This window comes from Anabrus simplex, chromosome 8 (genome assembly GCF_040414725.1).
Source record: "Anabrus simplex isolate iqAnaSimp1 chromosome 8, ASM4041472v1, whole genome shotgun sequence".
In the NCBI taxonomy this organism is placed as follows: Eukaryota; Metazoa; Arthropoda; class Insecta; order Orthoptera; family Tettigoniidae; genus Anabrus; species Anabrus simplex.
Window position 1 is genome coordinate 39,109,838 of NC_090272.1, and position 288,358 is coordinate 39,398,195.

The following is a 288,358-nucleotide window of genomic DNA, read 5'->3' on the forward strand; positions in this document are numbered from 1 at the left end:
AAATTTCATAATGGTGTTAGTGGTGTATAAAGCGGAATAATAATAATAATAATAATAATAATAATAATAATAATAATAATAATAATAATAATAATAATAATAATAATAATAATAATAATAATAGATTTATTTCAACCAATGGCCAATAAATACATATACAAATTAATTTTCTTCATTATATCTCACCATAGATTTTGTTCTTTTCAATCAGTCCTGTAGGTGATATCTCCCATATTGTTTACCACAAAGTTCACAAAAGCAATGTTCATCCAGTGAAAGAAAAGACATTATTTCACATATTCGATGATGAAATACATGCACAGCAAACCGAGTCATTGTGTGCCTAAGAGCGTAGTTGGTTTGAGTTCATTCCTTTTTTTATCATTGCGACGGTGCAACAAAATTTCTCTCAGAATTTTGCCCTTTCCTCCTTCCAATCATTTAGGTGATTTTCTGAAGCTTTGGTTGTTGGTAGATGCAATCTTAATTTAAGATCCTCGATGAAGAAAGTTTCCTTTGTAAGTTCGTAAACTAATCTTGTAGGAGTAAATTATGAGACGGCTAGTGTCCATTTCAAGAAACTTGCATTTACACGATCTAATGTTTTTAGATGTAAGGTGCGTTCAAATTAATCGTATGCCGTATGTTACGATCGGTGCTATTTTTGTGTGAAATAAGAGTAACGCTGCTTTGATATCCAGTAACTCTGGATTGATGATATTTTGAATACTACGAATAGCTGCTATTGCTCTTTCCTTTATATGTATCTTAAATTACGGTCTGGTTGTTTGTAGACGTATTCCTAAATATTTGAAATGATTTACAATTTACAGTTTCTCATTTCAGAGAAGTATGTCATCTGAATTTGGCTAATCTCCCACCCTTTCTAAAGACCATCTGTACCGTCTTGCTAATGTTAATAGTAAAATCATTTTCCTTTGCCCATTCCTCCAGTTTGTATATTATTATCCGCAATTCTTCTTTATTACTGGATCCTAAGACCATCTCATCAGCATACATGTATAGTACTACTGGGGAGTTCTTAGGTATTATTTTAGTGACAATACTCGTTGGCTGAACGGTCAGCGTACTGGCCTTCGGTTCAGAGGGTCCCAGGGTTCGATTCCCGGCCGGGTCGGGGATTTTAACCTTAATTGGTTAATTCCAATGGCACGGGGGCTGGGTGTATGTGTTGTCTTCATCATCATTTCATCCTCATCACGACGCGCAGGTCGCCTACGGGAGTCAAATAGAAAGACTTACATCTGGCGAGCCGAACCCGTTCTGGGATATCCCGGCACTAAAAGCCATACGACATTTCATTTTTCATTTTAGTGACAATATCCGGTTTCTGAAGTATGTTTGCATAAGTGTCTTTTGATCGTCCAAAGTTGGTAGCGGAATTATGAGGCGTAGAGCGTGAATGCAACAGGTCATTGTGAGTTTGTGATGATTACGATTACTGTCCCTTTACTTTATAATTAGAGTTGTCATAAGTACGTTGTGTGAAATCGGGACAACTTTTCTTGATTGGCGTGTGTTACAACCGAGAGGAAGATGTAAAAACAAACGTACAAAGAGACAGGAATTTATTTTTACATAACAGTCACACATTTCTGACTTAATGATATAACATAGCCGCTTCATATTTAAAATGTATGTATGTCCAAACCTTGTCCCGTTGCCTATTGTGTCGGGTATGAAGTGAGATGAATCTTTGTAGGGAAGTTTTGTGACCAGATGCAATTCCTGGCGTCAACCTCATTAGAGGAGATAATCAGATGAAATGAATGATGTGATGTATGCTAGTAGAAAGGCAGAGGATGAAACCAGGTACCGGCACATAGCTTACTCCTGTCCACTAGCACCAAGCAGTCAGCTCAAGGCTTTACGCCTCTATCCGACGGACGAATCACGATCAACAGAGTCTTATGCCCTAACTCCACATGGCCATTGCAGAGAGGTTTTGAAATTCAATCTAAACTTTTCTAGGCTTTTGGCACGAGATCTAGTGATTAGAAATTGCACACCACTACCTACCAAAACAATCGGTTAAGGCGTTGAAGTCTAAACGGTCTGACACCGTGGTTAGCCGGTTCGAGTCAAGATGATCAAAACATTTTCACTATCACAAAGTTGGCCGGCACGGTAGGGGAAGGGGTGGTAAAAAATTTATAATCACTAGATTGCGTGCCAAAAGCCTGGAATAAATTCCAAACCTATCCGCAGTGCTTATATGGAGTGGGGGAACATGACGCTGTTGATGGCAATTCGTCCTTCGGATGGCGACGATAAGACTAGAGCAGACCCCTTGATGCTATTCGACAGGAGTAGGCTATGTGCTGGCAGCGGGCTTCACCCTCTTCATTCCTACTGTCACATATCACGTAATTCATTTCAGCTTATTAACTCTTCTGATGAGGTTGACGTCTGGAAGGGCATTCGGTCATAAGAACCCGTCACGACAGATTCATCTCACTTCATACGCGACACCGTAGAGAAACGGGACAAGGATGGGACAAAGAAACAAAAACAAATTAAATCGGGAATTGTATAATTTTGTTCACTTCTTGCGGGAAAAATTTCTCGGTTGAGAAAAGTAGGACAATCCCGATTTCTCGGGGAATGTGGCAGAATTATTTACAGTTACCCTGAACCTTATTAAATTTAATTTCTTTGGAACCGATTTACAATTAAAGAAAATGCCCGGCTATTGGTAGTGAAGTGAGGTACGTTTAAGTATTCCCGATGAAAAATTGCATACGCTAGTGCTTAACTTGAGGTGGCAGGTGGTAGATAAATAACACCCTTCACATAAGAAGGTTAGCTGCAAACACCGAATAAGCAGTCCCGGGCGAAGTGATACTGTTAGAAAATCATGGAAGATCTCATTGGTATAGGGGCTCCATAATATGATTTATGTACAGCAAAGATATTCACACCCATAGCACAAGATCAGCAAACCAGTTTTATAAAGATTCCACTAACACTGTCAAATATGGTGTTAAAAAGTATTTCTTATTCTGCAAGCACAGCCTTTAACAATCTACCTCCAAAATTGAAACAAATCAATAAGTTGTTCACATTTAAAAAAAGAAGTACGCAGGTAATTCCTTGAACAGTATGTTGGAGAAAAAGTCGATAACCACCGTGTACCTATTTTTCTACCTAAGTTTAGTTTAATTTGAATATCTTATTTTTTCCATGTAAAATAATGATATGTTGTAAATCAATAGTTGTAAAACAAACTTGCTTACATATATACTTTTCTGTTAATTGAAACTGAAAGCTGCCAAGCTGTGAGTGTAACGTGCAGTCCCTCCTTGAGCCACTAGCTCAGTGGGACATTCTATAACCAATAAATAAATAAATAAATAAATAAATAAATAAATAAATAAATAAATAAATAAATAAATAAATAAATAAATAAATAAATAAATAAATAAATAAATAAATAAATAAATAAATAAATAAATAAATAACTGCATGCATTGAATCGACCTTCTGAATTGCTCTATGAGAAGTTTCTTCGTGACATAGAATACTAGCTGAGCTTCATAACAAACAATATACCGTCCGACGTGTGTGTCCGTATATTTCACCCCAATACTACCCACCGCAGACCACTGGTGTCTGTGTTTGGTAGTAGCCTCAAAATTTCCAAAGTGCACTATGGTGGTTGCATTTCGGTATCTGTGGTGTTGTAGTAGTTTTGGGGGTTGAAAGTGGCCAACTACAAATAAAAATAGACGTGTGCGTTCGTATATTTCACCTTGCAGCTACAACTATCCATCGCATAAAACTGGTGATTGTGTGCGGTAGTAGCGTCGAGTCTCCCATCATGCACTATAGTGGTTGCGTGTCGGTAGTTGTAGTGGAACGGTAAATGTGGGGGTTGAAATTGGCCAAATATATACAAAAATAGACGCTTGTGTCAGTAGATTTTACCTTTCCGCCACAAATACCCACCGCAGACCACTGATGTTCATGTGCTGTAGTAGCATTCAGTCCCCTATCGTTCACTACAGTGCTTATGAGTCAGTAGTTGTGGTGGTGTGGGAAATGTGGGGATTGAAAATGGCCGACTATATATATAAATCGACGCGTGTGTCCGTATATTTCACCTTGCAGCCACAAATACCCACTGTAGACCAATGGTGATTGTGTGCGGTAGTGGCCCCGAGTCTCCCATCGTACGCTGCAGCAGCTGTGTGTCGGTAACTTTGATTGTGAGCGAGATGTGGGGGTTGAAAGTGGCCGCCTATATTCATAAATGGAGGCGTGTGATCGTATACTTCACCTTGCATCCACAACAGTCCATCGCAGAACATTGGCGTTTCTGTGTGGAAGAAACCTCGAGACTCTCGTCGTGCACTCTGTTGGTTACGTGTCGGTAGCTGTGGTAGTGTGGGAAACGCGGGGTTTGAAACAGGCCGACTATAAACAAACAGACATCTGTTTCCATATATTTTATCTTCAAGCCACAACAACCCATCGCAGACCACTAGTGCTTGTCTGTGGTAGTAACCTCAAGTCTCCCACCGTGCACTATGGCGGTTGTGTGTCGGTAGCTGTGGTGGTGTGGGAGATGTGGGGGTTTAAATTGGCCGACTATATGTCAAACAGACGTGTGGGTTCGTATATCCCTTAGAGACCTGAAAAAATACTGAGGTGTGAATTTTTGTTTGTACGTCTAAAACTGACTAAAATTCTCTTAAGTACATATACACTGACTGACAGAGCAAATGCAACACCAAGAAGGAGTGGTCAGAACTTTATGCCAATTGCAGGGTAGACTGACGTCACTGAGGTTTGCTCATGATGTGAAATGCGCCGCTGTGCTGCGCACGTAGCGAACGATAAATGGGACACGGCGTTGGCGAATGGCCCACTTCGTACCGTGATTTCTCAGCCGACAGTCATTGTAGAACGTGTTGTCGTGTGCCACAGGACACGTGTATAGCTAAGAATGCCAGGCCGCCGTCAACGGAGGCATTTCCAGCAGACAGACGACTTTACGAGGGGTATGGTGATCGGGCTGAGAAGGGCAGGTTGGTCGCTTCGTCAAATCGCAGCCGATACCCATAGGGATGTGTCCACGGTGCAGCGCCTGTGGCGAAGATGGTTGGCGCAGGGACATGTGGCACGTGCGAGGGGTCCAGGCGCAGCCCGAGTGACGTCAGCACGCGAGGATGGGCGCATCCGCCGCCAAGCGGTGGCAGCCCCGCACGCCACGTCAACCGCCATTCTTCAGCATGTGCAAGACACCCTGGCTGTTCCAATATCGACCAGAACAATTTCCCGTCGATTGGTTGAAGGAGGCCTGCACTCCCGGCGTCCGCTCAGAAGACTACCATTGACTCCACAGCATAGACGTGCACGCCTGGCATGGTGCCGGGCTAGAGCGACTTGGATGAGGGAATGGCGGAACGTCGTGTTCTCCGATGAGTCACGCTTCTGTTCTGTCAGTGATAGTCACCGCAGACGAGTGTGGCGTCGGCGTGGAGAAAGGTCAAATCCGGCAGTAACTGTGGAGCGCCCTACCGCTAGACAACGCGGCATCATGGTTTGGGGCGCTATTGCGTATGATTCCACGTCACTTCTAGTGCGTATTCAAGGCACGTTAAATGCCCACCGCTACGTGCAACATGTGCTGCGGCCGGTGGCACTCCCGTACCTTCAGGGGCTGCCCAATGCTCTGTTTCAGCAGGATAATGCCCGCCCACACACTGCTCGCATCTCCCAACAGGCTCTACGAGGTGTACAGATGCTTCCGTGGCCAGCGTACTCTCCGGATCTCTCACCAATCGAACACGTGTGGGATCTCATTGGACGCCGTTTGCAAACTCTGCCCCAGCCTCGTACGGACGACCAACTGTGGCAAATGGTTGACAGAGAATGGAGAACCATCCCTCAGGACACCATCCGCACTCTTATTGACTCTGTACCTCGACGTGTTTCTGCGTGCATCGCCGCTCGCGGTGGTCCTACATCCTACTGAGTCGATGCCGTGCGCATTGTGTAACCTGCATATCGGTTTGAAATAAACATCAATTATTCGTCCGTGCCGTCTCTGTCTTTTCCCCACTTTCATCCCTTTCGAACCACTCCTTCTTGGTGTTGCATTTGCTCTGTCAGTCAGTGTATTTTTAATTTATTCCACAAACTAAAAATTAACCTCCTGAAAAAACGCATCCGCACAATTGAGCGTGTCAGGACTTAATTCATTACTTCCAAAAAAGGAAAATTACCTAAGTGCATGTGAATGTACATACGGACATGATCGATTGTTCTATTTTACAGTGAGGAATAATTTAAAACAATTAAATCTTCGTTCAACACAAGAAAACAATACATTTTCTACACTGTGGACGAGTTTTGATTTTACTGCGTCCGCTGTTTCCTGCTTTAAGTTCATCACCTCCTCTTCCTAGGTTTTTATTTTCTCCCTTAAAGATACAATTTCCCTGTCACTGCTTTTCATTTTTGTTCTAGTTTCCTTCATGATCTCCTGGAACCATTGCCTCGTCTTTTCATGCTCCTTAGTTTGTTCCTGCAACAAGCATTTTATCTGAATCAACGGGCAGAACTCCGCTATTACTTCCTTAACTATCTTCCTTATAACGTCGACGTCCTTCCAGCTCATGTTACCACTGTTCATAGGACCTGGATTAACTTCTATTTCCCCAATCACCAACAACACTCTGATCACCTCCGCCACCAACAACAACTCTACCTTCAGACTTATATCCACTTTGCCTTCATTCCTTCTGGCTGTTCCCTTCTTTATTCCTCCTTGCCATCTTCCTATAGCGACTCTAAACTGCTCCACACCGATCATCTTCCAAATCACACTCCGGTTGACCCTTCCGCTTCCCCCCTCTACTCCAATCTTCACGACCGGCACACTCGCCCCGGCACGTCCGCTCGCGATACTTGCTTAGGCTACACTGGTTTCCCAGTTTCAATTCTTCTTAAAACAATAATTACCACTTCAACACTCCTATCGCAGACCGATTCCGAATCATGACGCTCCGTAAACTTCTGCATATACCTTCTGTAGTACACGTGCTCATTGTCAGAGTCAGGCTAGCTTTATGAGGATACGCTGTCGCCTAACAAATTAATTCCGCATACTCACGGTATTAATTTGGGTTCCATTTATATTTGAAGACGTCATACTACGACGTATCTGGCAGCCTCGACCATAAATGTTGGTTTCAGTTACCATAGCCTAAAGAAAAATAGCTGTTGTTAATTCATCAAAAGGTTCTATAGACCAGTGGTGGCTGGTGAAGATTTCAGTCGGGTGTGCATATTTGAAATTTGATACACTAAGTTTTCATCATTTCTCCTCTTTTTTTTTCTTTTTTTGGAGAGAATACAGCTTCCGTTTTAATAAGCTGATCCAATTCCGATAGATCATTTAGCATTTATCTCGCTAGACTTAGATAATAATTTAAAAACAGGTTATTAATTCACTCAAAACGCACATTTCAAAAATATCAACTCTGATTCAGGAAGCACTTCAACAATTTTCAGTCACGGGCAAAATTCCAACTCCAGCAATTTCAGATTAATTTATCGAACACGACTAGTAACACAGTCTACCTCACCAAAGTAATTGCAGTTGGACAGCCTTTAAATACAATTCATAACGTATTCATATTCTTTATTTACTTCCTTAGATATATGAGGAGTTGTTGTTTGGGTTATCAATCCATAGTCTAGTCTCCCATCAGAATTAGTTTCCCGCAACTTTTTACATACTGTATTAAATATTCTATTTCTTCATATAATCTTTCGATTTCCTCATCATCCGTTGAACTGGTAGGCATATAGACCTGCACTATTTTAGTGTGCAGTGATTTGGTCTCCATATTGACAACACTAATCCTTTCAATATGCTGGTCGTAGTAGCTTACCGTCGCCCTATTTTCTGTCGATGTATCTTCATTTCTGCTCGTTACACCGGTTTAGGTAATCAACTTATACCATTGAAACACCAGCTTCATCACACACATCCATTTATTACGAGCTGTTGACAACAACTGGCTCTCACACACGTCAAGCAATTCAAATGGCCAAAGAACAAAAGCAAACGAAGATAAACCACTCCACTCTGTTATCTGAGTTACCGACACATAACATCAATGTTGTTTTCCTTAAGATATGAACAAGATATGATACATGACATTTTATTTTTACGAGAAAACCAAAATATTCCAACACTCCCCCTTTTCTCAAAAAAATAAAATACTACACTTCAATCAATTGTCCTCTCATTGCAAACCTATAAACTTATACAAACTCGTAAGCTTGTTGCCAGATAAATTCTTTGTGAACAAGTCTGGAGCATTTCTCTCTGATGCTACATACACAAAATCAACCCCTTTTCATCTAGTTCTCAGCATACATGATGTCAATATGTTTTGACCTTTCACTCACAGTATCGATTTTACTCAACGTAATTGCTGCTGCATTGTCAGCAAAAACTTTACAAGGTATATCAATTAACCTTTCCAACCCTAGCTCTGATAGCAAATCTTTGATCCAAGTTACATCTCGAGATAACTCTGCCATTGCCATGTATTCAGCATCCATGGTAGATCTAGCAATACAACTCTGTTTCTTACTATACCGTTATACTGCTCCTCCTGCCACAGTAGTTACATACCCACTCACTGATCTTCTAGACTCAGTATCTCCTCCACAATCTGCATCACAGAACACTTGCACTGACTCTTCACAATTTTTGAAACACAACTTAAAATCTCTAGTATCACATAGATATCTCATGATATGCTTCAATTCTTTCCAATCTTTAATCTTAGATTTTAGACAATTTTGCTTAACTTTACTTATCACAAATGCAATATCAGGTATAGTATTATTTGACAAATATAGCAAACTTCCTACTGCACTGCAATACATGGTACAATCAAATTTCTGCTCATCATTTTCACCTGCTGAAACCCGCTTGGTAAAACAGTCTTACTCGGTTTACGGTCACTCATGGAAAAAATCAGCAAGTAATTTGTCAATGTACAAATTTTGACACAACATAACCCCTTATTTCGTCTGTTCGATTTTTATTGACAGTAAGTTTGTTGTTTTCCCTAGATCTATAATCTCTAACTCATCTGCCAACCTTACTTTAACCAACTTATTAACCTCAATTATGTCGACACTCCTTTACATATACACATGGTTCTTTGACATATTTCTTAAAATCTAGTCTTCTAATTATAGCATCAACACAAGCATTCCAGTCTTTACTCGAATTAGGTAGTCCATAGATCCTTTTCTTCAATTTACATACTTTGTTTTGGACACCTTTATCTACGAACAATTCCGGTTCTTCCATGCATACAGTACAACTGATTTCAATATTTAAGTATGCACTAGTTACATCTAGATGTTCTACCATCCAACCTTTACGTACTGCAATACCTATTAACAGTCTCATTGTTTTCCTCTGTATAAAAGGACTAAATGTTTCATCATAACTAAGGTTCATCTGTCTCTTAAAACCTTGAGCGACCAACCTGGCCTTACATTTCTGAATGTTACCCTCACTGTCATATTTCAATGAAAACACCCATTTAGAACTAATTACCTTGATATTTTCTGGTCTTCTTACAATTTCCCAAACATCCTTCTTTCTCACCCCATTGATCTCCACTTTCATCGCTTGCATCCAGTTTGCAGACTCTTGGCTTGACATAGCCTCCTCAACTGTTCTAGGTCCTACTACACTCACATGTCTAACTTCTATTACTGCCTTATAATTTGCACAAGTCTTTCCTTTCCTCTGTCTTATTGACCTTTTCAGATTATTCCCTGGCTCTTTTACTGCTATAGACTCAACCTCTAGTTCCTCTCCGGCCGTGGACTCAACAGCCAATGATTCCTCTCCATTTCCCCTGTGACTAACTCAGTCCCTAATTTTATCTCCGGATCTTCAGTGCACAGTATGTCAAAGTATGTTTCACTACCCTCTGCCTTTGGTACATTTATCTTTTCCATGATATCAATTCTAGGACATTTCACGTTAAATGGAAATACCTGTTCCTCAAATAAAACACTTCTCCTCATTATTATCTTTTTCCTTTCAAGACCCCATAACCTATAGCCACCTTTTACCTGCCTCGTACCCTGTCATAACGCATAACTCTGCTCAGGGATGTAACTTCCTGCTGTCTGCCCCCACAGCCCACGCCTGATATCCAAATACTTTCAATCCCCCAATTTCTTCCTGATCCAAATTCCTATTGAACCACAGTTCATACGGAATCTGAAAATGTTTTGCTGAGGATGGGCACCTATTTTTAAGTACACTGCAGTCATTACCGCTTCTCTCCGGAATTCTTTTGGTACCCCTGACTGGATCAGTAGACATCTAACAGTATCAGACATCGTTTTATTCTGCCTCTCTGCCAAGCCATTTTCTTGTGGAGTATACGGTACACATCTCCTATGAGTAATACCAGATTTTTGCAATTGTGCTTGAAACCTGCTACATGTATACTCTATACCATTGTCAGATTCTTAATTCCTACACCATGTAACTTTTCTGCCTTTGCCTGATACCTATTAAACACCTCCAACACTTGATCCTTATTTTTCACACATACAGCCACATTATACCTGTAGTATTCATCAATCATTCTTACAACATATTGAGCTTTCCCAAGTGATGGTGAACTAATTTTTCCAATTACATCAGTGTACACATCAAGTGTTTTTTTCTTCCTTACGCTCACAAGACTTAGGTACTCCCTTGTTACTTGGTTTCCCCTGAATGCAAACATAAAATATATTAATATCATTACTTATTTTCAAATCTAATATATAGGCAATTTAAACAACGCTTCCGAATGTGCTTGTCCGTATCTCTCATGCCACAACCTAACCTCCCCAAAAATTTAAATGCTACATTGTTTTTACATTCTTGATCTACTGTTTAGTCACTATCACGCACAGCTAGAATATCATGTCTTCCTTCTATCTGTACTACATACACATCATTCCTACTGTTTAAAAAATATTTCATCTAAATTCTTATCTACAATCGCTGCTTTCTCACCTGCGATGATTCGTCACTCTTCATTGTTGGACATACTTTTGAACAATGTCCTGACTTACCACAATTGAAGCACTTTTTGGTACTTCGACAATAATTGGATGCATGTTCCTGTTTACCATAATTGTAGCAACCATATTTACCTCGTCCCACGCCTTCTTTCTTGATATCTCGCTTCTGTTGAACAACCATGGCCTGAGCTTCATCCTCCTCACGTTTTCCAGTGTCGCAAGCCTTTCCTCCATTTTGCTGAAGTTTCCTTCTGCTTTTCTCAGTGAGTAATCTCGCCTTCCCCTTCGAGATGCTCAGTTTCGCCAAATCAGCTACCAAGGAAGGTATACAAACTGCATATTCCTCTGTAAGATTTCCGATGATCATTCCTGCAACTTGTTGATCTGTGAAATCGTATCTGGCTTTGCTCGTTTTCCTCCACAGTTGATTTATTTTTGCGAAGTATTCTTGAACACTCATGTCATTGGGCTTCACAAAATGAGTTAACTGTTTCAGGGTCACAACGCCATTCACTGCCTCTCCGTCATTGCACACCTCGTCAGTTTTCCCCGTCAATAATGTCACAACTTGCTTCGCCCGACGTTAATTCTGGTAACTCCATTTCAACTTATATTGTCCGAAATTCACTGCGGCGTTTTGGCGCTCTGGAGCTCTGGGCCCATAAACTGTTGATGTATCTTCATTTCTGCTCGTTACACCTGTTTATGTAATTAATTTGTACCATTGAAACACCAACTTCATCACACACATCCATTTATTACGAGCTGTTGACTACAACTGACTCACACACACACACCAAGCAATTCTAATGTCCAAAGAATAGAAGCAAACGAAGATAAACCACTCCACTCAATTATCTGAGTTACCGACACAAACCTCAATGTTGTTTTCCTTAAGATATATACAATAAATGATACATGAAATTTTATTTTTATGAGAAAACCACAATATTCCAACCTTTTCTTATTCATTATTAAACTAACTCCTGCATCTCCCCTGTTTGAATTTGTGTTGATAATTCTGTATTCGCCTGACCAAAAATCCTGCTCTTCCTGCCAACGTACTTCACTTATTCTAACTACATCTAACTTTAGTCTATCCATCTCCTTTTTCAGATTCTCTAACCCACTACAAGGATTCAGACTGGCCCCCACCCTGAGATCCAATTGGGGGTCTATTTTACCTCCGGAATATTTTACCCGGGTGGAAGCCATCATCAATACATCATTCATACAGATAGAGGTGCATGTCTTCAGGAGTTAGTTACGGCTCTATTTTCCCGCTTTTTCAGACGTGCAACAGTATCAGCAGAGCTAAGCCATGTTGAAAATTATAACAAGACCATATCAGTCAATCATCTAGACCGCCGCACCTGTAACTTCCGAAAGGCTGCTACCCCCCCTTTCAATTAACCATTCGTTAGTCTGGTCTCTCGACAGATGTCCATACGATAAGGTTGCACCTGCGGCACGGCTATCTGATTCACTGGGACGCGCAAGCCTCCTTACCGTGGCAAGGTCACAGAGTACGCAGGGGAGGATATGAAGAGTAACCAATCAAAACGTATAATGCCTACCTCTGGAGAAAATTAGTTTGATGCAGTTTCAGGGAGTAATTTTCTTTCACTACATGTTCCCACATCCGGATCTTAACTGGTATGTCTAATGTAACATTGAAATAATATCCTGAGGTGAGCCGTTAAAACAAATCTTATATTGTCCACACGAGTGACGGGTTCCGAACTATAATGTCCACCAATGACATGTTTTCATTTCAGATAGTATCAGTGAAGTAAAAACCATAATGTTGAAAAGGTTAAAATTGTATGGATTTAGTGAATAGGATGTAACATTTAAATTAGGATCCGTTATAAATTTTAAGACCCTTTAAAATCCTTTGCAACGTTGGAAAAATGGGGCGTAAGATTCTCTCTGCAACTCACAGACTTGTTCTGCCATTATCAAGCAAGATAAAGGAAGAGAAATGGGAAGATGTGAAGAAATTGCTCACTTTAAGATTTGGTGAAAATTGGAAAGAAGAACAAGAACTTAATTCTTCTTGATGGGCTTGTTAGTTTCCATGCAGCAGCAACACTCTGGAACATACTGAATGTGACTGTTTAAGAGAACATGGACTGTGTAAAATAATTGTAGCCGATTCTAGAGAATACTCTTCTGCCTATAATTTTAGTCTTTTTGAATTCCTTCAGGTAGATACTCATTTTATACTGTTATAAGTAGGTACTGTAAATCTGAAGTGATGGAAAGTCTAATTTCGTAAGTTATAATTTTCAGGTATTAAAATTAATATGAGCTAATGACGATAAAATACAGTAAACTCATCAAAACATACAATATCCTATAAAATAGATTAAACCATATATTGTCCAAATTGTAAATTAACTTTCTTACATCCCCAATAAATTTTTGATCTCTTGCAACGTGCCATATAATTCAGTATTCCAGTAAAAACTAACTGTGAAAACTGCAATATATTATATTGAATACTTTATGAGCTATCAGTTTGTCGCTTCCCCTGAAATATTTGCATTAATGAACATTACACTTTTTGATTGGTTTCACCTCATATTTATCAACACACTTACATCACAAGCGATTATTCTTTTCCATCAGCTTTGCTGGAAACTACTTTTAGTAAGCGACCCTTCAAATGATTTATGTACATAATTTGTAGTGAACTTTATAGACGCGGATGCATTTCGCGCTTATTTTACAAGAAGAGAATCCGACGATGCGTTCGTATGATAGAGATGACCCAGCAGAATTGGTCCTCACTTAACTGCGATTAGTTTCACTAGCCTTGCAAATCTGCATTCGGAAGGCTGAGGTGTTGGTCCCCACCGTTGGCTTTCTTGAGAGTGGTTTTCTGTGGTTTTTCATTCTTCGGACTAAGGCAAATGACGGGTCAGGTCCTTTTTTAGGCCACGTCCGCTATCCCATCAGGTTTTCCAAATTTCATATCACCGCTCCAAGTCTCCTGGGTTGAGAGAGTGCCACGCTATTTCCCTCGGGACCTGCCACTCGAAACATCTGGAAAGTCCTTCCGGACAGAGAAACGCGTCCAGCAAATGAAGACCAAGAAGAAGATGTAGAGTCAGTGCTTCCATATTCAATAGACGAAGTACGGAGACAAATCACCGACTCAAAGAATGGTCAATCATGCGGTCCACATGCCAATTTTTTTCGAGCATCTAAAAGAAACAGCACCTGAACTCACGAAAACATGGGCAGAGCTCTTCAATGGATGTCTGCGAAAAGGAAAAATACCGGATAAATGGAGGATATCTACAATGAAGGTATTAAACAGAGAAAAATATGTTTCCAGGTATCCGAACTCCTGAAGACGGATAGCTCTGGTATGCTCTCCGCTGAAAATTCTGACAGGCCTCCTGGCCAAAAGAGTTAGCAAAATGACGTCTCACGCTATCCCTGAACAACAATTTGGTCTCACCAAACATAAATCCACAATCTAAGCAGTATTTGCTTGCAGAAAGACATAGAAACAGCGTTGGAACTCCCATAGACTTCACAAAAGTATTTGAATTGTTAAATAGAAAACTTATAATGGAGATATTGGAAAGTATCGTTGGAAACAACCAAGTACGGTAACAAGATTGATACAAAATATTCTGCCTAACATTCAAGTAGTAATAGACAATAGAGTATCCCCAACAGACCATATGAACCAAAAAAATGGAGTGCTACAAGGCGATCCCTTGGGTACTCTACTTTTCATAATAGCCACCGCAGAAGTACCTAGATAAAGAAACACAGAAAATGTGAAAATCTACGCTCACGCAGATAACATGGTCATTGTATCACAAAACTTGGAAAATATTCGAAAAGCCTTCAGAAAACTTACAACATGTGCAGAAAAGAAAGAGCTTATTATAAGTAGTAGCAAAATGGTAAAAATGACATTCAGAAGAGGTGGCAGACTATCAGCAAATGACGTCATTATGTATACGAATATTCCTGTGAAGAACGTACCGTATTTCAAACACTTAGGAATCACACTTCAGACGACTGGAGATGTTTATGACCTTCACATTAAGTGACAAACCATCGCAGCAAAGACGGCACTTAATAGCATAAAGGAACTATCCCTGCCCACAGCTACCACACTGCTTCGCTTAGAAATTACTCCCATCGTAACATATAGACTGGAAACCATCTGGACACACACAAAAAAGAAAAATTTCGAAGACATAGAAAAAGTCAAAGTCAGTTTCCTCAAAGAGTACTATGTCTATCCAAGTACACATTATCCCGACTTAAATATGTACTGGCAAGAGAGCAACTTTTCATCGAAGAATTCCACCTCGCCCTGCTTCTACCAGCTACCAAAGCCTACTTGAATGTACTGCAGCAATCCAATAAGAAGAGACAAGAGGTGTGGCCAGAGTTTTATTCAATGGATGTGATGATATATAGGGAATGGACACAAGCCAGATATAACCTACGTCATGTATTAACAAGATATGCCGTATACGGTTTCCATAATAGGATATGCCTGACAGATACATTCCTTGACCCGGACGATAACTGCAATTGTAAATTATGCGGAGCCTATTGTGACCGATATCATCTGGTACTGAGTAACAAAAGACAAAACTCTTTGAAAGTTTCTGTAAGAACTAAATGCACATTGTGCGAAATTTATCATATTAATTGATTACGATCTAGACTACGCCATCAGGGTACGGAACAAAAAAATTAGTAATACTAATGCTTGAATGTTTTTAACATTTACAATTGATCAAATTACATTATGGTTTCTGTTACGGAGATATCCGTGGTAGTTAGAGGTGAAAGAAGGTGCGGGCTGGAATAGGTCTCAACTACAGAAGTTCGAAAGATGAATTAAAATTTCAACAAAGTTTTATTTTCAAAACTTAACAATGGTAACATAGAATTTGAAAACTTAACAAGTCAACAACAAGCCAAAAATTAAATACAGAAGAAATACAAAAGTTAGAGGAATATTAGAAAGTCTGGGTTTCGAGCCCCACAATCACAATCCTTGAGCTATTAGCCCAACTTTACCAAGGTACAGAATTAAACAAAGGGGCAGAAAACCCCATCATGCCAAGGAGCACTTGCTCCTAACTAAAATGTTAAGCCTTCTAGAGGCACACAGAAATCAAATTTAGGAAAGAGCAGACCCGCTCTCAAAGTTCAAGCCTATCAAAGGCCACAACGAATTGTATTTCTATCTGCCCTCAAGGCACACAAAGAAACAGGGGTATTTAATACCCAACCTACAGGGCCTTCGCAATGAAAATAAAACAACAGGTTAAGTTATTGGCCCAAAGTACAGAGAGGACTGGAGGCGTGAACTTGCACTCCAAATACACTTTTAAAACCTAAGTGGCTCTAGGCCGGTACACAGGGGCTAATCCCAAGCTAGGGAGGTGACCCGTATGAGAACTTTTAATACATTAATGAAGAGAAGAAACGGTTATGAAAACGTGGTCACCTCAGTTTCGAAATGAAGGGGAATTCGAGAGGGAAAAGCACTCTCTATCCCCGCTTTTCAGTGAAAGAGATTTGTAGATTTTACATAGACAGAAAGCAATTTACATTTTAACAAGATGGGTTACATATTAAAGGATTCGAACCCTCCCCGAGAGTTAAACTGCTGAGCTAGCAAGCAATAAAGATGTTAAAAGGCCATTACCTTGTAGAAGAACTGCTGCTAGAAGAAAGAGGCGCTTCCCGCCCCCTGCTACATATCTACACACTGAATTAGATGTTATACTAGTGGCACCGAGACAAGAAAATCAGCAGTTTTTATACCCTCGTGGAAAATTCGAGACCTTTCAGGAATGAGTAGACACACCCCGTCAATTTCATTGCGTCGCTAAAAGTTATACAGCGACATCGAAGAAGAAAGACACTATTGGTCAAAATTAATTACAGATATTCGGGATTGGCGGAGTTCAAAACTGGCGGACAGAAAGATTAACCCCTCAGCGCCTACCTCTATACGTGGTATAGACCCTCTTTTCTTCCGTAGCCGCCGACTTCTATACGTGGTATAGACCCATACATGGTTTCACATTTACGGCTATAGCGCGAAGAGTTTTGGAGTTACTGATATGCAAATTGTTTTGTTTCCAAGAAGACATTTTCGGGTTTATCAGTGTTGTAAATAAGAATTGAAAAATCGTTATAATGTAGTTGTTTTTGCAAGGATAATTATTTGTCAAATAAGTCTGAGCACTAATCTCTTGCTTTTTTAAAGTCTGTTTGCTTCATTCTATCCCACAGAATAAAATAAAGAAATGATGATCTGAGAAGTTTGTCTTTTCGTGTGATGTTCTTTGCTCTATTTTTACATTGAGAGTGCGGTTTATTTATTATATTTGTTTTTATTTCTCAGCTTGTAATATTTTCGTAACTCTCCACGAGCGCTCTGTGTAGGCATCAGTTAGTGCTGCTTTCTGTCATACGATACGAGAACCAGTTGTTCATGGTATATATCTCGTTTGAAATTCGATATCTCGACCTTTTGTCTGAAATATGTATCGAGTTGGTTTGTTTCGTCATGAATGTCATTCCCCTCATTCAGTTTCGTCCTGCTGCTTTCGGCCTCGCTGCAGCTTCATCAGACCGTGTGACGCGCCGCGCTCAGGCGTGGTTTGACTGACAGTAATGTGCTTGAAATATTGTATAATTCAGATGAAAGTTTAGTCGGAAGTAGTAGTGACAGTATAAGCAGCAGTGATAATGAAATAGATGATGTAGCAGTGGTAAATGATGAGAGTGACGATGAGGAGGAAACAGTACTTGGAAATTTCGTGTAAGAGACTATAGATAATTATACAGGTCAAAGATTAGTTTTCAACGGTGAATTCTGATTGCTAAATTCTGTAATAATACTCACACAGGTCACAGAGCCAAATATTGAGCAATTACCTTATCGGGTTCAGCTGGTGAAAGGTTTATTTACAAAATACGCTCGGAAGGGAGGGGAACGAAATATTCAAGGCCGCGCGCATCAGATAATACAGTTCCAAGGTTGCAGGAAAGACATTTTATCAGGAAATTAGCACCCAGGAGTTGGAAATCCAAACCTCAGAGACATTTTATCCTGTGTTCAAAACACGGCGAAAAGAAGACGCCAGTGTACTGCTGCCAGGAGTGTGACTTGAGTCCCTGTCTCAAAGAGTGCTTCGAACTCTATCACACGGAACTAAATTACTAAGGAAATGTGAAATAATTATGTAATTATCTGCATGTACATAGGTCTGTCATAAGGAATTCCAAATTTCGTGAAAATCGGGCTACTCTTATACTTGTAGTAACGCTTTAAGTGAATCGATGTATTTCAGTCGCGTGTAGTTGAAATCTCATCCGGCCGCGGGGTAGGAAGCTATTTAAATGACTGCGACACTGAGGGGTTAATATTGCCAACCCAAAAAATAAAAGAACAATATTTAGTGAATACAAAACTTAAGAATACAAAATGTCTTCAAGAGAGTTCATTCCATTGAGCCAGAGTGTATTACCATGGTTTTTTTGGGTAGAGCCATCTGTTAGAGAATGTTCACACTTCTTGATCACTGAAAAACAAAAGTAAATCAAAAACACTCAGTGGCATCTTCTGATAAAAAGTAGAGTTAGTTCGTTTTTTAAAGTACAGGGTTTCTCCTGTAGAGTAGATTAAATTGGCGCAAGATTTGAACTTGCGTCGTAGAGGTGTACCGCCCGGTACAGACCTCCCTCCCCCCCAAAGTCCTTACACGGGGTGACACAGAGAGAAAATTTTTTTTTCCAAAACCGAGTCCAAGTTGGTGGTGTTGATTAGTGAAATTAGTTGCAGAAGGATTTAGAAGAGAAAATAAAATTTTCCACTAGCCGAAGGTTTCTTAAATGGTCTGATGAAACTAGTTTAGGTCCATTTTTAGAGTTTTTGTGTAGTAGATTTTTATGAAAGGTCACTACTTTTGTAGTAGCTGAATTCAGAAGAAAACTTTAATTCTTGAAAAAAAAAATTGAGTCCGCCAAATGTTAATTGGAGGAAAAATGTAGTAATTGCGGATATGGAATGTCCATGTAGCTTAAGAAGAACATAAGCTGTCGATAAATTTTGACTGTAAGAACTGTCGCCGCTGCTTGTATCCAGTAGAGGCCGCTCGGACCCCTCAAGTACCCTGAGATGCACCTCTCCCACTACTATGAGAAGGGTAGTCGTGGTGAAGCACGCCGCAGACGCGACGATTGTTTACAGTCCTCGAGCAGTTTGCAGATGGTGCGCTGCACATCAGCCTTGGCCGGAAGGAGGACTCCGGCTCGCCGTACACTGTTTGACCTCACTGGAGTGGAGTGGGCCCGTACTCCACCTCAGTGGCGGTACGGCGCCGCACGGCTGCGGGGGCACTGAAACAGTAAGATCTCGGCGGCAGAATTTCTGTATTTGAGGCTGAGTTGCCAGCGGCGTGGAAACTTTTATTTTATTTTAATGCCAGTGGTGTGGTTTAGCAGGAGACGGGAGCGTGGTAATGGCCGAATAGACAGGACAGCAGAGTAACTATGGGGAAGATTTTACAAGGTGAATGAACTAACACAGAGCAGAAGGCCTTAAAAATAACACCCTCCCAAAAATATAACCTTTGTGGTTCTTACAAAATGTTAAAGATCCAATGAGCAAGGAATTTACACAGGCTTCACCTGGGACAGATGAACCCTAAAGATTCTCTCGGTGGCTGGATTGCTCACTAACAATGTCACCGGCGTTAACAAAATCCAAGACGGTGCATGGCCCATGAAATCTGGGGGCAAGCTTACCCGCGGGAACAAAATTCTTGACCATAACTTGGTCCTCTACCTGTAAGTTGGTGGGCCACCGTCCACGATCATATCTTTCCCTAACCTTTTCATGAGAAATTTTAAGATTGGCCTTGGCCTTCTTTCAAAGATCTCTAATATTATCTGGATCTATTGTCTCAGGAAGAATATCACTAAGAGACCAAAGGTTAGAGAGCGGCGTGTTGGGAACAAACTTGAACATCAAAGAAGCTGGAGTAAATTTATGGGATTCATGAACCGCCGAATTCAAAGCAAAAGCTAACCAATGCAGGGACGTGTCCCACCTAGAATGATCGTCGTGATGAAAGGCAATAAGAGCCGACCTCAGATTACGATTAACCCGTTCAGCCAGAGATGTTTGAGGATAATAAGCAGAAGTTGTCACATGAGAAATGGACAGATCAAAACAGAATTTACGAAATAAATTAGATGTGAAAGCCTTAGCATTATCAGACACAATATATTGACACGGACCAAAAGAAGCAAAGATAGAATTTAGACATGTAATAGTGGACTGAGCGGTAGCCAGCTTAGTCGGAAATAACCATGAGAATCTAGTGAAGCCATCTACACACACAAGGATGAACTTGTTGGCAATCCCCTTTGACTGGGGGAAGGGTCCTACGTAGTCCATGTAAAGAAGTTCCATGAGGCGCGACGCTTGATGAGAAGACAAAAGCCCTTGCTTAGTGGATATGGTGGGTTTACTAAGCCTACAAGATTTACAAGCTTTTACTAATTCACGGATTTCTCCGTCCATACCCTTCCAAATTAACATTTCTCGGATCTTTTCTCGAGTTTTAAAGATGCCTAAATGCCCCCCTAATGGGGTCTTATGGTAGTACTTGAAGATCATTGGTACAAGAACAGCTGGAACCACAACTTTCATCTTCTTATCGTGCCCCGACGGGTAACATAAATTCCCATTCCTCAACACATAAGGGACGACATGTTCCCCAGAAGAAAGTGTTTCCATGATTGGGGCCAGCGTCGGATCTTCACGTTGATATTTCTCAAGATCCCTAAACAACATGGGAGCATCTGTTAGAATGCCATTAACCTCAGGTGGTATGAACTCGGGAGGTGAAGAACTATCAACCTGTTCAGGGGGTCTCTACATCATTAGAAAACATACGGCTTAGTCCGTCAGCAACCACGTTTTCAGTACCTCTAATATGCCTAACGTCAAACTTGAAGGCGAAATTCGGATTCCCCACCGGGCTATACGACCAGTACGACGCGGCCTACCTAAGACCCAACTTAAGGCTTGATTATCAGTCTCCAAGTCGAACTTGACATGTTCCAGATAGAGGCGGAACTTTTCTAGAGCAAACAAAACTGCTAAACCTTCAAGTTCCTAGATGGAATACTTGGATTCTTGGGCCGAGAATGTCCTAGAGACATATGCGATGGGTCGCCTCCCTAGTTCAGTCTCTTGAAGAAGGACTGCAGCTACCGCCGACGCGTCGGTTAGTACGATGAATTTCCTAGAGAAATCCGGCATAGCAAGAACAGGGGCATTACAAAGTGCTAATTTCAGATCTTCAAAATCGGCTTGTTGAGAAGACCCCCACTCAAATTTGATGCCTTTCCTACGAAGAAGGTTCAATGTGTCGCTCTATTAGCGAAGTTAGGAATAAATTTCCTGAAGAAATTCACCATGCCTATGAATCTGGCGATACCTATGATGTCCTTGGAAGATTTGAAATCACGGATGGCCTGTGTTCAAGAATGGTCTACAGCGACACCATCGGGCGACACAATATGCCCTAGCAATGACATGGAAGGCTTAGCGAAGGCAACCTTGGACAACTTCACTGTTAACCCTGCGTTACGAAGGCGACTCAGAACCTCTTTCAGATGATCTAGATGTTCTTCAAAGGTCTCAGAAAATACGACGACATCATCAATATAATGGTATAAATACTCAAACTTGATGTCGGAGAAGACCCTATCTTGCAGTCTCGTAAGCACAGCTGCTCCAGTGGGGAGCCCGAATGGCACGCGGTTGTATTCGTACAGGTTCCATTCTGTGGCAAAAGCTGTCAGGTGTTTAGATTCCTCTGCTAGCGGTATCTGATTATAAGCCTGATTAAGTTCTAAGATGGTAAAGAACTTAGCCTTTCGAAACCATGAGAAACAAGAGTGAAGGTCTGGAAGGGGCACAGATTATAACACCACCTTCCGATTGAGAGTCCTGTAATCAATCACAGGCCTGAAGCCACCTTAGGGTTTCGGAACAAGGAAAATAGGCGATGAATACGCGGACTTAGAGGGCCGAATAATATCATCTTTCAACATCTGATCTATGATTTCCTTCAAAGCTTATAAGGCGCCTATAAGGCGGAAATCTAACAGGGATGGAATCCGTCACCTCAATCTTGTATTCGATAAGGTCAGTAACACCAAGAGTATCAGAGAAAACATCTGGAAACGACTGACACAACTTACGAATACTATCAGCCTGCTCCTCAGGTAGATATCTAAGGTCTAACAACATCTCATCCTGGGTAGGCGAAACAGATGAACATGATACAGAACTACATTTTAATAAAGGGATATGGAATTTACTAGAAAATTTGAAAGTGCACGACTTGCTCTGAAGATCGAGCACTAGACGAGTGTGGGGCATGAAGTCCGCTCCCAATATAATGGGGCAAGACAAGTGCTTAGCCACGAACAGTTTAACTTTCCAAGTAAATTTGGCAATTCCAATTTTAACATGCAGAAAACCTTCAATTTCTAATGGAGAGGAGTTAGCCGAAACATATTGAACTGAAGACGAACAAAAATCAGGAAATTTACACACAGATTTTAATTTGGAATACCATTCAGCCGAAAGAATAGAACAAACACTGCCAGAATCTAATAGAACTGTTACAGGTTCATTATTCAATTCAATTTTGAGAAAGGGGACAGGTGCGGGTGAATCCGCAGCAATCCTAAGATATTCTTCGGGACATACAAATGGGAATGTAGAACAGTTCAGATTTTTCCCTGAATTTTCGTTGGATTTAACCTGGGCTGAGCCTTGAAAAGATGAATCTGCCGGCTCAGCCGGAGCCACTAGTCACTTATGATTGTTGGTGGAAGTTGCACCCGAAGTTGAGCAGGAGGGAGTGCTATTCGATTTCGGGCAATTTTTTGCAATATGGGACAACGCGCCGCATCTAAAACAGCCTTGGGATGTCCCTGCTCCATTCCTTGTCCCACTAGATTTAATTAATGGACAGTTGTTCCGAAGATGGTCAGGCGACCCGCAAGTATAACATTTGCGAGTGGTTATGGTTCGGCGAGGCGGAGGCCGAAAGTTACCTGAAGACGGAGGGGGCTCCCTCGCAACACGTAATGTGTCAGCATACCTAACACCTTCGGCTGAAACAGCCATAGCTTCCAACTCGGCAAAGGTTTGCGGACGCGACGCAAAGCACAAATATGACCTATAAGACGGTGAAATTCCTTCCACAATGGCCTGAACGATTTGATCTTCGGGAAAATGAAGGGCAAATACCCTAGTATAGAATTTGATGTCTTGTATGAAGTCTGCCAGGTTTTCATCAAGTCGCTGCACTCTATAATAGTACTTCTGAATTAGAGATGACTTAGCTCGAGCCGGAATAAAATTAGTTAACAGATGGGCGTGGAAGTCTTCTATGGATGATTGTTCAGCAATTGCCCTAACTATCTTGTCTGATAGAACCCCAATTGAATAGGGATAAATGATCTGCAAAATTTGACACGGAGAAGGAGAAAAAATAAGGGCATGATCCTGAAACTCAACGAAAAACCTTAAGAATGAAATAACGTAATTGGTAGAGTTAACAGAAAGCTTAGAAATACCCCTGAGGATCATTGCTAATGGATGAGGCAAACTGCTGAACCCTGGTGACATAGTAGGTAAAGGCCTAAGTGGCGAAGGAGCTAATTCAAAACGTGCATTATTGAAAGAGGTACGGCGTTCAGACTCATTGTCTAATGGGGAAGAGGTTTGTTGCACTCCTACTGATTTCTTATTTTCTTCTCCTTTAGGAGAGTCTTCCTCGCTAACTACGTTTACCGTAGCGGGTGGGTCGGATTTGGGAGGGACTGCCCCAGTTGACAAGAGGCTAACCTTACCGGACAAGTCAGAAAAGTTTTCGAGAACAACACTAGCTTCCTTCCTTTGAATGTCATTCAACTTTAGAGACAACAGATCGTTAACTCTATTAGAAAAAATGAAACAATCTAGCTTGCACACGTTTAAGTTGATTTGGAGAGGGATCATTTTCTTCAAAAAACTAACTACAGATGCTAGCTCAGTAGTATTGTCAGTGATCGTGGAGAGAGCGTCGTCAATCTCTTTCTCTCCCAGAGTGGGTATGGAAATGGGCGAATCAAGGGACTCTTTAAGCTTGTTGGTATCTACGGCAACCGTGCCTCCAGATTGCACATTTCTAATTGTTAATTCATAGATTAATTCCTCCTTGCGCAAATAGCCGGGATGGAGGACATCGCGAGGGCCGGGCATGATGGCACAACTTTACAAATTTAGAAAAATCGAAAAACTCCAGCGACGGAGAAAATTGTTAGAGTTCGAACCAAAAGCAATATTTAGCCGTCAAAAGGGGCTAAATTGAGACCCATTCAACCACGCTCTGCTACCACTTGTCACGGAGATATCCGTGGTAGTTAGAGGTGAAAGAAGGTGCGGGCTGGAATAGGTCTCAACTACAGAAGTTCGAAAGATGAATTAAAATTTCAACAAGGTTATATTTTCAAAACTTAACATTGGTAACATAGAATTTGAAAACTTAACAAGTCAACAACAAGCCAAAAATTAAATACAGAAGAATTACAAATGTTAGAGGATTATTACAAGGTCTGGGCTTCGAGCCCCACAATCACAATCCTTGAGCTATTAGCCCAACTTTACCAAGGTACAGAATTAAACAAAGGGGCAGAAAACCCCAACATGCCAAGGAGCACTTGCTCCTAACTACAATGTTAAGCCTCCTAGAGGCACACAGAAATCAAATTTAGGAAAGAGCAGACCCGCTCTCAAAGTTCAAGCCTATCAAAGGCCACAACGAATTGTATTTCTATCTGCCCTCAAGGCACACAAAGAAACAGGGGTATTTAATACCCAACCTACAGGGCCTTCGCAATGAAAATAAAACAACAGGTTAAGTTATTGGCCCAAAGTACAGAGAGGACTGGAGGCGTGAACTTGCACTCCAAATACACTTTTAAAACCTAAGTGGCTCTAGGCCGGTACACAGGGGCTAATCCCAAGCTAGGGAGGTGACCCGTATGAGAACTTTTAATACATTAATGAAGAGAAGAAACGGTTATGAAAACGTGGTCACCTCAGTTTCGAAATGAAGGGGAGTTCGAGAGGGAAAAGCACTCTCTATCCCCGCTTTACAGTGAAAGAGATTTGTAGATTTTACATAGACAGAAAGGAATTTACATTTTAACAAGATGGGTTACATATTAAAGGATTCGAACCCTCCCCGAGAGTTAAACTGCTGAGCTAGCAAGCAATAAAGATGTCAAAAGACCATTACCTTGTAGAAGAACTGCTGCTAGAAGAAAGAGGCGCTTCCCGTCCCCTGCTACATATCCACACACTGAATTAGATGTTATACTAGTGGCACCGAGACAAGAAAATCAGCAGTTTTTATACCCTCGTGGAAAATTCGAGACCTTTCAGGAATGAGTAGACACACCCCCTCAATTTTATTGCGTCGCTAAATGTTATACATCAACATCGAAGTAGAAAGACACTATTGGTCAAAAATTAATTACAGAAATTCGTGATTGGCGGAGTTCAAAACTGAATATTGCTAACCCAAATTATAAAAGAACAAAATTTAGTAAATACAAAACTTAAGAATACAAAATGTCTTCAAGAGAGTTCATTCTATTGCGCCAGAGTGTATTACCATAGTTTTTTTGTGTAGAGGCATCTCTTAGAGAATGTTCACACTTCTTGATCACTGAAAAACTAAAGTAAATCATAAACACTCAGTGGCATCTTCTGATAAACCGTAGAGTTAGTTCATTTTTTAAAGTTCAGGGTTTCTCCTGTAGAGTAGATTAAATTGGCGCAAGATTTGAACTTGCGTCGTAGAGGTGTACCGCCCGGTACAGTTTCCTTCAGGGAATTTAATTTCTTATACTATTAATAGTGTCGTTGTTCATCGGGAACTCAATGCCAGCATGTTATTAACTCTTTTCTTAGTCTAGTACATTACAGAGTATACCATGACCGACTCCAGCCTTGCTCCGGCTTTTAGTCCTTAATGCAACTCTCGATGGTTCCAAATCGAGTAGGCGGGTTTGTGGAAATGTACCTCCGTTTTTTCTTACGCAGTCGGTGTAATTTAATGAAAGTTGACGATAAATACTTGTTTCTTTGTAGAATATAAGTGTGTGAGTGTACTTATGTGAGTCAGTGGGCACTTAGGATCGGTAGTTATGCACAGAAAAGTGAGAATATGTTTGTTTTGTTCCTGTTGTGAACCATGTTTACGGCAATGCTTCTCATGCAACTATTCTTAGGTTTTCTAAAGAATTAAATATGAATATAGAAATGGATTAGGAATATACAGCGTGACTACTTTGTAGTCGATGCTAACCCAGTTATGTGCATACATTGTTTTGAGAATAAGTTAGAGGAAGACTTTTCTAGTTCTAAATGGTGAACCTATTCGCATTCCTCAAAGAAATATAGATGATAATTGATATGGCCCTGATTCTGTGCTTCAAAGTGTCCAGTGATTTAGATGCAAGTGCATTTTAAAAGATTCTGTGATTGCCTGCGGGGAAGTTGGGTTGGGACTTGGAGTTTAACAAAACCTGTAACTGTAACACATGGAGCAATCTGTACACGGTTACACAGAAGAAATAGTGACATGGAAGAATTAGCTAGGTTGTAACGCACAGTTTTAGTACCATTATCTTTCGATTATTGCTGTGGTTAACTGTTTTCAAGCAGACAAACTGAACCTCATCCATGTAGGTTAAAGACATCAATGTTTAGAGTCAATAAGGTGTTTGCATTGATGTTCTTCAATGGATAAAAACATATTATATCTGTAGTGTCTGAACGTTTCATTACTGAATTTACCATCATTGTGTGTGGCGCTGCTGTGCCATATGTCAACATATGTTTTAAGAGTTTCCAGAAAGGAAATATTAGCATCACCAGTGCCATTCATTGGGTTAGAATAATCATTAGAAATATTCTGTTAGTAAAAACCAAATTATGTACAGTTATGAATGTATATTTCCCAAAAGAATACAAAGCAGATGAAATACTAGCAGAGATCACTTACGCCCTTAGCTTGACAAAAGAAACAGATACCATGATTATAATGGGAGACTTAAACTGCAGGATAGATGCACCAACACAAAAGACGAAGATCGTGATTAGCCACTTAGAAAAATGAAGGCCTAACACTGCTGAACGACAGAAAAGAAAAACTTACCTCAGTCCAAATGGAACCAGCTCTATTGACTTAGTACTCACAAATAGTGACAAGTTCTATCAGGAGATCCGAAAAGACATACCAGCAAGAAAACATCTACCAGTACATACCTTCATAAATGTGGGAAACACGCTCCAAGGGAAAAAGTGCAAGAAAACAAACATTCTATCGCGAGAAATCGATAAAGACAAACTAAACATGGAAATGATGATCCTGGCATCGAGAGAAATCAAGGAAGGAAAATTAAAAGAAGAATTAAACATAATCGAAGAACAGTTAATGCATGCAGTAGTAAAGAAAGATAGAAAACAAAGGAGGGCAAAACCTTGGTTCAACCAAGAGTGCTACAAGACAAGGAAAGACGCGTTAAAAGCACTTCCTAAAGCAAGAACCTCACAAACACAAGAGGACTTAGAGTAATATAATAAGGCTAGAAGATGCTACAAAGAACCACTGAACAAGCATAAAAACAACTACCAGGCAGAAGAAGAAACAAAACTCATCCAACAAGCTGAACAAAAATGGTACAAGGCCTTAATGCCGAAGCAACCATATTTCCCTAGGGACCTCCCACTCGAAACTTGTGAAGAAAACTTCAGGAAAGTCCTTCAGGACATAGAAACACATCCATCAAAAGATTACTAAGAAGAAGAAGAAGAAGAAGAAGAATTAGAGTCAGTGGTTCCATTTTCAATAGACGAAGTACGGAAACAAATCACCGACTCAAAGAATGGTAAAGCATGCGGACCAGATGATATTTTTTCGAGCAGCTAATATAAACAGCACCTGAACTCACGAAAACATGGACAGAGCTCTTCAATGAATGTCTGCGACAAGGAAAAATCTCGGATAAATGGAGGATATCTACATTGAAGGTATTATACAAAGGAAAAGGGGATTCAAGGGACCCGAACTACTACAGAGGGATTGCTCTGAAATGCTCTCCACTGAAAATTCTGACAGGCCTCCTGGCCAAAAGAGTTAGCAAAATGACATCTCACGCCATCCCTGTGCAACAATTTGGTTTCACCAAACATAAATCCACTATCCAAGCAGTAAGTTGCTTGCAGAAAGACACATAGAAACAGCGTTGGAACTCCCAAGAGGGAAACTTCATGCAATATTTATAGACTTCACAAAAGTCTTTGACTTGTTAAATTGAAAACTTATAATGGTGAAATTAGAAAGAATAGTTGGAAAGAACCAAGTAACTAGATTGATACAAAATATGCTGTCAAACAATCAAATAGTAATAGACAGTAGAGTATCCACAACAGACCCTATGAATAAAAAATGGAGTTCTACAAGGCGATCCCTTGAGTCCGCTACTTTTCATATTTGCCACCGCAGAAATACCTGGAGAAATAGACACAGAAAATGTGAAAATCTTCCCTTACGCAGATGACATGGTCATTGTATCACAAAACTTGGAAAACATTCGAACAGCCTTCAGCAAACTTACAACATGAGCAGAAAAGAATGAGCTTACTATAAATAGTAGCAAAACGGTAAAAATGACATTCAGAAGAGGAGGCACACTATCAGCAAATGACGTCATCATGTAGGCTATATGAATATTCCGATGAAGAACGTTCCGCATTTCAAATACTTAGGAATCACACTTCAGACGAGTGGAGATGTCTATGACCTTCACATTAAGTGACAAACCATCGCAGCAAAGACGGCAATTAATAGCATAAAGAAACTAAGACAACTATCCTTGCCCACAGCTACCACACTGTTTCGCTTAAAAATTGCTCCCATCGTAACATATGGACTGGAAGCCATACGGACACACCTAAGGAAGAAAAAATTCGAAAACATAAAAAAGGTCAAAGCCAACTTCCTCAAAAGAGCACTGTGTCTGTCAAAGTACACATTATCCCGACTTACATATGTACTGGTAAGAGAGCAATTTTTCATCGAAGACTTCCACCTCGACCTGCTTCTACCAGCTACCAAAACCTACTTGAATGTACTGCAGGAACTCAATAATTAGAGAGAAGAGATATGGCCAGCGTTTTATTCAACGGATGCGATGATATATAGGGAATGGACACTAGCCAGATATGATCTACGTCATGTATTGACAATATATGCCGTACTCGGTTTCCATCATCGGATATGCCTAACAGATAAATTCCATGACCCGGACGATAACTGCAAGTGTGAATTATGCGGAGCATACTGTGACCTATATCATCTGATATTATGCAACAAAAGACAGAACTCTTTGACAAGTTTCTGTAAGAACTAAATGCACATTGTGCGAAATTTATCATATTATTAATTATAATCATTAGAAATTGTCCACCACTTTGAAACTAAGGGACACTTTGTGTTTTATAGTTCTCATTAGAGTGAATAAGTTTAGAAAATACGCAACTTAATTTATTTTTAAAATTCAAAATGCTGTTGTAAATATCATTTTAAGTTTTATCATGTATTTCCATCTGTACAGCGAAGTGAAATCTCAGCGAACTGAAATCTAAGTGTATTATATTACGTGAAATTTCAAAATAACCAGCTTGTTGTTCTGTTTTTTTGTGGGGCTGTTAACCTTTTCTAGTAGAATATTAATGATTCTGGTTGATTATATGTGATGGGTAGTTATTCGCGAAGCGTTTTCATACATGCAATAGTGATTTTCCCCATGATGTTACATTTATCATGTTAAATATATATACGTGATATTTTCGTGTTAGCAAATAACAGAAGTTCGGCTACTTCGACTGCCATGTTTTTTAATATTGCGGTCTGAACATTGGAGTCGGTTTTGAGAGTACCGGTACGTGTCACTTTGCGTTTTATCACAAGACTTTGATTTCCAGCGCACCAGTATGTGAACCAGTATCGGGATTTGTATATTAACGGCTGAGTTTTGTAGCAACGTATTTTGTAGCGATACCGATCATCTGGTCTTGTGTTAAATGTTGTTCTTGTATTTGCGAGAAGAAGCTTTTACTGGAAATATAGTTTATCCGTGGACAAAAGCTTTCTAAAATTATAACCAAACAAGTACTGAACCATGTCTTGCAAGTTTTGTGCTGTTTTTGGCTGTAGTACCTTTGAACATGTGAAGCTATCAAAATCTGTTTTCCGCTTTCCTCGAGACAAAAGAATGTAATTGTAAGTAAATTCCGTCATTGTAACATATGTGTGTGCACATCACATTAGGTTTAACAGTTAGTTTTGTAGAAATTAATCATATATCAGATTAATTATATTAATCGAAAGTAGACAGTGGCGAACAAGTTTCAATAGTAAATAATGTTATTGATTTTATGTCTCACTAATTACTTTTACTGTTTTCGGAGACGCCGATGTGCCCGAAATTGTGTCCTGCAGGATTTCTTTAACGTGCCATTAAATCTACCGACACGAGCCTGACGTAGTTGAACACCTTCAAATAACACCGAACCAATATTGAACCTGTGAAGTTGGGCTCAGAATGCCAGCGCTCTACCGTCTGAGCTATTCAGCCTAACTACAAGTTGCACTCGTAGGTTATATGCTAGATTATAATGTGGTTTTCTTTCGTTGTAAGTTTTGGTTCTACAATCTTGTGTACCGAATAAATATTTTAAAAAAGCTATTTGGACATCTTTAGTAATTATACCAGTACAAGGAAGTAATGATATCCCTGTAAATATTGTTCAGCTAAGTGCAGATTCATATGTATGCAGCTGGATATGTACAGAATTCCCTCATGAGTAATGTAGCAATAGATTGGTAGACTCTGATGGATTTATTTATTTATTTATTTATTTATTTATTTATTTATTTATTTATTTATTTATTTATTTATTTATTTAATTATTTATTTATTTATTTATTTATTTATTTATTTATTTATTTATTTATTTATCGCGTGGCTTTTAGTACCGGGGATGTGTGGCTTGCCTAGTGCCGCCGTTGTATGGCAGACCCTCCAACGAAGTTGGGCGGCACCTGTCGTGTGGTGGAGGATATTGTTGTGTGTACATGTGAGTTGGAGGAATTTGTGGACATTACAAACACCCCATCCCCGAGCCAGGGAAATAACTATTTAAGGTTAAAATCTCCAGCTTAGCCTGGAATCGAATCCGGGGCCCTCTGAATCGGAGACGACTTCGCTGACCATTCAGCCAAAGTGCCTGAAAGAGTGATTAAATGAATGCTGTGCATATGCATTTATAGAAATCCTTCTAGTAATGTTGAAACTTTTTATAATAATATTGAAATTATTTTAGATGACCTACAGAATCATAACAAAAATGTAATAATCATGGGTGACTTCAATGTAGATTTTTTAGGGAATAATGGTGGGCGAGATAAGCAAAGGCTAGAAATGTTGTTTTCCTTGTACGGTCTAAAGGCAGTTGTAAATCAACCAACTAGAATATCTGGGGATACAAAGTCAGCAGTAGATCAAGTTGTATTGAATGAGGAAATGTGGCACTATGAAATAGAAGTTTATGATACAGGTTTTTCAGATCATTCTGCTCAAATTGTGCATCTAAATTTTAGGGTAACAGGAAACCATAATTTAAAAAATAACAATGTAATTTACAGGGAAACTAGAATGTGCAACAAGGAAAATATTTCATATTTTAACCAGTTATTGGCCAAGGAAACTTGGGAGAGTGTATATAGAAATAACTCAACTAATGAGGCCTTCAGTGAGTTTTTGGGTTTGTTCGATTATTATTATCAAGTGGCAATACCAGTCAAAAGGGTAATTGTAAAGAATTATAGGAATGGGTGGATTACAACAGGAATTAGAAATTCAAGTAGACGATTAAGGTTTTTAAGCAAATGTGTGAAAGGGAGTAACACCTCATCTGAATTGAAGGATTATTATAAGAAATATAAGAACATATATCAAGAAGTTTTGAAGGCTGCCAAAAGATTGCATAATGAAAATGAGCTAAAAAATTCTAAAAACAGGTCTAAATGTATGTGGAACATTATAAAAAGGGACAAAGGTACTCTAGTGCCATTAAAAAATAATATTACTCTTACAGATGCAGGGAAAGAAATCAGTGATCCAGAAGAAGTTGCAGAAATATTTAGTAACTATTTTATAGAAGCAGTTCTGAGGTTAACAGAAAATTTTCAAACATCAGTGACAAGAACAAACTTGAATACAGTTCACAGGAATGTATCATCCATGTTTCTTACTCCTGTGACTGAGCAAGAGATAGATAAGGTAATAAAACAGATGGGTAAAAAGAAGTCTTCTGGATTAGATGGTTATTCAAACTACCTTATTAAATGCTGTTACCAATACATAATCAAGCCTCTCTGTTACTTGATAAATTTGTCACTAACCACTGGTAAATTTCCAGACAAATTCAAGGTAACCAAAGTTGTTCCGATACATAAAAAGGGTAGTGAAGAAGATGCTGGTAACTATAGGCCTGTCTGCCTCCCCTCTGTATTCTCCAAAATACTGGAAAGAATTATGTACGATAGACTGTTATCATTCTTATAGAAGCATAATATATTAGCTGGTTGCCAGAATGGCTTTCGTAAAAATAGATCAACTACCACAGCATTCATTAACTTTATTGAACGGATATATGACACACTAGATGGGAAGGGTGCATGTTTAGGTATTTTCTTGGACTTAACAAAAGCTTTTGATATAATTGACCACAGCTTGCTTTTAGAAAAGTTATACATGTATGGAGTTCGGGGAATGGCTTATGACTGGTTCAAATCATTTTTAGGGGATAGAAGACAGATTGTTGAAATATCATATACCGGTACTGATTTGAGTAAAAATGTAATTAAGAATGTGTATTCCTGTGCCAGAAACATAGATCATGGTGTTCCACAGGGGTCAGTTTTAAGACCATTATTATTTTTAGTATTTATTAATGATATCGTCCAAATTGTTGATGATATTCAAGGAGTGAAATTAACTTTGTTTGCAGATGATATTACTGTTTTTGTAGCTGATGAAAGTTCTGAAGGGTTAGAATTGAAGGCAGGCAATATAGTGAGTAATATCCTGAGCTGGCTTGAAGATAATAAATTAATTTTAAGTAAACAGAAAACTTCTGTGATTAGATTTCACCATAAGATTAATTTCAATATGGAAGTTAGTCCAATATCATTTGGAGAGACCATAATTGAGTACTCATCATCAACAAAGTTTCTTGGCTTGTGGATGGATGAATCATTAACCTGGGATAAACATACAGAGTTTATAGGAAAAAAGCTTAGTAGAATTTATTTCATGATAATATCTTTGAAAAATAGTTTTAATTTAAAGGCTTGCCAAATTATGTATTTTGCATATGTCCATCCCATACTAACCTATGGAATCATTTACTGGGGGAATTCACGATATAGCGAAGTCATCTTTAAGTTACAAAAGAAAATAATTAGAGGAATGGCCGGTGTCGGCAGGAGGACAAGCTGCAAGAAATACTTTAAACTTTATTTTATTTTACCATTGCCTAGCCTTTATATCTTCCATACACTTGTATATATGAAGGAGAATGTAAACAGCTACACCATAAACTCTGATGTACATAGGTATAATACTAGAAATAAACACAGTCTTCACATAGAACCACACAAAACTAAGCTATATGAATCAAGTTTGAGTTATGCAGGAGTACATTTATTTAATAAATTACCAGACTACATTAAGCAGATAAAACCATGTTCAAAATTTAAGAAAGAATTATTCAAATTTGTTTCTAACCATTGTTTTTATTCTATTGAAGAATACTTAGCTCTTGAAAATTAACTTATGTATCACTTTTTTTTTTAAATCTGTGCCTCTTTACCACATTGTATATTTCTCTTTATTTATCATGGCATGTATATTACTGTTTTATCCTTTGTTACTGTAAATATGATTATTGACGTGTCCCATATCACTGTATGATCAGTTGGACGAAATAAAATACAATACAATACAATTGCCCTGAAACAGTATGAAAACACTACATTCGTTTTACACAAATTTTCTGCACATATAAATTATTTGTTTGTTTAATATCTTTGTGAGAGTAGACTCAATTTGAAGTTAAGACTGAAAAATTCTGTAAATTCTAATGTGTTACTTTCTGACGTATGCGAATATTGTAGAGATGTGTTTATTGTCAAAGAATTCGATGTTTTAACAAAATGTTACTTGAATGAAAAAATTTTTTAAGGAAGGAGCGGGAATCGAGGAAAAAACATTAAAGCAAAGAAGATCATGCATTTATGCAAGTAATTGTATTGAAATATGCGCCCCGGCGACGATAAATCAGTCAGGACATATAATTTTATATATTATATACATATATATCGTTAGAGATATCTTCATTGGACTAAGCATAGAGTGTTAATGTACTGTTATCTAATGAATAATATAAAAAAACAAGAATACATAAAACAAAAATCATTATTGAATTTAATTAGACTATTTCTGTCAAAATTAACATGCAACTTGTCCGGCCCCGCGGTGTAGGGGGCAACGCGTCCGCATGTCACCCGGCCGCCCCGGGTTCGATTCCCGGCCGGGTCAGGGGATTTTCATCTTCCTTTCCTCACACACAACATTCCACGCTACCGCCTTTCTAATTACACGCAGGTTCATACAATATGGTGCTAGTAGGGGTAGCTCGACATGGGTCAACGCCCACAACAAATAGCATAAAAACTTTCTTTATTTAAAATCTGCCGCCTGTTTTACAAGGCCTGGTAGGCGGGTGCACCGGGTCTCTCAATTTAACACGGTGTTGTCTATAGTATTTGTCTTAGTCGCTTGATTCTAATCTAGATCGAATCCGGTTCGATCACATAGTGCCTGGAAACCCCTGGAGACTCCCAGTCATAATCGAACTGAGCCTGGATGGCCCCAGCGATCCTAGAAATAACTGGGAAAAGCGCGAGGAAGTTTTATTTTCAACAGTTGTAGCAGTCGTTATTCTAGCCGTTGTAATTCCTACCAAGGGAATTTTCTTGGGTGAAGGGTAATTGTTATTTCTGTGACAGGGAAGTTATTTATATATATTTGGTAACGCTGCCATTTATTACTCTTTCATTTATTACTTATTCTCTTTGTTACTCTTTGCTAACAAGGTTATCGTGTTTTGACGTTTATTTTGTTCTAATGTTCGTACAGCTTGATACTTTCGTGTTTATATAGAATGGAGACAATATTAGAACAACAGAGGCGATATCATGAAGAAAGAGAGCGGCTCATGGACGGGATGGTGAAGGAAATGCTTCATAAAAAATCTGGGGTGAGAAGAGAATAACGTAGATATGTTCTGTGTTAACCTCAAAAAATATACCTTATGCCTTAGTTACTATTCTATCTTGTCCGTTTCTACCATTTCCTGTTTCCAGTATATATGTCGCCCTTCTATATCTCACTCTGGGGACTAGATGTCCTCAATTGACACCACAGTTGCTTTCACTTGTGCCGGAAACCCTTAGTTGATCTTTCCTTTTCGACGTTCATTGATTAACTCTTACTCCCTTCCGACGTGGACGTTAATAGATTTTCAACGCCCGAGGAGTCTCTCATATATGCACATTTCATTGGGTTACTCTTTCCCCAGGCCAGACCTTGTTGGGCTAAACATAGTGGTTGAAAAAAAAAAAAAAATTGGTATGTGATGATTTCATTTCCATCCCAGCTGTCGCATAATATTTCCTCAGACGCACTCTCCAGCATTAACATGCTTTGTCAATGTACTGTAGGGCCTATGCTGCATACATTTGAAATATTTTCCACTTGCTTTCCTTGTCATGGGTGTGAGATCTGTTGTATACTGCACTGAAGTTGCACAGCATCTAAACGGAAAAGGAGTGAAGCCAAGTATAGTTTTGCAGGCAAGTGTTGTCCATGACATACTAGTATCCATATTTCTTCTATAACATGTGGTTTTGAAATGAAAGCTATGTTCCCCTGAGTGGCTACATCAATTGACAAACAACTCATTTTCGGTGGGGGTTTGAATGGCCTATTGTCATTATACAGAAACCATTATACTGTGCACAGGTTATGATTTCGTGTGCTGTGTCCATTCATGAAATATTTGGACCCTTATTTTGTCAAGGATGTTACACAGAGTCCAAGATATTGGATCAGATAGCCTACGGAGACCTCATTATTATTGCACCCGTGCAAGATTTGTGCTGTTTTTGTCAAGCTAGAAACTTACCCCGCCGATGATGATGGGTGCAGCAAAATGAAGCTACAGCCCACACTGCAGAGGATTGGCTTACCTTTCTGTAACGGAACTGTGGAGATTGCCTAATTTTTTTGCGGAGGTGCATTCCCATACCCTTCCTGCTTCCTCGATCTCACAGCCCCGTATTCCTGCACTTTTCAAGACATATAATATTACAAATATTCCTGAATTATATGAAAAGGTAACTTTATGTTTTTGCTCTTACTGCAACCTTTGTTCATTAACATATTAATTTTGGGCTGCCAGGAAAAACGGGTATAAGTCATATTCAAAGTACATGGTGTGAGAACTGGAAGGGATTTCAATCTTTGATCTAAGTAGTATAAGTCAGAACTAAACTGTATGTAAATACAATACAACAGTATTTCATTCGGTCCTAACAGAACAATAAACATGTTAATATCCATTTAGGGCAGAAGAGTACAAGTCATTTTCTGACTTATATTTGTTTTTTATGGGAACCTAGCATTAATCTCCAGAAATGTCAGTGTGTGACATGATGGTACATATTTTGAACACGGGCTGTACCAGTACAGTTAAATAACATTTCACTGTTGTTTATTTTGCTGCATACAGTATTTTACTGATATCAGCTCATGGATGCTATTGTTGGTATCAAAAAAGTAGTGGATGGAAAATTTGGCTATGCAGATTGGGCCAGGAAGCTGTTTGTTTGCATTCAGAGAATGGTGGGTTCGAGGTTCGAACCCCACCGTCTGCAGCCGTGATGATGGTTTTCCATGGTTTCCTAGTTTCACACCTGGCAAATGCTGGGGCTGTACCTTAATTAAAGTCACAGTTGCTTACTTACCAGTCCTAGTCCTGCCCTCTCTCATTGTCGCCGTAAGACCTGTCTTTGTTGGTGCGATATTAAACCAATATTTAAAAATAAAGAAAGGGGTGGATGATGTAGCTTTTTCAGGTATAATAGTAATCATTTCCTCTACTTTAATGGTTATTCATGATAGGTTCATTTTTTCACTCTCTGAGGATTGATAATCACTTTGTTTTTTTCTCTTTACAGCATCACTGCCACCATCACCCCTTCTTTTAAAAGTATTATCAGGGCCGATGACCTGCAATGTTAGGCCCCTTTTTTAATGTTATCTAATTGCTGGTCTTCAAATTGCTTCACCAAAGGAAGAAAGCTTTTGGTTTATATTATCCTTTAGTCCAGTGAACATAATCGATGAGTCCCAGAGGCAAATGGTATTTTGTTTCGATTCTCTTCCTATTTTGTTCAGTTATGTAGGCCCTATTCAGTTGATCAACATTTTTTTCTAGCTTACTCTGTAACTGTACATTCTAGTGCTTATCAAGCTTATAAGTAGGTTGACACTGTATCACTGATCAGCACAGGGAACTCGTGTTGCCAAGGAACTAACTCAAACTTTGTTAATTCAATTGTGATGGGTCCATAAATTCAAATTAACCACAAATTTGAATTAAACAATATCATATCCCGTACTTACTTGAATTTTGAATTCGAAACAGTCCCTACTTTTCAGTGCTTCATTGAGTTGCAGTGACAGTAGAATATGGTGCAACATTAATAGACCTTAAAACTATTCGTGGCATTTTATAATTAAAACTGCTTCAGAGATAAAAATGAATTGTTACCCTGCATTTACCTTTCTAACAATGTGTACAATACCTCATCTTCCTTTTGAAGCCGTATTATCCACTTCTGACTAGATTTACTGATTGATATCTGCTACATTCCAACAAAATACATAATTTTCCAGTGTACAACATCAAAGTCGCCTTTCATGATAGGTCCTTTTTTCACTCTCTTTGCTAATCACTTTGTTTTTCTCTTTACATCACTGCCACCATTATCCCCTTTAAAAAAATGTATTATTCTAATTTTAATGTTATTTAATTGCTGGTCTTCAGATTCATTCAATAAGGGTACAGTGGATACATTTGGTAGAAGAAGGGCTTGATGAAAATAGAAATCATACTTTTACTCTAAAAGAAGATTGGAATCAATAACACCTGTAGTTTCAGAGGAAAAGCACTCAAATAGAAAATTTTACCATATCCTTTCCATGTTCTGAATGTTTTTCATCACTCTGTAGCTTGGTTTTCCGTTCAAAATCCTATACTCTTCTGATCCCAAAGCTCCTCTGTGAACCTGGTCTCGGATGTTTTGTTTGGACAAGATATTGGTGAGGTGTTTGAGTTTTCAATTTAAAGGAGTGAATTGACATTGAACATTGCAAAGTGAGTTACTCTCTTGTAGAATCCAAAGGCTCACTGACATTCTTCTCAATGGTGAATTATTTACTAGCAGAGTAGTCAGTGCTTATGCTTGATCTTTCTATCGTGCTTAGTCAAATGGTTTACTTTTGGGGCTAACACCTACACATTGATGAGAGATACAACTGAGGTCATTAGTTTAGGTACACATCTGCTCCTAACTTGGAAATCAGGCGCTGCCTCTGAGACCGCCCACTATAGGTTCAGGGTCTGGCTCCATGGCTAAATGGTTAACGTGCTGGCCTTTGGTCACAGGAGTCCCAGGTTTGTTTCCCGGCGGGGTAGGGAATTTTAACCATAATTGGTTAATTTCACCGACACGGGGGCTGGGTGTGTGTGTCGTCTTCATTATTTCATTCTCATCACGACGCGCAGGCCGCCTACGTGAGTCAAATCAAAAGATCTGCATCTGGCGAGCCGAACTTGTCCTCGGACACTTCCGACACTAAAATCCATGCGCCATTTCATTTTATTTTTTTTATTTATTTTTTTTAAATTTTATTTTTATTTTTTTATGGGTTCAGACACTCAGAGTTGGTTTGAAAGCTGCTCCTAACATGGTTCAGTTACCGTTTACTCCATTAGTCCTGACTACTGGGCTGCCAGTTAGCTGTTAACTTCGCTGCAGATGCCGTTGAGATCTTCGCTTGTAACCCTATGCTGGGACCCATACTGGATGTTACACACTGGGTCACTGTGTTCTGGGATTCACGTGGGAAGGATTGCCACACCCTGAAGTCATCATCATAGGCATTTATTTATCAAACAAATATAAATATGTCTTTTGGAACATCAGTTGTGTCTTCTCAAAAACGTGATTAGTCCAATTCTAGACCCACAAACTCTGTTACAGTGATAGCACACACCAGTTTTAGCAGTAGAGAGTCGTAAGAGAGGATCATTCTTTGTTCTTGCTTGTTTGTTCCTGCAATTCCATCTCTTAGATTCTAATCTTATTAACTCCATCATATTCAATTTAGTGCCATTTTGTATTATCATTGGCTGTAGTTTCCCAGTCGACAGTGCCAGTTTGATATTTGTTCAGATTACATTTCAAAATATCCTTACATCATTTTAGCTGTCCTCCATGATTACACAGGCCATTCTTTAGTTGGGAATACATGATTTGCTTTGGGAGGCGTGTTTCTGGCTCGTGAACGATATCTCCAGGCCAGCATAGTTGATTCCTGGTTATCTTTGCCTCCATGCTCTTAGTCTTAGATTCCTCAAGGATATTGATGTTCGTCTAATGATCTTCCCGTTTAACTTTCAATATCTTCCACAAGTATCATTGAGGGTATCTCTTCACAAATTTGAGGTGTTTTCTATAAGTAGTCCTAATCTTGCAGCTATAAATGAGTGTTGGAATTGTAACAGCATTGTAGGCATAGAGTTTTGTTCAGTGGCGGCAACAAGGACCCCGCAGACCCCGTGGGGCGGGGCATATCTTGTGAGGGGCTCATGACTGCTTCTTAATTCAGTAGCTGAAGAGTGATTTTACAAATTGATAAAGCTACAGCACACAAAACAGTATTATTTGTATTACAGAGGGTTATTCGAAACTTAGGCTGTCCAGTGCGGAGCTTTTCGTCAATAGGAGTATGGTAGTTATTTCTGAAAGAATGTGGTTTTTTCCCCAACCTGTTCCAATAATAATGATCTCTTGCTGCCACTCACAACAATCAACAAGTCTGCAAAGATGCAATAACAAAGACATCCTCCTTATTTAAACTTTAAATACTGAAGTCTTGAGCCTGTTTATGACTCTCGGCAGTTAGTGTAGGTAAGTAGGCCTACGATTGACGGTTGATTTGTAAATAGTAGTAAATTATTCGGTCCTAGGAAGAGATTATTTCTTAATATTGTGGCGGTCAGCGTGTTTTGGTTACTATAATTGGCATATATACTGACTTAGCAACTGTCATGGGATAGTCACCTAATAGCGTGTGGGGCCTCCTCTGGCTCTGCGAACTACAGTGAGACGCCATGGAAGTGAGTCGACAAGTCCCTGGTAGTCCTCTGGACGCAGCTGACACCAAATCGTTTGCAGAGCGGCCGCCAATGCTGGTCTGTTCGTGGGTGCAGAATCCATGGCACAGAGCCTGCGTTCCAGGACATCCCAGATATGCTCAATAGGGTTCATATCGGGGCTCCTGAGAGGCCATGGCAGTCGTTGGACCTCCGCTGCGTGTTCCTGGAACCATTTGCGGGCTAAATGGGAGCGATGTGGCGGTGCGTTATCATCTTGAAACACCGCAGAACCGCCTGGGCGCTGGAAGGCCAAAAATGGGTGGAGATGGTCTCTGAGCAGCTCAACATACCGCGTACCATTCAAAGTCTCTTCCAGAACAACTAGGGGGCCTATTCCATACCAGGAAAATGCACCCCAGACCATAACATAGACACCAGCGCCCTGGACCACACCTTCGAGGCAGGCGGGATCCATTGGTTCATGTGGTCTGCGCCATACACAGTGCCTCCCATCGGCATGGTACAGTTGAAATTGTGATTCGACCGACGATATCACGTTATGTCATTTTTCCAGTGTCCATCCCTGGTGACTGAGGACAAATGCGCATCGTTGTGCCCGATGACGTTGGGTTAACAGTGGCACCCGTGTGCAGTGCCAGCTCCCATACCCCATAGAACCCGTGTTCCTACGGACTGTCCACTGGGAGACGTGTCTAGCACGGCCTGTGTTGAATTGAGCCGTGATTAGTTGCATGGTTGCCTGTCTGTCACTATTGACAATCCATCTCATCTGTCGCCGGTCACGGTCATCGAGGGTGGCTGGACGGCCGGTTGTTCGTCTGTTGTGGATGGTGACACCCGTATTCAACCATTCACGATACACCCTAGACACGGTTGACATGTGAAGCCGAATTCCCGCACCACTTCCGAAATCGCAATTCCCATCCGTCGGGTACCGACCACCGTACCCCGTTCGAATAGTGTCAGCTCACGACGACGTTCCATGTTACACCTGTCACATGCACAGCCACTGCTCACAAGGTCTCCTATACAACTGCCGCTGGCACAGGGGGCGTGTGGTGGCCAGACAACACACCTGCACATCAGTGCTTCGCTATCTCATGACATTTGCTCAGTCAGTGTACATTTCTTGTGTGTGTGTGTGTGTGTGTGTGTGTGTGTGTGTGTGTGTGTGTGTGTGTGTGTGTGTGTGTGTGTGTGTGTTTGCATGTGTGTGTATTCATACTATATAAGTGTATTATTTAAATTCCTTCAAATTTGAAAACTAAATTGTGTAACTTATTGTCATTATCATTGAGAAAGCCATCAACATGCTAAAAGTGAGGAAGGCTGCAGGTTCAGATGGTATTTTCCCTGAATTCATAAGATATCTTGGGAAGCATGGGAAAATATGGCTTAAGAACTTCTTCATTGATGTATTAGAGACTGGAATCATCCCCCCCCCGGAGTTCAAGATGGCTCATACCATGGCAATCCTCAAACCAGGAAAACGAGCAGATGGCTCCTAAAGCTACCGTCCTATTGCACTACTGAGTGTCTGCTACAAATTGTTGGAATGGCTCATCCTCAACCGAATCTAGGAAGTAATAAATGACACAACACCAAGATACCAGGCGAGTTTCAGAACCAAACGAAGCTGCTATAAACAAGTATTAGAATTAACATCATATATTGAGGCAGGATTCCAGAAGAAGCTAAAGACATCTGTCGCTTTTGTTGACCTGACAGCGGCATATGATACAGTATGGCTGGATGGACTACTACTCGTATTCAAAATTGAAAAGCATACACGCTGCCAAAAACTTACAGCCCTTCGTTAGAACATGCTGACAAATCGTTACTTCGAGGTCTCCATAGGGCAAAAGACAAGCAAGTCTTTTACAGTAAAAAATGGACTACCTCAAGGGTCTGTATTAGCCCCACTACTTTTCAACTTGTACACCAGTGACATGCCTGACACCATCAGCAAGAAATTCTGCTATGCTGATGACTTGGCCATCGCTGTCCAAACTGTCACATTTAAAGAGGGGGAAAGTATTCTCTCCAATGACTTGGAAACCTTGAATGCATACTACACGAAGTGGAGACTGCCCAAATCCAGCTAAGACAGAAGTATGCTCATTCCATCTGTGTAACCATATAGCTCACCCAAAGCTCAACGTGTTCTGCCAACAAAGAATTAAACATAATTTCAACTCCAAGTACCTTGGCATCACCTTAGACCGTTCTTTAACATACAAAAAACATCTGGAAAATAGAAGTCGGAAACTTAAGTCAAGAAACAACATCATGAAGAAACTAGCTGGTACGACATGGGGAGCTGATGCATCCACACTATGCACTACTGCCCTCACCTTGGTGTATCCAATGGCTGAATATTGTGCCCCGGTGTGGCATACTAGGAAGATCGACGTCCATTTGAACGAATGTAGGATAACCATAACAGGCACACTAAAATCCACCCCAATCCCATGGCTACATACTATCAGTAACATACCACCTACCGAACTGAGATGACAGGAAGCAACTATATGTGTGTGGAAAAAGTTACACCATCCTGAATATCCACAGAATCTCCCAATCCATGAGGTCCTTACTGACCTAGCTCCTCGTCTTAAATCAAGGAACCCAATATGGCATGACAAAACTGGCTTCAATATACAGGAAAAATGGCATCAAGGCTGGAGCACTGCATGTGTGGAACACAAAGGCATCCAAGGCCCCACAACTGGACTCCCAGGATTTTACCAGAAGAGACACCAATGGTCTAAACTTAACCGTTTAACAACAGGCCATGCTAGATGTAATGTCATGCTACATACAGTAAGTGGGGACTTCGAGAATCCCTTGCCTGTGACTGCGGAGCCCCTTTCCAGTCAGTGCAGCACATTATTGAGGAGTGCCCCCTGAGGAAGTATGGTGGACCAGCCCAAGATGTCATCAGTGCTACACTCCCCTTCTTAGAATGGCTACAGCAACTTGGACATTGATTTGTAAATGTGAATGCTACCAACATTCTTGTCCTTGTACATAGTGTAAATTTTCTTTTGTATACCTGCCATACGATAAATAAATTATTATTATTATTATTATTATTATTATTATTATTATTATTATTATTATTATTATTATTATTATTGTTGCTGTTCATTGTAATAATATACAACCTTGTACTACGAAATAAACTTGTAACTTTACTTATCTGGAAACAAGGGGCCCATAAAGCCAATAGCCATTTTTAATTATTGCGGTGAGGCCCCGAGCTTCTTAGCGCCGCTACTGGTTTTGTTCTAACACAATTTATATCATGATTATCAAAGACTCTTTTAGGAGATGATCAAATTTGGCAGTTGTTTTTTTTTTTTTTTTTTTTTTTTTTTTTTTGCTAGGGGCTTTACGTCGCACCGACACAGATAGGTCTTATGGCGACGATGGGATAGGAAAGGCCTAGGAGTTGGAAGGAAGCGGCCATGGCCTTAATTCAAATTTGGCAGTAGTGCATTTTGAATGATATTGTTTTTCTGCATCAATGTTTGCATATGTTGACAGGTGGCGACCAAGATTAGGAAAATGATTTATATTTGCAGAGTCTGATCATTGATCGTGATATTCAGAGTATTCTTATGAGAATGTGGTGCAGGCTGGTAAAGGATCTGAGTCTTATCAATATTAATGTCTAGACCAATCATAAAGTTTGAGTAAACATTTTTTTGGACTAATCTCCCAGTCTGCTAATATTAAACAGATTTTTGCCAGTTTTGTACACTATTCTACACTCGATTGCAAGTTATCCTTTACAAGGTGGAGTATGGTTCCCACAAATACTGAGAATAACATTGAGACAATTACACAGCCCTGTACTGAGCGAGTTCGTCATGCAGTTAGGGTTGTGCAGCTGTGAGCTTGCATTCGGGTGATAGTGGGTTCTAATCCCACCATTGACAGCCCTGAAGATGGTTTACCTTGGTTTCCCATTTTCACATCAGGCTGTATCTTAATTAAGGCCACACCTTCCAAATTCTAGCCCTTTCCCATCCCTCTGTCGCCAAAAATCTTCAGTGTGTTAGTGCAACGTTAAACAATTAGAAAGAATCCACAGCCCTGCTTGAGTCCATTTTGTGATTGGAAGGATCCTCAGGACCATTGCTGGAAAGAATAGTAGCAAACATGCCATCATAAAGTAGTCACAGTATTTGAATGAGTTTGTATGGACATCCAATCAAAGCTAGGACTTTCCAAAGAGTCTCTGGGATGGTTGATCCGTTTATAACTATTATAAGATAAAATTACCTTAGGGATAACAGCGTAAGGTTAACAGAGTCAAAAGCCTTAACAAGATCTACAAAAGCCATATAGCCTTCAAGGATTGATTTGTTCTTTAGATTTTTCTTGTGCTGAAGATCATATTCGTTGTCTTGGTTGAGCCTAAATCCGTACTGTGTTTCTGGTAGATATATTTCAGCCAAAGGCAGTAGACGATTGGACAGTACTATAGCAAGAATTTTTCCAGTAATAGAAAGCAAGGATATTTGTCAATAATTGCCACACTGAGTTTTGTCACCTTTTTAAAGATTGATGATGATGGAAGCATCCTGTAGGTCAGCAAGGAGTGTTCCTGTGTATCAAATTTTGGAAATCAGCATGTCTGTATGCTCTATTAGTCCTTTTTCTAGTTCTTCTTCCTTGAAGAACTTGGCTGGAATTCTATCTGTTCCAGATGCCTTGTTATTCTTCAGCTGTAGAATGGCCTTTTCACAGTTTCTTAGAGAGAGGGGACTTCAGCTAAATGATTTTGACTTGGCAGTTATGGAATACAAACACATTTACTTCAACATGCAAATTCCTTCATTAATGATCCCTAGAATGTTCTTCCTGGACCTGTTTCTGCCATAATGTTCCTATACATACCCTTCCACTTTCCCCTAAAATACATATTGATACCAATAATGTTTGCCATGAAGTGTTTGCTGAATTTTTTGCAAAATTAAATTTTCTAGCAAGTTCCTTATACCTGTTTTCATATTCTTCGACAGTTGCTTTAAACCCATCCCTGTTTACGTTTTTATTTACCATTTTGCACTGATCATAATAATTCATTTTTTTAACTCTCCCATACCTCTTTTATCAGCCATATGGTATTGCCTAATAGCCCTTCTTTTACAACATTCCTTTGTATCACATTTATTTTTAACTACGACAAACACAGCTTCACGATCACTTATACCATCTATCACTTTAATTTCTCCTAAGAGTTCATCTGGTTGTATCAACACATCTAGAATATTTTTCCCTCTAGTTGGACCTGTCACTTTCTGATTCTTCGTTACATAGTTGATATCTTATTAAATAATTGCATATCAGTGTCAACACCACCCTTTCCAGGTTTGTACATCCCAAAAACATCAAGTTGCCTATTATGTTTAGAGATGAGCGTTACACCTAGAACTTCATGCTTCTTCTCCTTAACTTTTTTATAGCTTAAATTTTTTTTTTCCGCCAGTATGAATACCCCACCCCCACCCTCCAATTGTTCCCGTCCTTTTTCTATACTACAATTCCGTAAGAACATTTCTGCATTCATAATATCACTACATAGCCACGATTCAACTTCTATTACATTATCTGAAAAATATATTGGGACCTTTCCCATTAACCCCCATAGCTCATGGGACAATGTGACAGCAAAAATTACCCCGAATGGGTCATGATCACATGGGACTGTACGCCACAGAGATTGATAGTCATGGGACCTTTTCTGTCTAGAGACGAATGTCATCTCATCTGGATTCCCAAATATAATCCAAACTGATGAGCTAACAAATTCTCTTATGACAATGCAAGGTCTACTGCACCTCCTCCATTCCGAAATATGAACACCGGCCTCCCAAGGCCGTAGTGCGTCCATGGCTTAAAATGGCTTAAAATCTAACTTATAGGCTTAAGTGAACAGAGGAAATCTAGAATGCATTTTCTTGGCAAATGATAAGTATAGAACTTTTAAAAGAATTTAATGACGCTTGTTAAAATCACAAAAACAAATGCATGAACACCCTGGATAATTAAAAATATATTTAACACTGATAAATCATTTAGATTTAATAAAGTCCTGGAGATCCATCTACTGTTGTAAAAACCTAATGAAAACTGATTACATATTTCACAATTATTAATTATTAATTTGTTATTGTGTTGGCTTCCGATGTTTGATTGATTAGTCAACCCTTTTCTTATTACTTGACGTTGAGCACACAATTCCTAATCAAAGTACAATAACTTTTAAAAATCACATCGTTACAAATTATTAAATATTTTGCGAATGCGAAGGTATTCCTCATGATATTCCCCTCTTGACATGAAAAACCACAATTTTTTAATTAATCTGGAAGTAGCCTTAGAGTGGTCACCTAATTAAAATCAAAGGCTATCAAATTACAAACAAAATGTAAGGGAAAGAAATCTTATAACATTACCCGTATAATTATGACACAACAATCCATTAGCAACTGACGGGTCTGGGAGTGAACCTTTATCTCCCCAAATACGAAGACCGATAGGACTATAATAGGAGGGACAGAACCCTCTTCTCACCAATTAACACAACAAAAGAAACTCACAAAATCATATACCAAAAATAGACACAATATTTACACATTAAAATACACTTGAATCCATAAAAATCCTGAAATAAATGACATATAACACAAAACACTGGCTGTAATCTTGGAGCAAGCAAGTTAGTGTGTGACTGGAAATCCATCATGTGCCCTGGGACTCGAACTGGTGGCCTCAACTGTGCCATCCACATAGGACCATCATGTGCCTTGGGAGTCGAACTGGTGGCCTCAATTGCGCCATCAACATAGGACCCTGTAATCCCTAACTACTGTCTCGATAAGGTAAATAACTGATAAATATGACATCAATTTATTCAAATCTTTATTATTGCAAATGAGGAAACAATTGTAGTACCACTTCTACTCTGAGCTGTGTTTGTGTGAGAACCCAGCATTTGTCTCGGACATAGAGACCTTTGTTCAGTGCTACATCCCTTTAAACAGAAACCTCGTTCATTGCCACGCCTTCACAGCCATAAATCACCAGGCTGGGCTCCCCTTCGACCCAGACAGAGATTCTAGTCTTTAAACCAAGTCTCACAACAGCCCGCCTGGTGGCCATGATCGTTAAGGCGCTGAAGTCTAAAAACGGTCTAACACCGAGGTTAGCCGGTTCGAGTCCCGTTGGTCGAAAAAATTTTCACCATCAGAATGTTGGCCGGCAGGGTAGGGGAGGTGGTGGTATACAATTTCTAATCACTAGATTGCGTGCCAAAAGCCTGGATTAAATTCCAAACCTCTCCGCAGTGCTCATATGGAGTGAGGGCATATGACGCTGTTGATGGTGATTCGTCCGTCGGATGGGGACGTTAAGCCTTGAGCAGACCCCTTGGTGCTATTCGACAGGAGTAGGCTATGTGCCGGCACCGGGTTTCACCCTCTCCCTACTATCATATATCACGTCATTCATTTCATCTCTCATTAACTCCTCTGATGAGGTTGACGTCAGGAAGGGCATCCGGTCATAAAAAACCGCCACAACAAATTCATCTCACCTCATACCCGACCCCGTAGGGAAACGGGACAAGGGTTGGACAAACAAACAAACAAACCAAGTCTCACAACAAGAAAACATATTCTCAAGAAATGTTTGCGGCTATTTATTTCAATTCGAGTACACAATCGTATCATTATCAGTGCTCAAATCGAGTAGTGCATCCTATGCACTCTTTAAACAAACTCTTATATATCTCACCATCTCATCATTAATCTCATCTCTTATTTACAGAAGGCTTGTGTTCACACACGGCTCATAGTATTGAAAACTTCCCTACGGTTTTCCTCGCACCAGAAAAACACTACTCAAATTCAAAGATAAGCAAACATTAGGTAAAGTGACTTTAAATATTTAAAAAAAGCATTTAAACTCAACTAGTTACAGAACAGGGGCCCTAACTACATGGAGGTGGGTGGTGTTTTGAGTCCAAGGCACGCCACATCTTCACACACAGGTATACAGCCATTACTATCTCTAATCATGCAAACTAAACTACAGAGAGATTTAACTTTACAGTCAGAGTGCATTTCAATCCCTGCTTTTAATACATTTCAACAGGAACTTGTGAGGACCCTGTCATCATGCTATTATAAAACATAGTGAATATTTGAATCAGAAGAAGTCTACTACGTTAACAGCAACATTATTATCCCCCCCCCATCTACAGCACTCTCAAAACATTAAAAATTGACCCACCGAGCTCGATAGCTGCAGTCGCTTAAGTGCGGCCAGTATCCAGTATTTGGTAGATAGTGGGTTCGAACCCCACTGTCGGCAGCCCTGAAGATGGTTTTTCGTGGTTTCCCATTTTCACACCAGGCAAATGCTGGGGCTATACCTTAATTCAGGCCACGGCCGCTTCCTTCCCAGTCCTAGCCCTTGCCTGTCCCATCATCGCCATAAGACCTATCTGTGTTGATGCGACGTAAAGCCAGTAGCAAAAAAAAAGTAAATAAATTGACCCCATGCGCAAGCATTAATATGAATAAAGTTAAGGTGCTTGAAATTAAATCTGCCTCACTAGTCTCCATTCCCAACTAAGCTAACATGATTTAAATAATATCCCCTTGACCACTCCAAGCTATTCCCTATTTGAAAATCTAAATTCATCACATTATTCTATCCTAATATTATCTACATATTTACAAAAGAAGGAAATACTCGCGTTCACAAAATCTCAAATTATTGTACTGAACGTCATTTCAGGTTGTCCATAGTTCGAGCCTCGAAGGGCTCCTGGCGTTGTTTACTTCATCATGATGCTTTTTCAGGCCATGGGTTCAAACTGTCTTGTGTCCATTCTGGGTGTCTTCGTAATCCTTGGTTCGTAAGCAGTGGAAAAAGACTAAACAACACAATGTTCACTGATAATCTATCTTCACCTGTCACAGTTAGTTTTGCATCGATACTGAGAATTCTAAAATTGCAATAGCCGTTTCACAAATTATGAATTACTCCTTCACAGTACGTGATTTATATTTTCACTAATGTAGTTTCATCATGACCCGTTAATATGAAAAAGCTAATTCCATCTCTTAGTTTAAACACACAAAGTTACTTCACGGCAGACTAGGGTCTGTTCACTGCTACAGTTTATGCGACCAAACAAAAAATATGGTAGATTCCTACATTCGAGACCTTGTCGCAGTTTTTTGTATTTGTGCAGACAAAAATGTATCTCGTCATGATCCGAACACAGTTTACTCTTCAGAGTACAGTACTATAATTGTACCTGGAACTTATTCTTTCTCAATCCATACGTTTATCCACACTATCTCACCAACTTTTTCACGATCATCACTACGGGCTTCATCTCTAATACATGGCACTGTCTGGGGAACAGTTTCTCTCTCCCGAAACACGGCGCATTATCGCGGCACGAGTAAATGACACAGTCTCATTATATTTCCAACAAGTCACGACCGTTCCGTGAATCGAACTTCACTACTGTTTACAATGTTTTGGCACTTATCAATGCACTATTATAGAATCTTTATCACTGAATTACCGATCACTGGCGCAGTTCACGCCCGAACAAAGGCCAAGTCAGATCGCTTGTCAGCCGTGTGACCGCCTCTGAAACTTCACGTCAAGTGTCTCTCCACCCTCACAGGTGGGTCATTTTATCATTTCTCCCGCCGGTTCGGAGATAAGCTGAGGAGCGGTCCCCACTACAATTTCTATATCTTCCGTTCTACAAATCCTACAGTATTGGCGATGCTATTGTGTGGCCCATCGATCAATATAACTTGCTGTGATGCGGAAACCAAATCGATTGGTAGATTAATTATAATCCCCGATCAAAAGTCAGGCCTATCCCTGGGAATCCCCATTGGACGTTTGGGTCCACTGCTAGCATGGGCACGCTACTGCCGATTACATAATCCTTGGCAGCGTAATTTCACTCATAGTGCTGTATTAAGCATACTTATAATTTTCTTGAAGATCTAATATTCTCAATTTTGACTTGACCTCATTTCTTTATATAAATTAGGCGACGTTTTACCAAATAATCATCTAAAATCACATTTTCACATTGGCACTTCTGTGATCTGGCATTTATTTTTGGGACGGAGTTATCTAGATATATTTTCCTTCCTTGTCTTACGCTCTCACTTTGGGTGTTTCTCAAGCCATGAAACTCTTGAGTTTGGCGCCACCCAGTCGTGTATGTTGCGCAGTATGATGCAACCTCTCTTCCATACAGACAAAGAAGCTCGAAACATGTCTTCTTCTCATACATTAATTTCTGAATAAATATTCACAGTACTGATATGGTCACAATATATCTATTAAATGATTTAATTCTATTCCTTTGTCTACAATACTTCTACAGTTTAATACTAACAACTTTGACATCCTTACCAGGATTCCACCTCCCTATGCTATCATTACCACTCCCTAGTCCACCCCGTTTCCATGAATGAACCCCGCTATAACGCTTTTAAACAATGCCCATAACTTATATGTGGAGGCTGCCTAAGGTTACATCCCTATCTCTTACCCACCCGTTAGAATTTACGATTTGTTGACTCATTTCCAATTTCCCACATACTCTGTCCATAGACTTATTTAAATCCCTGATCGTCCTTCAGTCAGTATACTTCCTACCCACACAGTATCCCACTGATAACAATTGCTGCTCCCTTGAACCTCTCATGTGCTGTCATAACCAGATCCCATGCATCTTGAACTATGTTAGTATGTATTTCCGTTTGGATTATGTTGTTGTTACCAATGTGGAAAATGTACGGACGGATATCTAGTGAGACAACAAAAGGGCTACTTTCGTTTTGAAACAGCGGTTTAAAAAAATCCTTCCAGCATGCAGACTAGATGTTCCTGGACTTTTTTACAGTGGCAGCAACTCCTTTCTTAATGCGCAGGTATGACAGTAAGGAAGCTGGCTGTGTTCACGGTATGAAGGTGATTATTGTTGTATCATAACCATTGTACAGAGATTTCACTGTATGTGGGTGAAAATGGAGGCTACAGAACGATCTAGCATGTACACTCTCTCTCAGCTGGTTGACTTTACATTGTTCCTTTATTTCAGATACAACTAAAATATTCAGGACAATTGAAGGGTTTCAGAATTTTTAACATTCTTTGAAACATTTTCTTTTCTTATGTGAAACATTATATGTTCGTAATGTTAAATAGGTGGATTTTTAAGATCTACTTTTTAAATTAGAAATCTATTGATGAACTTCCTAGCAATAATATATTGGTAGCTGAAAAATGATCATATGATATCAGTGCTTAAAATACTATTTTGGTGTGATTTACTGATTCTTCTTTTCTCTTTTCAGTACAGGGAAATGATCAATTCAGACCACAGGCTGAAAATGCTGCTTGATGTAAGTGCTATTTTTTTATAAATGGACAAGACATGTATGTAGTGCATAAAGGTGTCCACATTTTTATCTGCAAGATGTCATTGTAATTGCTTCTATCTTTAACCTCCAAGAGAGTCACCTGTTATTTTTTAGAGGATAAACCACACCTCTACAACCATCTTTGTCCTCTACTAAAGGCATAATATCAGGATTACTGTGCAGAATATTTCCTCAGTGGTAGCAGTAATATTTTCAAACTTTGCAAAGTAGAGGAAACTTGACAGATATAAATAAATGTATGTTGAGTCTTCAGCCCGAAGGCGGGTTGAATCTCGAAAGGTTCCATCATCAGCTGTCATAGATGACTGGGACATCACTGAAGAAGCGTTCAAAATAAATGAGGAGTAAGATAGTTTCCCCTTTGCTTTCCTCACCAGGCCAGCCATTGTCAATCCCACTGAAATACCACAGAAACAAATTATTGACATTTTCACACCAGTACAAGAAATAAATTCGTCTTAGGGATTCGTAATTGATTGTAGTATATCACAGTGTACAAATATTAAATTATCCCACCTTGTTCAATACTATGTATTACAATCTAAAATATTGATTAAATATTACAAAAGCCGAAATATTTATACAATGTTATTGTAATATTTAATTAGTGTTTTAGATTGTAATACATAGTATTGAACAAGGTGGACAAATTTAATATTTTCATATTGTGATTTTCACACCATTCATTATAGGAACTGCCTCCATAAGGAATGACATTACTAACTTTGCTCATACCACAGTCACTTTCAAATTGTGAAGTGTATTGCACCTGTGTGAGTCACGGCTCAATTGCCCGTTATGGAATAAATACATTTTAAAAGTCAAGGATGAGACTGACTAGGTCTATGAAAGTAACAAATTTGTTCTAGCTCTTACAAGGAGACTGTAAACACTAGATCTGCAGAACATATATACAGGTGTGATAATAAGGTAGGGACGCATTCTTCACACGTAAAAGAAAATGTGTTATATGGACCTGGGTCTGGAAATGCTAGAATGCTTTTTTCTACGACTCTATATAGGACGTTAATCATGGGAAACACACAGGAACAGAACGTACCGGCATACCACATGAAACTTTTATTTTACATGAAATTTCAAAATTCCCTCCGTTAACAATGATTCATGCATCAGCCTGCCGTGCAGTGACCGGAAAAGGATAGGTTACCTAGGAGAACAGTCGTCTCAGCCATGCAGGGTAAGAGAAGCAGAGAGCCCAAGGCGACAATGGCTGGACATAGTTTTCAACAATTTAAAGACCTAAACGAGGTCACAGATTTAGTTTATGTGTGTGTGTGTGTGTGCGCGCGCGCGCGCGCGCGTGTGTGTATTGTGTACTGTGTAAGTATCACCCCCCTTCTTTGTGAACCATTTGGCCTTGCTGTGGTTAGGAGGCTTGTGTGTCCCAATGAAGCAGGTGGCCAAGCCATAGGTGTAACCATATCGGATGGATATTCGTCGAGAGACCAGACTAATGAATGGTTCATCGGAAGGAGGCTAGCAACTGTTGGTAGTTCCAAGGGTGGCAGTCTGAATGTTTGGCTGGGGAATTTGAGTGTAATATGTATTACTGAAGGAAAACATCCTCTGTGTCCTTGTACACTCAAATTATCCCAACCATAGGCAAGTGCATAGACTAGGTACTTATTTAAAAAGAAAAGAAAAGCTTCAAACTAAAATTACCATAAGTTCCCCAAAGGAAATTATAATTAAATTTCATCGATTGGGAGTATTAAAGTGTTCAAGCTCATTGGGCTTTTTCAGTTGTGAAATTACCTTGCTATGGCTAAGGAGCTAATTCTGCATTTGGGAGACAAGTGGGTTTGAACCCCATCGTCGGCTGTCCTGAGAATCGTTTTCTGTGATTTCCCATTTTCACTTCCAGGCAGATGCTGGGTCTGTACCTTAATTAAGGCCACAGCCGCTTCCTTCCAACTCCTAGACCTTTCGTATCCCATCATCGCCATAAGACCTATCTGTGTCAGTGCGATGAAAAGCCACCAGCAAAAAAGAAAAAAAAATGCAAGACGCACACAGTAAACAACGGTAAATTTTGTTATTATTGTCTCAAAACCAGTAGTAAGTGAAGGTGCTATGAGAATCTTGGTTTCAGCTCAGTACATCAGCAGTTAGGGATCCGGTTAGAAATATACTGTGTATAAGTATTTAAAAAATTCTAGGAGTTGAAAACTGTTGTGCTGTTTATTTATTTATTTATTTATTTACGAAGTTAGGGCTTACAGGATTAATTTAAAATATCATGGTAATCTATTACATACAGTTTATGAGATAAGGAATAACAATAATTTGTATCTTTCACAACTTCAGACAACATTGTAAATTAAACATAGACTTCATTTTACATATTGGTTTTTACCTGCTCTCTTAGACTTTCTGTAGTAAGACCTAAGGAATTAACTATCGTTGTATTAGACATTAAATCTTTAATCTTACTGGCCATTAACCAGAGATCCCTAGTTTTAGTCCAGAACAGCTGATTGTTACCTGTATAAATGTAAACAAAACACTAGCATGTATTGTGATATTCCTGCATATGTGAACTCTCTTTCTTCTTACAGACAACATTTCTCTCTCAATTTTACCATGCCAGAAGTACTGGACATAGTCCACTTTGTTAAATTTTGTAGTCTCTTTTGTGCTGAGCTCATCTTTTTTTCTTTCTTTTTTTTCAGCACTATATGGACAGCACTGAAAAATTGAAAGAGTTGTACGAAGATAAAGATGGACTAAGAAAAGATGAAGTTGCTGCGTTATCAGGACCAAATGAATTTGCTGAATTTTACACCCGTTTAAAAGCCATTAAGGATTTTTACCGGCGGTTGCCAAACGAGGTGAGTAGTATTGTGTTTTTAGTCTAGTTGAAGCATTGCTTCATGGATTCCTGCTTCTCTTATCGTCGATGACTAAGGTACTTTGCCTCACGACACCTCACCAGCCAGTGTGTTTCTTCCTGCTTGGCTTTATCTTTTAACTGTGACTATCCTCCTACCATTGTTTCTACTTCTTCATACACTTTCCAGCTCTGAACTTTCACCTTCAATATTGTACAGCGATGTGAACTCTCTTTCTTCTTACAGACAACATTTCTCTCTCAATTTGACCATGCCAGAAGTACTGGACATAGTCCACTCTGTAGTCTCTTAATCCTGCTATGTTTCTTTCCAACTGACATCGCTTAGGTCTTAGAAATCCCATTTTTTTCTCATACTCACTCAATGTTTCAAGATAGATATACAAGTCTTGGCTCAGTCTGCTTTTTAATAATGAATCTTGGTGCTGTTATTGTCATCATGGCTGTAATGATAAGGAGTTGTGTTTTTCAGCAGCTAGATTGACTGTACATCTATGGTTTGCAGTCAGTGCTGTATTTAACAGTGAGTCAGCGAGCAGGTACATCAGCACTTGGCCAAATAATGGCTGGTTTTTTGCATGACAGTGCTTCTGTTGCATCAGTAAATAGAAAAAAAAAAAATTCTGAATGCTTAATAAGGTATTTGGTACCATAAATCATATTTTATTTCTAGGTGAGTGGTTAGATAACAAACAATATATTCTTAGCATATGTATGTGACAATTAAAATGACAGAAGTAAATGTCAGCTGTTAATTGTCCTTCACAAAAAGTTAATTGCCAAAAATTAGTTCTTCTTCTGCTGGGCTGAGCGGTTCAGACGGTTGAGACGCTGGCCTTCTGACTCCAACTTGGCAGGTGCTCAAATACGTCAACCTCTTGTCGGTAGATTTAACTGGCACCTAAAACAACTCCTGCGGGACAAAATTCCAGCACCTTGGCGTTTCCGAAAACCAAAAAAGTAGTTAGTGGGACGTAAAGCCAATAACATTATTATTAGTTCTTCCTCTTCTTCAGATGAAGAGATATTAGAAATTGTTTATAACATCAACAGAACAAAGAGAGGAAGATAATGGGACTAATCAAAGAGGAGTGTGAATACTGGAGGTGACACAACCAGGAGCTGTATAATTACACAGAAAAGATTACGGATGTGGCGAGGAAGAGACATCTGACCTTCTGTGAACTCATCTTGAGGATGAACCTCGGCAAGCTGACCAACCAGCTGCTCCCTACTGGAAGAACAGGTGGGTTAAGACACTGGGAAACAGAAGTGATAAAGACCTGTGGGAGCTGGGAATAACAGGAAGTAACATCAGAGATCAATCAAGTTGAAAGGGATTCCAGGACAAACCAGCCCCTAAGACAGGTGCCTACTGGTCAGAGGAAAGAAGGGAGCAACGTAGCCAGATAATGGACAGTTACTGGGTAAGCAGCATGGTCTGCTGTAAGCTAGAAAGTTGAATGTCATAGTCCTTAGTGGACCATTCAGAAGAAGGTGAACTAACTTTATGGCTCTGTATAGTGTTGAGGAGGAATTTGTAGAAAGATTTTGTTGGTTGAAAGGTATTGTGAGTGACTCTTGCATTGAAGGTGCTACTCAGTGGTGCTGCTCATTAGTACTACTGAACTGGTGATGAGGTTTATGCTACAAGATCATTTCTGAAATTAGTGGGTGTGCATACAAGTACATTTTGTAAGATACAGAAGAGGATCGTTACAGCAGTTGACATTGGTAAAGTCATCCAACGTTATCCATTACACTAGAATATTTTTCAGTAATGTCAGTTAGCAAGTTCTTTTCACCTTCTGTTAAGATTTTGTATTTGCATTATTTGCTCCCATATAACTCGCCACAGCGTATATCTTGCACCCCATTTTTAACATTTGAAATTGCAGGAAATAGTCCCCACACACAACTCGCATTAATTTCTGACGTCATAAAGACATACGGTGCATACACAAAATAAAGTTTGGGTGTTCCGTGGACATGCCTACGTTAAATATCGGGACTGTACCAATTGCTGTTATGGTTCTTTGTGCATGACAGTACAAGAAGAAGCTGCATTTCTTTCTACCTGCAGAACGGTTGAGGCTAGCTGTTGTTACAAAAATACTTAACTTGCAAACCCCCGCCCCAAGGCTGCATTCCTAGCCAGTCAATCACACCCAGCCATCCCTCTCACTCTTCCGTCTTTGTCAATATGCTTATCAGCAGAGCTGATCACGTGAACTAGGAGTGTGTCCCTGCCCAGGCAGTCAAGTGATCACTGTATTAGGTATCGTCCATCTGTTGTATTGTCGACAGTACCAGTATTCTGTCTTCACATTTCATTTTTATTTCTCATTTTTCTTGTGTAGGTCAATTCTTCAGTTATGGAGAAACGTGGGAGTTATATGGTTGGGTTTAAATTGAAAATGCTAAAATATGCTGAAGAACATAGTAACAGAGCTGCGGTCAAGAATTCAGTGTGACTGAGTGTAATGTTCGCTACTGGCGTAAACAGAAAGCTGCGCTAGAAACCACCAAACACGTAAGGCAATCAGGAGGCCGAAAACTGGTAAGTTTCCTGAGCTGGAAGAAGAGTTGCTTTATTATGTTACAGACTTGCGAAATGATGGCTTTAGTATCTCGCACGAGATGCTACATTTCAAAGCGCACAAATTAGCGATTAAAGGAGAAATCAGCTGTTCGAATCTGAAGCGAGCCGGGCTTGGATCCGTAGATCTATGACACAAAAGGGAATGTGTCTGTCAAGGCGAATATCTCTCTACCAGAGAATGCCAAGCGATTTCAGCAACAAAATTATAGATTTTCATTGCCATGTTATAGCAATGCGGAAGAAAAACAATCACCTCTTATCTCAATTTGGCAATGCAGATCAAACCCTGATAAACTTCGACATGCCATGCAACACCACCATCAACAAGAATGGAGAATCTAGCGTGCTTGTACGTACAACTGGGTGTGAAATACAGCCTTCCACGGTCATGCTAGCAATAACCGCGACGGAAGAAAATTGCCACCTTACGTTATTTTCAAAAGAAAAACAGTGCCTAAAGTCAAGTTTCCCAAAGGTATTCATGTATGGATTCAAGAGAAAGGATGGATGGATACAGCTCTTGTCCAGGACTGGGTTTGTACGGTGTGCGGAGTACGGCTGGGGGCATTATTTCGACTCCCACCAATGCTAGTGTGGGACAGTTTCTGCGGACACTTGGTGGGAGACACAAAGAAGCGTCTTCACGAAATTAAAACTGATCTCGTAATTCCTGGTGGACTCACAAATTGTCTACAGCCCTTTGATGTTTCTGTCAACAAACCCTTCAAGGATAATGTATGTAAATTGTACACCGAATGGATGGCAGGAGGAGAGTGTGAGCTGACGCCGGCAGGCAAAATGAAGAGGCCGTCCGTTGAACTCGTGTGTGATTGTGTTATGGTGTCGACAAATGTTATTGTGGAGAATTTCTTGAAGGTGGGCATCGCAAATGCATTGGACGGAAGTCAGGATGATGCAGTATGGGATGGTGACCAGAATGATGCACGCGAGAATAGCTTGGAGATTGAAGGCAGTGACAATGAATAGGGTAAGTATGCCAGTTGTTTTGTTTTAGTAGCCTAATGCAAATTTTATGTTTTGACGGGAATACGATTTCTTGCTCACAAATCCCCCATACATCACGCACTGAAAATGTTCACACTTATTTTTTGTCAAAAAATACGAGTTATATGCGAGTGATTAGGTATTATTGATGTAGCGTATGGCTAGAGATACAACGTCTATTGTTGTAAGATCTACACTATATACGTATGTCCAAATTGTTTATATAGTCGATAGCTTCTGGAGTCGCAAAAGCAAAGTCACTAGCACTGCCAGTGTATTTTCTAGTCCTGCATTCTTCGATGATGTGCTTCACTGTCTGTTGTGTAGCACCACAGTCACACTCAGGCGTTGGGATTCTGTTCCACTTGTAGTGGAAGGCTGCACAGTTCCCGTGGTTTGTTCGGATCCTGCTCAGAAGGCATTGTCGGGCAGTATTTGTCGTTGAGTCTCTAGAGTGAATATGTTATTTATTTTTTTAAACTATTTTGGCATTCATACTTCCTTCCATTTTCTCCAACACCCCTTTGGGTGGGGGACGCAGACGAAGAATACACCCATGGTATCCCCTGCCTGCCGTAAGAAGCTGCTAAAATGGGCGACCAAGGGATGATCAGATTAGAACCATGAGACTACTTGTGATTAGTAGGCCTACCACCACGCGAGGTACACCATGGGTTGCTTTTACTTGCGCGTAGTACTATGTTAGGTACCAAATAGGTTTGTGATTAGTAGCAATAGAGTACGGCACCGGCTTCTACAATACCATGGGATGAGCGACACCATGGTTCTGCCTTGCCTGTGCTTAGTACCCACTATATGAGGAACACCCTGGGATAGTGTGGGTCTCTGTGGTTAGTCCACTTTTGTGAGGAATGTCATAGGTTTGTGTTGCCTGTAAATAGCGCCGCAGTGTGCGAAACACCATAGGTCTGTATTCCATGTGCGAATTTCATTACCTGTGAGTAGTACCGTACTGTGCAGAATGCCGCAAGTCTATGCTACTTTTGATTAGTACCACAACATGCCATATACCATGGTTCTACTTTCCTAATGATAAGTACCATTATGAGAGGCCGATGACTTGGATTTTGGACCCTTTTAAACTAAAAGCATCACCGATTCAGTATTATGCTATAGACGCAGTCCCTTGGTCAGTAATACTATTGTTTTACGTCAGTTTCTGTGAATGCGAGACATTGCGGGTCGGATCTACTGATTGTTTTAAATTTATATCCATCCATTCATTCTTTGTCCTCACATTTTGAATTCTGGTCAGTGGAGGATTTTGGACTTTTAATTTGTCATTCTATTTCGTCTCATTTCATACCATTAGGTGCCGATGTCCTTGATGTTAGGCCCCTTTAAACAACAAGCATCATCATCATCATCAACCATTTTCTCCTTGATATTGTTAGAAAATTAGAAGTCATGGCCACGGATCGTGTACCCATCACAGTCGACCATTGTAAGATTTGGGAGACTGTGCTTGAAGATTCACACAGCTGTCTGACCCCAACATAGTTAACTATTCAAACCTATCAGTATATTATTTTCTCAGCACGATACCTGCTGGGACCGTATATTTCTGAAGAGTACGTGAATGGGAATTCTTATTTGCACATGTTACATGTGTGGCTAGTACCTCATAGATCATGTGTGACTACAGCAGGACAAGGTTCCAGCCTACTTTTCTATCCAGGTGTGTAATTTCCGCTTCATTGTTTCAGTCCCATTGAAATGGCTCGCATGAGCCCCGACTTTACCACACCACATAATACATTGTAGGGAATAATCAACTCCCATGCCTCTCAGCATCAGTACAGGACAAATAAAGGATTACATGAATGTAATGTTATCTGCTCGCCTGCTCCAGTACGCACTTACTAGTGAACCAAGGTTCCTGGCTGGGAAAATGATGTAATTCATCTGGTTGCACATACATATCAGAAGGCTCAGGTCTAACTTGCAGAATTATAACTACATAATTGACATTGTAAAATAATATGAAGTTAAAAAAATTTGAAACATTCATTGTACAAGTTGTATTACTGATCAGTACACATGTATAACCTTTCAAACTTTTAAGTTGTTCGTATACAGTTTTCATCTCTCATTTGAGAGTTTTGTTTAAGAACTTATGTATAAGAAGTTCATTTCAATAACCAGCAGTATGTCACATCAAATAAATATTTAGAGGAGAGACCATTTTCTAAACAGATTGTAAGAACATGAGTAACATTGGGAAAATCTGAAGAAAAGTTTTACTAGCACTTCTGTTTTGTCAAACATAGCAGTATTTGACACAGCTAAATGGCCAGTTCGTTGGTTGTGTGCATCGAATAAAAATTGGCCCACAGAAGCATGCTACAACAAAGTGGCTGTCACTGCCCGAACCCTTTCAAAATTGGTTTCTGAAGAAATCATGCCAGACTCGCTATAAGCACTAAATCAGGTAAGAAAATTTAGGTCTGTAACTATTTTGGTGAGCCTGTAAGCATTCTCTGCTTATTTGCATCCCCGGTGTAATGTTTATGTCTGTCTGTTAGGTCATCAGCCCAGAGGCTGGTTGGATCCTCAAATAGCATCACCAAAGGCTATGCAGTTATAGCGGAACCACAAAAACCAATGGCAGTACCAAAATGAGGTGTACTAGGCAAGATGAGAAGTGAGGTAGTTTGCCATTGCTTTCCTCACTGGGCCAGACAGTGCTATTGTAGCACAACTAACCCTATGAGCAACACCTTTCATGCACTCAGACACACTGGTTGTGCTCTGAATGTCATTAATCAGCACCACCCATACCCCAGCTTCACTTTGCTCAGGCCTGTGCCAAGAGATGGATGCAAAAGTATTGTAACTATCAACAAATGACAGCAGGCAGGTATTGTTTATATGACTCTAAAACATGTAAGAGAGTTCCTTAGCACTCACACGGCGGGCCATGTCCGACAGTGAGAATATCTCGCATAGATCCTATGTCGGGCAATGCCCAAAATTAATTGCCCGACATTATTTTCTTCCCTATATTAACTCCTTTGTCGGGTTATGCAACCATGGATTACAGGTATAGTAAGCTAATTGCCATCTTTCAGTGACTATTTGAAGCCATGTAGAGCTACAGTATATTGTCTTTGAAATCAGGCTTTGTGGGCATTCTTTGAAGGTCATGCGAGTTTGTAAACAGTTGTTTAGCAACATGGCGTCGTTCAAACAGCACGAGAAGCAAATAGCCAGACTTTTAGATGAAAGTGACATTGATTTCAGCGATAGTGAGAGTGATTTTCAATGAAGTGGTGAGGGAGATATTGCGGAACTAGATTGTGTTGGTGAGTTGAGTGATGAAGATCCCGATAATGAGGAAAGCATGCTAAGTGGCAGTGCTGGTACCTCTACTAATGGCTGGAGGGTATACCGTGCCACGGAATTGAACTTCAGAAGAACCCCATCCACAGGTACGTCAGGTTATAAGCCACCGCGAGGGACTAAACCTAAGAGTGAACTTTTCCACTTATTCATGACTGACGAGTTAGTGTTGGAAATTGTGCGCGAGACTAACCAGTGTGCCAGTGTAAACATTCGAAAGGTTACATCCCTCAGACGTGAGACTATTTGGAGGTCATGGATAGATGTTGCTCTTCCTGAATTCAAAGCACTTTTAGGCATAATCCTAAATATGACAATGAACAGTAAGCCTGAATTACGATGTGAGACAGTGTTTTTCTGCAGTACTTGTAGAAAAAAGCCTGGATTACATCCTGGCGAGTGCTTTGAGAAGTTCCACACGATGCAAAATTACATAAAAAAGTGACTGTCTGGGATAATTTCAGGCTTGAAAATGCAGGACATTGCACCTAAATATTGTATTATACTTGTATTATATTTTTGTTTGCTTTATTTGATTTTTATAAATGTGCTGTCCATATGTTTGTGCTATCTCTTATCCCTCTGCAAGCAGATTCTTAAATAAAGCTGGAGAGGCAGGAGTGTTCATAAAAAAAATTAAAAAAGGAGGGCTAAGGGTTGATTCTTCCGTGTATTGAATTTGGTTTCAGTCTAATCTGTCATTCCTAAATGTATGCTTATTGGAACATGTCATTTAAAAAAACAAAAAACAAAAAAACTCTTGTTTGTTGTAATCGTTGTTGTGCATCATTTATTCCAGATAAGCGTTCCGATGTCTGTGGAGTTTGAGGAACTGGCTAAACTGAGGGAAAATCCATCAGATGAACAAGCTAGTAAGTTGTTACTGCATTTTGATCAGCACTTACTTAGTTTTCTGGATTAAGTCATGACACAGTATTGTTTGATCTATCAGTAGAGACTGCTAGTTTTTATGTGTTTTTATTTTATATACACACTACTGTCATAAGTTCTGTCAGTACACATATAACTACTAAATAAAACTATGCAAACTCGTTAATACAGTGGAACCTCGATTCTCCGTTTTTGGAGGGGCCACGGAAAAAAACGTACAACACGGGAAAAATCTAGGAACGAGTGAACCATCAACTACAGTATTTGGCTAAACACTACAAAAAAGAAATATGTGTATTTTCTTCAGTAATGCCTAGGCTATTTATGACAGCTGTTGGCAGAGCTGCAGAGGATCAAACCAGCCTTCGGGCTGAATACCCAACATACATACATACATACATACATACATAATCTTACAAACACTCCTAAACCAAACCAAACTACAGCCCCAATGGGCCTTCCGCCTACCAAGTGACCGCTGCTCGGTCCGAAGGCCTGCATATTACGAGATGATGCATGGTCAGTGTGACAAATTCTCTCGGCCGTTATTCCTGGCTCTCTAGACCTGGTCGCCGTCTCACCATTACATAGCTCCTCAGTTAAAGGTTGTCGTAGAATGAGTGAATCTGAAATCAGCCCTCATATCCAGGTAAAAATGCCTGACCTGGCCAGGAATCGAACCCGGGCCCTCCAGGGAGAGGCAGGCAAGTTCGACCGCGGGGCTGGCTTCAAACATTAATTACCGGTAGATGACTTAAAAATCTCGAAACTTTACATTCATTTTTTCATTTTTACCGGAGAAACATCATAAGTTTCCTCAGAAAACTTCTTTCAGTTTAGCAACTTTGATCATTCAAACTATTTGAAAAATCTAATAACACCAAGCCAAATAACAATTGACCACAAGTAGTTTTTAATTCTCTAATCTAATAAAATAAAGTACATTGGATACAAAAGCGCCCAACATGATGGTGAAATCCTTTTTTTTCCTTTAAATCTTGCATTGTAATTTGGTCACCGGTATACTGTTCGTAGTCAGTTTATGGAAATCTTGCACCGCACAAATTAGGCCTACATCGACTTTTAAAGGTTATGTTGAACTCAAGAATATGGTTTCGAATGTAAGTATCAATTCCAAATTCTCGAATACATTATATCCATTTCTGCCCACCACTAATCACAATCAAATTGGAAAGAGAAAAAATATCGTCAAAACTTCAGAATTTACGGTTATTCGCGACCTTGAGCTCAGCTGGAAAGCTGGAAAGCGCATTCGCTGTACAAGTCGGTACGAGTGCGAAATGATACAAAATTTTTTAATGTAACGTGCGCAAATAAAACGACTGTGGTTTTCATAACATTTTAACACAAAAATGTGAAATTCTCAGTCTTACATTAGGACCAAAACAGTAATAGGCAACCCCAAAACCTCCCATGGATTTATGCATATAAGATGCAACATCTGTTCTGGTCTCGATAACATAATCATAATACCAATATAAATGGTCCGTTATTGGACATTATAATTTTTCCAGCTAACTCATTCCTGGTTGCCAGCATTTCGCCCCAATGTGCTAAGTCGGGCTCATCGGTTGGTAAATAGCACACCGACCAAGATGCATGGCTAGTGCATACCGTGGAGGCCACTGCAGAGGCTATTTGGAGCCACCGGCAGTGCCAATGCACAGGTTCCCTATGGGAATCAACATCTATATTAACATAATCGTATACGATAATATTAAAATAGTAAATTTGTGTTGCTTAACACGTTGAGTACCAAGCGGCCAGATATGAGCACGTGAGAGTAGTCTAGATTTTGAACTTCACGTCCCCATATGGGGTTGTATGTTCGTTCTAAATAGAGAATTGTGCGAACCCATTTGGGTGCGCAGTAAGTATGTGATTTAAAGCTGTATAAGTTCTCGTCCTGCTATCTGCTGGTCGTCTGTTTAAGTACGTGCATAGTCCACCTTCCATTCCTCAATTCCTGTTTAGGCGCGACCCCATATGGGTACGTCAAGAGTGTTTCGTAGGGTGACAGTCATTGTCTATCTCGCGCACGGATTGTTTATGTAAGTGTGCAGTGCTGTGAGTTACCTTTCCTTTTTTTAAGTCATTACGAGTAAATCGAGGGGTAAAATACTTAGTGCAGATGGTCTGGACGATATATCGAACAAGTCGAACAATGATTTAAACGAAGTATATGGGTACAGTGATTTTGAACCCAGTACAGAGCAAATAGCGATCTTGCACGTTCATCCATATTGATGATTTACAGTCTTCAGCATACACATTCCCACTGTACTTCAGGTTTCCAAGCCAGCTGTTGCAAAAATTATGACCGTCTTCAACGATATAGTCACCGGTTTCCCTTGTTGCACAATTATCGCTGCTAGGTTCTCTTACTCAAATTAAATGTTATACAAATAAAATTATCTTCTTATTCAATATTCCGTAACTACTAATTCTTCTTATAATACTATTCTGTTACATCCTAATTAACCAAATTTACATGATTTTCACTACTTTATATAACAACATTTTATACGAAAATTTCCTAACCTGAAATCGGAAGATCGTCATTTACAAACATTTCCTGACCTAAAATCGGGGATCGTACATTTTTATGGCTCCAGTACGAACAAGCTAACACATCTCTCATAATCAATAGCATATAACACGTCCCTGCAGAGGAAAAGGTAAGTATGACCGAGCGTCGGGACAGTAACTATTGTATAAGTGCGACCCCATATGGGGGCGCGTGTACGTGTACAATTCGTAATGACCAATACGACCCCATATGGGGTTGCAATATTTTACCTAATATACACAATAAGTTGACCTAATATATCATAAACGTTTTGGCACCAGGGAGTAACTCGATGTTATTAGCTGATGGCACTAGACGGAAATCCTATGAAATTCGGGCTGGCACTCAACGTGTTAAGAAGCAGCAGTTTCGATTCCTGTCTGAAAGCTCAGTGACTATACAGTGCCCTGAGAAAAGTGCCGAAAACCTGTTCGGCGATACACTCCAAAAGTTTAAAAAAATAAAAAATAAATAAACATCTAACACTGGACATAATGTAGAAGTTTTGCAAGTACAAACATTTGACGAAACTCGTTCCGTCTTCAAGTAAAGCTGTCGAAATGCGCTCTCTGTCTCCTTCCAATTGTTCTGGACACACTCTGCTTTATGATTTTGATTCCCTAAACAATAACACCCGAATGCGATGCTAAGATGGTCCTTTATGCAAGGTCACTGCCGATCCCTTTTTACTGCAATGGCGGGACGTTAACACCAAGATCCGTAAGTATGCCGTAGCCGTCTTTTCGTGAGATGCAGTTTCTTGAAAAACGCGTGATTGAGGATTTAGTGTTGATAGGACTAAGATTTCTGGACGGTTGATACGGGAAATTGTTTCTTCGAGAAACTGATAATGCAAGATTTTTACAACATGATTAAATTAGGTTCCTCGCGGGACCATGTAATTTGAACGGATAATACGGGAAAACATGGTTTCCGAGAATGTCTAATTGAGGTTCTACTGTATACATGTATTCTGGAAAAAAAAAAAAAGAAAAGAAAAAACACACAAAAAATGCTGCAGAATGAACACACTCTTATTTGAAATGATCACCATGTGCGGCAACACTGGGCAAAGACGTTGAGGCCACTCATCAATAGTTGCACGAATCATGTCCAGTGGAATTTTTTTGACAGCTGACTTGATTGATTTTTTAACATCTCAATATTGCGGTGATATTTTTGATATGCTGTCTCGAGCTTCTGCCACAGAGAATAATAATCCAATGAATTGCTGTCCGGACTTCCACTAGGCCAGTCAGCAGCAGCAATGAACCTTGGGACATTGGTTGCCAACCACTGCTGCATCATTTTTGCTTTGTGTGCAGGATCGCTATTCTTCTGAAAAATCCACGTTTTCCCTTCAAACAGCTTTGAACTGATAAGTGGTATCACCTTCTTCAACATTGTCTGGTAGACAGCTGCAGAAGTCTTTATTCCACCTTCGCAAAATTGCTCCTCGGATGCTCCCCACCAGGAAACCGCTCAATATACCGTGACAGAAGCAGGGAGATGTCCGCGCTGCGCACGTGGAACTTTCTCTCTTACTTCCTTGGAGGACTGTGCATACACATGATTGTTTTGCATGTTAGACGGCTCTTCCACAGTGAATATTTTTTCATCTTTGAATAGGATGTCTCGGTACTGGCTCTGCCCATACATCATTAACAAAGCCGTGTGTCAAACCCGGCATTTTTCCTTTAATTTTTTAGTTAGTAAATGCCGTGTGTATCTTTTATATGCACCAATACGGAAATCATCCTTCAAAATACGTGACATAGTTCGTGGAGATATATTCATTTCACAAGACAAAATTGTTTGTTTATGCAGAAGATTGCATCGAATCTTTGCACGAACAGCATTTGTAACTTCTTTTCTGCATACACACCTTGGACGTCGCATCTGACATGATTAACAGTTGCACCCATTTGTTTAAACCGTGCTATTGTCCGAAACACACCGTTCATTGATACCAAGAGGTTTCAGTGTAGAAAAAATTTCCTTAGCTTGCTTTCCGCAATGAAAGAACGTCAATATAATGATATGATTCTCGTACACTTCCCAATTCATCTTTCTCTGCTGCCTGCTATTGGCACACTGCAAGCCAGTTACTAGCGGAGTCATGAAGATGACCTTGTGGACGATGACATACAGCATTGCCATGCTAATTCATTTGCAATTACCATACTACAGCACATTCAGATTTTACTGACAGAACTTATGGCTGTACTGTGTATACTGTTTTACTTTGTATTGGCCACTGTTCCTGTCTGACATGAGTACCACTGTAGAACTTTCTCTTTTCTTTATTATCTTGAAAAGTTCTTCATTCTTCTAGCATAATTTGAGTTCTAAGGGGAATCGAGCTCTTTCTCACTTTACTACTGCCACTTCTGCTGCTGTTGCTGCTAGTAGCCAAGCCAAGTGGCTGAGATGGTAGATTGATAGTATCCTGAGCACAGAGTGGTGGGTTCGATCCTGACTCAGTCGGGTGGTATTTGAATGTGATCATATATGACAACCTCGTGTTATTAGATGTACTAAAACATGAACTCCTGCAGGATATTTTTTTACACCACCGCATCTCCAAAATGAAATCGTGCATATGCCTGGGATGGTTCTGATATTGTGAATAAAGTCTTTCAGTAACTCAAAATATTACACAAGAAACTGCACCTATAAGCAGAGAGAAATTCAGAATGGTGCGCTCTAAGAAGGGGAAATCTGAGAGGCAATAAATGGTTTACTGAAAAATCTGACCTTTCAATATCTTAGCAGATCAAAAGCGTAAAAATGACGACATATATTCTTTTTATGCTATTGGCTTTACGTCGCACCGACACAGATATGTCTTATGGCAACGATGGGACAGGAAAGGGCTAGGATTGGGAAGAAAGTAGCCGTGGCCTTAATTAAGGTACACCCCCATCATTTGCCTGGTATGAAAATGGGAAACCACGGAAAACCATGTTCAGGGCTGCCGACAGTGGGGTTCGAACCTACTATCTCCCGAATACTGGATACTGGCCGCACTTAAGCGACTGCAGCTATCGAGCTCGGTAATATAATTCCAGTATAAAGTTTGTTTGGCAGGAATTGAGGGGGACAACCACTGCAGGCACACCTGTGGTGAGTGGTGAGTGGTAGTGGTGGTGGTGGTGGTGGTGGTGGTGGTGGAGATTTTTGATTAAGAGGAAATACAACTGGGTAATCATCCAAACAAATTAAATGGAAACAAAAATTAAAATGAAATAAATTTATTTATTCATCAGAGGAGTTTGAAAGTGAATTTTACAAAAATAATAATTTTATTTAGCCGAAATGGTCATATATGCATCAAAAGGGAATGTAAGTTCACTGAGTAACAGAACATTTGAAATTGATATAATCTTGATTAATCCACTCTCACACTAAAAGCGAATGTTGAGATCAGTGGTATTCGCTTCATCGACTAGTATGAGTTCGAGGTTCTGTCTTAGGCCAGAGAAATCGGCACATTCTTTGAAGATGTGGGCCACATTGCAATTCGCACCACAAGAACGCACTAGGGGTAATTGCCTCTTTAGGAGGTAAGAGTGCGTAGATCTTCCATGACCTATCCTCAATCTACATAGAACTACCATCTCTCTCCGTGAGAGATTAAAAACTTTGGTGCAAGTCCTTGTCTGCTGCCCGTTAGGTTTATTACATAGAAATATGCACCGTTATATAGTACGAGGCCATATTGCCAATGCTTTTTGTTGTTGTGATGAAAGTCATGGGTGCGGGGGGGGGGGGGGGGGGTTGCCAGCAGAAAGTTGCATTGTCTGCACAGCAACAACATTGTGGGCAAAGCGGTTGGCCAGTAAAACAATAGCCCCAGAAAAACATGCTGAGGCTCACGATAATGTAGCTCCTTACAAGAAGCTGGAAGCTTCCTAACATTGTAGGAGCCTCTCAGAAAAACTGGGAAATTGGCCTATATAAAAAGTGGAGCTGGCAACGAGTCAATGGTGAGTGAACGTTAGTCGCAAGTCCATGCATCTGCGAGAGTAAGACGGTCATGATTATGCAGTGTGCTATGAATTGTGGAGTTAACTGCTGTAGGAACAACTCTGCGCTGTGAAAGGCTGTGTTGGAAAGCAGGAGGTTGATGTGCTCCAGGGCTCAGTGTATAACTGTGTCCAGTGGAAAACTCAAACATGACTCAAACATAATTCTTAATAGCAGTGGAATAAATTTATTCGATAGTCAAAATACACTTCCTCTATAAATTGTTATTATAGTTTTAAGGACCCTAGTAACCTGCCACATTATGAGGGCCGTGAGAAGACATCATGACGCCATTGTAGGAACAAACAGGAAAGTAAAGCTTGCGGAAGACATGTTTGCTAATCTTCAAAACATTTGTTCATTTTTTATCCAGTAATGGTCAGTGGTCTGATGTAGCAGCAGTATAAGGAACTGTAACACTATCATCCGTGTTTACTAGAAAAGAGATGGACGTATTTCCACTATGTGATGATTTATTAATTTATTTATTAATGATATATTTATTGTGTTGTAAAGTTCCATAGCTATTAGTTGTCTGCTGTCATATATGTCTTTCTTGCCCCACTAAACTACTATGTTATTCTTAATTTCAGACATGGTTGAATTTACTGATGAAGAAGGTTATGGAAAATATCTGGATCTCCATGAATGCTATGAGAAATTTGTTAATCTGAAAGGTATTGAGGTAGGTAATGATCTGCTGGAAGTTAGTTTGTTAATTTATAATATTACAGTCCTGTGTATTTTGTAATACCTTATTTTTTGTTCTAGAAAGTGGACTACATCACATATCTCACTACATTTGACCATCTGTTCGATATCCCTAAGGACCGGAAGAATACAGAGTATCGCAAATACCTGGAATCGTTACTGGACTACTTACATGAATATATTCAGAGAATAAAACCATTGCTGGACATTAATGCTGAAGTGGAAGCAGTACAAAAGCTGTTCTTGACCCAGTGGGAAGCTGGAAACTTCCCTGGGTGGCCTGTGAGTACTACTTCTGTCATTAGAAAATGACCATGTTCAGTTAATATCAGGTTTGAGACAATATTTATTTATAATTAATTCTCAAGAACTATAGAAATATACAATAGTGGTACTTAATAACCAGGCTGTATTGTTATTGGTTCATTGATTACTCTTATTTATTTATTTATTTATTTATTTATTTATTTATTTATTTATTTATTTATTTATTTATTTATTTATTTATTTATTTATTTATTTATTTATTTATTTATTTATTTATTCATTCATTCATTTTATTTATTTATTTATTTATTTATTTATTTATTTATTTATTCATTTATTTATTTATTTATTTATTTATTTATTTATTTATTTATTTATTCCTGACTTACATTTGTGGCAAAATTAGGGCTCATGGCCCTCTCTTACACTTAACCACTTAATTTAAAATTTTAAACATAAAAGCAAGACATAGTAATTCTACAAAGAAATAATACTACGGACAGATATACTACGACAAAGTTACAAATCAGTACGGTAATTAGTGTGACAATACTAATAATAATAATAATAATAATACTATAAAGAGGAAATATAGTAATACTAAGAATAATGACTGAAGTGCGTAACAGATGAAGAAAACCCATTCACACAACATACACACAATGACTCACACAACTCGGTTATATGTTCCCAGGAAAAACTTTCGGCAGGCAGATTTGAATTTATGAGAGGAAGTAACGTGTCAAATGTCCGTTGGAAGTGTATTCCAGAGTCTTGATGCAGTAATTAAGAAGGAATGATTGTAGGAAATTCATTTGATTTAGTGAAATTTCAAGTAGGGAACCAGGACGGGTACTAATTTCATGGAATGAGGAAAGGAAACAAAAATTAGAAGTAGGAGTGTTCATCGAGAGCACTCGGTAAACAGGTGTCATTGGGTGCAAATTCCTTCGTTCATATATGCATAACCATCCCAATGTTTTGAAATATGGTGTAACATGAGCGACATGTTGCAGTTGGAAGACATCGTATGCATGCGTTTTGTGCTCGTTGAAGTCTCAAAACTTGTTCAGCATTTAGATTGATTAGTACCGTATCACAGTAGTCTAAAATAGGGAATAGTAGTGCTTGGATTAATTTTAATTTAAGTTTTTGAGGAAAAGAATTTTTATGATGTTTCATCAGGGGATATAGAGCTACAGGAACATTTCTACATACGTTAGTTACGTGTTCATTCCAGGTCAGATACTCATTGATGGAGATTCGAAGATTAGTTACATTTTTGAGGTATGGTACAGCAATGTCATCGATTATGATTGGAGGAGGATTGATATTGCTTATTACATGTAATAATTTAGAGTTTCCTATGATAATACTTCGTGTTTTACGAGGGTTTAAGATTAAGTGGTTGTTTTTAGAATAGGCGGTAAGCCTTTCAATATCTGAATTAATGTGCTGAACTGTTTCATGTAAATTGTTTGTAGTACTGTGTTTGTATATCTGCAGATCATCACCATATAAGGGGTAGTTACAATACTGAAGTGTGGAAGATATGTCATTAATATGCAAGACAAACAATAGGGGCCCTAGAACAGACCCCTGAGGAACACCTGATGATTTTACAGCCCATTAGGATCTTTGATTGTTTACCACTACATACTGGTGACGATTTATAAGGTACGACTTAAAAAATTTTAGGGCTATCAGGCCGACATGGGGAGAGCGGAGCTTGGATAATAGTATGTCTATATTTACCTTGTCAAATGCACTACTAAAGTCAAGGAGTGTCAGTATCGTTACCTGCTGTTTGTCCATTGCTAGTCTTATGTCATCTGTTACCTGAAGAAGTGCAGTCGTAGTACTGTGTCCCTTTCTGAAGCCAGATTACAATGGGTCAAAAGGAGAATGACTCGTTAAGAATTCTACTAGCTGCTCGTATACAACTCGTTTAAGAACTTTTGAGAGAGGGGGAAGAATCAAAATAGGCCATTAATCAGATAGCGCATTTGCTGTGGAATGCTTTAATATTGGGTTATCAGAGCATCCTTCCATGCGGTTGGAAACGTCCCTGTGGTGAGACAGTAGTTTACAATGTGGGTAATAATTGGAAGGACCGCACCAGTGATGTTTTTTATAAAGCCTATTGGGATGTTATCTCCTTTAGCTTGTGATTTGACTGAATTCAAAATACGCTTAACATCATTTACACTGACAGGGTGAAAAGGGAAATTATGTTTGTTTCCTGTAGGGTCACTGTGTTGTTTTTTTTCTATTTGTTTTACGTCGCACTGGCACAGATAGGTCTTATAGCGACGACGGGGTAGGAAAGGCCTAGGAATGGGAAGGAAGCAGCCGTGGCCTTAATTAAGGTACAGCCCCAGCATTTGCGTGGTGTGAAAATGGAAAACCGTAGAAAACCATCTTCAGGCCTGTGACAGTGGGGTTCGAACCCACTATCTCCCGCATGCGAGCTCACAGCTGCGTGCTCCTAACCACACGGCCAACTCGTCCGGTGATTGTTTTATTTAGATGGATAAGATTTTGAGGCTGAAGATTTCTTTATTGGGTTAGTTACGAAGTGAGAGTAAAGTGTATCGAGAGATATAGTTGGCACATTTTCCAACTCCCATAGCTCAAAGTTGGTTCCAGGTTTCTCTCTCTCTCTCTCTCTCTCTATTCGTTTAGTCGATTCCGACTCTCCGTGACCCCATGAACTAAAATACGCCGATTTCTTCTGTCCTGCACTGCCTCCCGAAGATTTTCCAATTTGGAATTTAGTACTTCTATGATGGCATCCATCCATCTAATTCTTTGCCGCCCTCTTCTCCTTGTGCCTTCGATCTTTTCCAGCATTAAAGTCTTTTCTACTGAATTGTATCTTCTCATGATGTGTCCAAAGTAGCTTAGTTTTTGTTTCAGGATTAGGCCATCTAAGGAACGTTCTGGTTTTATTTGCTGTAAAACTGATCTATTTGTTCTCTTCACAGTCCATGAGACTCTAGGGATTTTCTTCCAACACCACAATTCAAAGGAGTCTATTCTACGGCGTTCAACTTTTCTTATAGTCCAGGTTTCACATCCGTACATCACAACTGGAAAAACAATAGCCTTATTATACAGGTTTTTGCTGTTAATGTTATGTCTCTACTCCTTAAGATATTGTCAAGATTGGTCATTGCCTTTCTATCAAGTAGCAATCGTCTTTTGATTTCATGGCTACAGTCACCATCAGCAGACATCTGTGAGCCAAGATAGTTGAAGACGGAGAATACCTCCAATTTTTTCTCTTCCTACTTGCCATGAATTGACAGGTGTAGTTGCCATCATTTTTGTTTTATTGACATTCAACATTAGTTCAGCCTTTGAACTTTTTTCTTTCACTTTCAGTAAGAGGGTTTTTATGTCCTTTTCATTTTCTGCCATCAAGATAGTATCATCTGCATAACTCAGGTCATTTGCATAACTCAGGTTGTTTATATTTAACCCAGCTATTTTGATTCCTCTTTCTTCTTCATCTAACCCCACATTCCTCGTAATGTGTTCCACATACAGATTGCAAAGGTAAGGTGACAATATACAGCCTTGCCGTACTCCTTTCTGAATTTTGACCCATTTAGTTGTTCCGTATATGGTTCTCACCATAGCTGTATGAGATTAATGATATGATCTGGTACTCCCATGTGTTTTAGTACTTTCCATAATTCATTATGATCGACACAGTTAAAGGCTTTAGCATAATCAATAAAGCAGAGATACACATCTTTCTGGAATTCTCTTACCTTCTCCATTATCCATCGGATGTTGGCGATTTAATCTCTGGTCCCTCTTCCTTTATGAAATCCAGCTTTTTTTTCAGGTAGCTCTTGGTCTACATACTGGCAAAGTCTATTTTGTAAGATTTTAAGAATGACTTCGCTAGCATGTGAGATAAGTGCAATTGTTCGGAGATTCGAGCATTCTTTAGAATTTCCTTTCTTTGGAATTGGGATGAATACTGAACTTTTCCAGTCTTTTGGCCACTGTTGGGTTTTCCATATTTGCTGACATGGAATGCAAAACTTTCACTGCACTATCTTCAAGTACTTGGAACATTTCTACTGGAATTCCATCATGTCCGCTTGCTTTGTTTTTAGCAGTATTCTCTAGGGCCCATTGGACTTCACTTTCTAAAATATCCGGTTCTGGTTCTAAGGGCACATGAATTTCATTATCAATAATACATGGTTCTTTCTTATATAGATCTTCTACATATTCCATCCATCTTTCCTTAATGTCCTCTGCTTCTCTTAGATCTTTACCATTTTTATCTTTTACCAATCCAATTTTTGCCTGGAATATTCCTTTGATGTCCCTAATTTTCTTGTAGAGATCCCTCATCTTCCCCATTCTGTTATTTTCTTCAGCTTCTTTACACTAATCATTTAGGAAAATATTCTTATCTCTTCTAGCTAATTTTTGAAACTCTGCATTTAATTCAAACATTGCTGATCTATCCCCTGTGATTTTTGCTTTCCTTCGTTCTTCTGTAATTTGCAGTGCCTCACCCGATAACCATTTGGCCTTCTTGTTATTCCTTTTCTTGGGAATGTGTCTTTCTGCTGCCTCCTTGACAGCAGAGGATACTTCTGTCCACAGCTCTTCAGGGTTTTTGTCTTCTACCTGTAATGCATTAAATCTGTTCCTGATTTCTACTGTATAATCACAAGGAATTCTTCCAAGGTCATATCTGTATGATGAGGTGGCTTGAGCTGTTTTCCTCAACTTCAACCGGAATTTTGCAATTAAGAGTTTATGGTTTGATCTGCAATCAGCTCCTGGTCTTGTTGTAGTTTATTGAATAGCACTCTTCCACCTACTATTACAAATTATGTAATCAATTTGATTCCGATATTGGCCGTCTATTTACCAGTGAATTGTCTTGGCAGAATTCTAGGAGTCTCTGCTCTGCTTCATTTGTTGTACCAGTACCAAATTTCCCTGTTACACCTTCTAAAATTTGGTTTCCCTGTTACACCTTCTAAAATTTGGTTTCCCACTTTGGCATTCCAGTCTCCAACTATGAAAATTACATCCTTGTTTGGTGTCCACCGTAGTAGTTCTTGTTGTAAATCTTCATAGAACTGGTCAACAACGTCATCTTCAGCATCAGTAGTTGGTGCATAAACTTGAATGACTCTGACATTGAGAGGTTGACCTTGAAATCTGATGGACATCATTCTATCATTTTTATAGTTGCAACCCATTGTAGTTTTACCTACTCTGTTACTGATTATGAAGGTTACTCCATTACTGTTGTTGTCTTATCCAGAAAAGTATACTGTGTAGTCATCCGAAATAAACTCTCCCATTCCGGACCATCTCATTTCGCTTATTCCCAATATGTATATATTCTCATTGAACTGATTTCATATGCCTTCCACTATGTATTAGACATCTATTAATGACTACGGCTATAAGCCGTACAATCTTACGACTTCCTAATTAACAAAGAACTACATATGTGTTTATCATTTTATTAGATCTATAGTTATTTCATTGAACATTTTATATGTACTACCTTTGAATCCACTAGTTTTTAGTATCATTTGAATGTAATGTATATTCTCATAGAACTGATATTTTATGCCTTCCACTATGTATTAGACATCTATTAATGACTACGGCTTCAAGCCACCTTCTTTTACTATATAGTACAATTAAACAAGTCCTATTCAACAAAGAACTACTTATGTTTTTATCAATATATTAGATTTTTAGTTACTTCATGAACATGTTTATAACTAACGTAAATCTTACCTCTCTTATAATCATCAAACACATTTTTGAATATCTTGGGCCAGATGCCTGGTAAAATAATAAGGTTTTTGATAATGACTGAAGATGTCTCACAGTGAGAGGCGAAACATGTCTCATCTGAATAATGTTTTAAAGTAAATGCCAACTTCTTGTAATGTATTGAATAGGTGGAAATAAACAAAAGATATTATCCTATATACAGTTTATGAAACTTTCAATACGGACGAAAAATGATTTTCATCACTTGTAATAGTATTCCCAATATGCCGGTGCCATTCTCTCCATTTCTCTTTTGACTACATCCAGTTTTCCTTGATACATGGATCTCACATTCCATGTTCCTAAACACTACTGTTCCTTGCAGCATTGCACTCTTCTTGAGGCTTCTCTCAACCTAGTTTCCCCCGGAGATCCGAACGGGGAACTTGAAACTCTGGAACATTTTAATTTGAGTAAAGCCATGTGGTTTTCTTGGGATAATTTCAGTGGTGGTTTCCTGTTGCCTTCCACTGACCTCCAAAACCTGTCTGCTCACCGACTCAGTTTCCTGTTGGGGTTGGGTACCCAGCCTTCCACTGAGTTGTCAGCTTAACAGCGGCTCCACGTGTAGGTAGGAACTTGGAGAATTGAGGTGACAGAGGCTAAGAGAACTCTCTTCCTGAGTTCTTGTAATCGCATATCACCCCCATCTTTTTTGCCAGAGTCTCAAGGTGTTTCCAGAGACTCCCCCAGGTTTCATATGCATTTAAATTCTCTGTTACGTTTTTAATGTGATTACATTTGGTATTGCAAATTAATTGCTTTGTTCTGTTATGTAAAAGACGATACTGTTCAAAATCTAGTTCATTATTTGTTTCCTTGTATCGGCAGAACATTACATCATGGTGAGCCATTGTTGCTTTTATATCGCTAGTTAACCAAGGTGCAGGCAAGCGAGTGACTCTAGCTTGCCTAACTGGAGCATGCTTGTTGTATAGTCTTATAAGTAGAGAGTTAAATTTTGTCACTTTCATGTCTTTGTCGTGTAATTGCTTTATATCTTCCCAAGGTAAACTGTACGCATCATTTTGGAGTTGTTGTAGATCAATATTTTTCATATCCCTATAACTAATGTATTTATCTTTGTGCTTTGGTACACGTAGAGAGTAGCACAGGTAAATTAAGTCATGAGTTGAGTGCCATGTACAGGAAATTGACCGTACTTAAGAATTTTATGCGGGTTATTTGTAATCAGGAAGTCAATTCCAGTATGGGTTGTATATCTAAGTGTATGAACATGATTGGTTGCATCTAGCGGTAAGATTGTCATGTCAGAAGAGGTAAATATGCTGCCGATTCGGTCTGATTTACCATTCGGGGCTAAGATATTTGTGTTAAAGTCACCAAGAAGTAGTATATGCTCGTAGGTTGGTACTAGTTTGAGAAGGTCAGATTCAAGGTCAAAGATGTTAGTAACATTCGGTAACTTCATCTATGTGACTGAGGGGTGAGAGAGAATTGATATGGCAACACTGCAGACTTCGCGAGAAACTGAGACAGAGATTGTTTCAATAGCAGTTCATTAGGATGAGGGTTGGAGGCAGTTCGTGAAGGTACACGAGGGTTTTTGTCGTCTTGGAATAAACTCGGGTCAATGACATTCAGGAATGCCTCATCTACCGTAATAGTAGTTTCAAGGACACCAGCTGCTGACATGTTTAAAGGATTGGTGGCACATTCCAGTGACACACATATAACAAACACACACACACACACACACACACACTGACAGACACGCAAATAATTACATACACGTATGATGTTTGAACATTTCAATAAAGACAAATAATAATAATAATAATAATAATAATAATAATAAAATAAGTATATTAATAAAATTACACAAATATATAGTTGAAAGTTAGCCTAGAGTAGGGTTTTGCTAAGGTGCTGGACTCCCAGGCTTTTTAAGTGCACCTGCCGCCAAGCATTTCAGAAATAAGTAGAAGAGAAAGAGCTTGCAGGTTTGGATGGGACTTGTGAATGCTATACGATTATTTTATGAATTTGTTGCAAATTAAGGAGTCGCATTGGAAGAAACAGTTAAGGAACTAGAAAGCTATTTCACATTAGAATCTACAGACACAGGGTGGGATACTACACTATGGTATTGCTCATTTACTTGAGAAAGTTCAGTTCATCCATTGTTGTTATATTGCATTCCTGTATGGTCCAGACATTTCTCACTCCAAATTTATCTACAGCCGGCTTTAATATTAGAGTGCGAGTCGCAGTCAGGTTCTCTTTGATAGTGATTACAGTTGAAATAATAACATTAAGTTATTTATTAGACCACCTAATCAATACAAAATCGTCTTGGATGATTTACATAGATTTGTTAGCTAATAGTGGTACATGTTTCGCCTTCCCTGAAGGCATCATCAGCCATAGTCTTAACCTGAAATTAAAAATAAGCGTCTAAATAACATGTAGTAATGAAATGAATTTTAAAATCTTGAAGAGATTTGAAGTAAAATAACATTAAAAATAACAATGATGGTTTGAAAATACAATGTGATGAGATATAATAGTGGAAGTATTGACAGAATTAACATTAGAAGGCTGCTAAAATAAGTACAATGGATAAAACAGCAGATTGTTATACAACAAGTAGTAAGATTGCATAAAAGTAAAGTTGATAGTCTGGCGGTTATAATTAGACGATGGCGAAAAATCGTATATAATCAAAGTAAAGAAGAGAGAATAAAAGTCAAAGTTAGTCGAGAGATCCGGAGTTAATCATGATCTTGAAGATAAAAGACGAAAGTTAGAAGCATATGGTGAAGTTGTAGAACACGTTGAGGATATGAAGTTGGTGAATAGAAGTTGAAGAACAGTTTCAAATAGGATCACTATGGACCATCTCAAAATTTGAAGTGATGTTCAAATGTTGTAAATTGTGAGTTTGTAGATATTCTAGCTGAAAAAGCATATAAAAGTGGAATCTGTGAAAGGAAGCAAGAAACGTAGAGTTAATTGTGTGAAAAGATATTTGAAAATATTGAAGTAGAATCGTGTGCACTTACCATTTGACGGTGACAAAGATAGCTTGTAACATTATGAGTTAGAAGTATTTGCATCAGTAGACTTCTTGCTACGTGTGTTATAACTGAAGGTTTGTGCTGGAGGGGGATCTGTTTGCGTTGACGTAACTATTGGAGGGGGGCTGCTATTGGTGGGAGGGAAGGAAGAGAGTGTATTACTGCGCGTGTTGTAACGGTGTAAGGCTATTGGAGGGAGCGATGTTACGGTGGGTGTGGCTATGGGTTTATTGGATGTATTTGAATTAGAGGTACTAGCGGCGGGGGGAAGGGAGGGGGGTATATTAGCTGTAGGGGAGGTGGGAACTCTAATTGATGTGAGGTTGAAGATTTTTAAGAATATGTTGGTGAGGGAAGTTGATTCTCGTAATAAAATAAGAATCTGTTCATACAAGGGGCTTTTTTTTATCAATAGTGTCATTTAGATTCTTATCTTTATTAAAATGTTGGTCGAGGAAAATAAATAAGTTTTCATATTCTGTCATGAGTTTGCTTTTATCGACTCTTTTTAGGATATGGAGGTCTTGTTCTATTGTGGTAATTTATGCCCTGTGTCCCTCATGTGGTTGGCCATTGCGGAGAATTTGTTGTGTCTTTGGGTATTGTAATGCTCGGCGTATCTGGTAGAGAAGCTGCGGCCAGTTTGGCTAACATAAGAAAAATTACATGTAGAGCATTTCAATCTGTATATTCCTGATCCAGAGTAACCATTGTCTGTGATGTTAATAAGAGTTGTGATTGAAGAATAAATTACGATTAGTGTTTTTTGTTGTGTAGGCTATTTTTATTTTGTGCTTCGTCCTCTATTAATTTAGAGAAAGAATTACTATTCATTAAGGCAATAGCTAAATTTAATGGATTTAACACGAGTATGATTGATAAAATCATCAATAAAACCAAACTGAAACTAGCTACCAATTTAACTCCATTGAACCCGTCAAACCAAAATACGCTAAATTCACGTTCACTAACCATAGCATTTATCCGATAACCAATTCATTAATGAAGCACGAAATAAAAATAGCCTACACAACAAAAAACACTAATCGTAATTTATTCTTCAATCACAACTCTATTAACATCACAGACAATAGTTACTCTGGATCAGGAATATACAGATTGAAATGCTCTACATGTAATTTTTCTTATGTTGGCCAAACTGGCCGCAGCTTCTCTACCAGATACGCCGAGCATTACAATACCCTAAGACACAACAAATTCTCCGCAATGGCCAACCACATGAGGGACACAGGGCATAAATTCACCACAATAGAACAAGACCTCCATATCCTAAAAAGAGTCGATAAAAGCAAACTCATGTCAGAATATGAAAACTTATTTATTTTCCTCGACCAACATTTTAATAAAGATAAGAATCTAAATGATACTATTGATAAAAAAAGCCCCTTGTATGAACAGATTCTTATTTTATTACGAGAATCAACTTCCCTCACCAACATATTCTTAAAAATCTTCAACCTCACATCAATTAGAGTTCCCACCTCCCCTACAGCTAATATACCCCCCTCCCTTCCCCCCGCCGCTAGTACCTCTAATTCAAATACATCCAATAAACCCATAGCCACACCCACCGTAACATCGCTCCCTCCAATAGCCTTACACCGTTACAACACGCGCAGTAATACACTCTCTTCCTTCCCTCCCACCAAGAACAGCCCCCCTCCAGTAGTTACGTCAACGCAAACAGATCCCCCTCCAGCACAAACCTTCAGTTATAACACACGTAGCAAGAAGTCTACTGATGCAAATACTTCTAACTCATAATGTTACAAGCTATCTTTGTCACCGTCAAATGGTAAGTGCACACGATTCTACTTCAATATTTTCAAATATCTTTTCACACAATTAACTCTACGTTTCTTGCTTCCTTTCACAGATTCCACTTTTATATGCTTTTTCAACTAGAATATCTACAAACTCACAATTTACAACATTTGAACATCACTTCAAATTTTGAGATGGTCCATAGTGATCCTATTTGAAACTGTTCTTCAACTTCTATTCACCAACTTCATATCCTCAACGTGTTCTACAACTTCACCATATGCTTCTAACTTTCGTCTTTTATCTTCAAGATCATGATTAACTCCGGATATCTCGACTAACTTTGACTTTTATTCTCTCTCTTTACTTTGATTATATACGATTTTTCGTCATCGTCTAATTATAACCGCCAGACTATCAACTTTACTTTTATGCAATCTTACTACTTGTTGTATAACAATCTGTTGTTTTATCCATTGTACTTATTTTAGCAGCCTTCTAATGTTAATGTTGTCAATACTTCCACTATTATATCTCATCACATTGTATTTTCAAACCATCATTGTTATTTTTAATGTTATTTTACTTCAAATCTCTTCAAGATTTTAAAATTCATTTCATTACTACATGTTATTTAGACGCTTATTTTTAATTTAAGGTTAAGACTATGGCTGATGATGCCTTCAGGGAAGGTGAAACATGTACCACTATTAGCTAACAAATCTATGTAAATCATCCAAGACTATTTTGTATTGATTAGGTGGTCTAATAAATAACTTAATGTTATTATTTCAATCAAATATCATCAATACGGACCAAAAATGATATTTATTACATGTAAAGTGATTACAGTGCCGGCCAGCCTGCACTTGTTACGAAAGACTTCCTCCCTTTTCCCATAGCTTACAAATTTCACAATTATAGGCCGCTTCACTCCCAGCCCCGATCTGCCAATACGATGAGACCTCTCAATGTCCTGCACGGTAATGCCAAGGCCAAGTTTATCTTTAAACAACCTGACTGAAAGTTCACCCGTATTCTCATTCGGTGATTTGGGAATTCCGAACACACACACACACACACACTTCCTCTATGTTGGTATTGCTCCAGAGCATCAGTACTCCTTTTGAGTTCATCCTGCACTGCTTTCAGTTCAATTTCCCTATTTTTAATATCAATTTTAAGTTCATTGATAATCTCACTGTTGAAGTCCAGGGTAGCCTTGAGTTGTTCAGCCACAGCCTTTGCGACACTTTCAGTTATTGCCTCAATGATAGCCGAGAGAAAGTCTTTCGACTATAGAGCTTCCCTTACCTGCTGAACAATGCTGTCCGCTAGGGTCGCCTCACTCCCGCTTCCGGCTGCAGGCCCCGTCTTGGTCCTGGTTCCCCGGCTGGCCACATTCCTCTTGTCTCTTTCCATAATTAAATTTGTTTATATTTACAAAAATCCACTGGACAGCACTGTGTGATGTCGTGAAGCAAACAACACATACTTTTAAAGTTGAGATTCACTACTTTTGTAACGAATTACGCCTTTACTACACCTGATAATCAATGAAAGCTGGGAGCACACACACACAGCACTAACAGCGTTCCGCCATTTTTTAGTTTTGAAAATTTGAAGAAACAGTTTTGGCAACTGATGATTTAAAACAAACCAAAATTGAATTGATTAGTGCAAAGTGTGCTGTGGAATACAGTTTGTACCTCTTTGGTTGAAGAAACAGCTTTGGCAACTGATGATTTAAAACAAACCAAAATTGAATTGATTAGTGCAAAGTGTGCTGTGGAATACAGTTTGTACCTCTTTGGTTTATCATGTTGACAGCACACTATAGAACCCTACTGTTTATTAGTTTCTCTTTGATGTTGTTTCAAGTTCAGTTTTCTTGTGCATTTAGAACATTCTTATTCTCTGTTTGCAAACTTCGTTAGTGTTGCTAATAGAAATTTTGAGGCTCAGCCTTTGGAATTAGGTATTGCTCCCCTTTATCATGTGGTTCCAACAAGCATTGTATATCTTGTAGGTTTCAAATTGCATGTAGTCTTTTGTCCCTTTGATATCCTCTATCAACATTCTGCAGAAGTGTGTGTTCATCCTTTTAACTTTTAGACAAAATATGTGAGCAGCCTTTGTAATGCTATGCCTGGTGCGAAGAGTATTTAAATGCCTTTTGTATCATGACAAACTATTTAAAGCATAAGTCCTCAACCTGCTTACATTGCTTAAATATCCAAAAAATGAAGCAATTTTGATATTTGGTGGAAAGTCATATATATACTTTTTGTTTGTACCATGCGATATGAAAGAAAGTTCTTGTGGAATATTATTCAATATTGGGGCATTACGAGAAATTGTAGAACCACTTTTAGAAGAGGAACAATATGGCTTTAGGCTTGGAAGATCAACAACAGATCTTATATTTGCTGTTGGGATGCTAATGGAAAAACATTGGGAAAAAGAGAAGCCTTTATATCTACTGTTCCTTGATATCGAAAAGGCCTATGACAGCATACCAAGGGAGCTTATTTGGGAGTGCCTGAGAAAGCTCAAAATTCGAGACAGTCTGATTTCAACAGTTAAGGTGCTTTACAAGAAAACCAAAAGCTGTGTACAAGTCGGTTCTGGACTGTCAAACTGGTTTGAGACAAAAAGGGGAGTACAACAAGGTAGTGCTTTGTTGCCCCTATTATTTATCATTGTAATGGATACCATATTAAAGGTGTTAAAAGAAAAGGGGCAACAAGACTTAAAAGCATTTGCAGATGATGTAGTAATTTGGGGTAACTCAGAGAAAGATGTGGAAGAGAGACTGCAGGGTGGAGTCAGGAGTTTGAGAGAGATGGATTAAACATCAGCAAGGCTAAAAAGGTGGCATTGAAGGTACAGAATTGTGACAATCAGCCAGAAATCATGCTAAATGGCACGAAGTTGGACAGTGTCACAGAATTTAAGTACTTGGATAGTATAATGTCCAAGAATAACTTAGCTAAATATGAAGTAAACAGTCGAATCAGCAAAGGAGTACATTTTTACCTCCAAGTAAGACAGCTACTATGGGATAAACAAGTACCACTCAAAACCAAGATGACGCTGTATAAATCATAGTACAGCCCTATCCTCGCATACAGCCTGAAAACTGGTACATTAAGAAGAAAGGACAACTCGAAACTCCAAGCAGCAGAAATGAAGTTCCTATGCACAATGATCCAGAAGACCAGGGAGGATAAAATCAGGAATTATAAATTCAGAGAAGACGTAGGACTAGAAGACTCCTTACTCCAGAAGATCCAAAAGGCAAGACTGAAGTGGTTTGGTCATGTGAAAAGAATGAGTGCCAATAGGTCTGTGAAACAGGAGTATGAAAGAGAAATACGGGGAAAGAGACCAGTGGGCAGACCTAGAGAAAAATTGACAGACTTAGTGAAGAAGGATGTAGAGGAGAGAGGACAGGATTGGGAGCAGATTGTGAACGAAGAATGGTTCATGGACAGAACAAAATGGAAGGGGCTCGTATACCACACCTGGGAAACTGGAGTTGGTCAACGATAACGATGATGATAATCATTTGTACATCTGTCATAAATACACTTCCCAGGTATATTCACATTTGATCTAATGTAGCATGCCTGTAATCATCATCTCACAAGCAAGGAGATAATTCATATGTTCTGTGGAAGTAGCACGGATAGCACTTTGTTTCAGTTGCAGTTGAATTCACTAATTCTTCATCTAGGAAATTTTTGAGAAAAGAAAATGGGTCAGTTTTTAAGTTTTATTCCAGAAGTACCTGTTAAACCGAGCTTGATAGCTGCAGTCGCTTAAGTGCGGCCAGTATCCAGTAATCGGGAGATAGTGGGTTCGAGCCCCACTGTCGGCAGCCCTGAAGATGGTTAGATGTGGTTTCCCATTTTCACACCAGGCAAATGCCAGGGCTGTACCTTAATTAAGGCCACGGCTGCTTCCTTCCATTTCCTAGGCTTTTCCTATCCCCATCGTCGTCATAAGACGTATCTGTGTCAGTGCGACGTAAAGCAAATAGCAAAAAAAAAAAAAGTACCTGTTAAATGTCGTCGGCTGCAGCTTGTATCCCAGTAAACATATTCTTCAGCAGTTCACATTTTCACACTCACAGTACTTTGTGAAAATGTTCCATTTAATTTAGTAGCCCAATCTTGACATGAAACATACGTCCACACAGATCACATAGAATGGCTGGGGGAGGGCAGGGCTGAGCTTGACGGATCTTCTGTGTTTGTCGTTTATCCTCTTCACATCTTCATCATTCTGCTTCAAACACCGTAACTGATGTAGAACAGTGTGGTGTCAAAGTGTGCGATTCTCAGCAAGCGTATCCCAGGATTGAGTGTTAACTCCAGCTGATCCTTGAAGCACCTCAAAAACGCCTCAAAGGGTTTCCATGAAGTCTTGTGCCAGAGCAGAGTTCACCATACAGGAGTTGACGATGAAGCCTGGTTTTACTCAAATGGAAATTCTAAGTTCCCATGGAGGGAATTAGATATTTTTCCACCAATAGAGCATATCAAAATCAGATCAAAAATTAGACATGCCTTATCCATCTGAGATGGTGGCCAGTGATCGTATCCTCAATGCTTATAGCATGCTCTTTCTCAAGAACTGCAAGGTTGGTGACACGGTCCTCCCATTTGATGTTCAAGATGGATCTAAGTTTGTAGCTGTTTGTCCATGCAACTGATTTGTTAGACTCCATGAATGTCATTCACTTTTCCCGTCAGAGGGATCTCTTTCTGTCATTACAGTACACTGTAACCGTCCAGGCTTCTCCAGCCCTACTAACTTAATATAATATCATTTTACGCGATATCATTTGATATCAAGTTTATCCGCCATCGGCAATTATTTGTAATAACATATTTATTCAACGTCAATCATTTGTAATCAAGGCTTTTTGGAATCACATTGTATATTTGATAACATCGTTTTATTATTTAAATTATTATATTATGTAGGATAAGAATTCATTATGTTGTAAATACGGTCAATATGTTGAGGCATAGTTGTTGTCATTTCATCTCATGTTTGTGTATACGGAGGGTTATTCTTGAAGCTTGGGATTTTGCGTGAGTCATGGGTTTATTTTATGACCAAGGCTAGTAAACAGCGACCCGTGCGCGAGGCTTGCAAGCTGGTCAGCTATATCATCGCCACGCCTTCTGGACTTGTCGAGGAAGAAGAGGAGGGGAGTTGATGCTTCGATCTATCGAATCAGATACTTCGTTGTATATGAGTTTTGAGATTGAACTGTTACCAAGAGTGGGGGTGAGCCCGGATATATACTGATTCTCAACACGAGAACGGGACATTCCGACCTTACAACCTTACAACCTAACTACGTGTACTCCATCACTAGTACTTCTACTGTGAACATCTACTTTGAACGACGTGATTTGATATTTGAAACAGTGTGTGGTCGCTCCGCGACATAGTTACTTTTGTACAATGTGTTATCGCTTCGATACAGTACTTAGATGCGGTAATGTTATCGGATCTGCGTGAAACGAAACAAGTTTACGGCTTGTGTTATTTTCAGTAAATCTTCTGGACGAAGAACTATGTTTAGTTCAATTCTACGGAATTTTGGTACAAGTTGGTACCATATAAATAGTATAGCTCAGTTGGATTGAGATTTCTACTAATATGGAAAAATTCATATCTCTGAATTTTCTCCTCATACGATCAACGCTGATCAGTTTTTACAAGTATAGGGCCAATGTCTAATTTAAAGACTAGGCATGCAGGGAGTGCTAGTCCAGATAGCCCGTACCATATCAGAGAAGGAAGGAAGGATGTCCATGGAGCAAAGTCTACATCGAGAAGAAGAGAACGAGTAACCACGGAAACCAGATGACTTCAACGGAAGCTGCAATTGGTGAGATAAAGCAAGCAATAGCAAATTCAGTAAATTATAAATTCCTCCACGCTTTAAGGAAACTTTTCCGATTCATCTCATTTTTTTTTGTATAATAAATTCATTTGTATTTTATATTGCGTTAATTTTCTTTCTTAAGCGATACTTAATGGTTAATTATTTAAAATCCTACCCCTGTGATTTAAGTATAAGTCTCTATGCTAGTAAATATAAATTTTGGTTTACCCAACCATGGCGCCCAAACATTACATAGAGAAATGGGAAACCATGGAATGTTAATTGTTTCTAGTTGCGTGGCAACTTGCGGGCAAGCCACAAATAGTTTATTTAATATTCATGTGTCCCAAGATAATAACTTTCATCTCCTCAAGTGTTTTGGACGAGAGGGAACAGTTACAACACTACACTACAGTTAACCCCTTAACTGGGTTTGACGCCTAAAGGCGTCAACAGCTGTCACACGAGTATTGGGTTTGACGCCTTTAGGAGTTCTTGTACTTCTAAATGTGTTCTTATGTAAGGTTAGCTGCCTTTAGGCGACTTGCTATTCTTAACCACTTTGCCATCTACTATCATAATTTTAAAAATTCCATTCATATTAGATGTGATTATTGCTGTCCTATTCATTTTTATCCGGTCTCACGCCAGTCGGGTAGTTCGCGCCTAGGCGGCAGTCCGACAGCTGTCTCGTGTTGCCTCGTACTGTCCGCGCCAAATTCCTCGTAAAGGATTTATATGTGTATATGTGCATCAAAATTACCAAATTTGTGAGTTATTGTCGTCGTCGTAGTTGTTGTTACAATACAGTTGTTCTGCTAACTCCATTGTCCATGTTCTGATAACTTTTTGTAAATTGGTCTGTATATGATGGTAAACTGTTCCGTGTGATGTGAACATGGCTTGGTTACGAAAGACGTTGAATTATCTGAGAACCCGCCGACCGGAAGTAGGAATCACTCAAGGAAACTTTGTATTGTATGCCTGTCAAACCAGAGGCGACGGGAAACTATCTACTGCTATGAGGAATGTGACGTGGCACTTTGTGCTTGCCCATGCTTCCGTATTTACCACACTGTGCGCAATTTCTGAATGACCTGTGAACCAGAAAAAATGTGGAACCTATTGATGCATATCTGAAAACTTGATAAATGTCATCATAATAATGAAAGAAACACTTTTTATATTAATTTTTGTATGAACGCACTTTGTATGTATATATTTACGGGTTTACAAGAAATATGGTAATAACATAATGCTATTGAATTTCTACAATATCGCTAATAATTTAAATAAATCAAGTAAAATATATATTTCTGTTGAGTATTTACATCTGCCGCACGCTACTGTACCCATTCCAAAAGTGCACGTTGCACTGAATAATTACCCACTGCCTGGTTGACGTTATGAAACTGTTCCCCAGTTAAGGGGTTAAGCTCAACTAATTCTGAAATCTTCGTATCAGCACCACATTTGTCATCTGTGCAAATTTCATTTACCACACTTCCGAGCTCATCAGCTGGAATGTGTCAACACTTGTTATGCAAAGCCATAAGCCTTTAAAAAAAAAAAAAATCATGAACATGTGTGTCATTGACGATATTCTAACCTGCAAGGAAGGAGATTGGGTGCCAGAGCACTGAAACATGTTGCGCCCTTCCCGCGTCCACCTGCAAGGAAGGAGATTGGGTGCCAGAGCACTGAAACATGTTGCGCCCTTCCCGCGTCCAGGTACAACACATGTGAAAATATCCCAATAGCTGGTGTTCTCTCAGGGTAATTCTTTGTAAAAAATTGTTTAGATTAACGTGGATTCAGAGAAATGACTCGGATCAGGTACGACATAAACATCTCTGGATGAACGTCTCCATCCTATCGCATTTTCGAATCAATCAGTCAGTCATCGCAGGTCTTATAGTAAACCGCATAAAAAACAGATTAAAAACTAAGTCAACATACATCTAACATCTACAAATCACAAACTCACTCACTTAAACATAAATCATAAGAAGAAATTTATTAAGGTAGTTGAATATGAAAGAAAAGGGAACGTAGAATATGCTGAAATTCTTCCAGTTATAACATAACATCAATTATATATGTATCTCATTAAAGTCAGTGCTGGCTTTCAAAAGAAAAATATGGATTTCATTTCTGAGATGAGCTAACATCCTTTACATTTCGTATTGTATGAAAATCATCCAGTTATTCAATTACAATATTAGATTATTTATTAAATTGAAAGAAAGTTTATGATTCGTGTCTCCGATGACTATCATAACACTTAATTTGTATTGCAAGCTGTTGATTTACTTAATTTGTTTCATATTTTTTTTTTTTTAATCTTGCAGTCTGAATCACTTTCTTATTGGTCGCTCATATGTGTGTACTTTTGTTGAATGATGTGCTAAGGTTACTACCCCTATTGCCATCCGAAATCTCGGCACCTATCATTCTAGTCTAACATGTTTACGTACTGGTATATAAATAAATCGTGAATCATCTCTGGAAATATAAAATAATCTACCTCACATTCCTAACTAAAGTAGTTCTTAATTAACCCTATTCATTTCCTCACAACATGCATTTGAACTTTCACGAAGCTTATGTTCTCATGACAAGTTTATTTAAGTGACTCCTCTAACTTTCAATTATGATATCTGGATATTATACGTGTTATTCAATTAGGCTACACATTCATTTCCTCACGATATGTGCATTCCCACAATCTGACATTTGCTATAAGTATTTCCCTACAATAACAGCTGTATTTGACATTGTGGAAACCATTTATTCTTGCCTACGCATATGGGTTTGTCATGCATACCTTGTATTACGTTATTCCCTCGATGAATTTCTTTCATTGTCCTTGCATCACATTATTTGATCCATATTTGAAATTAAAACCTTTAGCATCCATATTTACGTCTTATTGCAACGTATCTTCCTATTACTTTACTCCAATTGCTTCAATTGAATCCATTCTCAACTCTATATTGCTCAATCCATTCAATTAAACTAACAACATAACCATTTTTCTTATATCATAACCTCTTCATAAAGAAACATATATTAAGACATATAAACTTAATTGCATTTTTATTCACTTATTCGGATCATCTTTCTTCTCATAGAACAATGCTTAACCTCTAGCACTTCATAATTCCATTTGATGGCGTAATTCGACAAGCAATAACTCGTATCAATCATAATTCCACTCTATATCATTCCATAATGATGCTAAATTAGCATGAATGGCTTCACAAAACCCATTAATGAAATCTATGCACGCAAATACTCATATCCAGCTGTGTATAATCTACATTCCTACTCACAAATAATTGTATCCTAATTTGCTATCATAATCCACTTGACATATGTTTAGCCACTTCTTTCGAGATATCGATCTTGTCATAATTGGCTGGAATCTCTCCTTTCATCAGGTTTGGTCTTTTGGCTGGTCCATATTCATCTCCAGGTCGGTCCACCTCGGAATTAGCAAGACATCTGCTTCTTCATTCTTGAGCTAATGATAAAATCCAAGAAATCCAAGTAATTGTTCATTATAAAGCTTCTTAAAATAATAATATTCTCTTCTCAATATCCTAGGTCTTTCGTATCAATTCGGACAAACAAATATTTTATACTGGGTTCAGTATCTCCGATCTTATTTTTCCAAAAGAATCTGTAATTTTTAGGATATTTCTATTCCTGAAAGCTTAATTATTTCTCAATTCTTCTCCTAAAAAAAAAAAAAAAATCCTGTATAATTTTCTCTTCTTTAAACTCTGTTTGTTATGAGCTTCAACGAATCGCATCACTTGGAATCGGTCCAACTGGTGAACATATTTTATGCCGCAATTATACTCTTCAATGTTGAATAACAAGTATTAGGCTGTATTTTTCCTTTTACATAAGGCAATATCTTCGTAATTTCAACTTTCGTGGCAATTGTTCTCCTCTTCTGTCGCAGCAGAACTAATACACGTCTGATCTCGATCTGTTCAATTTTGTAAGTGTGATAATAATAATAATAATAATAATAATATATTTTACTTGGTTTTCGAAACAATTCATTTGATACTGTTCTGTTCTCTCCTCACAGCCTTTTAAAATTGTATGTTCCAACTTGGTCATGGCCTCCTATAAACTTCCAACTTAATATTATTTTCCTTACAATTCCGGCCTGTGTGGTGAATACCTCTACTTGACGCCATTTTGAAACAAATCAGAAAATGCAGCAGGCCTGGAAACGACTGAGCTAGTGGCAACAACCCGTGCCAGGCAAAGAAGTAATCCCAAATTTGTATGGACATGCGTTAAGCTCCAATGTCATCTTCAAGGGTACTGTTTTTGTGCTTTTTGTATCAAAACTCAAGATATTTTGAGTCATTGTCTCACTAAAAAATAAGTTTTCCATTTTATTGGCTCTGCTTCCAGAGTCCTGGAACTTTTTTGTGGTGGCATTATAATGTAATTGTATGATTCTCAAGGCATGTCTTCATCAGTGCATGTTCTTTTCTGCAGTTCCAGTATCTGTAGCTGTAACAGAATGTGAGAAACTGATCACAAAGGTCAGCAGTACTAAAAATCATATTCACTTTGGGTCTTATATTTCTCTTGTGCAATGTTTACTAGTTCAATGCTCCTGGGGACTCACGGAAATGCAGTTATTCAATAGTCGATGATGATGATGATGCTTGTTGTTTAAAGGGGCCCAACATCTAAGGTCATCGGCCGCATTCAAGAGTTCATAGAAATATTTGAATATATGTGTGAACTACAGAATATTAAATAGTCATTGTGTCTAATAGTCTTGCTGGAAGGAAGCAATCACCGTATTTCTTGCTTCTGTTATTTCAGAAATATTTTTATAAATAGTACTCTGTGTATTTCAGAAAGAGACTGGCGGTGCTTTAACCCATGTAGGAGCTCATTTGGATCTGTCTGCCTTCTCTTCGTGGGAGGAACTTGCATCCCTCGGACTGGATCGTTTGAAGTCTGCTCTGATGGCTCTGGGGTTGAAGTGTGGAGGGTAAGAGGACACATATCACCAAATGTACTGTGCTGTTGCTTTTGCCTCTCAAATTCCTCTCTGTCTGTTGCTCTACACCATTCCCTGCAAAGGTTTCACTGTTGGAAACATCGCTGCAGGTCCTCATATCGTTGAGTGAGTTGGCTGTGCAGTTAGGGTCACACTGCTGTGAACTTGCATTTGGAAAATAGTGGGTACGAACCCCACTGTCGGCAGCCCTGAAGATGATCTTCGCGTGGTTTCCCATTTTCACACCAGGCAAATGCTGGGGCTGTACCTTAATTAAGGCCACGGCTGCTTCCTTCCAACTCCTAGGCCTTTCCTATTCCATCATCACCATAAGATCTATCTGTCTTGGTGCAAAATATAGCATATTAAGTTTTATTTTTTTAAGTCCTCATATGAGTGATTGTTCATGAGCTCTCCACTTTTGCTTCTACTTCTTCTACAGACTAAAACCTGGTTCCTTTCACTACAGACTTAATCTTTGTGTATAAGACAAAGTTACTGTGGTCTAGCTCAGGTTATGCTAAAAGTATCTTGACAAGCAGCAGGTTATGGTGAAGAATCCATGAACAATTTCACTGACTATTTCCAGCGTAGTGTCTATTTTTGATGTACAAGGACAGCTAGAGCAGGAATTATCTTCATTATTGTCCTATCTCTCCTTAAACTTTATTCTCCCACTTCATTACTGCAGGTCCCGATGTCATAAGTGGTTTATGTGGATCATTTACTGAAAGATATAAATTTGCAGGGAGCATGATGTGAAAATGAGCATTTCAGACAAAATTATCTTTACATCTGTCTGTTTTGAGACTAATTCTTCTGTAGGGGACTCAGGATATATTATTCATAAACTGATGGACAGGTTATAATAAACCATGAACTTAATAATGATTTGAGGTCTACGTGCTTCTTCTCCTTCTTTTCAGAATGCTACTTTTGCATGATTTATTGTGACATGTTGTTTATAGAGCTTGTATAATAGCACCCTGTTGGGAATACTTTGAAAGAAATAGTAATAATTTTAATGATAAGAAATCTCGTTGAGGACAGATTGAGGACAGAAAATAAGGAAAATTGAGGATGAGGTACATTGAAGTAAAACACATATATTAGAAAGAACAAGGAGGATTTGCAGCAAACAAGAGGAAAAGTTGTAACAAACATTGCCATGGCAGCTGCAGAGGAACTCGTAGATGAACGTGGGAAAGGCTGTGGAGCTAGAGGAAATGACAGCAGCTAATGACTGAAGGGTGTACGAAAGAGAAGCAGATCCGACGAGATTGACGAAAGGTCATTTTAATACCCATTTTCAAGAAAGAAGATATGTACAGTATTACCCCTCTTTTACACTTTTCAAGGGACCAAGGAATACTGGTGCAGAAGGGAGGAAAATGCAAAAGGGGGGAAAGTGTAAATCGTGGGAAACAACTTGTACAGGTATATATAAAAATGCTCTGGAAAAGGAGGTAAATGTTACACAAATGCATATTATTAATTTATAGAGTATTTCAATCTCAATCGATTTACTGTACTTGCCTCAAATAAAGGTCCATGTAAGTTAATTACTGTACTGTATTAATTGTTGACTACACTGCCTTTGTAATTCTGCTCATCCTTTGCCCAGGAGAAGGTTACCGGTAGGTGGTTAAAAATTTGTGTAATATATTCTTTTAATATACAGTAGTTACTTTCTTAGAATGGCTATAGAATTATCTAAGATGCAGTATTTTCTCTGAATGAAACATTTCAATTGCTACTATTGTACCTGTATTTACAACATTATTGTACCTGTATTTACAACATCAACACAAATTTATTCCAGATGGAAAACTACACAATCACTGCTTCCTACCAAAATAGTCCAGAATCGATCTCTGTTTACACTTCTTATTTCTTATGACCTCTATTTGTTTTTCAAGCTCATTAAGGTTATGAAAATTATTTTCACCCCCCCCCCCCCTCCTCTACAGATGACAGATACCTGCGTAAAACATCCACTGCTGCACTTGCATCAGAACTGGTAGGCATCACTTCACTGTCTTCCTCTGCTTCATCACTGTCACTGGTGGGAGACTCGGCTGCTGTTTGCTCAGCAACCAACTCCTCCACACTTCTTTCCTCTGCAGTGATCACAGAATCATCTACCTGAAGAAAATCTTCAGTAGTGCAGTCTGACTGCAACATTCTCCATGCATTAGGTAGCAGGTCTTCTTCTTCTTCTTCTTCTTCTTCTGGCATTCGGGATGATTCTTGAAAAATCCTGCTTTCAAGAAACAATTTGAGATGGTAGTGTGCTTCACGGCTTTCCAAGACTTTGCAGTGAAGTGAAGCGCATCCAGGATTGAAACTTTAAATGATGATGGATCCTTTCCAGCGTCCATATGGAATAGTATTTGCTGCACCAGGTTCTTCCTATAAAGCAACATAAAGGAGTGAATAATCCCTAAATCCATAGAAATTCTAACTGCATATTCCTCAAATTAACATCCACAGGATGTGCAAGACAACGATCGATGAAATGAAGGATCTTCCTATTTTGCGCACCCATTTTTGAATCCAGAGCAATTAACTGCTGTCAGAAAAGATCTGAGGTCATCCAAGCTTTATGGTTGACATCGTAGGCAGTAGGTAATGATCGCACATTCTTGAAGCAACGAGGCTTTTTAGATTTCCCTATCACATAGGGGTAGAGCTTCTCAGAGCCATCAGCATTGGCTCCCAACATCTATTTGAGCCTCATCTTGCTGTGTTTCTCACCATGGCATTTATCTCCTTTGAATGCCACTTGCTGGGCAACACACTGGAAAACAGTCCAGTTTCATTTTGGTTAAAAATGTTCCTGGGTCATAATCTTGGTCAGCTTTTGCAATCTTCTATCAATCTATTCTTCCATAGTTTCATCACTAACTGCATTAGATTCCCCACAAACAGTTTTATAGGTTAGGTTGTTCCTTTTCCTAAATTAGTCGATCCAGCCATTGGACGCACTGAAATTTTCAATGCCAAGAATACTTGCCACTTTAAGCACATTTTCCCTTAAGAGCACACCATCAATTGGAATGCCTGTGACTCTTGAAGTTTCAAACCAACTTTTTACAATTTTTTTCCATTTTCTTGTATTTGCAGTATGATGCATACATCCTTTTCTTGGAGAGTGGTCCACATTCTGAAGCACTTGATGTAACGCTTCCTCTGTTTTTCACAATTGTGTTCAGCGTGGATATAGGAAGCTGCAATTTGCGTGGCAATGAAACACGTTCCGCAGTACGAATCAACCTTTTCTAATATTCAAACTTTCTTATCCATAGTGAAAGTTTTTCTTACCTCCTTTTTTTCCATTATTAGCAGGAAAACAATAAAGCAATAACAAAGAAGGATTAACAAATACACACGACGGGAAAGGAAGATCGTGGCAATTCGCTTTGACCGCTCGACTCACATAACATGAACAAAAAATGTGACAAATAACAAAAATACAGTAAATGTGATGGATCAACGACAATAACTTCAACAACTCCAGCAAACGCGAGTGTAAAACAATAACCGTGAAATAACAAACTCAGGCAAGACACACACAGAATCACTTGATAACGTCTCCTTCTTGTGGCTTGTACTGTACTTAGCAATAAAGCAAACACCTGATATCTTCTTCTTCTTCTTATTTGCTGTTTTGTTGGGCTCTGCATTTTTCCATTACCCAGATATTGTATGTGCAGTATTATACATGTTTTTGATTTCTATTGGGTGTTTGTTTACTTGCAATCAAAATTCGTAGGTTTATGGTGGAAAGTTTGTGTGAATGTGAGATTTAGAGAGTTAATTCAACTAGTTGTCGGGTTTGAAAATAAGGTACTTGCTTCATTTTGGTTGAATGCTTGTTAGCATTCTCAATTTCTAGTTGTAAAATTTGAGCATGATGATCTGATAATCCAAAATTTGTATTGGACGCTTGCATTTTAGAACAATGGAAATTAATACAAATGTTGTCTCTTGTCGTAGCTGAGGGGGCAGTTACCTGGGTGGGTGTAAAAATTGTTTTAGATTACAGCTTTGTAGAACATGCAGTAGTTGTGATGTTGACGGAAGGTTTTCTTCAGCAAAATCTATGTTAAAATCACCACAAAGTATTACTTCTGCGCTGCTAATGTTATGAATGATTTGATCTAATTTTCCTAAGAAAATCTCCACATCAGTATCCGGTGAACGGTACACAGTTAACAGAATTACCCTTTTACCACAGGGAAGCTTAAATTCCACTGAAGTTAGTTCAAATTCTAATTCAGAATTATGCACTTCAAGATCCTTCCTTTCTTTACATTCAATTCCTGACTTAGCAAAAATACAAACTCCCCCATACTCTTTATTAACCCAACTGTAATTACTTGCCAGATAATAACCTTCAATATTACTGAGTTCAAGTTCATCATTATTGAACCAATGTTGCACGGAGGTGGTTGCACGCAAGCCAAAGTACCAGCTGATTTATACCCCCAGGTAGTTCACCTACCGCGCAGCTGCCAGCCAGTTTACCAGCAGATGGTCGAACTGGCCCTAAATGGAATGTTTTATATTATCCACCATTCAGTACTTTACCTCTTCCTGCGTCCAGGTCATTCGACGTAAAAGATTCCCAGCCAGCTTCTCAGGGAATGTCATAGATTGGTTCGATTTAACGTGGGATCCATAAAAGACTATCTGACGTGTCGATCACTATATCATCAATCTCAATCTTGCTGATGGACATCAACATCCGACACACCTTGGCAATGATATCCAACTCGTAGATGCGAAAACTTATTTCTAGCTATCTTATCATAATCCTTATAAATAATACACCAAGTTAATCATTACTTCTAACTGTTTATTAAACATAATGATTCGAGAAAGAAAAGGAAGAGAAAAATATTGCTCTGTACAAATTGTTTTCTTTGATTAAATAAGCAACTGCTGAACTGCTGATTCTTCATTTGTACAACTAGCCTACGTATCTTACATTCTACTTGCTTCATATCCATAATTGAAGTAGGTTCACTTCTCCTTTAATATGCTTTCTTATAAGTTAAACTGATCCATTATCATCCAAGTCTAGCAATTCTCATGATTCTAAACCTATTTTTCTTATTCATTTTTGGTCTACTCCTCTAACTGAAGACTGGAGTTTAGTATCACATTTAACCAATATTATGTCCTTTAATATCATCAGTACAACGTCCTACCTAAGGTATTGCTTACTTAGATTTAATAATGTAAACCTATTTTGATTTAAATTGTTTTTATCTGAAATTTCTATCTGAATTTTATTATTTGACATATTTATTATGTGAAATTTTATTATCTGGAATCTTGTTATGACCTGCGTTGATTTCTTGGGTTTCGGAGTGCTCAATAAGTTTCTTGTATACAGCCAACATTTGCTGTTATCAAGTTATCATTGTCAAGAAAATATTCCCACACCTATCATTCATGTGTTAAATTCATATATCACATTAGTAAAGTTCATTATGCCAAACCTATCTTACACTAAACATAAATTAGTATTAGAACTCAAATATGTGCCAATATGTATTGTGCTTCCTTCCTTGGTGATACTATAAGCTGACCTCTGTATATATTCTATTGTGCCATTTTACTGAATTACTTCATAACCTCGATCTTAAGTTGATTTGGGAAGGAGTAGTTCTGAATGTGTTTATTAATCGTATTACAATCCATTATATCAATATCTATTTCAAGTGTGGAGGCTATCAGCTGATTAGGGTACATTACTATGAATTTTTATTTAAGATGGGAATACGCTGTGATCGTATTTGTATACTCTCTTCTCAGCATTAAATTTTGCCGTAAAATACCTATCCAATATGAACCTACTCTCGTGTGCCATTTAATATCACAGTTACTTCTTTCCTCACAATTACCGACGGATGCACCTCCGTACCTTTTACATTTCCATGTATATTCAATTCAACTCAATCACTTCGTAGTCAATGCTTTTCGCATCTCAAATCTTCTTAATAACCTCTCATTCTTCATAACATTTAACTTCCTTCGATGTTATTGCTTCTATACTTGCCCATAATTCGCATGGGATCTATCTCTTCTTTGTATTATACAGCCATTGTCCTGTCTAGCAATATTATCATCGCCTAGAGTCAATCTAAATTTCATACAGCATGCATTCTTCCCAAAACTCTTTTAATTACAACAACATAGCCCTTCCATATGATTTGGGATCTTATATTTATACATAACACACTCTCTTATGGCATTAATAAAACTGTGGCTAAGATTGGAATTAGTTTGTAACAATGTTGCTTCCTACACCAATATACATATTGACTAGCACAATCATCATTCGTAAGTATACATGAAATATGTTAGGTCATGTTTGGCACTTATATAACGTAAAATTTGCATTTGAGCTGTTGTAATTATTCTCTACCTAATGATACATAGAATTTTGAAAACAAGAAACTTATCTCACTTCGTTCGCCCCTGTGAGATGGTCTCTTCTTCTCAGCTGCTACAGGTGATCCTCGTGGCTGGTAGCTGGTCCTCCGAACGTGGCTGGATGCTTTATGATGTTCACTCATAAATGAAAACTATTATATTTGAGAGCATTGCAATGTTTGGCATATCTTATGACAAAATTGCGGCCTGTTTGACCTACATAGCTGGAATTACAGGATTCGCATTCTAATTTACAAACTCCAGAGTTCAAATATCTGTCATTAATGTTGTTATTGCTATTGTTGGCAGTGCGTGGATTGAAAATGAGTTTGGAGTTGGTGTGGGAGGTTCTAAATGCTATTTTAATGTTATATTTTTTAAAGATATTAGAAATTTGGTAAATGCTATTATTATTATTGAAAGTGGAAGTGGAAAACTTCTCTTTAGGAGTCAAATCTTTTTCTAGGGTAATAAAGTAAAAGCATATAAATTTGTCGAGCAATTCTTGAGTTATAGCCAGACACAGATAAATACCAATAAACGTTGAATTTTATATAAGTAGAGATTTTGATGCTTTAAAAATGCTCGACATTCTGTCTACTCCTTTGCTCTTTTTCCCTCTTGATGAGGCCATAGAAGTTATATTATAAGCAATGCTCTTATCTTTTCTGGTTATGTATTGCTGTTATTCTTTCCGAAACCACTCCTTTTTTTTTTTTTTACTACACTGCTTGTTGTCCTTTTTTGTTGGTTTACCAATCTATTAAAAACATATTTCTGTTCATCTTTATGTAAACAGCACCATCCTCAATTGCTTTATATATACCAGGCAAGTTGGCTGTGCTGTTACGGGCACAAAGGTGTGAGCTTGCATCCAGGAGATGGTGGGTTCGATCCCCACTGTCAGCAGCCCTGAAGATGGTTTTCTGTGGTTTCCCGTTTTCACAGCAGACACTTGCTGGGGCTGTACCTTAATTAAGGCCACGGACATTTCCTTCCCACTCCTAGGCATTTCTTATCCCATCGTCGCCTTAAGACCTATCTGTGTCGGAGACGTAAAGCAAATTGAAATTTTTAATAAATTAAAAAAATTCTTTTAATGCCTTTTAATAACTTTTAACAATGGGTGTACAATCTCCATCCCATTTAGAATGAATTTATAGGAATATATAATTTTCAGTTGGCATTTACTGTATGTGATTTCTGCAACATGAACTAATTAGATATTGTTAGTACATCCTTATAAGCTGTGATATGTTTTTAATACACAGCCTGACATCAAGACAATGGAACCCATTTGTGTGCTATAAACATACAGTAGGTGATACCTATCCATTTCTGTTCTTTAGGACCTTGGAGGAACGTGCTCAGCGGCTGTTCAGTACGAAGGGCAAAAAATCTCTGGACCCCTCTCTGCTCGCTAAGAACAAGCCTGGAAAGGCAGGTCGAGGTAAAGAAAGTGAACGCCAGAAGGAGATAGCGACCCTTGAAGCACAAGTTTACAGGTAAGAGTCTTGTACCCGTACCCCATCATGGACAACAAATCGTTGTTGAGCAGAAAATGCCCACCACACGTTATGGACGTAGACTTATCACAGATTATTTTGATCAAACATTCCTTGTATTTTTCTGAATGTTTTGGGAAAAATATTCTCAAAATACTAATAAAATGTATTTTTATCTGAACGTAACATGTTAAGTTTAGTATGGCCTGCCTCGAAACAGGTTGAAGCACAAGGGTCCATTTCCGCAGGTCATGCATGTTGTTCTTGCGTCTTTCCTAACACCTTTTTTTTTTTTTTTTTTTTTTCCATGATACAGTACACTTCACCGGCTGGCTAGAATAGCTTGTCTTGACTGTGGATGGAATCATGGAGTTGAAATGTCTCTTTTTTAGCCTAAAGTGCGAAGGCTTCATTGGTCTTTTACGCTCTGTATGAATGGGGTGTGGCATGTGTTGGTGTTCTGTCAGGTTCTGCACTACTGGAAGATGGAAATCAAGAAGTGTCATTCTCTTTCCCACATTTAGGGCTCTCCGTATGACCAGAATGTTGCTAATAGCTATGCCCAACATGTGAAGGAACCATATCTTATACCACTTTAGTTAGTCCTATGTGTGTTTGAGCACGTGCCATTCCATCAGTGTATCTATGGGGTTTCATATTTGGGGCTTTGTTGCCGACATATCTGACTCCTTCAACCCTACTGGAACATTCCTATTCATCTACTTTGCTTTTGTCACTTCAACTAATGGCTTCTGCAATATTGCTTTCTAAATCAAAGTCATTAAAGCTTAAATCAATATCGCTGCCATTATCTAGTAGATCTTAAAGTCTTTCATCACTTTTGAACCACTAATACTCACTACACATCGCAGACTGCTCTGTACACCTCTAGTAGTTGAAGCAGTAGCTACGATTGATTGATTTGATTGAAATATTCAGAGAACAGTGGAACTTTGATATCTCAAATCACCTCGGGAGCTAAATTTTATTTTGAGTTATTGAAATTTGGTGATATAGAGAATCTACAGGTTTATACTGAATGCGTTATTTTTAACAGTATTTAAAAATATACAAACAAACTCTATTTTATGGCATCACTTTAATTATAACCCTTATTACAGTAACTTTTTAGAAAACAGGGTACAGTACATACAGTAGTGAAACAAGAAACATGCCTTTGAAAAAGTCCGTTAGTCTCTTCTGTTTTTTACAGTTAACCTTTCCTCCCTTCACATTGAAACTTCTCGTCAATACCACTCAGCCGAGATTCGTAAATGGAGCTTGTCGTCCGCGACTTTGGAGGTTGATTTCGTACGTGACAGGTAATGAATTCACACCCAAGAAACAGCGAGGCTTTGCTGGTTTTCCGATCATTAGAAGTTTTAGTTTTCCGGTTCCCATCATATTAGCCTCCAGCATTTCTTTTAAATATTTGGAGAATGTCGGTATTTTGAGATGTCCATGGGTGTTTGTGGGACAGATCTAATCAGTTACTCTGTCATGTGGCATTGCCCGGATATTTATTGCCAAGGAAGAAGAAAACATGTTAGCCAGCTAGACTTGGTTATGATGAAAACAGTTCCAATTCGTGGACTTTTATACTTTTTTTAAACCTTGCCTGTTGGTATTCATTCATGCGAATCCCACATCATTCCATCTGTTAATGAGTTGGCTGGGGTGAGTGGCTCAGGCAATAGACGTGCTCGTCTTCTGAGGCCAAGTTGTTGGGTTTGATCCTAGCTCAGTTCGGTGGTATTTGAATGTGCTAAAATACTCCAGCCATGTGTTGGTAGATTTACCAGCATGTAAACAACCTCCTAGAGGACATAAGTCTAGCACCTGGGTGTCTTTGAAAATCTTAGAAGTAGCTAGTGAGACATAAAATCATTAACAATAATAATAATAATGGTGTGCAAAGAAAATATACACCCTCATTAATGCTCATGCGCCAATTAATGACGACAATCGAACTAACCCACAAAAGGTAGATGATTTTTGGGAAGAATTAGACTTGGTGACATCAGAAATTCCTGATAATCATGTGAAAATACTACTTGGGGATTTCAACGCACAGGTAGGACGAGAAAAAGTCTACAAGAGAATAGTGGGGGATTTCCCAGCTCATAGAAGAACCAACAGAAATGGGCAAAGACTTATAGAGTTCTGTAGGAACTTTAATTTGAAACTGATGTCCACTCATTTCAAGAAGCTTCCTAGGAAACAAACGACGTGGGCATCACCAAACAAACTATTAGGAGAATATCAAATTGATCACGTTGCAATCTCCCATAGAAGTCAAAAAGAAATCATGAATGTTAAAGTTAAGAAAGGAGCCAACATAGACACAGATCACTATTTAACAATCATCAAGATAAAGTTTATTCCCAGCAGCAAGAAGAAACGCACAAACAACAGAGTACTAAGATTCGACACTCAAAAGCTGGAACAGAACAGCAAGAAGTACCAAGAACTGACGAACATTGAAACAACTGAATGGAAGCAAATGCAGCAGACCATGATAGGAGCAGCCAAAGAAACAGCATTACTCAAGAAAAACACGAAAACATCCATGGTGGAATGAAAGATGTGAACAGGCAATATCACTCAGACTACAAAGATGGAAGAAGTGGTACTCATCAAAGAAAGAGGAAGATTACAACAGCTTCAAAGAACAAAGAAAATCAACAGCAAAAATCATAAGAGGAGAAAAAAGAAAATTTGAGAAAGAACAACTGGCTGCAATAGAACAAAACTTCCAAAAGAATAACACGAGGGACTTTTACAAGACATTTAAGAGGAGTCTTTCTAAATACCAACCACCGAGCTTGTGTTTCAAGAAAGAGGATGGCACTATCGCAACAAACAATGAAGAAAATTGCCAACTGTTAGCAGAATACTTTAAACAGCTACTTAACTGCCCAGTTCCAGAGGAGAAGCTCGCCACAGAACATACTCAACAGAACCCAGACTCCACACCGCCAGATGAAACAGAAATCACAAATCTAATCAAGAAGCTTAAGAACAACAAAGCAGCTGGTGAAGACTCAATAACGAGTGAACTATGGAAGCATGTGAGCCCCCAAATGATCAAGAACCTATGCCAGTTAATGCAAGAAATCTGGAACACTTGTAAGATTCCTGATGATTGGAAATTAGCCTTAATACACCCACTACACAAGAAAGGGGACAGATGTCAGCAATTACAGAGGCATCTCACTCCTTCAAGAGACATACAAGATACTATCTATGGCATTGCTATCAAGATTAGAACAACAAGTTGAACACAAAATTGGCGAATACCAGGGAGGCTTTCGGAAGGGACGATCATGTGTGGAACAAATTTGGAACCTTAAGACAATACTGAAGGACAGAGTTGCCAGGGGCAAGAAGTATGTAGCAGTTTTTGTTGACTTTCAAAAAGCATATGATTCAGTTGATAGGAGCACATTGTTTAACATCCTTAGAGAAATGGGTACAGATAACAAGACATTACAACTAATAAAGGAGACCTTAACAAACACATATTCAAAGGTTAAGTTTATGGGAGAGATATCTGAACCCTTTGAAATCCAGACAGGTGTAAGGCAAGGAGATTGCCTATCCCCACTGCTGTTCAATTGTGTCCTGGATAAAGTCATCAAAGAATGGGAAAAAGAACTCGCAGAAAAAGGCATTAAAGACCAAATAAGGATAGGATACAAGAAAGAGAACATCACTATCAACTGCTTAGCATTTGCTGATGATCTTGTACTGTTATCAGAAAATATTGAATCGGCGATAATACAAGTTAACACTTTAAAAGAGGTAGCAATGAAAACTGGTCTGCAGATATCATTTGAAAAGACACATTTCATGACCAACATTAAAGAAGCCCCAAGATACATAGTAACAACAAACAATGATAAGATAGATAAAGTTGTTAAATTCAAATACCTTGGTGAGATTATACAACCTAATGGGCTTGATAAAGAAGCAAACCGCGAGAGAGCCAGAAAAATGGAGCTTGCATTCCACCTTACAAAAAACACATATAACAAGAAAGCGATCTCTATTAGGACAAAACTACGCCACTATCAGGCAGTAATTCAACCAGAGTGCTTATATGCTTCAGAATGCCTGGGATTAACAACCAGGAAAGACATTGAAGAAATCGAGAAGAAGGAAAGAAAGATTCTAAGAAAAATCCTCGGTCCAAAGAAATGTACGGACACATATCGATTACGCAGTAACAAAGAAATATATAAAACATGCAGTAGGATTTCAGATGTCATTCGAAAGCGAAGAGTTAAATTTTTTGGACATATTTCAAGAATGCCTGATAACAGACTTGCCAAGAAAATCTTTAACCACTTCAATAAGCCCAATAGGAAAGGCAGCTCTTATGAAAAATGGTTTGTTAACACGAAGAAGGATTTGCAAGAAATGAACATCACACATCAAGACATCCACAATAGAACCACCTTCAGAAACAAGTTACACACATTTAAGGGTTTCCTAGAGCCAGAAACAGCGACCAAGAAGAAACAACAATGGACGGCTGAAAGAAAAGAAGCAGCAAGCAGGAGGATGAAGGAGTACTGGCGCCAAAGAAAGTTTAAATCATGAGGAGTTATTTACGTGGTCCACAGCTGGCCAAAATCGATAGAAGAAGAAGAATGGTTCTTGTTCTGAAGTGAAATGAAGTGCTGAGGACATGAAAGAATGGTTGCACAGACAAGGCATTCATTGCCTTTAGACACTGAATAATCATCATCATCATCATCCTAAACCATCTCCAGTTTCCCGGGTGTGGTATATGAGCCTCCTCCATCTCATCCTGACCTTGTACCATTCTTCCTCCACCAACTTGTCCCAATCATGACCTCTCAGCAGTACATCGCTCTTAACTAAATCTATCCATTTCCTTCGTGGCCTTCCCACGGGTCGTCTTCCTTCTACCTTTCTGTCAAATTCCTTCCTTGCAGTTCTGTTTACTGGCATCCTCTTCATGTGACCAAACCACTTCAGTCTTGATATCTGAATCTTATTGAGGAGAGAATCATCTATTCCTACTTCTTCTCTAATTTTCTCATTCCTGAATAATATTAATGATAATTGTTATGAAGGATTCCATGGTGGACAGAGGTGAAAGAAGGTGCGGGCATGAGTGGGTCGATATAAGACAGTCAGAAGATTGAGTTAAAACTTTAAAATAAGAGCTATATTTCTTTCTCCGTTTTTTTTTGTGTGTGTGTGCGTGTGTGTTTCTTTTCAGATGTTAAATTTTAACAAAACAATTTGCTAAACAAAAAACAAGATTTCAGGTACAACAATGGGATACAGAATTAATATAATAAATGGCAAGAGCACCTTTGCTCCAGGAAAATTATCTAGAAGACTACTCTTCAAACTTTACACCATTCCAGCCTTCCAAAGGCATTTTCAACCTTTACATGAACACCTTTACATTAATAGGAGGAGCATCTATGCTCTATAAAATTTACACTTAGGAACTATTTCCAGAAATGTCCAGGCCTATCAAAGGCACAACCTACATTTTACAAATTCCAACATTATTCACTCTCTTGAACGCTCAGCAGTCTTTAACATTAAAAGGAATGATATTGATTGTAACAGGGGTGGCACGCACCCATTCTACAAGGCCTTCGGTAAAAACAAAAGGTTAGATAACTGGCCCAAAAACCAAAATGGAAAGGAGGGGGACACTTGCAATCCTTGAAAATTGAAAAGAAAACCTTAAAACTCTATTTGGGTTTACAGAGGCTAAGTCTATGCTACTGAGGTGACTTGATGGAGATTATATTTAAGTTACAAGGATTACAAATGGAAAAAGGTTACAAAATCATAGTCACTTCAAAATCAAGTTGAGAGGGAACGTGAGAGGGTAACTCGCTCTCTATTCCCAGATTTTGGACAAGTTCTTTAGACTAGTTTGAAATTTACATTTAAAATTTACATTTTAGAAAGTTAAAGTTACATTATTAAAGATTGGAAACCTTCCCCTTGCGCTAGCTTTCAAAGACTATCACCTAGTTATGCCAGAACTGCCATTGCCTTGAGCTGGTGGACTTCTCTAAGATGAATGAGGCGCCTGCCTCTCCTTTATAAAAGCACACTCTGTAGACTGTCAACAATGAATAAGTCTGCCTGGCCCGATAATGTACCAGCTTTTGCAGTCAAGGAGAAAATTCCAGAAAGCCCTGGGCTAAGGCCCGACACACCCCCAATTTCTATTGGATAATCAAATAAATAGCAGAAACTTTTGATTGGATGAAAAATAAATATACAAAATTTTCTATAACATCTTAAGTTGGCGGGAAGAGAAAGAAGTGTTGTAAACTTTAACACACGACAAACAAAGAATAACCAATTCGGTGTAGAAACCTTAAAATACAAAATTACATTACAATTTTAATAGTCAATCTTCACACCAGAGGGGATAACATAAGTTTATAGTAGAGACATCCGTAGAGATATGTCCAAACTTCTTGTATTAATTGTTGAGAGTTTTAGATTTTAGATGGCATTCTCCAAGGCACCTCATTTAAATGTACGGGGTGGGTGTACTTCCCCCTTCAAAAGTTCTTCCTCGGGTGACACTGTTTAGAAAATTTGCTTTTTAGAAAAATTTGAAGTTGAATTTTACAGACAGAAAATTTCTTGATGAAAGTTCATTGTAAGAAATTATATTTTAAAAAAAGTCTTGAAGTCTTCCTGAATTCAAGTTTAAGAACTTCATATTAAATCCGTATTCAACTCTGAATATAATGGGAATAAAATTCAATATTGAATAGGTGGACCCCATTGTTTTGTTCCCATTAAAGTCTTCCTGAAGCTGTAGAAGTCCGGAATGTACAGTTGAAGTATGACAGCAAGAGCGGCCACCGCTGCCGATACCCGGGTGGGGTCCTGCGCCCCCCCCACCTCAGTATCCGCAGATATGTCTCTCCCGCTACCATGAGCGGGGTAGCCATGGTGATGATCGCCACAGATCAGATATAGAGGCACTGCTTCAAGGTGGAGAAGGTGGTAGAGTTACCGCACCTCAACCCTTGCCGATAAGGGTGGTGCTCAATTACGCCGTCATGAAGGAGACTGGCCCAGAGCGGGATGGGCCCTTACCTCATGCCAGCATCACTCGCCAGATGTTGTAACTCGGCCGCAGAAGATAGAGAGGGCACTGAAACAGTAATTTACTTGGCGACAGGGATTGTTTTTATGGAGAGCGAGTGTTGGTTTATTTTTTATGCTGCAGGTTCAGGTGAGGGGAGCGGCATTCGAGGATGAGTGTGTGAATTGCAGGCTTGTTTTTGGAGGCAGGGGAAAGGTTCTGGCAGCCAGGCAACGGGAGAAAATAAACCTTAATAGAGGGGAAGGTTTGTTCACAGGTGGAATGATAACTAGATTAGTGGGCCAGAAGGCCTCCACTTTTCACTTTACAGTTTTAAGATTCAGAGCTGTTTATGAAAGGAATATAACTACTTCCTCACTGCTATAACTTAGCAGCCTATACTGACAAACAAAGATTTCATACAGGTTTAATCTGAGAAAGGTGAACTCTAACTATCCTCTCAGTGACTGGGTTGCTCACTAGATGTGTGACCGGTGTTAAGAAATCCAAAATAATACATGGCCCATGAGATCTGGCGGCAAGCTTGACTGCAGATATGAAATACTTAACCATGACCTGATCTCCGACCTTTAAATTGGTTGGCCTCCGTCCACGATCATATCTCTCCTTAACTTTCTCATGAGAAGCCTTAAGGTTACTTTTAGCCTTCTTCCACAGGTCCCTGATATTATCAGGATCTATTGTCTTTGGCAGTATCTCACTGAGGAACCACAGACTGGACAGCGGCGTGTTGGGAACAAACTTAAACATGAGAGAGGCAGGAGTGAACTTGTGGGACTCATGAATGGCCGAATTCAGAGCAAAAGATAACCAATGCAGAGAAGTATCCCACCTGGAATGATCTTCATGTGAAAAGCTATCAAAGCAGATCGAAGATTATGATTGACCCGCTCAGTCAGAGATGGTTGAGGGTAATAAGCGGAAGTAGTTACATGAGATATGGACAAATCAAAACAGAATTTTCGAAATAAGTTAGATGTGAAAGCCTTTGCATTATCGGAAACTATATATTGACAACAACCAAAAGAAGCAAAGATAGTATTAAGACAAGAAATGATAGACTGAGTGGTAGCCAGCTTAGTCGTAAATAACCATGAAAATCTAGTGAAGCCGTCTACACATACAACGATGAACTTATTCCTGTTCCCCTTCAGTTGAGGGAAAGGTCTGACGTAGCCTATGTACAAACGCTCCATGGGGCGAGATGCTTGATGAGAAAGGAATTTCTATTGGATAATCAAATAAACACCAGAAACTTTTGATTGGTTGAAAATTAATTATATACAAAATTTTCTATTGGCCAACAGGAAGGGATAGAAGTGTTATAGATTTAGATTTGTAGTTTAAGATTTTAGATGGCATTCTCCAAGGTGTTTCAGTTAAAGGTACGGGGCGGGTGTACCTCTGGTGCAAGTAGTAGTAGTAGTAGTAAATAATTTGTACAAAACAGAGTTGCAGCATTAAATGTGGGATCATATCCTTGATGTTGAGAAGGGCAAAGGTTGGTTCTCTTGCATATGTCAAAATTGGTGTGTGAGAAGTTTTAATGTGTGTGTCACTCTTGCATATCAGTTGCATTTTCTTGTTTCAGATCAAGTCTCAAGTGGCTTGATCAAAGTTTCCTCTGATTTGACGATTCTGTTGAAGCTGTTGTCTGAACAGTCATCTTACGCTCTGACCCTTGCTGGTGTCTATTTCTTTGCATTGTTGTCACCTCACTGCACTAAAAATACAACTAAACTTCTTTAGCACTTTATTCCATGTGTACTCTGTACATAGAACATTTTTATTAATACTAATTTTACATAATACAATTATTGAACTAACATTGTAATTCTTATGTAGATTAGTCAGTCCCTCTTAGCAGAAAAGTATTTATATCATGGAAACCAAAACTTTTACAAAGATTTTGAAAGTACACTATGTATTACTAAGAAGCTAGTACACACTAATAGAAGGAAACGTAATGCCATGCTTGTTGAGAGTTTCAACAAAAGGTACTAGATAGTGTTGTCCTTGTGTTAGGACTGAAATGGGTTATCATTGATAAGATGGTAAGACTGTCGGGATGGTGTATAGCCCATCAAATATGGTCTCAGCAGTATGGTCGCATGAACAAACAAAGGCTGTTCTTTACATAGGTATGATTCTGGTCAAACCTCAGACTGCAAAGTTGGGTACATTAATGGATACGTTGCAGTGGTTCTGAATGCTACATCCAGTCTGTGTGGCCACGTCCCATAGGATCATCAAGAGGCAGTTGAATGCCTCAGCATCTTTTGTTCACATTGCCATTGACATTCGTCGATCTTCAAGCATGTCCTTTTTAGTGAAGTAGTCATAAGAATTGGATGGCGGAATGGCATTACATTGCCTTCTCATATAAGTCGTGTTTCACTCCACGTTGATATGATGGATATGGCAAATCAGTGTCCATGTAGCTATCCAGCAACCAGTGGCAAAACTACTTAGAGTCATTTCAGGCAATGCCTACCCTAAGAAATGTGATTATATATCGTAACAAGTTTATCTGCAGTCGTTATTGTGTTAAAACTACAATAATCTATATTTGATGTGTGCTACATGACAACACCGGATGATGTGCTTCACGGATTGCCCGTTATATGGTGAAAGCGGACAACTTGTTCTGACAGGGAGTCAGGATGTAATTTGACTCACCCAGGACTTTTTGTTTTGTTTGCATTCCGTCGTCTTGGCGATTAAGAGCAGGGCGGCGGAGGGAAGTTAGTTTACCGCCCATGCTCCTCTCTCCGCAAGGTCTAGGCCCCAGTGAGGCATGCCTCCTCTGCGATTTGAGTGTGTAGAATCTCCCAGCGTGAAGGCGACAATTAAGTACCGTATTGTTAATAGTATGCTATTCTTTTGAATTAGTAGGCAATCAGTGCATTATTGACATTATTTGTGACAGTTCAGACATGGAAATGACCAATTAAAATTCTGAGTTTCTGTTAGTTGTGTAAAACAAGACTGACTTCATCTGGTTGAAACTCGCTTTGAAATAATTATTGAAGTAGGCCCCTTCAAGAACTTAACGAGTCTTTTGAATTTTTTTAAATGTAAACCGTTCTCTCCTTGAACTTACAAAGAGAAGTGCGAAGCCAAAAACAAAACATGTATGCCTAATTTAGATATTAAGTATTTTGTCAGTATAGTAGCTTCTATTTTCTTGGCATGCACGATATTCATGGTTAACAGCCTGTTCTGAAAGTAGGAAGCATTTTTTGTTATACATGTGTTTTGTTTGGTGGTGAAAAGGAATGGACTTTAAATGGGCAACAGAAAACCACCTCTGATGTAATTCTGTGCAATACTAAAATTAGAAAAACCACTGGTATCCTCAAGGACATGCGATCAGAAAACACGGTATCCTCTTGCGTTGAAAAATGTTACAAAATAAATAGTGAAATGAATGTAGATGACAGGACATTCCAAACGCTCAAAATTTTAACATATGAAGTTCTTGACATCTTAATTATGCAAATGGAAATACAGTTTGGTGATTTTGAAAGCATCCAGTTTGTTGAGTTGTTGGATCCAACTCATTTCATAGTTTACAAAGAGCTTCCCTGCTATTAAACTGAACAGTCTTCTGAACATTTACCCCCTTTTTTATAGGGAAAGATTGGAAAATGAATTGATTAACATTCATCCCGATATAGAAAAACATTTTTCCCCTCAAGAACTTTTACATTATATTGTCCTCAATGACCTCAGACTAATGTATGTGGAAGAGTCAAAATTGATTAATTTAATATTAACATTTCATGTGATCAGGAATTCTTCTGAAAGGATTATGACCACTCTGAATAGGATAAAAACATACTTGTGTAATGGCAATGTACAATGAAAGACTAGACTATTTCTATACGAAAAAAAAAAAAAAAAAAAAGCTTGTGAAGGAATTGACGAGTGATAAACTATTGAAGGACCGTGTGATTGACCATTTTGCAACCAAGAAAACTTGGCATTTGCAACTACTCTACAAGAAACTTAAAGGTAATATTTCCTGGCTGTCCATTCATTAACTAATAGCTTCACCGCTGCCGGCAACAACATAACATAATGGTCCTGGATTTACTTATGGCTGCAGAGGGTTTAGTGATATTGTACCAGTATGGCTACGATGTCCTCCAGCCTTATTCTGTTTTCTGCCACTTCTCTCATATTTGCTGAATGGCATTCTGCAGCACAACTGTGCCTGACTCAACATCACAACCATGATTTAGCAGTCTGTGCTAGATCCAAACACTTTATCCTGTAAGGTCTGGTCATTTGTCAGTGGACCTGGTGCAATCTGCAACAGCCCTTTTTAAAGAGAGAGGAGTACATATAGTACCTGTATGACACTGTTCAGACCAGAATTATGTTGATAGTTGTCATTGGTCTGTTCCATATCTATGGTCTTCATCTTTGATATATTGTTTTTGTCATCATCATCATCATCATCATCCTAAACCATCTCCAGTTTCCCGGGTGTGGTATATGAGCCTCCTCCATCTCATCCTGTCCTTGTACCATTCCTCCTCCACCAACGTGTCCCAATCATGACCTCATTGTTTTTGTATTGTTCCTTAATTTTATTCTACTTGTTTGTTGTTTACATGATATATCTATTTCCAAGCATCTTGCCTTTCATGTTGTAAGACAGCCTCAGATGATCTAACAATTAAACCTTTGTCCTCATCTTGATGAATGACAATGCTTTGCTTTGTTCCTATTTCTGATGGACCGAGCTCGATAGCTGCAGTCGCTTAAGTGCGGCCAGTATCCAGTATTCGGGAGATAGTAGGTTCGAATCCCACTGTCGGCAGCCCTGAAAATGGTTTTCCGTGGTTTCCCATTTTCACACCAGGCAAATGCTGGGGCTGTACCTTAATTAAGGCCACGGCCGCTTCCTTCCCACTCCTAGCCCTTTCCTGTCCCATCGTCGCCATAAGACCTATCTGTGTCGGTGCGACGTAAAGCAACTAGCAAAAAAAAAAAAAAATTTCTGATGGAGTCGTGTCCTGTATACTTGTGGAGTGGGTGGTTTACCCTATCCTGGCAGTTTGTTGGTGTGAATCTATAGAATTTAAACTGGTAATTTGTTTTTGAAGCTTGCTGGAAGACATGCTTGGGGATGATTTTACAACTTTTTCTGTGCTGCAGAAATGTACCTTCTTGTATGCTATTTACTTAAGTAATTTTAATTTTTGTGTTACATGTTGCTACATAGCACATAATTATAATCTATCTGAGTTAAAAATTTCTCCTTCAGGTTCACAGAACTGGTATCAGAACAACGGAATGCCACAAAGGAAAATGTTCAGCGGAAACAGGCAAGGACTGAAGGTGAGAGAGATGATTCTGATGCTGAGGCCAGCGCAAGCGAGTCAGACGAGGAGGATGACAGTGATGTCCCTTACAATCCCAAGAACTTGCCCCTTGGATGGGATGGAAAGGTGCAGAGAATAAATTATTTTATTATAGTTTGTAAAGTTATATTACAATATGAAACTAATGACAGCGTCTTGCGTAACAAAGACTAAACATCATTGGCAGCTGTTATTCATTTCTGAGTATGCAATTTCTCTTGCTGACATTCGATCTGCACTGAGTAGTGTTTGTGCTTGTACTTCCATTCACTGAACAAGCCAATTATAGTATGAAATATCCATCCAAACTTGCCCTCTATAAATGGAGGAGGATGGGCTGCATCTGATGTAGCATGCATTTCTGTTGTTTAGACTCTTCGTGCCTGCGACACTTTTGCTTAAACGGTTCAGCAGCAGCAGTAGGGGTGATTCGGTGCCAAAGCAAGCGATCATAGGCAAGTGTGTCCTAGGTTTGATATTTGTGACCTTCATGGTTTGTTTTAGCTGACCTTTATATTGCTTCAGAGGGGTACCGTGAGGTCTTGTACCCAAGGAAGTTCACTATACAGGAATTGGTGAGGAAGCCTGGTGTTGATCATGTAGCAGACATGCCCAATCCACCAAAGTCAAGGTTCAGTGATGGAGGCTTCTACACTATCTGTGCACGCTTTCTCAATAACTGCAAGTTTGGAGACATGGTTCTCCCATTTGATATTTTAGATGGAATGAAGCTGCTGTTGATGAAAACACTCAAGTTTCTTGAGGTCACGGTGGTACAGGATCCAGGATTCACACCCATAGAATAATGTTGAGATGATGACTGCTTTACACAACATGAATTAGGTATGGCCTGTTAGATCTTTATTCCTACCGACCAGGTTGGATGGTTGGATAGCTGACCCAAGTGCTAAGTGGGCAGCATGGAATGTATATCCACACCTCTTATGAGGTCCATCGTTTAGAGAAGGTGGTCCCACGGTATGAAAAGTGTTTTGCGTATTGTAAATTTACATCAGAGACAGAGGCATTAACCTCTGCAAAGTTAGTCCATGGTGTAGTTTGGGAAAGGTGTTTTTTGCATGGATGGTGAGGCCAAAACAGTCATGTCCTTACTTGAAGTTACTGATTGTCTGTTGCAGCTCTTCAGATTTAAGAGCAGATGATGCTATGTCATCATTTCAGTTATTCTGGTCCCATGAGTTAAATGATATGAATGAAGTCTCATCAAGGGGATGCCTTAACTCAGTGCCAGAGCTGCTGATACATGATGTATCACAAAGTATAACAGCCATGTACAGAGCAAAGAGCGTTGGGGCAAGTACACAGCTTTGCTTCTATTCATGTGTGATGGTGAAAGCATCAGTGGATGGAGGGATAATCGAAGATAAGGGTTTAAATTCCTACCATTGGGGAAAGAGTGAAGGTTCACTGAAATTTGGATCTAGAGGATTGGAACCACATATTTACAAAAAATATTATTTTATTAAATTTAAAACTTGTAAAAAAATGGAAAAAGTAATGAATATAATAAATACTTGACTTTGAAAAAGCAGTGAAACTGCAGGTAAACTTTACAAAAGGCCATGAATGGCAATTAAGAAACAGTTGAATAGAAGGTCTAAGTCCTGAAATTGAAAAGCAGTTAACCGAGCTTGATAGCTGCAGTCGTTTAAGTGCGGCCAATATCCAGTAATCGGAAGATTAGCCATCGCTGAGTAGAAGTGTGCTGCTCACTCGTGTGGGCTAAGTCAGCCCTAGTTGTCTTTCTTGCTGAGTCCTGACATTGACTTAGTCAACCCTGTAGCTGGTTGTGGAGTGGCTTCGAGTTGCAGCATTTCGACGAGGGCTGGATCAACTCGAGTTGTCCTGCTCAGGAGGTCAGGTGCAGTGCATATATGGAGAGTAATGCGTGGTGAATAATGCAGTAAAACATAACACTGAAAGAAACTAATTTTAAATTACAGACCAATAATAAAGAATTAAGGGGAAAAATCTTGTGTAAGCCTTAAAAGAACAGAAACTCAATAATAAATAATAGAAAAAGTAAATAACACTGCAAAAGAAGAAATAATGACCGCGGAAGGTTACATTACATCATTCACAGCCAATAACAAGGCAAGTTGCCGGTGACGTCACAATGACGTGGACAGAAAGACCTCGAATAGAGGGTAGATATATTGAACCAGCAACTTGTGCTGCAGTATAAAGTGAATAACTAAAGGAGCAGGGTCGCAGAGGGTGACTCTAAAGAGATGATTAAAGCATAAGATAAAAAGAAAGATATGAAACTAAACTTGAATTTAAATATGTGATTTAATGTAATTAGAGCAATCATCATAATCACTGCTACTGGTGTTTATTTTAAATATGTACAGTAACTGACGGACCGTGCTACTGGGGCTATTGTTTGTTTTAAATATGTGCATTAACTGATAGAAACATGGTTAAGTCACGACAGGCCCAGCAAGCTGGTGATGGATTTAAAGTTGCTTTTAAGAAAAGGAACATTAAGCCGGATGGATATATCAGAAGACTAGCCAACAGACTACGATTTGGAACATTGAACATTACAACTTTAACAAACAAAGTGGAGGAAATTGTGGATGTGAAGGAGGAAAGGAAAATAGATATACTAGGTTTGTCAGAGACAAGCTGGAGAAGAGAAAGTAATAAAGAACTGAGGAATGATTTCTGGCTGTACTGGAGTGGAAAGGAAGAAGGAAGGGATAATAGAGTGGGAGTAGTAGTGAGAAAGGGACGAAAGGGGTAAGTGACCGAATTATGAAAATAAAAATATTTATGAAAGGAAAGAGCTTGGAAGTACTTCAAGTGTATGCCCCTCAGGTAGGCTGCGCTCTGCAAGAGAAGGAAGATTTTGAGGATCAGTTGCAGAAACAGCTAAATGGCCAATGCATTATAGTCATGGCAGATTTAAATGCCCACTTAGGTGCGGACAGGATGGGCTACGAGAATGTGCCAGAACCAGAAGGTTGGGGAAAGAGGAATGATGAAGGCAAGAAATTGCTGGAGTTTTGCAGAGGAATGGTTTAAGAAGAAGGAGAACCACAAGGTAACATGGTATAGCAGGGATTGGTCACTGAAATCAGTTGTGGACTATATGTTCTTCGACTGTGAAAGGAAAAGGAACATCACAGATCTGAAGGTAATACCATCAGTGGCCTTAGAAAGTGACCACCGGCTGTTGGTAATGAATCTCCGAGTACTGGAAGAAAGAAAAAATAGAGAAGACCAGAAAAGGAAAATGAAAGAGAAGGAAACCAAGGAAGAGTATCAAAGACAAATAAGGTTATCAAGAGATGAACCAAGGACAGGAGAGGAGGAATGAAAAAGATTTAAAAGTACTTTGGTAAAAGCTGCTGAAACATGTGGAAGGATTTGCAGAAGGAGGAAATTGAAGGAGACACCTTGGTGGAATGACAGAGTGAAAGAAGCAGTAGGGAAGAAAAATAAGACCTTTCATGCATGGTTCCAACAAAGAACACCAGAGGCAAGAGAAGACTATACAAACAAAAGGTTGGAAGCTAAAAAAGTGATTACAGAGGAGAGGAGGAAGTGGATGGAGAAGTGGACACAGATGATGGAGGAAGATAGCAAAGGCAATCAGAATATATTGTATGGAATGGTGAGAAATAAAAGAAAGAGTAGGCAGAGTGAATTGGACAGAATAGAGGATAAAAATGGTAACCTAGTGGAGAAAAAGGAGGAAATTAAACTAATTTGGAAGGAATACTTTGAGGACCTCCTGAATGTGGTTGGATTAAGTGAGGAAGATTATACCGAGGAAACTGATGACAGGTGTGAGGAGAAAATAGAGGAGTTAACTTGGGCAGAAGTGGAAGAAGCTGTGAAAAGGATGAAACTGGGAAAAGCACCAGGAGTTGATGAGTTAAGTGTGGAGAAGATAAGAGCTGCAGGGGAAATAGGTACACAGTGACTATACAGGATAATGCGGTTAGGGTGGTATGAGAAAAAAAGGACCAGAAGATTGGAAGAACGGTGTAATAGTACCCATCTTTTAGAAAGGACACAGAAGAAAATGTCAGAACTACCGTGTTATAACCCTGATGTGTCACTGTGACAAGATATATGAAAAAGTACTGGAAAAGCGAATAAGAATGTCAGTATGGCCTTAGACAAGGAAGGTCATCTATTGACCTCATATTCACAGAGAGGCAGCTACAAGAACGGTACTATGAGTATGGGGAAGATCTAGTGATGGCCTTCATGGACGTAGAGAAGGCATATGACAGTGTCCGTAGAAACAAGATCGGGAAAGCTATGAGAATAAAAGCAGTAAATGAACAGATAGTGACAAGGGTGAAAAATATGTACGATGGAAGCAAAAGCTGTGTTGAAGTCGGAACCGAAAGAACTGGATGGTTTAAGTTCACAAATGGTATAAAGCGAGGAAGTGCCCTCTCACTTCTGCTGTTTATAGTGGTGATGGATGATATAATACAGAAGGTAGCGCAGACCAGGAGAGAGAAGAATGAAAGCGGTGCTGTTCGCAGATGATCTTATTAATATGGGGAAACCATGAGAGCGAAGTGCAGGAACAGCTCAACGTATGGGAGGACGTTGAGTCATCTTATGGAGTGAAATTCTTAGCTGGTAATGACACGAAACAAGAACCAAGTGTATAATGGAATGACATTAGGAGGAGAGCAGCTGAAAAGGGCTGAAAGCTTTAAATACCTGGGAAGTGTATTTGAAGAAAGGGGAGGAAACAGGATGGAAATCAATGAAAGAGGAAGGAGTGTGAATGGATTCTTTAACAGTGTGGGAGGATTGATATGGAACAGGGATGTGTCACAGAGATGTTACAGTATTATCCTTCTTTTACACTTTTCAAGGGACCATGGAATACCGGTGGAAAAGGGGGAAAAGTTTTCTACCTATTCAATACATAGTTGTATTTACAATGTTATTTACATTGCATGGAACAAGTTTCAACCCTACTCAGGGTCATCATCAGCCATATTTAAACATAGGTACACAATATATGACGAAACATGTTTTAGCTTTATGGTTGGCATCGTAGGCAGTAGGTAATGATTGCACATTCTTGAAGCAACAAGGCTTTTTATATTTCCCTATCACATACGGGTAGAGCTTCTGAGAGCCATCAGCATTGGCTCTCAACATCACTGTGAGCCTCATCTTGCTGTGTTTCCCACCATGGCATTTATCTCCTTTGAATGCCAAAGTCTTGCTGGGCAGCACACTGAAAAACAGTCCAGTTTCATCTAGGTTAAAAATATTCCTGGGTTCGTAATCCTTGGTCAGCTCCTGCAATCTTCTATCGATCCATTCTTCCACAGTTTCATCACTAACTGCATTAGATTCCCCACAAACAGTTTTATAGGTTAGGTTATACCTTTTCCTAAATTAGTCGATCCAGCCATTGGACGCACTGAAATTTTCAATGCCAAGAATGTTTGCCACTTTAAGCGCCTTTTCCATTAAGAGCACACCATCAATTGGAATGCCTGCGGCTTTTAAAGTTTCAAACCAACTTTTTACAATTTTTTCCATTTTCGTGTATTTGCAGTATGACACATACTTCCTTTCCTTGGAGTTTGGTCCGCATTCTGAAGCATTTGATGTCATGCTTCCTCTGTTTTTCACAGTTCTATTCAGCGTGGATACAGGAAGCTGCAATTCGCGTGCCAATGAAACACATGTTCCACGGTACGAATCAGCCTTTTCTAATATTCTAACTTTCTCATCCATAGTGATTCTTTTCTTTCCTTCCTTTTTTCATTATTAGCAGGAAAACAATAAAGCAATAACAAAGAAGGATTAACAAATACACACGACGGGAAAGGAAGATCGCGGCAATTCACTCTGACCGCTCGACTCACATAACAAGAACAAAAAATGTAACAAAGAACAAAAATACAGTAAATGTGACGAATCTTTGACAATAACTTTAACAACTCCAACAACAAACGCAAGTGTAAAGCAATAACCATGAAATAACAAACTCAGGCAAGACAAACACTGAATCACTTGATAACGTCCCCTCCTTGTGGCTTATACTGTACTTAGCAATAAAGCAAACACCAGATATCTCCTTCTTCCTCTTATTCTTCTTCTCCATTGCGGTTTTGTTAATTCAGCTCATTGTCGGATTTCTTCTTCTCTTTGAAAGATTAGTGGGCACTATATCGTTGTCAGATTTGAAAATAAGGTTTAGGACGTTGTGGAAAACACCTGATATCAAAGAATGCGCTGTGTTGGTTAAGCGGAAGTTCAATACTGAGAGTTCTAAGAGTTATTATAGACCATGGTTGTTTGATTTGGTCATCATTCCATGGTTACTCAAAACATTTTAGGTTAGTTGCGACGCCATTTTACCTCGAATTTTTTCCTCTCGAACGGCCTGTCGTGACGTAAATGGCAGGAAGCATAAAATGTCGCAAACGTAAATTTGAGGATTTTAATACATTGTGAGCATAGGAAATCTTAGGGTACCAACAAAAAATGTTGTAAAAGACGGGAAAACGTAAAAGTCGGGAACGTAAATGTGGGGCAATACTGTATCTAAAAGACTTATTTTGTGCCAATTCTGACTTATGAATCAGAAACGTGGGTGATGGTGAGGGATAAAAGTAGAATACAAATGAAGTTCGAGAGGCGTCGAGTAGGTTTAACAAGAATGGACAGAGTAGGAAATGAAGTTCGAGAGGCGTCGAGTAGGTTTAACAAGAATGGACAGAGTAGGAAATGAGAGAGTTCGGGAGATGGTAGATGAGGTACTCCTACAGGAAAAGTACGAAAAATCAAGGTTGCAGTGGTATGGACATGTTAACAGAATGGGAGAAGAAAGGATACCAAGATGGATGTTAGAAATGGTGTTGAAGAGGAGACCTAGAGGAAGACCGAGAGACAAATGGCTGAAAAGTGGAGAAGAGCATCGAGGCAAGAGGAGGGAACTGGACTAGAGTGAGAGAAGAGAACTGGTGGTTGGACAGAAAACGATGTAGAGGCTTATGTTTCAAGCAGACCCAGCCTTTGGTTGGAAACTGCTCCATATGATGATGATCATAATCATGATTTAAATGAATAACTACAATATATTTGTGGAAACACGAACAATCTGAGATGTTTTTATGATGGAAAACCTGACCAGAGATATTATCATGGAGTGATATGAAATCAGGCCAACAAAGTGTTCATAGCAGTTGAAGTGACTGAACACTGCCCACATAGCAATTCTCAGGACAGATTAAAAGGCCTTTTCCAGATCATACAAACTAAATAGAAGGGTCGGGGGGGGGGGGGTAGCTGTGCTCTGCATTTTTCTTGGAGTTGCTGTGCGCAGGCGTACCTCTCGGGATGTTGATTATTGTTTTAAGAGGTAGTACAACTAGGCAACCATTCTCTACTGACATTAATCAGAGGGGAAAGAAATGGAAGGGGTCCGACACTTCGAAAAATTTAAGGTATCAGCCAAGGAAAAACAAGGGCCACAAAAGGTGTGAAAATGAAAGACTTCCTAGGCCTAGTACCATCGGAGTCAGAAAAGAACAAGAGTTGACCAAGAGAGATTGAATAGGATAGATGGAAGTAAGCGGAAGCACTGCCAGACTCAGCTAGGGAAACCGTTGTCGCCAGTGCACCCTCCCAAGTGCCGTGTGGTTAGGGGCACGCAGCTGTGAGCTCGCATCCGGGAGATAGTGGGTTCGAATCCCACTGTCGGCAGCCCTGAAGATGGTTTTCCGTGGTTTCCCATTTTCACACCAGGCAAATGCTGGGGCCATATCTTAATTAAGGCCACGGCCGCTTCCTTCCCATTCCTAGGCCTTCCCTGTCCCATCGTCGCCATAAGACCTATCTGTGTTGGTGCGACGTAAAAAAAAAAGTATTACCCTCCCAAGTAGAAGGTCCCTGGTGCCCCTTTTAGTGGCCTCTACGACAGGCAGGGGATACCATGGGTGTTATTCTACTGCCCCCACCCACAGGCGGATGGCCAAGTAGCATCCTTACAAAACATTTGCCAGCTATGGACGTACAAGATATACAATACCGTGATAAATGGCACGAATGCTATGAACATAAGTGTGAAGAGCCTTGTCTTTTGGAGTAAGTTCCACATTCAGTCAACTCCATTGGAATGTTGTCTGGTCCAGAGGGGTTTCAGTTTGTTGAGAGCCTCACGTAATTCATGTTATGACTCTAGCATTGCCATCTATGGTTATGGGGACTGTTGTGGCACATCACATATGAAGTCTTTGGCTGCAGTCAAGTTGTGAATTAAATGTGTAGAAATATTGTTTCTGGCACTCTAAGATGTTCTTAGTGGTAGCATTGTCAGCTGCTTTCAGAGTTCCTATTGGAGAACTATTGGCCCATATAGCTTTTTAATCCCTGCATAGAAGTTTTGTTGGTTTCTAGCATCAGACAACCTTTGAAGTTCTTTAGCTTTCTGTTGCCACCACTTTTTCATTATTTCTCTTATTCTAGTCCAGTATTTTGCTTTTGAGAACTTAGGAATGAGCTTTCTTCAAGGTGAAGGATTGATTTTGCTGATGGGATATAAGAGCTTCCCATTTGACATCGTTGAGGCTTAGAATTTCAGTACTATTGTCCTAAATCAGTCTTAAACCTCCTTTTATTCAAAACTAATAGTTTCCTTTGCTGGCTTGAGGAGAACGTACATAACAAATTCCAGCTTGTATATACAAGTTGGAATTTGTTATATATAATAACTCCACCACGGATCAGATGAAATTGATTACTTGTAATTGAGGAGAACATTTCAAACTGTTGACAATTCTTGCTCCAGGTCATTTGTGATGGTTTGATTAGATATGTCACCTGGAGATCGCATTCTGGAATTGTGCAGCTATGGATTGATCTGAAAGTTTACAGATGTCAAACTTCATGCTGGGCAGACTTGAGCAGTGCAGAGGCAATTTGTGGTGGAAAGAGATTCCGAGTTGACAAATCAGAAGTTTGTGATCTGTCCAGCAGTCAACAAATATTTTGTGCAGTCTTAGTGATCAGAACGTCTTTCTTATTGCATTAATGGACGGTGACATAGTCAAGGATATGCCAGGGCTTAGAGCAGCAGTACATCCATAGGGTCTTAAAATGGTTATTTAAATCTAAGAATTTCATTTTTGTCCGTATTGAACTGAGAATGGAAGATAGGAAACTTAAAAGGGTCCACCTTTTCAATACAATAATGTTATAGTTTATTTACAACATATATTTACACTTGGAACTAGTTTCGACGCTGTTTGGCGTCATCTTCAGCCAAAATGTGGGAAATAGGCTAGCATGTAGACATTTATATTACACAAGGTGTTACATCAGTGTGGAATTTATTCACACTGATGTAACACAGCGTCGAAACTAGTTCCAAGTGTAAATATATGTTAAAATGTTTAGGTAGCAGAGATTGACTATAGGTGACGAAATGTTCATGTTCAGCTCATTGGCTGAGAAGCAGTAACCCACTGGTGTTATATTTAGAAGACCTTGTTTGCCTGTCACATTTTCCCATAGCTGGTTGTTACTCCCAACTCTGTCACTGAAATAGCAAAACAGTAACAATAATTTGTCCTCAGGTAATACTTTGCTAATGCTGTTTTTTTTTTTTTGTTTGTTATTTGCTTTACATTACACCGACACAGAGATGTTGGCGATGATGGGACAGGAAAGGCCTGGGAGTGGTAATTAAGGTACAGCCACAGCATTTGCCTGGTGTAAAAATGGAAAACCATAGAAAACCATCTTCAGGGCTGCCGACAGTGGGGTTCGAACCCACTATCTCCCGGATGCAAGTTCACAGCTGTGCAACCCTAACCGCATGGCTAACTTGCCCGGTCTTTGCTAATGAGTGTGCTCGGCTGGTGTAACATCTCCATCAGCATCTACAGCATATAAGGAAATGAGAGTGATGAATGTATCCCCAGAGAGTGATTGCTGTGGAAGTGAGGTGGGCGATTTTTACCAGTTTTGTTTTTATGGCAAACCAACTCCTTGCAGACGACTTCACCTTCCCTTCCCTTCCCTTCCCTTCCCTTCCCTTCCCTTCCCTTCCCTTCCCTTCCCTTCCCTTCCCTTCCCTTCCCTTCCCTTCCCTTCCCTTCCCTTCCCTTCCCTTCCCTTCACCAGAAACAATCTGGTTTCACTCAGAGTGGTAAATTCATTGTCCAGTTTAGCAAGCTCATGACTGACAAGTGCTGTTTGTGTTTCAGGTCTGTCATTATTACTTCTAATATTCCATGTCCCAATTCTAATTGCTTGATGATTCGTTTTCTGACCACAAATGGGTGCAGGCAAAAATCCTCCTGTGGGTGGCCATGGTATCCCCTGCTTGTCATAAGAGGCAACTAAAAGGGGGACCAGGGGCTTTCAGCTTGGGAGGGTGCGTTGGCGACCACGGATCCCCTAGCTGAGTCCGACATTGCTTACACTTACTTGTGTCAGGCTCCTCACTTTGTCTTATTCTCTTCTGGCCCTGATGGTATTAGGTTTGTGAAGTCTAGGGAGTATTTTCTTTCCACGCTCTTCGTGGATCTTGTCTTTCTTAGTCTGATATTTTTATTTTTTGAAGTGTCGGACCCTTTTAAGTTTTTCGCTCTGATTAGTGTTAATAGAGGATGGTTCCCTAGCTGTACTCTTTTGGAAAACACTAACCACCACCACCACTACTCTATAATGTACTAAAAACCTCCCTGGTTCAGATTTTGATCAGTTACATTTATTTACTGGAGAAGGTCTTGATGTAAACTAATGTGTCTGTTCACTATCTGCAGTCTCTCCCTCAGGTAACCAGTAGCGTTAAGGCATGTACAAGAACTAGAGAGGGGCTGACATTGCCCAGAGAAATAATTGAGTTTATACAGTTTTTATGAATTTCAAATAGTAAGAGGATTCTTGCAAATGATATAAACAATGTACTATGAATATATTACTACAGGTCCCTTAAAGGAAGAGTCATATACCAGCAGTTAAATAGTACACTTAAAATACTTAAAATACTTAATACTTAAAGGCAGATCCTACTGAAATGTATAATATTTCCTCTCATGAAATTTTAGCAATTGATTACCATTACTTTATTAATAAACTTGACCATTTTCAGTTCGTATTAGATCTATATTGACTATTAATATTCATCAGTTTGTGACAGGCGTATCATTATTAGCCCTGTATCTCATAGGTTGATGAATACCATTACTCTAATTGAGAAAGCTTCAACATTTTACCCAAATAGGAAAAATAGTTCCAAAATTACAGAATTTTCTGTTTTAAAATGTTCCAGGAGCAACAATTTTTGGTTTATTATTTTGAAACTTAGTTATGCAGATTAGAGAATTTGAAGGAAAATTGTTGTATTATTTCTGGATTCAGCACATTCCTTGTATTATTAGCAACATGTTTATTGATGTATGGTATTGCTCAAAAGTTACCATCTGTTATTAAAATGGATATGTACTACTTACTGTGAAAGCTGTACGAGTGCATGTGTGTCCCATTTGCAGGTAATCAGACTTTGAATTCTTGATATATACAGTATGTACGTTCAGGTAATTTATTCTGAAAGACATTAACATAAATTTCTGACTCAGAATTAAGTTAACTGAAGTTAGTTCCTTATCTCATAATCTCTCATTGTCTAAATGAGCACATTCACTTTTGTTTTTCTGCCCTTCAACTTTCCCCAAGGATCTTGACTAGATTATAGTTTACTCATATTGTGACGACTTTCAAACTAAAGATGCGATTTAAACATCTCTGCAGGACCTTCAAAATGTCCACAAATGAAAAAAGAAAGATATAACCATGTTCCCCAGTTTGGAGTATCTACCAGCACCAAAATCTCATTTTCAGTTTTCAGGCTGTTTATAGCACAATATTTCAGTAAGGTTGCCCCTTAATAATTTTTTATTGTAATATGTATTTAATTTTTGCCATGACTTGGTAAAGAATTGTTTGCTAAATCACAGAATGTTTGTTTATTTCCAGCCTATCCCATACTGGTTGTATAAATTGCATGGGCTCAACATCAGCTACAATTGTGAGATTTGTGGCAACTTCACGTACAAAGGACCAAAGGCGTTTCAACGACATTTTGCTGTACGTATATGTATAGTCAAGTAAGATAAATGTTCAGCTCAGTTGTTTTGAATTTGAGAGAGTTTGGAATTGCATGCTCTTCATCAGTCCTGGCTGTCTTAAAAAGCCAGTGACTATTTGTCAATCCTGCAATGATATGTAATAACATACTCAAAGGAAGAGTTATTTCACTATGCTTCATCCTTTATGATCAAGAAGTTATGCACAAAAATTACTCTCAAGTTTTATCTACTTTTAGCCTATGAAGCAAGTCCTTTTAGACATTTCTCCCTTTTTGACTCCAGGGTGAATATGCCATGTTTGCAGACAAGTGCGCTATGCAGTACTACTGTGGAACGGAGTTCTATGATTGAGGCATATTCAACTTATCATGATGGGAGAAACGTGTCGAGACACTTAATAATATTTTGTAAAATAGGTTAAATCTGTAGAGTTTTGTGGCACAGTTTTTTCTACTTTTCACTCTCGTTAAATATTTAGTTTAAAAGAAGTGTCATATGTTACTTTTTGATCTGCCCTCGTAATAACAGCAGTGTAATAGATTGTCATTCCTGTCATGTGTTTTCGGTTCAACTTGCCCTTGTCTCCTTAGTCTTATCATTCGAATGTCAGAAATATTGATATTGTACCATTGTATTTCTGGTTCTAGTACCCTCTGCTTTACCTTCCTAACTTACGGAATACTGGAGACAGGGTCATTTCTTTGTTATGTTCTGCTCTCCAAAATTTCTCCTAATTTTTTCCATTTTTTTTGAAATACTCTTAGTGTAGAACCCACTTAATTGCTATGATCTGACACCATGGTTAGTTCAAAGTCCCATTGGTGGAAAAAAAAATTCACTTTCAGAATGTTAGCTGACAGTGTAGGAGAGGTAGTGGTACAATTCTCAATCACTAGTGTGTGTGTCAAAAAAAGAAGAGTTAAATTTTAAACTTCCATACTGTGCTCATATAGAGTGGGGCCATATGGCACTGTTGATGGTAATTTGATAGGAGGAGGTTACATCAGGTTTTTTTCCCCTCTCACTATCTTATTTTCATCGCACATATTACACAACACATAATGGTGTGTCCACCACACCAAGATGTTTTCGTTAACTTTGTTAATAAACATGGTTAACCAACAATGTTCATAAACATTTTTGACTATTAATAAACAAAATCGCATATTCGTAAACTTTTCCTGCATGTTGCTAACTTTAACTTTTGTGAATGAAACTTTTCATTAACTTTTTGTGTTCTTGTTAACATTTCGGTTCACACATGTGCAAGAACGCAATTAGAGCACGTAAATTTGTAGAGCGAAATAAGATGCTTTCTTCTAAAAACTGATTATCAATTTGCAAGCAAAAGTTCTAATATTTTAGAGTATTTTTAATTCTGTATGATATTCTTTTAGCTATGTTCTAATGTAGTTTCATTTCCAGCTTTGTTTATCGCTGAATAACGTAATCTTCCATAATCACTTGTATACCCTATGATCAAAATAATACTATCGTAACTACGTTAAATGAAGATTTTCTTTATTTCATAACTTTACCATTTCCTTGAGATTGTTGTAAAGCTTTAAATACCTCAGGCACAGTAACTGAAATTGCTTGTTTCGATACTTTAGACAAATATATAAGTGAAATGTACGAGTCACCAGTTGCTAGGAATCTAAGTTATACACAGCCTGTCATTAGTGGAGCCGGCTTTGCGATATTCTGTATAATTTCTCGCAATTTCAGGGCCAGTTACTGTCAACAAGAACTGCAAGTCATGGGAGGGGCATTCTCAAGAACATTTTCAATGCCTGCTGCATCATGAATTAAAAGTCCTGACAAGTGTTCTCTCCAAACTGAATTCCAAACACCTTTCCAATATTTTTCCTTGCCACACACTGCATCTATTTTCTTTTATCTGACCTTACGCATTATAACCTCACAATCAGCTTACTTGGTGTGGTCGTAATGTTGAAGAAGTTTGTTAACAAAAGTTTATTAACTTTGGTGTGCACTAGCCATAACACGCCATCATCTCACTAGATACAGAAACACACACTCGCTCAATGGTCTTCATCTCTGAGGGAAGGCGTAACTAACTGCTTAAACAATGAGTTCGGTGATGGTAATAGAATCTTGAATTACCACAAGAAACAATTTAGTTTGCAACTGCCGCGACTGAAGAAAATGGTTAGTGCACTTCACCGAGCAAGTTGGCTGTGTGGTTAGGGGTGCACAGCTGTGAGTTTTCATTCAGGAGATAGTGGGTTCGAACTCAACTGTCAGCAACCCTGAAGATGGTTTTTCGTAGTTTCCCATTTTCGCACCAGACAAACGCTGAGGATGTACTTTAATTAAAGCTATGGTTGTTTCCTTTCCACTCCTAGCCCTTTCCTATTCCATCATCGCTATAAAACCTATCTATGTCGGTGCACTGTAAAGCTGCTTGTAATTGCTTCATAGCAATGTGAACAGACCCATCACTATTGTCAAATTATGTACAAGATTTTTAATTTTCTCTCGAAAGATTTCAGTTTAAGAGAATGGTTATAAGTTTGTTATGGTGTTACAGGAGTGGCGGCACGCCCATGGTATGAGGTGTTTGGGCATCCCAAACACAGCCCACTTTGCAAACGTCACGCAGATTGAAGATGCGTTAGCACGTAAGTATTCAGTGTTTGTAATACAAGATTTTATCAATTACTGTATTTATTGTGTTGGAATGTTTAAAATGTGAGAGCCTTTAGTACCTAGACATTTCCTTCTGATAGTCTTATTGCTACCACATGCAGTGCGGCTGATCAGTAATCAACTATACGGCAAAAAACTATCCTACTAGTTGCTGTTGAACTGTTGCAAGAGATCTTCAAATAGTTTTACAATACCGAGCTCACTTTATAGTATCTGTTTATCCAAACATCTCATGATAGAGATCCTAATAATGAGGAATAATGCACACAGTACAATTCGAATACCGATGAATGACCTCTGGTAACTTGTCAGAATTCTAAAATTAATTAAGGAGGATCAATTTTGGACATCCTGTTACAAGCTATTCAACCTATTGTTGAACTATTCATTAAGGTTGTCTGACATCAACATTCGTTCCCATTTCTAAGGAATCCACTGAAATTTGTAGATAGGTAATGAAAAAGAACATGAAAATAGTAGAAGGAACACATTTTAAAACTGATCGGCAAAACCGTTCTCATCCCTTGAAGAGTCATGAACCATGTGTTGAAAAATATTTAAGAGGGAGGGATCTGGACGAAGGTTCCCATTTATGATGGGATTTACTCCAGAATTTCCTGTAAAACCATATTTGGATGTTTTATCACCTGTTTTACTCCATTTCCAGCCATATTCCTTTGTCTTCTTTGTCTTTTTGGAGGCAGGCTGGACTTCATCACCACTGTCGCATTCAAATGTGTCCTCACTCTCACCCGAACATTTTGTCATGCTGCTGTTGCTTTTGCCACGAGTAAATAAAAATCGCATAACTTTCTGAAACTATATCACTGCCCTATTAATCGCGCTATATTGTAATATTCATTCGATTTCATTCCTCATAATACAAGGTTTGCTAGGGTCGGCTGTTTTTGCTGACTGCCAAGCGGAGAATCGCCTTACCCTGAGAATGAATAATTTCCTGTTTCATTACGCAAAGTATGATGTTCATTCCAACACCAAGAAAGAGAGCAGATTCTCAGCTTTCAGACAGTATACTGCATGCATACCTGCCAACCCTTCCGATTTACCCGGAAACTTTCCGGTTTTTAACTCGTCTTCCGGTTTTCCGATTTATTTTTACTTCTTCCAATTTTTTACTAATATAACCTCTAGTACTGCCAATACCCTTACCTTAGAATAAAGGATAAATTCTTATGTGCTTGTGTAATTTACGAAACCTAATTTTCAAGCGTATTTGATGCTTTATTTCGTGAGTGTTTCGTCCGTCGCCTTCATGTATCGTGTTTCCCGCTCTCCACAGCAGCGTGTGCGCTTTATACAGCTGGGGATTCGGGGCGGCAATCGTCCTGCAAGCGAGAGGCTAGCACGCGCTAACGACTCAGTTAATCGGAACGAAAGAATGAGTTTGTTATTGTGTTGTTCGCGCGCTGTTAACATCATTTCTGTGCGTAGTTTCGTCGGAGTTGTAGGCCACGTGTTTTTCCTTGCATTTCTATGCTTTCTCCCCTGTGTCAAAGTCGTATGTTAATATATATATAGGACATATTGAATTGTTTTGTATGTGGTAGTTTCGCGTATTTAAGTGCATAATTTTAATGTATTGAATGTTTTTAAGGGGGTTGTGTCGGTGACAGTTTCTGGTATTTTCTTTTCTCGTTATGGCCAAAAAATATGACAAACGTTATCTCCAAGTGTTCAGAGATGCCTATAAATTTCCGTTCATTTTACCAGCTATTAAAGGAAACTACCGTATTTTCTCGCGTACCATAATCGACGCCCTTGCATAATTTACACATCCCAATATTTTTGGATCCAAAGTGGAATTTGATGCACCCACAACTTCGAACATCCATCACTCAGCTCCGGATGCGTTTCGAAATAAAGATGCCAACTACTCAGGTAGCAGGCTTCCTATTGCGAAAGCGGGCATTCCAAATAGCCAAATAGCCGGCGGGAAATCCCACTGCACTAGTTTTACAAGTGTTTCGCGTATGGGACATTCTGTGATCTCAGAATTGTTTGTCAGTCCACAGTCCTCGATTAATACTGCATCATACGAACTTACGGTGATCAGTTACACCAAAACATACGGGAATAGAGCAGCGGGCAGCAAGTTTTCAGTGTCCAAATGAAACATGCGCTACCGCTGTAACAGAAGTGCACTTCAAGCGGCCAACAAGTCTCGCAAAGCATTTCGCGGACCAAAAGCGACAAGTTTCCGCAAGTAGAGGATTATCTGCTTAACTATATGGTTTTGTTACGCAATGTTGGATAAGCTGTTTCTCACAAAATGCTGCATTTTAAAGAATGAGAAATAGCCGCGGCACGTGGAATCATTGTCGCGTATTTGAAGGTTAGCCGAGGCTGAATTAATTTTATGAAGGGAAATGGACTTTCTCTTCGACGAAGAACAGCACTATGCCAAAAAGTGACAAATGATTTTTAACCATTTTCATTGTTTTGTGATTGAGAAATATACAATATTATATAGTAGGAAGGATCCACCTTTCAATACTCTGTTGTTAAGTTGAATGCAGCATAACAGGATTGTACTAGACCTGCTTATGAACTTCAGCTAGAATTGTTTCGGCACGAAATAGTGGTGTTCTTTTTACTCTTTTGACTGTGATCATTGTGTTATGAACATCAACTAGAATTGCTTCGACATGAAATATTGTTAATTTTTTGTTTGCAATCATTGTGTTAGTTGTTTTTGGATCTTAATATCTTAATTTTTGCACTGCTTTGCTAATTGGCTGAAGATGACACTTCAAATGTGTTGAAACCGGTCCCAAATGAACAGGTTGTAACTTCTATTTGGTTCAACTTAACAACAGAGTATTGAAAGGTGGATCCTTCCTACTATATAATATTGTATATTTCTCTATTCAATACGGAACAGTCATGAAATTTTTAACTTTTGTGATTGAGAAGCGTAAAGTGAAGGAATATTTGATCTCCCTTATAGGAACCGCAGGTCAGATGCCAATCAGTTTCCATATACCACAAAGTCCAACAATCAATAAGAAAGGAAGATACAGTGTAATCGCACGCGCTACCGGAAGCAAAAAAAACCTGATGTACTGCAATGCTTGCTGTAACAGCTGATGGCAGAAAGCTTGCACCTTACATTGTTCTAAAATGAAAAACAATGCCTAAAGCAAAATTTCCGTGAGTGATCCACATTCGTATTCAAGAAAAAGGGTGGATGGACACGTCACTCGTACAAGATTGGATACGAACGGTTTGGGGTAATGTAACAGGCTCCCTCCTTCGATGCCCAGCCCTTCTCGTGTTGGACAGTTTTCTCTTTTTTTTTTTTTTTTCTTTTCTTTTTTTTTTGCTGGTATGTCATTCAGGTTGTATTGTCATCTCGTAATGGGAAGAATATTTTCCAGTGTCGGTACTTCAAACCCACGTGTCTAACTTATCTGATGTACTCTATTTGACTTTTCAGAAAAAAAAACCCACGCCGGAATCAAACGCCAAGTGACGATAACTGCAAATGAGTTGAACCAATCGTGTTTGTATTATATTTGATGTATCTTTTAAATGTAAATAAATTGTAAATAATTTGTAAATATCAGAATTCCTTGAATCGCATCCGAAGTTTTCGCCTGTATTTTTCATCAAGAAAGTGCGTTAATTACGCGAGGAAATACGGTATTATGCATTTTGTCGCGTGTGTCGGTGTGACAAATAATATTCGTATGTAAGTGTCATAAATGAGAGTGATTAGGTACATTTTCTTCTAACCATTTTTATGTTTTTTTAGTTTAAGATTTTAAATTTAATGGTCAATTCGCATTGTAACTGTAGATATGTATGCCTTTTGTCCTGACCTTTTTTCACGTAGACCATGGTGGAATGTATGTGATGAAATCCAAGAATTAAAAAATCTTCCTATTTTTGGTTTCTAAAAGTTGGCAGGTATGTGCATGTTATGCCATCTATGGACAGAAAGCTACCATGTTGTAGGCTACCTGCCAACATCTATGTATGAATACTCACTGCACTCACAAATGTCTGACCGGCAGCTACGTACACCAATAACTTAACCCATTAGTGCATAGTGTCCGAAAAATCAGACGTCATAAAAAAATAAAATGTGTGATATTTATGCATGTTTTTAAGCCCATGACACTTCCTTGTGCTTTAGAAAGGCTGTAGCTAACAGGAACCTAGAATACATAATTCTTCATTCTCACCAATCGTTGTTGAATTACACTTATATTGAGCATGGCAGCAAGATAGTAGAGAGTTTTGGGCAACAGGTGAGATTTTTATTTATGAATGAACAAATATTACCAATAATTGTAAGCTTTGGGAAAGATCATATTGTTGACACTCCTGTGAATCTACCAACACACAAATATATCGGTTATGTCTGATTACTGAGGTGTCAGAGGTTTGTGAATATAGCTGTTCTGAAAATCGTATATTATGCACAGGGTGTCCTATTGTTAACATCTGTATTCCCTTTCTATTTTGATGGTGAGTGAAATATTGGAAGTTTTGGAAGGAGAACCAACATTTGGAGAGGAGCAGTACATCAAACCGGATGACGGATGTGAAACGGATGATAATGATAGATGAGTAGGAGAGTAATCTAAATTACCTTGATAGAAACCTACTTCTGAGTAAAAGTTAAGGGCAGGAAAGGGAAGGCTAGGTCAAGTCAAAATATTATTTAAAGATCTACAGATGGAACTGAAAATCTAGACAAACTGAGCAAAAGTAAGCTGTCATATGAAAATAAAGGGAGTCATACATAAGATTGCACCAGTACCTCTGTTCCTGAATCCCTGATAGAAAATCCAAAAGCTATAGTAGGTCAAATTATAACACACAAGAAGCAACCCCAAAGTGGACGAGATCACAAACTATATCTCATTTAGTGACTGACTGCATTCCTGTTCACCCTCAATCAGATGATGTGCAAAATTGTGAAATTCCACTAGACTTAAAATATAAAATAAAAAGCTGAAAGAATTTAGACTTGGTGGATATGTAGTCCTACCTCTCATTGATGTAGTTGGAGTTGAATCAAACAGACGGCATACGATATTCTTTGACAACTACTTTACGTTTGTGAAATTGCTAAGACATCTGGCTTCAAAGAGAATAAGTACAACAGGGACATTTCAAGAAAACCAGATAGAGAAGAAAGTGGATCATATAACTACAGGAGTTATGGTGGTGCATTGATGGTGCACTGGAATGACGACATTTTTGTCACTGCTGATATGAACTACAAACGGATGGAGATAAGCGGTGTAACAAGGTGGTCTAGCGTTTAAAAAAATGCAAAGTCTCTGTACCATAATGAAAGTTGTTCAAGTCCTAAAATAATGGCATCCGAAGAATGGATCAGCTTGACCAGTTTGGACTTCACCTGAAATGCTTCTGTGGATATCATAATCAGTAAATAGAGTATTTACCACATCTTTATGTCTTACACATCTAAACACTTCTCATAATCTACAGAACAAATATAAATATCCACAGAGACATCTTAACTCAGTAGCACCACCAAAATCTATATTCCCAACTATGACTTTGGTACCAAACCCAGGAACACAGTGCGCACATCTCCTATAAGTTCATCAGACTGACTACAAATTTTATGTCAGATTTGCTGTTTTGAAAAATAAATCTATGGTTGAAGTTAATTACGTTCATCCTTTCCGGGCGAATTGGCCGTGCAGTTATGGGCGTGCAGCTGTGAGCGTGCATCCGGGAGGTGGTGGGTTTGAACCCCACTGTCGGCAGCTCTTTTTCACACCAGGCCTTAATCAAGGTCACGGTCACTTCCTTTCCACTCCTAGGCCTTTCCTGTCCCATCGTCACCATAAGACCTATCTGTGTCAGTGCGACGTAAAGCAAATTCTAAAAATAAAAAATAAATCACCCTTTGTTGTAATGATGCGTAAGTATGCTGGTCAAAATGCGACTTCCTTTGAGCATGTTCCTGAGTAAAGTTTTTGTGCAGCTATTATTGTTTTAAAGGCACATGGTAACTTGTTTCTAATCATTGGACTGAACATATACAGCCTAGATATTATAAGATTGCAGTTAATATTTTCACAGCACGTGTGATGTAAAAATTGACAGTATCACCATCTGCTCCTAGCCTGACGTCATCATACATAATGATACACCATTAAATTCCAGCATGGCCTTCAGTGAAGTTGTATTGCAATCACTGCTCATTGTATGTTTTTGTGTAATATTTACCATGCTTAATTTGACTATGGATGTGCTGGTCTCTCTTGTACTAGCCAGACGCTATACTAGTAATAGCTCAGTGTCTCTTTGTTATAATATAAATACACCTCTAATAATACTTGAAATGGCTGCAATATGTTCATAGGTCTTTTAAGTATTTCCTCTGACATTTTTTTCCATAATAGGTGCACCCCTTATTTCAGGACATTAAAAGTGTGGCCAGTATGCGAGTAAATGTATTAGTGGAAAAGGTTGACTGAGATAGTTTGGACACATTGAACTGATGGAGGAGGAGGAGGAGGACGTTTGTAGATTTCAAGGAGACTTATGATTCAGTGTACTGTGATTCTCGGATTTCAGAGTCAGTGATAAATCCCTAGCTTTTATCCAACACATTCTGTATTCACAAGCTGGGTGAACTGTCAGAAACATTCACAATGAAAAAAGGACTAGGATAGAGGGATGGCCTCTTCCCACTCCTGTTCAGCTATGTTCTGGAGAAAGATACCAGAGAATGGAATTGATAACCAATGGAACCGAGTGGAATATGTCTTAGCTGTAAAAACACTGGTACCACATTGATTGCCTGGCCTTTGCTGATGATGTAGTGATCCTTGCAGACAACCTACCAACTGCAGTGAAACAAATAGAAGTACTACAAGATGTAGCTATGACTTGGGCTGTTGTTTGTATTCTCCCTCCGTGTCTTCATCAGACTCAAGGACATAATGTTCCGGAGGGACAGGAACAAATTGGATTTGTGATGGTCCATTTTTACTTTCTTGACATTCCATTTTTAAGAGGAGGCACTGTTCAGAAATAACAGTCACTGACATGATTTGTAGGTTCTCGCTATGTCATGGGAACTGCGAATGGCATTGACTTCACTGTTTTCTTTAACTAACAATGGAGGTTTACAGCACATGAAATACAACAAATATTTGGTGCCCAACGTTAATCCTCATCTGTTTTACAGTCAAAGTAATGGTAATATGTTGCCTGTATTAATGGAGTCAGTGCAAGTTTCTGAGAAGCAAAAAGTCACTTCACCGCACACATAACAAGAGTTATTCACACTGTTAACACATTTACGTGGCAGCTTGAAGTAGAATTAACCTGAAATACAAACAAAATAAAGTTGGTTAAGAAAATTTAGATTGTGAATACATATTTTTCACTCAAGAAAATAAATAAAATGTTTGTACTTGATTTCTTATTTACCTATGAAAATTAAACTTCATACACAGAAAATTACTGAGAATTAAGAGCACATAGGTTCTATATAAACAAACTGGCTTGTCCAGAAACAAAACAACATATGGCATACCCAGTGTTGACAACTTTGATGTATAAAAACATTTACCAACATTGCAAAATTACCCTCAGTCATAAAATTAATTCCTGTTTATCAAGAAAATGAGAGACGAGTAAACATCATATCCGTTTGTCACATCGAAATGAATAGGAATTACCTATTTTTAACTCTGATAGATTTTGAGTGTAGACCAGTGTTATTAAAACTTCAAATTATAAATGTGAATGTTATTTTTCCCACTTCGAATGTCCCGAATCTTCCGAAAAATATTACCCGACATTGTCATCATATCAACTAAAAGTATTTCCATACTGACCGCCCGCGACCAAAGTGTCACCGTGACGATCATCATATGCTTGTGCTTCCTGTGACTGAATTACAGATAAATCACAAATATTTTTGTGTTACAGATACAGCAGTCACAGACATTGTGAAATGTCTTTTAAACTCATCACTAGGTTCAAGCCTCCAAAAGAAAAATGACAGGTAGCTTGTTTAGCCGTCATCCGTAGTGGGCTGTATTGATGTAGTAATAATAATAATACTACTGAGTTGCAGACCTGAAGTGGTGCCCCATCTAGACAACCTGCCTACAAATTTTGATGTTCTGATTGTGCTGCCATCTAGCAAATGAAAGTGGAATTCTACTATACAGTTCCTATGTTTGAGTTAATTTCCTTTTCTTGGATATCGCAATGATGTGCTGTGGCAACATTTTTGACTGCCTTTCAAAGATCATCAGACTCGTCAACATGGGAAAATAATTCAGACGTTCAATCCGTAATCCACCGAGGTAGCTGAAAGAATTAATATTTTAAAAAAAAAAATTCTGAATTAACTGATGATGATGATGATGATGATGATGATGATGATAATAATAATAATAATAATAATAATAATAATAATAATAATAATAATAATAATAATAATAATAATAATAATAATATTTAAATGGCCTAGCTACTGAGTGCAGGCATTTTAATTTGACACTAATTAGGCTACATGTCAGTTTTGACATTCTGTTTTACTCTGCTAAATCTCTTTTTGTGATCTTTTGCCGAGAACTAATTTTATCAAGGAAACACCAAATATGTCACCAGACATCATTTACATGTCAACTTTGTACAACACGCATTGTTAAATGAATGGACTTTTTTCCATCCTTCAGAAATTCAGCTACCTCTGCCGGGTTTGAACCCACAATCTTAGGATCTGGAGGCAGACACTCCACTAGTGATCCACGGGGGAAACTGCCAAAGTAACTTAAAAGGAAATGAAAGAGATGTTGTAGATTGAAGGCCAGCATAAAACACAAGATCTGCACTGGTGATGGACGAGGAGTTTTTGCTTCATCAGGAGGACAGACTTGAACACTTATTTAGTGGACATTTTAACAGATGATGAGGAAGGTGTAAAATAACAAGCTAAATAGAGCTTATCGCAGCTGAAAGAAATAGATGTAGCGAGTGAGTTTACAGTGTGGTTAGGGTCAGGTAACTGTGACCTTGATTTCAGGAGATGATGGGTTCAAATTCCACCGTCAGCAGCCCTGAAGATGGTTTCCCATTTTCACACCAGACAAATGCTGGGGCTGGCCTTAATGAAGGCCCCAGCCACTACCTTCCCATTCCTAAACCTTTCCCATCCTTCGGTGTATTAATGCAACGTTGAACCACTAGAAAAAAAAAAGGATGTAGGAGAACTACAGTAGGATTTCATCTTCCTTGTTCTTTTGTGTTTGCTGTTGTCCCTTCTTTCTGTAGCACCTGTCAATGTGTTTGTTCTCTTACGTATCCCTCACTTTCATTTTTTTGTGCACAACCTTCTTGTGTTCTTCAGCTCCTACAATTTGAAAGGTCAGTGCGAGTCTTTCATTTTCACACCCTTTGTTGTCCTTCCCTTTCTTTTGCTGATATTTTCACTCTTTGAAAGATTGGACCTCATCTGATTTAGAGTTAGGAGGGGATGGTTTTCCTGTTATGCTTCCCATTAAAATAATCACCAGTTTGTAGACAACTGAAAACATATGTTTGTCATTTGGTATTTTGATGTTTGTCTTTGCCTTCGTTCCTATTACTCCCTTTTCCTACATTAGCCTAACTATAGTGCTTTTCCTATTATGTGTTGCTTTTCATTTTCCTATTGTATCGTTTGACACGAAAGTTTAGTGTCAGTTTCTGCCTATTTCACTATAATAAACATTTTTTTATTTTATTCTAGTGTGGGAGAAATTGAAGACTCAGAAGCAAGGAGAACGTTGGCAGCCTGAGCAAGAAGAGGAATACGAGGACTCTCAGGGCAATGTGGTGAATCGGAAGACATACGAAGATCTAAAGAGACAAGGATTGTTGTAATGAACTACAGTGCAGTGAACACATCTGTGTTATTTTACTTACACTGTCAAATGGATAAAATTCATAAGACTGGCATAGTGCAAACAATATGTGTATAGAGAGAACAACTTTTTACTGGATTAAAAAATCTTGTAAGAAACTTAAAGTATGCTAACTTTTTGATTGATTGATTGATTGATTGATTGGTTGATTGATTGATTGATTGATTGATTGATTGATTGATTGATTGATTGATTTACGTTGGACCGACACAGATAGATCTTTTAGCGACGATGGGATAGGAAAGGCCTAGGAGTGGGAAGGAAGCGACCATGGCCTTAATTAAGGTACAGCCCCAGCATTTGCCTGATGTGAAAATGGGAAACCATGGAAAACCATCTTCAGGGCTGTCGACAGTGGGGTTCGAACCCACTATCTCACGGATGCAAGCTCACAGCTGCACGCCCGTAACCACACAGCCAACTCGCCTGGTATGCTCACTTTTTATGATCCTCAAAGTGGTAAAGAAAAACAAACCAACCAAAAAATCCAATAATATTATCCAACTGAAATTCTTTTCTCCTTTTTTGTTTATCATTTGTGCCTAGTCTTTACGTCTTGTATTCATCTTTATCTGTCTACTCCCTTTTCCTGTATTTATGTGGCTTTCTTCTTATCCTATACTTCCTGCATCAAGACTGAAGATCTTTGAAGATGGCTCTCAGTGAGCATGAAGCCCACCCTTCTGATGAAGCTGGGAAGTATTTGTCTTGTGCGTTCCTTTTCATGTTCCTATCTCCCTATACAGGATGAAAGGGAATGTTGTATCACGGTCATACAGGCTAGCAGAGAATGATATTTGCAAGGTATACATGAGAACCATTTTTATGTTTTGGATATACTGCAGATACTGTGATGGTATGTTTTAAAACACAGTACTTTTATGTAAGGTAATACAGTAGGTAAGTACACATACACAATACAGTGGCTTGCTTCTGTATGCTGCCAGTTACTCCAGTCACAAGGGCAAGCGACTGTTGTGACAAACACAACACACCTAGAGTAAGTCACAACAAGCATACGAACTGGTTTTTGTAATTTGATGTTTACAAACACTCACAGAGTGTCTTAGACAGACATCAGAGCCACAACTGTTTGTCTGACCTGTGTGCAGTAAGTATGTATGTGTTTACGAATGCTCGCCACGCATGCAATATAAAGCACAGTGTAAATACAGTGTTCTCCCCAGAAATTTTCGGCAACCGGGTAGCAGGAATGAGTAGCTGGGTGGGGAATACTACGTAATAAATGAATATGATAATATTTCATATTTAATATTTCAGTGCATTAACAATAATATCAGACAGGTAAATATTAACTGCAATGTTGAAGTGATTTAGTGTTATCACAAACAAGACATAAGAGTATTATGAACTTCTAGTGTTCGATTCTTTTGAAATGTAGTGCTGGCGAAGATTGTTATCCAGACCTTGGACAGCACTTCACACCAGTGATTCCATTATAATCCAGCTCAACCTCAGAATCAGATTATCAATATGTAAACAAAAGAGTTTTACAGTTCTCTGGACACCCTATGCGATAGGGGAATAACAGCATAGGAAGACTGAGCATTCTCGGGAATGTTCCCGACAAGAGTCGTGGATGAGTTTTCCCTTGATGGTCAGGCATTATTAGAGTATAACTGGGTTGAACATCTTTGGTACAGCACGTCTGGCTGAGGACCGCAAGAGATGGAGACCACTGACCTTCAGACTCCTTGCAAATCAGAGTGTTCTACTGCTCATTCATAAACTGTAACACTAGGCTATCACTCTACTGCGGAGTGCCATAAGGATTTGTGACATTGTGCATAATAGATGCATGCGATCCCGTGCAAATTCAGGCACCGCTCACTCATGATACCACGTGATAGTCAAGCTATACATTTAAACTCATATGCAAGTGTTGAAATTATGCTAACAACAGTGAAAATTTATCATTTAAATGGACTTTTTTTTTTTTTTTTTTTAATTTTGAAATACAGTATTACAGTTTTAATTTGAAACACCCAGTGACTCGAATATGTATTAATATTATGTAACTGGCATATATGCAGGTTATGTTTGATGGTCTGTAAAATATTCAGGACGGTGTACCCATTAAAATGGTTCTAGGGAAAACGCTGAAATAATAATGACTTTTATCCTAGACAATAACAGGATGTTGACAGATGTATCATATTGTAGCAATTGCAGTTGATATAAATCGCTCAGTCCCTTACATTTTCAATATTACTTTCCCTTACACCCTGTATATGCGAGGGTTGGGGCAAAAGTCATTGCAACCCTTTTCTTTCTTGTAGACACCAGCCCGGTTGGACAATGCGACATACAGATGAAAGGACGAGGTGGGAACTACATGTGTGGACACTGAAGAACACACGAGCATTGTGCCTCACATATTTATTACGGTAGTGTACAGGACAATACTGGTTTCATGGTGCAAAATAATTACAGCCAAACACACCTACGTTTGAGCACAGCACACATCCACTTGACATGACAAAACTGGGTCTAAAGGCCTTCAAAGTAGTCCGCTGCAACTTCACACTCTGCCAACGATGTGGCAGGCACTGAATACCATCTGCGTCACCATTTGCCGTACCATGTGTGAATCGGGTCATCTGTTGTCACACAGCATTGGCAATGTCCTCTCATGTTGCAACCCGCCTACTACGTAATGGTTCCTTTAGCTTTCATGTGAGATGAAAGTCACAGGGTGAAAGGTCAGGAAAGTACGGCAGGGACTCCAATTCTACAAAAAATCATACAAATGTTTGTATGAAATAAAGACCTCAAAAAAGTCTTAGAAGGATAGTGTCAAAAGTTCCAAGATAAAAAAGACCCATGAAAGCTGCTGTATTTATAGCTGGTATGGAAGTAAAACATTATTTTATTTTTGTACATTCATTGTCTCCATATTTTTATTAATGCATAATTATTTTAATTTGTTGGGTATAGTGACGCGTAAAACAATTGTTATACTTTGAACACATTTTAAGCCTACTTCTAAAATTAAATAGAGCTAGCTTTCGAAAATCAAACGATTACAGGTATTAATGATCTCACCTCTTATACTAATACATTTGTGAATATTTAACTACAAGGCACTGACGTATCATGCGCTTGTATTGCATGGTTCAGGCGGAGAAACGTTTGCTTCTTTGTGTGATGTCATCAAAGCTACATCATCCTCAATTCCTTGCAGCGAGCTGGGTAGGATGATGTGCCTCCATCTATTACAGTCTTGGTACGCTTCTTCTCTCTCTAGAGCACCGCATGTTTTTCCTCTCTTATCTGGTCTAGCCACCTTTTCCTAGGGCATCCAGTTGGTCATCAGCCCATAACGATCTTCTCAAAATACTTTGCCTGCATCTGCTTCACATGTCCTAGCCACTTTAAACTTGCAACACTAGCCTTCCTTCCAAGGTCAAGCTGACCTGAAGGTCTCTTTGTATCTAATCATTCCTAATTCTGTCCTTCCTGGTTTCTGCACAGGTGATGTAATGAACATCATTTCACAAGCCTGTAGTTGACTTACTTCTCTTTTATGCATGATGCAACTCTCCAGACTATATGTCACAATGGACAGGAGATAAGTCTTAAAAACAGGGTCTGTTTAGCCCTCTGAGGAACTCCCTTGTCTCATACTGTGTTCCGTACTTGTTGGAAGAAGTTGGATCCTTTTTGCACCCTGTTCAACACTTCGTTCCTGGCACTTCCATTTTTTATATTGTTCTTCCCAGATATTTAAAGGTATTCACACATTCAATCACCTCTCCCTCCAGGGTGAAGTTACAAGGTGTATTTGTCCTGCTAACTTTCATTACCACTATTTTGCTCTTGCTCACAGTTAACTTATATTCTTTAAACTTGGTGTTCCAAAGATCCAATCTCCTCTGAACATCTCTCTTTGTTTCTCCCCAAATAGTAACATCCTCAGAAAAAACAAATGCATTAAGATCTTCCTTATCTATCCCTTTGAGTTCTTTTATACAGTAATAGTATCCATGAGTGAAATGGAGAACGATGGGGAAATAGAACTCCTGTGGTGGACACCTTTTCTTGTTTTAAATCACTCAGATCTTTCTTCTCCTACGTGCACACTACTTTCTCAACCATCATACATCATCTGAACTCTTTTTAATTAGAGTTTCTGGGGTGTTATGTTTTTTTAACATTCCCATATTTTTCCTCTCTCAATCCTGTTGTATGCTTTTTTCAAATCCAAAAATGCTATTATCAAGTCTTTCCCTTTTTTTTTGTTGTAAAAGTTTTACATTAACTGCCTGAGTGAAAAACTTAGGTCTGTGGCTTCTCTATTTCTTCTAAATCCAGGTTGTTCCTCTTCAAATTGGTCTTCCATTATTTCTCTCAGTCCCTGTTCTATATTCTTCTCCGTTATCTTAAGGCAATGTGACAAAAGGGTAATGCCTCTATACCTGGTGCACTTCCTTCTTTATTCCTTTTTTCCAGTTATCTGGCAACTTGTTCTCTTTCCATATAACTCCCAGTGTTTGATGTAGCCACTGTATTCCAGGGATTCCACCTGCCTTCATGCCTGCTGTTAGTTCATCTGCTCCCACTGACTTTCCACTTTTCATTTTCTTCAGGGCACTTTCTGCCTCTTTCCAAGTAATTGGAGGTTGTTCCTTCTGTAATTCATTAGTGACTTTGGTAACCTGTTCTTATACACACGCCCATTCAATGATTTTTCAAAATAACTCTTCTCCGATTCCTACCATTTCTCTGATAATGATCTCATCCTCTGTTTCAATAGTTACATGATTTTTTACTTCTCACTAACCCATATAACATTTTATGATTTCCTTTACTATCTTTCTAGATATGTTGGGTGAACAGTTCCCAACTCTTCTTTCCTTCTTTCACTGCTTTTTTTTACCCGGAGTTTTTTATGCCTGTATTCCTGTTCCAGTCTCCTAATTTTTTCATTGTTCATTGGTAGAATTCCCTGAGCATGATTATATTTTTAAACATCTTTGTTTTTCTTTACCATGTATCTTTCTTTAACCCCCTTCACTCCAGTGTAGCGAGTACGGTGGCATGACCATCTGGATGCGAGCAGGGAGAGGCTCACCGAGCCTGCTGTATGGGATATACTTGTCTCACTCACCTCTCTCGTCTGCATACGGCTCGCGATGTATGGAGAGGACAGGAAGAGGTTAAATGTATTTTATTTTTAATGTGGAACTCCACATTCTGAGAACAATATTTATTAATCTCCTCGCATAGAAGAGTTCTGATACTCATGTTAAAAAACAGATGAAAGAAACTTAACATGCTAGCATTATCCAGTAAACTTTTCAGTCTGGAATTAGCTGTGTTGAAATAATGTTTCTTCGGATTCAGGTTCTTCTTTTTCCAATTTAGTTTTCCACTCGGTGGTTCAGGCACCTGATCTTCATCCTCACTATCTTCATCTTCAGTCGAATCATCGAAGTAGGCCGACCTTTTAGACGACGAAGCGTGCCTGAAGTAGGTGTGATTGAAGTCGTTCCTTCACCAGAATCTGATGACAAATAACTATCGTCATCTTCTTCAAGGTCACTACCCGATATGAGAGCAAGAGCTTCCTCCACAGTATAGCTTTTCTCCGTCATCAGGCCTTTCACAATTTAAAAGCGATTGAAAGCTAAATTGAGAAACACAAGCACGTCAGCACATGGGAGCAACTAGGCGCGAAGTGAGTAGCATACCAGACACATTGCTTTCATCTTCGAAATGGTTACTCCTGTCATGTGGTAATCATAGCCGTAACTATAGACACCCAAGTCAGCCACGAGAGACCTCCAGGGCTGAACTTCCCCAGTAGTCTATCATAGTGAAACAGAAAACAGCTGAAAGACATGTGACTTCTACAGCAGTCAACTGGCTATGAGGTACTGCTACAGCAGTCCACCAGGTGCTCGACACGGCTCCCTCCCAGTTGGTAGAGCAGTCAACCGGAATGAAAGGGTTAATTAAATGAGAGGGTGTCAAAAAATGACCGAAATGATTTTATTACAGCAAAATACTGCCTACCTTTATTCAAATTTACTTACAGACCTTCAAAGTATTCTCCCTCAGACACAATATATCAGTTTCAGCATTCAGTCCACTGTTCAAAACACTCCCCGAAGCCCTTTCTTGATAGTCTGTTGAGTATATCGGAAATTGTGCTGTTTACTTCTTGATCACTTTGAAAATGATGACACTGAAGTTCCTTTTTCACTGCAGGAAATAGGTAGAAGTCGCATGGTACTAGGTCCGGTGAATAAGGTGGATGTGGCATCACCTCAGTGCCCAATTTGGTTATTGTGTCTTGATTTTCCGATGCGCGTGCATTGTCCTGGTACAGGTTCCATCCCGTTTGAGCAAAGTTTGGTCTTTTCTCTGCAATTTTTCTTTTCAGTGGCCCCTTTAACACTTCACAATAATAATCAGCAGTATCAGTACGTTGCTTTTTTCACTACACAATATAACACAATCCCCTGCTTATCAAAAAAGAGACCAGGCGAGTTGGCCGTGCGCGTAGAGGCGCGTGGCTGTGAGCTTGCATCCGGAAGATAGTAGGTTCGAATCCCACCATCGGCAGCCCTGAAGATGGTTTTCCGTGGTTTCCCATTTTCACACCAGGCAAATGCTGGGGCTGTACCTTAATTAAGGCCACGGCCGCTTCCTTCTAACTCCTAGGCCTTTCCTATCCCATCGTCGCCATAAGACGTATCTGTGTCAGTGCGACGTAAAGCCCCTAGCAAAAAAAAAAAAAAAAAAAGACAAGGTGCATGACTTTCCCCGCACTCACCTGAATGTTGGCCTTTTTGGATCTTGAACTGGAAGGATGTTTCTATTAGGCACTTAGCTGTTTTGTCTCTGGGTCATAATGATGGAACCAGTACTCGTCACATGTGCTAACCCTGTCCAAAAATCTGGTTCCTGCAGAAGTCTCCATTTCTATTCTTGACATGCCATCACACGGTGAGCCTTCTGTTCATCATTCATCACACGTGACACCCACTTCGCTGAAACTTTTCTATGCCCTAGAACATTGCGTATAATGTCTTTGGCTGATCCATAGGAGATGTTTATCATTCCAGCAATCTGTTCAATGGTTAAACGGTAGTTTTCATTCACACTGATGTCTGTTTTCGAAGTTGAGGTTCCTCCGGGGCATGGAGCATCCTCCAGATCACTTTTACCCTCCTTAGAGCGTTTGTGCTACTCAAAAACTTGCGTCTTTCCCATGGCTTCCTATCTGTAAGATTGCTGCAACATTTCCACTGCTTGTGTTGAAGTTTTGTCCAGGAGAACTGCACGCTGCTACAACTTGAGTTCCATGTTGGGTACAGCGAACATGGCCTCCTACCTCAGCTGCTCCCTTGCAACCTAGAAGCCTGAGGCGAGTGACGTGCTTCGCACTGTATCACTCAAGGTCAAACCTTTCCAGTACTACCACCTGCAAACTCCAGCACTGGATTATTGAAACACAAAAAAATCATCCTGGTTGTTTTCCAACACCCCTTTGTATGCTTTACTCTATAATTCCACCAACTTATTTCTTTCTCCTTGACTTTACGTTTTGTTTTACCACATACCTCTATAACACAATTAACTATTGTTGTTCTAAATCTTCATCAACACTACCTATTTCATTTCTTATCAATATATGTAGAGTAGTTGCTGTCAAATTTGAAAATTCTTCTTCATTTCTTCATTTTCAGTTTCTATTCTTTAATCTTTTGCAATCTCTTTAGTGCAGATGTAGTTTTAACTACATAATTTAGATCCACTACTAGAAGCCTGTGGTCACTAGCCAAGTTTTCACTAGGGATAACTTTCGTATCCCTCACCTTTTCTCCATTTAATATATCTGTTATCACATAATCAATAACCGTCTTTGATTTTCCACCCCAGCCATGTCTAGTAATCTTATGGTTATCCTATTTTTTGAAGAATGTATTTTTTATTAAAAGATAGTTTCTTACATACAAATTTAGAATATATTCCCCTTCTACATTTATTTTCTATATCCAAAAGGTCCCATCACCAACTTGTACCCAGATCTATTGAGCCCAACTTGAGCATTCAGATCCCCAATTATCACAACATTGTCTTCTCGTGTTTTATCTACTATATCATTCAGAACCACTGCATCCATGCTGAGGGGCATATTCTTGGACTGTTGTAAAACTATATATTGTTCTCTATGTTTACACTGGCTTTCTTCTTCTTCTTTATGACCACATAGGATCACTTTAGTCAGTCCATCGTTTAGGTCTCTTTGAAGGGATTGTTTGGGTTTGCAGTCCTCCCAGTACTTCTTCAAACGCTCCGATCTTCGTGCCCTTTCCTCATTTGAAAATATGCGTGCTGTTGGTTTGTTTTGTGTAAGAGTAAAGCGGAAGTTTGTATTCTTGAGTTTTGTATTCAATTTTATCTTATTTGTGGTGTCTTCTGTTGTAAGGCATATTTCCTCCATATCCTTTCTTACTTCTCTGATCCATTACATCCTGTTGTGGTATTTTTTGAGACAAGATTGTGTTGTACTAGTTGTTTCAGAAGTCTTGAATCCTGCATCTTCCTGATATGTTCAAAAAGTCCCAGTCTCTTCTTACACACAGTATCTGTAATGGGTTCTAGCTCTTTGTACGTGACTTTGTTAGGTATTATCCGCCGCTGTCCATCTTTCTGGTATTTTTTTTGTTGATGCAGGTTCTTCCAATCCTCCTTTCAATTTTCTGAAGTCTGTCAGTCTTTGATTGTTTATTCAGGGGAAAAACTGTATCTGCTATATATGCAGCTTCCGGTTTTATAACTATGTTGTAGTGTTTTATTTTTGCATTTATTGATAGACATTTCTTTTTTGTAGATATCCCATGTTATTTTTTGTGCTTTAGCTAATCTATTTGTTCTTGTTTGGATTAAGATTTATTCATTTAGGTTATGTGTTATTACTTCTCCAAGATATTTAAATTGAATGACTATTTTGATTTTATTACCATTTATGGTAACTTCTTTTAGTTGTGTTGGTTTTTGGGGCATAATTTCCGTTTTTTCCAATGATATTTTGAGGCCAATTTTCTTTGCAATGTTTTGAAGTTCTGATATCTGGGTTTTTGCTTCTTTTATGTCCACTGCTAGTAATGCTAAATCGTCAGCGAAACCCAGGCAATTTTTTTGATTTTTCGGCCAATCTTTTTTTTTTGGGGGGGGGGGGGAATTTCCTAAACCATTCCCTCATTACCATTTCTAGAGCACAATTAAATAATAGTGGTGAGAGCCCATCTCCCTGCCATAGTCCAGTTTTAATTTCAAATGTCTCTGATGTTTCACCCCTAAACTTCACTTTTGATTTGGTGTTAGTGAGAGTCAATTTTATCATGTTTATTAATTTGGGGTGTAGTCCAAGGTGTCTTAAAATTTTAAACAGAGATTCCCTATGGATGCAATCATAAGCTTTCTTGAAATCTACAAATTTTATCACCATATCTCTGTTTCTTTTCCTGTTATAGTCCATTATCAACTTAAGACTCATGATCTGATCAGGACAGCTCCTCCAGGGTCTGAAACCTCCTTGATATTCTCCTAGTTCTTTCTGAAGTTGTAAACTTATCCTATTAAGGATGATTATTGAAAATATTTTGTATGTTACGTCTAGGAGCGAGATTCCCCTGTAGTTATTAGGGTCTGTTTTGTCTCCTTTTTTGTGCAGTGGGTGAATGAGGGCTGTTATCCAGTGTTCTGGTAGTTCTTCTTTAATCCAGATAGAGACAAGTGGTTGATGGAGGGCAACTTTTGCTGATCTTCCTGCATATTTCCAGATTTCTGCAAAGGTCTGATCTTCTCCTGGTGCTTTGTAGATTTTTAATTTATTCTGTGCTTGGTAGACTTCCTCTATTGTGGGGTGATTGATGTTCTCTGGTGGTTTTTTTATTGGTAGGTGTTGGTGTCCAAATGAAGGAGTTCTGTAGATTCCTCACAATTTAAAAGCTTGTTGAAATATTTAGCCAGAATTTCTGCATTGTCTTTATTGTTATGAGCCAGCTTACCATTTTCATCCTTCATCAGTAGGGTCGGGGGTTCTTATTTTTGGGGGGCTGTTTTCTGAAGGTTTTGTAGTAGTCCCTTGATTGAGTTTTATTGAATTGTTCTTCAATTAACTGCAATGTGTCCTTATGATGCTGTCTTTTTATTCTTCTTAAGACTTGGGTAGTTTCTTTTCTCTGTTTTACTAGATTTTGATAGGATAGTTCTGTTTCTGGGACTGATGTAATAGCCATGCCTGATGTCTGTTCTCCACTGTTTCATCACATTGGTGTTTCATTATTCATTCTGTTATTCTATCATTTACAAAGGTAACATCTGTGACAAGTGCGATATATTTGTGGAGTACCAAACTTACTCTATTTTGTGCTTCCTTTTTATTACCATTCAAATACAGTTTATAACCTCCTCTCAACAATTTTTGAATTCGTCCCTTTCCATTTTGTCTCACTCAATCCCAGTATATGAATTCTCCTTCTTTCCGTCATATCTACAATCTCTTAACTCTTACCTGTCAGAAGTATCGTGTTTAGAGATCCTACTCAATACAAACTCATGTCCATTGGGTTTTTAATTAAAGCATGAAGCTTACACTTAAAAACATACCGGTATCAATTTCATATGCACAGTTGAGCTGTGACTTTCGTAGATATGTTTTGTTTCATGCCTTCTCTTAAACCACTTATTCTCTAAAATACATCTCACAAGGGCACCTCAGGTAGATGGGTTCATACATTTTTCATACTCACCATAGTAATCCTACGTGAAGGTGATTTCTTGAATATAAATGTCCCAGAGGCATTGGGCCAGATATCCAGGCATTTTCCAGGAAATTGGCGTGGACAAATTTCCAGTGCCTTATATCAACTAAACATTAGAGAAGGGACATGCGAGCATGTGACTCAGCAACGGGTAAAGCCCAGGTCTTGTAATAAGGGCACTGCTGGTTCAAGTCCTGTTGTGTGCATGGTGTTCCTTTCTTTTCTTCCCATTCTTATGATACATTCTGCATATGTTCTAGGTAAGAATATAATGGCTCAAAAGTTGGGATTTTCCATATTAAAGCAAAATTAAACATTTCATTTTCTATCCAAAGTACTGTATTTCGTTTTTGTACCCAACTTCTGAACCATTACAAATTGTCGTCATTCTGGCAACAGCTCCTATGTGCAAAAACACTAAATTTTTCAGGAGAAGCAAAAAATCAAGTTGGTTGGGTAGAACACTGCACATATTTTTGTACAAAGCATTTTAATAACATTTGTTTGCACTAAGATGTCACAATAATTAACAACAATGTTCATCGAAACGTGGATATTTACAATAATTGAAATATATTCATCGAACGCACACAGAAGTTTTTGCCTGTTCCTTTTCACCACATAAGAGAAAATGCACCCAAATACTATACTAAATTTCATCATTAATTTACGTTCTTGCACACATCATTTTTATAATATAAAATATGTTTCTACTTCTACTGTTGTGAAACAAAATCTAATTAATTTTTTAAAAATATGTTTGAGTTTAAAAAGATAAATACTGAGAAGATAGGTAAGGATGAAAAATTATTTTCATTGTTTATCCAACATTTTGCTGGTTCACTTGTATTTCAGAGTCATAAAATGAGTGACTATCATTTTCTATTACTGACAAAAAAATTCTTGAAGATGCTTGAATTTAGATTCCGTTATTGGAATTCGTGATGTGTACCACGGTGTGATGACGTTCTTTATGTCTGTGAGGCAACAGTTTCCACTCCTCGAAGTATGCTATTATGTAAGATATTTTGCCACAAGGACTGTATGTTAACATCCTTAGATCATGGACAATGGGATCCCTAGTCTTCTTACCAGGTCTAAGGGAGGGCAGGATGCAATTCAATCCTTCAAAATTTCTGAAAAGTGAAAATTTCTTGACAACAATGTTAAATGGCTTTTTAGCCCTGGCCATTCTCATTGATATAATGTAGTCCATGGGTGAATAATATATTAGTGGTTTGAAGTACTGCTCTAGAGTAGAATGTGCACTATCTGTTTCCATCATTGTATGACCCTTTTCAAGGAAAACTTGCTCAATAATAATGAAGTTTGTCTTGAAAAAAGCACCCTTTGCACTGGCCAGAGCTTTATTCTGGTTCTGGTAGGCGCATCCATCAGAAATTAAGACAATATGCTTGTAATGTTTCATTATATGTTCCAAGAAATGGACTGTGCAAGACACAAACTCATTTGATGAAGCACCCCCATTACTGTGACAAGAATTTACGCTACCGCCATTTGTTGGACATATGTATTTGTGTGTGGGGATTTTATCTACCTTTCTTGGTCATTGTTTGAATTGCCGTTAATTTATGTGCCTGAACTATGCCTATTTAAAATGCATATTTTGCTATTGTTACATTGGTAGCTTTGAAATTTCTGATTCGCCCAATAAACTAGTGGAAGTGCGCGCGCACCGAGTCTATTGCTTTGAACTGAGCGATGCGCTTCTCGCTGACTGGAAGCCAGTCTGTTGCCGGCTGACCACCATGATTGACGCATTGGGTAAAGCTGTCCTGTACAAGATGCGGTTGAAAGTTGTTGGAGTGGAGTCTGATAATCCAGGCTAATAGCCACGTGAATTAAGGCATTTGCCTTAGTTGTAGCGTAATTATGTTTTAGTGTGTTTCATATTTACAATCCTTTAGTAATTGTGTGATCAAAATATCTGCAGGAGAGCAATTCATTGCAAAATGGCCTAGAACGTAAGCTATTGGATTACCGTATATTAAATTGGACACCCAAGGATGCAAGTACAAGTATCTTCTTAATTGTTTTGAAACTGTTCTACTGCTGGATTATTTGGAGAAGAAGAATGTGTGTAACAAGCTATCTGTAACATCTATTATATAAAATTTTTTTTTTGGTAACGCTGCTAGTATTATTTCATGTCTACTCCGCAACTGTAATTGAAATTAGGCCTATAGTTTATGGACATGTCGACCACCGTTTATTCATTAAATTAAGCTGGAATTTCTTCTGCATCGGACATTTTAATTATATAAGTTGAACCTTCAAACTATTAAAATGTAACCTAATTAGATTTTTGTAAAATTCTATATCTAAATCATAATTAATTAAAGTGTAATTGTGGGATTTGGTATATGCGCGGATGAGAGGCAAATTATTCCATTCCTTTAATTTTACTGATATTATCGTTGTGCTACCTTTTTCTGTTTCATAAGTTATTATTATTATTATTATTATTATTATTATTATTATTATTATTATTATTAATTTAGTTGGTGGATTTCCTTCTACTTTTCTTGGTTCATATTTGTGGTATCCATTGGACTGTTATCAATGTTTTGAAAGGCTTTGTGTGCTAGTATTGTTTTCGTAATGGATCATTGTTTAATTACTTAATGGGATGGTTTATTTCTGGTCTTATTCGGCCGTTACCATTTTCCAGAGCCTCCTAAAATTAAAATTTAATAACCGGCATTCAAATCCTCTATTAATATTTGGTTGGAGGAAATGTTAAATTCAAAATATTATAATTATGTTATTGTAATATCGAGGTTGTAGGAAGCTGAAATTTGTTTCTGCCATTTCTTGACGATACTTACGCTTACCCTCCTCAGACAATTCGCGTCTGTGTTTTCTTTCTTTCATTATTGCGTGTCATATTTTTATCTTATCTCAGGCACGCTAATTTTGTGTGGGCCTTGCCTTTTGTTTTTAAGTTGGATGTTGGCTTTGTTTTAGGAATCTGCATGCTTCGTGGGTACCATTGTTCTGTTTTCTGTGAAATTTAAATTGTGTTTCCCTTCGTAATTTGTAAATTATTTGAGTCATTTTTATTCAGGTTCATGCTATTCTCTCTTGTGTTCTTTTAATTATTTACGTGTGGAATATTTGGTTGGCTATCGTTGCCTGTAATATTCGGTGTGTTTCCGTGTTTCTGGGATGATTGAAATCCCTGTGTACAGGGTCTGGAAACAAATTTCAGTTTAGTGAGATTTATTGTAGTACCCCCGCTTACAAAAACACTGGTCAGTGGTGTAATGAATTTTCTAAAGCACGGATCCGTTTTAACATTTGTCATTTATTGATTCTAATGCAAGCTGCAGTCTTCCTGAGTTCTCTGTATTCTAAGAGTTTCTGTAGTTGTAATCTGAGTGTGTTTTCACTATTTTAATTATTTTAAAAATAGATATTTGTTTCTTATTTTAATGAATTGAATAATAAGATTTTTTTTTCTTTTGTGGGGTATATGTTCTTCTATTTACTTATTTATTAATATAAAAAAAATATTTTACGTTGTTATATGAGTGTCCACTTATAGTTTTACTAGCTGATGTACCCGTGCTTCGCTACAGGATTCTCAGAAAGACTGACTTGATGGTTTTCCTAACTGAATTCAACATAAGACGTTACAAAAACGTCAATAGGAATGTAGCGATTGAAAGCAATGTTATCATATAAAATACTCGATCAAATGAAAAACCGCACACTTTCTCACTTTCAACGAACAGTACTACGGTGCCATCTAACAGTCCAAAGTTCCAGAGCTGGAACAACCGGGTCGCAGACTGCCATGAACACTCCTCTGTCATTATTCCGTTAAACATGCACACTACTCATTCCAATCAGTGCCTCAGAGTAGGGATTGAATAGCTCGAATACTATGATGCTAATTTTTTTTGCTTTACGTTGCACCGACACAGATATGTCTTATGGCGACGATGGGTTAGGAAAGGCCTAGTAAGTGGAAGGAAGCGGCCGTGGCCTTAATTAAGGTACAGTCCCGGCATTTGCCTGGTGTGAAAATGGGAAACCACGGAAAACCATTTTCAGGGCTGCCGACAGTGGGGCTCGAACCCACTATCTCCCGATTACTGGATACTGGTGAATGCTATGATGAACCAGTGTGTTACGTACCTGCAGTATCAGAAAATGTATGAACCAGAGGAATTGCATGCTAAAGAAGAAAGTTTCCCAACTCCCCAGTTATTTCCCGCCAATGTTCAGTCAGGCTGTTATACTCGGTACGCAGTAGTAATCCCATCTATCGGAGTTGAGCGGCACCATAAGAAACGAAGAACATCACAACAAACAATGGTCAATGTAAAGTAATTGTTGATCAGTGTTAAGCGCTTTGGATATTGTAGGCCTTCTGAAATACCACTCTTATCATAGTTGGTACAGTAAAACTGCATGAAACATAAATGATCGGATATTGTATTGTCTGTAACTTTTGTTATGTAGAACCGTACTTTTCTATAGCACCAATAACATAGGTACTGGTATTTAAAATTAAATTTTAGGCGGCTTCCCCTAAACTACCATTTCATCTTGGGAAAATAAAATTATTTACAGCCTAGACTGTAGTTTCTTATCCCCGACTCTATATAGCGGTTTTCATTAAATTCTGTTAACCCATTTTCTCGTGGCTCGGCGTTGATATGGACTTAGCAACAAAAATACAAATTCATTAATATCCGTGTTATCAGAGCCGGTACGGTAAAAATGTATAAGACATAAATGACTGGAAATTGGATTCTATATAACTTTAGTTATATAGTATTTATCGATAGGACCGCTAATAATATAAATATTCAGTAATTAAATTTAAGGCCTTCCCCTAAACTACCATTTCACTCAGCGTGAATAAAATGATTTATAGCCTAGATTGTACCGGCTCATCCCCCGACTTTACATACCGATTTTCATTAAATTCTCTTCAGCCGTTTTCTCGTGATGCGTGTACATACATACAGACAGACAGACAAAAATTACGGAAAAGTAAAAAGTACAATTTCTTGTTACTATGGACATGACCGATACAAAAATACCATTCTTTTCAAATTCTGAGCAATGTACAGACAAAACTCTTATTTTATATATATAGATTGCTTTAAAAATTAATTTTTATCCATAATTCCAAGAGGTTATTTAAAATTCAATTATTTGTTCTTCAGTTTTCATTCATTAATTTTTTTTTAATTTTCCTAATTTTTAAGTAATGTTCAATTTATTGAAATTTAATCTTGCTTTCATTTAGTAGTTAGTAATGTTGACCTGGCAACACCTCAAGTAGCTAGTTATGATCCTGCCCTTTTTCCCTTATGTTCTGTGCCCTCCACGCTGGTATATTTAATGCTGCTGCTGCTGCTCAATGGTAAGTTGTTTGCTTCTTGTACTCATTTTGTGATATTTATGAGAATTGATTATCATTTCTGCTTTTATCTCTATCGGGTTGCAGTAGTTACCTTCATCCCATACATTGAGTGTAACATCTTGGTTGATTAATTTGTAAATAAGTTATGAATTTGCAGTTTTTGGAAGCAGCTAATCTTGGACACAAGAGCACACTTTGGAGGTCCATTGTGATTACCAATTTCTCTTTGGAGGCAGTTTCTTTCATCTGATTCCTCATTTCTCTGGCTTCATACGTGCCTGATAATCTTCCTCATTGAACATTTTAGTTTTATAACCACGCCATATGCCACATTGGTCTTCCCTTGGAGCATGTATGGCTATATTGTTTTCCTTCGAAATTGTGGAAAAAGACCTCCTTTCTACATGCTGTACACCAATGGCGCCCATAGGAGGGGGGAGGGGGAAGAGGAGGCTATGCCTGGGGGTATGTAGTATTTTTAATGTTTTGGAAGATGAATGGCGACTTGTATTCCACGGTAGAATACTCAGCGTGGTATCCTTCCCACTTTATGAAATACCGACTTTTAGATAATTTTCTTGAAAGAAAAACACCTGACTATATTAGATTATTTCCTCTACCTGAGAGCAGGGCTGTGGGGGTGGTGGCGAAATTCCAGGCTTGTGTCAATGCCATATACCTGTCAATGTCAGATGTTACGTACACATGTTATGTGACCCTCTTGGACTGATTCTGATGGCTCCATCAGCTTCTGCTTCGAACGCTAGCGCTGTACCGCGTCCGGGGAGCAATCTGGTGACGAATGAACGTACCATTTCCACTTCTATTATAACGTCTAAATTCAAAAGCTCATTGTTTAAGAAGCCTTTCTCGTGGACAGTTGAAATTTTCTACTGATGATGCAGAGCACAGTTCTCTGCAAAATGTAAATAATTTCACCTTATTTTCTTGACACGGCATAAGCCCAAATACCAATATCATGTCTATAAGTACGGGCTGTGAAAGCATCAATGGCAACATTAGAAACCTCTATGTGGAGGATACTTTTAAGAAGGCTTCAAAATTCAGCAGATTAAGGACCATTTTCTCCAAATCGAGTTAAACCTGGTATAAATTAAACCCGTTTAACTTTAGTACCTAGTTTAAACTTGCGTCCATTTTTTCCACCAATTTCTGACACTCGTTTAGTTTAAACGGGCTAGCTGTCGTTGGCACTAACGTTGGCTGCACTGAAGGAATAGTCGAAGGCATGGTCGATTCTCGATTGGAATTGGCCAATCAGAGCCAAGTAATTCAATGACCGACATTTTTGTAATAATATCATCTGTTTGTGGCGAATTAATGGTATCGTACGTAGTGAATAAAGAACAAATTCGGAGGGATATTACCTTTACTGATAAATAAATTGTTTACATTTGTGCGGAGTGTTGTGTCATATAATTTTACCTATTGCTGTCTACAATTTCTTGGAACGCACTTGTATACCGGTATCTTATTTTTCTCTGTCATGCTTTACCATAAACAAGTACCGTGGGCGTAATACGTGTCTTTTGATGTCTGTATTGTCTTACGGAACACACGGGAACATTGAAATATTAAAATCCTGGTCTTTCAGCAATAGGCCTACGGTATTCCTTTCTTCAGAAAATCAACATTTATGCGAATTTCAAGTAAACAAATTCCAAGCATGCTCGGGATCTATCTCTTATTAAAATCCATCGCCATCAGTCTCACAAACCTTGGATCCAGCAGACAGACCACTGAGGATGTATTATTTGGAGATGTATTACTTGATTCCATATTCGTTTATAACATAACCAAGTTTGCGATATGTCGTACTGTATGCATAATACTCTTCTCCCTATAGCATTAATATTTCTATTGCTGGTATGCTGGCAATAGTTACGATGAAACATTCTTAACTATAATTTATTCTATTACAAGTTTTCTAGCAAGCATGAAACACTTTATTGTTTTTCTGATCCTATAAGTATATAATCTACCAGTAGCGATTAGACATTGTATACCACCGCCTCTCCTACCGTGCCGGTCAACATTCTGATGGTAAAAATATTTTCGACAAACTGGATTCGAACCGTCTAGTCACGGATTCGGACGATGCTGACCTAACTATTTAGTGACCACAGCCACCAGGCACCGCATGAAGAGCGGACGTATACACGACTTATGAAAGAATATTTTTATGCTTCACATTACAGTATTCATACCACCAACAGTATTTTACAGTATATAATATTATAAGGAGAATGCAATTTAAGGTCTGTGGTCCCTGTTGTTAATAAGAAAAATGCCTGCTGCATCATATCTTAAAGCAACTAGAATCATTGCTTCTAGCGAAATAGCATTATTTCGTGCAGTTAACGTTTTAAATGAATCCTTCTTCGATACTAGACAATCCTTGCTGTTCGCTTATGAATTATAAATCCATCAAAAACTCCGTTACATCCGATTTTCCAAGATTGTAAACTTTTGTTGGAATGTGGCTTCTTAACCTCACTTGCACATCAAAATTATTTCCTATTTAACCAAAGACTTCAATAAATTCTCCCATTTTTCTAATGCTAATACTAGTTTATAATTTTAGTATGTTTTCTAGTAAAGTGCTGCAGTACTGGTAGTCAAAACTAACCCTTCTACTAGGAAAATCACAGATACGTTAATAAAATGTCAAGAAGGTTTAATAAACAGCAGTTTAAACCAACAATATAGAAGGTTTAACTTTGCACCAAGTTTAAACTTGATACAAAGTTTAAACCAATATGGAGAAAATGAATGTTAGTTTAAACTCAGACTTAAACCAGATTAAAATAAACCTAGTTTAAACTCATTTGGGGAAAACGGCCCTAAGGAGAAAGAAGTCTATTCTTCTTCTTTATGCTTTCTGCTGAGATGCAGGGACCATAACATCATTCCCAACTGTGTGAAGCTGAAGCACACATTAAATACTCCGAAGGCCAGGAGAATGTATCAACGCGCTAGCAAGGCTCTTGTGATCGAGAGAGTGCATTACAAATTTCTGTAAAATATTTTCACCGCCTTGTCAATACTTATACATTTTATTTTATTTAATTACCGTACATGTACATGTTTTGAGAGCCACTGCTCTCTTCTTCAGCGGTGCCAAACATTACTTGATCCTTGGACTATGGTACAATGGTATAATATAACAAGTATATATGAATTTTGAAAATTGTTACAATTTCTCTTAGTTTCACCTTTCCTATTTACTATGTCATTTGTTGCAAATGTTACTGGAAATTACCTAACTAATGTAATCTATTAAATTAATCTCTATATGTTAATTTATGTCCTTATTTACATCTGAAAGAATAATTATTTCTTTTTGTCTAAATTCTCATATTCTCAAATTGACGACTAGACAGCAAGATGGCGTCACATTGAAATGTCTGCACACGGTAGCTGAGGCCATAGGATGATTATTATTGATTATTAACGGTGTCGGTCTAGAGAACCAAGAATAACAGACGTGAGGACCATAAGACACCTCGTTATCTGCAGGCCTTCGGGCTGAGCAACGGTCGCTTGATCCTTTGTGGAATCTGTTTTTACCCTTTTAGTATCTCTTCATACCCTTCCACTAAAATTCATATGACTGCCAATTATGTTTGCTGTCATGTTATCCTTAGTTAACGTCTGAGCTAAATTCAGTTTCCTGGGATTTTCCTCCAATTTCTCCTTAATTTCACAACTACTCCTAACTATATTTGTTCTAAACTACACCCCGTTCCTCCCCTGTGTATGGTGAGGTAGAATGTATCCACGATATCCCCTTTGTATTGTAAAAGGCCACTAAAGTGGGATGAGGGGCTCAGAACTTGGGAGCATGGATTGCTGGTCACGGGCCCCTAGCGGAGTCCAGAATTACTTCCACTTATTTACGTCCTCGCGTTCATTTCTCCTATCGACCTCCCTCGGTCATCTCTTGCCCTTTTCCAACCCTGGCCATATTAGGTTTGTGAGGACTAAGGAGTCTTTCATTTTCAAGCATTTCGTGGCCCTTCCCATTCTTTCGTCGATATCTTCATATTTCGAAGTATCGGATCTCCTCCAATTTCCCCTTCTGATTGGTGTTAATAGAGGATGGTTGCTCAGTTGTACTTTCTCTTAAAACGGCAATCACCACCACCAATGCACCTATTATTTCATCAGTTTATTTATCTGTTGTAACATAGTGGAACTTTACCATCCCTTAGCACGGATCAAGTAGCTGGTCTTTTTTCTTTCCAAGTCAAATACCGTACTGGTAAATCAAATATTGCAGATTCGCTTTCTAAGTTCACTATTAGTAGTAAATGTTTCAGGGCGTTCAGAGAAATCACTCTTGCCATTGGAATGGTGCTATGTACCAGCAGGATTAACATGGAAGGAAATCAAGGAAGAGAATGCATCCAACATGGAAATTAATATATTCAAGCAATGTTTTTAATTGCTTTACGTCACACAGACACAGGTAGATTTTATGACGCCAATGGGACATGAAATGAAGCGACCATAACCTTGATGAAGGTACAGCTCTAACATTTGTCCAGGGTGAAATTGGAAAATCACAAACACAATCGTCAGAGCTGCCGATAGTGGGGTTCGAACCCCCTATCTCATGAATGCAAGCGACGGCTACGTGGCCCAAATCGTGCGGCCACTCACTCGGTGTTAAGTAATGATTAACGAGAGGTCTGTTGCCAAAATACTTGATCAAATTTTAATGTATTGAGGGTGACCTTACAGCGGAAATCTAGAATCGCAATGTCTGCCTCACTGAAAAGGAGAGTCGTGAGTTAGCGCATAAAGGTAGTCTTATTATTGTTGCAAGTGAAGCGGGAATTGCTGACTGAAGTTTGGCGGCCAGGTATAAAAGTCATATGCTGTAGAAGTCATATGAAACTGCCATTAATACCACGTGGTAGTCGGATTTTTGAAGGGCGGAAAAAAGTCCATTCGACACTCCATGTCGTACGATGTCGGCATGTAAAAGATCTCTGGTGATACATTTGGTATTTACCCGACAAAATTAATTAAATCTCAGCCATAGACGCCCAAGAGAGATCCGGTTTACTCTGTCTGCCATCTAGCGGACCTAGAGTAAAACGGAACGTCGAAATTGACGAGCAGACAGCCAGATGGCGTCAAATCGAAATGTCTGCAAAATGGTAGCTGAGGCCATACGATTATTAATTATTTATTATTATTAATTATTATTATTTACCACGTGGTAGGTATGCCAGCAGTCTCCAAACCGATAATCAAAAATTGCCCGACACTCCTTGGACAGACGTTGCAGTGGAAGTCCTTTTCCAAATCCGTCTTGAGAATATCCCTTAGTTAACATATTAATACAGCAGATATATTGGTGTGGCAGTTATTCGACGAAGAATATCTTCATCACTCCATAATCAAGGAGACAAATCTCCCAATTTATTTTACATCATAGTAAGAGCATCTTTGTTCTATAAGTTTATCCAAGAGACTACTCCCCGAAGCTTATGACGTTGCAGCCTTCCAAAGGCACCATTCAACCATTACATCAATAGAAAGTAGAAATTTACAGGTAGGAACTTATTTTCAGAAATTTCCAGGCCTATCAAAGGCACAACCTACACTTTACAAATTCAAGCAGTATGCTTAACAGTCATACATCTTTACATAAAAGGAATGAAATAGAATTTCACAAGGGTATCGAATACCCATTCTACCGGGCCTTTATGAAAAACAGCAGGTTAAAGTTACTGCCCCAAAAATCAAAATGGTGAGGAGGCAGACACTTGCGCTCCTTGAAAATTGAAATGAAAAGTATAAAACCCCATTTGGGCTTATGGTTCGAAGTTACAGAGGCTAAGCTTATACTACTGAGGTGACTAGATGGAGAAAATATTTAAGTTACGAAGATTACAAATGGAAAAATGTTACAAAATCATAGTCACCTCGAAATTAAGTTGATAGGGAACACGAGAGGGTCACTCATTCTCTATTCTCTGATTATGGTTAAGTTCCTTTGGCTTGTTTGATATTTACATCAGAAGTTAGAAATTTACATTTTAGACAAATTTAAGTTACATTATTAAAGATTGGAAACCTTCTTCTTGAGATAGCTTTCAAAGGCTATCACTTAATTAAACCAGGACTGCCATTCTCGGCTTACATTTCTAAAATTAATTTTAAATCTTATGTTTGAATATAGGTTGTAAGTGTTACGTGTGTAGACCAGGGGCGGTTATTCAATGGAATGAAGGGAATGAGTCATTCCCTTCAAAAATATTACACAAAGAAAAATTAAGCATGTTATTGCAACCAGTATTTATTTTAAGTTTTGTGTCGTTTGGTATAATATATAATTAACTTTATTTAAAATTAAACTTATAAAGAAAATTGAGACGCTATCGCTAGGAACTCATTTGTACGTTTTTCTGTGTTATATTTAGATAGCACCTATTGTCTGGTATGCAATCAATAAAATAATTATTGCTCTACCATACGCCTGCAAATTTGAAGAGGCTGGAGTAAACGCTGCATACTTAAAACGAGAACTTTGCCTAAATGCCTTCCTATATTATTACCATACAGTTAATGTTCAGTGCTTGTGAATATCCGGTAATATATTGGTAATTATGGTACGAAGAAACCAAGTGGTCTGAATGATTCTTATGCAAATAATTCCTCAATATATTTTAACCTGTTTTGTTGTGGATGTATTTGTATCATTAATGTTCTGACTAAATGACCCTATGCCAAGTATAAGTACCGAGTATCAGTACTTAGGCAAACGTAAAACCATTATTCCTAAATAATATTTTTGCTATTTGTTTTACGTCGCAACGACACAGATAGGTCTTATGGCGATGATGGGATAGGAAAGGCCGAGGAATGGGAAAGAAGCGGACGTGGCCTTCATTAAGGTACAGCCCCAGCATTTGCCTGGTGTGAAATGGGAAACCACGGAAAACCATATTCAGGGCTGCCGACAGTGGGGTTCGAACCTACTATCTGCCAGATGCAAGCTCACAGCTGCACGCTCCTAACCGCACGGCCAACTCGCCCAGTCCTAAATACTTTGAAAACTGTCTCCCTAATATACATAATCGTAACTCAAGTGAAAATGAAAATCTACAACCTGTTTTCCAGTCATTGACTGGTTCAGGGATGTAATGAATGAAACATATATAGGCTGTTATTACAATGGAGTCGCCACTCCCAAGGTGATTTATTAATGAGTGATAAATGCTATGAAATGGTAATGGAGAGTGTTGCTGGAATGACAGGGAAAACCGGAGTACCCGCCTCCGCTTTGTCCAGCACAAACCTCACATGGAGTGGCCGGGATTTGAACCACGGTATCCAGCGGTGAGAGGCCGACGCGCTGCCATCTGAGCCACGGAGGCTTCCATAACTCAAGTAATTTAATAAATATTACATCACATTCCAACTTAGCTCCAACCTATTCTGTTCACATATTTTTTGTCTACATTCTCTTTACAGCCAGGTTGAGTAGCTCAGGCGGCAGTGCACTGGCCTTCTGAGCTCAGATTTGCAATTTGGACACTAGCGCATCCGGTGATATTTTAAGGTGTTCCATCACGTCCGCCTTCTGTACGTAGATCTTCTGGGATATGGGAGAAATATTTTGCAACAAAATTCTGGCACCTAAGCATCTCCAAAAACCACAAAAATTCAGTTAGTGTGACATAAAATTATTATTATTATTATTATTATTATTATTATTATTATTATTATTATTATTATTATTATTATTATTATTATTATTATTGTACCGGGCGGTACACCTCCACGCCGCTAATTTAAAATGTGCGCCAGTTGAAACTCCTCTGCTGGAGGAAGTCTGAACTTTACCGACGGTATTAATTTTCAAGTTTCTCAGAAGATGTCACTACTTGGAAAGTTTGGAGTTTTTGAACTGTGCCACTTTTGATGTATTTTTGTTTTACCGGTAGTAAGAAGTGTGAACTTTCTCTTCTAGAGGACACTACTGAAAAACTACAATGGTGCACCCTAGTGCGAAATGAAAGAACTTTTTTTTGGAGAAAATTTAATTTCAAAAGTTTGTTCTTTGCTAAATTTCTTTCAGTCATTGTTTAAGTTGGCAATATTAACCCTTTCTTTCCCCTTGTTTTGAATTTAGCCAATCCCGAATTTCTTTAATTAATTTTCCACCAATTATGTGTTTCTTCTTCATCTTGTGTAGGGGTTTTCTTTATCCACCAATAAAATGATTGTGGGCGGGTGTTTTTCTTCCTGAAACGCCTCGAACTTTCTGCGAGAGTATATAAACTGCTGATTTTAGGGTCTCTGCGCCACTTCAGTACCATCTTTCAGTGTGTAAAGTACATAGCAGGGGGCGGGTAGCGCCTCTTTCTTCGGGGAGCAGTTCTACTCCAAGGTAATGGCCTTTTAATAACTTCTTTTCTTGCTAGCTCAGCAGTTTAACTCTCGGGGCGGGTCCGAAGCGTTTCTACCATGTAACCTTTTCCTAAAATGTAACTACTCTTAGCATCTATTATCTTTTAAAGCTACATATTGGGATAGAGAGTGCTTAACCCTCTTGAGCTCCCACTCATTTTGTTTTGAGGTGAACTTATTTCTCACAACCGATTCTTCCTTAATGTAAAGCAAATTGTTCTTTTCTAAAGTCACCTCTGTAGTATGGGATTGGCCCTTGCATTAGTGGCCTAGAGCCAGATTAGGTTTAAAAACAAATGCATTAGGAGTACAGTTCGCCTCCTCTCAAATTGTTATTTTAGAGGTCATGTAATTAACCTTTCTTTCTTACTTAATAGACCTCAGTAGGTTGGGTATTTTACCCCTGTATCTATGTCCTTAGAGGACAACTTGAAGGTGGAGTTCGGTATGGCCTTTAATAGGCTTAATGTTGAGAGCGAGTGGCTCTTTCTCGAAAATTGAGTGTTGTATGCCTCGGGGAGGCTTTTCTGTGTAATTTGGAGCAAGTGCTCCTGAGCATGAATGGGGTTTTCTGCCCCTCTGTTAAAACTTATTTTGGAGTAAGGTTGGGCTGATTGCCCAAGAATTGTGAAGTCGGGGCGCGAAGCCCAAATCCGGTAAATATTGTAACTACAATTTTGTTGCCTTGCTACTTTGTACCTGCCATGCTTGTTATTTCTTTATTTTGAAAAGAAAATATAACCATGTTAATTTTACATGAACTCTAATTTCGTAGCTTGAGACCCGTTCACACCCGCACCTTCTTTCACCTCTAACTACCACGGAATACTCCGTAACAAGTGGTAGCAGAGCGTGGTTCCATGGGTCTCAATTTAGCCCCTTTTGACGGCTAAACATTGTTTTGATTCGAACTCTAACAATTTTCTCTGTTGTTGGAAGTTTTGATTTTTTTCCTTCTTCAAAATTGTTCTGTCATCATGCCCGGCCCTCGCGATGTTCTCCATCTTAACTATTTGCGCAAGGAGGAGTTGATCTATGAGTTAACTATCAGAAATGTGCAATCTGGAGGCACGGTTGCGATAGACACCAACAAGCTTAGAGAGTCCCTTGATTTGCCCATTTCCATCCCCAATTTGGGAGAGAAAGAAATTGACGACTCTCTTTCCACGATCACCGAGAATACTACTGGGCTAGCATCGGTAGTTAGTTTTTTTGACGAAAATGATCCTTCTCCTAATCAAATTAAGCGTGTGCAAGCCAGGCTATATCATTTTTCAAATAGAGTTAACGATCTGTTGTCTCTGAAGTTGAATGACGTTCAGAGGAAGGAAGCTAGCACGTTGCTTGAAAGTATTTCTGAATTATCTAGCTAGGTCACTCAATTGTTAACTGGGGAAGTTCCTCCCAAAATTGATCAACCCACCACGATGAATGTAGGTAGCGAGGAAGAGCCTCCTAAGGGAGAAGTCAATAGGATAACCGTTGCTGCTCAAACTATCTCTGCCCCATTGGACAACGAGTCTGAACGCCGTGCATCGTTGAATATTATACGTTCTGAATTAACTTCCTTGCCACTGAAACCTTTACCTACTATGTCACCCGGGTTTAGCAGCTTGCCTCATCCATTGGCAATGTTGCTCAGAGGTATCTCTAAGTTTTCCGTTAATACCACCAGTGACGTAATTTCATTTTTAAGATTTTTAGTTGAATTTCAGGATCATGTCCTTGTGTTTTCTCTTTCCCCATGTCAGATTTTGCAAATCATCTATCCCTATGCAATTGGTATTCTCTCAGACAAAATAGTAAGAGCCATTGCCGAGCAATCATCTATTGAGGATTTCCACGCCCACTTGCTAGCCAACTTCATCCCGGCTAGGGCCAGGTCCTCCCTTATTCAGAAGTACTATTATCGTGTACAGCGTTTGGATGAAAACTTAGCAGACTTCATCCAAGATATTAAATTCTATACTAGGGTGTTTGCCCTTCATTTTCCTGAAGATCAGATTGTACAGGCTATTGTAGAAGGAATTTCACCATCCTATACGTCATATTTGTGTTTCGCGGCGTGCCCGCAAACCTTCTCTGAACTTGAAGCATTGGCCGTCTCAGCGGAAGGAGTTAGATACGCCGATTCCTTGCGTGTCGCGAAAGAACCCCCTCCTTCTTTTGGTCATCCTCGGCCTCCTCCTCCTCCTCGCCGACAGGTCACACCTCGTAAATGCTATGCTTGCGGGTCGCCCGACCATCTTCGGAACAAGTGCCCATTGCTCAAGTCTAGTGGGACAAGGAATGGAACTGGTTCATCACAAGGCCGTTTTAAATGTGGGGCTTTCTCACATATCGCCAAGAATTGTCCCAATTCGAATAGCACCCCCTCCTGCTCAACTTCAGGTGCAACTTCCAACAACAATCAAAAGTGACTAGTGGTTTCGGCTGAGTCGACTAATCCATCTTCCCGAGGCTCAGCCCCTGGCAAACAGGTCGTAAATTCAGGGAATGTTCAATCTGCAAATCTATCTTTTGAATGCCCCAAAGAGTGTCTTAGGATTGCGGCGGATACCCCCGCACCGGTCCCTTTTCTCAAACTTGAGTTAAATAATGAACCTGTAACAGCTCTTTTAGATTCAGGCAGTGTTTGTTCGATTATTTCGGCTGAATGGTATTCTAAATTGTAATCTGTTTGTAAACTACCTGACTATGTCTCATATGTTTCGGCTAATTCATCTCCATTAGAAATCCTAGGTTCTGTAAATGTCAAAATTCGTATTTTTAAATTTACATGGAAAATCAAATTGTTTGTGGCTAAGCACCTGTCTTGCCCCATCATATTGGGAGCTGACTTCATTTCTCACACTGGTCTTGTGCTCGATCTTCAGAGTAAGTCGTGCACATTCAAATTTGCGTCCAATTGTAAAATTCCCTTGTTAAAGTGTAATTCCGTATCATGTTCATCTATTTCGCCTACCCAGGATGAGATGTTGTTAGACCTTAGACATCTACCTGAGGAGCAGGCTGATAGTATTCGTAAATTATGTCAGTCATTTCCAGAGGTGTTCTCTGATACTCTTGGTGTTACTGACCTTATTGAATACAAAATTGAGGTCACGGATTCAATTCCTGTCCGTTTTCCACTTTATAGGCTATCTCCACCTAAAATGAAGGCTCTGAAAGAAATCATCGATCAGATGTTGAAGGATGGTATTATTAGGCCCTCTAAGTCGGCGTATTCGTCACCTATTTTTGTAGTCCCGAAACCCCAAGGGGGCTTCAGGCCTGTCATTGATTATAGGGCTCTCAATCGGAAGGTGGTGTTACAATCTGTGCCCCTTCCCGACCTTCATTCTTGTTTTTCATGGTTCCGTAAGGCCAAGTTCTTCACCATCTTGGATTTGAATCAAGCCTACAATCAAATTCCCCTTGCGGAAGAGTCTAAACATCTTACAGCGTTTGCCACGGACTGGAATTTATACGAATACAACCGCGTGCCTTTCGGGCTCCCCACGGGAGCAGCTGTACTCACTAGGCTGCTAGATAGGGTCTTCTCCGACATCAAATTTGAGTACTTATATCACTACTTGGATGATGTCGTCGTATTTTCGGAGACCTTTGAAGAACATCTAGATCATCTGCGAGAAGTTCTCAATCGCCTTTGTAAGGCTGGGTTAACTGTCAAGTTGTCCAAGGTTGCCTTTGCTAAGCCCTCTATGTCATTCCTAGGGCATATTGTGTCACCTGATGGTGTTGCAGTCGATCATTCTAGAACACAGGCCATCCGTGATTTTAAACCTCCCAAGGACATCAAAGGTATCGCCAGGTTCATTGGTATGGTGAATTTCTTCAGGAAGTTCATTCCTAACTTCGCTAATAGAGCGGCGCCCTTGAACCTTCTTCGTAGGAAAGGCATCAAATTCGAGTGGGGACCTTCTCAACAAGCCGCTTTTGAAGATCTTAAATTAGCTCTCTGTAATGCCCCTGTACTTGCTATGCCTGATTTCTCGAAGAAATTCATCGTCCAAACCGACGCGTCGTCGTCAGCAGTAGCTGCAGTCCTTCTTCAAGAGACTGAACTAGGGAGGCGACCCATCGCCTATGCATCTAGGACCTTGTCGGCTCAAGAAGCCAAGTATTCCATCTATGAGCTCGAAGGTTTGGCAGTCTTATTCGCCTTAGAAAAATTCCGTCTCTATCTGGAACATGTCAAATTCGACCTGGAGACGGATAATCAAGCCTTAAGCTGGGTCTTAGGTAGGCCGCGTCGTACTGGCCGTAGAGCCCGTTGGGCCATCCGAATTTCTGCCTTCCAATTCGATGTTAGGCATATCAGAGGTACCGAAAATGTTGTTGCTGATGGACTCAGCCGGATGTTTTCCAACGACGTCGAGACCCACGAACCGGTCGACAGTTCATCACCTCCCGAGTCCATACTATCTGGTGTTAATGCCATCTTAACAGATGCTCCCATGCTCTTTAGGGATATCGAGAAATACCAACGTGAAGATCCGACGCTGGCTCCGATAATGGAAACCCTTTCTTCTGGGGAACATGTTGTCCCTTATGTTCTGAGGAATGGTGTTCTATGTTGCCCTTCGAGGCATGATAAGATGATGAAGGTTGTCGTTCCAGTTGTTCTTGTGCCTATGATCTTCAAGTACTATCATGAGACCCCATTAGGGGGCCATCTTGGAATCTTTAAAACTCGTGAAAAGATTCGTGAAAGGTTCATCTGGAAGGGTATGGACGGTGAAATCCGTGAACTAGTAAAAGCTTGTAAATCTTGTTTGCTCAGTAAACCCACCATGTCCACCAAGGTAGGCCTTTTGTCTTCGCATCAAGCGTCGCGCCCCATGGAACGCCTGTATATTGATTATGTAGGACCCTTCCCCCAGTCGAAGGGAAATGCTAACAAGTTCATCTTTGTATGCGTAGATGGTTTTACAAGATTTTCCTGGTTATTTCCGACTAAGCTGGCTACCGCTCAGTCCACCATTACTTGCCTAAATTCTATTTTTGCTTCTTTTGGTCCGTGCCAATATATTGTGTCTGATAATGCTAAGGCGTTTACATCAAATCTTTTTCGTAAATTCTGCTTTGACCTGTCCATCTCTCATGTGACTACTTCTGCTTATTACCCTCAACCATCTCTGGCTGAACGGGTTAACCGTAATCTCAGGTCCGCGCTTATTGCCTATCATCATGAAGATCATTCCAGGTGGGACACGTCCCTGCATTGGTTAGCTTTTGCTTTGAATTCGGCGGTTCATGAATTACATAAATTTACTCCAGCTTCTTTGATGTTCAAGTTCGTTCCCAACACGCCGCTCTCTAACCTCTGGTCTCTGAGTGACATTCTACCTGAGACAATAGATCCGGACAACATTAAAGATCTTTGGAAGTAGGCTAAAGCCAATCTTAAAGTGTCTCATGAAAAGGTTAGGGAAAGGTATGATCGTGGACGGAGACCCACCCATTTGAAGGTAGGTGACCAGGTAATGGTCAAGAATTTTGTTCCCGCGGGCAAGCTTGCCCCCAGATTTCATGGGCCGTGTGTCATTCTCGATTTCCTTACGCCGGTTACGTTGTTATTAAGCAATCCAGCCACCGAGAGGATATTTAGGGTTCACCTCTCGCAGGTGAAACCTGTATAATTTCTGTGCTAACTTGCCTCATATTATCTTGAAAGGAATATGAAGGTTATATTTTTTTTTGAGTTTCACTTTTAAGGCTTTCTGCCCCTTCTATAATATTTTGTTTTATATGCAAGCATTTTTGTAAAACCTGCCCCGAACCGTTAAACTGCCATCCTGTCCTTCCCACGGCCATTACCACGCTCCCGTCTCCTGCTCCACTCTACACAGTGGCTTATTTAATGCCATGGATATCTGCACGCCGCTGGCCCCTCAACCTCTCCACAAGCCTGTGCCCTCAAAAAAAAAAGATGATGGTCCAACAAATTCTGCCGCCTAGCTTTAATGTTTCAGTGCCCCCGCAGCCGCGCGGCGCCGTGCCGCGTCTGGGATAGAGGAATGGCCCCCTCGACCCCAGCGAGGACGACATGTGCACGGCGAGCCGGAGCTCTCCTCCCGGCCAAGGCTGATGTGCGGCGCACGACCTGCTACTGGGCTGCAGCCTGTATATGTTCACCGCGGGCGCGGCGTGCTTCTACACCTCTGCTCCCCTCATAGTGCGGGCGAGCGGTATCTCAGGGTACTTGAGGGGCCCGGGCGGCCTCCTCTGAACGCAAGCAGTGGCGGCTGGTCTGGCCGTTAAAATCATCAACGTTTGAAGTACATATCCAGCTATATGGACATTCCCGTTCAACTTTACTACCTTTTCTTGGGTATTCTACTGCAATATTTGGTGGACTTAGAAAATTTTCCTCAACTTTAAAAACTAAAGTTTTCCTTCTGAATTCAACTTCTACAAACATTAAGACTTTACTTCACCAGTTACAACAAAAATTTTGAAACTGAATCAAACCAAATTAAGAAAATCTTATAAATACTTCTGCAATTAATCTCCATATCAACATCAAAACTTGGACCTTGTTTCCAAACAAATTGCATGTGTCACCCCTGGAGGAACTTTTGGGGGGGGGGGAGGTCTGTACCGGGCGGTACACCTTCACGCCGCTAATTTAAAATGTGCGCCAGTTGAAACTCCTCTGCTGGAGGAAGTCTGAACTTTACCGACGGTATTAATTTTCAAGTTTCTCAGAAGATGTCACTACTTGGAAAGTTTGGAGTTTTTGAACTGTGCCACTTTTGATGTATTTTTGTTTTACCGGTAGTAAGAAGTGTGAACTTTCTCTTCTAGAGGACACTACTGAAAAACTACAATGGTGCACCCTAGTGCGAAATGAAAGAACTTTTTTTTGGAGAAAATTTAATTTCAAAAGTTTGTTCTTTGCTAAATTTCTTTCAGTCATTGTTTAAGTTGGCAATATTAACCCTTTCTTTCCCCTTGTTTTGAATTTAGCCAATCCCGAATTTCTTTAATTAATTTTCCACCAATTATGTGTTTCTTCTTCATCTTGTGTAGGGGTTTTCTTTATCCACCAATAAAATGATTGTGGGCGGGTGTTTTTCTTCCTGAAACGCCTCGAACTTTCTGCGAGAGTATATAAACTGCTGATTTTAGGGTCTCTGCGCCACTTCAGTACCATCTTTCAGTGTGTAAAGTACATAGCAGGGGGCGGGTAGCGCCTCTTTCTTCGGGGAGCAGTTCTACTCCAAGGTAATGGCCTTTTAATAACTTCTTTTCTTGCTAGCTCAGCAGTTTAACTCTCGGGGCGGGTCCGAAGCGTTTCTACCATGTAACCTTTTCCTAAAATGTAACTACTCTTAGCATCTATTATCTTTTAAAGCTACATATTGGGATAGAGAGTGCTTAACCCTCTTGAGCTCCCACTCATTTTGTTTTGAGGTGAACTTATTTCTCACAACCGATTCTTCCTTAATGTAAAGCAAATTGTTCTTTTCTAAAGTCACCTCTGTAGTATGGGATTAGCCCTTGCATTAGTGGCCTAGAGCCAGATTAGGTTTTAAAACAAATGCATTAGGAGTACAGTTCGCCTCCTCTCGAATTGTTGTTTTAGAGGTCATGTAATTAACCTTTTTTTCTTACTTAATAGACCTCAGTAGGTTGGGTATTTTACCCCTGTATCTATGTCCTTAGAGGACAACTTGAAGGTGGAGTTTGGTATGTCCTTTAATAGGCTTAATGTTGAGAGCGAGTGGCTCTTTCTCGAAAATTGAGTGTTGTATGCCTCGGGGAGGCTTTTCTGTGTAATTTGGAGCAAGTGCTCCTGAGCATGAATGGGGTTTTCTGCCCCTCTGTTAAAACTTATTTTGGAGTAAGGTTGGGCTGATTGCCCAAGAATTGTGAAGTCGGGGCGCGAAGCCCAAATCCGGTAAATATTGTAACTACAATTTTGTTGCCTTGCTACTTGGTACCTGCCATGCTTGTTATTTCTTTATTTTGAAAAGAAAATATAACCTTGTTAATTTTACATGAACTCTAATTTCGTAGCTTGAGACCCGTTCACACCCGCACCTTCTTTCACCTCTAACTACCGCAAAAACTCGGTAACAATTATTATTATTATTATTATTATTATTATTATTATTATTATTATTATTATTATTATTTAAACATCATAGCAGAACATCAGCTACCCGTTTGGACTAACAACCCTTACAGTGAGGGTGAATCATAATGAGTGACTCATCCGTCCCGGGCTCACGCCCACCAGCTAACACCAACAAGGTGGCAGATAAGGGGCTCACAGAAATGTGAGCTGGTTCTAAAACCACGGAAAGGAAGGAACCCTCGGACCAACAGGCAGGCCAGTTCCTGGGGACTTTATAATACTGGGACACCCTCTCTCCAGGTTTAATAAGTATGGAGGGCCCTTGCCGGGGTTATGGTGAAGACCTCAACGGTTGACTTGGCAGAGAAGAAGTTCTTCGGTATGGCAAGTGAGGCGGAAGAGGCAATGAACCATAAATCCAGCTATGGTGTCTGTTCCCGCATCGGGCGGCTTGCTGGTCAGCGTCTGTTATCCCATGTTAGGGGCGGCTGTTAATGGAAGCTCTGGGACTTACAATCTCAGTTCTATATCTGCGAAGCAATTCTTGCTTCGCCACGTCTAATGATTAGACAGTTAACGCGTTATGGACTACCAGTGCATTGATGAAACTACACCAGGTGGCAGCCCAAAAGGGAAATCCACCGCCACGATAAGTGGCGCAAGCAGGCCAAAGGGTTCTGGAGAGCCTGCACCACAACGCGAGGGGAAGTCGGAGTCCCCTGGGAACCACAGACTCAAGATGAAACGCAAGTTCTGGCTAGGAACTCTGAATGTAAACTCACTACTTAAGGTCGGAAAATTGAAAGAACTAACAAAGACAATGGAAGAAAGGGAAAATAAGAGTTTTGGCTGTTCAAGAAACAAGATACAGAGACGAGGACTTACTCGATACTGGAAAGTTTAGGATATCTAAAGGAAAACCAGCCATCATAGTGGACCACACTAAATCTCTCCCACTATTCGGAACAGCATTCATTGTAGACAAGTGTTTAATAGACTCCGTTGTAGGTTTCGAGAGTTTCTCTGAACGCCTATCATTTCTGCATTTAGAATGTGGAAAAAAAACGTACACATTAATCAATGCCCACGCCCCGACCAATGAAGACAACCGCAAAAAAGCAGACAAAGTTGATGGTTTTTGGGAGGAATTGGAAGATCAGATCTCCCGGATTCCCGAAAGAAATGTGAAGGTATTAATAGGGGACTTCAATGCTCAGATAGGAAGAGAGAAAAAGTTCAGAAAAATAGTAGGGGAATATCCGGCACACAGGCGGAAAAACAGGAATGGAGAGAGGCTTGTTGAGTTGTGCCGAGCCTTTAATCTACAACTCATGTCAACTAAATTCAGACACTTGCCAAGAAAACAAAAAACGTGGAGACCTCCCAATCCGATTCTGGGTGAATTCCAAATTGACCATGTGGCGATCTCTAAACAAGCGCAAAAAGAAATCATGAACGTGAAAGTATTACGAGGTGCCCAAGTTGATTCTGATCATTATTTAACCAAAATAAATCGTCAATACCAAAAGGAGCTGGAAAACATTAATTCAGTAAACTGGGATGACATTCGAGACAATATTAAACATGCTGCAAGTAAAACCATTCTCTTGGCGAAACGAAAGAAACGTGAATGGTGGAATGAAACATGTGAAGATGCACACTTGCGCAGAATGGAGGCATGGAAGAAATGGAGTTCCACCAGAAGGAACTGTGACTTGATTGCCTTCAGAGATCAAAGAATATTGACAGCACAAACTTTCAGGCAAGCGAAAAGACAATATGAAACAGATCAGCTGAAGAAGACCTCAGAAGATTTCCAGAGAAATAACACCAGAAATTTCTAGACCTTTAAGTCACGGTTAAAAGGATATCAATCACCTGGTCAATGTTTTGAGGATGAAGAGGGTAAACTAGGAATGAACAATAAGGAAAACTGTGAAATTCTCGCCAGATATTTCAAAAGATTACTGAATTGCGACGGTCCACAAGAAAGACTGGCAATTAAACGACCGCAGGTAACAATGCCAGATTCAAAGCCACCTGACGAACGTGAGGTATCCGAAATCATCCAGGAGTTAAAAAATAACAAGGCAGCAGGTGAAGACGGTATTGTGGCTGGACTGCTCAAAATGGGAAATGCAGAATTAATCTCATCATTGACCCATTTATTTAAAATTATTTGAGAAACGGAAAGAATTCCAGAAGACTGGCTAACTGCTTTAATACATCCATTACATAAAAAAGGGAACAAGAAGGATGTCAATAATTATAGAGGAATTTCGCTGCTTTCGGTCCCATATAAAATGCTGTCTAAAGCCCTTCAAAGCAGGGTTGAAGAAAGACTCGATGAAGAACTGGGCGAGTACCAAGCTGGATTCCGGAAAGACAGATCATGCGCTGAGCAGATTTTTAATTTCAAGAACATCATAAAGTACAAGATGCTGGGACGAAGCAAATATGTTGTAGTCTTCGTGGATTTTAAGAAGGCCTACGATTCGGTAGATAGAGAGACGGTATTCGGAATACTGGAAGAATTTGGTGTGGACAGTAAAACAAGGAATATCATCAAACAGACACTTACCAACACCAAGTCAAAGGTCAAGTTCATGGGTGAAATATCGGAGTCCTTTGAAGTCAAGACTGGTGTGAGACAAGGGGATGGACTCTCACCAATTCTCTTTAACTGTGTCTTGGAAAAGGTGATAAGGAAGTGGAAAGAAGGAATCCCAGACAAAGAAGCATTCCGTATTGGAAGAGGGGCAGGTGCTATACGGATAGACTGCCTGGCATATGCTGATGATATCGCAGTCTTTGCCAGTGACATAGAAATAGCAAAGAAAAGAGTGGAACAACTCCATAGCATAGCAGAAATGACTGGACTGCAAATATCATACAGTAAGACTGAATTTATGACCAACATCAAAGAGGCTCTCCAAATGTTAAAGTTGAAAGAAGGGAAAGTCAAAAGAGTAAAGAGCTTCAAGTATCTTGGAGAAATAGTTCAAGAGAATGGATCAGAGAAGCTAGCTCTAATAGAACGAGCGAGAAAAATGGAAACAGCGTATCAGCTCACTAGAGACACCTACAACAAGAAAGCTTTGTCATATGGAGCCAAATTAAGACATCTGGACACAGTCATCAGACCTGAATGCTTATACGCAGCAGAAACATTGGACATGATTGGAAAGGGAGATCTAGGGAACATCAGAAAGAAAGAGAGGAAAATGCTCCGGAAGATCTTGGGCCCGAAAATGAAAGGTGGGGAGAGGAGACGTAGACCCAACAAAGAACTATACCAGAAGACAGAGGAAGTCGTCGTATTGATGAAAAAGCGAAGGCTTCAATTTTATGGACATCTACAGAGAATGGACACCAACCGACTGACAAAAAGGATTTTCAGCTTCTTCAGCCTAAGGAAGACGGAACCAAAATGGTTTCGGGAAGTAAGGACCGACCTGGCCAGGATAGGAGTAGAAAAAGAGGACGTACTGGACAGAAACAAATTTAGACAAAAAGTGAAGGAGTTCAAGGGTTTCCAGGAGACTGGGGAAGAACTTGTGAAGAAGAAGAAGAAGAAGAGAACCTACACAGAAGAAAGAATTCAGTGCAAGGATGAAGAAGTACTGGCAGAATGTGAAGTCAGGACTGGTGAAAAATAACGTAAAGACTGTAAAACGTTGTCCATAGATGGCCGGAACGATAATAAATAAAAATAAATTATTATTATTACTATTAAGGCTAGTTCTTGGTAACGCAATGATGCGAAAGGGGTGGGATTGGGAAGGTAAGGTCCGTAGTCTTAATTAAGGTACACTACTAGCATTTGCTTGGTGTGAAAATGCGAAACCACGGAAAACATCTTCAGGCTGCCAACGATGAGATTCTCGACACCTATTATTATTATTATTATTATTATTATTATTATTATTATTATTATTATTATTATTATTATTATTATTACGTATTGGCCGACTAACGTGCACGATGTTCAACTACTGCGTTTGGAGTTTAATTTTGATGTTTGCCCAGTAATTGCGCATCCTTGGCTGTGTTGTTCTTTCCTCTCCTTTGTCCAGATGGTGCATATCTTCTTTCTTGGATGTTTGTCCTGGAACCCCTCTTGCTTAAGTATCCTCCTGAAATATGCCCGGTCTTTTAAGTCTCTTTCTCTTCCTCCGAGTTCCTGCAGATCTTTGTTTACTTCCATCAATTATTTTTATTATTATTATTATTATTATTATTATTATTATTATTATTATTATTATTATTATTATTAGGGCCTAGTTAGTTCCACGGAGATCATTTGACATTTTACATTGGTCTTGTGTTCCTTTTTGTCCCAGAAATTTTTCGTGTGTCAGCTAACCCTCCTCTGTCCAAGTCCGTTTGGTGGTTCCCCTGTAAGTGATGGCGTTGGAATTAGCGTCCGTAGTAACGGCTACCTGTCGTAAGAAGTGACTGAAAGGGACCCAGGCGCTCTTAACTTGGTAGCGTATGTTTTCGGTCACGGGCCCGTTAACTCAGTGCAGGCATTGCTTCTACTTATTTGTGTCATTTATCCTATCCGACCACCTATAGTTAATTCTTGTTCTTTTCCGACCCTGACTGCTTTTACGCTTCCGAATTGTAGGAAGACTTTAATTTTCGCTCCCTTTGTGCCCCTTGTCTTATAGATGCTATATGAATATATAAAACCAAATCACTGGACGTTGAGAGTCCTCCTCGCTGCAAATGATCAAAATATGAATCACAATTCTTTTCCCTTGCCTGCCCTAAACATAGAAATACAAAGTTTCCGGTTCAGTAACCTGCAAACACTGTATGATATATAACCTGAAACATAAAGTAGCGGTACTTCTGAGCTGTCTGGTACTTCAAGTAAATGAACATTTATGCAGTAAGATAATTTTCAAATATTCACTATCCTGCACTGCCAATTAGAGAGATTTAATTTTGAAGAACAATGATTCAGAAATACATCAAAATCACTCATTAAATCTCGTTTTAGTATGTAGTATTTATTGTTGTTCTCTTGCCCGAATACATTCTTTTCGCTACTCAGGATCTCGTCTCTCAGTTGGTGTACTACAGGTTACGTTGGAAATTTTCGAATTTACGGGGCACAGCTTCTTTCCTCAACTTGTGAAACCTTAGAGCAAGTTTTGGGAATGTTCTCTTGTAGAAGAATTATCTGTCGGGCCATGCGAGGAGTAACATAACCACGATACGAAAGGTTTTGTTAAAACACTGGTTTATTCAACATCAAAATTCATACTATATAACTGTACAAGTCCACTCATCAAGTACACCAGCTTATTACATCTTGTAGCATCTACGACTGACTTCCAACTGATACACACAGTTATTATTATTATTATTATTATTATTATTATTATTATTATTATTATTATTATTATTATTATTATTATTATTATTATTATTATTATTATTATTATTTCTTCTTCTTGATGCTTATGGGCTCCTTCAATTTTGCCCAGTCGTAAATCCTACTCGCGATACGGCAAAACAACAATCAACACATCACCTATCAACTGACGTATTCACACACTTATAGCACGTCATTGTAAGTATGGAAAAGCAATTAAGGCGGAACACTATGACACTTTTGTGTAGCGCCTGACACTCAGGAGCCATCATCGGTTATATTCGGTGTCACTCGGCTCGTAGTGCCGAACGCATCGTGTCGTCACAAGTCTCGCTCACCTTTCATTATTTGAGAATGTTTGAGTGAAATAATTTAGCTAGTATATTCTTTAATTCTATCGTGTCGTCACAAGTAATTAATTAAGGTAGTGTATTAAATTTAATTCTAAAATAGTGATGAATAACTTCGTGTGTGACACAAATCTTTCTTTCTGTCTTTCTTTCTTTTCTTGTAGTGTATGCATTCCCGAAGATCCCGCGCGGAAAGATGCTCGCTCCCAATCTGTAGCGTGCGGTAGTAGGATGAAGTTTGTAAAAACGTGGATTGAAGTTTTTCTTTGAGAATTTTGGAGTGAAATTATTAAGCTAGTGTATTATTTAATTATAAGGTAGTCATGAATAACTGTATGTGCACAGTCTGTTCTACATCCTTTAATTATAGAAAAAAACCTTGAAACGTCATTTTAAGACGAAACATTCAGGTGATGTGACTTCTTCAGTTTCAGCACTCATAATAAGTATAATTTAAAGTGTCATCTAAGTGCAAAGAACGTAAATCCGCGCACAGACAATGTATTAGTGAAAGTGAGATGTCCAATTTGTTCAGAGTTACTGAACTCAAGAATGGATGCAGTGCAACATTATACGAACAATCATGACATTTCTATTTCACACGAGACTCTGGAATTCTCCAGTAGTGAGGAGTTTTACTGCTGGAAGGCGAACACTGAAAAAGACCATGTCTGTGAGTACGTCACATGGAGCTCTAAATATGTAAGTAAAATTGATGGATCTACAAAAATGTCTTTTGTTTGTCATCACGGTGGTTATTTTAAGACTAAGGGGCAGAACATACGCCATGATAAAATTTTAGGAACAAATAAAATAAACAGCCATTGTCCATCGAAAATAGATGTTGCATTCAGCTCATCAGGAAAAACAGTTGCTAATTTCTTCAAAACCCATGTCGGTCACCAACCAGAAACTGGGTCGTCTGAGGCTGACAAAATTAGAGAGGAAAGATATAGCAAGTAAAATAGCCATGAAAATTCAATTTGATAAAATTCTTGATGATGTTAGATTTTTTATAGGCTGCTCAGATATAGATCGCATACACCTTCTCACCATGGAAGATCTGTTTAACATCATCGAACAACAGTATAATTTAAAATCTGAGGCAGTACGGCATCGAAATGATTGCACGAGTATCGAAGCCTGGATCCGTGAGGTGGATACACTATACTGAAATTCAAGTTAAGGGCTTAGGAAAAGTATCCTTCCGCATGTGAGCACGTCCCCTGTTCCCCCCTCCCGTCTCGTCATGGTTCTCCATCTCCGCCACAACCAACTTATCATTAACGCCGTGCGTCAATCTGACAAGTACAGTACTTCATTCTGAAATAGTGAAGCATCAAACGAAATCACTGCCTTTCACATAGCTGTACTTTGATTACGTACCATACCTATTTATTCCTTTATTGACCATGTAAAACCTACAGATTACTGACGAATTCCGAGGCAAGAGAAGCAAGAATTATTTTTGTTTCATAATGCGATTTGTGTGAGGCACATGGAGACTTACAACATACGTATACGATTCCGCTCTCGTGCAACGACTGTCAGTGGCAGTTTCTCATAGTTAAAAAAGCTGAAAAACCCACCGGTGAGTGGGATTGCAAAATACAATGCTTCCATGAATGTTGTAAATATTGTAGTCTCGTCATTCGGAAGGTAAAAACGAACTCATGATCCTCTCATGACAACATTTCTGTAGGTTGAGGGCGGTTGCGAATATAAAGTAAAGTACCGGTAAACATTATTATTATTATTATTATTATTATTATTATTATTATTATCATCATCGAATGCGCCAAAGATCCTATTCCCATACCGTGTTAAGGCCCTTCCTGTTTTATTTACGGCGAGTGCTGAGCTGACACATAGTTCTTTCCCTGGAGACTTGGATTTTCCATTCCAAGCGAGCGGCGTAAACCCTGTACACAGAAACGCCGATCAGCTGCGCGGACTTTTTCACGTCTTCCACAGTCCACAATGGATTCTAATCTCGTAGGCTACTGTAAACGTTTAAAACAATTTGGTTTAGAATTTCTACTTTATTTTCCTCTACTTTTGTTAGCTTTAAAGTATTTCACAGGGAACTCAAGCGTCACAGCATCGCACACGTCTTGCTCACAGCTGGCAGCCATTATGAATACTGAACAGTGAACACGCTGTTGCAGCCAGTATTGCAAACAGTTTTCTTGGATCCATCTTCAACGTCCCACCTATTATGCGAACTTAGCAACAGTGGAATGAACTCGAACAAACTTACTAAGTACACAGTGCAATAAGATATCAACATCATATTAAATTATTATTATTTTGCTACATACACCACTGAGAACAATAACTATTCACAGCCATCTACGTATGAAATATAAGAGTTGGTAACGAACCCGAATAACATACAACCTGTGATATATTTTCCATATTTATACAGGGCAAAAATTTTAATTCATCAAGTCAGTTCACCAGAATATCTAACCAAGCTGAAGGAAGCTCCTGACTTCAGGAACAAGTAACAAACCTAGGGAACTATTTGGCGCTGCGGAAGCCTTTTCACCGACCAGAAGTCTGACTAACATCAAAGGGACCGCTAAGGTCTTAAGTTGACTCTCAGTATAGGAGATGTAGTGCGTTTCTACAAGGCACAAAACATTCCTTCCTCGAATCCTCAGTTAAACACAGGGGACTTCGTGTTGATTCTTATGAACGAATCACAAAGGGAAATGCTTGAAAAATATAGTTCTAACTGCATTTGCCTTGATAGCACACACGAGATGAATTCATACGGATTTGAACTGACTTACACTGCTAGTTATCGACGAAACATGCCAAGTTTTCCTGTGTGCTTTCATGCTGAGTAACAGTACTGACACGACAGTCATGGAAATATTCATGTCGGTTTTGAGAGAGGCTATGTCTCAAAAACTTGAGCCTTAAGTTTTCATGTCGGACATGGAGGAATCATTCCACAATGCATGGATGAAAGTAATGCTTCCTTCCAAATTTCGACTTTTCTCTTCCTGGCATGTTGGACGCGCATGGATAAAATATCTTAGTAAAATTAAAGGAAGGGAAAAGCAGGCTTAAACTTACAAGATATTAAGAATTCTGCTAGAAGAGAAAGGTTCGGATGCATTTTCGAGGATGTTAAATATGCATTAACTGATTTAAAAAGTGATCCGGACACTCTGGAATTTGCCCTATATTTCGATCTGCATTACAAACACTGTGCTTCTAGTTGGGCGTACTGCCATCGCCTCCATGCAGGTCTCAATACCAACATGCATTTGGAGCGAATGTATGGAGTTATCAAGCCCATTTATATGGGCGGGAAGAACCCGAAAAGATTGGACATAACCATCGATATCCAGAGGCTAAGAGGTAAACTTTTTGAGCGTCTCATTTACTTACACAGAGGTCAAGTAACAAGTACACTGTGTGAGATAAGACGCGGACATACCAAAGCACTGTCTCTTTCGTCAGAAAATGTTATCTGCGATGGTGACTTGTGGAGAGTACCATCTGCCAATAGACATGATATATATGAAATTAGGAAAACGTATGAAAGAGACTGCAAGTGTAATTTAACATACAGTGAATGTAAAGTTTGCATTCATGCTTATATATGTAGCTGTCACGAGTCAGCCATCAAATTCAATATGTGTAAGCATATCCATCTGATAGCAATGTTGTCTGCTGAATAAAAAAAAACAGACAATTCCGGCACAGAAAATGACCTTGTTATTCAAGAACGCCCACCTAAAGAGGAAGAAGAAAGACTCATAAATGAGATTCGCAATCCCCTGAAGAAAAATTCGGATAACGATGTACAGCAAAGAAAAAGAAAACTTAGAGATATGTTCGAACAAATTTTTGCAGAAGTTGAGGATATTGAAGATTCTGAAATTGCTGCTACTATCTTTTCTGTTTGCTTTACGTCGCACCGACACAGATAGTTCTTACAGCTACGATGGGATATGAAAGGACTAAAATTTGGAACGAAGCGGCCGTGGCCTTAATTAAGGTACAGCCCCAGCATTTTTTCCTGATGTGAAAATAGGAAACCACGGAAAACCAGGGCTGCCGATAGTGGGATTCGAAACCACTATCTCCCGGATGCAAGCTCACAGCCGCGTGCCTCTCACCGCACGGCCAACTCGCCCGGTCTGAAATTGCTGAGAAACACCTTCAACCTATAAAACCTACAAAACGGGCCCGGAAGTCAATGGCAACACACGATACATCCTCTACATACATGCCATCTTCTTCTAAAAGAATAAATTTTGAACCGCAAAGAAGACTATTCTCCACTAAAAATACTTTATCAAAGAACAGCCTTATCCTTGTCAAGACCTACTGTAGACGAGCAAGAAGAAATCTGTGCAAATTTATTACTCCGCTAAACTACATACCACAGCCACGTAATAAATGTATGTAGTAGTGTCTTCCTCAGTTTGTTCCACAATGATATGTTTCTCATGTTTCAAATAATAAAAATTGAAATATCTTTGTTTATTTTTTAGTTAACATTTTGAGTGTGAACAATAAGTTATTTACAGAATCTGTGCAAAATATGTCAGGTGATATTAAACACTAAACTATAAGTGTTGAAACTGTGGTCATAAGTCGTTTGACAGGACTGAGCGTGAACAATAAGTTATTTACAGAATCTGTGCAAAATACGTTAAGTGATAATAGGAAATAAACTATAAGTGCTGAAACTGTGGTAAAGATCGTTCGACAGGAACAATAAAATGAGTTTCAACAATCCTATTCCCGGCGCTTCTGGAGATGTAGAACGAATTTGGTAACCCTACTTTCATGATAAATAATTTTCCAGTATATATATATGTAAACAGTATATATATATAAACAGTTGTAAGAGGGAGACGTCTCATCCTAGCAAAGGAAAGTTAAAAGTTTTATGAGCTCGCTCCCCTTACAATATTATTGACACCAGTGGAAGCAGGAGGATAATGTTATGAGTAATCGTTATGACAGTAGAGTGTGTTATAATGCAATTTTAGAATCATCAAGAAACTCATTGATCGCGTCAATCGTATTAGCGTTAGGATTATGCAGCAAACAGGAAACACTGGTAGGAAAAGGATGTTTAAGACGTACAAGACTGCGGAGAAGCTTCTGACGTGCAGAACATGTTAAATGACATTGAAAAACCAAGTGATCCGCATCTCCATCTCTGTCACCACACGTAGAGTTAGGCAAATTATCCCGATAAAAACGGAATTTATATTGGGGAGTAAGAGCATGATTAAAACGCAAACGAATGATATTTGTGATATGTCGTCGTGAGTATGACCCTCTCGTAAACCCGGATTTCTGTGGAAATTTTGTTTATAATTGATAATAAAAGCCACCTTTGACTTTAGCAGTATGTTGCCATTCGTCTTGCCAGTCATTATTGGCAGTCTTTTATCATGGTTATGTAATCTGTGGGGGAAGTCGCTACACTAATTGGAGGAGTCGAAAGCCGAGCAGCGTGTTTTGCTAAATAGTCGGCCATTTCATTGCCCAGTATTCCTGCATGTCCAGGCACCCAAACTAAAGGTAAATAGACTCCTGACTGTTCCAGTATTTAAATGAGGTGTTTGACATTATATAGATATCAGTTTGATGATAGGGAGAATGAAGAAAAAGATTGCAAGACACGTACGGCATCCGTATATAGAGTAATTGTACTATAAGCGTGTTTTATATAAAAATTAGGGCTTTACGTAGCTGCTTCTGTGGATCAGCGGTAGAGTGTCGGCCTCCGCATCCCAAGATAGCGGGTTCAAACCCGGTAGAGGTAGTCGGATTTTTGAAGGGCGGAAAAAAGTCCATTCGACACTCCATGTCGTACGATGTCGGCATGTAAAAGATCTCTGGTGACACATTTGGTGTTCACCCGACAAAATTAATTAAATCTCAGCCATAGACGCCCAAGAGAGTTTCGGTTTACTCGGTCTGCCAAGTAGTGGGGGCCTAGAGTAAAACGGAACGTCGAAATTGACGAGCAGACAGCCAGATGGCGTCAAATTGAAAAGTCTGCACACGGCAGCTGAGGTCATACGATTATTATTATTATTATTATTATTATTATTATTATTATTATTATTATTATTATTATTATTATTATTAGGGCTTTGCGTATGGCAAATGTTTCAGTAGTAAATATAGGAAATTCGGAAGGTAATCTAAATTGCTCAGTAACATTTAAGGTTGGAAGAAAATAGGCCGCTCCAGTCCAAATTCACTCCAAATTCAGTCTTTGAGCCATTCGTAAAAGTAACGATGCTATCTTTGGAACGGTAAGTTTCATAGTTTTTGTAGTCATCTGCGGGTAGCCTTGAGCACGTATTCCCCTGCTGTAGTTACTTGTGGTTGGGATAATAATATGAGGCGTGTAAAATAGGATGTATAAGGAAAAGTTATATTAGAGAGTCCCTATACGAGTGTAGTACTTCATAAGCATAATACAACGCAGGCATTCGGAGGGTTCGATGATTTCGTGTGGAGTGGTATTCATAGAGGAGTTGTAACTTAGGTATCAGAGGGTGGCCAGCCAGTGCAAATTTTTTAAGTAAATATTGTTTGGCAAGCATTTGTCGTCGGATAGTCAGGCGAGGCTCACCTGTTTCGACTAGAAGAGCGTTTGTGGGAGTGGTTTAAAGGGCACCCAGACAAATTTGTAAGGCTTGATACTGGCAGGTGTTGAGTTGCACCAGATTAGTACCGGAAGCGATATCAAATAAATGAGCTCAGTAGTCCAGATATGTCCGTATTGTTGATCAGTACAATGATATAGCCGCGCACGGTTGTGCTCCCCACTGCCTACGGGTAACTGTTTTTAATACTTGAGTATAGACGTCGCTCTTTTTTCGAATATATTGGAAGTTTTTCTTCCAAGTGTGTTTGTTATCTAAGATTAGCCCCAAATATATATGTTGATTACCAATTCATCATCATTCATCATCATCATCATCATCATCATCATCATCATCATAGGTTGTTCTGCCATCCGGCAGGTCCAGTCATTTCTGTGACCTCCATATCTCTCGATCTTGTGCCTTTTTCTTCACTTCTGCATAATCTTTCCTTCTTTTTCTAATGCTGTCTAATAACTTGTATCGTCTCCTTCCCCTTCCTCATTTTCCTTTTATCATCCCTTCAATTGCTGTTCGCAGTAAAGTGTTGTGTCTTAGATTATGCCCTGTCCAATTTTTCTTCCTATTTTGGATTACGGTCAGCATGCTCCTCACTTCTCCCACTCTCTTCAGAACTTCCTCATTTGATATTTTATCTTCCCACTTTACTCCTTCAACTCTTCGCCAAATCCAAATCTCAAATGCCTCTATTCTCCTCTGTTCTTCCTTCCTTAATGCCCATGTTTCAGCGCCATATAGAGCTACACTCCATACATAACACCTTACAAGTCTCTTCCTCAGATCTTTCTCTAGCGGGCCACAAAGCAGTTTTTCTTCTTGTTGAAGCTTTCCTTGGCTAAGGCAATTCGAGCTTTTATGTCTGTTATAGAGTGAAGGTCTTCACTCACAATACTTTCAAGATACTTAATCTTATTCACCTGTTCAATAATTTCTCCCCATCGTGATTGGCGCTTTTTCACATTTACCTCCAAGTATCATGAATTTGGTTTTCTTTTTGTTTATGCTCATTCCATACACTTCACACTTTTTGTTTAATTCTCTCAACAATTTGCGGAGGTCCTTCACATTTTCAGCTATTAGTGCCATATCATCAGCAAATCTCATACATTCAATTCTCTTACCTCCAACGTTGACACCTCTCTTATCATCCAAGCATTCACAAGTAATTTCCTCCAGGTAAATATTAAACAAAGTTGGTGATAAGCAGCAACCCTGTCTAAGACCTTTTTCCAGTCTGGTATTTCATAATTGACGAATGAAATAGGGGGTCGATAATAACTTCAGTGGTGGGTCAAAATCATGGCATAACATTTGTAAGTGGAGAGTTGAAGGCCATGGGCACCCAGCCACCAAAATGCCTCGCGCATTATTGCTGTTATGTGTTGTCTACAGGTGGCTAAGTTAGCATGTGAATAATACAGAACGAAATCGTCCGCATATGCAAGTAACGTGAAATGACTAATTGTTCGAACTCACTCATATATAGTGTAAAAAGGATACCACTAAAAATATCTACAGGAGGTAAGCCGTGTGATGTTTGTCGGTTGGATATACAGTGTTGAGGCGTTTTACGATAAGCGTGCGTTGCGTAAGTAATTGCCGTAGTATACGGTACGTATAAATCTATCGGGAATGTGTTTCGAAGCACGCTTTTTTCCAGAGAATGTGCAGCAGGACAGAGACTTCCGTCTAGCAACGGACACTCGGGAGCCGTCATCGGCTATATTCGCCCGTCACTCGGCTCACACTGCCGAACGTATCGTGTCGTCACAAGTCCTGCTCATCTTTGCTTCTTTGGAAATCTTGAAGTGAAATGACTAATTAAGCTAATGTATTATTTAATCCTAATATAGTCATGAAAAATTTCGTGTGCCCCGCACGTTCTAGCTCAGCATCCTTAATTATAGACATGACTGTCTTTCCTTTCTTGTAATGCATTCCAGAAGATCTCATTGTCTCAATCTGTAACACGTAGCTTGCGGTAGTCAGATGAATTTTGCTAAAACGTAGACTTGAGTTTTTTCTTTGAGAAATTTGGAGTGAAATTATTTAATTAAACAACTTGAATCGTTGAGTAGAAACCTTTTTTCGTAATAATATTAGCCACTTATTTTTTCTTTAAAATATCTGAAATAGTGAATGTGTGCCATAGAATCGATTATAAACTGGGCACTCAAGAGTATTGTGAGTGGCTAAATATCCTGCCACGACGATCTTGTACGAACTTAGGCGATGACGGCTCCCAAGTGTCGGGCGCTAGAACTAAAGGTACTCGTCGACTTTGCAACAAAACTTGCATGCCACTTTCGTGTTGAGCAAGAAAAATGGCACGCACTGTTTACACACAGCACGCAAGTTTGCCTTTTTCCTTATTGCGCAACACGAAAACTTGCGCGCCCGAAGAAATTTTGCACCGAGTGTTTACACCACGCTACTTAAATGGCCCAAATTTTCTCGCATGAAACTTTCCTAGTCAGCTGTTCTAGCGGATGTGAATGTTGATAGTAGCAAGCATGTCTTCAGGCGAGGTGTTATCGGCGGGTTGCTTATCCCTGATTTTATTACGGCGACGAAGAGAAAGACGAGAAAGAGCGAAACGGAAATGTTGGGTGAGGGAATGGATTTTAGGTCGTGAACATTGTGGAGTTGTTAATAACTTTCTAAGGAATTGTACATGGAAGACCAAGTTTTCTACAAAAATTTACTGCGACTATTAGAGACTGATTTTGAATATCTTCTGAGAAGAGTAGCGCCATTGATACGAAAGAAAGGCACGCTAATGAGAAAATGAGTATCACCAACGGAACGCCTTGTATTGACATTGAGATATTTAGCAAATGGAAAGCCGATTTTTAAAAAATGTGGATTTTATACAGTACACATAAGGAATAATTTATTTTAGCTTATTGTTATTTCCTACATTTTGTTTTTGTTACAGGTGACAGCTATCAATCATTGATACCGACGTGCACTATTTCACGTGTAATACCTGAAGTTTGTGATGCTATTTACAGCGTGGTGAAAGCTCTCTGCCGTTTTTGTTTATTTCTATATTCCATTGCCTAAACCTTCCATAAACATTCATGTGTTTCAGCTAAATATATCATAAGTTAACGCGTTAACGGGTATTTGGTTAAGGTGTTCAGCTACGTAATTACTTTAGAGCTGTGGGTTAAAGTGCCAGAAAGAGCGTATAATACATTTTTCGATGTTGTGGTAGTTGTGCTAGGCCGGCCTACAACGGAAATTATGACAATAGGAAATTGGTCACTTGAATGAATATCTGGCAATTTATGCCAAGTAATAAGTGGTGACATATTTCTGCGGCAGGTAGTGAGGTCAACAGCACTGGGAAGAGCTCCGGGCGCTGTGAGCCGAGTAGGTGGTCCATCGTTTAAGATGAATAGGGCAAGTTTATTTACAGCATTAAGTAGTTGACTACCTTTGATTGTATTACAGAGACCGCCCCACAATTATGAGTGAATTGTAATTCTCAATGAAATAATATGTTGTTTAGTACCGTATCGAATTGCTGAAAAAAGTGAGACCATTATCGTTGTGAATTAAAGACATCTGGAGGACAGTAGATATTAATAAAGAGAACTTCGCGATAATAAATACCAATGGTAGATGTATTAGGCACCGAGTGAAGGGTAATTGGAGATCTATATGCTAGTTTATGGTAAACGAGGAAATCCACCCCTCCATATCCTTTTCTGTCATTTCTCTCAACATTATAATATTTGAAGTCTATTTGATGGGAAGGCAAAAACCACGATTTCTTCAAGGCGAGAATATGTGGAAGAGTTTCATTAAGAATTAATTGTAATTCGTGTCTCTTATTCACGATACTCCTAGCATTCCACTGGGTTATTTCTAGCATAGAAATTCATGATATATCGACCCTATCGCGTAACTGATATATGATGTGGATCAACTGTGAGTTGTCCCCCAACAAGGGGATTAGCTGCCCTATTATTTGTTGAATGTCACTACGTAGTTGGTCCCGCCGGCATTGAAGACTATCAGCCGATGATACCATTGGGGAACCACCAGACATGTCACACACTCCCAATGTTGATGAAGGTACGTGAGCAGATATAGTTGATCGAATCGTAGAAGGTTGAGTGTTCATACCTCTCATTGACGGTGGCCGTTTTATATTGAGATACCAATCCCTGTTATAACCAGGGAGAGGGGTAGGCTTTGGTCCCTGCGAAATTACCTGGGTAAATTTCCTCTTTCGTGGGTTTACTGGCAGTGAAGGCGGCATTTCACGAGTAAATGGCGGAAATTATTGTTGTTGTTGCACGACCGGGCGGAATTCAGGGGGATGTAGTTTTTTAGTTGCTTCCTGAAAAGTTACTTTTGTGTACTCCTGATTTTCTTAATTAATGTTTGGTGTTGCTGTGCTAGGCACTCTTGCGTTCCGGTGGGATGTGGCCCATACACACTGGAAATATGTTTCAGGGCACTCTGTTGTTAAACGATGTAAAGCATAACATCTACACCTTGGCATTCTTACTCGATAATTCCTATCAGTGTGTCCTTATCATTGAAACTTTTTCATATTAACGGGAAGAATCTGAAAGTTTGTACTTCTAAGTACAATTGATTTAAAGAGATATGTTATGGCAAATTCTGTGTTCTAAACACAACTTTTATACATTCTTTGGGTACATAGGTTGTACCGTCTTGATTCGAGATTCTACGATTGAGACGTTGAATACATTTTAAGGGCACGGATGATTTTACATTCTGGAGTATTTCCTTATCGGAAAAAGTTTTTACCACGCCACGTATTATGCCAACCCGCAAAGCATTTGAAGTTGGTATATAGGCGTTAATATTCAGAGTTTGTAAAATTGTTGTTTAAGAAAGGCATTCGCTTGAATAGCATATTTAAATTCTACTTGAATTCTATTTCGACTCCGCTGAGCCACCGGTTTGATTCCTGCAATGTTGCTTTCATAGAAAGCTCGCCCCAAGGTCATTGGATGCATATTGCTAATATTTTGAATGGTATTAGACTCGATATAGATAATATAAGGACCGAAATGGATAAGTTTCTTGTACAACACTAATAGGAGAGATATCAATATTCACATCGTCCGTGTTGTCAGTGTTTTGTTGTTCACCATTAGATGGTTGATTAGAATTGGGGCTCACTTCGTCCTCCATTCAAAGGAGTTCCCCCCGTGCCACGGGTAGTTGCAAGGGGTCAGGAGCCTCCTCACCCCCACTGTTAGCTGCCATGCCAATTGCCAAGCACTACACACACAAAACACTAGACCATGAGCCAACCGATACACCTCCCCACCGTCAAACACGAACGCGTCCACTCGCTATCACTGTCACGAACGATCTCTGTTGTCCAAACATAATGAGTGATACACACGTCAGCTAACGTCTGACACACACGTCGAGAGACTGGGACACAGCTGACTGAGCAGACTTAGCACAACACCTCTTTCAAAGAGTCCTCAATATGAGGGAAAATTGATCCCTAACGTCTCTCAGGTTGTTTCCAATTTTCCTGAGCTACTACATCCTCTTCATCAAAGTGGTGTTCACAAACAAGGGGTGGTGGTGTTGGATGCCACTGCTTTCGTGAAATGTACACAAATCCAAACCATGCCTGCCTTCTTATCTCGCCTTTAGGAATGATAACGTACATACGATGCCATTTAATTTTATAGTGCTGTCATTATTTGACTTGTTCCCGGGCACACCACGATTCCTTGGCATCTAAAATATTTTAAATAATTTTTAATTGGCACATAATTCGGCTAAATTATCTTCCAGAAAGTGGTTATGTTAGCAAATTGAATCTGGCAATGAAGTTAGCTAAGTATAACATGATGGCAAGCATAATTGGGAGTCATACAAATGTCAGTGAAAATGTGAAGAGTATGTATAGGTACTTTAAGGCAGAAACAGGTCTCAAGGAGGGCATTCCAGGATTCACTAATGAACAAGGGAAATGTGTATGTGACGAATTTAAGGAAGCAGAAGTATTCAGCCAGCAGTATATATTGTTAGTTACAAACATAGTGTCCAGATAGAGGATGTGACTAATACTAGCGAAGTAATGAAATTTCCCTATGTTAACAATGGCATTTACAAAAAAGATACAAAAGCTGAAAACTAGGAAAGCGTCTGGAGTTGATAAGGTTTCGCGGAATATGTTAAAGACAATGGGTTGAGATATCGTTATCCGAATTATTTGATTATTCTCTGCATGAAGGAGCTATGCCAGATTAATGGAGAGTTGTTATAGTAGCTTCTGTGTATAGAGGAAATGATGTTAGATATGAAGCTGAAACAATCAGTTTGACATGCATTGCACGTAAGCTTGGGAACGCATTCTTTCTGATTATATTAGACATGTTTGCAAAATTAATAACTGGTTCGATAGAAAACAATTCGGGTTTAGGAAAGGTTATTCCACTGAAGCTCAGCTTGTAGGATTCCAACAAGGTATAGCAGATATCTTGGATTCAGGAGGTCAGATGGACTATTCGGTATCGCGATTAAACTATCTAAGGCATTTTATAGGGTAGATCATGGGGAGACTACTGGCAAAAATGCGGGCTATTGGACTAGATAAAAGAGTTATTGAGTGGGTGGCTATATTTCTAGAACTTAGGGCTCAGATAATTAGAGTAGGTGAAGCGTTATTTGATCCTGTAATCATTCAGAAGGAAATTCCTCAAGGAAGGATTATTGGATCCGTATGTTTTCTTGCGTAAGAGCGTGAAAAAGTTTAATCGGACATTAAGGATACTCCATTGAACAATTTGAGGTAGGGAACCCGGCGTCGGAGAAGCCAGCTTAAGGAGATAATAGGAATAAAATCACATTACTGTGTACCTTTTTATTTACATTAGTTTCAATTAACTGCAAATACCATGATTGACACAATGAACGTACCATTTGCCCTGTATCTTACAAAATGTGCTGAAACTGAAGGCCATCATCCTGAATGCAAGCACGACATCGGTGAACAAATTTCTGACGCACCCTGAGTGTGTGTTTCGAATCACATCACAATCAGCTACAATTCTGGCAACTAATTCCCTCTCCGTGTCCACTTGGGTCTCATAGACAAGTGACTTTAGATATCCCCATAAGAAATAATCAAGGGGATCAGGTCAGGTTACCTCGCAGGCCATAGAATAGGACCTCTTCTTCCAATCCAGTCGCCTGGACATACAGCATTGAGATGGCTGCGGACATCCACACCGAAGTGAAGTGGTACACCGTCATGTTGTATCCACATCCTCGCACGAACAGCCAAGGTTACGTCCTCCAACAACTCAGGTAGAACTCTTTGCAAAAGCATCAAGTACTGGCAGCCATTCAGAAAGCAAGTTAGAAGATATGGTTCAATGATATTGTCTCCTACAATGCCGACGCAGATATTCACAGCAAAACGTACTTGATGGTGTGACTCTACTACAGCGTGAGGGTTTTCCACAGCCCGCACATTGCTATTCCTGTTGTTCGAAATATCATCACGATCAAATACGTCCTCGTCAGTAAACAGCACGATTTGGAGGAAATCTGGTCGCTCAATCCATAGTTGAACAACCACTTGCACAATGCGATCGTTGGAGCAAAGTCAGTCACAAGCATTGGGTGGAGGCGTTGTGGGTGATATGGTTGTAATGGTTTCTTGTGGAGTACTAGCCACACGCTAGTATGTGCAGCGCTCATTTCACGTACAATACGGCGAGTACTTGTGCTGGGGTCCTCTGCAGCACGTTCCAGCACCTCCTTCTCAAAATCGGGTGTGCGAGTGGTCGTCATGTTGCCAGGTCCCTCGATTCTTCTTTTCAATGAACCAGTCTCCCACATTCGTCAATCGAGAGAAATAAACACATGTCGTGTTCGATGATGCCTGTTAGGAAATCGTTCCTTGTTCATCCTTTCAGCAGCGAAAGCATTGCAACGTACTTCCCCATACACAAGGTGCATGTCAGTGAGTTCTGCGAAACTGTACCCGTACCGCTCCATCGTATTGTACTCTACTTCTCGAATAACATTGAGTAATGAATGGGTCTGTCGAGGATTCATAGCACGTTCTGCCATGGGACAATGTAATTACCATACAACAGAGCCAGCTTATGGTCAGGTAAAGTAAACAAAACCTGCATCATGACTTCTCAGTAATCAGGCTCGTCCTTGTTTCCTTGCAGGAAATAAATAATGCACATGTAAATAAACAGCACAGTACGCTAAACTTGTACGCATGTTAGTTGTAAATAAGACGAAGAACAGTAATGCGTGGCAAGGTGGTAGACAAGTTTACTTCCATTTCTCTTTAACCCTAGGAATCCTACCTGTTTAAAGGAGTATTCGCTATGACCTGTTAAATTTTTGCACGCTCTTTCGGAATGATATGTGTAAAAAATTGTAATCAGAGATAAGTTTTTTGCGGATGATATTTTTCTGTTTACAATAATAAATAAGTTACAAGCTTGTGAGCAACTGCAAAATGTCTTCGGCAATGTTGTGAATCGGACAGCAGACAAGGGTTTGGTGATAAACGGGGTTAAGAGTGTGGTTGTGAGTTTCACTAATAAGAAAAGTCTCCTCAGTTTTAATTACTGCGATGATGGGGTGAAACTTTCTTATGGGGATCACTGTAATTACCTAGTTTTGAATATAAGGAAAGATCTTCATTGGGGTAATCATTTAAATGGGATTTTAAATAAAAGGTACAGACCTCTGCACATGATTATGAGGGTATTTAGGGGTTGTAATAAGGATGTAAAAGAGAGGGCATATACATATCTTGTAAGACGCCAACTAGAGTATCATTCCAGTGTATGGAACCCTCACCAGGATTACTTGATTCAAGAACTGGAATAAATCCAAAGTAAAGCAGCTCGATTTGTTCTGGGTGCTTTCCGACAAAGGAGTGACGTTACAAATATGTTTCAGAGTTCGGGGTGAAGATTTGGTAGAAAGGAGACGAGCTGCTTGACTAAGTGGTATGTTCCGAGCTGTCAGTGGGGAGATGGTCGAATGACATTGGTAGACGGATGTGTTTGAGTGGTGTTTTAAATGTAGGAAGGATTCTCAATTTGAAGATAAATTTGGAACTGAAGGGAACAAATTGGGGCCAATATTCGTTTATAGATAGGGGAGTTAGGGACTGGAATATTTTACCTAGGGGGATGTTCAATAAATTTACAAATTCTTTGCAATCATTTAAAAATAGTCTAGGAAAAGAACAGACAGGATATTTGGCACCTGGAGGATTGTATGTTATGTTATAAGATAGGCAGAGATTCAGAAACCAGGTGTTGGATTGCAAAACTTTCCCAGATGCAGACGTGGACTCTGACCACAACTTGTTGTTCATGAAACGCCGTCTGAAGTTGAAGAAATTCAGTAAAGGAAAGAATGCAAAAAGATGGGATCTAGACAAGTTGAAAGAAAATGTGAGGGGTTGTTTCAAGGAACATGTGGCACAAGGACTAAATGAAAAGGCTGAAGGAAGCACTATAGATGAAGAGTGGAGGGTCATGAAAAATTAAGTCAGTAGGGCTGCTGAAGAAATGTTAGGAAGGAAGAAAAGATCAACTAAGAATCAGTGGATAACTCAGGAGATACTAGACCTGATTGATGAACGATGAAAATACAAGAATGCTAGAAATGAAGAGGGCAGAAAAGAATACAGGCGATTAAAGAATCAAGTGGATAGAAAGTGCAAGGTAGCTAAGGAAGAATGGCTGAAGGAGAAGTGCAAGGATGTCGAAGGCTGTATGGTCCTGGGAAAGGTAGACGCTGCATACAGGAAAATCAAGGAAACCTTTGGAGAAAGGAAATCTAGGTGTATGAATATTAAGAGCTCAGATGGAAAGCCACTTCTAGGGAAAAAAGACAAAACATAAAGATGTCAGGAGCATATCCAACAGTTGTATCAAGGTAAAGATGTAGATAATTTGGTTCTGGAACATGAAGAGGCTGTTGATGCTGATTAAATGGGAGACCCAATTTTGAGGTCAGAGTTTGACAGAGCTGTGAGTGACCTCAATAGGAACAAGGCACCTGGAATTGATGACATTCCCTCTGAATTACTGACTGCCTTATGAGAAACCAGCATGGAAAGGTTATTTCATTTAGTGTGCAAGATGTATGAGGCAGGAGAAGTCCCATCCGTTTTTCGGAAGAATGTTGTTTTACCTATTGCCAAGAAAGCCGGTGCTGACAGGTGTGAAAACTACCGCATTATTAGTTTAGTATCTCATGTCTGCAAAATTTTAACACGTATTATTTACAGAAGAATGGAAAAACAAGTTGAAGCTGAGTTGGGAGAAGATCAATTTGGCTTCAGAAGAAATGTAGGAACACGTGAAGCAATCCTGACTTTACGTCTGATCTTAGAGGATCGAATCAAGAAGGACAAGTCCACGTACATGGCATTCGTAGATCTAGAAAAGGCATTCGATAATGTTGATTGGACCAAGCTATTTATGATTCTGAAGATGGCTGGGATCAGATACCGAGAACGAAGAATTATCTACAATCTGTATAAAAATCAGTCTGCAGTGATGAGAATCGACGGCTTTGAAAAAGAAGCAGCAATCCTGAAAGGAGTGAGGCAAGGCTTCAATTTGTCCCCTCTCCTTTTCAATGTTTACATAGAACAGGCAGTAATGGAAATCAAAGAGAAATTTGGAAAGGGAATCACAGTCCAAAGAGAGGAAATCAAAACCTTGAGATTTGCCGATGATATTGTTATTTTATCTGAGACTGCAGAAGATCTCGAGAAGTTGCTGAATGGTATGGATGAAGTCTTGGGTAAGGAGTACAAGATGAAAATAAATAAGTCCAAAACAAAAGTAATGGAGTGCAGTCGAACGAAGGCAGGTGTTGTAGGAAATATTAGATTACGAAATGAAGTCTTAAAGGAAGTAGATGAATATTGTTACTTGGGTAGTAAAATAACTAACGATGGCAGAAGTAAGGAGGACATAAAATGCAGACTAGCACAAGCAAGGAAGAGCTTTCTTAAGAAAATGAATTTGCTCACTTCAAACATTGATATCGGAATTAGATATATGTTTTTGAAGACTTTCGTGTAGAGCGTGGCATTGTATGGATGTGAAACATGGACGATAACTAGCTCAGAAAGAAAGAGAATAGAAGCTTTTGAAATGTGGTGTTACAGAAGAATGCTGAAGGTGAGATGGATAGATCGAATGACGAATGAAGAGATACTGAATCGAATTGGTGAGAGGAGATCGATTTGGCTAAATTTGACGAGAAGAAGAGATAGAATGATAGGACACATCTTAAGACACCCAGGACTTGTTCAGTTAGTTTTTGAAGGAAGTGTAGGGGGTAAGAACGGTAGGGGTAGACCAAGGTATGAATATGACAAGCAGATTAGAGCAGATGTAGGATGCAATGGTTACGTAGAAATGAAAAGTTTAGCACAGGATAGGGTGGCATGGAGGGCTGCATCAAACCAGTCTATGGACTGATGACTCCAACAACAACAACAACAACAACAACAACAACGACATGTTATAAGATATTAGAATCTTTCCGTATTGACAATTTTCTTTTTGCAAAAGTAAAATTAAGTGTATCCTCCTAATTCAATACGTCATATAATTCCATCATTGGATGGAGTAATCAAATTCAAACATGTTTCGTCTGGTTTGAGCCATCGTCATTGAAAAAGTGGGGGAGGGTTTCAACTATTTACAAGCTTGTATTATGTGACACAAGCTTGTATTATATAAATAGTTCAACCACTCCACCTTTTTTCACTGAAGAATGCACGAACGATTCGAAACATGTTTGAATTTAATTACTTCATCTAATGATGGAATTATATGATATATGAGTGAGGAGGATACACTTAATTTTACCTTTGTAAAGTGATTGTTATGTATTGTGACCAATGATGAGAACTAATTGCATCTCTCAGTTGGAAGCAGGTCTTATCATACCATTATTAATTTCACAGACGATGATATCGGAACTCATTTTGATATCAGCACCCGTCTGAATCAAGTACACTATCATTTAAATTGGAACATTGGCAAATGGCCTAACCGTGTTCACGATTCATAAAGCCAAAGGATACAGTTGCCACTTATTATGATTTTTCGTTTGTAGTTTGGAGGGCGTTAGTGCTATCAATCTGCCTTTTTTTTTTTAATGCGTAAAATTTCCTTGAAATCATGGAATATTTATTATATAGTTTGATAATGTGCGCAAAATTAGCGTTGGATGTTCTTTGCAGTCCGTTGTGGCCGTGCGAGATCGCCGTATGAAATACGTGTGATTAGGGATTTTTGTGAATTAGTAAATATCTAACAGATATGGCTGATCAGGTGGGATATATTTGAATTTGTTATATAATTTGGAGTTAATTAATGCCCTTTATTACTTGATGCTCATCATCTTTAGACGTAGATTTCTCCTACACATGCTGCCCTCGTGGTACTTTGTCTTATGGTCATTTCAATTTGATTAAAGAACTGGCGCATGTATTAAGTAGCCACAAAACAGAATCTTTTACATTATTAAATATATTTTTCCCAGGATGTATTAGTCTCCTGTCTGTGAAGGATAGTGTGATTGATCCAATTTTGTTTGTTGCGATTTATTGGTTATGTACTCCCGAAGTGTTGGCGTTTGCTTTAGACAACTTGGAACCGGGTTGTTTTTCATTTCTAAGATATTCGTGCATGGTTTTAAGCTACAATTAGGGGAAGTGTGCATTATTATTCTGTACGAAATTTACAGTAGTACGTTATTTAGGGCACCCCCTCATTTTCCCTTGAAGTTCAGCCTCGGCAAAGATATAGCCTTCTGTTAATTGCCCTTATGTTCTTGCTGCATAAAGGGTCTTTTGAATTTCTGGATGGTTTATGTTGGAAATTGACATCTAATCTGTTTGATTCCCATTGGTTTTAAATTAGTTTTTGTAGAATTATTTGTAATTTGTAGACTTGGTCAAAAATCAGATTTGCTGTTAACGTTGAAGATTTAAAATTATAATATTTTGTGGTTTAACGAAAGATATTTGTGTGCCAGCCTATTCTCAATGAGGTGGCATCTTTATGCTAACTTGTAGTTCATTATTTTTTAAAATTCGTAAGCATTAGGTAGGGGAGGTTTTTTTTTTTTTTTTTTTTTTTTTTTTTACTGGGCGAGGGGCGCGTAGAGGCGCACGGCTGTGAGCTTGCATCCGGGAGATAGTAGGTTCGAATCCCACTATCGGCAGCCCTGAAGATGGTTTTCCGTGGTTTCCGATTTTCACACCAGGCAAATGCTGGGGCTGTACCTTAATTAAGGCCACGGCCGCTTCCTTCCAACTCCTATGCTTTTCCTATCCCATCGTCGCCATAAGACCTATCTGTGTCGGTGCGACGTAAAGCCCCTAGCAAAAAAAATATATATATTTTTTTCATTGTATGGATGTCGTGGGAGGGGTGTTCTAGTTCAACAGTTTGCTGTCCTGAAATTTCATCTCTAAGCCACATCATTTACAGTAAATGATGTTGACGGAACGTGCCATGTTCTAATCAGTGCAGAATTTTGTTATAACAATATCATTTTCACGATGTTCCATGGTACGAAGATTTTTCTCATAAGGAAGGTATTTTTGAGCATAGCATTGATATGACCAACATACTGTGCATGTATGTTATTAGAAACTATGGCTCCGTAGTTCTGTTGCAGCTGATAGCAAATTGGTGAGGAAACACGGCATGGCTCAAGTGCAGTACCAACAGTCCTTGTGCGACACTTGGTCTGCATTGCTTGCTTGGTGCACAGTACACACTCATTTTACATGGTTAAGTACAATATTTCTGCGAAGGATTTAGTTGTTAACTGCATTGAAGTGATACTGAAATGGTAGAGGCTGTTCCTGGATATCCAAAAGATTCCAAAACTCCTGTAGAAATGAGAGAAAGAATATTGCAAATATTTTAGCATGCTTTCAGAGGGAAGGGGAGCAGTACATTATTGTTGCCTTTTGTTTGATCAGTCAGTCGCCGAAAAGAGCCATAGGCACAAGTGTGTCTACCCTGCAGAGGATAAGAGTTTGTGTGTCTCGTCCAGAGATGTCAGGCAGGAAAAGGTGGTGTGCTTTCACTGCAATAATGGTAATAATATTATGTTTCTTTAGGATGAGGAAGCACTGGAAAGTAGACGTGCCAACTCCCCCTATTTAAGCGGGAGACTCCCTGTTTTTTGTCCTTCCTCCCTCCTCTATTTAAGTGGGAGACTCCTTGCTTTTTGTCCTTCCTCCCTCTCTTCTGTTTGCAGAGACTTATTTTTTGTGAACAGATTTAGTATTCCTGTGTTTTTTGAAAATCCCATGTTTTTCCTCATTCTTTAAGTAGTTGGAGAGAACTGATGTTCAGTGGGCACTGGCGAGACAGATGTAATCAGTTGGTGGTGTTCTTAAATATGACAGAATCCTTAACTTAATGTTTTTTATTTTAGCACTTCCACGTAGCAATGCCGACTGCTAGACCATTTTTTAGCATATTTACAAGGACAACAACTCAATTAATATCAAAGCTTCCTGAACAAGAATTCTGAAAAAGAAAAAAAAACACCTTAAAACCCGTTCAAACAAGGCCAGTGCTTTGGGCATAAATCTAGTTCAGAAATTTATGAAGAGGCCTAAGGCAGTTACAATGAAGAGTCGTGTTCTAAAGCTCAGATAGGCTACATGCAGTATTTCAGTATTTATAGATGAACCATATACAGTATTGAAAATTTAATTAGAGAAATTCTGACGATGAGAGAATGATGTGGGAGTCACAGTTTGGGGAAGGCGTCCAGAAGACTTTTTGTCGCTCTTTGTTCGCGCATATAATATGAGCAGGAATTCATGGAAGAGCAGTCAATGACGTGATTGTCAATTGCCAGTACTGCAATGCTAATAGAAAATCCTGCATGACTTCCAAATTGTTTGAAGCTGAAGAAGAGGCGTTGGAATTTGAAACTTCAAATTCAGAACCGTAAGGTCCTGGTGCAGTAGTACTTCCATCGCCAGATTGCATGTTTGGAAAAATGGGGGGAGGGGTGGATAATTGAAAAAAGATGTGAAGTTACACCTGAAGTAGCAGAGAGGAGAGATCCTTCCTTTACGAAACAGAACAATATGGACTTGTGATTTGCTGAAGCTAAAAGCAGCTCAATGATCTTTGCTTAACATACTGATGTTGGCAAGCTTGTTTAGTGCATTGTGACAATGTCCTAGCTGCACCATGTTGGATCTTGATCCTATCAACTTATCATCTGGGTAAGGAAGACTTTTGACAAGTGTATTGCTCATAATTAAGTGTAGGGGAGGTCCACGTCTTGTTTGCTGCCTATGAATCAAGACAAAGTTTCAAATGCTACTATTCCAAGTTCATATTATTGTGGATGATAGAATGTTTTGAGAAAATGCAATATTGTACTGTTATGCTTGATAGGTGTAATCAGGTGTATTGAAAAAGCATGGAGACTGCTTACGATTAGAACCGTACAGGACTACCATGTGGGAATTACATCAATTGGAGAAATAAATGCCATTGAAGCTGAAGATGTTGATGATAATTTGCCATTATTTGAATTCCTGCCAATGCAGTGGCCTACCGAGCAGGTGGCAGTGTGGTTTGGGTCACGTAGCTGTCGGTGCATTCGGTAGATAGTGGGTTCGAACTCCGTTCTTGGCAGCCCTGAAGAGTGTTTTCTATGGATTCCCATTTTTGCCCCAGGAAAATGCTGGGGCTGTACCTTCCACTCCTAGCCCTTTCCTGTCCTGTCATCGCCACAAGACTAATCTTTATTGATGCAAAGTAAAACAAATTGTAAAAGAAAAAGTTAAATACAGCAGCCTAATTACAATGGAGGCACAAACACATAACATATTGTTTGTGAAGGGAAGAATAACGGCCACAGTGGTTGTGAAGAGGAAGAAGAAAAGTCTGAAGTGCCTATTCCAGCAGTGGGTCATGCTTCATAAGGCTGAGTGTTGTGAACATCATCTATGAAGCTTGTGGGGGTTGCAGTGAAATTGTGATGCACATTTTGAACATATGATGCAATTTAAAAAGTACGTATTGGGCAACAATATCCAGCAATGAAGTCAAATGGTGTGGACACATGAAAAGAATGCCAGCAAACAAAACTGCAAGGAGGGAATTTGAAGGAGAGATGTTTGGAAGTCGACTAGTAGGAAGACTGAGAAGAAAGTGGATTGACTTCTGAAAGGATGTAGTGCAGAGAGGTCATGATTGGTACAAGTTAGTGGAAGAAGAGTAGTTCAAGGACATGGCGAAATGGAGTTCTTACACTACACTCCAAAGAAATGGAGATGGTTTAAGATGTATGTTGGACAAGCAGGTGAAGAGAGACAAAATCACTCATTATTACTAAATGAAGAAGCTTGGTGAGTACTGTACGTAGTGTATTGTAATTGTAAGTTTTACTGTAGGATTAAAACTGTTATGAAATTTAATACTATATTTTATGTTATGCATACTTCAGTTTTCCATTTCACTGTCCTGTCAATTAATATAGTGAAGCAGAATCAGAAAATAATTTTAAGCATGGCTGATTGTGATAGGCAGACTTTTCCAAGCTTAGAAGTGATACTGGTATTTACATTTTCGGTAGATCATGATAGAGTATAAATTTGAACGGCTAATGAAATAATTTATTATGGAGTTCTCTATAAACCAAAACTATCTCTGTACAGAACTTGGATAGTTGGCATTAGAGCCAGTGTTTTAACACTGTTCACAGTTGGTTTTAGTAGTACCGTAAAACGGGGTAACTTCGGCCACTTTCCCGTATATTTTAAAATTAAAATGTGAAATTTTCCCTTTAATTTTCTGAAAAATGCTGGGGCTGTACCTTAATTAAGGCCACGGCCGCTTCCTTCCAACTCCTAGGCTTTTCCTATCCCATCGTCGCCATAAGACCTATCTGTGTCGGTGCGACGTAAAGCCCTTAGCAAAAAAAAAAAATTTTCTGAAAAATATAAGTTCTACCATGTTCGTTCTTCATTTCTAAATATGAACAATTCTAATTGTTATTCAGTAATGAATTATGATTATGGAAAGAGTGGCCGAGTTACCCCATGTTTTGGGGTAACTTCGGCCGCCATAAAAATAACTCGAGAAATGAAGTTTTCTTCGATGTAGTGTTACTTCGGCCACTGTGAATGTTTTTTAAAAACCTGCAGAACGCCCAGTATCAACAACCACGAACAAATTAAAACGATTTGTGGTGAAACAGAACTATAGTGATCAAATTCAAATTTTTCACAAAGAAGAAACTAGTTTATTTAGCCTAGGCGTACAAGCATTGTATGATATTACAAATTACGTGTTGCATTGCGTAATTATTTGTAATGGTACAAAAGATAATAAATAAAAAGTACGAAAATCATAAAGTCCAATAATATGGAGAGAAAAGGAGATCGGAAAAGAAGCAATCTTGTAGACTGTTTTCGTAATACACTGTCTTCTAAATTAGAAAATATCTGGGCCGTCAATCAAGCTCTTAATTGCGCATCGTCCATGTCAACTAATATCCGTGTATTTATCATTGAAAATAGAGACCGTCTTTCCCTTTCCTTTACATGTAATAAAAACTTCAGTTATAACACACGTAGCAAGAAGTCACTGTTGCAAATACTTCTAACTCATAATATTACAAGCTATCTTTGTCACCGTTAAATGATTCCACTTTTATATGCTTTTTCAACTGGAATATCTACAAACTCACAATTTACAACATTTGAACATCACTTCAAATTTTGAGATGGTCCATAGTGATCCTATTTGAAACTGTTCTTCAACTTCTATTCACCAACTTCATATCCTCAACGTGTTCTACAACTTCACCATATGCATCTGACTTTTGTCTTTTATCTTCAAGATCATGATTAACTTCGGATCTCTCGACCAACTTTGACTTTTATTCTCTCTTCTTTACTTTGATTATTAAAAAAAAAATTCGCCATCGTCTAATTATAACCGCCAGACTATCAACTTTACTTTTATGCAATCTTACTACTTGTTGTATAACAATCTGTTGTTTTATCCATTGTACTTATTTTAGCAGCCTTCTAATGTTAACTTTGTTAATACTTCCACTATTGTGTCTCATCACATTGTATTTTCAAACCATCATTGTTATTTTTAATGTTATTTTACTTCAAATCTCTTCAAGATTTTAATATTCATTTCATTACTACATGTTATTTAGACGCTTATTTTTAATTAAAGTTTAAGACTATGGCTGATGATGCCTTCAGAGAAGGCGAAACATGTACCACTATTAGCTAACAAATTTATGTAAATCATCCAAGACGATTTTGTATTGATTAGGTGGTCTAATAAATAACTTAATGTTATTATTTCAATTTTCCCTTTCCTGTCGGGATAAACTCCGTTTGTTATTGTGGCTTTATTAATCTCTTTTAAAGCATTCTTGAAGTAAACAGGATTGTAATTACAATTCCTGCGGCCGCGTAATGTTTTCCTGTACGTTCTTGGCATGGTCGAAGTTACCCCGGAAGAGGACAACTTTTACCACAAAACGATTCCCTGAAAAACCTATTTGAATAAAATGCATCAAATTTGGTTGATCAATTACCAGACGTACTTACATTCTGACCCCATAAACCACTAGAATGAAGAATCGAATGCTGGGGCTTGAGAACAGTTTGTTTTCTGCCATTACCAGACATGACAATAGTCGGGGGTGCGAAAAAAATTGACTCAAAAATGAGCCCGCCAATGTTCTTTGAACTACCGAGTGTTGATGGAGTATTCTATTGTACATGCATTTTAGTTGTTGCAAGTGGTTCCATCTTTTTCAGTATACGAGGCAGGAGAAAATAAGTTTTGCTATTCGTCAGTGGCCTAAGTTACCCCACTTTACGGTACTGTTCAAATGCCATGCTGGTGTTAAGATTTATTTTTTAAAATAGGAATAGCTGACAAGCAATAGAAAATTCACAGCATGTAAGATTCAGATAAGGTCACTGCATTTTAACTACAAACTGCATCATAAATGTAATTTAATTACATTGAATGCTCTTGACACTCCTGAATGCAATACATTAGAGATAGCGTCACTTAGGTGAGTTGAATGTAGATTTTAAATTTCCCTTCTTGCAAACAGGTTATGCCTCGGTTGTTAACTACGGTCTGATTTTCTAAGAGTGGAAGAACTCTATTTGGAAGTATTAAAATTATGAGATAATTTAACAGATGTTCACCACCTCTTTTTTCCATGCAAGTAGGTATCGCGTGGCCTGCTGTGGATTGTTACTACATATAAAAATCCATTTCCATCCTTCAGTCCAGAACTGGACTAGCCCTCAATCAAATCTGGAGCCTACTGATAGAGGCAGGCACGCTGCACCTACGCTACTGGGATGGATCCTGGTGTGAACAGAGCTTGTGCAAAACAAACTTATTAAATTTACTTTCACCATTTCAGACCCATTTTCTATCCTTTTGGCAGAGTGCTTATTGCACATTTGTCTGTGTTAGACATAACTCTGAAAATTCTTGACACAACTTGTGAAATGTATGACATGTCGATTAGGTAACTGGTACAGTAACAACATTGACATGTGCTACCTCCACCCAGACATCCTATGTACGGAGGGAGCACTATCAGGGTTCCCAACAAATGGCAATAGTTCCTGCTTAAGTCATAAGTTGCTCCTAACCACCTATCACCATTGTTGCTTTCTGATAAAAGTCTTAAATAGTCACTATCAATAATTTTGTGACAAACTATAATCTAACCATCTCTATTAGTAATTCTATCACTAGAAGTATTATTATTACAGTGACCTAATCCTCCCTATAGGTAATTTTGACACTGGTAGTAATAAGTATTAAGATTGCTGGGTGATCTAACTCTAACCTAACCCTGTCACTAACTGTGCTTTCTGAAGACTCAGAATCTAACCTGTCGCAGCAACCATCGTGGCTCATGGCATTGTGACTAACAGTAATGTTTGGCCACACTGTACTCAGCGCATTATGCATTCATCATATGGCAGCTATATAAAACAATCGTCCATCAGCGTGCCAGACAGAATGAGGTGAGAGTGAGTGGAAAGATGGTGTGACGCTGATGTTACGATGACAGTTGCCTAAATGGAGATGAATATAGACTGTTGTGTTATTTACATCTTCCATAAGCTTTAACACATACAGTAATTTGTCTCAGCTAGTATCATGGAACTATAATAATGTGACAGGTCCTATATTTCCTAGTTATCATCTGAGTTATAAGGTGTTTTAGCTTCCTTTTTCTTTACACTTTGTTTTTTGGTTTTTACAGAATGAACGTGCTTTTCAAAAGCAGCCTACGATATTTCTGAATCGTAAGAAAGGTCTGGGTGCAAAAAAGCGCAAGTCTTTGCGTTACATTCGCAATATTGGTCTGGGTTTTAAAACCCCAAGAGAGGTAGGTTTGGTGCTTTCTTTGTGTTTTAATGCTAGTTTTCTTTTTTCTTCTTTCATTGCAAATGCAGACAGAGAGAGCTTTCCAGAGACAGCCAAACGTGAACCTTGTGCGGAAGGCCGGGCTCAAGAAGAAGGCTCTTCGACACTACCGCAATGTTGGTCTTGGTTTCAAAACACCAAGAGAGGTTTGTTTAGTCCAGTTTCTTTTTCAGCTGTGCCTGGATGGTGATGGGAGGTCCGGTTCAGCTTGTTAAACTGGGAGAAAATTGCCACTCATCTGGTGAAATGGTGGAATGGAATGGTGGTTCATCATTCTTTGGAAATGGCTATGTTCTTTTGCACAGTTATGACTTAATTCTTCCATTAAATTATACAGGGATGTCTCTGATATCGCATGCAGATGCATGAACTGGAATTCTACAAGCAAAACACATCTACTACAAACTTGTATTTTTAATGGTGAAAGACCTTTATTTTAGCTTTCTCGCAGAGTGGGAATGTCTTCCACAGTACTGGACATGAGGTAGGCTAGATAGTATACAGACTGCTGATGGTTTGTCTTGCAGTTCTTTATAGGCTGCCTTACTACCTGATGTGGCCTTTTCCTTTTTGAGTAGTTTGAATTAATTTTTGCCAAGTTCCTTTGTTTTATAGGTATAGAAAAGCGTGACTCAGCTACAGTACAATTTCTATATCAGAGAATGCACTATTCAGATTTTTATTTATCTTATGGCTTTTAGTGCCGGGAGTGTCCAAGGCTATGTTTGGCTTCCCTGGTGTAGATCACTCGTGGGTTAGTGATGGGAAAATCAAATACAAAATAATCACTTATTCGATTATTTCATTTTATTCAATTATATTTCCCATTTGATTATTTTTAGATTATTCATTCGAGTGAATGAGGCAATTGAATAGTGAATATTTTTTTCCATCCGATTATTTTTCTATTATTAATTTGAAACTTCATTCGAATTAATGAAGCAATCGGATAGTGAATATATTTTTCCATCCAATTATTTTTCGATTATTAATTTGAAACTTCATTCGACTTAATGAAGCAATCAAATAGTGAATATTTTTTCCCATCCAATTATTTTCTCGATTATTCATTCGAAACTCCAATCAAACAATGAATTTTTCCATTCGATCATTCTTTGATTATTCATTCGGAACTGCATTAGAATGAATGAGGCAATTGAGTAGTGAATGCTTTCAAAATAATCGAATGAAAAGTGATGTTATTAAGACAGTTGATTCATTCATTTTGTTTCAACATTTGGGGATACGTGTGTTAAAAGGCGTATTTCTGTTTTTCATAAGAATTTGTTTATTCGCTTATTTCAATTGATTATTCATCTGACACACTTAAACCGAAAACTGATTCATGACACATCCAAACATTCTATGTGATACAACTGAATGATATTTGAAACTTATTCAATTATCCAAATAATCGGATGGAGGTTATTCGAATATTAAAAGTATTCGATTATGCCATCACTACAACTTAATGGTATTTGAAACTCATTTATTTGATTTGATTATTTAAATAATTGGAGGTTATTTGATTATTAAAAGTATTCGATTATCTCATCACTATCATGGGTGACGATGACCATTGAGATGATTTTTATACATTATCAGAGATTAAAATGCAAAGTTGAACTCAGATCTCTTTTCTTGAAATGTAAGAAACAGATACAAGTATTTGGGTTGCTGTTGCTTCTATCATTGTGGTTTGTTCCCGAGCTAGGAGAGTTTCATGGTTTGTTGTTTGTTGGACTAGGATATGTTTTGCTTGTACCATTGTATTTATTGCTTATATGTAATGTGAATCGCTACTGTTCCGTAGAGAAAATTCTCTATTGTAAGTATATTACATGCTAGGAGGTAAAAATCTGAACATGTGGAGACCACATCTCTCATTGCTATTCATATTTGTTCTCCTAACATCTAGTGCATTAAGAGACAGCATGTATTACCGATAAATCTTAACCCATCATCATAACTCAAAATACCAGCACTGTCTGAATTATCCTGAATTTTGCTCTGTAAATTTTCTCAAATAAGCCAGACAGGATTGTCCCCCGCATTCAAACAAAACACATCTCTTCTCCTAACTCTATTTAGATATGATCTTTTACCCTATTCTTGTAGCATTCGAGAGTAGATCTCCGCTAGCCAAGAGTTTTACCTAGTTTTAAAGCTCTAGTAGTGGAAAGTAACAAACAATTGCAAATAGTCATATGTAGAAAGAATAGCAACATCACAAGGAATGTGTAACTTGAGAAACACTGGATAAAACCCCAGTCTAGGACACACTCCCACATCTTTATATACTACTGTCATCAAATAGATAGGTTCTCCCCTATTCACTCCCAGTTCTTAAACATCCATCTCTTTTCGGCCCTCAACAAGCTTGTTTCTGCTTCTCAGCTTCATCAGGAGGAAGGGCTTCAACATTCGTTGAGGGGCTATCTTGAGAGATATTCATTCTTGCTGGGAAGTGTAAGGTAAGAAGAAAGCTGGATAAATTAGGACAAAGGTAGAGACGAAAAGAAGATGATTAGAAGTGTGAAAGACCAGAAATGCAGGACAAACACAGGAGAGGAAAAACCCAGTGGGTCACTATAAGTAATGGAAAGGAACAAGCAAGTACAAATCATTCATATATATAAAGATATACCGTATTTTTCCTAATCCAAGATGACCCTGAATGCAAGACGACCCCTGCTTTTCCTTTCAGAAAAATTAAAACAGGCTTAAAAAGTGCTTTGTAAAATCATATGAATGCCTTTCTTGTACATTGTGCATTTTTTAGACTATCTTGGTCTTCACGCCAACGCCGAACGTTGGCTTTAGTTATGCCGTATTTTTATTTTTGCGACTGTTCAAATATTCTTTATTTCTGCAGGTTTAATAACCTTTAATTTAAAATTGGCATCATAATATCAAAGAGAATCCATTCAGAATTTGCCGGCAATACCTGTTCCACACATCTGTACAGTACAACCATCCATCAGGAAAATATTCCTGCTGTCTATAAAACTGTTACATTTACTCAACGTCATGTACGACCGGCTGCTGCTACATGCACGTCTTGCCAGGTTCGGCCGACTTCAGCGGCTAGCGCTGTATAGTCCTAATAACGACGTGGGCGTTGAAGGTTAACGAACAAGTTTATTTATTGTGCCATGATATGGCCATTCCGTCCTTGCGTTTTTCGCGCACATACCTCGAAATTTCATCTTAGACTTCTTTAAAGCGTCCTTGTTGCAGGTCATTGAATTCATTTTTGTACAGTACACATTTTTTAAGCTGTCTTTGTCTTCATGCTAACACCAAATATTGGCTTTAGTTAGGCCTATGCCGAATTTTCGTGCGGCTGCACAATTATTCTCCAGTTTTGCGTGTTTAATAACTATTAACTTAAAATTGGCATAACAGTGTCAACGAGAACTCGTTGCTGTATATTAAATGTACATTGAATTAGGAGGATACATTTAAATTTTTTTCTTTGTAAAGTGAAAACCGTCAATACAGAATGATTCTAATATCTTGTAAGAGAACCCGTTGAAAAAATTACCGACAATACCGGTTCAATGTATCTTTGCAATATGATGATCCACCACGAAAATAATCCTGCTGTCTATAAAACTTAATTTTACTCAGAGTCAGGTACAGTAGACGCGTTATAACTGCCATAGTCTTTCTAAGAGTTTGAAGGCTCGCACGTTTTGATGCCATTCTGCAGATTTGAGAAACATTTTTTTAGGGACTAAGAGAACGTCATTCTCTCTTCACTATTTCCCAAGATTACACAGGGCCACTGTAAAACCGGTGGCACGGCTAGAGATGTATAATAAAGAGGTGGACATTGTCAACGAGTTTTGTATGCGCGCACGCGTGGGGTGAAAAGCAGCATGGTTACATTGGTTGCTGCCAGTGGTGTTCATTACTGTTAGGTCGCAAATGCAAGATAACCCTTGATTTTTCATGGGATTCTGGGAACAAACTGTCGTCTCAAATTCGGAGAAAGGCTGTATCTTTTTCCCCATATTTTTACCCTTTTGCTGTATTTATCTGGCTTTCTTTTTATACTCTACTTTCCACATCAAGACATTATCAAGATGGCCCCTCACTGAGTTAGAAGCCTGCCTTCCCGATGAAGCTGGGAAGCAGGGCTCAGAGGAAATTAATGTAGAAGAACTGGAAAGTAACAAACAAGTGCAATGATTAGAGGAGACAGTCAATCTATTTGAAGACGGCAGTGTATGAAGATGAGATTGTTCTCTGTTTTTCGTGGGTTCTTTCTTTTTCTCCCTCTTCCCACACTGACTTGTCATTGTGTTGTTCCTGTTACGTGTTCCTTTTGATGTGATTGTCTTTCTACGTGTCTAAAGCTTAATTTACAAGCTTTTAATTTTATTCCAAAATATGCTCATTGATGAATGAATAATTAAATTTAGAATTAGCTAGCATGCTGGTTACTGCTTTCTGCTCTAAGGGCCAGAATACCAAGGATTTTTGAAAGGTGTTCTGAATTGAGAAACTATTTGGATCTTGTCTTGGGTGGTGATGGTGGTGAAGATGTCATGTTTGGTGAAGGCAGCTCCAACCAATGAATTTTAGCATGTTTTCTGATAGAAGAATTGTTCAGCATGATTATGTATATTTTGAAGTCTGCTTGTGTGGTTTGAGGCAGGTGAACTTCATTTCAGCAGCTTTAGGTTGGAGTTGCTGTGAGAGTGGAGCGAGTTTGGAACACTACTCTAATTTTAATGGCATTTTTCCATTTATTTATTTTTCTTATTTCTGCTATTTCTTTACGATCCATCTATTACTTATGTAGTTTAGATTGTGAAGTTTGTGCTTCATATTATAAATCACACTGGTGATGAATCTGTGAATTTGTTTGTTATGCTTGGTTGTACACATCTATTTTTTCTTTCAATTCAATACTTCACGAGAAAAAACTGTCAAGTCTTCTAAAAGATTGTTCAGCATTGCTGAAGGTTTAAGGTTTGAAAAGATTGACAAGGTTTGATAGCATTTTGTTTTAGCATGGAGGAAGGGCAAACAGCAGTTGTGGTTCTTCGATTAGCAGTGAGATATATTCTTAAAAAGAAGAGAAATGTGCAATAAGCTATAATTTACGCAGGGAAAATATTAATGTAGTTATCTTCAACAACATTTTTGCAATGTATTTGTCATAACGTCATTTGGAGAGGTTGTGTTGTATTGCATTTACTCACGTTAATTGGATAAAAATTATAGCAATGCAACGGAAATCATATCCTATTACATGAAAACGTCATAGGAATTGATTTTCATAAATTGAATATTGCTGAGTGTTTACTCACATGTTACTACAGTAGAACCTCGATAATTCGAAATCGGTTGATTCAAAATCCCGCCTAATTCGAAGAAGCTCTCGTTCCCGGAAACATGAGATATATATTTTTGCATGTTATTTCAGTTGTTTAATTCGAAATACGCATAATTCGTAATTCAAAGTACAATGTCGGCCCCATTACCGAAATTCAGACTTTTAATTTGAAACTGCCTTTACATTTAAAAACAATAGTATGTTACAGGAGTAATTTAAACTCGAAATTTATCCGTTCCGCATCATGGAACGCTCGTTCCGGAACGTGGAGGGGTAGCTTTCCGCATTTACACTCACTTCGGTGGGTCTACAGTGCGCTTCATGATTGCTAAGTTGAATTAAATCAGAATTCTTTTGTATTCAACCTTTTAAGGAACGCCGTAATATCACACAACAGGCAGTGTGCGGGAAAACAGAATCCGCGGAACACTGGCGATGCCGACAGTTGACGAAAAAACGTGGCTCATATAATAAATTCGTAGGCACCGAACAATATTGTCATTGCCAGTGAAACTGCATTGCTTTAATCGGGAGGTTGTGGGTTCGGATCCCATTGGTGTCGGCTGGCCATTTTTGTTCTGTACTTAACATCTCTTCAACACGTACTACATGTACGTAACACGACCTAATACGTTGAATGTCTGTTTCGATTACAATGCGGTCGTGAAAATTCAATATTCATTGCATTGCTTTATTTTCATGCGAGCCCAAACAGTCTTATGGTTTTTAAGGGAGAAATTGCCAGCCGGGAAATCGTACAAGGGTGAGGAATGGGGGTCATAGTAGTACGTTGCAGTGCACATGGAAGCGAAATACTTGTATCCCCTCGTGGTAGGAAAGGTCGATAAGCTACAATGTTTCAAGGGCGTCGGGCACTTTCCATGCCAGTACAAAGCATCTAAAAATGCAAACAGTACAGAAATCCAAAAAATAATGCATTTGCACAGGGGAACCGGCATAATTTATCCTCGTCCTTGAATTGTGCAATTTTTTTTCTTTCGTTGCGTGAGGTTATGTTTGTCAGTGATTTATCGAAGTGCATTATTTGAACATTGTAAATGCACCTTGGTGGATACATTTCGGAAATTGTTTTTTCCATGGCATTTGAAAGGTTTAAACTGTGAATCGAGGTGATTGCATGTATTAATGGGTCTTAGAATACTTTGTGACGCAGCAAGTGTTTACATTTCTGAAGTACGAGAGAAGTGCCATGGCGGGAAGTCGTACAAGGATAGAGTCATAGGAAAGTTCGATTTTAAGGGCATCGGGTACTTTCTGTGTAAATACAAGGCATCTAAAATGCATACAGTATAGTAATCCAATTAATAAAGCACTTGCACACGGGAGCCAGCATAGATTTCTCCTCGTCTTTGAATTGTGTTTTTTTTTCTTTCCTTCGTTGCGTGAGGTTATGTTTACCAGTGAGATATCCGAGTGCATTATTTGAATACTGTAAATGCACCTTCTTAGATACATTGTGGAAATAGTTCTTTTTTCATGGCATTTGAAAGGTATAAACTGTGAAGCAAGGTTAACTGCATGCAGTAACAGGCCTTAGAATATTTTGTAACGCGGCAAGGGTTGGTACTTCTGAATTGCGAATTGGCGGTTAATTCGAAATCCGATTTTTGAGTCCCAACGACTTCGAATTAACGAGGTTTTACTGTACTCGGTAATAAATATAAATATAAAAGCTGTCCACTTCCTTGAGATATTTCTTTTCCAATCTCTTCATGTGCTGCCATTTTATACATTTTTAATGTGACACTCTACAGAGTCCACTGAATATAGGCAGGGATGTGCCTCAGGCTTAATAATAAAATACGCACACAACCACCCTCTGTCGTAAAGACGAAGCCATTTTTGTTGTATTGATTCCGAACAACCATGATGCTTAATGGCCTAGCGCACACTGGTGATATTTTAATTCCATTGGTCGATTTTGTCAAAGACTTCGCAGTTCTGTAATCAATTATAACATATTCGGATTCACATTCAAGGCTTTTGAAGACTTGTCAAGTATTGTAAGCGATTCGACAAGTTAAGTTGTGATGTATTGAGAATTCTTGTGAAGTCTGAATTTGACAAAAATTTGATCGTGTACAACAGACTTTAGTCTATACAAGTTTTTGAATATTAGATCTATTTGGGAACATCTTACCAGGCAGTCTGTCCATTTCTGTTTCATGAGATTGAATTGTAGATAGGAATTTATTATTATTTATAACTCAGAACCATTTATATTCTACCTTCTAATCAGAGTCTCTTTCAAAGTGTCATATCAGCTCACTGCAGTGTGATAAAATGGGAGAAAATAAGACCTGTCTAACACATCTTAATGGTTCACCTTCCAAATGATGTATCTTGCCAATGATTAGGGTTAAATAGAAGTGGAGGTTAAGAAAAAAGCTAGTTTTCCTAAAACATTCCAAGATCTGAAATAATTGGAGCACCTTCAGATTATGCTGTATTGTATACATTTATTTGGAGATTGTCAAGTATCTTATGTTTGGAGGTGCATAGGGAAAATTTTACATGTAGGCCTATTTTGTAATTTTGTCTGGCAGCTTTGATGGATGGCAAAATGTTTTGTTGACATCCTGATTTCTTTTAATTTATTATGTAGGTTAATACTGGCATGATTTTTCAATTCCATATCCTTTTTAAAGACACTGTGTGTTATCTCCTCTTACAAAGGTACCATTATTAAAAAATGTACTGTATATTAAAATGGTCCACATACTCCCACTGGGCTGGTTCCCTTTCACTATTACTTTCATCTTGTGCTGAATATTTTGTCACATTCTTGCCAAGTTCCTACGTATTAGACTAGAAATTCTAAGCAGTGCCAATCATAACCATCTGATTAGCATAAGCCAAACGGCTTGCAGTATTTTCGACCAGCTGAATCCCACTTTATCTTGTGTTGATATACAAGAACATTTGACACACATTCTTCTAAACCTATTGTTTCTTCATAACCTTCTAATCAGGAATGTTAAACTAATAACATGATTACTATGATGTGCTGGGTGGCATTAGGTCTATACCACCATTGCAAATGCTCATTATTGAGATCATGTGGGATTCTGTTCATGCAGGTTGCTATATTTCAGCAAGACTTTTCTTATTTGAGTAATTTTCAGCAACTGATGGCATTTTATATTTGTTTGATGAACTTCATGTGTTGTTTTCCAATGGCAGATTTTGGATTCATTCCATTATTCTTCCACTAATCTATGGATCAGTGGTTGAATGTTGACCTTCAGATCCCAAGATTGCAGGTTCAAACCTGGCAGGGGTAGTTAATTTTTGAAAAGTCCATATGACGTTCTTCGTTGTACCATAGTAACATCATAGACACTTGTTCCATGCTTGGGCATTATTTGTGATATTACTACAATATACTTGCCACACATTGGGTGTGAATTGTAATTTTACTGATTCTACTTGAACTTGAAACGAATAAATAAATAGATAAAATATTTAACTGAAATATCTGATTTGTCACCAGAATTCACCAAGATGGATCTCTCAAATTTAGTAGAACTGATTTTAAAAAAAAAAATTATTCAGAGAATAAACACTCCCCCCGAAAGGAGGTTGCTCATGAGGACAGAGTATACTAAATGCTTTTATGACCATATGAATGATTTCTCAGTATCGGTAACGAACCTTTCAAATATTTGAGGACCAGATTCTTCGTCAGTGACTCTGGTAGCTTTAATCTTGAGCAGAATTCTTAGAAGAACTAAGGAAGTGTTCCTCGTGCATCGATCATGAGACCTATCACCTCAGTGTTGAGACTATTCACGTTTGTAGAAGGGGATAGTGTGTTCGTAGATGCTTTCCTTTTTCTCGTATACTTCACTGGGCGGGCTGGCGTGCGATTCGAACCAAACTGTAGCATAAGTGATTTTCTCCTCTCTCCCAGGCTGTGTACTGGTACATCTGCTACGGGCCTTACCTAATGGGTGGGAACTGCGCATAGGTTCTTCAATGATTTCTCCACGCTAATTTAAAAATGAGCTATCTATATTCTGCATGAACTCTTTTGACACACAGTAAATATAAAATAGAAACACGGAAGATTCTCCCTATATATAACGGAATGCTCCTGTGAGAAAAATATTTGGGAAATACAGTGGGAAATGAATTACCATGTATGTTGAACCGTTTTCGCCAGGCTGAGTGGTTCAGATGGTTAAGGCGCTGGCCTTCTGGTCCCAACTTGGCAGGTTCAATCCTGGCCCAGTTCAGTGGTATTTGAAGGTGCTCAAATACGTCAGCCTTGTGTCGGTATATTTGCTGGCACGTAAAAGAACTTCTGCAGGGCTAAATTCCAGCACCTCATTGTCTCTGAAAACCGTAAAAGTCCCTTTTCTCTGTGGCGTCAGGTGTGAAGTGAAATGAATCTTTGTGTTGTTGTTTGAGTCATCAGTTCACAGACTGGTTTGATGCAACTCTCCATGCCATCATATCCTGTGCTAACCTTTTAATTTCTACCTAACTGCTGCACCCGGTATCTGCACTAATCTGCATGTCATATTCATATCTTGGTCTACCCCTACCGTTCTTACTGCCTACACTTCCCTCAGAAACCAACTGAACAAGTCGTGGGTTTCTTAAGATGTGTCCTACCATTCTATCTTCTTCTGCTCAAATTTAGCCAAATCGATCTCTCACTAATTTGATTTAGTATCTCAATCTGTCCATCTCACCTTCAGCATTTTTCTGTAACACCACATTTCAAATGCTTCTACTCTCTTTCTGAGCTAGTTTCGCTTCCATACAATGCCACACTCCAGACAAAAGTCTTCAAAACTTCTTTCTAATTCCTATATCAATGTTCGAGGTGAGCAAATAAATTTTCTTAAGAAAGGCCTTCTTTGTGCTAGTCTGCATTTTATGTCCTTCTGCCATCACTAGTTATTTTACTGCCCAAGTAACGGTATTCATCTGCTTCCTTTAAGACCTCATTTCCCAATCTTATATTTCCTGCATCACCTGACTTCGTTCAGCTGCACTCCATTACTTTTGTTTTGGACTTATTATTTATTTTCATCTTCTACTCCTTACCCAGGAGTCTGTCCATACCATTCAGCAATTTCTCCAGATCTTCTGCAGTTTCAGATAAAATATCAGAAAATCTCAGCGTTTTGATTTCCTTTCCTTGGATTGCGTTTCCTTTCCAAATTCCTCATTGATTCCTTTTACTGCCTGTTCTATATAAACATTGAAAAGGTGGGGGGGACAAACTGCAACCTTGCCTCACTCCTTTCTGGATTGTTGCCTATTTTTCAAATTCTTATCACTGCAGACTGATTTTTTATACAGATTGTAGATCATTCTGCCTTCTCGGAACCTGATCCCGATCACCTTCAGAACCTCAAATAGCTTGGTCCAATCAGCATTATCAAGTGCCTTTTCAAGATCTACGAATGCCATGTATGTTGGCTTGTCCTTCTTAATTTATTCCTCTTAAGATCAGACATAGTCAGGATTGCTTCACCTGTTCCAATATTTCTTCTGAAGCCAAATTGATCTTCTCCCAACTCAGTTTCAACTTGTCTTTCCGTTCTTCTGCAAATAATATGTTAAAATTTTCCAGGCGTGAAATACTAAACTAATGGTGTGGTAGTTTTTACACTTGTCAGCACCGGCTTTCTTGGGAATAGGTATAACATCATTTTGCTGAAGATTTGATACCACTTCTGTCTCGTACATCTTACACACTAAATGAAATAACCTCGCTTTGCTGGTTTCTCCTAAGGCAGTCAATAATTCAGAGGATATGTCATCAATTTCAGGTGCGCCGGGCTGAGTGTCTCAGACGGTTTAGGCGCTGGCCTTCTGACCCCAACTTCGCAGGTTTCATCCTGGCTCAGTCCGGTGTTATTTGAAGGTGCTCAAATACGTCAACCTCGTGTCGGTAGATTTATTGGCATGTAAAAGAACTCCTGCGGGACTAAATTCCGGCACCTCGGCGTCTCCAAAAACCGTAAAAGAGTAGTTAGTGGGACGTAAAACAAGTAACATTATTATTAATTTCAGGTGCCTTGTTCCTATTTAGGTCTCTCCAAGCTCGGTCAAATTCTGACCTCAAAATTTGGTCTCATTTCATCAGCATCAACAGCTTCTTGTTCCAGAATCATATCGCGGTGTTCTCCCTAGGACCACTCTAATGGGTGCACCGCCCAGCCGTTTTCACTGACCGCCCGGCTAACATACCCTAGATATGTGTTAGTTACATAATATTTCAATTCGCTTTACATCGCACCAACACAGACAGGTCTTATGGCGATAAGTTAGGAAAGCACTAGGAGTGGGAATGAAAAGGCCGTCGCCTTAATTAGGTACAGCCACAGTATTTACCTGGTGTGAAAATGGGAAACCACGGAAAACCATATTCAGGGCTGCCGACAGTGGGGTTCGAACCCACTCTCTCTCCAATGCAAGCTCACAGCTGCGCGCCCCTAACCGCACGGCCAATTCGCTCAGTTTATGCACGGTAACATTAATACATATTTGAGTCATTGTGTGTTCCAAATTAAAATCTAAATACTGTAAAACTGTTTATGTAAATGAAAAATATTCATTATTGTTAGCATAATTGTACGAGTTAAATCAGAGTTTAAATGTTCAGCTTATCACGTAGTGTCATGCGTGAGTGGTGTCTGGGTTAGCATGGAGTCGCATGCGAGCAGTCTATTCCCCGGGATGTAACGAACCAGTCTGGCACTTTGCAGCAACCGAGTGATTATGAATGAGCAGTAGAACACTACAGAAGTTCAGAATGCCCTACCGAGCTCGATAGCTGCAGTCGCTTAATTGCGGCCAGTATCCAGTATTCGGGAGATAGTAGGTTCGAACCTCACTGTCGGCAGGCCTGAAGATGGTTTTCCGTGGTTTCCCATTTTCACACCAGGCAAATGATGGGGCTGTACCTTAATTAAGGCCACGGCCGCTTCCATCCCACTCCTAGCCCCTTCCCGTCCCATCATCGCAATAAGACCTATCTGTGTCGGTGCGATGTAAAGCAAGTAGCAGAATACTCTGTTATGTCTTCTTCGTGATAACACTAAAATAGTTCATTTTTGTAGTTAATGTTTACCTGTCTAATATTATTGTTAAAGGTCTGGGTTAATGTTTACCTCTCTAATATTATTGTTAAAGGTCTGAGGGGAATAAGCTGAAATTTTATACTTATTCTTTTATGTATTCCCCGTCCAGCTACTCATTCGTGCCACCCAGCTGACAAAAATTTCTGGGGAGAACGCTGCATATCATCTAGGTTTTTACGTTGATAACAACTGTTGGATATGTTCCTACCATCTTTCTGCCTTATCTTCTTTCCCTAGAAGTGGTTTTCCATCTGAGCTCTTAATGTTTATACCCTTGTTTTCCTTTCTCCAAAGGTTTCCATGATTTTCCTGTATACAGCATCTCCCTTTCCAAGGACCATAGAACCTTCAACATCCTTGCACTTCTCCTTCAGCCATTCTTCCTTAGCTGTTCTGCACTTTCTATACACTTCATTCTTTAATCACCTGTACTTCTTTCTGTCGTCTTCATTTTTTTTGCATTCTTGCACTTTCGTTGTTCATCAATCAGGTCTAGTTTCTCCTGAGTTATCCATTGATTCTTAGTTCAGGCATCATCAATCGAGAGCGAAATGCCTTTGGAGCCAGTTTGCTCTCCGCCCTTGAGGAACGAGAGCAGCTTAGTGAGCAAGTAGGGGAAATTGCATGACGTAGTATGCAATGAAGGTCAGTGGTGCAAAGGTGTAGCACATCTTTCTGGAAAGGTTAGATTGCAACACGATACGCTTAAACTCATGTGAGGTGATAGTAGTGTGTTTCCGCCTTTAACCTCACACCACACGACGTTCAAGCCTAGTCGGTAAATGTTTGATATACCGCTGTGGAAATCAGCACAGCCTAGATCATAGACGCCAACAAGTTTTAAACCTTCTTGGGAAGAAGAGTATTTGATACTTCAAGAAAATAACATACAAAATGTTTAATATGTAATAAAATATTGAATCGCATCAAAAATTTAATCTGCAGCGCCGTTGTTCCTTATGTCATTCCAACAAGTATGATAAATATGAAGGCTGGGAAAGCATGGCATTACTAGAAAAACTTAAAAAGAACACATTTAAGGATTTACGTACATTTCGTATTACCCTACTCGACTCTTAATGTTTGATAATTCCTTAGAGATGATTTATGTACCAGTATGTATTTCATTGCTGTTGTTCATATGGTAACATTTCCGGGCGGCAAGTACAGTACTGTCACTGTATGCAACCCGCCTGTCTGCTGCTCTCTTGTCACGTGACTGACAGCCATCCACAGCGGAGCAAGTACGTGATGGCCTCTGTCTTAGTTGATCTTTCCTCTTCAGCACCTGTAGAGACCTCATTCATCACGACTGTCCATTCTTCCTCTATTGTCCCCCTGGGTGGTAGAATAACACCCACGGTATCCCCTGCCTGTCGTAAGAGGCGACTAAAAGGGGCCTCAGGGGCTCTGGACTTTGGAGCTTGGGTTGGCGACCATGGGGTCCTTAGCTGAGTCCTGGCATTGTTTCCACTTACTGGTGCCAGGCCCCTCACTTTCATCTATCCTATCCGACCTCTCTTGGTCAGCTCTTGTTCTTTTCCGACCCCGACGCTATTAGGTTTGCGAGGACTAGGGAGTCTTTCATTTTCATGCCCTTCGTGGCCCTTGACTTCCTTTGGCCGATATCTTCATTTTTCGAAGTGTCGGATCCCTTCCATTTTTTTTTTTTTCCCCTCTGATTAGTGTTATATAGAGGATGGTTGCCTAGTTGTACTTCCTTTCAAAACAATCACCACCACCACCTCTTCCTCAATTGTGTTTCCTTCAGCCTTCTCACTTGGTCCTTGTGCAATATGTTCCTGGAAATAGTCCCTTACGCTCTTCATAGTGATTTTTCATGGCCATATGCCCTTCCTCATGTCGGCCCCATCACAGGAGTTGGAGAAGAAATTAATGGCGTGCTAGATGATAGGAAGGTAGAACTTAAAAGTCGGTGTTGGCACATGGCCTAGTTGATCTAGTTGTGTACCACCAAATACTTTAATACACCAATACTGGACAGCTTGCTGTTTTCAGCGAGAAAGTCAATAGTGCTGCTACCTACATGGCTTGGTGTGACCAACTCTTCAATAACATATTGCCATCTGTTTGATTCTTGGTTCACTGGCGTGTTCTTTATAATATATAAGCATTTGTCACTAAATAATTTTGCATTGGAGTTATATTCCAAGAAAAGTGTTACGCGGTGAATAAATTACCCAACAACATAATGGCATGGGAACTAATAAGGGCCACAAGTATTAAAAAAAGTAATGACCTCGCGAGATTACATTCTATGCCCCTTATATTAAGAAATCAATCAGATACTCTACTGAAATAGTAATGGGACGTAAAAACCAATAACATTAACAAATATGAAACTTTTTTCTTGCTAGTGGCTTTATGTCGCACCGAAACAGATAGGTCATATTGCGACGATGGGATAGGAAAGGCATAGGAGATGGAAGGAAGCGGCCGTGGCCTTAATTAAGGTACAGCCCCAGCATTTTGCCTGGTGTGAAAATGGGAAACCACGGAAAACCATCTTTAGGGCTGCCAACAGTGGGATACGAATCCACTATCTCCCGGATGCAAGCTCACAGCGGTGTGCCACTAACCGTATGGCCAACTCGCCCGGTAGTATGAAACTATAGTACACTCGAACTTGAGGGTCCACATTGTTAAACAGTACCAGAAATTTCACAAATGAAAACTTGTGGGCCTGTAGCGTAATGGTTATCGCGGTAGTCTTGAAACTGAGAATTGAAAGCCATGAGTTTCGAATCCGGTCAGCTTTTTTAATGTATTGTAAGATAATAATATGTTTCTCTACGTCCCACTAACGGCTTTAACAGTTTTTCAAGATGCCGAGGTGCCGGAATTTAGTCCCACAGGAATTATTTTACATGCCAGTAAATCTACCTACACGAGGCTGATGTATTTGAGCACTTCCAAATACCCCCGGACTGAGCCAGGATCGAACCTGCCAAATTCGAATCAGAAGGCCGGCGCCTCAACTGTCTGAGTCACTCAGCCTGGTGTAAGAAAATTATTTCAGTGTATTATTGGCATAGGCTTGAGCACCAGTCCAACTAATTTAATACGCATGTATGGTAATTCTTCATGCATAAATTACTGAAAGAGACTTCAGGAAATTTTGAACACGTCTTCCTTTTCAGGAACATAGTAGTTCAGTCATGTAACCTCAATAAATATATATATATATATATATATATATATATATATATATATATATATATATAATTTATTTCTGTCTTCAGAAGTAAAGCAGAACATTCAAAGTACAGCAAAAGCGATATAGCAGCGTGAGGTGAGTTCCCCTGTAGAGTTCGGGAAGATCGGCCGCACCAAAGAAGAAGAAGTCAAAATAATGGACCAAAACCCCTGTTCCATAATTACAGATTCTCGTTCCCGAAATTTTAATAAATCATGGATGTTGTTATCTGCCCCCTCTCGCGCTTTGGCTGAATAGTTAGCGCTTCGTGGCCCTTCTCTTTCTTTTGATGATACCTTCATTCTTCGGAGTGTTGGACCTCTTCCATTTCCCTTCTGATTAGAGTTAATAGAGGATGGTTGGCCAGTTGTACTTCCTCTTAAAACAATAATCACCACCACGGAATGGTCAGCGTACGGCCTTCGGTTCAGAGGGCCTTGGTGCGATTCCCGACTGAGTCGGAGATTTCAATTGCGTCTGTTAATTCTTGTAGATGGGGTCTAAGGGTCTGTGTTCGTATTCATACGCATCTTCAAGTATATACAACACATCATACGAAAAACAACCACAGAAATACGCAATAGTGAATATATATCCCTCCACATAGGGTTGGTGTTTGGAAAGGTATCCGGCCGCAAAACTAGGTTATGTGCATACAAAGTGCTGCGCCAGGTAATTGGGAAAAGGCTAGAAAGAAGAGAGCAGTTGTTAAATATCCCTCCCAGAGGCTGAGTGGATCCTCAGACAAATTCTGCTTATACTTTTAAGACATAGCGAAAAGCATGGCTAACACAATGCTCGTTTGGAGGTTTATGAAGGAGGCATTTCATATTTTAAAATTTCATCCTTAATTATTGTGATTGTTTATTTATTTTAACAAAAATATTTCCAGTGAGTGTAGATGCATTCCTCTCAACTGTAGCATAGACAAGTATGCAGTTCACACCAACACGCTAGATGTCACCACCGTCGCTGTTCGCACTCCACTCAATGCTGCTGAGATAGAACTGTCCGGTATTGGTGTATTAAAGTATTTTGTACCACTTATAAAACAAAGCACGGACATTTGGTTTTGGTGTAGAACTTCCGGAAATCGTTTGCTGTATATATACATACATACACGAGGATTGGGGCAAAAGTCATGGCAACTATTTTTTTTTCTTGTAGATATGTGAACGGATCGCAAACGTATATGTGTTGTGTGGAAGTTCTGCAGGTATAGTGTGTATGCAGAACAGCAGATAGCTCTGTGATAGCTGGTAGTAGCGCAGCGAGGGCTGTGAAAGTCAGTTGGTGAGTGTCATGAGAGATGGAAGTAACCCGTGTTGAGCAGCGCGCTTACATCAAAATAGCCGTTCTCCGAGGGAGAAATGCGATGAAATGTCACAGTGAATTAGTGGTAGCCCTTGGGAATAATGCCCTACCATACCGCACAGTAGCACGGTCGGTAGGAAAGTTCCAGCAAGGACGTGTGTCAACCAGTGATGAGCAGCGTTCGGGATGACCTGTCAGTGTGCGGACTGACATGGCACATGCCGTCATCGAGCCGCTCCTGGATGAAGACAGACGATGGACGCTACTGGAGTTAGAGAGGGCAGGTGGCATCAAGAAACGCACCATCCACAGGATATTGTGTAATGAGCCGCAACTGCGCAAAATCGTATCACAGCGGGTACCGCATGCACTGACGGAAGTTCAAAGGTGGGTGCGCTATGCAATATGCTCCGACCACCTTGCACGCTGGCAACAGGATGGTGATCAATTCTTGTCACGAACAATCGCCATCAATGAATTTTGGGCCAGGGCATACGAACCATAACTGAAACGTCAGTCCGCGGAGTGGAGACATGCTGGATCACCAGGGAGGCAAAAGGTTCATCAGAATCCTTCCCCAGTCAAATTATTGGTGATCGTCACGTATAACGTCAGGGGTGTCATTGTTTGCCACTTTGTTCCACATGGCAGAACAGTGAGTGCACAGTACTACAGGGACTTCCTGGTGCAACAGGTACGACGTGGCGTTCGGGAGAAACGTCCAGATCTTGTGTACAGTGCAATAATCATGAGCGACAATGCAAAACCACATAAAGCAGAGTGTGTAGGGCAGCTACTGTGACGTTGGGGATGGGAAGAATTGGAGCACCCACCATACCGGTTTGCAACACAAGAGGACATTGTTAATGCTGTGCGCCAACAGGTGACCCGATTCATACAGGGTGCGGCAAATGCTGAGGCAGATGGTATTCGGTGCCTCCCACATCGTTGGCAGCGTTTGGAGTCAGTAGGGGACTACTTTTGAGGGTCTTTAGGCCCAGGTTTGTAATGTCAGCTTTATGTGTACTGTGTTGTCATTCTTTTGCACCGGGAAGGCCATATTGCCCTGTATACTATCGTAATAAATTAGTGTGTTACAATATTTCACTGCTATTTATTGTCCACACATGTAGTTAACACCTTGTCCTTTCGTCTACATGTGTCACATTTTCCAACCGGACTGGTATCTTTAAGAAAAAAAAAAATTGCCATGACTTTTGCCCCAATCCTCGTCTGTGTATATATAAAAAAGCTATACACTCATACCCCCCCCTCTCATATGATTTCTTTTTTAAAAGATACATTTGAACATAAAACACTTTTTGCTCATTGGTTGGTGGATAATTGTTACTGTGCAGTTTATAATCACAATCACTGAATGTGCTAAGTAAATCGTGTGCTTCACTAACACAAGTACAGAACTCTTAACAACTGAGCTTTACATGGTAGAGGATGGGACAAAGTATCTAGTGTCTTCCGCCAGGTAGCTCTTTGCTTGTCCCTTCAGTGGGGGTATATAATCTGTCCTTCCTTCCCGTCAGCTTGCTATGAATGCCATGCTCGAGTTTGCTGTAAACTTTTTCTTCTTTGGGGATCATAACATAGACAGGCAAGTTTAATCTGCTCCTTGTTGATACTCCATTGAGGATTAAGAGACCTGCAAGTATGGGGTAGGTTGAAATGTTGAGTTGCTAATTGGGGCAATGTGTCACACTCTTAGGCAAGAATGTTGGACTCTTCGTGTTTCTTTGAGGAATTGGGAGACTAGAAGGTCATGTTAGACTTTCAGATAAATTTTTTCAAAATCACATGTTCTTCAGTGTTCTCTCCAGAAATTTTCGTCAGCCGGGTGTTAGGAATGAGTAGCCAAGTGGGATATAGGGTGTGAACAATGGATATGATAAAATTTTAGTCTCTTACCCTCAGGGCATTAATAATATCAGACATGTAAACATTACCAAAAAAAAAAAGTGAACTATTTTAGTGTTTTCACAAACAAGACATAGTAGAGTATTTTGAACTTCTAGTGTTCTACTGTTCATTCATAATCGTGTTACATGGGGGCTTACCATTTCGTTGCTGTAGAGTGCCATATGGGTTTGTGATGTCATGTGAAATCTCTTGCGATTCCATGCTAATACAGGCATTGCTCGTGTACGACATTGTGGTAACCAATCTAAACATTTAAACTCCGATGTAATTGATGCAATTATTCTGACCTAATTAAAGATTTGAAGATTTGTCATTTAAATAAACAGTTTTACAGAATTCAGATTTGGAACACCCAATGACTCAAATGTATATTAATATTATGGAACTAGCACATACCTAGGTTATGTTTGCCGGGCGTTCTGTAAGCACGGCAGGGCGGTCCGCCTATTAAAAGGGTTCTAGGGAGAGCACTGTTCTTGCTTATGGATCCCTGTCCCATCTACTGTACTCTGCTTTTAAATAGTAGATAACCAAGTTAAAGTCCTTTCAGTTGTTCAGAAACAACCTTCACTATAGCTTTCACAGTTGAAAGTACTGTCATCGTTTACCAACTCCAGTTTCCTGGGTGTGGTGTACGACTTGCTGTCTCTTCCTGTCTGCATACATCTTCTGTTCCAGGACATCTTCCCATTTGAGACCTCTCTCCTCCACATCTGATTTCACTGTATCTATCCAGCATTTCCTTGGTGCTCCTCTTGGTTTCTTTCCTGGTACAGTAAGGTCAAAGTATTGTCTGACCAGGTCTCTTGCTTTTCATTCTCATAATGTACCTATAACACTGAAGTCTATGCTTTTTTATTACACTAGTGATAGGAACCTCATTGTCAGCTACCTTCCTGTTCACTTCATTCCTCATTTTGTCCTTTCAAGGACTGTACTGAATTAGTACTGAAAGTACTGTAAGGTAATTTATTTACAGTTTAAAGGTTGGTTTGAATGTGGTATTGTAAAATAATGTGCTTTAGCCATAAACTTTCTACAGAGTATAATTTTTTCTACATTTGCAACTCCCATCTTATTCCTTTTTCCCCTGCATGATGAATCTGCATTTTAATGTAATCTCATTTTATTATTGGTCTAATGCATGGCTTGAATTGCTTCTCTCTAAGGTGACATTAGTCATTGCTGGTGAGATTTATGAAATGTTTTATTTCCACCACTGTTCTTACCCTTAGTGAATAATATTCATTATTATCCATAAAATTTATGGTGTTGGTATGTGACAGGCCATTGAAGGAACCTACATCGACAAGAAGTGCCCATTCACTGGTAATGTGTCCATTCGTGGTCGCATCTTGACTGGCGTTGTTCAAAAGATGAAGATGCAAAGGACTATTGTCATCAGACGTGATTATCTGCATTATATTCGAAAATACAACAGATTTGAGAAAAGACATAGGAACATGTCTGTTCATTTGTCACCATGCTTCAGGTGAGTTATCTTTAAACTTGCTCATATCATTTGAAAACTGACTAAGATTTCCATTTGTTTGAAAGTGATGCAGAAGAAATTCATTACCCTGAAGTAGGCTGTATAGAATTCTTTGACAAGAATACTTTTTGTCTTGGAGCGAAGTGTAATGAGCAAGATCTGTACATGACTTCTTGTGCTGGAGGGTGCCCTGTATCATTAACTTATAAACTATCGTATGTGGCCAGACAGCAAGGCAGCACAGTTGTGTATCCCTTCCTCACTGGTGAGCTGGTTTTCTGCTACCTTGCCCTCAGTGAGGACTGTACTTGTAAAGACTAGTATCACTTTTCTGTTGCTTATGTGCATAATTCAGGGGTTTATTTCAAGGCCTTGCAGTTGGCAAGCACCTAATGTTTTGCATAGGGTCTTCTCATAGCATATGGTATGTCACGAAACTTTCAAGGTAGGGTTCGGCATGTATGCGACATTTGTGGATTTTTCTAGCAAAGTTGAAGGTGTAATCAATATGCCATTTTCCCAAATCTCATGGAGAAGTAAAAGTCCACTCATATCACAGGCTAAAGCATTGCATGTAATGTGCTTGCATTTGACTTCAGAAATATTTGGTCAGCATCTAAAGAGATTGTCAGGACACTTCCCGATTTAAACTTGTTAAAATGGGAGACAGATTGCTAGTGGTGTGACTTGGCAATTAACAATTTTTGTTGTATTCATTTTTGTATGCCAATGTGTAAAGTGAACCTTACTGTATCGTTCTGTAGGAATGTATGTTTGCATGCTATATTTACGCACTCCTACAGTATAACACATTTTCATTTTTCTCTCACCTTAAATGTAATTCGGTTCCATTTGATTTTATGTTTTTATTTGGAATATACAGTTTCTTTTTATACAAGATTGAACTGTGCTGATATATAAGTTGTTAGCTGCCTCTGTGGATCAGTGGTAGAGTGTCGGCCTCCGGATCCCAAGATAGCGGGTTCAAACCCAGCAGAGGTAGTCGGATTTTTGAAGGGCGGAAAAAAGTCCATTCGACATTCCATGTCGTACAATGTCGGCATGTAAAGGATCTCTGGTGACACATTTGGTGTTTACCCAACAAAATTCATTAAAATCTCAGCCACGGACGCCCAAGAGAGATCCAGTTTACTCTGTCTGCCATGTAGTGGGCCTAGAGTAAAACGGAACGTCGAAATTGACGAGCAGACAGCCAGATGGCATCAAATTGAAAAGTCTACACACGGTAGCTGAGGCCATACGATTATTATTATTATTATTATTATTATTATTGTTACGGAGTTTTCCGTGGTAGGTAGAGGTGAAAGAAGGTGCTGGGGTGAACAGGTCTCAAAGTGCGAAATTATTAAAGTTAAGATAAAATTTAACAAGGTTATATTTTCTTTTCAAGATCGAGAAATAACAAGAACAACAGGAACACAGTTGAATATCGACAAATTTAAGAATGTACAATTACAGTTTTTACAGAATTTGGGCTTCCAGCCCCGGACTCACAATTCTTGAGCAATTAGCCCAGCTTTACCCAAACACAAGATTCGACAAAGGGGGAGAAAACCCCTTTCATGCCCGGGAGCACTTACTCCCAATTACACAGTCAAACCTCCTCGAGGCACACAGAACCAAATTTTTTGGAAAGAGCAACCCGCTCTCAAAGTTTAAGCCTGTCAAAGGCCACACCAAACTCCACGTTCAAGCTGTCCTCCAAGGACATACACACAGGGGTAAAAAAAAAAAAAACCCACCCTACTGAGGCCTATTCAGTGAAGAAACAGGGCAATTACATGGCCTCCAAAATATTGACTTGAAAGGAGGCGTAACTTGCACTCCTAATACACTTTACTAAAACCTACGTGGCACTAGGCCGTACTAAAACCTACGTGGCACTAGGCCGCTAATGCAAGGGCTAATCCCATACTAAAGAGGTGACTTATAGAAGAAAACAATTTACATTACATTAGAAGGGAAGAAACGGTTGTGAAAATAAGTTTACCTCGAAGCAATATGAGTGGGAGCTCGAGAGGGTTAAGCACTCTCTATCCCAATATGTAGTTACAGAGGCCGAATTTAAATTAAAAGTCTTTTACATTTTTAGAGGAAGTTTACATGGTAAGGTTTCAAACCTGCCCCGAGAGTTAAACTGCTGAGCTGGCAAGAAAATAAGTTATAAAACGGCCATTACCTGGTGGATGAACTGCTGCCCGAAGAAAGAGGCGCTTCCCGCCCCCTGCTACATAGTTTACACAATGATAGGTGTTACTGAAGTGGCCCGGAGACCCGAAAATCAGCAGTTTATATCCCCTCGTGGAATGTTCGAGGCGTTTCGTGAATGATAACACCCGCCCACAAGCATTTTATTGGATAATGGCAAAAACTACTACACTAGACGAAGAAGAAACACCTTATTGGTGGAAAATTAATTACAGAAATTCCTTATTGGTCCAATTCAAAACAGGCGGAAAGAAGGGGTTAATATTGCCAACTTAGACAATGGCAGAAAGAAATTTAATAAAGAACAAACTTATAAATACTAAATTTCTTCCAAAAAAGGGTTCATACACTTCGCACTAGAGTGCACAGTTGTAGTTCGTAAGTAGTGTCCTCTAGAAGAGAATGTTCACACTTTTTGCTACAGAGAAAACAACAATGCATCGAAATTGACATAGTTCAGAACACTTCAAAATTTACAAGTAGAGACATCTTCTGAAAAACTTGAGAATTAACATGGTAGTTAAAGTTCAGGCTTCCTCCAGTAGAGGAGTTTCAACTGGTGCAAAGTTTGAATTAGCGGCGTGGAGGTGTACCGCCCGGTACAGACCTCCCCCCCCAAAAGTCCCTCCGAGGGGTAACACAGAAGAACATAAACTTTTGTTTTAGAATAAGGTTCAAGTTATGATGTTGATATAGAAGTTAATTGCAGAAGTATTTACAACCAAATTTTCTTAAATGATTGGATCCAGTTTCAAAATTCTTTGTAGTAACTTTTGAAGGAATGTCTTTATGCTTGTAGAAGTTGAATTCAAAGGAAAAACTTTAAATTCTTGAAAGTGAAGAAAAATTTTCTAAGTCCACCAGATATTGTCGTTGAATCCAAAAATGTAGTAATGAAATGTCCATGTAGCAGATAAAGTACATTTGTTGCTGATGACTTTGATGGCCAGACCAGGCGCCACTGCTTGTGTCCAGGGGAGGCCGCTCGGACCCCTCAAGTGCCCTGAGATACCGCTCGCCCGCACTATGAGAGGAGTAGTGGTGTTGAAGCACGCCGCACCCGCGGTGAACGTATACAGGCCGCGGGCAAGTTGCAGGTTGTGCGCCGCACATCAGCCTTGGCCGGGGGGATGGCTCCGGCTCGCAGTACGCAGGTTGACATCACTGGACTGGAGTGGGCCCTTACCCCACCTCAGTGGCGGTACGGCGCCGCGCAGCTGCGGGGGCACTGAAACATTAAAGCTCGGCGGCAGAATTTTGTTTTGACCAGAATGATTTTAGGGTACAGTCTTTGTGGTGGAACAGAGGGGCCAGCGGCGTTGAAATATTTATTTCATCACAATTAGCCACTGTTTGTAGTTGAGCAGGAGACGGGAGCGTGGTAATGGCCATGGTAAGGACAGGACGGCAGTTTAACTGGTCGGGGAAGGTTTTAACAATGAATGCTTAAATATAAAGAACTTTATTGAAAGGGCAGAAGGCCTTAAAAGTGAAACCCCTCAAAAAAAATATAACCTTCATATTTTTTTCAAAATCATATGAAGCAAGTTAGCACAGAAATTATACAGGTTTCACCTGCGACAGGTGAACCCTAAATATCCTCTCGGTGGCTGGATTACTTAACAATAAGGTAACGGGAGTAAGGAAATCGAGAATAATACACGGCCCATGAAATCTGGGGGCAAGCTTGCCCGCGGGAACATAATTTTTGACCATCACCTGGTCACCTACCTTCAAATTGGTGGGTCTCCGTTCACGATCATATCTTTCCCTAACTTTTTCATGAGACACTTTAAGATTGGTTTTAGCCTTCTTCCGAAGATCTTTAATATTATCTGGATCTATTGTCTCGGGTAGAATGTCACTCAGAGACCAGAGGTTAGAGAGCGGCGTGTTGGGAACAAACTTGAACATCAAAGAAGCTGGAGTAAACTTATGAGATTCATGAACCGCCGAATTCAAAGCAAAAGCTAACCAATGCAGGGACGTGTCCCACCTAGAATGATCTTCATGATGATAGGCAATCAACGCGGACCTCAGATTACGATTAACCCGTTCAGCCAGAGAGGGTTGAGGATAAGCAGACATTGTCACATGAGATATGGACAGATCAAAACAGAATTTACGAAAGAGATTGGAGGTGAAAGCTTTAGCATTATCAGACACAATATATTGACACGGACCAAAAGAAGCAAAGATAGAATTTAAACAAGTGATGGTGGACTGAGCGGTAGCCAGCTTAGTCGGAAATAACCAGGAAAATCTTGCAAAACCATCTGTGCATACAAAGATGAACTTGTTGGCATTTCCCTTTGACTGGGGGAAGGGTCCTACATAATCAATATACAGGCGTTCCATAAGGCGCGACGCTTGATGAGAAGACAAAAGGCCTACCTTGGTGGACATGGTTGGTTTACTAAGCAAACAAAATTTACAAGCCTTTACTAGTTCACGAATTTCACCGTCCATGCCTTTCCAAATAAACATTTCACGAATCTTTTCACAGGTTTTAAAGATGCCTAAATGCCCCCCCAGTGGGGTCTCATGATAGTACTTGAAGATCATAGGTACAAGAACAGCTGGGACGACAACTTTCATCATCTTATCATGCCTCGAAGGGCAACATAAAACACCATTCCTCAGTACATAAGGGACAACATGTTCCCCAGAAGAAAGGGTTTCCATTATCGGAGCCAGCGTTGGATCTTCACGTTGATATTTCTCAATGTCCCTAAAGAGCATGGGAGCATCTGTTAAGATGGCATTAACCTCAGATAGCATGGACTCGGGAGGTGATGAACTATCGACCAGTTCGTGGGTCTCGACATCGCTGGAAAACATACGGCTGAGTCCGTCTGCGACAACGTTTTCAGTACCTCTGATATGCCTAACGTCAAACTGGAAGGCAGAAATTCAGATGGCCCACCGGGCTATACGACCAGTACGACGCGGCCTACCTAAGACCCAGCTTAGGGCTAGATTATCAGTCTCCAAGTCGAATTGGACATGTTCCAAATAGAGACGGAACTTTTCTAAGGCAAATAAGACTGCCAAACCTTCGAGCTCATAGATGGAATACTTGGCTTCTTGAGCCGATAGAGTTCTAGAGGCATAGGCGATGGATCGCCTCCCTAGTTCAGTCTCTTGAAGAAGGACTGCAGCTACCGCCGCCGCGTCGGTTTGGACGATGAATTTCTTTGAGAAGTCAGGCATAGCAAGGACAGGGGCATTACAAAGAGCTAATTTCAGGTCTTCAAAAGCGGCTTGTTGAGAAGGTCCGCACTCAAATTTGATGCCTTTCCTACGAAGAAGGTTCAAGGGCGCCGCTCTATTAGCGAAGTTAGGAATAAACTTCCTGAAGAAATTCACCATACCAATGAACCTGGCGATACCTTTGATGTCCTTGGGAGGTTTAAAATCACAGATGGCCTGTGTTCTAGAGTGATCGACAGCAACACCATCGGGCGAGACAATATGCCCTAGGAATGACATGGAAGGCTTAGCGAAAGCTACCTTGTACAACTTCACAGTTAGCCCAGCCTTACGAAGGCGATTGAGAACTTCCTTTAGATGATCTAGATGTTCTTCAAAAGTCTCCAAAAAGACGACGACATCATCAAGATAGTGGTACAAGTACTCGAATTTGATGTTGGAGAAGACCCTGTCTAGTAGCCTCGTAAGCACAGCGGCACCCGTGGGGAGCCCGAAAGGCACGCGGTTGTATTCATACAGATTCCAATCCGTGGCAAACGCTGTAACATGTTTAGATTCTTCAGCCAGAGGAAGTTGATTATAGGCCTGATTCAGATCCAAGATGGTAAAGAACTTAGCTTTACGAAACCATGAAAAACAAGAATGAAGGTCAGGAAGGGGCACAGATTGTAACACCACCTTCCGATTGAGAGCCCTATAATCAATGACAGGCCTGAAGCCACCTTGGGGTTTCGGGACTAGGAAAATAGGCGAAGAATATGCCGACTTAGAGGGCCGAATAATACCATCCTTTAACATTTGATCGATGATTTCTTTCAATGCCTTCATTTTAGGTGGAGATAGCCTGTGTGTTGAGTCATCAGTCCATAGACTGGTTTGATGCAGACCTCCATGCCACCCTATCCTGTGCTAACCTTTTCATTTCTACGTAACTATTGCATCCTACATCTGCTCTAATCTGTTTGTCATATTCATACCTTGGTCTACCCCTACCGTTCTTACCACCTACACTTCCTTCAAAAACCAACTGAACAAGTCCTGGGTGTCTTAAGATGTGTCCTATCATTCTATCTCTTCTTCTCGTCAAATTTAGCCAAATCGATCTCTCACCAATTCGATTCAGTATCTGTTCATTCGTGATTCGATTTATCCATCTCACCTTCAGCATTCTTCTGTAACACCACATTTCAAAAGCTTCTATTCTCTTTCTTTCTGAGCCAGTTACCGTCCATATTTCACTTCCATACAATGCCACGCTCCACACGAAAGTCTTCAAAAACATCTTTCTAATTCCGATATCAATGTTTGAATTGAGCAAATTTCTTTTCTTAAGAAAGCTCTTCCTTGCTTGTGCTAGTCTGCATTTTATGTCCTCCTTACTTCTGCCATCGTTAGTTATTTTACTACCCAAGTAACAATATTCATCTACTTCCTGTAAGACTTCGTTTCCTATTCTAATATTTCCTACATCACCTGCCTTCGTTCGACTGCACTCCATTACTTTTGTTTTGGACTTATTTATTTTCATCTTGTACTCCTTACCCAAGACTTCATGCATAGCCTATAAGGTGGAAAACGGGCAGGAATCGAATCCGTAACCTCAATCTTGTATTCAATATGGTCAGTAACACCAAGAGTATCAGAGAACACCTCTGGAAACGACTGACACAACTTACGAATACTATCAACCTGCTCCTCGGGTAGATGTCTAAGATCTAACAACATCTCATCCTGGGTAGGCGAAATAGATGAACATGATACAGAACTACACTTCAACAAAGGAATTTTACAATTAGAGGCAAATTTGAATGTGCACGACTTACTCTGAAGGTCGAGTACTAGACCAGTGTGAGAAATAAAATCAGCTCCCAATATAATGGGGCAAGACAAATGTTTTGCCACAAACAATCCAATTTTCTAAGTAAATTTAGAAATACGAATTTTGACATTTAAGGAGCCTAAAATCTCTAACGGAGAAGAATTAGCCGAAACATATTGAACTGAAGATGAGCTGTAGTCAGGAAGTCTACAAACAGATTTCAATTTCGAATACCATTCAGCCGAAATGATAGAACAAACACTGCCAGAGTCTAATAGAGCTGTTACAGGCTCATTATTTAATTCAATTTTGAGGAAGGGCACAGGTGCGGGGTGATCCGCCGCAATCCTAAGACATTCTCTGGGGCATTCAAAAGATAAATTTGAAGACTGAGTTTTCCCTGAATTTTCGACCTGTTTACCAGGGGCTGAGCCTCGGGAAGATGGATTAGTCGACTCAGCCGAAGCCACTAGTCACTTTTGATTGTTGTTGGAAGTTGCACCCGAAGTTGAGCAAGAGGGGGTGCTGTTGGTATTAGGGCAGTTCTTGGCAATATGGGAGAACGCGCCGCATTTAAAACAGCCTTGTGATGAACCTGCTTCACTATTTGTCCTACTCGATTTGATCAATGGACATTTATTGCGAAGATGGTCAGGCGACCCGCAAGCATAACATTTACGGGGTGTGACTGGTCGGCGAGGTGGAGGGCGAGGATTACTAAAAGATTGAGGGGGTTCTTTCGCGACACGCAAGGAATCGGCGTATCTAACTCCTTCGGCCGATACAGCCATAGCTTCTAGCTCAGCGAAAGTTTGCGGACGCGACGCAATACACAAGTATGATCGGTAAGGTGGAGAAATACCTTCTACAATAGCCTGAACAATTTGATCTTCAGGAAAATGAAGAGCAAACACCCTGGTATAGAATTTAATATCTTGTATGAAATCAGCAAGATTTTCATCCAGTCTCTGTACTCGATAATAGTACTTCTGAATCAGAGATGACCTCGCACGAGCAGGAATGAAATTTGCAAGATGGTGTGCATGAAAATCTTCAATAGATGACTGTTCAGCTATTGCTGTAACAATTTTGTCCGAGAGAACACCAATTGCATAGGGATAAATTATCTGCAAAATTTGACACGGAGAAAGAGAAAAAACAAGAGCATAGTCCTGAAACTCAACTAAAAACCGTAAAAATGCAATTACGTCACTGGTAGAGTTAACCGAAAACTTAGAGATACCTCGAAGCAACATTGCTAATGGATGCGGCAAACTACTGAACCCTGGTGACATAGTAGGTAGAGGTTTAAGTGGCGAAGAAGCTAATTCAGAACGTACATTGTTCAGCGAGGTACGATGCTCGGATTCGTTGTCTAATGGGGCAGAGATTTGTTGCGCTCCAACTGCATTCCTATTTCCTTCTCCTCTGGAAGACTCTTCCTCTTGAACTACGTTTATCGTAGCAGGTTGGTCGGTTTTGGGGGGAACTTCCCCAGTTAACAATTGGGTAACCTTACTGGACAATTCAGAAAGACTTTCAAGAACGACGCTAGCTTCCTTCCTCTGAATGTCACTCAACTTCAGAGACAATAGATCGTTAACTCTATTAGAAAAATGAAATAGCCTGGCTTGCACACGTTTAATTTGATTAGGAGACGGATCATTTTCTTCAAAAAAGGTAATTACAGATTCCAGCTCAGTAGTATTGTCAGTGATCGTGGAGAGAGAGTCGTCAATTTCTTTCTCTCCCAAAGTTGGGATGGTAATCGGCAAATCAAGGGACTCTCTAAGCTTATTGGTGTCTACCGCAACCGTGCCTACAGATTGCACATTTCTAATAGTTAATTCATAGATCAACTCCTCCTTGCGCAAATAGTTGAGATGGAGGACATCGCGAGGGCCGGGCATGATGACAAAATTTAACAATTTTGAACAAAGAAAAGGAAAAGTCCAGCGACAGAGATAATTGTTAGAGTTTGAGAGCCAAGCAATATTTAGCCGTCAAAAGGGGCTAATCTGAGACCCATTCAACCACGCTCTGCTACCACTTGTTACGGAGTTTTCCGTGGTAGGTAGAGGTGAAAGAAGGTGCTGGGGTGAACAGGTCTCAAAGTGCGAAATTATTAAAGTTAAGATAAAATTTAACAAGGTTATATTTTCTTTTCAAGATCGAGAAATAACAAGAACAACAGGAACACAGTTGAATATCGACAAATTTAAGAATGTACAATTACAGTTTTTACAGAATTTGGGCTTCCAGCCCCGGACTTACAATTCTTGAGCAATTAGCCCAGCTTTACCCAAATACAAGATTCGACAAAGGGGGAGAAAACCCCTTTCATGCCCGGGAGCACTTACTCCCAATTACACAGTCAAACCTCCTCGAGGCACACAGAACCAAATTTTTTGGAAAGAGCAACCCGCTCTCAAAGTTCAAGCCTGTCAGAGGCCACACCAAACTCCACGTTCAAGCTGTCCTCCAAGGACGTACACACAGGGGCAAAAAAAAAAAACCACCCTACTGAGCCCTATTCAGTGAAGAAACAGGGCAATTACATGGCCTTCAAAATATTGACTTGAAAGGAGGCGTAATTTGCACTCCTAATAAACTTTACTAAAACCTACGTGGCACTAGGCCGCTAATGCAAGGGCTAATCCCATACTAAAGAGGTGACTTATAGAAGAAAACAATTTACATTACATTAGAAGGGAAGAAACAGTTGTGAAAATAAGTTTACCTCGAAGCAATATGAGTGGGAGCTCGAGAGGGTTAAGCACTCTCTATCCCAATATGTAGTTACAGAGGCCGAATTTAAATTAAAAGTCTTTTACATTTTTAGAGGAAGTTTACATGGTAAGGTTTCAAACCTGCCCCGAGAGTTAAACTGCTGAGCTGGCAAGAAAATAAGTTATAAAACGGCCATTACCTGGTGGATGAACTGCTGCCCGAAGAAAGAGGCGCTTCCCGCCCCCTGCTACATAGTTTACACAATGATAGGTGTTACTGAAGTGGCCCGGAGACCTGAAAATCAGCAGTTTATATCCCCTCGTGGAATGTTCGAGGCGTTTCGTGAATGATAACACCCGCCCACAAGCATTTTATTGGATAATGGCAAAAACTACTACACTAGACGAAGAAGAAACACCTTATTGGTGGAAAATTAATTACAGAAATTCCTTATTGGTCCAATTCAAAACAGGCGGAAAGATTGGGTTAATATTGCCAACTTAGACAATGGCAGAAAGAAATTTAATAAAGAACAAACTTATAAATACTAAATTTCTTCCAAAAAAGGGTTCTTACACTTCGCACTAGAGTGCACAGTTGTAGTTCGTAAGTAGTGTCCTCTAGAAGAGAATGTTCACACTTTTTGCTACAGAGAAAACAACAATGCATCGAAATTGACATAGTTCAGAACACTTCAAAATTTACAAGTAGAGACATCTTCTGAAAAACTTGAGAATTAACATGGTAGTTAAAGTTCAGGCTTCCTCCAGTAGAGGAGTTTCAACTGGCGCAAAGTTTGAATTAGCGGCGTGGAGGTGTACCGCCCGGTACAATTATTATTATTATTATTATTATTACTATTACTATTATTATTATTATTATTATTATTATTATTATTATTATTATTATTATTATTATTATTATTATTATATAAGTTGTTGATTGAAAGGGTGATCTACTGATTTGATGGTGTGTGGCCTTGGAGAGGCCTGGTGCAGGTCCTTGTACAGTAGAAGTCCGCTATAGCAAGTACGGTATATGCAGTGAAACTCTTAAGAAGTTTTCAAGGGACCACCAAAAAAAAAAAACTTCCTAAGCAGTAAACTTCTTAAAAAGGGGTACTGCCTGAAAACTTGCTATCTGCACTGAACAGAAGTTAGCCGAATGTTTGAAGTAATTGTATTATTATTATTATTATTATTATTTTCTGTACTTTGAAATACGTGTGAAATGCACAGCCAACAGATTTCTTTGTTTGTGAACAATACCGAAATAAGCTGATATATATGAGCTGCTAAAAGAAAGCCACAATATAAATATTATCATCATGACCTGTATGTTTAGAGATAAAGTAAATAATTGAACACACTGTACATTATGTAAATTCCATGCTGCATTAGAAATTTAATGCATTTCCAAACACAAAATTCTAGGCTCCTACTTGGAAAAGAAATTATTCAGAGTTGACTGTTTTATGTTTTTACTGCTTTCTTGAAGTATAAACCTCTCCATTTCCCACATTGCCTTCCATGTGTTCTGAGGCGCACTAATTGAACCTTCCATAAACCGCCTCAGTTTTTCAAGGCAGATGCTTGCCTCACTGCAAGATGGTCTTGGGGATTTTCTTCCTCAATCTCTTCTTCTTCAATCTCCTCATCTTCTGCCTGAATTTCCTTGCAGATCTCAGCGATGGTCTGCTCCTCGCAAGTGATTACCATATCATCAATGGTAGTGAAGTCGTTGAAACTACTGGTAATCTCCATCTTCTTCTGTATAGTTTTCCAGCACCCCTGGCTCTTCATCACCAACTTCCATAACAATGCTCATGGTACCACCACTGAAGCCTGCTTTCTCGAAGCAATTTGCTATTATTACAGGCTCCACTGAATCCCATGATGAGTCGGTGAAATGCATTGTGTCCAAAAGACATGGGTTTGTAGATAGGTTTGCCTGCTTCCATGCATAGCAGCATACGGCACACCAACTGATTTTCGGTACCTCTGCTTCAATACCTTTAATGATTCCTTGGTCCATGGGCTGTAGTACCAATGTAGTATTTGGTGGAAAAAATTCTACCTTGATGTTTCTTAAATGGGTCCAGTCCTTGGGATGAGCAGGGCAGTGATCCATAAACACCACAATCTTCTTGTTCTGGCTCCCCATTTTGGCATCTAATGCCTGCATATACTCTTCAAACAGGGAACTTGTCATCCAAGCTGACTTGTTGCTGGTGTACTTGCACGGTCAAGTTCTAACATTTTTGAAACAACGTGGCTTCCTAGACTTCCCTATCATCAGTTGAGGTAGTTTTTCAGTTCTTTCCATATTAGCACCAACCAATACCGTAACTCGCAATTCACTTAATTTTCCCCCATAGCAAGATTCTCCCTTCAAAACTAGGGATTTATCGAGGATAAGCTGGTAAAAATGTGCGAATTCATCAAGATTAAAAACATTGCAAGGTTTGTAACTGCTTATTTTAGCAGGAAGAACTGTTTTTCCTTCCACGCTCCCCTTTCCTCCGCACTTACACTCTCTGCTTCGCCACAAATTGTTTTGTAAACGATACCAGCTCGATTTTTAAAGCGATCCAGCCACCCGTTCAGGCGGTAAAAGATACCTTTAATTTGCACGCAATTTCTTCGCCTTTCTCCTTCACAATAGCCCCGCACAAAGGTATGTTTAAATTGTGCTGCTGTTTAACCCAATGAGCAGTACTGCCGTCTATTTACGGCAGTGTTGCGCGTGGCCCACGGGAGTACTGCCGTCTATTTACGTTCTCGAAGTTTGCGCCTGAACAGTTTCATTTTTCATTTTGAATGTTTGAAATTGTTTCGTGACCGTACTGGCGAGTTTTTACAACAAAGTTGGGGTATGTTTGACATGTTCAGTGAACATTATTCCGTGTTTTATCACATCTCATATGTTTTGTGATGAAGTTCTGTCGAAGCATCCGTAGTTACGTAACCCAAATTCTTACACCATTGTGCTAAAAATTACAACACTTGTTTTTTATTGTTTCCGTTGTAGCCTATATCGCCCCTGCATTCCTACTAGTTGTCACGGCAAAGGGCATAGTTCCTATCTGTTTTGCAAGTACCGCATGGGCAAGCCAGTATTGAGTTTATTTTCCTGCTTTAATCCTCTTCATGCTATAGGTAGTGAAGAAAAGAAATGCAGGTTCGAAGTTGCAGAAATGAGTGCATTGAAAAGTATTGGGGTATTACATGCGAGTGATAAAGGTGCAGTAGCAACACTAGCACATTTAACGTAAAAAGTTTCATTTCCTGCAAGAATTTTATTTCATGTATCCTCATCCTTGTGCAACGTTATAATAATGCGATGTAATAATTACGAGTGGCTCGATAATACCATGTTTAGCTCGTATAAAGGTAAAAATAACTTTCAATTTTATGCGAACACGTGGTATTGCAATGCCTCTATGTGTATGTGGCCTTGTGTTAGGCCCCCTCCCAACAACACCCAGCTGGTTATCAACATTCGTTCAACTTCGTAGACAATCTGAATCTTTTGGCCGGCTGTTTGGCAGCATAATACCCTATGTATCCGCTGGCAAGTTGGCTGCTTCCTTCATAGTCGGGAAGTTTTTTTGTTTTGTAATAGTTAATTCACGTAACTAATAATGGGCACGGAAAATCTTATCAGTATAGTTCCAAAACGTAATTTCCTCTACGACAAGACCCATAAGTATTAATAACGTAAGAGAGAATGCCTGGAAGGAAATAAGCAACGGAATAAAAATTCAAACAGGTTAGAATATTCAATTTTGTGGTAGATGATGCCTATATAGTACTTAGTTTATTTTGCAATTATTGTTGCCCTTATTTCTGAATCGTATTATCATGTTGGATTCTATATACAGTACGGGATGTCAGTACGACAATTGACATGGCTTGAAATGTACAGTATTTACCGTGAACAATTGTATAAGGCATTCCCTACGGGTCTCATACATGTATTTCTAACAAACAGTACGGTAATGCATAAGAAGCTGCTGTGTTGTGGACAAATATATTTTTCGGTTTTTAATTAATGTTGAGGCCACCTCGATTAATGACCACCCTGTCGCGGCATGCAACTTACTGCATTAAAGTTTTATCAAACCATACATTGCGTGCTTTGCGTTTCCCACGTAGAATCCCATTCGATTCCGCTTGATGTGAACGGTGTAGTGGAAATTTCGACTGATGGGTTCAATTACATGTAATTAATCTCATAATAGAACCGTATTGAAGATGATATATTAAAATTCTACAATTCTTTTATTTACAACCACCTATTCAATACAATACAATACATTCATTGAATTATGAAATAATCATGAAGTGTCTTATGGGATATGTTTCGTTCGGCATAGCGAACATCATCAGCCGTTAATGTACAAAGAGTAGGTCAGGGCCCTGAGCTTAAAAATGTTCAAAATAGTGTCCTCATATTAAAAGAATAACATTGTCATAATAAAAAGTGATAATATAACAGACTTAGATTGTAGTAAAATATGTACAGATTAACAGCGAGATTTTGTCGTGGAATGCATTAAGCGATGGTAATCTGTGAAGTTAAAAACAATCCTGGGGTTGTTAAAGTAAAACAATATATATTGTGGACATTAAAATATACGTCAATGCGTGAAGTGTGGATTAATTATTGTGGATGGAGTTCCTTCAAATTACATAAAACAAGAGTTGAAATAGAGTTCATTAATTATCACGAGTCCAAATTGAACCAGTCAAAAGACGCATAACGAACAAACTAAGATTGATATATGACTTGAACTCCAATAGTTGCGGATTCCATAGGAGAGATGATCTTGATTCCAGAAGGAAATATAAGTTAAACTAATCAATATTCACGCGCTAGCAATAAAACCAAAACTGTATGTAATGTAGAACACCAAGGATGGACTCATTAAAGAGTAACGACGATCTTGAATATAGGGAGAGTTCTAGCAATCCTTCTGTAAAATAGAGCATATTATGGCACAAATTGGAGTTTGGAATCTGAAATGAAAGAAAAAAAGGGGAAATGAAGTTATGTTGTACCGGGAAAATGAAGAAGAGAAGAAAAATTGAAAGAGGAAGCGTTGGCTGCGTGGAGCAAACTGGGGAGTAGCTTTATTGCTGCTTCTAGTGTTGTACGTATGTATACGTAAAGGCGGGGAGTGAGTCATGTGAGGAGGAGGGGCGACCGATTCCTTGGGCGGGTCGGATGTACGTGGAGGGGGTGTCGCATGAAATGATGGTGGAACAGTAGCTGTTGTTACAGAAGAAATGTTATTAGCAGTTGTATAATTAAAAATACTCATTAAATTATTATTTATATTGAAAATAGAGAGTAGTTCTGGAATTATTTCCATTTTAATTTCTGAAGTAGCATTTAAATTTTGATTTCCGTTAAAATGCTGATGTAAGGATATGTAAATGTTCTTGAACTCTGTCATCAGTTTACTTTTTATTGACGTATTTTAAGATTTTGAAGGTCTTTTTCAATTGTCATAAAGCTGTGACCCGTCTCTTCCATGTGGGTACTCATGGCGGAATACTTTTTATGTTTTGAAGCGTTGTAATGTTCAAGGTATCTGGTCAGAAAGCTACGTCCAGTCTGTCCGGTGTAAGAAAACCCGCAATGGGTACATTGTAAGCCTGTAGATACCAGAGTTCGAGAATTTGTGATTAATGTTTACTGTATTTAAATAGAAGGATATATTACCAATATAATGGTCCGTTATTGGACATTACAAATTTTCCAGCTAACTCATCCTTGGTTGCCTGCGTTTCGCCCTCGTGTGCTAAGTTAGGCTCGTCAGTTGGGACTTAGCACACCACCCAAGACGCAAGGCTAGTGCATACCGTGGAGGCCACTGCATAGGCTACTTGAAGCCACCAGCAGTGCCAATGCACTATGAGAGCTATGTCTCTTTTCCAAAAAATTGATGCCTGCCTGGCCATTGCCATAGTGCATTGGCACTGCTGGTGGCTTCAAGTAGCCTATGCAGTGTCCTCCACGGTATGCACTAGCCTTGCGTCTTGGGTGGTGTGCTAAGTCCCAACTGACGAGCCTAACTTAGCACACGAGGGCGAAACGCAGGCAACCAAGAATGAGTTAGCTGGAAAATTTGTTATGTCCAATAACGGACCATTATATTGGTATTATAAATTTACTCATTCAGGACAAATATTTTAGGTTCCCTATGGGAATCAACATCTACATCATAGAAGGATATATTACGGTTCGTGTACCAGGTTCTATAAGCGATATTAATATCGTTTTTCTTTAGAGGTTTAGTAACTTGAAATAGGCCTGGATTCGTGTAGGTAAAGGCAGCATATTTTGTTTTTCTTAGGCTTGTCCAGGATCATCTTGGTTGCAGTTTTTAATTTTATCCTGTTGATATATATATATCGTATGGCTTTACAAGTGCACAAAAAAAATATCAAATGGAAATGTCCAAATTTGACAACCAGTCCAGAGCACTCGGAGTCACTTGATGTAGAAGCCTCAGATCACCATTAAATGCTCGAAGTGGGCACTCCTTAACGATGTGTTCCATTGTCTGCTCCTCCGCTCCACAGTCGCAGTCAGCAGACGAACGGAAACCCCATTTCTTCAACATGTAGCCACACCTCCCTTGACCCGTCCTAATTCGGTTCAGCTTCGACCAGGTTTGATGCGGCAGTTGGAATCCTTCAACCTTCTTTGTTGGATCTTGAACCAAGTGAGCGTTGTTGGGTGGATGTTCATGCCAACGCTGTCGCCACTCAGAGGTCATGTCGAAAGAGCTGATACTTTTAAAATCAGTCCAGGGTGGTTTGCGTGATTTCAGACGAGTTGTTGGTGGGTGTTGTAGGGCATCGTACAAGGGAGAGTTCTTATGAGAAGAGATCTTCTTGAGCAAGTTTACCCTAGCTGCTTTCCTCCTTAGATCTGGCGGGGCAATATTAGCTAAGACAGGTAACCACTGAATGGGAGTAGATCTGACAGTACCAGTGATCACTCTCATGGCTTCATTAAGCTGGACATCAATCTTTGTTGTGTGAATGCTGTTTTGCCATACAGGAGCACAGTATTCACCAGCAGAATACACAAGAGCGAGTGCAGCAGTGCGTAGGGTATTGGCGTCCGCACCCCAGCTACTTCCGGCAATCTTGCGGAGTAGATTCACTCTGGAGCCAAGTTTCTTAGATAACGTGATGCACTGTTGTTTGAATGTCAAGGACCGATCCAGAGTGATTCCTAGATATTTGGGATTGTAGTTATGCGGTACTTCGGTTCCGTCGAAAGTCACATGTAGCTTCCTATGGGCTTCCTTATTATTTAGATGGAATGCAGTAACCTCAGTTTTATTTGGGTTAGGTTGAAGTCTCCATTTATGGAAGTAGTCATTCAATTTCGTCAGATCACTTGTCAGTACATTCTCACAGTGCATAAGACCTTTACTCTGGAAGACTAACGCTAGGTCATCTGCATACTGGATTTTCAATGAGTCAGTGTCTGGCATATCATGAATATACAAGTTAAACAGAATTGGGTTCCAGAACTGATCCCTGAGGTAGGCCATTGTTTAGAGTCCTCCATCTGCTAGACTGTCCGTTCAGAAACACCTTAAAGCGTCTGTCAGAGAGCATGTTGTTCACTAGAAACGCCAGCTTTTGACATGGGATGATTTTAATAAACTTCGACATCAAACCATCCCTCCACACAGTGTCATAAGCTGCTGTAAGGTCCACAAAAACTGCAGCTGATCGGAGACCTCGTTGAAATCCAGCTTCAACTAGAGTTGTCAATGTTAAAACCTGGTCGCAGCAGCTCCGATGTTTCCTAAAGCCACCTTGTTCAACAGGGATGGTTTGATCAATGGCCTCTTGAATGCGATTTAGAATAAGCCTTTCTAGTAGCTTATAGGTCACGCTGAGTAGCGATACTGGCCGGTAGTGAGAAGCATCCATTCCGTCTTTGCCTGGTTTCAGGATGGCAATTATCTTAGCCTGCTTGAAAAGCTTTGGTAATCTTCCAGTTCGTAGAATTTCATTGAAGAATTCAATGAGCCACAATTTTGTTTTAGGTCCTATGGCTTTAAGAAACTCTGGATATACGCCATCAAAGCCAACAGCTTTATTTACCTTTAGCATATTCAAGGCTATATCAAGTTCCTCAATGCTGAAGTCACCTGAGTAGTCAGGATGTGGTGTTAGATTGGATCTCTTTATGTACAATTCAGTTCTCACGATTCGTGTATGTGCCTTGTCAATTTTAGCTTTCGAATTCTTCATTAGTCTGGATGCAACAGCATTGGCATTCACACGTGGGACTGTGCTTGACAGCCTTGGATCTGTACCAAGTTTTCATAAGGTTCCAGGCTTTGCGACTAGAATGTGTAAAGTTAAGTTCTGCCACTGTTTTATGCCATTTTTCTGTTCTTATTGAGAGCTCTCAAAAGGTTATCAGCTGTTGTGTCATCGTGAGATTCTTGATATTTAACATACAAATCATTGCATTCTTGAGACCATCCGGGGATGTATTCCTTCCGAAACCCACGTGGAATATAGTTTTTGGCATTAACTTTAATAGCACGCACAAATCGTTCATAATTGGATGGAATTGGGGGAATCCACTGAACGGTGTTATCAAGACCTTTCTGAAACAGTTCCCAGTTCGCAAGTTGAAAATTCCATCGAGGTTGTGGGATGGAGGTTACTAGTGGAATTTGTGTACCATAATAAATGACTGGCCTATGTTGGCTGTGTGGGAAAGACTTGATGACTTTTCGTTGTGTCATATCGTTATTTCCAGATTTAGATACGATGCACAGATCAGGGGAATAATCCTTTAACCACCTACCAGATCGGAAAGTTCCTGGATCTTTAGCATTGTACACAAGCTGAAGATTGTACAGATCCATCCATTCATTTAGAACTGCCCCACTCGTCTTCATTCAGATATCCCCATACATAACTATGGCTGTTGAAATCACCGACATACACTACTGGGTGACTGAAGGATCTTACAGGAGGATTTGGCCAGCTGACTTGTGGAGGTTTATAAATATTTACTACAGTGATGCCGGCAATCTCTACAGCCAAAACAAAGACATCTGCTGTTCTGTCTTGATAAGTTACTTTGTAGTCGGTGAGATGGGACCTGACATATGTAGCAATACCGTATTGTTCATCATTTATGGCTCCAGCCAGATCATAACCTTCCTCTTCTGTAAAGATCTCTGTCATCCTTGGTGTGAGTCTCCTGTATTGCTATTATATCTACAGTATTCTGCAGCATCAGGTGTGAGAGATATTGACTCTTAGCAGTTGAAATCGATTCGATGTTTAAGTGACATATCCGTAAGTTGTTACCAATGGAAATTGATGAGTGTTCCGTGCTTGGTTGGTCCTGAAAAGGACTATGCGTAGATAAGTTCTCTTGCATACTTGTTGCTGTGTAGCAGCACCTTTGTGGAAGAATCAGCCGGTCAAACCGTTGCCCAGGGAACGCCCGATTGCATTAACCACAATCTTTGGGGAGGCTTCTTACTTGTTCCCCATCCTGTTGATGATTTTATTAATCATCAAGGGATTATAGCCATTAATTCTGGCCAAATCCTTGATATAGTTTAGGTTTTTTTTTCTTTTCGATTTTCAGTTGTGAGTGGTATTTTTAATGCTCTATAGACAAGACTAAAAAATGCAGCCTGTTTATGGGATTGTGGATGTAAGGTATTGTTTCTTATAGTGATGGGGACACGAGAAGGCTTTCTATATATTTAAAAAATGAACTTGTTCTCTCTTGAAACGTTTAAGTCCAAGAAGTTTAGAGAACCATTGACCTCGTCTTCCTTAGTGAATTTGACATCATTGTCAAACTCATTAAGGGATGTTAGTGCAACATACCTTAACCATAATTGAAGGCCATTGATATTATTGATTATTTTGTTATTTTTCAAATCATCCATAAAAATATTAGTTAGAATGCCCAAGATTGCTAGGCCCTTTTGATATATTCTATTATTGAAGGTGAAATAGTTAAGTACAAATTCTATCAAACTAATGAAATTATCTATTTTGCATTTGCTCAGGTTACTGTGTTTTAAAAGGTTTGTTTTAATAATCTTAACAGTTTTATTTACTGGAATATTGGAATACATATTGGTAATATAGAATACCATTACGTGATTGTGCTCAAGATTGAATTTCGATAATTTTTCACAAAACTCAACAGAATTTCTTATATAAGCTGTATTATTGAACTTAAAAGTGTTTACTGAGAAAATTATGCAGAAATTTTGAAACTTTGTAAGAAGGGCTGTTCATGCAGTTAATAATAGGGCGTATAGGTACATCTTTTTTTATGGATTTTTGGCAAAGCTTTTGCAGTTGGGAGTTGTGGGTTCATTGTTATAAGTTTCTGATACTCGTGTTCTTGTAATAAGAATGGTTGATTCTTCAAACTTCGTTGGATTTTGGGGGGTGGGATCTTTATTAATAATAGTATAACTGCTATTAGCAAAAAATACTATGGTGGGACCTTTATCAGCTTTAGTGACGATATTATTAATTTTATTTCTTACGTCATGTATTTGTTTGTTAAGGGTCGGATTAGAGGTAGTTTTCAGTTCCTTCGCCAGAAAAGGGAGCTTCTTCTTTATCTCATATTTAATGTCATTATGAACTTCTACGGGGAGTTTTTGAATGTTAGATTTGATTTCTACAACTGTAGTAATCAGATCGTCTGTTTTTTTTTGGGTTAGGCCATTAAATTTCAGTCCTTTATCAAGAAGGGATAGTTCATTATCTGAAAAGTCAGTATTAGATAAGTTCACTGTTGTAGGAAAATGATTTAAGCAAGTGGAGGGGGGATTAGTTTTACTATTAACGTTATTCAGTCTGTTCTTAGTGTTTTGCAATTGTATCAGTTTGTCTAATGTTGTCTGTTTTTTATTCACTATGTCATGTACCTTTTCATTGGCAAATCTAGAGTATGAACTCCATTCTAATGGGGACAGGCTGGAGGATATTTCAAGATGCGTCTTATAAAGCTGTAGGTTTAGGAACAATTTCTTTTTGTGATGCGTCTTGATTTCATTTTTAACCAAAATTCATTAACTTTCTTTTGACTTCTACATGAATCAGGGGTCGAAAAGTTTTTTCTTTGAAGGTGTTTAAGAAATTTGAGGAATTAGTCCATGCTTCATACATTCTTTTAAAAACTGAATATATCTAGATATTTTACTGACCTTGACTTTGAGATTAAGATACTTATTTTGTTTTTGTAGCCTGGTGGGCTGCTTAGTTACGTGTAATTAATCTCATAATAGAACCGTATTGATGATGATATATTAAAATTATACAATTCTTTTATTTACAACCACCTATTCAATACAATACACTCATTGAATTATGAAATAATCATGAGGTGTCTTAAATAATGGGACAACGGCTGATGATGTTCGCTATGCCGAACGAAACATGTCCCATTATTTAAGACACTTCATGATTATTTCATAATTCAGTGAGTAGAGGCACCTAATTGCCTAATTGTCTTTTTTTTTAACAGTTATTTCGGTATATTTTTAGCTACTTTTATTTTATTTTGTCAATAATTTAGCTAAATTTTATTTCCACTTTTCAGCTATTAAAGGTAAACCAATAACTTGATTGCATATTTGCAGTATAACAACGTTGTATTTTTGCATAAGTATATAAATACATGAGTTACACTTCTGCTTAAAACACATACAGTATTACACATTATATCAAAACATGGAAGTTTGAAAAAAATTGTATCAGCTATCACTAACAAGTATGGCCTAGCTTAAGTATATAATTTACATATAAGTCTGAAAAAGACAGAGATACCATAAGTTCCATATTACTGGGAGTCAGAGCTGTTCTCCTGTCAGACATTACATTACAATACGTTGAGAATGCCCTCTCGCTATCAACATTACTGCCAGGGATCCATAAAGCCTTCACTGCAGCTTCCACAAAATGCTCATATTCTGTTTTCAGGGAAAGAAGAATGGCAATCACATCAATATCTCTACCTGCTCTACATGAACTAGTAACTAGATCCCTAAACACAGTGTATGGTTCAAGGTATTCTGACATTGAAAGTTCTCGTAAGATGGAAATTTGCTTTATTAGACGAGAGAGTTCATCATTTTCTAAATCCCCTTCCATTATGCTTCTTGGTGGATCAAACAGTTTACCAAGAGAAGAAATGATGAACTTTCCCGTGTCAAACTCTATTAATTGGTTCAGCTTTTTCAGGCTTGTTCTACCTGCAGATTGAAAAAAAGATGTTAATTGTGTCTGCATTGGTTTAGGTAGTTTGGAACGTTTATCCGAGGTTGTCTCGAAGAAAAATGCGACCTCGAGTAATTTAAAGCCCTTTGAATAGTCACTAAGCTTAGACTTAAGTACATGAATTAATGGCACGTTGGAACTGTCTAATGTGAGCAGCAAGTTACAACATTTTGAGCAATGCTCAACAAGAAAAATAGAAATGAATTTTTGTTACTTCATTTCGGGTCAAGGCTTTGAAATAGTTCACAGTAACACTCTCGTCTTCAATAGTTTCAACAAAGTCTACTAGATCCTGAAGATATTCTCCAAGGTACTAAACACTTTTCATACCTGCTAACCCTTCCGATTTACCCGGAAACTTTCCGGTTTTTAACTCGTCTTCCGAATTTCCGATTTGTTTTCACCTCTTCCTATTTTTGACCAATATAATCTCTAGTACGGCCAATACTCTGCCCCTAGGATAAAAGATAAATTCTTATGTGCTTGTTTAATTTATGAAACCTCATTTTTAAGCGTATTTATTTGATGCTTTATTTCGTGAGTGTTTCCCGCTCACCACAGCAGCGTGTGGACAGCTGGGGATTCGGGGCGGCAATCGTCCTGCAAGCAAGAGAGGCTAGCGCGCGCTGGTGACTCAGTTAGTCGGATTACATAAAATCAGCTTCATGGTCCGTATCGCACTTCAATAGATTCACAATTAAGTATTTATTTTCCACCTAGTCGATACAATGATTGCTTAAGGCAATTTTTAATGGTCAAAAGTGGTATTTAAGGACACTTCCTCTAAAGCATTACTTTGTCAATTTTATACATTTTTCATCTAAACAGTGTTATGTGGCTGAAGATGTTGATAATATACGAAACATGTACCACTTTTGACCATTAAAAATTGCCTTAAGCAATCATTGTATCGACTAGGTGGAAAATAAATACTTAATTGTGAATCAGTTAGTCGGGACGAAAGAAAGAGTTTGTTGTTGTGTTAGCGCGTTGTGAACTTAGTTTCTGTGCGTAGTTTCGTCGGAGTTGTAGGCCACGTGTTTTTGCTTGCATCTCTATGCTTTCCCCCTCTGTCAAAGTTGTATGTTAATATATATGGGACATATTGAATTGTTTTGTATGTGGTAGTTTCGCGTATTTAAGTGCATAATTTTAATGTATTGAATGTTTTTAAGGGGGTTGTGTCGGTGACAGTTTCTGGTATTTTCTTTTCTCGTAATGGCGAAAAAATATAACAAACGTTATCTCCAAGTGTTCAGAGATACCTATAAATTTCCGTTCATGTTACCGTCTGATAAAGGAAACTACCGTATTTTCTCACGTAATTAACGTCCTTTCATAATCCCACTGCCCTAGTTTTAGGAGTGTTTCGGGTACGGGACATTCTGTGATCTCAAAATTGTTTGTCAGTCCACAGTATTCGAGTAATATTAGATCATCCAAACTCGCGGTGATCAGTTTCGCCGAAACATACGGGAATAGGGCAGCGGGCAGCAAGTCTTCAGTGTCCAAAAGAAACGTGCGTTACCACGATAACAGAAGTGTATTTAAGCGGCCAATAACTCTTGCAAAGCATTTCGCGGACCAAAAAGTGGCAAGTTTCCGCATGTAGAGGAGGTTCTATTTAATTATATGATTTTGTTACGCAACGTTGGATAAGCCGTTTCTCACGTAATGCTTTACTGTATTTTAAAGAATGAGAAATAGCCGCTGCACATGGAATCAGTGTCTCTGATATGAAGGTTAGCCGAGGCTTGATTAATTTTATGAAGAGATATGGACTTTCTCTTCGACGAAGAACAACATTGTGCCAAAAAATGACGAATGATTTTAATCATTTTCATCGCTTTGTGATTGAGAAGCGTAAAGTGAAGGAATATTTGATCTCCCATATAGGAACCGCGGGTCAGGCGCCAGTCAGTTTCCACATGTGACAAAGTCGAACAATCGATAAGAAAGGAACATATAGTGTTATCGTACGCGCTACTGGAAGCAAAAAAACAACGATGTACTGCAATGCTTGCTGTAACAGCTGATGGCAGAAATCTTACAACTTACATTGTTCTAAAACAAAAACAATGCCTAAAGTAAAATTTCCGAGAGTGATCCACGTTCGTATTCAAGAAAAAGGGTGGATGGTCACATCACTCGTACAAGATTGGATACGAACGGTTTGGGGTAATGTAGCAGGGTCCCTCCTTCGATGACCATATTTTATGTAGCCTATCTTTTAAATGTAAATGAATTGTTAATAATTTGTAAATATCTGAATTCCTTGAATAATTTACGCATTCGAAGTTTTCGCCTGTATTTTTCGTCAAAAAAGGCGTTAATTACGCGAGAAAATACGGTATTATGCATTTTGTTGTGTATGTCGGTGTGACAAATATTATTATTCGTATGTAAGTGTCATAAATGAGAATGATTAGGTACATTTTCTTGTAACCATTTTTATGTTTTCTTAGTTTAAGATTTTAAATTTAATGGTCAATTCGCATTGCAACTGTAAGATATGTATGCCTTTTATCCTGACCTTTTTTCACCTAGACCGTGGTGGATTATATGTGATGAAATCCAAGAATTTAAAAAATCTTCCTATTTTTGGTTTCTAAAAGTTGGCAGGTATGACTTTTAAACCACGAGTTCCACCTGGTGATCACAGGAATAGGGAAGAGTTTAGCTTTAGTGGGTTCGCCTTCATATTTCTGCTTCAGGAATTGAATGTATGCATGCTTTCTCTTTCGTGTATTAAGGAAGATGTGTTTTGCCTGTACAACACATTGGTTCAAAGGACTAAGTTCCATGGCCCACACACTGCCCACCAAATTCAGTTTATGAGCCCAGCACTGCGTGTGTACCAACCCTTCTGAAACTAGAACCCTAATTGCGTTTATACGCTTGCCCATGTAACGTGCTGAATCTGAAGTTACAGAAACTACATTCTGGTACCGAATTTCAAGTTTGTGAATTACACTCATAATTGCTTGTGAACATTCTGTAGCATTAGCGTTTACAATAACTTTCACTCCTCCTACAAATAACTTCTGAACTGTACTGTCGTTACAAGTAAGCACTTTTATCAGAATCATAAATACACATTGTCCTTTTTTATCAGTAGTTTCATCACAAAGAATTGAAACTCTCACATCTTTCAGAGCTAATTTTAATATTTCCTCCTCCTTTTTGATGATTCGAGATACAGAAGCTTCCCTCAATCTTCCAGCTGTGGGCAAGTCTCCAGCACCTTAAAAAAAAAAAATCAATAGGCCTAATATTAGAGGGCTATTTGACATCGTTTGAATTAATTAAATGATTTATAATAGTAAGTAAATGAGGGATCTAGCATGCACTATCTAGGCCTACGTATCCTTAAACAAGAAAACTATAATAACTGTGCAAAGTTATCAGAAAAACATAACTTCACATCTCTTCCTCAGAAAAAAATTTATAGTATTGCACAAACCTGGTATATATTTCTCCATCCACTCTCTCAGCTTCGGATGATCAACTTTTTCCAGTGGAATATTTGCATCCATAAGAGCTCGAGTTGTAGATAAAATGAATGCGTCTTTATCGTATTTTGCTCGTTTTGTCGCTGAACTAGTTAGATAGATAATGCCTTTATTGGTGGCGAAGTTAGGGCTCAAGGCCCTCTCTTACACTTAACCACTCTGTGTCTGTGAGACTAGTTTGTCTTATGATGCCTGTCGTCGTTAGCGCCTTTTCCTTGTTTTTCTTATGCGAAACTCTGTTATTAATATGTTTGAGGCATGTGTCCTTTCTCTGCCACTCAATTCGCACCTTGCAGTATTTGCGCATAAGTATCTTTCTAGTTTTGTCAAACACGTAAAATCCTTCCGATGCAAATTCTTTTTCTCGATCAAAAACTGTCGCAACCATTTTAATAAACTGAATACAAAATAGAAAATTAAAAGCTCCGATCAGCAGTGATTTTAAACAGGCAAGAGGAAACACACAGTGACGTGTTTACACATAATTGAATATCAAGGATCGATGAATACGATAAATTTCTCGCTTCACAGGAAAATAATTTAGCGATAATCGATATACTATACCTTAGCTTTCGATATATATCGAAATGGTAGAGAGTTGATTGTGGCCTCGATTATCGGATTTTATTGCCACAATTCGCCTCGAATCTCCGTCGTAAACTTCAAATGATGCAATTCCAAATAATTTCTTTAATTATTTCGCGAGTTTGCTTAAATGTAAACAGTATCGTGTTTTTGAGCCAAATTTGTAAAATTTCACAAAAATTTTGCGATTTTGAGCTTTGCGAAAAACAGGTGCCTCTATCTGAGTGTATTGTATTGTATCGAATAGGTGGTTGTAAATAAAAGAATTGTATAATTTTAATGATCGATTCGATTCCACAAGGTGAGGGTGTGCATCTGGTGTTCATGATGTCGTAGCGTGACGTCATATGGCCTTGGCAAGCCTGGAGAGGCTTCATGACAGGCGCAAATGGTCTAACACAGGGTTCAGCTTGCACGGAGACTGGAGGTTTCTAACCATGAGCTGCTTTGAGCGGACGTTTTCTATCTCAAGGGGCTCTAAAATTTGAACTGTTTAACCGGAAAATATATTTACAACAGACCACTTGATACGGGAAAAATATACATATATCTTAATGCAACCGATTAAGGGACCAAGAATATCACACTTCTTAGGTGGGAAAACTTCTTATGTGGGAACTCCTTAACCAAGTTTCACTGTAGTGAGAAAATTGCATGAAATAAATTTCTTGGTTAAAACCCTTATTGATGGTGGTTAATTATATGGTATTAATATTTTGAAAGAAATAGCGAGAACCCCATTTTAACGACAGGTTTTTCTTTTCTTCTGTCCTTTGAAATTTAGGAGCAGAAAGTTGGGGTACAGGTATTATTTGCATCCATGTTAGTAGAGTTCTCCTGACATTCAGAAATCTATAAGTCTTATTATTTTGTCCACTCTTTTGCCAACTGTGTTCGCCACAAGCGAGAAGTGTGCAGTGTACTTATCACGTCTTCTGCGTGACGTGGTGGGTTTGAGTCGTAGCACATGTTCTGTGTGGCATTAAAAGTTGTTCATAGCTAAAGCAACGGTTTACATTATTGAAGAGACAGAGCAAATTTATAATAGCACTGCTGGAAGAAAATACATAAGTTGCTGTGTGTGATTGGAGGAAAAATAAAACTTCATATGAACATACAAACTGTAACTGCGAGGCATTTTGCAGACAAGAGATACAAGTTTCCAGAAATCAGAAATGGTATGTTGTTGTTTGAGTTATCAGTCCATAGACTGGTTTGATGCAGCTTCCATACCACCCTATCCTGTGCTAACCTTTTCATTTCTACGTAACTATTGCATCCTACATCTGCTCTAATCTGCTTGTCATAGAAATGGTATATGTGATTGAAAATACACTTAGGATGTGCTGTCATGAGTGAAATGTTTCTGTTGAAAGCTACAGCAATAACAAGAGAGATAAAATTATGGGTTTTAAGTCTAGCTGTGGATGGCTCACGCATGTTTTTGAACAAATTTACTTCAGTTTTCATAGGATTGCACAATGCCTTCTAGCAATTATGAAGAATTTCCACTGATTTGTTATTGGTTTGTGCCTAAGAAAGTGGTATTTACTCTCGCGAACTGATAATGCAGACCAGACTTGGCATGTTTTGAAGATTATCATGTAACAAGTTTTCATAATTTCTTAACTTTTTTATAATTTAGTAATTACTGTGTGGGATAGGTTATGAGGATGGGGCGGGAAGGATACCAAAACAAGTGTTGGAGTTTAAGGTAGAAGGAAAGGGAGCAAGAGGGAGGCTCAGAGCATGATGGATGGGCTCTTGTCAAGAACAGTATAGGAAAAAGAAGACTGGAATGGAATACAGTAACTGAAGAATAGTGCCATCAACACCCCAAATGGGAGGAGCTGGACAAGGGAAAACAAAAATTATAATGATGTAGAAATTACCATCATAATTATCATTTCCCATTATCCAGCTGTAGACAGGTAGGGTCAAATATGGTTACTCTCCACTTTCTTCAGTCTTTCCACCACTCCTCCAACACTGTGTTCCAATCCAGGTTTCTTTCTCTAATACTGCGTTGGATTATGTCCCTCCATCTCAATCGTGGTCGTCCGCGACCTCTCCTTTCTTGCATTTACATTTCCATCACCTTTTTTGGCATTCTTTCATCACTCATTCACTTTGTGCCCAAACCGTCTTAATCGGCTCTTCTCTATTCTATCATTCGTTTTTTCCATTTCTTTTCTTCCTGGATTTTCTCATTCTTTATTTTGTTTCTTCTACTTTTCTGTATCATATTCAAGAACTTTTTATCGACACTCATCCTTTGTCATTGTCCAAGTTTCTGCTCTATAAGAAATAAATCACAGCGGGTCCACCTTTTCAATGCAGTATATCAAGTAAATGATATTACGTCAGTCAAGTGATATTACACCAGTCTTGGGACCAGTTTCAGCCACTAAGTGGCCATCTTCAGCCAAATAAAATTTAACAGATTATGTGATAATTGAAACATATATGCATAACAAAGACAATGTTGCAGGAATAATTATAACATTATTTTACATATAATAACAAAATTTATGGTTATGATCTTCTTGTCATGATATGATGTGTTCACTTACGATCTCTGGCAAAGAAGTAAATCTCTAATGTCTGATGTAGAACATACACTGACTTGCTGGAGGAAGCAGGCATACCATGTAACAAAGGAGTGGCAATGAAGTAAATCTTTAATGTCTCATGTAGAACAAGCACTGACTTGCTGGAGGAAGCAGACAGGCCATGCAATAAAGGAGTGTCAAAGAAGTAAATCTTTAATGTCTCGTGTAGAACAAGCACTGACTTGCTGGAGGAAGCAGACAGGCCATGCAATAAAGGAGTGTCAAAGAAGTAAATCTTTAATGTCTCGTGTAGAACAAGCACCGACTTGTTGGAGGAAGCAGGCAGGCCGTGTAACAGAGGAGTGCAGAGAGATCCCAAGTGAACACATCATATCATGACAAGATGATCATAGCCTGTAATAAACGTCATGGTTGGTCCGTATTGAAAAATGTAAATGAATATGAAACAAGTAAGTCTATTGAAGTGGTTAACCTATTCAATGCAATGCATTCGTGTGAATGTTTATAACTTAAGCATGACACTTAAATTGGGACATGTTTCACCCTTGTTGTGGGCATCGTCAGTGTATATCTCAGCCGAAAAACCGTGGCAAATATAATAAATTCGTAGGCACAGAACAATATTGACATTGCTGGTGAAACTGCATTGCTTTATTGTAATGCAAGCCCAAACGCTCTTATGGTTTTAAAGGAGAAATTGCCAGCCGGGAAATCGTACAGTGTGAGGGATGGGAGTCATAGTAGTGCGTTGCAATGCACGTGGAAGCGAGATACTTTATCCCCTTGTCATAGGAAACTTCGATAAGCCACAAGGTTTTAAGAGCGTCGGGCACTTTCCATGCCAGTACAAAGCATCTATAATAAAAATGCAGACAGTAAAGAAATCCAAAAAATAATGCATTTGCACAGGGGAACCGGCATAATTTATCCTCGTCTTTGAATTGTGCGATTTTTTTTTTTCCCTTTCGTTGCGTGAGGTTATGTTTGTCAGTGATTTATCCAAGTGCATTATTTGAACGTAAATGCACCTTGTTGGATACATTTTGGAAATAGTTTTTTCCATGGCATTTGAAAGGTTTAAACTGTGAATCGAGGTGATTGCATGTATTAATGGGTCTTAAAATACTTCGTGACGCAAGTGTTTACGTTTCTGAAGTACGCGAGAAGTGCCATGGCGGGAAATCGTACAAGGATAGAGTCATAGGAAAGTTTGATTTTAAGGGCATCGGGTACTTTCTATGTAAATACAAGGCATCTAAATTGCATACAGTATAGTAATCCAATTAATAAAGCACTTGCACATGGGAGCGAGCATAGATTTCTCCTCGTCTTTGAATCGTGCTTTTTTTTTTCTTTCTTTCGTTGCGTGAGGTTATGTTTACCAGTGAGATATCCGAGTGTATTATTTGAATACTGTAAATGCGCCTTCTTGGACACATTTTGGAAATAGTTCTTTTTTCATAGCATTTGAAAGGTATAAACTGTGAACCAAGGTTAAATGCATGCAGTAACGGGCCTTAGAATATTTAGTAACGCGGCAATGGTTGGTACTTGTGAATTGCGAATTGGCGGTTAATTCGAAGTCCGATTTTTGAGTCCCAATGACTTTGAATTAACGAGGTTTTACTGTACTTTCTTTTTAGTGTTGAGAGTTTCATCTCCTGTTACAACTTTAAAGTTTCTGACTCACCGTAAATGACTGCAAATGCTTTTTTGAATTCATCACTTGTTACAACACGAAGTATTAACTGCCACATTGTGTGGTTCCAGTAATGCAGAAGTGAGTGACTGAGCTAGATTTCAGCCATTGCCAAATCGTGTGACAGGAATCCGCTTTTGACGCGGCTTTGGGACCATGATACGAAGACCCGCACCCGAATTTAAGGAAAAATATTTCTGTGGGTGGTGTTTGGGATTATAAGGTAGTTTTCAATATAAATACTTAAACTAAGCTATACAATCAAAACTTCCAAAAATTTCCCTTCCTAAAATAAGGATGTGCAAATTATTCATCTTTATACGGTACGCTCCTGTCTGAAAACAAGAGCTGTTATTGGAAGAGTGAATACAGTCGTATATAGGGTTTCATATGTCACTTCACAATTTTGGCTTTTAAATCAATCGATCAATACTGATCTGCATTGTTTTCCTAGCCTTTTCCTAAACGATTTCAAAGAAATTGGAAATTTATTGAACATCTCCCTTGGTAAGTTATTCCAATCCCGAACTCCCCTTCCTATAAATATTTGCCCCAGTTTGTCCTCTTGAATTCCAACTTTATCTTCATATTGTGATCTTTCCTACTTTTATAAACGCCACTCAACTTATTCATCTACTAATATCATTCCACGCCATCTCTCCGCTGACAGCTTGGAACATACCACTTAGTCGAGCAGCTCGTCTTCTTTCTGCCAATTCTTCCCAGCCCAAACTTTGCAAATTTTTTGTAACGCTACTCTTTTGTTGGAAATCGGGCTGCATTTCTTTGTATTTTTCCCCGTTCTTGAATCAAGTAATCCTGGTGAGGGTCCCATACACTGGAGCCATACTCCAGTTGTGGTCTTACCAGAGACTTATATGCATGCCCTCTCCTTTAATTCCTTACTACAACCCCTAAACACCCTCATAATCATGTGCACAGATCTGTACCCTTTATTTACAATCCCATTTATGTAATTACTCCAATGAAGATCTTTCCTTATGTTAACACCTAGGCACTTACAATGATCCCCAAAAGGAACTTTGACACCATCAATGCAGTAATTAAAACTCGGAGGACTTTTCCTATTTGTGAAACTCACAATCTGACTGTTAACCCCGTTTATCAACATACCATTGCCTGCTGTCCATCTCACAACATTATCAAGATCATGTTGCAGTTGCTCACAATCTTGTAACTTATTTATTGCTCTATACAGAATAATATCTGCAAAAGGCTTTACCCCTGATTCCACTCCTTTATTCCTATCATTTATATATAAGAAAACATAAAGGTCCAATGATACTGCCTTGAGGAATTCCCCTCTTAATTATTACAGGGTCAGATAAAGCTTCGCCTACTGAAATCCATTTTCTGGAAATATAGTAACCCATTCAGTCACTCTTTTGTCTAGCCCAATTGCACTCATTTTTGCCTGTAGTCTCCCATGATCCACCCTATCAAATGCTTTCGCCAGGTCAATCGCAATACAGTCCATTTCACCTCCTGAATCCAAGATATCTGCTATATCTTGCTGGAATGCTACAAGTTGAGCTTCAGTGGAATAACCTTTCCTAAAACCGAACTGCCTTCTATCGAACCAGTTATTAATTTCGCAAACATGTGTAGTATAATCAGAAAGAATGCTTTCCCAAAGCTTACATACAATGCACGTCAAACTGACTGGCCTGTAATTTTCAGCTTTATGTCTATCACCCTTTCCTTTATACACGGGGGCTACTGTAGCAACTTTCCATTCATCAGGTATAGCTCCTTCGACCAAACAATCACATAAGTACTTCAGATATGGTACTATATCCCAACATATTGTCTTTAGTATATCCCCAGAAATCGTTTCATTTCCAGCTGCTTTTCTAGTTTTCAACTTTTGTATCTTATTGTAAATGTCATTGTTATCATATGTAAATTTTAATAATTCTTTAGCATTAGTCTCTTCCTCTATCTGGACATTATCCTTGTAACGAACATTCTTTACTTACTGCTGACTGAAAAACTTCTGCCTTTTGAAGATCCTCACATACACACTCCCCTTGTTCATTAATTATTCCTGAAATGTCCTCCTTGGAACCTGTTTCTGTCTTAAAATACCTATACATACCCTTCCATTTTTCACTAAAATTTGTATGACTGCCAGTTATGCTTGCCATCATTGTTATCCTTAGCTGGCTTCTTTGCTAGATTCAATTTTCTAGTAAGTTCCTTCAACTTCTCCTTACTTCCACAGCCATTTCTAACTCTGTTTCTTTCCAGTCTGCACCTCCTTCTTAGTCTTTTTATTTCTCTATTATAATAAGGTGGGTCTTTACCATTCCTTACCACCCTTAAAGGTACAAACCTGTTTTCACATTCCTCAACAATTGCTTTAAACCCATCCCAGAGTCTGTTTACATTTTTATTTACCGTTTTCCACTAATCAGTTACTTTTTAGAAACTGCCTCATGCCTGCTTTATCAGCCATATGGTACTGCCTAACAGTCCTACTTTTAAGACCTTCCTTTCTATCACATTTATTTTTGACTACGACAAAAACCGCTTCGTGATCACTTAATACCATTTATTACTTCGATTTCTCTATAGAGCTCATCTGGTTTTACCAGCACCACGTCCAGGATGTTTTTCCCTCTCGTTGGTTCCATCACTTTCTCAATCAGCTGTCCTTCCCATATTAACTTACTTGCCATTTGTTGATCAAGCTTCCTCTCCTTTGCATTTCCTTCCCAATTGACATCTGGTAAATTCAGATCTCCCCCTACAATCAGATTCCTTTCCATATCGTTTCCCAATAGCTGATTATGTTATCAAATAATTCTGAATCCGTGTCAGTGCTACCCTTTCCCGGTCTGTACACTCCAAATATATCATGTTGTCTGTTATCTTTAGAAATGAGCCTTAAACCTAGAATTTCATGTTTCTCATCTTTAACTTTTTCGTAGCTTACAAATTCTTCTTTCACCAGAATGAAAACTCCCCCTCCCACCTTTCCTATCCTATCTCTACGATACACACTCCAGTGCCGTGAGAATATTTCTGCATCCATTATATCATTTCTCAGCCATGATTCAACTCCTATTACAATATCTGGTAAATATATATCTATTAAATTACTTCATTCTATTCCTTTCTTTACAATACTTCTGTAGTTCAACACTAACATTTTTATGTCATCCCTACTTGATTTCCAGTTCCCAGTTTGCTTATCACCGCTCCCTAGGCCACCCCGTTTCCCTGAATGTACCTCCCTATTACCCTTCCAAACAAATTTCCTAACTTATACTTACCACCGCGGTTTAAGTGAAAGCCATCTGAGCGCAGATCCCTATCTCCTACCCACCCATTAGGATTTAGAAATTTCTCTCCCAGTTTCCCACATACCCACTCCATAGTCTCATTTAAATCCCCAACCACCCTCCAGTCAGTATCCCTCCTACACAGTATTCCATTGAAAACAATCTCCGCTTTCTTAAACTTCAACCTTGCTGCATTTACCAGATCCCACACATCTCCAACTATGTTGGTACTTATATCAGCTTACCTTACGTTGTTGGTACCAACATGAAACACTACCACCTTCTCCTTCCCCTCCTCCCTCTCTTCTACTTTCCTCAACATCTGCCACAACCTAATTCCTGGATAACACACTACCCTTGTTCCCTTTCCTCCACACACTTTCCCCACGTGTCTAACGATGGACCAGATCCTCAACCCTACCCACCTCATTTGATCCCCTCCCCTCCTGGTCAGCCCTATCTTTCCTGATAGCTGCAGAAGCTACTTCCTCTTACCTTTTCTCCTTCCCATGACCCTGTTCCACCTGTCTTTTCCTATCCTCTACTCTACATTTCCCTTTCTTACCTTTTCCCTTCCTCCTACTTCCACACATCTCAGTAGCAACAGTTCCCTGACCCTCATTTTCCCTCTGTTGTGTTCTACCTGGAGTGACTCGTACTGATTTCTCACAGACACCTGTCCTGAATTCTGATCATGAATAGAGCCCTTAGCCTGCAATCTCCTTTCCCTTAGAACATTAGACCACCTATCTTCTACAACTCCCCCCTTTCCTTCCCCTCCCTCTTGTACAGCTACTGTAACCTGTACATTGTTTAAGGGAGTCCTGTCTTCCTTTCTGTCTTCTGTGAGAATCCTAATTATCTCCCTCAAACTCTCCAACTCCTCCCTCATACGCCTCGATGCCTCGCCACACCCACAGTTAGTACACTTGCACCCCTTAGCCATTCTTTGTGGAAGAAATGAAAATAAAAGGAAAAATAAAATAACTTATTTGCAAAAACAAATGAACGGAGGTATATATTGTCTGGGATAGTACTCAAAGATCACACGACAATAAAGTAATTAATATACGACTACACTACAATACTACTTAGTCGTACTCTATTTTTATCCTACAACCTCTAACAGGATAAACACTGCTGTTAATTACTGAATACCAAAAGTAATACACAAGAACTACACAATTCCAAACTGCAATTAAGCCTATCCTAATTACAACAACAGAATTTTAGTACAAGTTTCTACGGATACCTCTACTACACCAGTACTACACAAATATTTTACAATAATAAAATAAGCACACTAAATTCTAACAGGATATTACTCGTATACTACTGTAGAGTACATTACAATAATTTTTAAACTATGTTCAGACGTATCCTAATTACAATTCCGGTACCGTATGTCGCTACTAATTATTATTACAAGATATTAGAATCATTCCGTATTGACGGTTTTCACTTTACGAAGGTGAAAAAAGAGAGTATCCTCCTAATTCAATACAATATTTGTAAAGTATCACTACTAAGCACAAACAGAAATGAAATTTGCAAGAACTACTGTACTCAAAGATTACCAACAAAGCTAAATGCTTAGACAGATTGTTATTAGTGCTATGCTGTAATAGATACACACGAATATAGCAGGCAAGATACGGCACTATCTAAATACACTGTAGTATGAGAATTTCTACGGATACCTCTACTATACCGGTACTACACAAATATTTTACTATACATAGAACACTTTTTTCAAAAGACCTAGTTGTCCAAAAGCAGCGTTGTCTGCTGCCATTTAGTGCTTGCGTGCACTCTGTTGTGGTTATAGTTACCATAAACTATTAAGTATAATCTCAGAATGTGGAGATAAGCCTATATGTGTCTTACATTAGTCTGTTTGCGTATTAAAATAATGGTAGTAATTATTATAAACACTTTGTAAATAGTTATGCATTATTACTAAAACAATAAGTCCAAGCTTAATCCTTTAGTCTTGATATTTTGGGATATGTATTAAAAAAACAAACGAGGTAATAAGAGATAGTTCCGCTGTAGAGGAGTGGTAAAACTGGATGATAAAAATATTACAAATAAAAATGTTCATTTATGTGTTTGTGTTGTGTCATTATTATTAAAAACCTATTATACACATGATGATTTCATGTAAACTATACATTTTGTTTGAGTTTGACAAACAGTTTACCATTGTATCAGTTTCCAGATATTCCTGTAATCTTAGCAGTGTTGGTTTTTCAGATATTATTTCTTGTCTTCTACAACATTTGTGCAACATTTTATTTCACTACTGCGTATACAATTGATATTCTTAATTACTGGAATGTTTGTTATGTTTTGACCAGGGATGTGGAGATTGGCGATGTAGTGACTGTCGGTGAATGCAGACCTCTCAGCAAGACAGTGCGATTCAATGTTCTGAAGGTTTCAAAAGGAACTGGAGCCAAGAAAAGTTTTAAGAAGTTCTAGTGTCACTCTTCAACATGTAAATGAAAAATTAAAACTTATTCGTAACTAATCGACTTTTGTTTTCTTTCTCCCTCAGTTCCCTATCAATGATGACAGAAGTGTACAGCTGTTGAAATGTGGTTATAAACTACACATTTTAGCTAGGCCTTTTACTGGACTTAGGAGCGATGGCAATAATAACCAGCTGCCAAGTTGCAGGTGGCTGAAGTAGTGCCACCTGCCAATTTCAATGTTTCGATTGTTGTGCTGTCTGGTAATAAGAGCGGAACTTACTGGATGATTCCTAGCTCATAAGTTATGAGTTTCATTATGGTCTGTACTGGCAACGGATCACTATCAAAGGGTAGAGAAGGGTCCACCTATTCAATGCCATATACTTGTATATTGTCTTATAAAACTGGGATTAGTTTTGACCCCATATATATTGGGTTGTCTTCAGTCACATTACAATTGGAAGACATGCACACATATAACCAATAATAAACACTTTGATATGCCACAATTTACAATCTTAATTTAACCCTTTGTTGCCTGACGGTACTTTGAAGTGCCATCTTATATTTCATTGCTTTGGAATTATTCAGTAAATCCTACCCTTGTATTTTCCTCATGGTACTTTCAAGTAACTAATTCTTGAAACAGAGATATTTCATTTTTGAGGTTGGTATTGATGAAAAACGCGGGAGATGGTTTTATTCTTAGGAGTGTAGTCATAGTGTTACCACTGTAAACAAATGACATTTTAATTGATTATTTCTTTGCTCCTATTGTTACATTCGACCTGCAAGTGATCTTAGTACATGTAAGTATGCTTCTATAATGCAATAAAATACTCAAATTGATGAAATTTGCAATTGGTGTGGATATATAGCTAGTTGATGGCGAGGTACTTAGAAGTACCGTCAGGCCATATGGAGCGTCTCACGTTAGTCATATCCAAAACCGAAAGTAATGCTTTCCTTCAGTAGACATCAGTGTTTTGCTATGGAAAGACAGTAAAGGTGTGTGCTTATCTGATTTCCATGGAACAGAAGCCACAACTGTTTCTAGGAAACAGAAGGACGGAAGTAATGTTACTGTTGATTGCCCGGTTGTTGTGCAAGACTACAATGCACACATGGGTGGAGTAGACCATGCTGACAGACTTCGAGGCGTATATAGTTTAGACTGTCGATCCAAAAATGGTGGCATAGGTTATTTGGGAATGATTGAGATAGCATTTGTCAATGCCTACATGATATACTGTAATCTGCATGGAAAAGTCCCTCTAATGGCATTCCAGCATAATGTGGCCCTAGGACTGATGAACCAGAAAGAAATTCCTCTTCCAGAAAAACTTTCACGTGTTATGAGGTCACCAAAGTCACCAGAGCAAACTTGTCTACCAAAAAGGAGGAAAACAGAGTATTCTGTGCCCAGTGATGTCAGACTAAGTAATCGTCGAAATCATTTTTTGATTTTGTAAAAAACCGTGGTCGATGTGAGGTGTGTTCGAGAGAGAAGGTGCAGTCAAGACCGCATTCAAAGTTTACTACATGGAGTGTTTTTCTTTGTTGCAATGAAAAAAAGAACTGCTTTGCAGAGTATCATAATGTGACAGCTGTATAGAATGTATGCAAGATGTTCTACGTATGAACAATAATATTAGGAAACTTCACTCTTCTTACACATATTTGCTTTAAATTTTGCGTTTACATTTTTGTAATAGTTTTAGGTATGAAAAACATGTTCTACTAATATTTTGAGACACTAAATGTGATATAATTCCAAAATGTGAACATTCTCATTTGCCCAAATATGAAGCCTATATGCCTGACGGTACTTAAAAGTACCAGGCCCCAAAAACATACCAAAAATTAAAATTATGATTTGAAAGTATTAGCATTTACTATTTGAACATATTCCATTAGAATAAGGTGAAAAAATCATGTATACTTATTATTTTTCACTATTCAGGCAACAAAGGGTTAAAACATTGAAGTCTGAACAACTTGAAACTGTCACACATCAAAACTGCTGTGATTGATGCTGAACTATGTCGTAGTCCTACAGCAGCCACATGTTGGCATCCCTATCTGTATAGATGAGCAACTTGATTTATAATTTATATTTATTCAATGTAATGTAATGACTTTTATGTAGCCTGAAGGGGGACATTCTTAATTTGAGTAGATATTCCTTTTCGTCAGATGTAGTGATCTATTGTTTAATTTGGTTTGAAGTGAACGTCTGAAAAGAAATAAAAGAAGTAAATTATTGAGAAAAGAAGGGAAGCTGGAAGGGGAAGATCGAGGTAAATATCTATAGCCATATGAGACTCGCCCATGTGTTCTTCGTAAGTTGCGTGCATCTGATACGGATACAAACACCATATTGACTGTTGAGAGGGGGCAGGAGTATAGCTTATGATGGCAGGGGTTGGAGGAGGGATGTGTGAGGAGGGGTAGGTAGGTTTGAACTGATTGGTGGACTTAATGTGTCTTTTTTTTTTTTTTTTCCATTTATACTTTGTATGTATAGGAATCATCATCAATGTCCCACTCCAGTCGCCCAGGTGTGGTTTATATATAGGAATGGTGATATCAAATAGAATATTAGATTCTTCATTTATTTCATTAATACTATGGTTAGGGTTAAAGTAGTGTTCTAAATGAATGTAACAGTTCTCCAATATGTTGAGCATGGTGCCCTTCTTATCCATTTTTAATATGTTTAGAACTTGGTCAGTTGATGTAAAATTGATGTAAAAGTCCGTCATGTGTTGTGCCATGGCAGAGAAACGATTGTATATTGAAGCATCGACATGTTCCATGTATCATATTGAAAAATTATGTCCTGTTTGCCCGATACATGTACTTTCATAGCTATTGCACTGCAGTTTGTAGACACCTGATTGAGAAAACTTATTAGTTTGATTGATAGTACGTGACGTAAAGAAATTGGAAAAATTGTTATTATTTTACTAAGATCATAGGGGTGAGTCTCATATAGCTATATATATTTATCTCGATCTCCCCCGTCTAGCTTCCCTTCTTTTCTGAATAATTTACTTCAAATTATTTTCTTTGCAGACATTCACCTCAAACCAAATTAAACAATAGATCACTACATCTGACAGAAAGGAATATCTATTCAAATTACGAATGTTCCCTTTCAAGCTACATAAAAGTCATTACCCATATTACATTGAACAAAGATGAATTATAAATCAAGTTGCTCGTCTATACATATAGGAATGCCAACTCCCAGATCAACTCAGGAACATTTGGCTGCTGTAGGAGCAGTGACATAGTTCATCAACCACAGCAGTTTCGATGTGTGATTTAGTTCCAAGTGTGGATCAATGTTTTAAATTAAGATTGTAAATTGTGTCATACCGAAGTGTTTATTATTGGTTATATGTGTGCATATGTCTTCCAGTTGTAACGTGGCTGAAGATGACCCAATATATATGGGGTCGAAACTAGTCCCAGTTTCATAAGTCAGTATACAAGCTTACGGTATTGAATAGGTTGACCCTTCTCCTACCCTTTGATAGTGATTCCTAGCTGGTTAATTTAATTTTGTTGTATGCCACTTGAGTGTGCTACTAAAGATCATTAATACGACGATGTGGAGTACCAAGATTTGCCCCCCTTCAAAATAAACTATCTAATTTGGGATCAAACTTGGGGTTTTGAGTCATAACTCCCTTCTTTAACAATGATATGTTCATTTTTCCTACAACCTTTATTCGTACTCGCTCATACGTCTACACTATTCTCAATGAATGGAAGACCCAGTTACTTCCCGACTCATCTGGATGTCCGAAAATCTTGTCTACAAGGAATCTAGAATTCCTCGGGCTTCTGAAGGCAAGTGCACTCGTTTTCCTTCTTAGAGGGTATGCTTGTGCTCTTTATGGGTCTTGCCATCTTAGTGGGATGGCTTAATGCATGTGTCGAGATAACTGGATACCTGCGAGATGGTGGGCTCGAATCCCCCCGTTGGCAGCGTTGAAAATGGTACCCTTAACCCCATGGCCACTGCCTTTTCCCATCCTTGCATCGCCAGAAACCTTTGTGTACATTCAAGATGCATGCTGGTTTGCCGAGTCAGTCGGCGCTGACTGTCGCAGGTGGGATGTGGCCATTATGAAAGCTAGTTGTCAGCGCAGACAGAGCTGCCACAAAAGAAAAGATATGAGTTCAGTGTAGCATGGAACTAACAAGAGAACAGGCTGCAGCTCTATTGCTGCTAAGTGAAAATATTACAACCAAGTTAAAACGAATGAGAAGTGATATACATCCAATTAATGAATTAAGATCTATTTACGGGGAGTACAGACTCCTTTTTCCACAGTTGCTGACGGAAACAGATTTTTTCAAATATTTCAGAATGAGTTTGGATGCGTTTTATTTGTAAAAAATTGAACACAGGCTTACGAAGAACTGGGCCAATTACCACAAAACCCCTATTATTCCAGAAGAGAGATTGGTTGTCACCTTAAGGTAAGTAAATGCACTTTTTTCAAAATGTCAAACACACTAAACACGAAAATCAACAGCCTGCATGGCAGGTTGTCTGAAACCAGAATGAACTACTGTAATTATTCCGGTAAACATCTGAGTCAGACTACCAATGCGCGAGGCTTCCTGCGCTCAGATGCATTTTGGCCAGTCCCGCTTAGCAATAAAGGATATACTTATGCCGAGTCGGTGCCGACTGTCTGACTCAGAAAACCAGCGTGCATCTTCGACGTACCTTTTACTGTGTTAGTGAAATGTTAAAACAGGCAGGAAAAAAAACTATACAATACTTGGACAACTATGGAAGTGCCTTAGCTGTGAGCCGCTCCACAGTCGGAGTGCTTATATTTCTGCTGTGTCTTAGGCTCAAGTTCAATGATGTCCTGTTCTTTTCTTATTTGTTTTCTAATCTCTTCTTTTGTTCAAGTAATTCAGATATCCTTCATGAGATAGCAGCAAATGTGCTCATTTGCAATCTGTTTTCATTTTCAGGCCTAGGAGTTTGCCTCTTTTCTAGTTCTCAGTCTCTTTTGGGGGTTAGTATCTCATAGTCTCTTTTTTTCAGAACAAGTCTCTTTTCTAGCTTTCTTGCCTTTGGCAAGCAAATAATTTCAAAAATAATGGGTTGGATTAGAAGAATTCTGTGAGGTGTTGGTCTCCAAATACAATAAAAGTATGTGGTTCGTCATATTTACGGTTGATCAGTATCTAACTTCCTTCTGAAGTTTCTTACAATAAGAATATCCGTTCTTTAAGGATTTATATTGGAATGGTTGGCTGCTGATCTGTGAACAGAAGTATTAAAAATGGGAAAGTGCAATTTTAAAACTGGTTGAAATGGTCTTTTGTTGTCAATATGGAAATCAAGACAAGAGTTTAGTTTATTGCCTTTCTAATATGGAAGGGCTCAGACTGTGAAGCCTGTTGTTATGCCAAGCCATATAATATAACACAGTTATACAATTTATAGAATAGTGTACATAAAATCATTTGTTACACATATTTCTAAAAATCACAAAAATTAATTTACTTAACCTCTATAATTTTGTATCCTTATTGATAATTAAGAACTAAATATTACTTTTTTTTACATTAGTAAGATCTACTTTTTACAGATTTGAGTGCCACATTAAACATTTCCTTTTAAATAGCCTCGGATTGCCTATGCCTCTAATTTCAGCGGGGATTGAGTTCCGGAACGTATGGTAGCAGGTATGAATGAGTTGTATGAGTTACTGTGATGAATGGGAATGGGCAAGAGGGAACGTGTGGATGACCTTGAGGGAGCTCTATCGGAAGGGGAGAGGTAAAGTCTGTTCTAAGATAGTCTGGTTTGCTTGTTTGCAGAATACTGTGGAGAAGGGAAACAGCGTGGTATTTACGTCGTTCAGTCAATCTTGGCTATGGCAGCTGAGAGAGGAAAGGGCTAAGATGAGTCTGAACTGGGATATTTAATACGAATCGAGCACAAGCATTGTAGGCTCGCTGTAGTTGACATGAAAGTGTTTTGCTCATACTATTATAAACTACATCTCCATAGTCAAATATTGGAAATATTAGACTGAACTAATAATTTTCTTGTGCTTCTTGGAAGGAAGTCCCTCATCCTTTTTGCAGAATTTAATGAATAAAATACCCTTTGACAAATTTTTGTGACATGTTCCGACCAACTTAAATATTTCTTGAATACTACTCCAAGGTTTTTTTACATGATCGCTAAATGTTATTAGTATTCCACTGAGCGTAACACTGGGTATAGATGTGTTTTGTATTATAGCATGAGATTTATACCTACCAAATATGGAAGCCTGTGATTTTGATGGGTTCACTTTCAGGCCATGTCTGTAAGTCCAGTCATTAACATTTGCTAAGTCTTCATTTAACTTAGTGATTGAATTGTTTAAGTCATTAGGCTTTGTGCGAATGTATAATTGAATATCATCCTCATACAGGTGATATTTACAATTGGTCAGCATCTCTGATAAGTCGTTCATGTATATGAGAACAGAAGGGGTGACAATACTCCACCCTGCGCCACGCCCACTTTAGTGGTTTGCCACGGAGATGTATCATTTCCCACTGATACACGCTGCTGATGACCACCAAGATAGGATTGTACCCAGGTTAAAGTGCTGTAGGAAAATTTCAGCATCTTAAGTTTAGCGCGTAATATGTCTCTACACAGTCGAAGGCTTTGGTCCAAGAGAACAAGTACAGTCATTTGTCCTTTATCTATCGCTAGTTGTATGTCATTTGTCACTTTAACTAATGCTGTGTTAGTAGTGTGGTTTTGTCTGATTCCCGATTGATGTTTGTCAAGTAAGTTGTAATATATAAGGTATTCAGTGATTTGCTTATGTACTATTTTCTCCAACTTTTTTCCTAATATAGGAAGGATACTAACAGGACGATAATCTTCGGGACTGTTGGGGTGGTTGCTTGGTTGCTTTTTTTGTGCTAGTGGCTTTATGTTGCACCGACACAGATAGGCCTTATAGTGACGGTGGGATAGGAAAGGCCTGGGAGTTGGAAGGAAGCGGCCGTGGCCTTAATTAAGGTACAGCCCCAGTCAGCATTTGCCTGGTGTGAAAATGGGAAACCGCAGAAAAACATCTTCAGGGCTGCCGACAGTAGGATTCGAACCCACTATCTTCCGGATGCAAGCTCGCAGCCACGTGCCCCTAACCACACGGTCAACTCGCCCGGTTGTTTTTAGGAAAAGCATGTTTACAATTCGAAGGAAAGACTCCAGTCATGAGTGAGTTATTAATGACATGCGTGACCGTTGGAAGTATGATGTCTATGATTCTTTTTAAAGGAGACAGGTTGATTCCATCATGGCCAGTGGACCCTGACTATTTCACTGAGGACGCACGTAATGTCACTGGGAGTCACATGAGAAAAGAAGAACTGCTCGCCATTATGTTGTGCTTTTGAGGATATTCTGTTAATTACTGCTGCTTTGGTCTGTTCGTCAATCAGAGAATCTTGAGCTAAAATATGAATTTAGGTCAGCTAGTGGTACATTACAGTTGTCATTTGTCTTGTTTTTGCTTAATCCCATTTCGAGAAGAAATTTCCAAATCTGACTAGAATTTCAAAATATCATAAGAGTGGCGTATTTTAGCATTTCTAATTAACTGTGTTGTTCTGTTTCAGAGTTTTTTTTTAACTTTCCGAAATTGTCAGATGTAGGATATTTCATGTAATAATTATAGGCTGCGTCTCTTGGTTTCATCTGGTCACTCATTTCTTGGGAAGGCCATGGGTTTCAAGGTCTTTTTACCCTAACATTGCATAGTGGTGCATGTCTGTCGTACAAAGTCAGAGGTAGTTCATTAAAATATTTACTTTTCTGCTAATGTCATTTGTGAACTGAACGTTATGCGATAGTGTGTTAAGAGCATCTTCAAAAATGTGTCTTCATTAAAGTGTTTAAAATCTCTGTATGTAATTAATTTTGGCTTTAATTTAGGGCACTTCAAGGAATACGCAGCGTAAATCATGTCATGTCAGGAGAGACCGGGAACGGGCATTTATCCATAAGTTAGGATTTGGTTGGTATTTTTAGTAGTTATTAGATCGAGGAGCGTACCTCAGTTGGCAACATGATGTGGAAGGTTTAGGGATGGTATTGGCAAATTAATGGATGAAAACATCTCAGTCAATTGTTTTGTTTCAGTAGATTTGTTTGTCAAATCTGTATTAAAGTCTCCCATTAAAATCAGATCCTCGTACCTGGGTGTTAGGCCATGTAGGGCTTCCTCCAGATTTGTGATGTTACCAGTTTTTGGGCGGACGATACACCACACCAAGCAAGCACTTCGTACCGCGAACTATGAGCTCAACGAACAAGAATTCAGGGCTATTGGAGAACTCACTGGGGGATTTTAATATCACCTTATATTTCACATCATCCCGTATATACATACCGACACCTCCACCGACCTTACTGCTTCTGTCATTCCTAACTAATGAATAACCATTCATTCTAACAGGAGTTGAAGGGATAGAATGACACAACCACGACTCGGAGAATAGTATGGCATGCAGGTTGAGAATATTTCAGAGAATTCTGGGAAATGTGAGAGAATGCCTTGAGTGTTTTACATGAGCTATTTGTAAGGAGGTAGGGTAAGGCGAAAGAATGTCTTGAAGGTGATTAGCAGTACTTAGGGTGGGGGCTGAGAGATACAGGTACTTGGGACTGTGGGTTGGAGAGGCTGAAACTAGAGGCAATTGTTTCCTGGTTGCTTTTTGCTGCCAACCTGAAATTTAACTGTAGATATAAAAGGAAAAACTACACTAGAAAAAATTAAGAAACTAAAAACTGAAATTAATGATAAAAATGTAGACTATAGCTACAGTTGAAATTCTGATTAAAGTTCTATACAGCAGTATTTAGTTTTCGGAATCTCGGCTCATGGTTAGCTAATACGATCGAGATCTACGCGGTTTGACACAGATATCACTAACCTGCAAAAAAAACTTTTTGTGCGGTAAGAACGAAAATAGGTGGGTTTTATAAATTTCTTAACGCAGAATTCGAGAAAAAAATTAGTTTTGGCGTATCACATCTGGTTTAGTGGCAATTTTACAAAATATTATTTTGTTCTTATGTAAAATTTTTGATACTTAGTATTGATTAAATTTGATGTATTCATATAAATTTCAGCTTGCAAAACATAATCATATTTTGCATGCTTTGAATACACATAAATGCTGCTTTGTAAGCACGTAGATGGTTTGTATTATATTTTTAATGTATATTGAAATTCGTGAAACTGAAGCATAAAACGCCTATTTAGTTTCGGCTGTACAATTGCTTTTAAATTAATATAACTGTACCTTGAATAAAAATTACATGGTTAATCATACATAGTTTTGTTATTTACATTATATGCAGGTTAGATTCACACCTCCATCTTTTCCCGTTTTCCGTGGAATTTCCGGGTTTTTGAAGTTCTTGAATGCTCTCTAGAACGGTCGTCTCGTGCAATCGACCAGCAGTAATCGGCCATCATATTCGCATCCCAACGTCCCTGATAGTGTCGTTCTGCATCTTTGAGATCCTGGTGAAACCTTTCACCTTGTTCTTCACTGACAGTTCCTAAATTTGGAGGAATATAATCCAGATGCGAAGCTAAGAAATGAAGCTTAAGGTTCATATTACAACCGAGTTCCTTAAACTTTACCAACATTTTCCTTACAGTTTCTTTGTATTGAGGGTCCTTAATGTTGCCAAGGAATTTAGCCATTACATCTTTGAATGCGTTCCATGCTCCTTTCTCAATTTTGGTCATCGTGTCTGTGAAATTTTTATCCTTCATCACTTTACGAATCTGTGGTGCATCGAATACGCCTTCTTTGATTTTTTCATCTGATAATGGGGGAAATTTAGTGGATAAATATTGGAAGCATAGGCTACTTTTATCTAATGCCTTGACATACAGTTTCATCAATCCTAATTTGATGTGCAAGGGTTGAAGTAGAATTTTTTCACAGTCAATAAGACTTACATTCAAAACATTTTTGGATCCCGATTGTAGTTGTTTCCTTTCTGGCAAATTCACTGTATCCCAATGTTTATCCCGTGCCCTGCTCTCCCATTCGCATAGGAAACAGGGAAATTTTGTATAGCCTTTTTGTTGTCCCAGCAACAATCCAATGATCTTCAAATCACCGCAAATTTGCCACCCATGCTCATGATATGTAAATTTTTCTAGCACCAACTTTAAGGTCTCGTATTTTTCAGACATTTTTGTGGAGTGTGCAAGTGGACGGATGCCAGAACATTTCTATTATGAAGCTATTCTCTCCCAATTGACGTAGAAGATTTGAAACATCCGTACAAAATACAAGTTCATCTTCTTGAGTATAATACTTTCGGGCTGTTATCTTTGAAAGGAAACTGCTTTATCAGTCCATCATAAACATTGCATAAGGGCGGGGCTTTTAACACGTCTGTTTAATCAAGTGGTCTAAGATGAAAGACAAACTCTCAACTGTCTTATTTTCAATCCTACATACCTCGTGGTCTATTGCGTATCTGGGGGAGTTTGTTATGAATTTACCAGGAAACCCCCAACTACAAAATGAAAATTTAGACAGCAATAAACCTATAATAAAATGCAAACAATAACAAATCAAATCACATAATTTTTTTTTCTAAAAATAGTTGCACGAGAACATCTCTCAACATTACATCTTACGAATTCATGCAGATAATAAAAAAAAGAATTGCGTCAAAAATAGACGTGATAGGAAAAAAATAGCATCATTTTCGGAATCAGGGCAGCGATTTCTATAAGAATTACATATTTTCTATTTTACCGCAAAATCATGTTGGCTAGTGTATTTTACGAGTTCCCTGTTTAACATAAATTATGCCATCCTTCGTCCACACGTTCCACACACTGAACTTGCTTATAGCGTCCTGCAGAAGCTGCAGTCTCTCTGGGGTTAGGTCCTCTCTATTTGTTTTGTTTGTACTCCTTGAGTTTCTTTTTGTAAAATTTGCTTTCTTTTCCAGTACAAAACAAATTTCACAATTATGGGACTTGGATGGCCATTTTGATTTTTCCCAACCCTATGGGATCTCTTTTGTCCACTAAGAGTTCCACCCCAATTTCACGTGCAATATCAATGACGATATTGTCCGTGTTTTCTCCTGCAGTTTCTTCCACACCAAACATATGTATGCACTGTCTTTTTTGATACTGCTCTAAACTGTCTGTTTTAATTTGCAGCTCTCTTTAATTCCCTTATGGTCGTGTCTTTCTTCCAGCGTACGCTTTAGTTCCTCGATCACGCTCGTATTAAAATTTATTGTTTCTTTCAGTTGCTCTTCAACTGTCTTCATCACCTGATCTTGGATGAGGTTCGCAAGCGTGTTGAGAGTTTCCTTATTGCATTGCTTGTATGCATGTTATTAAACTCTATAAATAGTTCGAAGAATGTGGCAACAATATCTGAACTAATTTGGTTTATGAACTCTGTTGCAACTTTTTTGCATCCTCTTGCAGCGGTGTTGTTCCAACCGATTTTTCTTTAAGTTCTAAGAAGATGAGAAATTTAATAACTGATGCACTGGGATCATATTTTCAACAGATTATCTCAGATGATTTGGAAAAGTCTTTGTTTCCAGTGTTTTGATGAACCAACAAATGTAGAAGACAAAAAAAAGCTTCAGATGTTGGTGAGATATTGGTCAGTCAGAAAGTAGAGGTGAAGTACTTTAACACATTTGCAGACATTCATAAGGAAAAATTATGCACATACTCTTCATGGAAAAGTTCAGTCTGTCATCAGTAATTAAAATCTTCCTGTTAATAGTAAGGCATCAGTTTCATGTGTAAGCATTTTCATTTGACGCCATCTGGCTGCCTGCTCATCAGGTTTCGATGTTCCGTTTAGCTCTAGCCTAGGCTTACTGGATGTCACAGTAAACTGAATCTTTCTTGGGTGGCGTCTATGGCTGTGTTTATTAATTAATTTTGTTGGGTAAACGCCAGGTGTGTTACCAGAGATCTTTTACATGCTGACATCGTATGACATGGAGTGTCCAACGAACTTTTTTGTGCTCTTGTGGCTAAGATTAAACCCACTGTCTAGGGATCTGGTGGCCAACACGCTACCACTGATCCACAGAGGGAACTGCAGATTTACGATTTTTGGCTCGGATGGACCAGATGTGAATACAAAAGTTCATAGACTTTTCAAAGATGATTTAACATAAGATCTTGCGGATTAGTTGATGTCGGGACTTGTCCCATTCACATCATTTGCAATAGATATCTTTTGGTGAAGATGCATCTGAGTTAGCTGTTGTTGTTTACTGCTATTTTGATGGGTGACCAGCCAGGCTGGAGGAAAGTATTCAAGAGGATCTCAAGTGACCTCAAAAGAAATTCTTGAAACATTCTCCATCTAGGTGGCTTACATTTAGTTCCACTGCTAAAAGATTGCTCGAATTGTAGGAAGGATAATATTTTCTTAAATTCTTGCCATTAGTAAAGAATCAGACTGTGTCACTGTCTACTTCATATTTAAAAAAAAGGGCAAAATTTTATATTGTTCAACAATCAAAGCACGAATGTATTTCTCAACATCTTCTGCAGAACGTTTTAACATGCTTCACCGAAGTATTCTAATGAGATGAACCTTTAATTCATATCCTGTACCCTCAGGTACAAGATCTGTTAGGAAAACTGGCTGGACATGTTTGCAAGTCATTTCTGTTGGTAAGCTTTTCCTAAATATGTTACTTGATTAAAAAAAGTATGTTACCCCTGAAAGATACAGTATTGTTGCTTCACAGAAAATTAAAAATGAACTTTCACATTGTCTAGAAAAAGAATTCTTTGCTTTCATGAACAGTACTAAAGAATTATCGGATTCAAATATTTAATCCGGGGGCTGATGACCTTCGATGTTAGGCCCCTTAAAACAACAAGCATCATCATCAGCAAATATTTAATTTTTGAAAGCAATGAAAGATTGTGATTTGATTAAAGCTCTGAGATGGAAGATGTTGCAGATGGAGACGGGACAAGCTTTCAAAGGAAGAATTGATAGTTATTGGGATAAAACTTTAAAGACTAATGTAGCAGGCCAGAAACAATACGAGGAATTTGCTGTATTGCCTCTATCACATGGGAATAATAATTGTATTTCTCTGTTTTACTGTCTTCTTTTAGTAATGTAACAAAATGTGTTTCTTGACATAATGCTTTATGTAAAACTTGAGTATGATCTTCATATTTATTTAATAAATGAACAGGCCATATTCCAACCAGGGCCAGAAACAAATGAAACTTAGCCTAAAGCATCAAATGAAAAAGCTACTGTTCTTTATCATTTAGTAATTCACATGTGTGTACTAGTACAGTACATACACATTCATGTTTCCAGTCTCCACTGGCCTTTTTTAGTTGGGGTTTTATATATTATAACAATTTTCAATAAGATACAGAAAGATGTGAACATCAAACATTTGAATACCTGCCGGCAAAAACGTTGGAACCCTCAAAATGCAGCTTTGTCCATTGATACGTTTCTGCACCCGCACGACCCTTGGTGAAATTTAAACAAAAGAAAAAAGGCGCTTAACGTTCAAGTTTGCCAACATAACTCCCTGCCTTACTCTGACCGCATACATTGTTTATACACGGAAATCCAGCATTCTAGAAAAGTGAAGGTTATAACGTTTTTGCCGGCAGGTATTCATTTGATCATTTGGCAACTTTGTTTCTTTTTCCTCTTTTTATGAGGTCCTAGCCCTGCATTTTTTTCCCGGCAGAATTTTGTATTCCTTGGCCGTTGGTTGTTGTATTCCAAGTTAACAATATGGAGGTGTTATTCTGCCCTGTGGCTTTTGCAGTGTATTTTGATTTATTCTTCCCGTTTAAAACATTATACTGGGCTAACCCCTTTTAAAAGCCTGGCCGCTTTTGTTTGGTACACCTTGGTTTACAGGTAATATCTTAATGTATTTATGACAGTTTGTTTCGTTGTGTGAGATTGAAGTTTTTCCTTTTATGATGTGACTTCCTTGAGCTAAAACCCTGCATGTAATGGGGCATCGTTCTGTTTATTTTGGTTAAATGGGTGTGTGGTGTTTGTTCGTTATGAGCCTTTGTCTTAGGTGATTTATTTCGCTCTCTTAGCCAGAGATGACTCTGCGAGTTCGGCAGGCAGCTGGTTGTTTAATTATCTCCATCTCGTGCTTTGTGCGATGACAGCTGATCCTTTTGTGCCAAATGATAGAGATAAGAATTGTGGGAAAAGGTTGGCTTTGATCTTTCTGGTGATGGTATGATGATGTGTTTGTCCTAGGAAAGACAGTTTTTCTACACACTGTGTGTTTGGTGGGGTAGGAGGAGGTTGTGTGAGGGTGCCATCATATTGTATCCCTTGGAGTTTTACAAGAGTTTTCTCAGCTGCTCCTATGCTATATTTTGAATTCAGACTCTCAATTGTGAACAGGCTGCTACAAACGCTAGGCTGTATGATTGGTCCTACTCCGAGGGGGTGTTTTATTACGTTTATGTTGGCCTTATTATTATTTCTACATTTGTTCTGTTTGTGTGTTTATCTCTTCTGGCTCCATATTTGGTTTTGGTCTTTTTTAAAATAATAATAATTATTATTATTATACAAAGTGCCATTGAGGGTATCATTAATATGCCCTTCCCAAAATTTTATTGTTGCGGCCTTCATCTTATTGGTCGTAGTCTGCGGTGGGCTATCACATTTTCATTATTCTTTTGAGCTTGGTCCAGCTGTTTGAGGGGGATTGTTATTCTTCCTTGTGACACAACAGTTAGCTCAGAAGAGTCGCAGGGATGCTGCCTTTGTTGTGGTAATGTTTTCAGTGTGTATCAGCTTTGTGGAGGAATACATATCTTTCTCTGCTTGCATTATTATAAATGCGTGTACCTGTTACCGATATGTGTGTGATGGCGAGCAGATTTAGTTTTGTTTACCGGGCGAGTTGGCCGTGCAGTTATGGTTGCGCGACTGTGAGCTTGCATCTGGGAGATAGTGGGTTCGAATCCCACTGTTGGCAGCCCTGAAGATGATTTTTCGTGGTTTCCCATTTTCACACCAGCCAAATGCTGGGGCTGTACCCTAATTAAGGCCATGGCCGCTTCCTTCCAACTCCTAGGCCTTTCCTATCCCATCGTCGCCATAAGACCTACCTGTGTCGGTGCGACCTAAAGCCACTAGCAAAAAATAAAACAAAATTTTAAAAATGAGAATTAATTTATGATTTTGAAAGGCCGGTTGAGGCCATGCTCCAATGATAATCTACATGAAACAAACTGTAAGGTTTATTGCTCCCTGTTCTTTTTTGATTCTGAGTTTTCGAGTGTGTTTTATGGGCCAGATTTTTCTTTCATGTTTTATATTAAAAGCCCTATTCATACCCTGTGGGTGGGGGAAACAGACAAAGAATACACCCACTGAATTCCCTGCCTGTCGTAAGAGGCAACTAAAAGGGGCAACCAAAGGATGATGAAATTAGAACCATGAGACCACTTGTGATTAGTACCATTACGTGAGGAACACCATGAATCAATGTTGCTTGCGATTAGTAGCGCCATGTGAGGAACACCACAGGTCTGGGCGTTGCGTGTGATTAGTACCATCGTGTGTATCCCAACCAGGTGGGAGGCGGGCACTTGGTTGTGCGGACTAATGTCCATGCAAGAAAAGGTGCTGTTCGCTGCGCTGGAATGTGTCTGTTCCCCTGTGTTCAGAATGGGTGTGCATTATTTACGAGTTGTACCACTATATGAAGAAAGACCCTCCGTGGCTCAGACGGCAGCGTAATAGCCTCTCACTGCTGGACGTCCTGGTCAGTCCATGTGAGATTTGTGCTGGACAAAGTAGAGGCGGGACAGGTTTTTCTCTGGGTACTCCGGTTTTCCCTGTCATCTTTCATTCCAGCAACACACTCCACTATCATTTCATTTCATTTCATCTGTCAGTCATTAATCATTGCCCCAGAGAAGTGCGACAGGCCTCAGCAGCCGGCACGATTCCTATCCTCGCCGCAATTTGGGGGCTTCATTCATTCCATCCCCGACCCGGTCATTGACTGGAAAACAGGTTGTAGGTTTTCATTTTCACCACTATATGAAGAACACCACAGGTCTATGTGGCCTCTTATTAGTACCACTTTGTGAGAAACACCATGGGTCTGTGTTGCCTGCCATTGGGTGATATGAATAAACCGGAGACGTATCTCTTGTCTCATAAATATTAAGACATGTCTCAAATGTATATGAATAAAAAAGCAATGTCTCAGCAGTGACCTTTGCTCCTTGAGACACAGCTCGTTAGCGGATTCTCCCGGAGACACATCTCCAAATGTATATGAATAAACTGGAGTTTAGTCTCTCTGAATGGAGACTGGTCTCAGAATTTCTTGAGACAGCCCAGAAGGTGACTCGAGCTGATAGAATCAGGCTGAAAATGTGATGGCGGAGTTTATGATGGTTTTACAACGGAGAAGAAAAATTTATAAAGCATGAAGAAATTCTCTCGAACATGATTATAAAGATCTCTACTGTTACCGGAAAGAAAATGTGGAATGGTTAGCACATTTTCTGGAGCCAATACACGAGACATTCATATAACAATAATGATAAAGATGATGACGATGATAGCCATTTGCGATAGGATTTACATGCATCATAAAGTCTAAGATGTTCAAAATCAAACCAGAAATATGCAAAACCGTGCAACATACAATTCTGATAATTTTCTTAGTAATTATTAAATTTATTTAATTATTCTTAATCTATTCTACATTTGTGATTTTTTCTGTATGTAAACATTTTTCCTATTCACAAAATAAGACTAACATTTTATAAATGAAATTAATTCACAATCGCAGAAAAGGCCGAAACAAAACATAGCTATGTTTAAGATATGACCTACAATTATTCAAGGCTTTCATTATTCAGTTTGTCCTGCTCCTTAGCTGAATGGTCAGCATGGTACTTTTCGGTTCAGGGGGCCCCCAGGTTTGATTCGCTGTTGGGTCAGAGATTTTAACCTTAAATCCTCAACATTCCTGCAACTCACACACAACACTATCCTCCACTACAATAACATGGCAGATGACACCCATCCTCGTCGGAGGGTCTGCCTTACAAGGGCAGTACCAGGCCAGAAATAGCCACACGAAATTATGATCTATTATTATTATTATTATTATTATTATTATTATTATTATTCACATTTTGATATCTGGAAGGATATTTTTTCAAGTCTGAAAATTATCGCTCTCTATCACAAATGGTATTGAACGAATGTGCGAATATCTTTGGTCCTGTGTAAGCTACCCCATTTATGTTTTAGTGCCGTAAAATTACCTGCCCATGCCTTTTTCGATTGCACTGCTTCTAAATTTATTTAAAAGTTTCAACCGACAGCTCGTGCCCTTGAAAAAAATATGCTGTAACTGGTTTCACAACATTTAACAGATTCGCATAATGACGTTATTCGGCCAATGATTTGCTGCCTCTATGAGTGCTGCTCTTTCTCAACCATCGCACCAAAATCTCACTTGCGCCGAATACTACGAGGGAAGCATTTGGTTTGGATCAGACGGATTTCGATGAAACTTCCATGAATTGTCAATCTACCTGTCTTAAATTTATTGCTGATATTCACTTTGTCATAAAATCAACGACATTGTTATAATTAATTGCTAAAGAAAAGCTGGGTGGTTTGCAGCTGTATTGACCTCGCGTATGCACTGTAGAAATGCACTGATAGGTAGGTAGGTAGGTAAGGGTTATTCTGCACGAAGGCAGGTCCAAACCTCCGCAGAGGTGTTCCTGAGCCGGAGTTTACGTGCGGTAGGGTGGCCAGTTCCTTTCCACTCCTCCATTCCCTTACCCCCGACCAACAGCGTGAGGCAACCCATCCAACTCCTGACCACACCCAACGTTGCTTAACTTCGGAGATCTCACGGGATCCGGTGTTTCAACACGGCTACGGCCGTTGGCAATGCACTGATGGTTCTATTTTAAAGTTATATTAAACAGTGCGCTGTAGAGTGAAAATTAGATTTTGACAACATGAAGAGAATGTCTTGCTCGTCAAACCCATTTTACTAACATGCACAGGATATGAATATTTCAAAATATTAGGCTTTTAATACTTCTTTGTCGTTTACAATTGAAGCTAAAATATGTAATATGAAATCCTCATCATTTGTATATAAACGTGCATGCTATAAATAGCCTTAAACTTTCGGATTCTTTTGAGAGTGATTCATTTTGTCACACTGCGGGTAACCTATATAACAACGTCAATCATACAGCGATGTTCTGATGTCTTAATTGATCATCCTACCATGTTTCATTGCTGCCTCTGTGGATCCGTGGTAGAGTGTCGGCCTCCGGATCCCAAGATAGCGGGTTCAAACCCGGCAGAGGTAGTCGGATTTTTGAAGGGCGGAAAAAAGTCCAATCGACACTCCATGTCGTACGATGTCGGCATGTAAAAGATCTCTGGTGATACATTTGGTATTTACCCGACAAAATTAATTAAATCTCAGCCATAGACGCCCAAGAGAGATCTGGTTTACTCTAGGTCCGCTAGATGGCAGACAGAGTAAACCGGAACGTCGAAATTGACGAGCAGACAGCCAGATGGCGTCAAATCGAAATGTCTGCAAACGGTAGCTGAGGCCATACGATTATTATTATTATTATTATTATTATTATTATTATTATTATTATTATTATTACCATGTTTCATTGAAATCGCTGCCATCTACACACCACGTTCCATGTACAACTGGAGCAAAAATTTACTGTCAATAAATACCGGTACTAAAATGTTATTTCACGGCAGAACGGTTATCACCATTGAGTTCCGGATGTCTATAGCTCATCATGTTACTAAGTTTCATTGCAATTTTTCCGGTCCAAATCAAACAACTCCCTTCGTTTATCAATATGGATAGCATTTTGTATTATTTCTATGTTTTGAAAGTTTGAAATTTAGACAGTTTATGCAACAGTATATAGGTATCGGTTGTATATTATATACCGGGTGAGTTGGCCGTGTGGTTAGGGGCGCGCGGTTGTGAGCTTACATCCTGGAGGTAGTGGGTTCAAGCCCCACTGTCGGGAACCCTGAATATCGTTTTCCGTGGTTTCCCATTTTCACACCAGGCAAATGCTGGGACTGTACCTTAAGGCCACGGTCGCTTCCATCCCATTCCTAAACCTGTCCCATCGTCACCATAAGACCTATCTATGTCGGTGCGACATAAAACAAATTGTAGAAAAAGTACGTTATATGCAGGAACACCGCTAGCTATGCACAGGTATGATCAATAAACTCCTCATATTCGTGAAGAATGAAGTACAAAGTGTGTTTAAAAAGTGTTTGAATGACTTTCAATGTTGTTTGAGTCATCAGTCCATAGACTGGTTTGATGCAGCACTCTATGTCACCCTATCATGTGCTAAACTCTTCATTTCTACGTAACTATTGCATCCTACATCTGTTCTAATCTGCTTGTCATATTCATACCTTGGTCTACCCCTACCGTTCTTACCACCTACACTTCCTTCAAAAACCAACTGAACAAGTCCTGGGTGTCTTAAGATGTGTCCTATTATTCTATCTCTTCTTCTCGTCAAATTTAGCCAAATCGATCTCCTCTCACCAATTCGATTCAGTATCTCTTCATTCGTGATTCGATCTGTCCATCTCACCTTCAGCATTCTCCTGTAACACCACATTTCAAAAGCTTCTATTCTCTTTCTTTCTGAGCTAGTTATCGTCCATGTTTCACTTCCATACAATGCCACGCTCCACACGAAAGTCTTCAAAAACATCTTTCTAATTCTGATATCAATGTTTGAATTGAGCAAATTTCTTTTCTTAAGAAAGCTCTTCCTTGCTTGTGCTAGTCTGCATTTTATGTCCTCCTTACTTCTGCCATCGTTAGTTATTTTACTACCCAAGTAACAATATTCATCTACTTCCTTTAAGACTTCGTTTCCTAATCTAATATTTCCTACATCACCTGCCTTCGTTCGACTGCACTCCATTACTTTTGTTTTGGACTTATTTATTTTCATCTTGTACTCCTTAGCCAAGACTTCATCCATACCATTCAGCAACTTCTCGAGATCTTCCGCAGTCTCAGATAAAATAACAATACCATCGGCAAATCTCAAGGTTTTGATTTTCCCCTCCTTGGACTGTGATTCCTTTTCCAAATGTCTCTTTGATTTCCTTTACTGCCTGTTCTATGTAAACATGACTTTCAATGACTGCAGAAAATTATGCATTTGTATGTGGATCCTAAATGTGATGATAAATACAATGTAACTTCTTACACAATATCTTGAAGGAAACTTACAAGAAAAGAAACCTTAAATCAGTCGCTCCCAAGCTGGGGTTCAAGTATACTAAGTGTACGAGCCACTACGTTTATGTAAGTCTAGACAGAATTGAAATAAGAGCTAATGATTACTGAATATTGATAGGTAGAATAGGCTCCCAAGTGAAACATAACTGAAGAAGAAGAAGTCTGTCAAGAACTATTCTAAATGAAAAAAATATCGGTGGGTGTTACATTTCGGTTGTACTTGTTTGTTCTGCTTTTCTCTCCCTTTCATGTAAAATATTTTCCATTTGCAGTTGCAAAATCTGTTGCACTCTTCCAACAAAACCACTCTTCGTAGCTCTCCGATTGTTAATTCACTCGCCAGCTGACAGATACCAGAGCCAGTGTGCGAGACTCATCTCAAGCGGAAGGAGACAAGTCTCGTTAGCGAGAAACAAACTTTATTCATATACATGACGAGTTCTGTCTCGCAAGTGACTTCTGTCTCAATCCTCCTTTGAGACATGTCTCCGAGTTACATCTCATTTTTATTCATATCACCCATTGTGTGTGACTGAATTACCTGTGATTAGTACCACCTTGAGTGTACGTTATCTGTGATCAGTACCACTATAGGAGGAACGCCATGGTTCCGTTTACCAGTGATTAGTACTGTTATGATGGGCTGGTGATCTGGATTTTGAACACCCCCCCCCCCCCCCCCCCGTTTTTTTAATACCAAGCATCATCTCAGAAAAGAAGGCATTGTGAATTGGATGCACTGATTGTTTTGGATTCATGGTCATTTTTTTCATCATTATTTGTTATATATATTTAGTCAGTGGATACATTTTGAAGTTTTAATTCATTGCACCTTATATCATTTGGGGACAATGACCTGGCTGTTAGGCCCCTTTAAACAACAACAGTCATCATCACCACCAAACCCTTATTAATTTTAATTCTGTTATCATTTAGTAGTTTGATTTTTATGGAGGCAAAGTGTTTTTACGACTTTTATCATGTCGCCTTTTGGTTGAAGTCGTTGGACCTAACCTGTTTTCCTCTATGTTCCTTTTCTGCGTATCTGATATCTCTGCTGTAATTTTATGTATCATTGATGGTGTGGATCTGTGTCCAGGAGAATCTGGTTCTTAAATTCTCCCTCTTTCTATCGTAGCATTTGGGAAAGGGTCCTGGGTTCAGTCGACCTGGTATGAATAGATTAGGATGACGAATGTGAAGCTCATACTTACACTGAGTAACTTGTTTGTTCCTTTCGTTTACTTATACATTACTTTAATTGGTAATTTAGGCAAAGCTATTAAGTAAACTCGTGTCCTTGCCCCAAGGTGGTGCTGCTCTTTTCAGGCACATCCCCCAGTGGAGGTGATCTGCATGAATCATTGAAACCACATACCAGCCCTCCTGTCATTCTTAAATTGCTGGCAGTACCAGGAATCGAACCCGGGCCCCCAAGGACGGCAGCTACTAACACTAACTGTTATGCTACGGAAGTGGACGGCAAAGCTATTATAGAGTGGAAATCTGGGAGTAGATGTTGAATACTGTTGATATAAAGGAAAGCTCACCTGGTGGTCTTGAGCTTTAAAGCGTGGTTAACCAGCGAGTCTCATTGGCGGAAATAATTTTTGCCATCGGAGTGAGTGCATATGACACTGTCGATTGTAGTTCGTGCATTGCATGGAGACACCCCTTCGTGTTATTCAAAAAGAGAAGGCTGTACACCAACAATGTATCACCCTGTCTCTACCTCATTCTTGCATACTACATGCAGTCGTCACACTGGACACAAACACATTAACTTGGTGATGAGACAAGGAGTAACTGACTTATTGATGGTGCGGAGAAATAAATTATCGACCGAGCGAGTTGGCCGTGCGGTTAGGGGCGTGCGGCTGTGAGTTTGCATCCGGGAGATAGTGGGTTCAAATCCCACTGTCGGCGGCCCTGAAGATGGTTTTCCATGGTTTCCCATTTTCACACCAGGCAAATGCTGGGGCTGTACCTTAATTAAGGCCACGGCCGCTTCCTGCCAACTCGTAGGCCTTTCTTATTCCATCATCGACGTAAGACCTGTCTGCGTCGGTGCAACGTAAAGCCACTAGCAAAAACAAAAAATATTATTGCAGACCACCCATTGTTATGGCCATTGGACTTGTATCCAGCTGTCTGGGCATTAAGGCATAGATTTAAAGGAGGCTGAAAAATGAGTCTGCCCATTAATATTTTTTGTGAGAGTTGATTAACCTCGTATCTGGGCATGACAGGTATGTTCATACTTTGAATGTTACAAAGTATAATTTTATGGGGATTACAGCTAATAATATACATACTTCATTTCTTACCACTAATATCACACAAGTACGACAAATTATTTCATAGTCTTATTCAACATTTTCTTTACAAGGTGATTGCACAATTTTTGATTGGATTACTAGTCTGTAATAGACTAAGAATGGTGGCATCATTGAAGCTTGAAGATGAAATGATTGAACACTTGGCAACATGGTGACAGCTTATCACCTCAGGAATCAGAAGACAGTCAGTTTGATAAGAGATGAGGGCAAGTTTAAAAGTGAAAATGGCTCTGGGAATGAAAATCAAAACAAGATGATGTTTTACAACCTTTGCCAATGCATGGTATTTGACATCAGTTTGTGTTTTCTGGTGTAAAGGTAGACTTCAGTGATGAATCCAGTCTTCTGGACTATTTTGAACAATTCCAAATTACACGACAATCAATACATACACAAAACAGTTTTTGGAAGCTCATCCAAATTTGAAACCATGGTTGCAAGTGAAAGATCACGACATAAATCTAACAAATAAAAAAATGTACAAGAAGCAAACGCATGAAATGGAAAGGCAAAAGGGATGTTACCTCAGGCAGCACCTTCCATGGTGACACCTTGAGGAATTTTCAGATAAAAGAAAGGAACTGTCATTTTGAATCCTGTCCAACAGATGTAACAAAAGTGCGAAGGAAGCAACCATGGCCTTAATTAAGGCTGGATGTGAAAATGGTAAGCCACGGAAAATCTTCAGGGCTGCCAAAAGTGGGGTTCGAACCCACTATCTTCTGAATGCAAACTGACAGCTACGTGATTCAAACCACGTGGCCACTAGCTCAGTAATCTGTTATTGTTTTCTTCTTCAGATAATTTCTAAGTTTATTTTGTCCTGAATTTATTTTGACAGATTGAAGAATCTCACATTTAAAAATCAAAAGAAGTGGTTTCCATTTTAACAAAACACTTGTCTTGTTTTGCCCGGGTCTGAGCTTTTTGTCAAGTGGTTGGTGCACTTCTCTCCCTTCGCTTTGGTGTTGGCTGCAAACACATACCTTTCCCGATTTTTGTTAGTCCTTTTACGGCTTTCAGCACTGCGTATGTCCACAGTCAGGTTTGCTCAACGATATAACGTCTGCCAGATTTTGTGATGCCATTGACATTGTTATTTTATCTGAGTCTGCAGAAGATCTGCAGTAGTTGCTGAATGGTATGGATATGGTCTTGGAGGAGTGCAAGATGAAAATAAATAAACCTAAAATAAAAGTAATGGAATGCAGTTGAACGAAGTAGGTGATGCAGGAAATGAAGTCCTTGGAAGCATATGAATATTTCTAGGTAGTAGAATAACTAATGGTAAAAGTATGGAGGACATAAAATATAAACTAGTACAAGCAAGGAAGGCCTCCCTTAAGAAAATTAAATTGCTCACCTCAAACATTGATAAGCATACTAGAAAGATGTTCCTTTTGTGTGGATCATGGCATTGTATGGAAGTGAAACATGGGCAATAGCAAGGGCAAAAAGAGGATAGAAGCTTTTGAAATGTGGTTTTACAAAAGAATGTACACTACAATGTGTAGATTGGATCACAATCATGTAATTTGCTTAGAAGAAGAGATGCATGGTACGACATGTCTTGAGATGCCCAGGACTTGAATATCAAGTCACAAAACAAACACATAATAGGATAAACACAATAATAGGTTGGCGTGGGAGGAGGGAGAAATAGAAAGAAAACACAACAGGACAATCTCCAGATTGTCATACACTGCCATCTTCAAATAGATCGCCTTTCTTCTTGTCAATTCTGGTACCTCTACATCCATTTCTTCTCAGCCCTCCCGATGAGCAAGTTACTGGAATTGATGAGATTTATTTATTTAGCATATGGCCCATACAATCAAGTTGAGTACAGAAATAAATGAACAAGAAAAGACTCCTTACAGCTGAATGTCAAGATCATTGATCCACTGTATTGCTTCTCGAGTTGCCATCAGAAAATCCACTTTGCTGCCTGTGTATGCCCGCGTTTCACACTCTCTGACAATATGGTGTATGGTTTGTCGTGCAGCTTCGCAGTCTCACGCGGTTGTTGGCAACTTGTCCCATTTAATCAACATGTCTCTGCATCTGCCATGGCCTGTTCTTATTCTGTTCAGAGCAGACCATGTTTTACATGATAGCTGGAATCCATTTGTAAGTTTGGCATTGGAGAACATACTGTGCAGGTGGATCTCCGTTGCTGCTTCCCACCGTCTTTTCCATTCTGTAGTTGGGTTGTAGCCTCTAGCAACCATGTCTAAGGCATTACGTAAAGTTGGATGGCGTGAACGTAATCTGTTTTGCTTTATAGTTCGTAGATCTTCATGTACAGGTAGATTGGGGTTCCGTAAGATTTTATTAAATTCCTTGATGAGAGCGGTGGATCTGCGTAAATCAGATGGCATTATTCCAGATAAACGCGGGAACCAATGAGTTGGCGTAGATCGAATTGTGCCAGTTATTATCCGCATGGCGGAATTCAGTTCAGTATCAATAAGTCTTGTGTGATCACTGTTCATCCATACTGGAGCACAGTACTCAGCACTTGAATACACCAAGCCTAAAGCTGAAAATGAAATGTCGTATGGCTTTTAGTGCCGGGATATCCCAGGACGGGTTTGGCTCGCCAGGTGCAGATCTTTCTATTTGACTCCCGTAGGCGACCTGCGCGTTGTGATGAGGATGAAATGATGATGAAGACAACACATACACCCAGCCCCCGTGCCATTGGAATTAACCAATTAAGGTTAAAATCCCCGACCTGGCCGGGAACCGAACCCGGGACCCTCTGAACTGAAGGCCAGTATGCTGACCGTTCAGCCGAGTTAGACAGCCTAAAGCTGAAGACCGTAAAATGCTTGCTGAAGAGCCCCAGGTAGTTCCACATAGCTTATGAATGATGTTATGTGTTTTCAGTTTCTGTGCGGTGTTCAGCAGATGTTGCTTGTAGGTTAGTGTTCGATCCAAGGTTACTCCAAGATATTTTGGGTTCCAGTTGTGGTGAAGTATCCTGCCACAGAAACTCACGTTCAATTTAGTATTTGCTAAGTGAGATGGCCTATCTTCATATTTGAAGATAACATCACATGAAGATGGGGAGATTATCCTTGCTTTATCTTTCCGTGTTGACCTGTCATGATCATCCTATTATGCATTCGTTTTGATGTTCCTATCTTTCTGTATATGACTTGATTTGCGTTCGTTCCTTTCCAGGACTTATAGAGTTGGTTTTAGAGGGAAGTGTGAGGGGTAAGAATAGTAGAGGTAGACCAAGAGAGGAGCAGTGGCAGCATGTGCTAAAATTCCCACAATTCTCAAGTAAGAAATCAAACACGCAATGAAAAAACCCACAAAAATATGTAATTTGTTGACAAAAATGTTCATACTTCGTCGTTTTCTGGTTGCGAAAGTTGTCGTGACTTCAGAATTGAACCTCTCAACGTTGGTAACCGTATCCTTCTCAGTTGATAGATTAGCCAGGGCACTAAGCCGTTCAGATTCTGTCAAAGCACAATTAAGTAGTATAAACATTTATGTTTATTTGTGTTTAAATACTTATGAACTTGAAAATCTGGAACTTATCTTAATTAAGCCCTGTTTCCTTTCCACTCCAGCATGTTTGTACCTTTTTTGTAGGGCATTCAGATGTGACAGTGACTCATTCAACTGCATGGAAACATGAGGGCAGGCATATTTGTCATCAAGGTCCTGGTCGACCACGTCTGATCACCTCTAGGGAGGATCGCTGTATCATGCACCAAGCACATTGTAACCCCTTCACATCTGCGCCTGCCATCCGAGAAGAAGTAATGGTCTTGTTACCACATTGTGTGCCATCCTGCACCTTTGGTTGGAGACTAGCAGCAGCTGGACTAGGGAATTACCGTCCCGTGCATAGGCTGCCGTTAACACCACAGCACGAACATGTACATTTGGAATTGTGCCATGTCTGTGAAGCATGGACTGCTGATGAATGGCGTTCCATTGTGTTCAGCGATGACTATCATCTGCGAGTATGGCGGTAACCTGGGGAGAGGTCCCATCCTTCCAGTGTTTTGGAGGGGCACAGTGGTGTTACTCCTGACGTCATGGTGTGACTTCGGGTCGCGGCTGGTAGTGATTGAGGAATCTCTGATGCCACAACGGTAAGTCACGAACATCCTATATCCTCATTTGTTACCTCTCATGCGACATTATCGTGGCACCATTTTTCAACAGGACAGTGGTCGTCCTCACACAGCACGTGTCTATATGAATTTTCTGCACAATGTTGAGGTACTCCTGTGGCCAGTAAGATCCCCGTATCTGTTCCATAGAACATGTATGAGACCGGCTCGGGCGTCAACTTCATGCCAGTTCCAGTTTCCGGGATATCAAAGACCAGTTACAAGAGTTGTGGGCCAACTTGCCTTGGGAGAGGATACAACAGCTTTATGACACCCTTCCCAACTGAATCAGTGCATGCATCCAGGCCAGAGGTGGTGCAAATCATACTGATAAGTGGGCTCGTACTGCCAAGTTCCTTGTAAATTTGACTCGATTTTGTAATCACTGAAATAACATCACATAAAGTTTCATTTCACTTCTTCCTCCCCTTCTGGGCGCTTCAATCTTCTTGTCAGGCAGTGCAGATATTCCTGTAGATATTTTGAAGCTGGTAACAATGAAAAATCATTTATGTCGTCATTATTTGTCATACAGTAAAAATGCATGAAACATAAAAGATTACAAATTATATTTTGCACAACTTTTGTCATGTACAGTTTTTTAATAGTCTAATATTATTGGACACTTTTAATATTGCTACACCAGTTTATACTACTGCAGTTATATATACAGCCCAGTGCACACTCGAGCGATCCCTAAACCTGAATACCAAGTTTCAAGAAATTCTCTAGAGTGGTTTTCGCATGATGATGGGTGACAGATGAAAATTGAACTGAACCTATTTTTATTTTCGAATATTGGAAAGGAACAAACAAGTGTTAAATCAAGTTATATGTACAGGTTGGCCATAAAGTAAGGGGCAAATGCTTGATAAGGAATTGTTAAAAAGGAACAAAATGCTATCACAATTATGAATTACAAATTTGAAAACACATTCTGTTTATTGACTTTCTACATCAGAGGTGCTCAGCTGAGCATCTGTTGAGGCTAGCCCAGTGTGGCCGGGCTTACCTAACAAGCATACATCACAATGAAGCGAATACACTTGAGCACTGACGTTCAATTGTGACTACGAACCTCTTCTCCACTGGGATATAGTATCACATCTGAAGTACTTATTTGATTATTGTTTGCATGAAGGAGCTATACGGTACCAAATGAATGGAGAGTTGCTATAGTAGCCCCTGTATATAAAGGAAAGGGTGATAGACATAAAGCTGAAAATTACAGGCCAGTAAGTTTGGCATGCATTGCATGTAAGCTTTGGGAGAGCGTTCTTTCTGATTATTTTAGACATGTTTGCAAAATTAATAACTGGTTTCAGTTTGGGTTTAGGAAAGGTTATTCCACTGAAGCTCAACTTGTAGGATTCCAACAAGATATAGCAGATATCCTGT

General features: G+C 39.1%; 2 protein-coding genes across 3 annotated transcripts; both read left to right on the top strand.

Annotated features, from left to right (window-relative positions):
- The first annotated feature begins 35,457 nt into the window (after positions 1-35,457).
- noi (splicing factor 3a subunit 3 noi) lies at positions 35,458-137,598 on the top strand. Its single transcript, XM_067152845.2, has 12 exons — positions 35,458-35,638; positions 52,273-52,320; positions 55,053-55,211; positions 63,001-63,073; positions 70,305-70,396; positions 70,483-70,704; positions 92,160-92,296; positions 100,102-100,257; positions 112,668-112,851; positions 124,771-124,881; positions 127,438-127,528; positions 137,320-137,598. The coding sequence occupies exons 1-12, from the start codon at positions 35,543-35,545 to the stop codon at positions 137,451-137,453; spliced, it is 1,503 nt and encodes a 500-aa protein (XP_067008946.1). The 5' UTR covers positions 35,458-35,542; the 3' UTR covers positions 137,454-137,598.
- A 57,270-nt stretch (positions 137,599-194,868) lies between these two features.
- LOC136878695 (small ribosomal subunit protein uS17) lies at positions 194,869-260,107 on the top strand. Of its 2 annotated transcripts, none has more exons than XM_067152119.1 (4): positions 194,869-195,000; positions 203,187-203,303; positions 223,381-223,586; positions 259,935-260,107. In XM_067152119.1, exons 1-4 carry the CDS (start codon positions 194,989-194,991, stop codon positions 260,056-260,058), a joined length of 459 nt encoding a protein of 152 aa, XP_067008220.1. In that variant the 5' UTR covers positions 194,869-194,988; the 3' UTR covers positions 260,059-260,107. The 2 variants fall into 2 exon arrangements, with proteins under 2 accessions (XP_067008220.1, XP_067008219.1); XM_067152118.1 differs by lacking the exon at positions 203,187-203,303 and adding an exon at positions 202,994-203,119 and having other exon boundaries at positions 194,885-195,000.
- Positions 260,108-288,358: the final 28,251 nt, after the last annotated feature.

Bases quoted from the DNA above. Each gene is read 5' to 3' on its own strand.
- noi (XM_067152845.2), top strand. From the start codon at position 35,543: ATGGAGACAATATTAGAACAACAGAGGCGATATCATGAAGAAAGAGAG. The intron at 70,397-70,482 runs GTAGGTAATGAT...TTTTTGTTCTAG, and splicing joins TTAATCTGAAAGGTATTGAG to AAAGTGGACTACATCACATA. The intron at 100,258-112,667 runs GTAAGAGTCTTG...TTTCTCCTTCAG, and splicing joins CTTGAAGCACAAGTTTACAG to GTTCACAGAACTGGTATCAG.
- LOC136878695 (XM_067152118.1), top strand. The intron at 203,120-223,380 runs GTAGGTTTGGTG...GGTATGTGACAG, and splicing joins GTTTTAAAACCCCAAGAGAG to GCCATTGAAGGAACCTACAT. The intron at 223,587-259,934 runs GTGAGTTATCTT...TGTTTTGACCAG, and splicing joins CATTTGTCACCATGCTTCAG to GGATGTGGAGATTGGCGATG.